Source organism: Toxorhynchites rutilus, chromosome 2, assembly GCF_029784135.1.
Source record: "Toxorhynchites rutilus septentrionalis strain SRP chromosome 2, ASM2978413v1, whole genome shotgun sequence".
In the NCBI taxonomy this organism is placed as follows: Eukaryota; Metazoa; Arthropoda; class Insecta; order Diptera; family Culicidae; genus Toxorhynchites; species Toxorhynchites rutilus.
Window position 1 is genome coordinate 223554978 of NC_073745.1, and position 268991 is coordinate 223823968.

At 38.6% G+C, this 268991-nt stretch overlaps 4 protein-coding genes, 3 long non-coding RNA genes and 3 pseudogenes across 13 annotated transcripts; 6 read left to right on the plus strand and 4 right to left on the minus strand.

The window, feature by feature from the left end:
* Nucleotides 1-24674: 24674 nt before the first annotated feature.
* Nucleotides 24675-26802, minus strand: LOC129768297 (zinc finger protein ZFP2-like). Its single transcript, XM_055769848.1, has 4 exons — nt 26580-26802; nt 25598-26523; nt 25330-25537; nt 24675-25272 (listed from the first exon to the last, which is right to left on the minus strand). The coding sequence occupies exons 1-4, from the start codon at nt 26736-26738 to the stop codon at nt 24730-24732; spliced, it is 1836 nt and encodes a 611-aa protein (XP_055625823.1). The 5' UTR covers nt 26739-26802; the 3' UTR covers nt 24675-24729.
* A 16127-nt stretch (nt 26803-42929) lies between these two features.
* LOC129770117 (muskelin) lies at nt 42930-62968 on the plus strand. 3 transcript variants are annotated; one of them, XM_055772753.1, is made up of 6 exons: nt 42930-43081; nt 43547-43759; nt 52995-53389; nt 53454-53970; nt 61276-61462; nt 61519-62968. In XM_055772753.1, the coding sequence occupies exons 1-6, from the start codon at nt 42999-43001 to the stop codon at nt 62557-62559; spliced, it is 2436 nt and encodes an 811-aa protein (XP_055628728.1). In that variant the 5' UTR covers nt 42930-42998; the 3' UTR covers nt 62560-62968. The 3 variants fall into 3 exon arrangements, with proteins under 3 accessions (XP_055628728.1, XP_055628729.1, XP_055628730.1); XM_055772754.1 differs by having other exon boundaries at nt 61294-61462; XM_055772755.1 differs by lacking the exon at nt 42930-43081 and adding an exon at nt 43188-43457.
* On the plus strand, nt 45955-46034 carry LOC129772206 (U4 spliceosomal RNA; annotated as a pseudogene).
* A 12128-nt stretch (nt 62969-75096) lies between the features above and the next one.
* LOC129769582 (transmembrane 9 superfamily member 3) lies at nt 75097-97226 on the plus strand. The gene is made up of 9 exons (XM_055771943.1): nt 75097-75233; nt 75301-75450; nt 75510-75705; nt 75779-76266; nt 76327-76493; nt 76552-76777; nt 76840-77048; nt 77111-77341; nt 96471-97226. Exons 2-9 carry the CDS (start codon nt 75379-75381, stop codon nt 96613-96615), a joined length of 1734 nt encoding a protein of 577 aa, XP_055627918.1. The 5' UTR covers nt 75097-75233; nt 75301-75378; the 3' UTR covers nt 96616-97226.
* An 18628-nt stretch (nt 97227-115854) lies between these two features.
* Nucleotides 115855-228023, minus strand: LOC129765255 (bestrophin-2). 5 transcript variants are annotated; one of them, XM_055765365.1, is made up of 9 exons: nt 227854-228023; nt 178805-179582; nt 137723-137833; nt 137283-137454; nt 121265-122107; nt 120931-121192; nt 120683-120867; nt 120429-120627; nt 115855-116649 (listed from the first exon to the last, which is right to left on the minus strand). In XM_055765365.1, the coding sequence occupies exons 2-9, from the start codon at nt 178873-178875 to the stop codon at nt 116204-116206; spliced, it is 2289 nt and encodes a 762-aa protein (XP_055621340.1). In that variant the 5' UTR covers nt 178876-179582; nt 227854-228023; the 3' UTR covers nt 115855-116203. The 5 variants fall into 5 exon arrangements, with proteins under 5 accessions (XP_055621340.1, XP_055621339.1, XP_055621338.1 ...); XM_055765364.1 differs by having other exon boundaries at nt 227520-228023; XM_055765363.1 differs by having other exon boundaries at nt 227391-228023.
* On the plus strand, nt 161173-161301 carry LOC129772145 (U4 spliceosomal RNA; annotated as a pseudogene).
* Nucleotides 167074-167202, plus strand: LOC129772146 (U4 spliceosomal RNA; annotated as a pseudogene).
* Nucleotides 228024-245454: 17431 nt separating the features above from the next.
* LOC129771621 (uncharacterized) lies at nt 245455-245822 on the minus strand. Its single transcript, XR_008742427.1, has 2 exons — nt 245724-245822; nt 245455-245666 (listed from the first exon to the last, which is right to left on the minus strand). It is a non-coding gene; the product is annotated as an uncharacterized LOC129771621 (long non-coding RNA).
* Nucleotides 245823-246513: 691 nt separating this feature from the next.
* On the plus strand, nt 246514-246992 carry LOC129764584 (uncharacterized). Its single transcript, XR_008741175.1, has 2 exons — nt 246514-246628; nt 246687-246992. It is a non-coding gene; the product is annotated as an uncharacterized LOC129764584 (long non-coding RNA).
* Nucleotides 246993-258694: 11702 nt separating this feature from the next.
* Nucleotides 258695-259062, minus strand: LOC129765252 (uncharacterized). The gene is made up of 2 exons (XR_008741409.1): nt 258964-259062; nt 258695-258906 (listed from the first exon to the last, which is right to left on the minus strand). It is a non-coding gene; the product is annotated as an uncharacterized LOC129765252 (long non-coding RNA).
* Between the last annotated feature and the right edge of the window lie 9929 nt (nt 259063-268991).

Below are 268991 nucleotides of genomic sequence, written 5' to 3' on the forward strand. Positions count from 1 at the left end.
TGTGTGTAGCGGCTGCTTCGATGGTCACCTTCTCTTCTCCTGAAGGATCGGCTTCTCTGTGCTCCCTCACAGTTTCAAACAAACTGCTTGCGTTTCAGGGCAGATCTCGATCCTTCGCCGTCCAGCATCCTCAGCAACGATGTTGTCTTGTCGATGTCCTCACGAAAAATGAATGTGTCTCACCACCAGAATATCGCTTAAGTATGCTTTTTGTGCGTGATTGAATCGAGAGAAGGCGTGGTTTACGATGGCAATTTGGAAGCAAACTAGAGGGGAATGAACTCCCTGAGCTCGGAACTTTCGGCGACTGAGCAATAATCGATTGCGGGCGCATACAATATTGGATACGGAAATATCCTACTGATGGGGAAGAATAATCTTCAGAAGCTATTCTGTTAATTGCGATTGATTGAAAAATCACAAAACCAAATGTATTTGGTCACAGTGTTACATGGATAGAAAACATTAAAATAAACTCTTTCACATGAATGTAATTTTAAATTCCCAGAGGAACTGGCAGATTATTTTCAGTAACGATTGGATATTTCCACATTTTCCTCGATACTGGAAGCCCACCAGTGGTTTATGCTAACTCAATAACCACCAGTTAATAGCACTTGATTGAAACATATTTGGTCACAGTGTTACATGGATAGAAAACATTCAAATAAACTCTTTCACATGAATGTATTTTTAAATTCCCAGAGGAACTGGCAGATTATTTTCAGTAACGATTGGATATTTCCACATTTTCCTCGATACTGGAAGCCCACCAGTGGTTTATGCTAACTCAATAACCACCAGTTAATAGCACTTGATTGAAACATATTTGGTCACAGTGTTACATGGATAGAAAACATTCAAATAAACTCTTTCACATGAATGTATTTTTAAATTCCCAGAGGAACTGGCAGATTATTTTCAGTAACGATTGGATATTTCCACATTTTCCTCGATACTGGAAGCCCACCAGTGGTTTATGCTAACTCAATAACCACCAGTTAATAGCACTTGATTGAAACATATTTGGTCACAGTGTTACATGGATAGAAAACATTCAAATAAACTCTTTCACATGAATGTATTTTTAAATTCCCAGAGGAACTGGCAGATTATTTTCCGGATCTTTCTCGATGCTGAATAGCATCCAAACGGAAAGAATTCCGCGCGTGTATGTGTGTGTGTGTGTAGCGGCTGCTTCGAGATCTTCCCGGGGAACCGTTTGTGGCATCACTCTCCTCCTGATGGATTCATGTCTGGCCTAAGGTGCACAAACAGGCTCTTGGTGACACCGTTCATCCGCGCTTTCATGATAAACGAAGAGCTTCACCACAACAGCGACAACATGCTCCAATCGCTGTTCAATTATAACTGAGTGGATTTCCGAGCGGCGCTCGCTTGTATACTTTTTTGGTGATTTCAATAGCCTGTTTTGAAAGCAATTTTAAGACTATTGAAACAAGTTTTTGGATCAAAAAGTAACAAGTATAGAACGCGTAGACATTTTATCTTTCGAATGAAGTGTTTATCATACCATTTCGTTCAGTTGTTTAGAAGCTATTAACGCTCAAAATCTCGGTCTCCGGACTAACGCTTTCGTTTTCGAAACTTTGATTTTACACCCCGGTATAGAAATGAAAGACGTAGTCCTACGTCAAAAAACAGAGAGGGTTGAGTCAGCGGTCGCCTGATTTGGCATGAAAATGCTCCATAGTTTCCCATTCCCAGCATTTCCAATAAGGCGACCTGGAATTAAGGAGTTCCGAGAACACTACCATCTAAGCAAACAATTGCTCTGATTTGAAAAAAAAAACTTATCTGGATTGAGTTCAAACATACTACGTGTCTGAATGTGTGTGCGGGTGTTTATCGACCTGTTTCCCCGAAACCGCTATCGATGATATGCACCAGGAATCGTTAAGCATCTAAATAAGCTCCTAAAATGACACCTCGTCTGGTGGCTGCCCATTGGAACTCCAGTGCGCATAAATGAAAACTAGTGTCCATTAATGTGCATGGCGTGTGTTCCGCATCGGTGCAAATCCAACCGGGAACCTAATTTAAATGAAAAGAATTCGCGCATTTACAGCCGGAGCACGGTTCGCGTCTTCAGCATATATCCTACCATCGGGGAGCCAGCTGCCCGGGAACAGAGTGAAGGAAAAAGTTCCGTTAATGATATTATTTCCTATAAATCCGTGGTTCGGTTAGTCAGCCATACTCCCCGGCCGTGGGCAGAAGTCGTGGAGTGAATCTGTTATGAGCCAGAAGGGAGTGCACTTGCGATTGGAACCTGTCGCTTCTGAAATAGACAGAATGGTTTCACGTTGTTCTGCAGCAATTTGAATGATGCTGATCGTTCGATTGAAGGAACATGTGTTGTTGGATATGAGTTATGGATATCGCGATAATGCACTGCGAATGGCGTGACAATAGTATTCCAGTTGTAATTGCATGGTATTGCAAATATGGAATGAAATGCAATTGTCTCGAAACAGGTTCCCAGTAGATATGTTTAGTATGTTGATAGCGGGTGTGACGTCGAGCAATTATGCGATCACCTTTTTTGATGTTGACTGATATTATTGAGGGTGAAGGTAAGTAGTTTTACAAGCTCTCATCCCTCTCATGAATTATGATGAGTAATCCACTTGATTCGGCTCTAGTGGGTGCATTATTACATGAGATTTACTCTTGCCATGAGCACTTTTTGTTATATCCGGTATTCTAGTGGTCCTGATAAGGTGATGAGCATTTCAAGGCTCGAATATTTGACACACCCTTTGAGAGTGTGTGCGTTCTCAACATAGTAATGCTTGAGTCATTCTTTTTAGTAATCTCTTAGGATTTAATGCATTATTTGGCTGGATGATTATCTTTTCGAATGGCATGCACATAAATACATATGTTTCAGTGCGAATCAGAAGAACGAATAAATGTCCCGACCTAAACTTGTATCGAACCCTAATCTTTCTCCTATCACGACGAGTAAAAACGTCCCTAACTACTTTTTTATGCCCTCCACTCACCCCCATCTCGAAGAAACTCTTATTCGAGAATCCTAGAGTTGGGCACCAATTATTTTTTGCTGGAAAAAAAATTAAAACAATTTACAATTCCACAGGACAACGCAAGATATTTAGGTACGAGGTGAGCGGACAATAACATGTAGAGAATATAAGATACTAAAAATATAAGATAGTAAAAAAGATAAATAGAAACAGCAAAAATTTGAATATCAAACATTGAGGGTACAAAATTATGAGAAAACCGGCAAATGTACAAAAAGAAGAAAACTAAACACTGAGGTGGATTATTGTGGTTGATCGAACACTATACTAGAAAAACTCTTACGATCGATTTTAGGTAAAGCTTCAATTTATTTTTAAAAAGATCTGAACGTGTTATTACTCGGATTTCCGGTAGCAAAGCATTGAAACTTCAATATTTATTGGACGCAGGATACTTCTGGCATTATTCAATGCAACATATTGGTGTCTATCAGTGAGATAACTTTGCACGAGGTCGTTGGCTATTCCTCGAATACCATAGATATTAATTTTTTTTAGTAACATATTATGGTCGATAGTATCGAACGCCTTTTTTAGGTCAAGAAATAGTGCTCCACCTATTTTTTTGTGATCGATTCCATTTATCAGCTCATCCACAAGCTCAGTGATGGCAGTTACAGTGCTGCTGCCACGGGGAAATCCATACTGGAGTTAGTAGAATACGTTACTTGGCCACATTTGGCAATTCGGGAGGAATAAATAAAACATATTTTGAGAAGTATTAAAGTGATCCCGTCGTCGTAAGGGTTCTGCAGCATGCGAAGAGGCGACATCTCTGCTCTTCAATAGTGTACAAAACGTGCTACAATCTAGAATGTCTCAAATGAACGAAGAGTCCAAGGCTATTTTTAACCTGACATTGTTTTTGTTTCACATTAAACTTTTTTTTTGTAAAAACATTAAAATTTTCAATATATAGCTTGATTTATTGAGAATTTGGATTCAATTTAGAATCAAAAAACCAGTTGTCTTTCGGGATTGATTAAAGGTACAAACGATGTTTTTATATCAAAATACAGATAATTCATTTTTCTGTTAAGAAAAATTCTTCCGTAGCAGTTTTGATGAATTTTTGTACTTTTCTTCGGATGCCCTCCATCAAAGTTTGTCTACTGATGTCTACTCTTCTATCAAACGCCCAGGGAAGAAAATCACTCTATGAGACGAATTTACAACGTTTGGCATGAAATTACTCGATGAAGTCAAGGAGGCACAACCCCTGCTAGAATGTAAATTGATATGGCCGGGATGAAATGAAGCAATCTTGGCAAAGCGCACTGATAACTCGAGAACAGATATTATTCGTAGCCGCAAGGATTTGGAAAAGCTACAGAGATCCAGTATAAAGAGACAGCTGAACGCTTACTCAACCGCACATTCAATTTCCAGCCAGGAGCCCATCCCGAAGCGCCGACAGTAGTCATTTTAATTTAAATAAATAATTATGTGTAGTAATAGATCGATAAACGATTGTATTGCCAAATTAGATTGCATCAGAGAACTGTTGGAGCGGTGTAATGAGCGTGCTGATGTTAGTGTTCTATGCGAGACCTGGATAAAGGATGATCGTATTCAATTGTACAGGATAAATTGATTCAATGGAACGTTTTCGTTTCGAGACGACTCTCACTAGCCCTCCAGCAATTTTCATTCGAGATGAGCTGAATGCGAACGTGAGTGTGAACAGTATTGTGGACGGACGGCCTCATTCATTGCCAATTGAAAACATATGGGAAACCGATAGATTTGCATGCTGTCTATAGGCCCCCTGGATTTAACGTTAGAAGATTCCATATGGCGCTAGAAAATATGACCTCAGCTGGTAGGAGTGGACATAGCTGTATAATTGTAGGGGATACAAATATCCCAACCAATATTAGCTCCAACAATATTGTACGTGAATAAACCCGACTGTTGGCGTCGTATAACTTGTTAGTCACAAATACAATTACCACAAGGCCTGCGAGTAATAATGTACTCGACCATGTTGTGTGTTCCGATTGTTTAGCTGATTCAGTTGTGAATGACACTATTGGCACCGATTTGAGCGACCACTGTTGAATATTTTCTTCTTTTGACATGGTTTGCCATACCTCGAAGAAGCTCCACAGACCATAGCCGATTGAATGAACTTTTCCATCAATCGATGCTGAACTTACCGTTGACAATGACTCCTAATGAGAAGCTGGAATATATAATTGATCGTTACAATGCTCACGTCAGAGTTTGAACAAGGACGGTTACGCTGCAGGCCAGAGTTAAAGGACACCGTCCCTGGATGACGCTTGATTTGTGGAGGCTAAATCGCATTAATGACAATCACTAGAAAAAGGCTCGGGCTAAACCGAACAATGCACGTGCAGCCGAGCTGTTGACCCACGTATCGAAGATGTTGTGGAGGCGATCTGGCGTAGTGGTAACATTCATACCTCTAACGCAGAGATCACGAGTTCAATTCTAACTCCCGACATTCTTCCAAAATTGGAAGTAAAAGTGACGAACCAGCCGAAATATGTTGAAAGTCACTATAAAAAAGAAAAAAAAATCGAAGATGTTACAAGTGAGAAAAGCACGTTGCAAACGAGAGTACTACCAGCGGATGCTTGATGGGTACAAACCGGCCAGTGCTTGGACGTTGATAAAGCAAACAATTGGAAAATCGTATGCACATAGCCAAGTGACGGTGATCCGAATGAATGGGAGCATCACTACGCGGACTCGCAGCAGATTTGCATAGATTTCAACGAATATTTTTGTAAAATTGGTTCTGATCTAGCTGCTTGCATCACAAGTAACCGTAACATTTATCATTTTGGAACAATGCAATCTCCTTCATCGTCAATGTACATGAGACCAATCACCATGAATGAGATAGTACTGCTCAAAAACAATTTAGACACAAAAAAAAAGCGACAGGAGCAGATAAAATAACAGCGAACTTCATTAAAACCCATCACGATTTCTTCGCACGGATATTAATGGATATATTCAATGAAATTATCGAAACTGGACAGTATCCGGACTGTCTAAAAATAGCTCGAGTTGTCCCTGTTTTCAAGTCAGGGGACACGAAGGAACTGAACAACTAAGCCAATTTCTACGCTATAAAATTATCGAGAAGCTCATTGTATCCAGACTGGTTGAGTACCCTTCCCGCTTCAATATAATCGACAACCACCAGTATGGTTTCAGGGAAGGCTCTAACACGCTCGCAGCTTCAAATGACTTGATGGAGGATATTTATAGTTCGCTCGACATTCAACGCTTCGGTGAAATTCTGTTCATTAATCTGAAGAAAGCAATTCGACACCGTTGATCATAAGTTACTGATACTGAAGCTTGAATCCTATGGAATAAGAGGAACGGCTAAGATATTGTTGGAGAATTACCTGACGAACCGGACCCAATTAGTGTCTAGGTCCTGTATTCTTTTTATTATTCATCAATGATCTATCCAAGTTGAAGATACACGGGAAGGTGCAACTATTTGCTGACGATACTTCCGTATTCTACCAGGCGACCGACTGTGGAAGAATAGCAAGACTAATCCAGGAGGATGTCACGTTTCTTATGGACTTTTTCAACGAAAATATGTTATCTCTCAATCTTAGTAAGACCAAATACATGCGAAGGCGAATCCCAGACGCAGTTCCTGTTTCAGTCTAAGGCGAAACGCTTAAAAAGGTTAACGAATACTGTTATTTGGGTCTGACAATTGACACTACTGTAAGCTGGACTGCACACATTAGTGCATTAAAGAAAAAGTCGAGTTCATTGTGTGGAATACTTCGAAGAGTTTCACCGTTTCTGCTGTGTACGTGGCTTAAGAAGATATATTTCTCCCTGGTACACTCTCGAATCCAGTATCTCGTTACGAGCTGGGGTTCAGCGAGCAAATCAAACTTACGAGAACTACAAGTACTACAAAACAGGTGTTTAAAAACTGTGTTCGAAAAGCCATTTCTGTATCCTACCAACATGCTATACTCCAACGTCATAACCGATGCTACCGATAGGGGCCCTCTATGAACTCCAAATATTCGTACAAATGTGGAAAATTATGAAAGATCCACAACACCACCACAATACAACATTAGTTAGAAATCAACGATACCGCGCTTCAAGCTGGGGGTTTCTTACTTCCTCGCTCTAGAACAGAGATTTGCTGTAAAAAGTTTTTCTTTATTGGATGTAGACTTTTCAACCAGTTACTGTCAACGTTTAAAAGTTGTCCACACTGAACGGATTCAAAACTGCTGTAAAGAACTTGTGCAGGCTGAGGATTCAACAGTTTCTATAGTCTGCCAACATCTAAAACCACCGGCATACAACGTCATCGACCGGCCACCATCCACCATCATCAGCAACCCGCCAATAGTGCAGAAAATTATTAGAGAAAACGAATATTGTAATACAAATTTGATGCGAATAACCTCATGTAGTAGTAATTATATAAGCTTAGGCACTTCCTTAAAGAAGTATTTCGCTCGCTGGAAAGTGCGTGAACACAAAAACTTTCAGCTAATAAATTTACAATTGTTCAAAAAAAAAAGTTGGACTCTCTATTGGTCAACCTCAGTGGCCATTTTACTCCACGATCTCTTCGTGTCTGCAGCATCCCGAGTCCCTTTGACACCCTTCCTCTTAACAATTTACCAATACTTTTCGATTGGACGATATTGGGGTCAATTGGGAGAATATAGGTCTTTTTCCCGTGCTCCTGTGGCCGAGTGGTTAGCGTCAAACCTATCATGCCGAGATTCTTATTCGATTCCCATTCTGGTCGAGGGATTTTTTGCCAAAGAAATATCCTCCGACTTGCACTGTGGTCACACGTATTCTTGTATTAATTGGCTTAGAAATCTCACTAAAAATAAATAATAAAAAAGGTGAAACGCAAGTAATACTACTAAGAGCAAGTGATACTTAAAAAAAGACGCATGTAATACTACGTTGGGACGGCGAAGTTCCTCTAGAAACCGTTAGTAGCACCAAATAAAAAGAAGAAGATGGTCTTTATGAATGCAACATTTTCAGGGTACACCCAAACTAGCGTTGTCAGAAAGCATTTCATTTTCGACAGAAAACATACCATTTCTGCAGGCTCTCTTCCACATATATTTTCGAGTACATTGTTTGTTCGTGACGAGAATATTGCTTTTCTGTCCACAGCTACAAATCCCTTACCAAATCAAGAACATCCTGGCAAATTTATCAGCAAAAACGAACTTTAATTTGCTGGGGACATCCCCTCTGACAGCGACTTTATAGAATTTCAGGCCTGGGAGCTGCCCAAAATTCATTTTCATGGACGTTTCGTCATCCATCGTACTTCGCCAAAACCTTGTTGTACATCCTTCGAACTAGTTTTGCCACATTTTCATCTGTACCAGAGAGGTTAAAAATGTTTCTTATCTGTATCTTACTTAATCTGTACGGTTTTCAAGCGATTTTCAAGCATGAATCGGCCGATACTGCTGCAATTTCACGTTCGAACGAAGTTCATTAATCGTCGCTGGATTGTTGGCATAGACCATAGACTTGACGTAGCCCCACAGTAAATAGTCTAACTGCGTCAAATCGCACGACCGAGGCGGCCAATTGACTGGGCCATTTCCTGAGATAACATGCTCACTAAATTGGATTTCAATAAATCGATTGTTGAATTCGCTGTGTGGCTTGTGGCGCCGTCCTGTTGAAACCACATATTGTCCAGGTCCATATCATCCAATATTCGGTTGATAGAAGTATCATTGGTATATCATTTGTATAATATATATGCTATAGCGATATGAGAGCATTACGAGCGAGTGAAACAAGAGGCACATTGCAAATTAGCACACATTAAGGGGGTATTCTAGTGTAGAGACACGAATTTCGGACGTTTTTTCGAGCTGGAGTGCCATGGTGTTCACGATTCCAGCCCTTCTGATTATCTGAAAATCACACAGATTCTGAATCAGTAAAGATGCCGCTATCGCAAGAACCTCGCACAAGTCAGAAACATCTTTTTTGACGAAATGGCGGCCGTTTAAAAAACAAAATGCGGTTCAAAACGTTTTTTCTTACGTTTTCTGTTTTTTTAAGAATAGTAAAATTTAAAAAAAAATTTTAGAAAATTTTTACCAATTCGAAAACTTACCAATTCGAAAACTTTGCGGCTAGTTAAGTGAGTTTGGGTTAAACCGAGAGAACACTTGCTGGATCAAAACGTGCAAAAGGCACTTGTGGGGGTGTTTTTCATGAACCAGTGTTGGTAATCTCACGCAAATCGATACTGCTGATCGATATTGTAATATAATCAATGAAAATCGGAAGCTTTTGAAAAGAAGGCTCGAGGAAAATTTCATATTTCAGCAAGATAACGACCTCAAGCACTCAGCTCGGAAATCTGAGATAATCACAACGGTTGTTGGAATGGCCATCACAATCACCTGATCTGAATCCGATTGAAACATATGGTCAGTTTTAGCACGAAAGGTTATTAAAGGAGACGTGACGAACAAAACAAAGATTTTTGCTGCTCTAAATCAGAGATTCTCGATAGATTCAAGAGACCCCTTTTCCAAAATGAAGCAACACAATCGACGCCTATAGCCAAATTTATTTAAAAATATTATCTTTATCTTATTCATACGAAATACTTACCAATTCAATAATTTCAATAAATAAACAGATTATCAATTGTAATTAATAATTTTTGATACAAATTACAACAATAATACTTTTCACTAAAATATAAGTCCTTCTTATAACAAGTTGAATTCCCCAAATCTGGCAAGGAGTCGATATCGATCACTCTGAGAATTCCTGCTCTAAATGAAGCATGGCAGAGTATCGGCGAGAAATATCTTCATAATCTAAAATCTCCAAGCAATTTTCCATTCGAAGCCGATAACTAAAATATAAATGCGTTGAATGTTGATAACATTTTTTAATAATTAACTAGAAAAATGAGATTATCGATTAATGTTGTCTCGCTCACGGCTCAATCCAGAAAACCCATTTACGGCTATCTCTACGAGGTTTCACCTAGGAGAACCATTCGACAATTAACAGCTGATTTGAGGATAGGACTTTGCAGTTTGGCTCAAGGAATATAAGGATATGAAGATGAATCGAGAATTTGAAGTTAACAAATCTTTGCTAGTCTTATTATTTTTTGTATATCCTCCTATCTTCGAGCCATAAGTCGATCCTTCCCTATAATTGCTGTCACGTAGATCATCGCCCTAAAATGTCAATCAATTTGAAAAACGAAAACCAGAGTTATTCCAAAGCTGCATGTTTAATGAAACCGAAGACGGAACTAATTAGAAATTTTGTACATGAAAAATTTTCACTTGCTACAAAAAAAACCGTGATGATTAAATCGAATTCTCGTTTCGCTTAAAATCCTCAACCGAACGTTGACGAAGAAAGCTCCACATTAAAATTCAACAGCTGCAGAACGCTCCTTGACCTAGACCCCCTCGCTGCACGATTATAGATATAGTTCGATTTTGATGAGCACTTCGAAAGGGAAAAAACATCCAAATTTATTATACTCACGATCGCCGTTTGACTAACTAACGAATTGAATCTACTCTCACTTGTAGCTCCAATTCTGGGCATACACACGAAAGTTGCTCACGTACGGCTCAAAGTACTTCGCTGCCATGTCGGTCACTGCACCTGTACTCCAACCCTTGCTACTCAATGACACTAAAATGCACCTCTCATAGCGGCTAAAAATGGAAATCAGACGCCATGCCTCGTGTACATATAAAATAGTCATTATATACTAATAAAAAAGGTTGAACCCAAAACAAATCACCGATCTTGAATAATTCATGCGTAACTTTTATCGCTTAATCTTCGGAAGCAAAAGTAGGAAAACTCCACAAATGCCACAAGGTGCGACTCGAGTCCATGTGCAAAGGGTCAATTAAAAACACATAAAACCAATTGATACGCGAAATCCAATAAAGTCAATGGTTGCCAACGAATAAATTGTTCACTTAAGATGCATGAAGTCGCTCCACACACGCATTGACGTCTTCATTTTGTTCATTACCAAACCCTTCTTCCAGTCGGGTCGGAATGTGAGGAACCCTGCTATCGAGTCACACACTGTTCCGTGTGAGGGAGGAAACATTTGTACCGATATCCAGTCTGGGTAAAAGCACGATGATATCTGGTCGGTCATCAGTCATGAATTTCAATTTGAGTGAAAGAATTAGAGTCCTTCGACATTGTTCCACTGATTGAATGTTCTGAAAGAGTTTGTATGAAAATGAGAATGACGCACTAAGTAATCATTCGATGAGTTAAATATTATCATGTACGATCATTAGCCCAATTTTTGTATGTTTTTTTTCACTGTGCCTTCGGTATATCTCGACAATCTGACTGTGACCAAAAATAGCCGCTACTGTTTAAGCATTCCACGGATCGGTCAATTTGCGCATGTTAGACCTACACCTTCGCTCTATGGTCCACACCCAAGGACCGATTCAACAACAATGTTAACCAAATTTTATAGACAATTCAAACATGGGTAAAAATGGAACTGAAAATATATGTAAGTGTACCGTGAGATCTGTGCTGTCCGCTCGGTGGAAGGTATGATTTGAGGTATCGTTTTCAGTCTCCGGATGCCGTTTGCATATGCTCATTTGAATAAAGTTAATCACTGCAGTTTTATTTTAGTATTATGTGACCCATTCGACTTGGTGAGTGGGCGAATATTCTGGATTGCATGTACGATCAGCGTTTGAACGGTGTATACCATTATATCGGGGAGCATTAGAATGAATTATTTGTGTTATTTGGGAGTATAATTGAGAAGTCTTTCACTTATTCATTTATAGGGGAGAGTGGGGCACATTCGGACACTTTTTTCCTTGATTTTTAATATTTTTGTAAACTTAAAAAAAATCCAGAATTCATCCTGGTTGTCGTTTGGATATCAATGTATCATATGAGCATGTTAGAGGTGTGCGTTGATGCCATTACGAATGGTTTATTCGAATTTTTGAAAATTGCCTTTTTGTGCGAATGTGCCCTATGTGTGGGGCAGTTTCGGACAGTCCTGGGGCACTTTCGGACAACGAAAAATAAAATTAAAATTTTATGTTTATCAACAATTACTCCCGTTTCCTCTTATTTCCAGCATATTCTGCATTTTTCTGTTTATCATAAATTCGTGATTTTGCTTTCTTCCGTTTTCGAGTGGTGGTTTTCCGCGGTGAAGTTTTTGGAAAAGGTTCAACATTTTTCGGGGACAAAGTTGCCAAAGTAAAATCTATCTGTGCTGTAGACGCAATGTTTTGCAGAATTATTGTATTACCCGATGAGTCATTTGCTACCTCCGCTGCAGTAGGTGAAATTATTTGAGCATTCAAAATCCTTGTCCGAAAAAAACCTTTCTTGAGAATGAACAGCAACCTGTCATTTTGAATCCAGCTAGATACTCAGATTGAAAGAAGCATTATAAACCGATGCAACTATAGCTGAAAGGTCGTGTATAGAAATAGTTTTTCCAGGATGGTTGAGTAGGGAATCGTTCTGGGAAACTAAGAGCTTTTGCTTGAAAGGGCTCATAACTGAAACATCCAGCGGTTGTAAACGATTTGTGACATAAGGTGGAAAAGATATTGTGCATTTGTGCAATTTTTTCGGCAATATTTGATTGTTTCCAAGGTGCAATGACTTTTTGATTGATTTTTGATTTTTTGAAATTGATCCGATTACGTTGCTTTTTGCTACCATTTTCAAATGTTCCAGAACATTGAGAAACAGTTTTCCCGTTATGCAACCGTTAGTTGGGAAATTAGCAAAGACAATGGACCCAGTTGGACCACCTGTGAGCTAGAATCATGGAAACGTTCTATTAGAAACTAGTTCGATATGCACGTTTTTTCATTTCATATTAGTTACTAACTAAGGTGGTGTACTTAAATTTCTAAATCGTTCACAAAGGAATTAGGGAAATACTTACAACTTCAAGCTCAAAAATTTCGAAACGTGTATGAAAAAGGGCACTGTGTTGTTTTCGTAAGTAATAAACGATCAGAAGATGTCAAACCATATGACAGCTGTTGGTGGAAGGTCTGTTAACTTACTTACATTTTTAATTTGATTGAAAATTGTGCCACTTAATTTTTACAAGCGTTGTCCGTAACTGCCCCCGTGCGAAGCTGCCCCCCTTTCCCCTTCATATCAAACAAACATTTCCAGTTCTTGAAATCTTATGTATACACTATATGTCGATCCCATTATATCGTCATATAATTTAAAATTTAATTTGTTAAGCGTCAGTGATTTCCATTTCATCGGAAAAAGAATTAATTGAAAGATTAGTTTTCAGCAGATGATTTGGAATAATCCAAAATTCTAGCTTCCAGCTAGCCTCAGACTTGACTTTTATTAACATTTCGGCCCACATGTAAATTAACTCTTTCCGGTCGCATGGGTGCCGTACTGGTCGGAATTATTTTCCTCGAAAAAGCACTGATACATGCAACATTATGAAAAATAAACTTTTTTTTTATTTTTATTGTGAACTATATATACGTATTAATTTAAAAAAGGTATTGTAATGTGATGTTTTTATATAAAAAATATATTTTATAGTTCGTCTTCGTGTGAAATCATTCGAAACAGTCTCCAAGAGTAAATCATATGAAGTCTAATCAATACATAATTTTATTTTTATTATCCGTTGAATATGAGACACTTTTGCCATTGATGCAAAAAATGTGTAATTAATGCCAACAACGTGTATCCGATAAGATCAGCACTTTTCACTTTTAACAAACAAATATTTTTTTACATGAGATTATTCAGATGAGATATTCAGATTACACTTATGCGAACAATTATTTCGCTCTTTAACCGTTTGAATACGGGGGAGCGCGATAGCGCTCTTCTTGTTCTATGTTATTATTTTTGACTTTGCACCTTTTAACGTAGGACGTAACGTAACGTTAACGTAGTCTTTCGGGGATATTTTTTAAAGAGGACTTCACGCGCTTTGTGCAGCGAACCATAATTTTGAATGAAATTGCTTAAATATTATGTTCCATTATTTAAAAAAAAATATTTATGTATAGATAAGAGAGTTTATGTTAGTAAATTTTATGAACCTCACTTTTTATGTTGGTTTTTTTCCTATTAATACAATTTTTGTGACCTAATCAGTTATCTAAGCGCTTTAGTATTTTTTTTAAATAGACCTAAACTCATCCGCATTCTTGGCACATGCTAAAAAAGTTTGCTCCGCACTCAAACGGTTGAAAATAACTACTTCAACATAATTTAAACCAGTAGTTACTCAAAAATGATTTCTACGTATCCGAAATGATCAGAACTTTAGATGAACAAAGATTTTGTCGCTTAAGACACTTATGCGATTATACAAATGACATAAGACATTTATGCAATGTGCAGTAGTTGCAGTAGTTTATGCAGTAGTTATGATACTTATGAACAATCCATTTCCATTTCCATCACACCAAAGTGCTACAATGGCTAAATTCGGCTGTAATGATTTCTGTCTCACATTCCTCTGATTTGTGTGGGTGACTACTTTGTTAGATACTGAGTACCGTTATCTATTACTCATAGTAGCACCGTATTGATTTATGAACAGGTTCATTAGACATCAAGCTTCGTTTAGGAACATTATAAACTAATACTTGGTTAAGTAAAATGTAAGAATAGCATGCTTTCTTGCTGTGGTGGCTGAGAGCAGACAAACACCACAAAGACCACAAAGAGTTAAAATTACAGGTGTTGTCTGGTTAATTTCTCGGATATCTCAATTTATTATCAAAACGTTCAAAAAGTTGGTGATATCAACAGCTCTCTCATACTACGTCTACAGGCAGGATCGTTCGTCGCTGAACAGTAACAAACGCACGGGAAGTGGTGTATTGTTGGCTGTTCACTCAAACATCAAATCCCGTACGCTCAATCTTCCGAGTTGCTCGACTGTAGAGAATCTCTGGATCGCTATAACCACTTTGGACGCTACACTTTTCCTGGACCTTTGTTCAACCAACGTCTTGACTCTTTCGATTGACTGGTTTCACAACTAGGACCGAGAGACAACATTATGATCCTGGACGACTTCAACTTGAACTCAATCTTTTGGCAGCATAACTCGCATGGCCTTCTCAACCCGGTTTCTTCGCAATCCTCGATCTGCTTGACGCCACAAGAACTGCTCGATTCATATTACACCGCTGAACTGAAGGAATTAAAAATGAAAACGATCGCATACTTGATCTGTGCTCCCTCAGCGAAGAACTATGTGAGCACTGCATGGACCATCATGATTTGTTAAAATAGTGCGACATCATCCTCCTATACTGGTGAATCTTAAGTTGAAACCTTTCCGACAATTTCACGATGCCCCTGACAGTGTTTCGTACGATTTCAGTAAAGCTGATTTTAACGCGTTGAACAAATTCCTCGTACAAATCAAGAGGAAAGACGTTTATCAATATTGTGACGCTAACCTCGCTGCAGCGATCATGTCCAGTATTCTACTGTATGCAATCGATCACTTTGTTTCAGGGAAAACGAGACGTGCGGATACTAAGCCTGCCTGGTCAAATGGAGCCCTGAAGAATCTTTTAAAAAAATGAAGCAGTTTGCTTTAAGACAGTTTAGTAAGCACAGACTCAACAAAAGCGAAATATTTGAAGACGAATGCTGGGTATAAACAGCTTAATTATCGTCTCTACAGTGCTTATCAAGACCGTCTGCAGAGTCACCTTAACGCTTAGAGTACGGAGTATATTTTATAACATAAAGGACGGAGTGGGGTCACTAAAGTCCCCCAAACGAAAAATTTACCTTATAATTATAAATAAATTAATAATAGAATGCTACTAATAAGTTTTTATAGGGCATTTAAAATAAAACTCGACTACCTAAAGGGAAAAAGAGAGAAAGAAATTATTCACGAAGTTATTAAAGAAAAACTAATCTTGGGGGACTTAAAACCCCCACTCCGTACTCTAAGGGTTGAGCCAAATCCTAAAGGTTGTTGGCGTTATGTCAAAGAACAGCAAAAGGAATCCGGTTCACCAGCTACGGTGACTAATGGTTTATTGCAGCAACTAAGAACATGAAAACCTCCACAGAATGTGGTCCGGACGGCATTCCTTCGCTCGTCTTGAAAAGTTGTGTGGACACACTTGCGTCACCTCTAGCAACACTGTTCAATCTGTGCTTATCTTCCGGTGTATTTCCGAGATGCTGGAAACAGTCGTATGTTTTTCCAATATTTAAGAAGGGCTGCAAGCGAAGCGTTTCGAACTTTTGAGGTATAGCTGTAATAAGTGCCACCTCTAAGTTGTTTGAGCTGATCGTACTTCATGCGTTAATGCGAAGTTGTTCACAGTATATCTCATTGGAACAACACGGATTTATGCCCAAGCGTTCCGCGACCACTAACTTGACGTGCTTCACTTCTTTCGTGATACATCAAATTAAGAATGGACTACAAGTAGACGTTATCTACACCGACCTATCCGCAGCGTTTGATAAAATGAATCATCGAATAGACCAAGGCGCCTGGAAGTATATCCTAAGGTGAGGCCGTTTCGTCACTAAGTTGGTTAGGGGAGCGGTATATGAAAACAGTACGGAAGAAAACAGAAGGGGAATTATTTGCTTGAAGCGTGAAAGAGACAGACTGATCGAGAGCGAGCTTCGGCACTAGCGTATTGTGTTTTGTTTACAAACAAAACACAGTAGACTTCCAAGATGGCTGAAGAGTGCTTTTAGCAAGTTGTCCCACCTTAGGATATACTTCTAGGCGCCTTGGAATAGACGAATTAAGGTGGCCGTACACTGTTTGCCCGGAGGTCAAATATTTGATATTTTTTGACAGATAAGGTTTGATTTGATATTTGTACAAACACTATTTTGTTTGCCACTCTTCAATTTTCAACAGTAGTAAACAATATCAAACACCGAACATGGAAAAAAACAACTGAAATATTCAAGGTAACCTAACCATGTACCGACAGGTTCGAAGAACAGACTGAAAAAATATTTTAGGCATCCAATAATTGAATATTTGCTTGTCGTGTTTTGTGTAGAATATATTTGATCAGTACACGTTGACCAAATTTTATCTGTCAAAAAGAGTCAAATATTTGGCTTCGGTCAAACAGTGTATGAGCACCCTTAGACTTGGAATAGACGGTTAGACATCAATTGAATATAGGCTACCCAAAATGAAAATCAATATGGCGTCATTTATTTATCAACATATCATTTACGAGGATTGAAATCGAAAAATGAGCTGCTTTATTCTAACTGCATGAGCGATTTTCATATTTCGGTTTCACATGGAGGTGTTCACATTTAACATGGAGTTTGAAGTTCGACTATATAACCGGACCGAGTTGTAAACAACAGTAATTGATAGAACCAAAATGTCAGTGAACCGCAGCAATATTGGGTACACTGGCAATATGAGGGATTTGACGTTTTAGTCGTACCCCTGCGAATTTCATGCCAACTCGTCCTAGAAGTTGGCAGTACCATCACAGAGAGCAGTGAAACGTTATGGGTGTAAACCAGGGTTGCCGACTATAATATGAAAAAATCAAGAAGAATGAAAATAAAAACCAGTATAAATTAGGATAGCTTACATTGGGTTGTCCGAAAAGGTAATGTCGATTTTTGGGAAAACAAAAACATAATTTTCAATCAAAGCATTATAATTTAATTTTATATCCACAATTCTGTTTCACAATCTTTCGCCATCAATCACACAGCTTAAATATTCTATCCTCCAGGAAACATGTTTTCCTCCTCGTCGAAAACTACTGCGAGCCATACATGTGAGAAACAGGTTGCTTGGTAGTAGGTCATAATAATCATCATAATCCATTCAAAATTCCACCAGAAACAGAGTACATCTTCCTTCGGGCGAAGGCCGGATATGTAAAAAAATTAATAAGCATGGTATAAATCCTCGCATAAGCGGAAATGCTAGTGTTTCGCCCGACTTTTTGATCGTTATCCGGGGATTACAGGGAGCGTGCTAAAAAAATCCTGAAAAATCAGGAAGGTTGGCATCTCTAGTGTAAACACGCGGGTCTTTTAGGCAGCTTTGCATACTTGAAATATTCAAAAAAGAATACTTTTTAAAAATGGCCAAACAATTTTTCTTGATTTTTACAAAAAAAATATTACTCACAAATTCTATTGGCGATCTAACGTACAAATTTGCACCTAGGCGGCGCTGCGGTGAAAGTGATGATGCTTTCAAATTTTACAATGTGGGTTTATGGAAGGTTTGTAGTTCTTTCCATAAATCACAATGTTATAGTCATAAAATTATTTGATTGCGATGAGTTTGGAAGAAATTTAATTCTGCGCAATTTTATATATAACATGTTATTTTCTTACCTCTTTCAATAGTGAAAATTGTATAAATGTTGATAATGGTTGAATAAAAAATGTAAATTCGAGAGCACAATCAAAAACAATTGAAAAATGCATGGTTTCTACATGCGAGAACTACCTTGAAAAGTCCGGAAGTAAAATATATGTGATTGGCGATCTAACGCAAAACGTAAACGATCGGTGAGACATCTGTATTTTATTTTTGAACTAAGAAAATGATGCTAATGTAACCAAAACTCTAAAACAAATCACGTATATTTTACTTCCGGGATTTCCAAGGTAGTTCTCACATGCAGGAATCATGCATTTTTCTACTTGTTTTTGATTGTGCTCTCGAATTTCCTTCTTTAATTCAACCATTGTCAATATTTATACACTTTTCACTACTGGAAGAGGTAAACAGATAACATGTTATGTATAAAATTGCGCAGAATTAAATTTCTTCCAAACTCATCGCAATCAAACAATATTTTATGATTATAGCATTGTAATTTATGGAAAGAACTACAAACCTCCCATAAACTCACATTGCAAAATTTAAAACCATCATCACTTTCACCGCAGCGCCGCCTAGGTGTTTATTGTACGTTTGATCGCCAATTTGTTTTTCGAGTTATTATTATTGTATGAATAGCTCTTACCCAGCAAACATTAAGTCGTATGAATAGCTTTAATTGGAGGCGATATACATACAACCAAGACACATTTGTATGATATATGATGCAGATAACTAGCATATACACACAAAAGTGGAGGCGATATACGTATATGCCATATTTTGTACGCATATAAAGCCGTATATAACGATATGCGATGTTTTTTGGACTATATGCGATTTGATACGACAACGTTACCACTCAATCCATCGATGACATGGAAAATCGTGTTTTTGCATTTTATGCGATTTTAGATATATATGATCGATATTTTGATTGATATTTTATGCGATTGTGATTTGATACGAAATTATATGTGACTTATCATGTGCAAAGTTATACGATTTAATGTTTGCTGGGTATAGTTTCCAGCATGTCGTCCATACATCGGAAGATGGGCACTTTTACAGGGAAAAAGTGTTTCTAACAACTACTTTTTCATGTTTTCTTTGAAAAAATGACAACTAATCCTAATTTTGTTTAAAGTCAAGATAGCGATATAGTGTATTCGAAGAAGTCTTAGATCTTATTGAAATATGAACTTTCGCCGAAGACGTTACGTTTCTATCTTTTATAGGTACCGGAATATGAGGCATTTTGTATGAAAACTCCTGAAAAATAATGTTTTACTCGTAACATTTTTGTGTGTAAATTCTCGCGTTTGACATGTTCTTGATGTTTCTAACAAAAAGATTTAAAAGATAGCAAAGCATGTCAATCGCGATAATTTATACATGAAAATGTTAGAAATTAAACATTAATATGTAGTAAAAGACCGAAATGAAATGGAATCCCACGATTGGAATTGATAGAAAATAAAGAAAATAAGGTTATATAGTGAGCAAAGAGGATTTGAGCGAGAGGGACATAACGTTAGCGTGGGAAAAACTTAGACTTAGAGTAAAGTGACCAGATGGTCAGAGGTCTAACGCGGGACACAAAAAACAAAACGTTATGTATATATGTTATGTGAACATAAACCATAGTTTAGCGGGTCTAAACTGATCTGTGTTATTTCTTTCCAAGTATCGGCACTCGATTGTGATTTTTCGGTGGTTTAGATTTTGCTTACGCCTGAAAATCACTCATTCAATCAGAGCATTTACCTGGCAAGCACGATTCAAATTCTGCAATATTCTTCGAATTACCGAATGGAATGTACTTTACGTTCCCCAGGTAAGCGATGACGTCGAATATATCATCCGCATCAAGTTCTCGAAGAAGGTCCTTCTCTGACAGACGTGAAGGGAATGTCCAAGCCGCTCTTCTTTCGAGTCATCTTGTGAACGGGGAGATATATAGTATGAAGTGCTTACCGGAAGTTGCGAAAGTAATGTGATCTTTATGCTGAACCTGGGATCAGCCCATTATGTCAAAAGATCACTGGAGGATGGATCGGCTGGAGATAACAATTGTCGCGAAGACCGCCAACCTTGCGAACATTCCCCAGCTGCGACCTATAGAAAACTTTTGGGCGAATGGCCAAAAAGGAGAGACAGTCGACCACCAAAGCCACGAAAAGGTAAAAAAACACGCCGAGATGAGATGTTTATCGGTCATGGTTGAGGTTCAGGCCAACTTCCGTAAGAACGCCCAGCGCTTCACTTACGATACTTCATCAAACAACCCTGCCTCTTCCAGTCGAGTATACACTAGTTCTTCGGACTTATTTAAAACGTTAAGCCCTGACCGAGCTAGGGGACCAAAGATGAACTTTTCGTCTGACTCACGTTGGTCCCTGCGGATCAATAGGGGGCTTTTATAAAAATCATTTTCCAATTTTGTTGCTGTCGCTTCCAGTTGACCCTCTCTATACAAAAAGCCCACTGTCGGTGCGATGAAACCAGCTCAACGTATTAATCTTTGGATGCATTAGAAGCGCTCTTGAACAGTCTGCCAAATAAAAGTTTTTTTTTAGGTTCATCCATTTCAGAAAATCAACATAATCAAGTTGTAATGTTGAAATATATTGATATCGCGGGACATTTTCGTTTCTTTTGCCAAATGCGGGACTGTTCCGCGCAACGCGGGACGTCTGGTCAGTTTAACTTAGAGTGACGCGCATGGAGATAGACAAAGAAAAAGCGCATACAAATACACACGCAAACATAAACTCACTTGAGCAAGTACCCGTACATGCACACACAAATGCATACTCAGAGTTAATCTAGTTCCTTATAGAAAGTTTCTAATAGCAAAATCAAATGCGTTCGTCCGATAGTGAGCGCCACTCGATGAACCAGGCTTGTGCGAGCCATTGATGACAAGCGTCAGAGTGAACGTGTTAAGTAATTGTGTGGCACCATAAGCTATAATAACAACTTTGCCGATATCGCCTATTATGTCTCACAGTAATATCCCACCTTGTATGCATATAATTGATGCACATACACACGCACGGTACCCATTCGCGTTGACGTCGAAATGGTGTCGACATCTAGATACGACATTAGTTTGCATGAGGCCAACTATTCTCTATCAGATTAGTCGGTTCTAAGACAGTTTCAATTTGTTAAAATTTGTATGAATTTTTTTTCTTTGCGTTATTTGCCTACTAGAAATACGTTGTTCTGACCTCAGTTTAAATTATTTTCTATGAATTTTCAGATATTCTCACCAAAACTTACCATTATAATATAACATTATCTTTAGACAGTTTTTGTGTGATATGTTTTCACTGCTTGCAAGCAAAAGTGATTTTCATTTACATAGAGTACTAAATTGATTTGGAAAAACTAATTTTCATTCATACTTTTGATGCTAAAAGCGTGTTCATTTCTTCTGCAAACCCATATTATCATGCCTACTCCCCCATTTCGTAATGCGAAGCTCAATGCCGTCAACGCGGATATCCAGTCGTACAGCGATCAGCATCGCCCCTTTGGCATACCAACAGTTAGAGGTGTGCAAATCAGCTCATCATGATGAACAGCTCTGATCATATCAGCTCATCTAAATGAGCTGTTCTTTATGAACAGCTCTTCAGCTCAGTTGTCAGTGCCGACTTTCAATTTGGGTCCCAAACTCGATAGCCACGAAGCCAGTTTGAAAATGTTAAAATTCAAATGAAATTTTTCACACCATATTATTAATTACTTGAAACACGTATTCCAGACTATTATTTACAACAGACTCGGCGAGTACAACATTTCCGACATTTTTACTGAGGCTTTACATTACAATAGAAAGTTTTCTTCAAAAAAAAAAAAAATCTTATGAGATTTTTGCACCGCCTGCAAACAAAGTGTTTTTCATTGAAATAGAATACTCATTTGATACACAGAAGTTAATTTTCATTAATAATTTGAATTTTAAAAACGTGTTCATTCTGCCTGAGAGCCAATTATTATTTTTGGCGCCCCCTAAACTGGTAAACAAAGCTCAATGCCGTCAACGCGAATATAACAGTTGAAAAGACGAGGGACAAATGAAACTAAACTGATGTCTTAACACGAAGAGCGAGAGACGGTCAGTTCATTTGAATCTTACAGCTCACACACTCTCTTCAATTCTACAGCTCTTTTCTCTCCTTCATCATCATCAAAGTGAGCTGAAGAGCTGTTTGATTTTTTTTGCGAGCTGTTCCGCGTCAACTCACTTCAAAGAGTCGATTCTTCAGAACAGCTCATGAGCGGATGGCACATCTCTACCAACAGTAACGAAGGAGTGATTCGGATTCGCAGAACGCATTGGGTGATTCCTCGGTAATAGAGGTCACACATTTTGGCGATCCAGCCAGACTGCTGAACTTTCAGCAGAAATTTTGAATATCCTTTTCTTTACTGAGGAATCACCCGCACCGCAAGTGAGTTTTCTAATGAAAGGTGAAATACTGTGAGAAAGTCGGAATTGTAAACATGATCCGGAAAGTAAGAAGGGTGGCCCAAGGCGGTATAATAAGGTGAAACCACGGCTTACAGAGACAAGGCTAGCTACTCCGGATCAGTCATTTTTTGGTGACGTTATCTGAGTCGTTGAAGTAAACAATGTGTTCTTATTTTTTATTTTTCGTGCTTTGTAAGTTTGTGCGTTGATAATAATGATTATATTTAACACCATTAATAATTTGATAAAACATTTATCCAAAAAGAACATAATTCTCGGTTTTTCGGAAAGCGAAAGAATCTCTTTTTTGGCCCGATAATGTCATTTTTACACCCGCTCACAGCACATTGAACCATTTTCGATTTTTCATTTCAGGAACATTTACGCGTAAGTCGGAAAACAAAATACAACTGGCGACTGTTTACACTGACAATTCGGATGACGTCATCAAAAAAAATGTTTACTCGCTAAAGAACTAGCCTTGTCTCTGTAAGCCGTGGGTGAAACGAGCTGTCAGAATTTCTATTCAGCCATTACTTGAATTCGAATTGACAGCGGCCAAAAGAACGGTTCGAGCTTTCCAAGGAAGAGGATAACAAATGGCATGCAATGAATACCACTATTTGTGTGTTGCGCATAAACGTTGTTTATATTTACGCTGTTGGCATCATTATTTGTGTTTCGGTGACTGCTGCAAATTATAATATATGTAAAATCAATAAATGTAAAAAGCTCATTGTAAATGTACTACACGGAACTGATTGCGTCATTAGATATTAGATAGATTAACCCCAAGGCGCCTAGAAGTATATCCTAAGGTGGGCCAACTTGCTAAAACCACTCTTCAGCCATCTTGGAAGTCTACTTTGTTTTGTTTGTAAACAAAACACAATACGCTAGTGCCGAAGCTCGCTCTCGATCAGTCTGTCTCTTTCATGCTACAAGCAAATAATTCCCCTACTGCTTTCTTCCGTACTGTTTTCATATACCGCTCCCCTAACCAACTTAGTGACGAAACGGCCTCACCTAGTACCATAGACCCGTCTTGGATTAACCCATTAACGACCAAGCTGTAAAAATTATTTTTTTAACAAAAGCCATTGGTGTAATTTTGATTATTGGCATTAAAACCCCAATCTTCAAGAATTATTTTTTTCCGTTCTTCCGTTCTCCGGAAAATGACAAAAAATCAAAAAATCGTCATACAAAAACATTGGCCAAAATCTACATTTTTGTTCCTGTAGGAGGTTCAATCCAATCGTTTTTTTTTCCTACATCACAATGTGTGATCTTTTTGTAGTATTGTAGAAAAGTTTACATATTATTAAATTTAGTAAGGTTTTGCTTTTGTTAGGTTATGTGAGACTATGTACTTTCCACATATACATAGTTGCTTTAAACCAAATTTATTGCTCAATAAAGTTATACAAGACTGAATGAAATTGATAGTAGGTGGTAGTTAATAGACTAAGCTATCATTTGATTCCAAAATCTTACGATATGGTTGCTTTCCAAAGCCATGAAAAATCATCGAAGTTACTGTTTGATTCTTCGAACGCTTGGCATAAAACGGGTTAATATGCCTCCGAAAATTATTATTGTCTTGCATGAAACGTGCTGTGCCGGTTACATTAAGTGCCGGATCGTATAATATCACCTTTAAGTTACACACCTAAGTGAGGGATACTGCTATAGCTTCATGATGGCGAAATAAAACGTATCTTGTTCTATTCGATCAAGTTATCATATATTTAATAATTCTACACTATTTGAAGCAATTCTTGTTTCACATCTTCGTACAACTCGGAACCTATCACGTGAATGGTGCTCTCGGCTTCTAGCAAAGCATCATGCTGATTCATCTCCGTAATTGGCCCGATCGCTGGGTTCGCATCAACCTGTAGCGGTACGTAACAGACGGCCATGTGCTCTTTCTTCAGCTTCCTCGTGAGAAACGTTTGCTCGCAACGTGTGCAACGTTCAATCTGCTTCCGTGAAGCCATCGCTGCCCCTTGCAACGTATTGGAGGCTGGTTTCACTCGCACATTGGTTTTCAGTCCATGCACCAAGAACATGTGTTTGTTGTATTGCAAATGAAATTTGAAATCACGATTACAGCAGATGTAATTGTCTCGATATGTTATGCACAGATGTTCGCTGAATTCTTTGGCGTCGAAAAAAGCCACCAAACACGTGCCACATTCGAGGTGCTTTGGGTTTTTGTGGTGCATTTTGTGTTCGCGTAAATCTTCGTTCGTGGTGAAGGATTTCAGGCAGATGTCGCATGGGAAGTAGGTTTGTATCTGAGGATTGAAATATGGTTGAGATGGATATTTTTCATGTCCGATGAATACTCGTACGTTATGTGCCTTTTCGATATGCATTCTTAGCTTATCCTTCCGTCCGTAGCTGCTCGGGCAAAGCGTACAGCTAAACTTTATAGCCCGATGAACGGTGTTGTGATGTCGTCGAAGATGAGCCGATGTTTTGAAGGCCATGTTGCATTCAAAGCACAGGAAGCTGCGTTGATCCGAATGAGTTTTCTGATGAAGTATCAGAGACTTTTTGCTGTAAATATATTACTACTTTATTAATACTGACAGAAATTTTATTCCCAAAAACACTTACTTTTTGAATGCAAGCCCGCATTCACTGCACTGAAAATCAGTTGCATTCAAATGTACAACCGACATATGCAATTTAAGTTCATTGGAGGTGAAATACGACGTAGAGCAGTATTCACAAGGATACTTGCTGTCTCCATTATGTCGCCGTAAATGAATGTCTAAGGTATATTTGTGTTTCAACACTAACCCACATATATCGCAGACATATTTGGAATGTATTTCCTTTTTGTGCTTCAGAAGATCATCCTTCGTCGGATAGGCGTTATTGCAATTAGCAAATGAACATTTCCACGGGTTTTCATCATCCGGATGCTCGTGCCGATCTACATGGTTCTGGAACATTTCCTTTGATGTTGTACGATATTTGCAGTAATGACAATGCAGCATTCTTATCTTCGACTTTAGCTTCGAACTGGGATTGTCCTGCTGCAAGGCTTCTTCGGCCTCGCTGGTTGATAGCTCTGCAAAATCTCCCTCGACATCTTCTAGAAACTCGGAGAACGATTCTTCCTTCTCCAGTGACTCTGCATCCTGTGGATTGGCCAAATCCGTCTCTTCTTCAATGTATTCTACGTTATAGTATAGCGCATCGTCATGTTTTCTTTCACTCGAATCAGGCAAAGGCATGTCAATCTCATTCTTCATATCCGTTTCCGTCTCAACGCTATCGTTAATGAACTCATGAAGAAAATCACTCAGCTTTATTGTTTTCTCCTTAGTTAGGTTCAACTCATTGAAGAGTTCTATCAAGTTTGAATCGTGGTTTGCAAACAAATCTGTTATCGGCTTAACAATTCCAATTTTCAGCTTAGCCACCGCTATGAGAAACTCCAGTAACAATCTCATTTTCAGGCGATACTTAACGACAAAGTCGAGCACGGAATAGCATGAAGCACATATCGATTGCGGAAGTGCTTCCGATATTTCCTGTAAATGTAATTTCTTTCATAATTCGTTGAAAAAATATCATTTCAACAATTTACCAGTGGAGCCTCGAATGTGAGTTCGTTCAGGTGTTGCATTAGTGGCTTTTCGCTATGTTCCAAAGTACTAGTATCGATTCGGAGCATCTCTTCGGGTGGTTTAGATTGAACACACATTCGGCAAACATTTGGAAACTGCTTTATGTGCAACATGACCATTTTAATAGGATATTGAGAAATATTTGTCAAAACAGGAACGAAAGTGGGCCTATTTCATGCAAAAGTAAACATCAACAATAACAGATAAACAGACGGTGTAATGCGGATTCCACCTCCAGATTCCTGAAAACGTACACTCTAAAAATAGACTGCTCAAAGTTATTATTTGCGCAATGGTATGGTTTTGACGTAGGATTACGTCTTTGGGGAACATATTGGGGCACAAATTAAAAATTGCGACGAAACGGCCTCACCTTAGGATATAATTCTAGGCGCCTTGGTTTTTTCGTTAATATTTTTTCAATAATCTTGGTCATGAACAGGGATGGTGATCAGGGATGACAGGTTTGAAGACATGTCTTCATTTTGAATACATTTGACTTAGAGCCCCCGTAGACTGCAGACTGTTTTACGGTCGATAGTTTGATCGGCCTACTTAATCAGTATGGATAGATATGCATACGCACACATTATATCGGTTCAGTTGGATCGGCTTCTGCACTAACACGCCAACTCGATCAAACTGTCTGCCGATAAAAAGTATGCAGTCTGCGGGGGCTCTTACTTTGAAGACATTAGATTTTATGAAGACATATTGAAGACATTATGAAATATGTGAAGACATTAAAGTATAATAGCTTACGTGAATTTTTGAGACATATTTCCATGAAATTCTGACTATTGGGCGAAAATATCATCGAAAGAAGTAGAGCTTTTGTCTCAGTGTCATGCGCTCGCTTTTTCATCCGTGTCACTTGTATACTTTTGTTCTTAGTAATCAACGGAAACTTTCGCGTCGAGTAATTCACTAGCTTTGTTCAAACTTTCAATCATAAAATCCATAAGCACATAGAATGAATTCAACAACAAAGTGACTTTTACTTCAAATTCTGGAGAACTTCTAGCGATCTGATTACATATTGTCTCGAGAATTCAAATGATTGTGACATTGTATTTTTATTATTTTGAGCCAATACTATACAATAGATTAGCATAGGTCTTTCTATACTATTTGTCCACATTAATTGAAATAAACTTCGAATCCTCAAGGTATGTTTAATGTAATGCGCTATATAACAATACAAATTAAAATAAACATTGAACTAGCCATCAAACTTTGTTCTAAAGTTAGTTATGAATTTTATTTTTCTTCGATATGATTGTGAAGACATTTGAAGACATTTTTTCGTATCATGTGAAGACATTAAAAAAAATCACCAGACATTCCCAGATGGTGATCAATGACATACATATAAGGTGGAGCAGTAGGCAGAGTATATTTGTATTGAATTTGTATAGATGAAAATTACTTCCATCATTTAAGGAACCAAAATTGTCCAGAGAACAGTCGTATTCATAGTCATCGGAAATAGCAGAATTTTCAATAAAATGTTGATTAATTGTACACTATTTTTCTCAAATCACATACACCGGTACTGCGAACCTTCAAAATATCATCATATCATCGCGAAAATAACGGAATTTTGTTTGTTTCTATGAAGGTGAGAGAGTGAAACTGACACACAAAAATATAACTTTTATTCATCTTTTCCGACATCACTTCACAAATATCCACAGCACACTGTCACATTACACGCATATTCAGTGGGAATTACACGAAAAGATCTGTTTTTAATCGACAAAAAACTTGACGAAAAAAAGGGTTTTCACATAGATGTGGAACGCAACTGAATGTAAACACAATTATTGACGTCACAATGTGAAAAGTAGCTATGGCAGCGCATGCTATAACGCATACTATGTTCGCAAATTCTGCCATCTGCTCCACCTAACAATCCTGCTCATGGGATGGTGATTATGGGTTTTTTTCTTTTTCAAATGTCTTCACATGGCACAAAAAATGTCTACAAATGTCTTCACAATCATATCGAATGAAACTAAGATTCATAACCATAACGTGATTTCAAATTATAGCTTATTCAACGTTATCTAATTGGGGACTCTCCATATACCACGTGGACAGAAAAAGCGCGATTTTAGACACCCCCTCCTTCCCCTTCGAGGACAAGCGTTTCTATACACCTCCTACTGTTGTCGTGGACATTTCTCCATTTTTTTGAAATAAAAATTTGAAAAGTAATTGTTTCTATTTTGTATGCTATGTTTTACACTCAAAATAAAGTTTATAATTAGTTAGTAATAGTAGGGGTTGGTAATAATTTTTTTGTTTTGTTTCCCAACACTGCCCGTGAAGTTATTTGTATAACTACTTAGTTTCATCCAAATTCCATTTACGTTGTTATTACATTTTATTACTTTATATTTACGTCATATCAAAGCATCACTTGTGAACTTATCTTGGACATTTTGTAGCATTGACTGACATAAACTGGCTGAGCTGCTTAAGTTTTAGAGAATTCAGTTAGTCGAAATCATCGAAGAAAAACTGACGCAGAAGAAGACTTCAGTGGTATAAAAAATCGATATGGATATCATCACACTGTTCAAGATATTAAAATGGTGTGTGGTGTTATGTAGTTTTGATTTGATCAACACCAAAATTGCTCAAACTAATTGACTTTAGTCACTGCCTAATATATAATGCAATCTATCGGCGTCCTTTACGCAACTTTGAAATTCCATCATCGCAGAACTTTTTTATTTTGTTCGTCAAAAGACTGCGCTGCGTGCTTTTTGTGATATTTTTTTATGCTTTTTATGATATCCAATTCTTGTTCTTTAAATATTGTTTCCACTGAGCAAATCATAATCTGAATATATCTGGCAAATACGGTGGGTGAAGAAGCCCATCGCAGAAAAAAATCCGAGAATTCTTCCGGGCTGTCAAAGAGCCATGAGGTTTGGCATTATTCTGATGGAACAGAACACCTATTATGATGACTAATCGCTGGATCGCTGATTTTGATTCGTTTAGTTGCGAACTGTGCTTGCTGGAATCTATCGAGTGGTTGCTTGGTAGGAACCCATAATTCAGAATTTAATTCCAATCACTTTGAGAATAGCCAACGGATGTAATTTGAGTGGCCCAATGTTTTTTTTACTCCACATTGTTGTGAATGCATAGATTATGCCTCACCAGTCACGATTTGCTTCAAAACTGTGAGTTTGGAAATACGAGCTGATGGAAATACGATCCAATAAATGTTTATTGGGAAAATAGTGTAGAACCCGTAGCGTTTTACGTAACCAGACTTCACCAGGTGTCATGAGCATAGATACTCTAGAACCCCGATTATCCGCGAACGGATGATACGATTTTGTCAGTGAGAGGTAGACACTTGCTATTTTGTTTTGGTCGTGGCTTTCAGATTTTTTGACCATTGGTATGCACGGATAGATGGATAGTTTAATGATTTCTGTATTCATAAAACATAGTGTTCATGCTGAAAGATTTGAAATATTTTTCTATTTAATCGCGGTGACCTTGCCAGACTATTTCATGGATAATCGAGATTCTGCTGTATTTGTAATAAAGCGGCTAATTCATGTGTCGTGTACTGAGGATTATTCTTGATCAACGTCTCGATTTGATTATCATTACAAGACTGCATGAACTTCCTGGGCAACCCAATAGAAACGTATTCCAGAACGAGGAAGATCATCGCTGTTAAGAATACTTCTCAAGAGATGCAGTGCGTGCATTCATAAAAGAATTTGTTGTTTGTGTTCCATTTTCGCCTTGAGAGTTTTCAAAAGATGAAAGCAAAACGAAAGTTGAGCCAAAAACCCCATTTAAGAAAACAAAGTCGTGTATTTCTAATATTACAACATTCTAACATGGTTTGACGGTGTATTTATCCTATAATTTTGGCATTATCCTCTTAAACCCATGGAAATAAATCGATCGCTCTCGAATGATATGCTTTACTATCAGGATACACATTTTAGCAAAGAAGTTCAACGATATGAACAATATGGATTTTCATCCGGGTATAGATACAGATAAATTTCTCGAAAATGTAGAATAAATTTCGTTTATTGTTAAATATAGATGCTATTTTTTTGCGAATTATGTTTTTAACGTGTCTACGTGGACATTCGCCCGTGGGTTCGATTCCCGTTCTGGTCGGGGGAATTTTTCGTCAAAGAAATTTTCTTCGACTTGCACTGTGGTCACACGTATTCTAGAGCTTGTCACTCCGAGTGCATTCAAGGCGTATTATTTGGCATATAAATCTTAACTAAGTACAATCAAATTGACGCAGGTAAAATTACGATGAGACGGCGAAGTTCCTCTAGGAACGTTAGTGCCATTTAAGAAGAAGAAGACGTGGGTATTATCTATACCCTCTACCCTCCTCACCATGGACAAGCGTGGAAATTTTCGTGTCATAAACGACAATATTGTTCGAAAATAATCGTAGTTCCACTGTGTATATGGTGGGACTTAAAAGGAAAAATTTATTATTGGTTCCATTCTTATGTAACTTATATAACAGCTTTTTCTCGCATTGTGTAACTTTCTGATATTATACCAAGACTTCTATGAGAGAAGTATTATGAAGCTACCTTTAAAATGACAATAAATTATTCAACACAACGGGCATAATCCAAATCGCCAAATCGAACAATCTGAAACATCTCAAATGAAATTTTGAATTTCCCGCGAAAATAATGGATTTTTCCCCAATCTAATAAATCTCTTGATTGTTATTATCATTGCATATTTTTGCCGGTCAATGCTCCTTGTTGGGTCAAATGAAACACGAGATGGTTCAGTGGATCGCGAATCACGCATGATTGAGATATTGATTGGCAAATGGTGCTCTTCTTCTTCTACTTCAATGGCACTAACGTTCCTAGAGGAACTTCGCCGTCTCAGCGTAGTATTACTTGCGTCATTTTTTATTAGTACTTAGTTGAGATTTCTATGCCAAATAACACGCCTTGAATGCATTCTGAATGGCAAGCTCTATAATACGCGTGATCACAGTGCAAGTCGGAGGAAAATGGTGCTCTATCGCCTATGAAAAACAAAAAAGGAAACAAACACACAAACTCTTACTTACTCACTTAAAATTGACTAACACTAAAATTTATTTTTAATAACCAGCTCAAACCAAAATTTTCTATAAAAAAAGAATTAATGAGTCAGAATAAAGTTGTTCATGGAGGCGGTTTGGCATAGTGGTAACATCCATACCTCTCACACTAAAGATCACGAATTCAATTCTCACTCCCGACATTCTTCCAAAAAGGAAAGTAATGGGACGAGCCAGCCAAAATTGTTTGAAAGTCACTGTAAAGCAGAAAAAAAGTTGTTCATTTACAACTCTATCGGGTAGCTGTACAAAGCAATGCACCACGATGTGAACACAAGAGCGTGGCGGAAAAAGTTATTCTATTATACGTCTCTGCTTTGATCTCCTTTTTCTTAAGTCGCTCATAAACTTAAATTAAATTAAAAAGTCACAGGAGGGTTGTGTCCGAGACACGACCGCATAGTTGACGTAGGATTCCGTTAGACTATCTGTTGGTTTTGGATATGTTTGAAGAATTACATCGTTAAACTCTTTGATAATGATATGGTGGCCCTGAAAAGGGCCGTTTTGTTTGGTTGTTGGGTATTGTATGTTAACTCCACCAGTGTTCATCGAGTGATGATGGCAGAAGGATGGTAAACAGTCGTTGGAGGGTGCGTATCAGATAAAATATACCGAAGTGGAACGATATATGATGAAAACCGCCCTCTGTGATCCTAGACGAGATGCCTCCTGTGATATGTATGTATGAAATAAAGAAAAAAAACTCACCAATGTAACATAAGACAATTACCAATACCGAACACAATTATAATTTCTCCTCATCAGTAAAAACATGTTACTTCAATATAGAGAAAACATATTTGAAATGGAAAAGGTACTCTTTTTTTATAATTTTTACTTTCTGAGTGTTTATTCAACCCAATTCAATTTTAATTGGACTAACAACACATAATACTATATATAGAGGATATGGGAAATCATTTTTTCGAATATTTCTTCACTTTTCCAATTTTTCTCGCCGTAAAAAACATTCAGCTTAAACTAAACGACCCGTTCTCGAGCGGGAACACACCTTGGTTTTTAATTTTAGGAAATTAAAATAAATCATTTCATGTATCAAGTCATTCTTAGCACAACTGCTACCATATACAATTTTACACTTACACTTGTGCTAAATTTTTCACAATAAACGATCGGTCATTGATATGAAATTTCATGGAGCAACCCCCGACTTGCATATATTTGCAATGCCGATTCCCCCGAGCACCTTGGTTTTGATGTCTCTGTTAGGGAGCACATTTCGATAGGAACAAAAGCTCCCCCTACTTTAATGTATTTGCAATACCGATTTCCCCCAGGCAGCTTGGTTTTGATGTCTCTGTTAGGGACTCGCCGCATGTGTCGTCAATTTCGACCAATCAGAAGTGGGTATTTCCGTTAGGATAGGGGATGAGATTATTTTCTTCAATATAAAAAATTGTTATGGAGTACCGAAATCGATTGACGCAAAAATGTCATGTCATTAATGTGTTTGAATGATGTGTTTTGGTAGTAACATCAGGCAATATATATTTAAATTATATAATTGTTTTGAACAATCAAAAATCAAAATAAAAAAAATAAATACATTTAAATTTTATCAATTCAAAACCGTTTTCGGGCCTGCTAGTTCGATGGGAGATTAATCTGCCTCCCTAATTGGATATTGCTCATGGCGTCGCTTGGTGCCGCCGAAAGCAGACTCGTTTGCTGAGGAGTGCTGAGCGACAATGAAAATGTCTTTCTAAAGGTAGGTCGAGAAAGAGTATGAACTAGTTTTCTTCGCAAGGTCCCTTCTCAGGGCTAGAGACGAATGAACGTAAAGTTTAAAGTCTTTATAATTCAAAAGAAGAAAAATATTGCTACCAGATGTCACGAACTTCGACATTTTTTGCTACTATGGTGCTACTCGCCCGTGTAGTTGGCGCAAAGGCACCGCAAAAAATATTATTTTATAGAACTCCTTCATGCATTTGTCTGATACGGGCTGTGTATCGTTCGTTCTTGTTTTTGAAGGGACTTTAACCCAAAGGTCATTCGTCCCTAACGGGCTGTGTATGACTGGAGCGTTCCGTTATATACATGCATCCATATGTCCTTCGCTTCTTTTGCCAAATCCAGTAATAGGTGGTTGATGAAACGTATGTTTTTGACGTGATACGTTCCATGTTAGTTGTTAGTAGAAAATGTAAAAATAAACAGTATTTTCGATCGGTTTTATATAGTTTTTGTGGTAAGTGGAAAACAGTAAAATAAACTCTTTTGTTTCAAATTTGTTTGAATTTTTGATTTGCAAATTTGTTTCAAAATAGTACTGAGAAGAACTCGAATGGTTTAACGGGCTGTATGGAATCTGCTGCGTTTCAGTCGGATGTAGCAGTTTAGTTTTGGGAGCGGTAGCTTTTACGGATTCGCTGATGCTTTCCTTGACTCTGGCGCCATCGGCTTCTGTGCGTCGATTTGCGAGGGTTTGATTGGCACCACCACGACGAGCTAAACGACGGATAGCGGGTGTGATACGATGCGATGCAATGCACTTCGCTCCTCTGCCTCCTTTGCGCATCCAATTGTTGATGTGAAGAGGAGCGCACCAGCAATGCACACTAGATTCGATTCGATGCACCGCATCCATCGTTGGTTGCCGATGGCTTCCTCTCCTTTACCGCACCGTATGGTGTTAGTTGATTTGTAGAGCACTGCACACTAGAAGCCCAGATGTTTGCCGATCTGAGCGTTGAACGAGAATGAGAAATCCAAAAATGCTACCGTCCTTTTATATCAGTTGGTATGTGAGAAATAGGCGCCCCCCACTCGCTCGCCATGCAAATATTTGACTTATCGGGGAACGAAAGAAGCGAAGCAGGCGAAAAAGAAATGACGTCAATTTTGACCAATCAGTACCGTTTGGATAGGGGTTGAGATTTTTCAATTGTTCGATAGTTAATTACATGATATATATTATTTTATTCAAAGTGAAAAATTGTTATAGAGTGCCGCGATGTTTTGATGTAAAAATCTCATCAATCCGTCATGAAATGACTGAGCAATAAGCGTTTGAAATTGGACATTTTTCACGATGCGATCGATATTCGTTTTTCAATTTGTACCCCAATATGTTCCCGAAAGACGTAATCCTACGTCAAAAGTAGTAGATACCAAGGCGATGTATCATACCATGTAACCACGAAAACCATGTATCATAGCTTATTGAACATTTGAATTTCGACAAAAAATCTCTACCGAGAATTCCATCTGTCGGTATTGACAAATTTGCATCTACGATTTGGAACTTATGCTCAATTGTTGTTCCATTATGAAGTAGAATTTTAGTCAGTGTTGTACCGATGGTTTCCGTTTGTATGTCATTTATGCCTGTAATACGACATTTTTCTGAAAAAATTATCTGTTGCGTAGATTTGACTGAGTTTGTTTTAAAAATAGAAATTTCGGCATCTGAGTCGACAAGAAGAGTGGACTCTGATGTCGAAAATTCTAATTTCAGTTAAACAAAATTACTACATGAGGAGTTAATTTGAAAACATCGCTTAATTCCGGCTTTAGTTGACATCCTAGACGCAGTTTCATCCGGAACGTTCTCGTCAATATATGCGCGTTCCAGTTGTAGGGTTAATTTTTCAATTTGGTCTGTGAATTTTATGATTTCGCTATTTTGTTTTGTATCGTTTAATTTTGCAACCACTGATTCGGGTGCTACTTTAACTGTGCATTTATGCTTAAATTTTTCGATTATTTCATCGACATTTCGGGGATTATCCCCTACTGCAGACCTTGCTTTGCCTTCCAGGCGAGAAAGAATGACCTGAATGGCAATTGCTTGGTTTTCGTTATTGATAAGCGATTTGCACGCATTGAGGGCGGCAATCGTACTATTCAATTTTTCCCCTTCACCATTATAGTGGGGAACTAGTACTGGGATAGTTTTAATTATTTCCAATGTTTGCGCCATTTTTGTTATCTTCTCAAGCCTTTTAGCAAATAGTACTGCGACAGCAGTACTATTCCCTGTTCCCTGTTCGCTGTTCCCTGTTCAATATTCATACTATTATTGTTTTCAAGATGGTGTAGTATTAGCACTTCAGGGTCTCCTGAGTTTTCGACCTTTTTGGAGTTGAATAGACCCATAATTACGATTGGATCATTCTTCTAACTAAGTGATTACGCTCTCCTCTCGGTTGGTTGTGCTAGTATAAAAAAGACGGGTGGGTAATGTCGGGGACATAACCGGAGTGACGTAGGACTATACAAAGGGGACAGCTTTTGCAAAATATATATTTCGAATATATTTCTTTATTTTCTTCTCCTACGTGAATACCTATCTATCTACCTGAAAAACGGATTAGTTTACTGTTTACTCTTTATGAACATGTTGGGGGTTCTGAAAAGAACCTTTGGTGTTGTGTTTTTGCGTTTTTTTTACAAACTTGATTCTTTTTTTTTCTGAAGGCTTTGTACTTATTAAATGTTTAACGCCGGGTATCTTTCGGTGTATGCACATATCGTACAATCAAAATGATGGCTGTGATAGGGAATGCATCACTGGGAATGTAGTCTCCGCAAACAAAGTAAATAAAAATGAAAAAGAACTGTGGTTTTGGAGACGAACTCTACGATCTGTCGAGAAATAAACGAGCTAGGAGCGTTCTGAAAAACCAACTGTGAAAACTGAATGATCAATTTAAAAGACCCCAACCACCAATAAGTTCAAGAACAAGCATAAACAAAATAAATCAGTTTATATTATATGTCATATTATGTCACTTTAGAATGCATTGGTATTGTGAATAACTTTTAATAACTCTTCTTTGAATGGTGCTTTTAATGGCCCTGAAAAGCGCCGTGTTTTACGGTGGCTGGTTTTGCCACCAAAGCACTCTGTATAAACAAACTTTATCCTTTTTCTACCTGCTGCCGTTTTGCGATTGCGTTTGCCACTCGCTGAAACTAGTTGTTGCCTCCGAACCGAATGTGCTCTGTTCTGTAGGCGGGTTTTCTTATTGTCGTGAGCAGCTTTGCAAGTCAACTCGCGCACTCCGGCGGCCGAAATTCTATAACCGCTATTAGGTATACTGGTGCTCCGGCACCAATCCGTTGATGCGATGTGAAATGATGCCATACAACCACACTGATTTACGGTTTGAAAGAGAACGATATATTTTTCAGCGGATCCGCGCGTTTTGTACTTTAGTGGTACACGTTCACAAGATAGAGACAAATCGGCAGACTCAGCCAAAGGGGCGAGTCCAACGAGACGAACGAATGAGCGTTAAAAGGCAGCGATGGCAAAAAAATACATTCATTACGATTTGTTCGCTCGTTGGATTCACATGCATGCTAAAAAGGGTCCTTTTCAGGATCACAAAATGATCTTCAATCAAAAGAGTTTATTGTTTTGTTATCACTCGATATCCCCATCTTGTTCGGCTAAACCTTCCTGTTTAGCGATTTGTTGCCACTCGCCACAGCTTTCACAGTTGGAAAATTTCTTCCCATCCAGCTTTGTGACATGTTGTACAGTAAATTACATTCAATGTGACGTGCTGAAGCACCACTGAGTGTCGCATTGGAGGCGATTTTAACCTGTAATTGAACATTTGCGATGACAGTGGTACAGCGTCGACTTTCAATGTGGGGTCATAATTTGGATCTCTATGTTTACAAAAATGTCCAACTAAATATGTCGCATTACATCTCCGTCCAATTTGCTAAATGTCGAACTAATTGTAAATTACTGTACTTTCAATCTGGAAACAATTTAAGAATTTGTGAAAATTGAATAATCAGGAAAGTCCCCAACTATCAATAAGCTCAGAACAACTGCCAAATTCACATACTCATCAGATCCTGGCAAACAAATTATGAAAAAATCAATTTGTGTTTTATTATTATTTTGGATATTATTTTAGAAAGCATTGAACTGTATTTCGTAAACTCTTTTTTGAAAGGTTTAATGGCCCTGATAAGCGCCGTGTTTTATGGAATGGTTCCAATTCAGAAAACTTAGTACTCGTGGTTTTGAAAAAAACCATTTCGAACGCCCTCGATGCCGTCTTGTTCTGGATTTTCCACCAAAGCAGATTGTATAAAGAACACACTTTTTTCTTCTGCTACCTGATGCCGTTTTGCGATTGCGTTTGCCACTCGCCACTCGCTGCAACTGACTGTTGTCTTGATGTCCACCGAACCGAATGCGTTCTGTTCCGAATGCGGGTTTTCTTATCGTCGCGAGCAGCTTTGCCAGCTTACTCGATCACTTCGGCGGCCGAAACTATATAACGCCGGCTAGGTGGACTGGTGCATTGGTACTAACGCGCTCGGCCTAGCTACCCTTGCGTGGAGCTCCAGACCAACAGTTCGAGTTGGATTTTGCCTTTCCCTTCACTTTTCCTCCTTTGCCATGTCCAGACATGGCTGCTTGGGTTGGTTTGTTGATGTGTTGTGATGCGAACTGATGTGGTGTACGGTTTGAATGAGAATGATCGTTACGGCAGCGGAGCGGGGATTTTTAAGCTGACTGACTGGCTCGAGAATTACGCATGTGTGAGACTGCGACCAATGTTTCGTTCATTTTTTTCTTTTTCCTTTCCAATCGTGCTTCATTCTATTTCGCTGCTGCTCTGGTTGCCCGTTTTGGTCGGTACGATTTGAGGAGCACAAAATGGACCAATCAAAAATGGGCACATAGTGCATTTGGACAATGCTTGATATTTCACAATTATTCAATTATTTATTTCAAGAAAAATGAAATGGTATTCGTTATGATAGATGCGTAGATATATTTCCTATCAATTGGTGCAAAAACCTTTGCGATCTATTGAGAAATGCTCGAGTTATAAGCGTTCCAAATCTTGCATTTTTTCCTACTTGTTCAGTGCCTAGATTTCCATTTCACCCCCTATATCTTCCGGTTAGACGTAGTCCTACGTCAAAAAAAATGTACCTGGTTCGATGCCGTCATCAGTTGGTTTATTGCCGATCCGCCTTGCGCCGTTAATTCGCTGCTGTCTTCTTCTCGGGATTGGGGGGGGAGCTCTCTGCTTTCACCAGATCCTTCTGGAGGTGTCCAACTCGAAGGCCATTTTTGAAGACTATTGTTTAACTTGTATTTGCTATTTATCTATGGCGATTTTCACTTAATTGCTATGCTATGGCGATTTTCACTTAATGTTTCTTTACTTAATTGATTCGCACTCGCATTGCATCCGGTCGGTTCTAAAATTCATTTGGCGGGTTTTTCTTCACTAGAATGATTCACATTCACACCGCATCCGGTTGGTTCAAAAATTCATTTGGCGGGTTTTTCTTCACTAAAATGATTCACATTCTCACCGCACTCGGTTCGAAAATTCATTTGGCTACTTCTTCGTCGATAGTTCTTCAATAGTAGCCAGTCGGGTCTAAGATCTGCGTTGTTAGTCCGTTTCAACACGCGGTTCACTGATGGTTGAGCTCGGCTACTGGTTCCAGTAACCATGGCTATAACTACTTATGCACTTGCACTTGCATCCGAAGTGGCTCGGTGTCGCGGTCGCCATATTAAGTATTGGGTATAGTAAATGTATAGTCGTATGATTGGGACAAGAATGATTCTTTATTTCAAGTTTTCCTTACACGAAAGTTCCTTACGGCTAGATTTGTACATAATTAACATAAGGTCGAGCGAGAAAGAGACAAATGTACTCTCGCTGTGCGCTGTGCCTTTAGGTTCATTTGCTGGCACTTGGTGCGCTGATGTGTGTTACTAGTTTGCATGGAAAGCAGAAATCGAACCATAGAAAGGTCGTTAATGGTTAACACATGGAGCTTAGTGAGTCATGTCGCTTTGCGCTAGAGGCGCTCGGAACTTCTCACGTTACAAATAATGTGTATGGATTCGGGGAAGGAAAGTATGTCACATTGGGTGGTTTATGACATGGAGATGGGAGAAGGAAGGTCTTGAATTATAGAGACTTTAAACTTTTGCAGTTCATTCGTCTCTAATAGGAAATGGGAGAATGGATGAATCGGTGTTTTATAGGAAAACATATGGTCTAATGTGGGAATGAGGATATCGGCACAGCAAAGTACTATAGGTGGACCGCAATGTCAAAATTGCTGTTCGGCCATTGCTCGTGATAAAACAAATTTGTTTACAAAACAAATCGTAACTTTTGGTGACAAATGCACTCGCTGGCAAAATAAATGCTAGCGCTTCACTGTAGCTAGGAAATTTTCTGGATGTCTACTACAGAAGGATGTTTTGAGTATATCTTTCCGCTTCTAGCCGTGCAATCAATGCCTATCTTTCCAAGCAAGATGTACTTCTGTTTGATTCCCAACGGTGGGGAAAAGAGTACTATCAGCTTACGGCGATGGTGACAAAAAATAACGCTTATTGTAGCTCCACTGATTTCGCTCAGGGAGTAGGAGAATGCTCTGCATATACCGGGAAGGAGATTGCCAGATCCAGAAGATCCGGAAAGGGGTGTTACATTGGTTTTGCAAAAGAAGCAAAAGAGCAAAAGAAGGTTGACAATGATTGCAACAGGTTCGTGTTTACTTTTCAAATTAGTTGTCTTTTGTGTTGCTAAATTGCCATTTATTACAGGAAAGTAACCAGTTGCGTTGGATGTTTTAATCAAGGAAAATCCTGAGCCTTGAATTCTGTGTTTTTTTGTTTTGTAAACACCGGGGCAATGCTGCTGATATTTGAGATATAAATTAGATTAAGAGAGTACACTATTTTTCACGAGTATATATTTGTTTATTTTCTCCTTCAGTTATTTTCCTCAGCGAGTTGATATGAAACCATAAGCCGGGTTCAGACGGTGCGAGTAAGCATACGAGTCGGTCTAGTCAGTTACTGCAGTGCAGCTACTCACACCGTGTGAACACATCATGCCAGTTATTGTCATGTGTGATCCGGCGTGCGAGCTACTTCAAAGTTTTTTGAATTTACTCGCACTTGCATGCTTCACAACGTCAAAAACAGAATTTAGCGTTCGAATCAGTGATGCCAAATGTAATGAAATGTCTCTATTTTTAAGATATTTGAAAATATGTGAAGATATTTATAGACTTGAAAATTATTGGAAAAACAAATAAAACCCTCATAGTTTCTAAACGAAATAATTGTTATTTCGTTTTGCACGCTGGCGGGGCACGCTTTCTTTTTGAGATAGTTTTCTTGAGAATCTCTAATATAGAATCATTATCAGATCACAACTTACAAAAAAAAGTATTGTTCTAAGAAACAGAATACATATTCGATTTAAAAAAGTACATTTTCATTCATTATTAAAATTTTTGAAGCGTATTTATTGCACCTGCAAATCGACTATCATTTTCATTTCACAAAATAAATAAAATTAAAAAAAAAAATCTTTTAGACTACCATTTATAACATCACATCCTTTCGGAATTATCTGAGCTATGGATGTTTTCGAGATTCTAAAAAATATCGACAACAATCCCAACGATATTCCAAAACAAAGGCACATCAATGTCATTTCTAATTTAACTCTTGCAGGTACAGCATCCCTCATGACTGTATCTTGGCGTTGTATTCGTGGAGCAATTAAATCCAACAGTTTTTTCACTTGTTCAGGTGTTATTATCAACACTGCTCTGTAATCTCGGGGATCCTCATCGTAGAGTTCCTTCAATATTGTATTTGTTGCTCCTTTTCTTTGCATCTAATTCCTGGCCCGAATCCTTTTCTCTTTCTGCTTTTTCGGATAGTACCTTCAGTTCAAAGAAATTCAGCACAAAGTATGTATTTTTAAACACGATCAGCGTTTGTTTTGCTATAAAATTGTGTGATGATACATTCAACTGAAAACCTAAGATGAAAACTGCCAATAAAGAAGTCGATTTTGGACCAATCATTTGACAAATTCGGACCTGATTGCTGTTTCTGACTATTTGATGGACATTTGAAAAGTCGCCTGGCATCCCTGGTAAACCCGTGCCGTAGTATCTAGTTTCTCGCCAGCAGCTCACACTGTGTGAACGGACAAGGCGAGTCAACCAATTGTCAAGCGAGTCCACCGGGTCAGTAGCTGCTCATTGTCAAGTCAGCTACTAGCAACGTATAAATGGGCCTATAGGCACACAACCAAACAGAAAGTAAATAATTTTGAAAGCTACGTCTCGCTATTCGTCTCACGTCTTGTCATGAAAGTGTCAAGAACGAAACACCTATCGTTCCAGCATCTTGGTAGATACAATATTCGTACACTGGAGAAATAGTTTAGTAAAAGCAGCTACCAAATCTTTAGTAGCCAAAACATTTGTAAAATATACAATTTTTTTGTAAATATTACCAAAATTCAGTAAAAGCAATGTCAGATTCATTGAACCTCCCTACTAGAGATTTGTATATTTTACTCCATACCATTAGTTATTTTACTTCAGACTAAATGGACGGAGCGAATGGCAGGACAACTGTACTATCCAAAAAAAATCTCAGGTAAACATACATATTATATTGCATATTTTATATCATTAAAATATATGTATTTTTCTTCTTCATAGAGACATGGGAACACAAAATACGGACGAAACCAGAGCCATGCAGTAGGAAGAGAAACGGGAACTTGTTCAAGTACTCCAGACTATGGAAAAGCGTATGAAATTGATATGGTTGAGGCTGCGTTTATAAATCTCCCCTTGTACACTGCTTATAATAATTGCAACGAGATTTATTGACGTTATTATGTATTATGTTATTACTATTGACAATAATTATTATAGAATTGTATTGTATATAGGATAAGTTATACGTTATAATTATAATGTATTCTAAATATGTAGAGTTACATGAAATCAAATACAACTTTTAAATTGAAAATTAATCATCACAAATATTGTCATTATCCCTGATGATTATCTCTCACAAATAAGAAGCAACATTTTCACTGATATTGTACATATGTTGGACCAACAAATCGTAGTTCGTTTGACATTTGTGTCTACCATTTTTCTTTCGTAGCATGTACTAATGATTAGTAGGGTAGAAAATGACTAGAGAATTGGTAACATTTACCAAAAAATTTGTCGTATTTACTAATTATTTCTCTCAGTGTACTAACGAAATAAAATCATCTTGTTTCCCATCTCTGTTAACAAACCTCGGACCGGCCGCACATGTAAATGCTTGTTTTTATTCTTCATGCCGCACCGGTGAGAATCGATTCGGTATTTTATCTACACCCCTGCCTGTCCAAATGCTCTGCTGTCACAAACTTAATCAAAAATGGCTGGAAGAATCACCGACATCAAGAAGCTCGAATACGATATCTACAAATATTCCAGTTACTCCTCTTCCTATCTACCCGAGTGAGTATTACCGTGAAAGATGCGATGCTAACGATTAATTTGATGCTAGCAGTCCCTAACCAACTAGCGTAGTTCGAGGAAGGTTCGAATACATAAAAATGTCGCATTAGGTCCGCATGAATATGATCTAGAATTAGCACTTTCGATATCTTTAGATATACGGCAACCACCGATAGTGGTTGATATAAATGATTACCTCATGGTGTATATGTGCTTTGAACGCTGGCAATAAACAGGAAACTAAGGATCTAATATGATCAACAGACGTTATTTAATATGATAAACTGTAACAGAGTGACCGTATTGTTTGATAGAGAAGTGTCCATCTTCTTTTCCATACAAATAAACCAATGAAACTGACGAACAATAGACGGTGGTCCGTAATTATTATTAGTGCGAATGAACTTCATGTTGTTCCGTCTGCTCTATGGCATTGTATATGTGATGTTGCTTGCTTTTTTTCAGAAATATTCGCGAAGATAATCCCTCTAATCAAACCTCAAGATGGTCTTCAAACACGAACAGCCCGCCACAATTTTTGACCCTGAGGTTGGAAAGGCCAGCGATTGTTACCAAGATTAAGTTTGGCAAATATGAGAAGACGCATGTGTGCAATTTGCGTAAATTTAAGATTCTCGGTGGACTAGACGATGCTCGAATGGTGCTGCTTTACGAAGGGTGAGTATCAACTTGAATGTCAGGCTGATCTATCGCTGTGATCAAAACTAATGTTTGGCGCTTACCAAAATATCCAGCTACAAGGATACAAAATTCAGAATTTACAATATTGATTCAATTTTTTGAAAATGCATCCCTCAGAGCAAAAACAATTCCGTTGTATGCATAAAAAAAACAATTGTGTTCAATTATTACGGATGTCTTCTCGAAGGCAGACAGACTTACCCTTATCACTCTTATTATCAATTCACTAACATCGTGATTGTCGTATTCCCAAGCCAAATTAGCTGAAGAATTCTGGCTTTTTTTTTTAAATTTTGCACATAGACTGAAGTCTACCCAAAATAATATAAACATTTCCATTAGAAAAGAATCATAGAAATTAAAAAAGAACACAGTTCGTTTAAATGCGTTTATATTTCAGAATAATGATTGATATTTTTTGTGTGAATAAATCACACAAAAGAACATGGACGAACGACAAAAGAAAGAGAGATAACTCTCACGTAAATTTTGAAACCTATCTGGTTTGATTGATTCTCTTCATTGACTTCCTCTTTCGTTAATCAGATGGCCTTGCGGACTTTGCGTCAGTTTTGCCACATTGTTTGATAAACAAAGTTCTCTTCTACACTCCTGGTAGTCGAGCTCATGAGGAAATGCTTCTACCACTGGGTTATTAACCAAAGAGAATGTTGGTGAAGAGTATCGAACAATGCGGATAGCTTTTTTTTCATTTCTTCCCAAGAAGTCTGTGAATTTCTCTGATACTTCCCTAATGGAAACGCACCATAATGCTTGTTCACAAACCTTTAGCTTGTTTTGGATTAAACAAATTTTTCACGTGCGAATTTCGTCCTTGCGAAATATTTTGGCTAAAGTCATTCAGATCGAATTAGGGTTAGAGGCGAATGAACTGAAAAGTTTAAACCCTCTTAAAGCCAAAAAGAAGAAGAAGAAGAATTAGGGAATCATGCGAATTTGTCAAACTACCGTCTTCCAACGAAAACAAGTTGTACGAAATTGGTGAAACAAATACATATTACTTGTCACTATGTAATTGTAGAACACATGGGAATTTAATTTTCCCTTTTTCCTTCAGAGTTTTCAGAGTTTTGGTTGGAATATTTTTGGTAGAAATATGTGTATTATTTTTATGGGACCCCCTCTCCATTCCAGAGGAGGGAGGGGTGTCATACCATCATAGAAACATTTCTTATACCCTAAAACCCTCACATCCCAAATTGTGCTTGATTAGTTCTCAGAAGTTTGTGTTTCGTTTGTATGGCAGCCCCCCTTAGAAAGGGGAGAGCAGTGTATTCACCATAGAAACGTTTCGTTCCCCGTAAAACCTTCACATGCCAAATTTGGCTCCATTTGCTTGATTAGTTTTCGAGTTATGCAGAAATTTGTGTTCAATTTGTATAACAGACCACCCTTAGAGAGCGGGAGAAGTGTCCAACCACCATAGAAACATTTATTGCATCCTAAAACCTCCACATGCCAAATTTGGTTTCGTTTGCGTAACTACCCTCTATGACTCCCCTCCCCTCAGTATCTAACAGGGATGCCAGGTGATTTTTTCAAATGTCTTCACATGGTACGTAAAAATGTCCTCAAATGTCTTCACAGTCATATCGAAAAAAAAAACTAAAATTCATAGCTTACATTTGGACAAAGTTTGATAGCTTATTCAATGTATATATTAATTGGCATTGTTATATAGCACATTCAACTAAGCTTGCCTTGAGGTTTTGAAGTTTATTTCAATAAATGTGAACAATGAATATATTTCACAACTGCGAACTAATTTTCAAGAGTTTGAAAATTGTATTTAGCCTGATATACCGTTGATTGAGTGAATATCGCCCTGGTTTTTCCACAAAAACGGAACTGTGGTAACTCAATTTGTTTATTTCAGCTTTGAAGTTTTTGTTGTAGCTCAAACCATATCCATAAAACTGATTGTTGAAACGGTGTGTAATCGGAATACCTTCGAATTATGAAGTGGTCGTTTGGAAGATCTAAGTTAATCTATTGTATAATATTGGTCCAAATTAATAAAAATACGATGTCACAATCATTCAAATTTTCTAGTGCAAATGAACTAATGTCTTCTAGAGACATTAGAGATCCCTCGTGGTTGAATTCATTCTATATACTTGTGGATTTTCTGCTTGGAAAAGTTTGAAAAAAGCGTTGCGCAGTGGCGATATCATAACCATTGAGGTTTATCCGAGGTGTGATTATTGTTAGTTGAACTCCAAAAAAACCCGAGGAAATGCACGGGGTTTCGGATGATTGACCTACACCCAAGTTCGAACTGCAACTGACTACCCGATATGCGTCCGTTCTCCTGCCCGGTTCACAATCGACTCCGTTTATTTTCAATCTCCTAACATATATACATGTCTCTTACATCTATTGCTTCCTCGGGATAGACACAGAAAGAGAACTCGCAATCAGTTCGCTTCTACCATAAAACCTCAAGGTATAGATAAAAACTAGACCACATGCAAGTATGGTGCGTGGGAAACATTTTTATTGACGTAGGACTACGTCTAACCGGAAGATATAGGGGGTGAAATGAAAATCTAGGCACTGAACAAGTAGGAAAAAATGCAAGATTTGGAACGCTTATAACTCGAGCATTTCTCAATAGATCGCAAAGGTTTTTGCATCAATTGATAGGAAATATATCTACGCATCTATCATAACGAATAACATTTCATTTTTCTTGAGATAAATAATTGAATAATTGTGAAATATCAAGCATTGTCCAAATACACTATGTGCCCATTTTTGATTGGTCCATTTTGTGCTCCTCAAATCGTACCGACCAAAACGGGCAACCAGAGCAGCAGCGAAATAGAATGAAGCACGATTGGAAAGGAAAAAGAAAAAAAAAACGAACGAAACATTGGTCGCTGTCTCACACATGCGTAATTCTCGAGTCAGCCAGTCAGCTTAAAAATCCCCGCTCCGCTGCCGTAACGATCATTCTCATCGAAACGGTACACCACATCGTTTCGCATCACATCAGATCAACAAACCAACACAAGCAGCCATGGTTGGACATGGCCAAGGAGGAAAAGTGAAAGGAAAGGCAAAATCCCGCTCGAACCGTGTTGGTCTCCAGTTCCCCGTATGTGTATCCGCCAATTGCTCCGCAAGGGTAGCTAGGCCGAGCGCGTTAGTACCAGTGCACCAGTCCACCTAGCCGGCGTTATATAGTTTCGGCCGCCGAAGTGATCGAGTTAGCTGGCAAAGCTGCTCGCGACGATAAGAAAACCCGCATTCGGAACAGAACACATTCGGTTCGGTGGACATCAAGACAACAGGCAGTTTCAGCGAGTGGCGAGTGGCAAACGCAATCGCAAAACGGCAGCAGGTAGCAGAAGAAAAACGTTTGTTCTTTATACAAACTGCTTTGGTGGCAAATCCAGAACAAGGCGGCGTCGAGGGCTTTCGAAATGGTTTTTTTTTTCAAAACCACGAGTACTAAGTTTTCTAAATTGGAACCATTCCATAAAACACGGCGCTTATCAGGGCCATTAAACATTTCAAAAAAGAGTTTACGAAATACAGTTCAATGCTTTCTAAAACAATATCCAAAATAATAATAAAACACAACACATTGATTTTTAATAATATAATTTGTTTGCCAGGATATGATGAGTATGAGAATTTGGCAGTTGTGCTGAGCTTATTGATGGTTGGGGACTTTCCTGATCATTCAATTTTAACCAATTCTTAAATTGTTTCTAGATTGAAAGTACAGTAATTTACATTTAGCTCGACATTTTGCTAATTTGACGGACCTGTAATGCGACATATTTAGTTGAACATTTTTGTAAACATAGAGTTCGGGGTCCAAATTATGACCCCACATTGAAAGTCGACACTGTACCACTGTCATCGCAAATGTTCAATTACAGGTTAAAATCACCTCCAATGCGACACTGAGCGGTGCTTCGGCATGTCGCGTTAAATGTAATTTACTGTACAATATGTCACAAGCTGGATGGGAAGAAATTTTCCAACTGTGAAAGCTGTGGCGATGGGCAAACGCAATCGCTAAACAGAAAGGTTTAGCTGAACAAGATGGGGATTTCGAGAGATAACAAAACAATAAACTCTTTAGATTAAAGATAATTTTGTGATCCTGAAAAGGACCCTTTTTAGCTTGTATGTGAATCCAACGAGCGAACAAATCGCAATGAATGTATTTTTTTGCCATCGCTCCCTTTTAACGCTCATTCGTTCGTCTCGTTGGACTCGCCCCTTTGGCTGAGTCTGCCAATTTGTCTCTATCCTGTGAGCGTGTACCGCTAAAGTACAAAACGCGCGGATCCGCTGAAAAATATATCATTCTCTTTCAAATCTTAAATCAGTGTGGTTGTATGGCATCGTTTCACATTACATCGCATGAACGGATTGGTTCCGGAGCACTAGTATACCTAATAGCGGTTATAGAACTTCGGCCGGCGGAGTGCTCGAGTTGGCTTGCAATGCTGCTCACGACAATAAGAAAACCCGCCTACAGAATAGAGCACATTTGATTCGGTGGCAACAACTAGTTTCAGCGAGTGGCAAACGCAATCGCAAAACGGCAGCAGGTAAAAAAAGGAAAAAGTTTGTTTATACAGACTGCTTTGGTGGCAAAACCAGCCAACGTAAAACACGGCGCTTTTCAGGGCCATTAAACCTTTTAAAGAAGAGTTATTAAAAGTTATTTACAATACCAATGCATTCTAAAGTGACATAATATGATATATAATATGAACTGATTTATTTTGTTTATGCTTGTTTTTGAACTTATTGGTGGTTGGGGTCTTTTAAGTTGATCATTCAGTTTTCACAAACCCATACATGGTTCCCGAATTGAAAGTGAATTACAACACATTGTATGCAGGATGGCATTCACGATTCGGTAGCAAGAACTGCTTTCTTTTGTTTATAACTGATGTTGAAAATTGACTGAGGTTACATCTGCATTGTATAGAAACATAACTAAGGAGCAACATGATGAGTGATGTATTTCCTGCTGCTCTGTTCTTATTTTAAAGGACTTTAATCCGAAGGTCATCCGTCCCTGTATTCACTGTTGGTTTTTTAGAACGCTTATAGCTCATCTATTTCTCGACAGATCGTAAAGTTCGTCTCCATTTCATTTTTATTTACATTGTTTGCGGAGACTACAAATCTTACAATTCATTCGTTTCCGAAACCACAGTTTAAGGTACGGTAATGTGCTCAATAGTGAAATATATGATAGTGAATGACCTGAGGACCACTATGCATTCCCTATCATAGCCATCATTTTGATTGTACGATATGTGCATACGCCAAAAGATGCCCGGCGTTGAACATTGAATAAGTACAAAGCCTTCAGAAAAATATCAAGAAGCAACTATAAGATAGTGAGAAAAAATTGAGAATGTTTGTAAAAAACGCAAAAACACAACATCAAAGGTTCTTTTCAGAACCTTCAACATGTTCATAAGGAGTAAACAGTAAACTAATCCATTTTTCAGTTAGATAGGTAGGTATTCACGTAGGAGAAGAAAATAAAAACAATATATTTAAAATATATATTTAGCAAAAGCTGTCCCCTTTGTATAGTCCTACGTCACTCCGGTTATGTCCCCGACATTACCCGCTCGTCTTTTTATGCTCGAACATCCTATCGTGAACTTATCTCTATCGTAAAACTAGACTACACGCTGGCTCAAGCAAATGAAGCAAATGAGGGAATGCAAAAATTTCTGAGAATAGAAGAGCGGAATCGAGACAGTATTTTTCCATTCTGATCGAGAATGAACCTTGCGAAGAGGATAGGTGAATGTTTTCTGTCTCAAATAAAGTGAGGCATAAACGGAGAATAAAAGGGTGAGTTTTAACTGTGAATGAGTGTTGTTGAACGGATTTCGATAATGTCATAATGTCTTAAAAATGTCTCCACAAAATCAAATCTCTTCACAGTAAGTCAAATGTCTTCAAAATGAAGACATGTCTTCAAACCTGGCATCCCTGGTATCTAACTAGCCACATATTCACATAGTTTGCACTCTCTGGCAATTATGGGTCAGAATCTGTTGCAGTAATTGAATAAGAATCATTTACTTTGCGTAGTCCGTATGATTTCGCTGCTTCATGATGCATGGAGACATATAATGAGTTAAATAATATGAATATACAGAAGAATATTTCGAATCATCAGAAATTGCACAACGAGAATGATTTGCTAGTCCCAAGCGTCATTCTGAGTGTTCTTTGTGCAATTTGGTTGTTTCAGGTCAATCACGGAGAGCAACTACGAATTGTGCAGTCTACCCAAGCTCAAGCTCAATATACAGAAGAATATAAACTTTTTGCACCGAAACGGATCATAACGGTTTTGGTTAAATAATTCTTGTGTATCATGAAGTGCGAACCGAATCAGAATTGTCTCGTTCTCTTTGTGCCATGATTTGTAGCATGTAAAATGCCACTGGGGAAATGATTTCAGTAAGATTATATTAGGCTGTAAAAAAAGTCCTGCGGTATTTTTTTTTGAATTTTCATTTGTTTCTTAAAATTAGTTACAATCATCTGTTTTAAGTCAAATATGCGCCGTTTTGTTCGATGACTTGTTCCCAACGAGATGCTAACTTCATAATACCCCTGTTATAGAAGCTTGCTTCCTTATTGGCAAAAAACTCGGATAGCCAATTTTCACAGGCCTCTTTTGTGGCTAACTTCTGACTACCTAGCTCGTTCGCCATGGACAAAAACAGGTGTTAGTCACTTCGTGCAAGGTCCAGACTATACGGCGGATGCAAAAGAACCTCCCATCCGAGCTCCCGGAGCTTCTGGCGCGTCACCAAAGAAGTGTGTGGCCTGGCGTTGTCCTGATGGAAGACAATGCGGCCTCTGTTTATCAAAGATGGCCTCTTCTTCATGAGTGCTACCTTCAAGCGGTCCAGTTGTTGGCAGTACAGGTCCGAATTGAGCGTTTGGCCATAGGGAAGCAGCTCATAATAGATTATTCCTTGACAATCCCACCAAACACACAACAGAACCTTCCTGGCCGTTAATGAAGGCTTGGCCACCGTCTGAGCCGCTTCAACGGGCTTCGACCACGACCGTTTGCGCTTCACGTTGTCGTAAGTGACCCACTTTTCATCGCCAGTCACCATCCGCTTCAGAAACGGGTCGATTTTGTTGCGATTCAGCAGCGATTCACATGCGTCAATACGGTCAAAGATGTTTTTTTGCGTCAACGTGTTCGGCACCCATACATCGAGCTTCTTTGTGAATCCAAGCTTCTTCAAATGGTTAATAACGGTTTGATGACTTATCCCCAGCTCTTGGCCGATGCTACGGCTGCTACTATGCCGGTCTTTCTCGGCTAATTCAGCGATTTTGTCGCAATTTTCGACGACAGGCCTTCCGGAGTGTGGCGCATCTTCGACGACCTCTACACCAGAACGAAAACGTTGAAACCATCGTTGTGCGGTGGAAATGGAAACTGTATCGGGTCCATAAACTGCACAAATTTTATTGGCAGCTTGAGATGCATTTTTGCCTTTGTCATAGTAGTACTGTAAAATATGTCGGATTTTCTCTTTATTTTGCTCCATATTTGCGACACTATAACTCACGAACGACTTAACCAAACAAAACACTGTCAGGGACTATATTACAGCGCCTTTCCAACAAGGTAAAGTATGACTCGATACAATGAATACAACTAGAACTACGCGCTTACAACGACACCTCGCGGAAATACCGCAGGACTTTTTTGACAGCCTAATATGTATTTATTTCAGCTTACACACGTCGGTTAAAATTTAAGATGAGTTTGGATAACAGAACCTGCTTTACCGTTTCCGGTACGTTTTTCGCCTTTGTTTCGACTTCCTCATTATTTTCTGTTCTTTCTTCGCCTCTCCGTTGGTCTTCAGAAATTTACGCTTCACTATGGCTCAATAGGTTTTTATGGGACGGAGTTCAGGAGAATTTGATGGGTTTATGTTTTTCGGCACAAACTCCACATAATTGGGCGCATACCACTCGCTGGTTTCAGAGTAGTAGCTTGAAGCCATATCAGGCTAAAACCAAGACTTTTGAACGTGCTGTCTCAAAAGCGACAAAAACTGTTTTTGGAGACACTCGGTTTTGTAGATCTCTTCGTTTATGGTGCCTTTGGTCTCGAATGGTTCACTTCGTTTGCCACAAGTGAATATGGCCTGTCATATCAGGTACTTCGAAGCTTCTTTCGTTGTAAGCAGTCATTAACATTCATTCTGCTTGCGTTCGTCCTGATTTGAGAAGTCCTGCACCTTGTACGTTTTCAATCCGGATGTCGGCAAAACTATGTGAAAAATCAATTTTTTCGGCCAAGTTTTCGCGTCGAAATGTTCGGTTTCCGTGTGAGATGAGTAATCACTGCTTTATCGTTATTCCCGGTTTTCCTCCAGCTTTTGGCTTGTGGTCCACTGACATCCGTTCTTGGAATCTTGGGATGATTATTGAGACGGCCGAAAATTATATGTTCATTAGTTTACCCAAGGCGCGATGTGACACCCAGGATTTTGCATTTGAGTGAACAAAATCCATTCGCGTACGGCATATTTTATTCCATCTCCACCGGATTCACACTCACAACTGGAAAACTGAGTACACTGAGAGAAATAATTAGTAAATATAACGAATTTTTTGGTAAATACTACCAATCTATAGTCATTTTCGACCGTACTAATAAACACATATGTCAAGCAGAACCATGATTCGGAAGCCCAATATCGGCTACATTTTCTCGCCGAAAATGCACGTATCAGAATTATATCCTTATTATACCTCCGTATTGCCTTATGGGAACAATGAAAATGGTTAATACGCGCTTTTCTCACCAGTTTTCAGATATGACAATATCCAAGCTTACTAATGTTATCGAGTAAAATATACTAATCTCTGGTAGGGATGCGGGTTTGTTGACAATATGTACAAAAAATTTGTATATTCTACTAATTTTGCATTACCAAATGTATTTAGTAGTTTTCGACCGAGGATTTTTCTAAGGGTAGATGTGAACAAACACTCTAAAGAGAAACTGAGTAAAATTTGATCATTTCGGTTGAGTATGAAAAGTTTGATAGTGTGGCAATAATTATCGAAAATATCTTTATCTGTAGTGAAGAATTATTTTTCTTATTGAATCATACTTACACAACGCTTTCCTCTATTGCAGTGGACTTAAGAACGACTCGATCCCGGAAACATTCAATCTCAAACATCGCACGGATTCGGGCGAACTGCTGCCGATCAAGTACATCCAAATTTGCCCCCTGCTCTCGTGGGGACCGAGTTTTAATTTCTGCATTTGGTATGTCGAGCTGCTTGGAATCGAAGATTCCATTTTTATTCTTTCCAATCTACGCAAGTACAACATGTTGCGCGAGGTGCAAATCGTTCGGCTATTTATGAAACACTGCCGGCAGCAAGGCTACGTGAAAGCGTTTAACGCGCTGCAAGAGGAAACTGGTGTTCGTCTCGAGGACGAAAGGATGACCGAGCTACACGAGGTTCTTGTCAACCAGGGAGATTTCAACAAGACTGAGGAAATGTTGGTCGATTTTATTAATAGTAAGCAAAAGTTTGTTATCTCAAAAAGAAGAACAATACACAACTTTGTTTTGTTTTCTTTCAGAGGGTCTGATGGACGATTATCTCTCGAAACAGGAGTATAAGCCAAACTGGAGTTTACAGCTGACACCGGAAAACGAACCCAGACCAGGTCGACGAGGCGGTCATCAGCTTATAATAGATCTTATATCCAGTACTATCTGGCTGTATGGAGGATGGGATGGGAGCGAGGATTTGAGTGATTTGTGGTCGTACAACGTGAAAAATAACCAGTGGACATTAATTCACCAGAAATCGGAACTGCTGGATGGACCAACTCCCCGGGCTTGCCACAAAATGGTTTATGATTCGAAAAATTCGCAAATTTTTATGCTCGGACGATACTTAGATAGTGCTTCCCGTACCGAAGACAATACATATAGCGATTTTTATCTCTATAACACCGTTAGTAAAATGTGGTTTTTAATCTGCAATGATACGGCACAAGTTGGTGGACCACAGCTAGTGTACGACCATCAAATGTGTATCGATGCACAAAAGCAAACGATTTACGTTTTCGGCGGACGTATTTTGGAACCGAAGTAAGTGTTCGAATATTTATATAGCCATTCCATGCCAAAATGATCAGATTTTCGTGAAAAATGATAGTTCTGTTCCTTGTCGCAAAATATTAGACCCGCCTTTTTTTCATTTTTTTTTCATTAGGGTGCCTATTTCATTTTCAGTTGGTTTTCCCCCTTTTTTCACCACGCAATGACATTATTACCGTAGGACTGCGAAATTGTTGCCAATTATCGCGAAATTATGGAAATTGAAGAACGAAATTGTTTAATACAAAAATTTGGAGCCGATGATTGAATTCTTTCACTGAGAGAAAGTATTCCATTCACGTTTCGCGTCATGCTTCGCAGTGTTTGGATTTCGATCAAAATCGAATGATACACAATGTGTCATGCAAGTAAACTCTCACGAACATATAACCAAATATGAGAGGATCATTCAGATACTTGTATGAATGTCAGTAATCACTTGTGTAATATTTAGTGATTAAACTGAGAGAGGGACGAAGACTGTTGATTGCATATCCGATCTGTATCAAACATCGCATACCATTTTCGAAGCCTGCATACAAGTTTGAACCGCATATATCGTCCCATTTTACTATAGTGAAACCCACTGCACAAACAAGTGCAAAGCAATAAATGATACAAGAAAAATTACGTCATCATTACGTCACCATTTGCGGAGAGCAGCGAATGGGAAAAGAGATAAAACGCGAGAGTTTTTGCTTCTCACTGGAGCGGTGTTGCTAGTAAAACTATGCGGTCTATATGAATATACACATTTCAAGGGATAGAGGCGTTAAAAATGGAAAATATAATCTGACTACCCTTCCCTTAGCCTCTATCGAGCTAAATAATCATATAGTTTGCACTCTCTGAGACTTAAAAATCAGGATCTGCTACATTAGCTGAATATGAATCTTTCGCTTTGCGTTGTCCGTACGATCCTGCTGTTTCATGATGCATGGAGAGGTCGGTATGCATATGTTAGAGGCAAAGAAGAAAATAAGCTTTCTGCACCGAAAGCGTATATGATAGCTTTGCTTGCATGCTGGTGTGCAATGAAGTGCGAGCCGATGCAGAGTTGTCTCGTTCTCTTTTGTGTTGTGATTTGCATCACATAACAACAATAGAATACCACTGGGGGAAATGTTTCCTGAAAGATCATATTTGAACGAACGAAAGCGATTTTTTCAATGAGTGGATCATTTGGCAAACACTGATGCTTCATGATTCGCGACGCAATAAAACGCCAATTTGAGCATTTAGCACTATACTCTTATACTTTCAGCATTTACATGTGTTGATTGCTCGCTGTCTGAAGCGATATTGAAACACTGAACTTACTAAATATCCAAGTAGTTTCTTAGTATCTATAACATCTCCAATCCTCCTAAAAACAACGCCACAAATAACACGCAGAAAATTGGAACCGAATAGATTGTGCTGTGATCGTAGTACAAAAGCGATCGCTGCGGAATAAATTACCACATTCTGCTTTCCACTGAAGAACACAATTCTCACCACTGAAGAATACCTTTTTCACATCCGACTTAGAATGCGCTGCAATTTGACGTCACTTTTTATCTGGAAACAATGCTTGAATACACGAAAATTGAATTGTCGATCGGATAAAAGTCACCAATGAGTCATATCAAAATGAGTCATTTATCAGTTATGCAGTCAGCGAGGCTATCCAAATGCCTTTCTACAAATACAAGTGTTTAATTTAGTTTTCTAAAATGAACGTTTTCAAGGCTAGAGGCGAATGAACTGAGAAATTTTAAAGCCTCTACAATTCAAAACATCATGATCAACACAAGTCGTCTTCTAGCAAAAAATTATAAATCTGAATCCGCTTTTTATTGCTTGGGACATTCTTTTAGAATACATCTAAATTTTTAAAATAACTCCTCAATGGTATATAAATAATGTGCCTTGCTGATACATTAGTTGCATTAGTTATCGACAGCACGGATAGGTAAGCACACAAATGGGCAGAGCAAATGTATAGGAAATAGGAATGCTTCCAATTTTCTGTAGTTTAACCCTTTGCGGTCGTGTTAAATTTTGACATGAGTGTAGTACTGGTGGAAATTTATTTCCCTCGAAAGTGCCTTGATACTTGTTATATATCACTAAGAAATTTTTTTTTGAGCTTTAACTTATGTATTCACCGAACAATGTCTTTTAATGTGATGTTGATACAGTAAACATTCGGTAACTGAACCAGAAAGGAAGACCAGTTATCGACATTCGCTTTCTAACTGGACCGGCATGCAAAACGTCAAATAAAATTGAGGGGAACTTCAATGTTTTTTTTTAAATTCGCGTTTGTCGTGAAATTGGATAAATAAAAGGTTTCCACTGGAAGTTTTGCATTTGTTACGCCAACAGGTATAATATATAATTTGAGGAAATTATTTTTCTATAATTTATTTAATGTTTTTGTCATGCGAAAATAATGTCAATTTTGGAGACCTCTCAAATTACATTCGAATGCACCTCACAGCAAATCTTCAAATTGAGAATGACGTAAATTGTTCACGAAATTCTGCTTTTTAACTGAACCACAGTCCAGTTAACATTCGCCCAGTTAAAAAGCAGTCCAGTTGAACCAGGTTCAGTTATCGAATGATTACTGTATATATTTTTTCATTCGTGTGAATTACGTGAATTGCCTATAAGTCGTTCCACCAATTTTAGTACAAATTTTCGTACTTCTCCCATATGCGGCCAAAATTAATTTAAAAAATTTTATATTCAAAGTATTGCTCATCGCTAGTCAAAACTTTTCCCCATATTTCTGGAAATTCACGGATCCCTTTGCGGAAACAATCGGCCGGTTTGTCGGCTAACCACGAATCGATCCAATTTTTGACTTCATCACAATTGGAGAAGTGCATGTTGCATCCATCGAAAAAGTAGTAATCGGACGGAGCAATGCTTGTTGTGTTAGCAAAACGAATTCTGAAGTGTAAAAATGCATGGGGGTATAAATATACTGCCGACTTGAATGTATCTGCAATGCCGATTTTCCAACTTCTTGGTATCGGAACCTGTGTTGGGAAAACACATTCCGGTTTGCAAGAATGCAAGCGAGTACAAAAGTACTCGCAGCTTGCATCTAATTTATAATGCCAAAGTCCCCAGACTCCATAGTTTTCAAGTCTGTGTTAGGGAAACATTCCGATTTGCAGAAATGCAAGCGAGGACAAAATACCCGCTTCTTGTATCTATTTTGCAATGCCGATTTCTCAAGGCTCCATGGGTTTGAAGTCTATGAACATGTTATTTGCAAGTGATTGAAAAATCTTGAAGGAGAATTGGGTTTGAAAAAGACGGGTGGGTAATGTCGGGGACATAACCGGAGTGACGTAGGACTATACAAAGGGGACAGCTTTTGTTAAATATATATTTTAAATATATTGTTTTATTTTCTTCTCCTACGTGAATACCTACCTATCTACCTGAAAAATGGATTAGTTTACTGTTTACTCTTTATGAATATGTTGATGGTTCTGAAAAGAACCTTTGGTGTTGTGTTTTTGTTATCACTCGATATTCCCATCTTGTTCGGTTAAACCTTCCTGTTTAGCTATTGCGTTTGCCACTCGCCACAGCTTTCACAGTTGGAAAATTTCTTCCCATCCAGCTTGTAACATGTTGTTCAGTAAATTACATTTAATGTGACGTGCCGGAGAAACACTTTGCCACTCACTGAAACTATTTGTTGCCTTGATGAGCGCCGAACCGAAGCTGCTCTGTTCTTGATGCGGGTTTTCTGATTGTCGTGAGCAGCTTTGCAAGCCAACTCGAGCACTCCGACGGCCGAAACTCTATAATCGCTGTTAGGTATACTGGTGCTCCGGCACCAATCCGTTCGGCCTAGTTACCCTTGCGGAGCAATCAGTGAATGCGACCAACAGGGAACTGGAGACCTGCACGGTTCGAGTGAGACTTTGCCTTTCCCTTAACTTGTCCTCCTTTGTTACGTCCACGAAGCCGATGCCGTACAACCACACGGGTTTACGGTTTGATAGAAAATAAGATATTTTTTTGGGGTCCGCGTGTTTTATACTCTAGCGGTACACACTCACAGGATAGAGACAAATCGGCAGACTCAGCCAGAGGGGCGAGTCCAACAAGACGAACGAATGAGCGTTAAAAGGGAGCGATGGCAAAAAAATACATTCATTACGATTCGCTCGTTGGATTCACATGCAGGCTAAAAAGGGTCCTTTTCAGGATCACAAAATTATCTTCAATCTAAAGAGTTTATTGTTTTGTTATCACTCGATATCCCCATCTTGTTCGGCTAAACCTTGCTGTTTAGCGATTGCATTTGCCACTCGCCACAGCTTTCACAGTTGGAAAATTTCTTCCCATCCAGCTTGTGACATATTTTACAGTAAATTACATTCAATGCGACGTGCCGAAGCGCCACTCAGTGTCGCATTGGAGGCGATTTTAACCTGTAATTGAACATTTGCGATGACAGTGGTACAGTGTCGACTTTCAATGTGGGGTCATAATTTGGATCTCTATGTTTACAAAAATGTCCAACTAAATAAGTCGCATTACATGTCCGTCCAATTAGCTAAATGTCGAACTAATTGTAAATTACTGTACTTTCAATCTGGAAACAATTTAAGAATTGGTGAAAATTGAATAATCAGGAAAGTCCCCAACTATCAATAAGCTCAGAACAACTGCCAAATTCACATACTCATCAGATCCTGGCAAACAAATGATGAAAAAATCAATTTATGTTTTATTATTATTATGGATAATGTTTTAGAAAGCATTGAACTGTATTTCCTAAACTCTTTTTGGAAGGTTTAATGGCCCTGAAAAGCGCCTTGTTTTATGGAATGGTTCCAATTTAGAAAACTTAGTACTCGTGGTTTTGAAAAAAACCATTTCGAACGCCCTCGATGCCGCCTTGTTCTGGATTTGCCACCAAAGCAGTTTGTATAAAGAACAAACTTTTTTCTTCTGCTACCTGATGCCGTTTTGCGATTGCGTTTGCCACTCGCCACTCGCTGCAACTGCCTGTTGTCTTGATGTCCACCGAACCGAATGTGTTCTGTTCCGAATGCGGGTTTTCTTATCGTCGCGAGCAGCTTTGCCAGCTAACTCGATCACTTCGGCGGCCGAAACTATATAACGCCGGCTAGGTGGACTGGTGCACTGGTACTAACGCGCTCGGCCTAGCTACCCTTGCGGGGAACTCCAGATCAACACGGTTCGAGCGGGATTTTGCCTTTCCCTTCACTTTTCCTCCTTTACCATGTCCAGACATGGCTACTTGGGTTGGTTTGTTGATGTGTTGTGATGCGAACCGATGTGGTGTACGGTTTGAATGAGAATGATCGTTACGGCAGCGGAGCGGGGATTTTTAAGCTGACTGGCTGGCTCGAGAATTACGCATGTGTAAGACTGCGACCAATGTTTCGTTCATTTTTTTCTTTTTCCTTTCCAATCGTGCTTCATTCTATTTCGCTGCTGCTCTGGTTGCCCGTTTTGGTCGGTACGATTTGAGGAGCACAAAATGGACCAATCAAAAATTGGCACATAGTGCATTTTGACAATGCTTGATATTTCACAATTATTCAATTATTTATCTCAAGAAAAATGAAATGTTATTCGTTATGATAGATGCGTAGATATATTTCCTATCAATTGATGCAAAAACCTTTGCGATCTATTGAGAAATGCTCGAGTTATAAGCGTTCCAAATCTTGCATTTTTTCCTACTTGTTCAGTGCCTAGATTTCCATTTCACCACCTATATTTTCCGGTTAGACGTAGTCCTACGTCAAAATAATTTGATATTATAATGACGAGTTCTGGTAGAAATACCAGGAAATTTATAATAAAAGACATTTGTAATGAATCAAAATCAATCAATGAACAGTTTTGCGATTGAACCCATGGAATAGAGGCGAATGAACTGCAAAGTTTAAAGCCTCTTAAAAACAAAGAAACAACAACAACCCATGGACGTTCGCTTAAGAAGGAAACGTGAATATTTGAAAGTTTATAACAAAAAAAACATTTTACTAAACCAAACTAAACTATAAAAGACGAATGCAAGTAATTACGAGATCCAAATTTCAGCAAATGCATTTTTAAGGACTATCTAATTGGCTTTTATTAGATATGTCCTTCTCGGCCGAAGTGGTCGGCATCTTCGAGGCAACTACAACTTCATCTTCCAAGCCATTGTTGGTCGTCTCTGACCAGGTTTGACGATGTTAAAGGAATGAGAGAACAATGAATCCTGTCCAGACTGAGGACCGGTCACTGCTCGGTCTCACACGGATTCAAGAAAGGACCCTTCCATCTACTCTGCGACCTCTGCCAAATCCACAACTCCGTCGAGCACTTCTTGTGTGGTTGCCCGAAATTTGATGATCTGCAAAACCTTCATGGAATCAGCGGGAGTGTAAGAGACATATTGACGGACAATCCAGCAAGAGTAGCAGCGCTTTTTTTTTTTTTTTTTTTTTCTGTATTATAGTGACTTTCAACGCTTCTGGCTGGTTCGTCACTTTTACCTTCCATTTTGGAAGAATGTCGGGAGTGAGAATTGAACTCGTGATCTTGAGCGTGAGAAGTATGGATGTTACCTCCACGCCAGATCGGCTCCACAGTAGCAGCGCTTGTCTGCTACCTAAAAGATGCCGAACTATTTTTTAAAGATCTAGCGTCTGAAGAATGGATCAGTCAAGAAGATCCTTGTTCCTTCCCCTCCACGATGAAGGGGAATAAGAACACTTCGGCATCTTCAACGGCACGGCTTCCTCTCCACTAGCCTGGAGCCATGGGTCGAGGACATCCTTGCCATCTGGTCCAACAAGCAAACAACAAGTTCTTTGTTGAGTTATGTTTCGCAAAAGGATTTATATGTGTTTAATTTTTACGTCCAATTTTTATGTGATAATTTTATGTGCAATCTGTTCCCAACGAAACCTCGCGGTATGCCATCGATAAAGAGGCAAACCAGCCCAGGAGGCTGAAAACCTCTCAAATAAAGAATAAAAAAATAGATATGTCGATCATCTAAATCAGTCTAGTAGTTACAGATTTTTGAAAAAAGGGGAACAATTTTTCGGACCACCCCCAAAAAGAAATGGACACCCCAATGGAAAAAATAAAAATATACGGGCCTATTTTTTGTGATCAGGAATAAAACTACCACTTTTTACGAATATCTGAGAACCGCTATATCGGTTTGCCATAGAATAGCTGTATATTTTCTAGCAAGTGTGTTATGCATGTTAATCAAATTTCCTACCAATTTCCCCCGAGTTACAGATTTTCTTTCTCCTTTAGAAATGAAGAGGAATCATCGAGCGATTACAAGTATTCAGGCCTGTATTCATACCACATCTGCACCAATACGTGGAATCATATTTTGGTGGATTGCGGACATCCTTCGGCTGCCAGTCCGCATGTGCAAAGCATCAAATCAAGGGTTACTCATTCGATGCTGTTCCATCACGTAAGAAAAAATATTATTCCGAACAAAGCAAAAATAAGTCTATTCCTCCGTTACAGAAACACCGGAAACTCTACATTTTCGGCGGACAGCGTGGCAAGGATTACATGACAGATTTTCTCATATACGACATAGACAACAATGAGTTATCAAACATGACACCGGAGAATATGGGAACGGATTTGAAGAATGTCCCACAATCAGGATTCACCCAACGGGCAACAATTGACTGTGAAAAGGACGAAATTTATGTATTGACTAGCCTAAGCAAAGACAAGGAACGTCGAGATTTAAATATTAACTCATTCTGGTTGTTCTCACTGGCCAGGAAAGAATGGTGTTGTGTATATAAAAGTGACCACTCTATAGGCGAGAACTGTTATCTTAAGAATCAAAACGCCTGTCAGGAACCATGCCCCAGGTATGCGCATCAAATCGTGTACGATGCGAAAAATCAGATCCATTTCCTGTTCGGTGGTAATCCGGGCATGAATTCTCATTTTCGTTTGGATGATTTCTGGATGTTACGACTGGAGAAACCGGCACGGCAAAACATTGTGCGCTACTCACTTTACCTGCTGAGAAAACTAGAGTACGAGGAAATTGTCAAAACTAATCCCCTTTCGGCTATACCCTATTTACAAACGAAACTGTACGATATTATTGATCACGACGATCCGGCACAGCTGAAGGAATTTCACAAACTAGCATCTCTGCTGTTCAAATCGGACAATATGGATTGCGGCACGGAACCAACTAGTCTGCTAACAATTCCCCTAGGAGGAAGTTTAAAACTGAATACCGAGGATCATCCAAACGAACACGAGCCAAATGAGAAAATGATGCGCGTTGAGGCGAAATGTAGCGACGAGGCGGACGGTTCCAGTAGTAGTTCGCTCAGTAGCGAGTGTTCCAGTTCACAAACCGCAAGGGCGGTACCGTCAACTTCGTTGGCATATTCATCGCGCTCTCAGAAAACCGATGATCAGTCGTTTGAGCTGAAGATTCGTCGCTGTCTGCTGTACAACAAAATTGTGGATCTACTTCCGGAAAAACTCTGCCAGCCAAAGAAAAACATAAGCGATTACGTGCTGCCTTAGTCAAAACTGTAGCTGTGCGCCCTGTGAACGCCCCTCAAAAAAAAAAAAACAACGGACAGATAATTTTCGCTCTTCAATGCGCATAACTTCACAACCTCTTGCTGCAAACTATACTTCGAACAGACTGCTAATCGAACGGATTTAAAACGAGGAAACGGAAATGTGATATTAATTTTCGCTTTGGAAACCAACCCGTAGCTTTTTTCCCTGTATTGTTTCTGGATTGCCATTTTTAAAACGCGTAATGCCTTGGCATTAATAGAAATAGTGTTTCTGGTCAGGCAAATTTTGCTTTTTTGCTGCGAACTAGATTATTTTCATTGTTAATAAGGACAATCAATTCTTTAGGTAGGAATACGTTGATTTGTGGACGATTTGTTATTAAAGATGCAATTTATTACCATTCGAACGATTTTGCCGCAAGCTTTTTCTTCTTTATTTTGTAAATTTTTATTGTAGATAAGTTGTGAACAATGTGTTTTGTCGATTGTTCTCGTTGTACGATTTTTGTTCAGTAAAGGCAAAGTCTAATGCGAGTTTGAAATTGTTATCTTCGAATCGAAAAAGGAATCTTTGGTTAAAATATTATGAGTCCCATTATTTTCCATGATATTGCTTTGTTTTATTGCAATTATTCCGAAATTGCTGTTTGTTAATAAAAATGTGAAATCAAATTTTGTTGATATTTTTATGGTCGTCGTTTACGAAAGAAAAAACCTTCTAAACTAGAACTAAAGCGGGATATCGGTTTCTGCTGAAGTGTTTCCGCCTAATGAGTGGTTATCTAGAGAAGTTGTGAAAATATGTTCGTCGTTTGTATGATTCTGCTTGCTGAGTTGTATGTTGGGCTGGTCCTTGATATTGCATGTATGTTTGTTTGTTTTATTTAGGCTCATTAGCGTTTCACCTATGACAGAGCTGGATTTGATAGAAAACATTGGTACATATGGTAAATTACGCAATATCGCCTTTTTCGACGTAAGAGTATTCCTTTCGTTCCACTGTTCAGTTTGACCGGACAGCGGAGACAGTTGATATGTGATCTTCAATTGTTGTGTTATTCATAGCACGAATAGTTCGATGCTTCATGTTGCAAGCGTGCGTGTGTGAACATTGAGAGCATAGATTACCGTCATTTGATGATTGTTGCGTTGACGTAACTATAAAAACACAAAAGATGATCAATTGCCTCATTTTTGAACTTATAATGTGGTTTTGAAGAGCTTTCAATGTGTATACACTGAAGTCGCTTTTTACACGGTTTTTTTATACGCGGATTTATTTTACGCGGCTTTTTTCACGCGGTTTTTGGGATTTACGCAGTGTATTTTTACGCGGATTTCGGAATGATTTTTTTTACACGGATTTCGAAATTTACGTGTTTTTTCCACGTATTAACCGCGAAAAAATTCAATATGCTAATTGATGTGGCTTTTCACCAAATAAGTTTGTATTTTATCAATGATTACTAGCTGAGAAATAAAAGGAGATACAGATATCATGATTGTAGCATGCAAAAAAAACAGTAAATCAATTGTTAGAATATGGGTTGCACTTCAAACTAATAATTCACTGTTTGTTAGATTGTTACACGGATTTGGAAAACTACCTGGTTTATTTTTACCCGGATTTTGGAATTTATGGGTTTTTTTTACGCGGATTTTTAAATTTACGCGGAACATATCCTCCGCGTAAAAAGCGGTTCCAGTGTATTACCACGTGTTTACGTGAATGGATGTTGTATTACTATGCAGGGCCCGAAATCTTCGAAGGTGAAAAATGAAGACCGACTCCACTCTCAGTAGCTTCGCTTCGACTAGAACTGCTTCGGCAGTCGCCGTCAACGAAAAGTGAGTTGACAAAAAAATGAAATGACTAGCGTTGACTAGCGAGAATGCCTGATGAACTAGTCCGGTCAGTGGTTGTTCTAACTGACGCGACTAATGAATATAAATCTGCCTCTTCATTCAACTGACTTCAATCCGATTCGCTGCTTAGTCGTTTTGGCGCAGAAACTGCGTGAAGAAGCCAAAAGTCATTTCCAACTGAATACGGATATAGTCAGTCAGATAATCAGCTGACTATCCTCAGTTGATTATGACTATGCTGAGCCCTGTTACTAGATATTATTGCGTTGCACAAGTTTTTACCCATCTGTGTTTATGCATCGAACACTATCAGATTCTTTTCTCAGCCTGCTATCGGGGTTTTTTTCTCCCTCAAGGCCCATTCAAACTAGAGATGTGCCATCCGCTCATGAGCTGTTCCGAAGAATCGACTCTTTGAAGTGAGTTGACGCGGAACAGCTCGCAAAAAAAATCAAACAGCTCTTCAGCTCACTTTGATGATGATGAAGGAGAGAAAAGAGCTGTAGAATTGAAGAGAGTGTGTGAGCTGTAAGATTCAAATGAACTGACCGTCTCTCGCTCTTCGTGTTAAGACATCAGTTTAGTTTCATTTGTCCCTCGTCTTTTCAACTGTTATATTCGCGTTGACGGCATTGAGCTTTGTTTACCAGTTTAGGGGGCGCCAAAAATAATAATTGGCTCTCAGGCAGAATGAACACGTTTTTAAAATTCAAATTATTAATGAAAATTAACTTCTGTGTATCAAATGAGTATTCTATTTCAATGAAAAACACTTTGTTTGCAGGCGGTGCAAAAATCTCATAAGATTTTTTTTTTTTTTGAAGAAAACTTTCTATTGTAATGTAAAGCCTCAGTAAAAATGTCGGAAATGTTGTACTCGCCGAGTCTGTTGTAAATAATAGTCTGGAATACGTGTTTCAAGTAATTAATAATATGGTGTGAAAAATTTCATTTGAATTTTAACATTTTCAAACTGGCTTCGTGGCTATCGAGTTTGGGACCCAAATTGAAAGTCGGCACTGACAACTGAGCTGAAGAGCTGTTCATAAAGAACAGCTCATTTAGATGAGCTGATATGATCAGAGCTGTTCATCATGATGAGCTGATTTGCACACCTCTAATTCAAACGTTTACTAGTAGCAAACTTGACAGTGAGCAGCTACTGAGCCGGTGAACTCGCTTGACAATCGGTTGACTCGCCTTCCCAGCAAACATTAATAAACATTAACAGATATACAGGGTTTTCCAACTTGAAATTCCGAAAGTAAATTGAAATAAAACACACTTAGAATTCGAATTTCGATGAAACTTTTATTTCAAATTAAAGTTTGGTTTATGCCATTATGTGTGAAATACAACATCATTCAAATTTCCACCTAGGGCTTCCTCGCACACCTTGATTCGGAACAGGTAATTTTCGATGACTTCTCGGCACATATGGGGCGGTATCTCGGTCATAACTTCACGAATGTTGTCTTTCAAATGTTCAAGAGTTTGCGGAGAGTAGGCATAGACACGGTCTTTCGCATAACCCCACAAAAAAAAGTCTAGCGGGTTCAAATCGCATGATCTGGACGGCCAATTGGCATCACCAAAACGCGAAATTATGCGTCCCTCAAATTTCGTTCGCAATATGGCCATGTTCGGTCGTGTTGTGAGGCACGTGGCGCCGTCCTGCTGAAACCATATGTCATCCGTATCCATATCTTCAATTTGTGGCAAAAAAAATCTGTTAACATGCGGCCATAGCGCTCATCATTCACAGTTACCGTCTCGCCGTCCTCATTTTCAAAGAAATACGGCACGATGACTCCACCACACCATAATGCGCACCAAACAGTGACCTCTCAACAATCACGTGTGGATTTTCTGAGCCCCATATACGGAAATTTTGGGTGTTCACATAGCCACCGAGCTCGAAATGTGCCTCATCGCTGAAGAAAATTTGATGCGAAAATTCAGCATTTTGCTACTGTTGTTCGTTCACCCAATCGACTTATGCCCGACGCATTCCATGGTCACCACGCTCTAATTTTTGTACCAGTTGAACTTTATATGGATGTAAGTGCAAGTCCAAATGCAAAATTCGCCACAATGATGTGTTTGACAAGCCCAATTGCTGGGCACGCCGTGGAATCGAAACATTCGGGTCATCCTCCACACTGGCAGCAACAGCAGCAATATTTTCGGCCGAACGCACATTACGATGATGCACAGGTTTCACAATATCCGCTACGGATCCAGTTTGTTCGAATTCACGCACTACATTAGCGATTGTGTGCTCTGTAGGCCGTCCATGACGACCAAAATCCGCCCGTAATGCTCGAAAAACATTTACCGGTTTTTCATCATTTTTATAGTATAATTTAACAAAATTAACACGTTGTGCGATGCTAAAACGATCCATATTGTAAAATGGCAGACATTCAATTAACGATATGACGCTTTGGTTGACAGCTATGTCAAACGGTTGTCAGCGAAGGGCTGTATACTTTCGGAAGCCCGAAATAGAAAACCCTGTACATGATCGATATTTTGATGGATATTTTATGTGATTGTGATTTGATACGAATTTATATGTAACTTATCATGTGCAAAGTTATACGATTTAATGTTTGCTGGGTTGTCTGTTCACACAGTGTGAGTTGCTGGCATGTAATTAGATACAACAGCATGGGTTTACCAGGGATGCCAGATGATTTTTCAAATGTCCATTAAATAATCAGAAACATCAATCAGGTCCGAATTTGACAAATAATTGATCCGAAATCGACTTCTCTATTGGCAGTTTTCGTCTCAGGCTTTCAGTTGCATTCATTATTACACAGTTTATCGCGAAATACACATTTTATATAATAGTGCTAAGTTTAGTGGAAATATAAAAAAAATATATATAGAAACATAGTTAAACAAGGGTCAGGGCCACGTGTTTCAAGTAGTCAAATAACATGAATTATGAAATTTTCATTCAAATTTTAACAGTTTAAAACTGCCTTCGAACATACTTGTCTGGTAGAGAAATCAAAAATGCTTTTATATTCTTTATATTCCTCACAATCACGTATGCCACCATTTAATATGAATATTCTATCTCCGATTAGGGATGTCAGGTATCTTTCTCAAATATCCTCAAACGGCATATGGAAATATCTTTTGATGTCTACACTCATGGATGGCTTATGTTCTTGTTTTCGAGAAAACTATCTCAAAAAGAAAGCATGTTACGCCAGCGTGTAAAACAAAATACCAACGATTTCGTTTAGAAACTATTTGTTTTTTCAATAATTTTAAAGTTTGTTAATATCTTCGCATATTTTTAAATATTTTCAAAATAAAGACATTTCTTTACATTTGGCATCCCTGATTCGAACGCTAAATTCTGTTTTCGACATTTTGAGGGAGTGCGAGTGCGAGTAAAATCAAAAAACTTTGAAGTAGCTCGCACGCCGGATAAAACATTACATTGACTGCCATGCATCTAATCACATGCCAGCAACTCACACTGTGTGAATAGACAAGGCGAGTCAACCAATTGTCAAGCGAGTTCACCGGCTCAGAAGCTGCTCACTGTCATGTCAGCTACTAGCACCGTATAAATGGGCCTCTAGTGCCATGTGTGATCCGGCGTGCGAGCTGTTTCAAAGTTTTTTGGATTTACTCGCACTCGCATCCCTTAACACGTCAAAAACAGAATTTAGAGTTTGAATCAGGGATGGCAAATGTAAAGAAATGTATCTATTTTTAAGATATTTGAAAATTTCTTCTTCTTGAATGGCGTTAACGTTCCCTGTGGAACTTTTGCCGTCTCAACGTATGCATTAACTAGCGTCATTTATTAATACTTAGTTGAGATTTTCTAAGCCAAATAACACGCCTTGAATGTATTCCGAGGGACAAGCTCTAGAATACGCGTGATCACAGTGCAAGTCGAAGGAAATTTCTTTGACGAAAAAATCCCCCGGCCAGAACGGGAATCGAACCCGAACACCCGAATAATGTGAGACGCTAACCACTCGGCCACGGGTGCACCTTTGAAAATATGCGAATATATTTATAGACTTGAAAATTATTGGAAAAACAAATAACTAAATAGTTTCTAAACGAAATCGTTGTTATTTTGTTTTGCACGCTGGCGGGGTTCGCATTTTTTTTGAGATAGTTTTCTTGACAATCTCTAATATAGAATCATTATCAGGCACAATTTTCATTCAAAATTCACTCACAACTTGCGAAAAAAAAGTATTGTTCTAAGAAACAGAATACATATTCGATTTAAAAAAGTACATTTTCATTCATTATTTTAATTTTTGAGGCGTAGCCACTTAGTTACGCGTTCGCTTACTAAGCGATCGATCGTGAGTTCAAACTCAGGGCCCTCAATTGACCATCTTTGTGTTGTTATAGAATAACTACGTCCACGCAACCATCATCAGCGATGGAGAACGATCCACGGTCGAAATAAGATCGATTCATCCATACAACTGCTCTGCTCTGCAAGAAACATCGGGCTGCTGTTCTATAAATAACCCAACAATGATCAATATCAACTGTCTCCGATGTCCGGTCTGCTGAACAATGGAAGAACAGATTGAATACCCTTACGCCTAAATGGCTACTTACGCCTAAATGGCTATTACTAATGTGTAATTTACAATTTATAGGAACATAAACATATATCCATGAAACCCGGCTCTGTTACAGATAAAATGCTAATGAGCCTAAGAAATAAATAAATGGGATAAAAAAAAATCTGAACGATATCCCAGAAGAAGGCACATCAATGTCGTTTTTTAGTTTCATTCTTGCAGGTATAGCATCCCTCATGAGTGTATCTTGACGTTGTATTCTTGGACCAATGAAATCCAACAGTGTTTCCACCTATTCAGGTGTTTTTCTCAACACTGCTCTGTACTCTAGAGGATCATCATCGTAGAGTTCCTTCAATATTGTATTTGTTGCTCCTTTTCTTTGCCCGAATCCTTTTGCATTTCTACTTTTTCGGATAGAAATTCAGCACAAAGTATTTTTATACGCGGTCAGCATGTATTTCGCAATAAAATTGTGTAAGACAAACGCAACTGAAAACCTGAGACGAAAACTGCCAATAGCGAAGTCGATTTCGGATCAATTATCTAACAAATTCGGACCTGATTGCTGTTTCTGACTATTTAATGGACATTTGAAAAAAGTCACAGAAGGGTTGTGTCCGAGACACGACCGCATAGTTAACGTAGTATTCTGTAAGGCTATCTGTTGATTTTGGATATGTTTGAAGAATTACATCGTTAAACTCTTTGATAATGATATGGTGACCAGTCAAGTCGTTGGGTGGTGCGTATCAGATAGAAGATGCCAAAGTAGAATGAGATATGACGAAAACCGCCCTCTGTGACCCTAGATGTATGGATGAAATAAGGAAAAAAAACTCACCCATGTTATATAAGATAATTACCAATGCCGAACACAATTATCAATTTTTCTCATCAGTAAAAACATGTTACTTTGAAATAGAGAAAACATATTTGAAAAGGAAAAGGTAGTTTTGTTTTATAATATTCACTTTCTGAGTGTTTATTCAACCCAATGCGAATTTTAATTGGACTAACAATTTTATTGGACTAACAATACCTAAGGGGGTCTTCGTAGCCTAATTGGTTGCGTGTCCGCTACTAAGCGAACGATCATGAGCTAATAACTCAGGGCCCCTCAACTGACCATCTTTGTGTGTTATTCTAGCTACTACGTCCACGCAACAATCATCATGTGTCGGTAATCCCAGTCCCTTACCGCTCACATTACGATCTGCTGCATCGGTAATTGGTGCTAATTCTAACACAGCAATGGAAGCCTCATATCAGCAGTCCCGTTGTGAACAGTCCAACTGTGAACATTCGAACAATAGGAATATTCTAACGCCGAAAAAGGCGGCATGTGTTGTGTATCGATAGAAATGGAATACTCGGCATGTGTTGTGTATCGATAGATTTGGAATATTCTTAGGCCTAAACAGCTACTGTGTTATACATAAAAAAAACAAATGTTTATCGATGGATAGGAATCTTAAGCCTAAATAATATACAACAATAGTTATCTTAACATAAAAATGTATACGAATTAATTCGGCTCTGTGACAGCTGAATTGCTAAATGAGCCTAATAAACGGATGGGATAAAAAAACAATACCTAATACTATATGTAGAGCATATGGGAAATCACTTTTTCGAATATTTCTTCACTTTTCCAATTTTTTCTCGCCGTATGAACTTTCCTTGGGTGAAAATGAACACATCAAAACAGACAGCTTAAACCGAACGACCCGTTCTCGAGTTCCCGCCTTGGTTTTTATTTATGAAAATTTAAATAAATCGTTTCATATATCAAATCATTTTTAACACAACTGCTACCATATATAATTATACAATTACACTTGTGCTAAATTTTTCACAATACACGATCGGTCATTGACATGAAATTTCGCGAAGCAACCAATGTTAAAGTTCCAAATTTAAATTTTATTTGCTAGAATTAATCAGATCACTCACCCTACTTGCAATATAAAAATGCCCCCGACATGCATATATTTGTAATGCCGATTTCCCTCGGGCACCTTGGTTTTGATGTCTCTGTTAGGGAACACATTTCGATGGGAACAAAAGCTCCCCCTACTTTCATGTATTTGCTATGCCGATTTCCCCCAGGCAGCTTGGTGTTGATGTCTGTATTAGGGAACCGCCGCATGTGTCAATTTCGACCAATTACAAGTAAATATTTCCGTTAGGATAGGGGTTGAGATTTTTCAATTGTTCGATAGCTAGTTTCATGACATATATTATTTTATTCAATATAAAAAAATGTTACGGAGTGTCGAAATCGATTGACGCAAAAATTTCATCAATCCATCATGAAAAGGCCGAGCAATAAGCGTTTGAAATTGGACAATTTTCACGATGTGCTCGATTTTCGATTTTCAATTTGTACCCCAATATATTCCCGAAAGACGTAATCCTACGTCAAAACATCTGGCATCCCTGGTAATCCCTGTAGTATCTAGTTTCTCGTCAGCAGCTCACACTGTATGAACGAATAAGGCGAGTCAACCAATTGTCGGTTGAACAAATTTTGCACTGTATTTTTGATAAAATGGTTCCCTTATCCTTAAACGCGATTACTTTGATAATTATTCGATGTATTCATGTTTTGATTTATCATTATTCGATACAAAATTACACGATTAACCCATTAGTACCCAGCGTATGAAATTTAATACACAAAAATGCCCGTTTTTGAAAAACAGTTTTTGATGAAACTAAAGTGTTAAACGCATTTTCAACGATACCGCATGTCAATTTAAGAGTGTCAGTATCATTTTATCTGTCATTTTTGTTGTTTTGTTGTGTATTGAAGCTTGCAAAATTCGAGTTTCCCGCAAAAGTCGCCTCTCAGTTTAAAACCATCGTTTCAGATACTAGAGGTGGATGAACTTTCGCGGTTCGAGAACTACGTAAACATGAAATGTGCAATAATTTCAGAGGGAAATGTAAAATACAATGATCGTTAGACAATTTTTCCGTTCAAATATTTTGGTAATCCTAGGCATCATATCGAACGTAAAAGGACGTTCATCGAATTTATTTGTAACAGAGAATATAATCTATTACAAAAATTTCGATGCATTCTAAAATAATATTCGAAGTGGTAAACAAGTGGATTCCATAATATAATTGCGTAGTTCTACGTCGAAAATACCTAGACACAACAACAATATTTTTTTACAATATTTTTTTATTCACTCACTTTCAACCTAGTGTCGCACTAGGTTCACCCCGTAAGCAGTTAGTTTCGCACTGATATGTTCATGGGTTGGCACTCGGGTTCACCAATACAACTATACTGAACTGTCAAGTTCCGAGTATTGTTTTGGAAAACCTAAAAATAAAGACTATGAAAATGGAAAACTTGCTGCTTCTGCTTTTGTATTATTGGAATTGTAATCCAAATCGGATTCTGATTCGGAAGAGTATATTCGCGTAGACGGCATTAAGCTTCGTGTGCTTTCATTGGGAGGCGAAAATAATTATGGATATTCAGGTGGAATAAATATGCTTTCAAAATCAAAATTATGAATGAAAATTTACTTTAACGTATCGAATATTTATTTTATGTGATGAAAAAAGAGATTTTTTCCGATATAGTAGAAACATATCGAACGAAAACTGTGTCTAATGATGATTTTATATTATAATAGTAATTATTTGTGGAACGAACAGGAAATGCATCGACAAATGGTTAAGTGAGTGTCAGAACTACATGTGTTAGGTAATCAAACAATATGAAGTAAACATTTTCATTCAAACTTTTATATTTTACACTGCGTTTGGCTCATCTGATCTGATAGAGAATAATTTAACTCCCAATCATTAATATCGCCACCAGACGTCGACACTGTACATTAGTTGTCGCAAATATAAACAAATCAGACTATATAAGGCACACCAACAAACCACCGCATTCGTGGAACTGAAAACGTTTTTGACGTAGGATTACGTCTTTCGGGAACATATTGAGGTACAAATTGAAAATCGAAAATCGAGCACATCGTGAAAATTGTCCAATTTCAAACGTTCATTGCTTAGTCATTTCATGATGGATTGATGAAATTTTTGCGTCAATCGATTTGGGCACTCCATAACAATTTGTTATATTGAAGAAAATAAAAAATGTCATGAAACTAACTATCGAACAATTGAAAAATCTTAACCCCTACCCTAACGGAAATACCCACTTCTGATTGGTCAAAATTGACGATACATGCGGTGGGTCCTTAACAGAGACATCAAAACCAAGATGCTTGGGGGAATTCGGCATTGCAAAAACATAAGAGTAGGGGGAGCTTTTTCTCCAACCGAAATGTGTTCCCTAACAGAGACATCAAAACCAAGCTGCCTAGGGAAAATCTGCATTGCAAATACATGAAAGTAGGGGGAGTTTTTGTTCCTACCGAGATGTGTTCCCTAACAGAGACATGAAAACCAAGGTGCCCATTGCAAAAAAAATTAATATCAATGACCGATCGTGTATTGTGAAAGCAGTTGTAAATGACTTGATACATGAAACGATTTATTTCAATTTATTTCAATTTTTATGAATGAAAACCAAGGTGTGTTCTCGCTCGTGTTCATTTTCACCCAAGGAAAGTTTATACGGCGAGAAAAAATGGAAAAGGGAAGAGATATTAGAAAAAGTGATTTCCCATATGCTCTACATATGGTATTAGTTGTTGTTAGTCTAATTAAAATTTGCATTGGGTTGAATAAACACTCAGAAAGTAAAAAAAAATTACTTTTCCATTTCTAGTATGTTTTCTCTATATTAAAGTAACATGTGTTTACTGATGAGAAAAAATGATAATTGCGTTCGGTATTGGTAATTATCTTATATTACATTGATGAGTTTTTTTCTTTATTTCATTCATACCTAACATAGGAGGCATCTCGTCTAGGATCACAGAGGACGGTTTTCATCATATCTCGTTCCACTTCGGTATCTTTTATCTGATACTCACCATCCAAAAACTGTTTACCACCCTTCTGTCATCATCACTCGGTAAACATTGATGGAGTGAACAAACAATACCCAACAACCAAACAAAACGGCCCTTTTCAGGGCCACCAAATCATTATCAAAGAGTTTAACGATGTAATTCTTCAAACATATCCAAAATCAACAGATAGCTAACGGAATCCTATGTCAACTATGCGGTCGTGTCTCGGACACAACCCTCTTGTGACTTTTTTTATTACAGAGTCTGTTTGGCACTGACTTAGCTTTCAATTCAATTCAGTTCTTTGTTTTTAAAAGGCTTTAAACTTTGCAGTTCATTCGCCTCTAATACCAGGGACAGACATACAGCTGTACTTGCGTTGTACGTGTACAGCGTTGTACAGGTACCATCGTACCATGACAGACATACTTTGGTTGTACATTGTACCATATGTCAAACTGACAATCAGATATTTTTCCAATTTCCACCACATATTTCAATGAAAAAGGTTTTTATTTAGTGTCTAAACTATCCAACACAACAAAAAAGTTTCCAATCTGAGTTATTAACTTAAAAGAAAGTCAATGAAAAGAACGTTTATCAAGTGATTTGATTCTGCTTGTTCATGCTACCCACCACTAACCGTCTATGGCGCTGCGCACAGTACAACTGTAGCCATGTACAGCGGTAAAACAGGTCGGTACAGGTACAGCGATTGTACCGAGTTGCTTGCATGGTTCTAGCGCTGTACATGGTGACAGACATACAATTTTCGAAGTACAACGCAAGTACAGCTGTATGTCTGTCATAAGTATAAGACTCAGTTTTAAAAACGAATTCACTATATATCTCCGACCAAATACAGGGTGCCGTATAAGTCACGGAACCGATTTGCACAAAAAAATCGTATAAAAAATGTCTCACGATACAAAATCTTTATTCTCGAATAAGAAAAAGATAAGTCGACAACTGAACCGCTTAGGAACCAACACGCCCGATAGTTGCAGCGCGATCGATATGTTTTTTCCTTCAGAAAGCGTTGCGTGACTTATGCGTCACCCTGTACAGTTTTATGTTCATACCCCTCGGTGTACGTGAAGGACCCTTCAGTCTCACGACGCCTCTGATGCAAGAACAACACACGCAATAGTTGTCATAAACGTCATATCTGACTGGTTGATGAGAAAAGTGGACGAAAAATTGCATTCCGGTTTTGTCTACGTGTTTTTCTGTGTTACATTTCCAGAAGACGAAAAATAAATACGGTAAACTAGTTATTTCGGACCTGTGAATGTTATAATTACCTGTTGACAAACGTTAACTTTCTTATAGAGAGTCATGTATTAGAATTGCTTAGGTTTGTTTTGATCAGAGAATTAGTAACAGGGAAAACGGTGCACTTGTCAAAACATGAAAGCCACAATCGTTGCACTGCTGGCCCTTTGGGCACGGCTTGTATTGGGCGATGAGCACAATCACATTGTAAGCGCGTTTTGGTTTATTTCTCCTTTGATGTCTGCAATGTTTTCCGATGATTCTAGTACGAAGATCACGAAGAGGTGGTTCTATGGATGAATACGGTGGGACCGTATCACAATCGGCAGGAAACATACGCGTACTTCTCGCTACCGTTCTGCGTGGGGACTAAGCAGACTATCAATCACTACCATGAAACCATGAGCGAGGCCCTGCAGGGTGTGGAACTGGAGTTTAGTGGTTACGAGATTGATTTCAAAGGTGTGTACCGCAGTGGCAAGTGGCTGCCATTTTAATATTTTTAAAGTGTACTTATCGCTGGATTCTCACACAGATGACATCGCACCGACTGAAATTTGTATGGTGGAGTTGACTGAGAAAACGCACAAGGCCTTCGTGTATGCCGTGAAGAATCAGTACTGGTACCAGATGTACATTGATGATTTGCCCATTTGGGGTGTTGTTGGCAAGGAGGAGGATAAGAAATACTACATTTATACACACAAAAAGTTTGACGTAAGCTACAATGGGAAGCAAATTGTGGATGTGACACTGACGCCGGAGAAAAAGGAATTGCTCAAAGTTGGGGCCAAAATGAAGTTCACCTACGAAGTAAATTGGAAACCGAGCAATGTTAAATTTGAAGATCGCTTCGACAAATATTTGGATCCGAACTTTTTCCAACATCGCATCCATTGGTTCAGTATCTTTAATAGTTTTATGATGGTCATATTTCTGGTTGGATTGGTGTCTATGATTCTGATGAGAACACTACGGAAGGATTATGCCAGATACAGTAAGGATGAAGAAGCTGACGATATGGTGAATAGAAGCGAAGATAAATCAAATTGAACTCATATTTAAATCAATGCAAACTTTTAGGAACGAGATCTTGGGGATGAGTACGGATGGAAGCAGATTCACGGCGATGTGTTCAGATCTGCTTCAAACTCAATGCTCTTTTCTGCGCTGATTGGTGCTGGACATCAGCTCACGTCTGTTGTACTGTGTGTCATCACATTTGCTATCCTGGGAGAATTATACACCGAGTATGTTGACACTGATTCACGTTCAGTACCAACGGATATTAATTTGACACATTTCTAGGCGAGGAACCATGCTTTCAACTGCAATTTTTGTGTATGCCGCTACCTCTCCCATCAATGGTTATTTCGGAGGATCGCTGTACGCTCGGATGGGTGGAAAACAATGGATCAGACAAATGCTACTGTCTGCCTTCATTATTCCAGCCTTGGTTTGTGGAACGGCGTTTTTCATCAACTTCATCGCAATCTATTATCACGCGTCAAGGGCGATTCCTTTCGGAACGATGGTTAGAGAAAGCAACCTGATAAACGATATTTGACGTATAATGAATTTTGCAAAATATTACAGGTCGCTGTCACTTGCATCTGCATATTTGTGATCTTACCGCTAACGTTGATAGGCACAATCGTGGGTCGTAACCTTGACGGTCAACCAGATTATCCGTGCCGGGTGAATGCTGTCCCCAGACCCATCCCGGAGAAAAAATGGTTCATGGAGCCGGCTGTGATTATCCTGCTCGGAGGTGTGCTTCCGTTCGGGTCTATTTTTATTGAGATGTAAGAATTACAAGAACTTCTAGCTAAGAAGATGATTGAATGCATTCACGTTTGTCCCGCAGGTACTTCATTTTCACCTCGTTCTGGGCGTACAAGATATACTACGTGTATGGATTCATGCTGCTAGTGTTTCTGATTCTGATTATTGTGACAGTGTGCGTGACAATCGTATGTACGTACTTCCTGCTTAACGCCGAGGACTATCGATGGCAATGGACCAGCTTTATGTCGGCGGGTTCCACGGCGATTTATATCTACATCTATTCCTTCTATTATTTCTTCTTCAAAACGAAGTAAGTATGATTCTATTTTGTATGCCCACTTTGAATTGTGCCGGAACAGATTATTGACTAGTCGGATTTTCTATAACGGTTTGTCTATATATCAATCTGCTGCATACCCGATTTTGTTGGCACATATATTGGCAAGCGGTCGAACAATTTGCAAAACCACGTGTAACAAAACTTCCGACAAATCACATCCGGATTCAATCTGATTACACTGCATCAGTGTTCTAGATCTCGCTACTAGTACAAAATGCTACACCAAAGTTAATTTAGTATCTGTTCTAAATTTGTTATTTTCTCATAGCGTTAACTATACTAAAATGTGTTACAATCAATCTTCAGTCGATTTAAACTAATGAAAACGATTTCAGTCATCAAAATGGCTTCCGAACAACAGAAGCAGCACATAAAATTTCGCTCGCGCCTTGTTATAGCCCGAACTACTCGCTTATTTATTTATAATGATACTACATCCCATTGAGAGATTAGATATTCTTCACAATTTTTCGCCAATAATCCCGATCCATGGCTGCAGTTCTCCAACTCCCGGCTGCACCGATTCTTGCCAAGTCCTGCTCCACTTGGTTCAACCACCTCGCTCGCTGGGCTCCTCTCCTTCTTGTTCCTACCGGATTCGATGCGAACACCATCTTTGCAGGGCTGCTGTCCGGCATTCTTGTAACATGCCCTGCCCATCGCACTCGTCCAGCCTTGGCGACTTTCTGAATGCTGGGTTCGCCGTATAGTTGCGCCAGTTCGTGGTTCATTCTCCTTCTCCATACTCCGCTTTCCTGTACACCACTGTATATTGTTCTGAGCACTCGGCGTTCGAAAACTCCAAGCGCTTGTGAGTCATCTTCATGCATCGTCCATGCTTCGTGCCCATAGAGAACAACCGGTCGAATTAGGGATTTGTACATGGTACACTTCGTACGGGGTCGGAGTTTGTTGGACCTCAAGGATTTGCGGAGCCCATAGTAGGCTCGACATCCATTGACAATGCGTCTTCGAATTTCACGGCTGTTGTTGTTGTCAGTTGTTATCAACGAGCCAAGGTAGACAAATTCCTCTACCACCTCGAGCTCGTCGCCGTCGATCACAACACTACTACCAAGAAGAACTCTGTTGCGATCAGTCCCTCCTGCTAGCATGTATTTAGTCTTAGACGCATTGATCCCAAGCCCAATCAGCCCTGCTTCGTGTTTCAGTCGGGTATACAAGTCGGCTACCGTCGCATGTGTTCTTCCGATTATGTCCACGTCGTTGGTGAAGCAGATAAACCTTGTCGAAGTCCCCTGTGAGTCTCAAATGATTCCGACAACTCACCTGAGATCCGCACACTGCACCGCACACCGTTCATCGTTGCCTGAATCAGTCTTGTCAGCTTTCGGGGAAAGCCGTGTTCGTTCATGGTCCTCCATAGCTGTCGTCGGTCGATTGTATCATATGCGGCCTTGAAGTCGACGATGATGTGGTGTGTAGGGACCTGATACTCGCGGCACTTTTGGAGTATCTGCCGCAGTGTAAAAATCTGGTCCGTCGTCGAGCAACCGGGCATGAATCCGGCCTGATAACTTCCCACAAATCTACTTACTATTGGCGATAGGCGGCGGAAGAGGATCTGAGACAAAATTTTGTAGGCACCATTCAGGATTGTGATGGCACGATAGTTCCCACAATCCAACTTGTCGCCTTTTTTATAGATGGGGCAGATTACCCCGTCCTTCCACTCCTCCGGTAGCAGTTCTGTGTCCCAGATCCTGACTATCAACCGGTGCATACACTCTACAAGTTTTCTCGGCCCTCCCTTGAAGAGCTCCGCTACGAGGCCATCCTTACCAGCTGCTTTGTGGTTCTTGAGCTGATTAATGGCCTCCTTAACTTCACCCATCGTCGGGGGTGGTACGTCGTCGTTGTTCATTGCACCGGTGTAGTCCTCCTCAACGCCGTCTAGGTCTCCTGTCTGCGCGCTGTTCAGGTGTTCATCATAGTGCTGCTCCACCTTTCGATCACCTCGCGTTCGTTCGTCAAGATGCCTCCTTCCTTGTTTCTGCACATTTCGGCCCGCGGCACAAAGCCTTTGTGCGAGGCGTTTAGTTTCTTGAAGAACTTCCGCGATTCTCGAGAACGATAAAGCAGCTCCATCTCCTCACACTCTTTCTCTTCCAGGCGGCGCTTTTTTTTCCCGAAAGAGATGTGTTTGCTGCCTTCGTTTCAGTCTGTATCGTTCCACGTTTTGTCGAGTCGCTCGTTGCAGCATGGCTGCGCGTGCTGCATCCTTCTCGTTCAGGAGCGCTCGGCACTCGTCGTCAAACCATTCGTTGCGTTGGTTGGACCGTCATTGGGTATGAACAACGAGGAGTTGTTCATACCCAATGACGGTCTCTGCTGTGCTGCTAATTGCTGATTTTAAGGTGTTCCAGCATTCATCGAGGGGAACAGCATCCAGTTCGTCTACCCCCTGGTAACGCAGCTTCAAGACGCTGCGAATATGTTGCAGCAACGTTCGGCTCCTGTAGACGTCGTAAGTGGTACCGTGGTGAGCGCTGGTGTCTTATGTTATTGACGACTGACAGTTTAGAACGCAGTTTGACCATCACCAGGTAGTGGTCTGAATCGATGTTAGCGCCACGATAGGTTCTGACGTCGATGATATCCGAGAAGTGCCGACCGTCGATCAAAACGTGGTCAATTTGTGTTTCTGTTTGCTGTGGTGATCTCCAGGTGTAACGGTATTGGAGGCTGTGCTGGAAGAAGGTGCTACGTATGGCCATGTTCTTGGAGGCAGCGAAGTCGATAAGTCTTAGGCCGTTTCCGTTGGTTCGCTGATGGGCGCTGAACCTACCAATTACCGGTCTGAATTCCTCCTCCTGGCCGACCTGAGCATTCAAATCACCGATGACGATTTTGATGTCGTGTTTTGGGCAGCGATCGTATTCACGCTCTAGCTGCGCGTAGAATTCTTCTTTATCGTCATCGGTGCTAGCTAGATGGGGGCTGTGGACGTTGATAATGCTGATATTGAAGAAGTGGCCTCTCATCCTCAATCTGCACATTCTCTCATTGATCGGCCACCAACCAATCACCCGTTTTTGCATCTCCCCCATCACGATGAAAGCTGTACCCAGCTCGTGTGTGTTGCCGCAGCTCTGATAGATGGTATATCCACCATGGAACGATCGCACCATCGAACCTTTCCAGCACACCTCCTGCAGCGCTACGATGTTGAAATTGCGGGCTCTCAATATTTCCGAAAGAATTCGGGTACTCGCAAGAAAAATTGAGAGACTTGCAGTTCCATGTTCCGAGTTTCCAATCTCTAGTCCGTGTTCTTTGCGTGGGTCTAGTCCGATTGTCCTGTCTCGAATTTCTTTGTGAATTTTCCTGTACGTTTTATTTTTACGGATGGCTTGCAGGGCCTGCACCAACCCCCTGTCTCGCCGGAGGACCGTCGTGCACAGCTCTTTTTAGAGTCCCCGCTGGCACGAAGACAGTGATCAGCCGCCCCTAACATGGGGATCAGACGCTGTTTTGGGCCGCACTTCCATGGTGAACAGACGCTCGGATAGTCCCCCTTCCCTGTCAGCATACGACCAAGATCCCACCGGGGTTGGTTACCCGATCTTCACTATGGTTACTCGTACCCCAGCCGGCACCACGGGGAGGTAGGGATAGGAGTTACTGGACAGGAAGCTAAGGACCACGAATGGGGTCTATTTAATGCCTGCAGGTACGCGAAGTACCGATGGTACGCTTAGTCCAGTCATTTACCAACCGTGTTGGTGAAATTGTTAAAAATGGCCAAGTCAACTGTCACCAACGTAAGAAAAGTGTTCGGGTAATGTTTGCAGATACCCAGGAAGCCAATAGCTGCATCCCCAACCTCCGTTCGAGATGTCGCAAACAAGCTAGTAGTGCATCGAGCATAAAAACGAGTCAGACTGTCGACTTATAAGAAGGTAGTGACTCCAAATCGCGATGATAAACAGAGGCAGAAAGACGATCTGAGAAGCTTTACATCACGATGCTGGCGAAGTTCGATTGATGATGTACTACGAAAACTTCGTCAAGACTGTCTTCAAACAGCTTCCTGGGTAGATGTGTTATACGTTAGAGATATTTGATTCGACAGGCTATAAAGCTTAAAACATTTAGAATCATTGTTCATTTTATAGGAGCGGTAGTAGTAGGAGTATCTGAAATCTTCTGACAGTAAGATGTTTGGAAACTCTGTATCTTTCAACGGTGAAAATTTCACGTTGTTTTGAAAAAGTTTTACAGGGTGGAAACCGAGAGAAGAGATTTGTTTTTGAACACCAATATTAAAAATCGGGCGTGATCAAGTACTAAAATCGCGAAATCACTAAAAGTGGCTAAATCGACCTGAATGACGTGCTGAAACGTTTCCGTGTATGTAAAACAGTTGTTCGGACAATTAAGGCAAACCCGGGACTCCCGGACTAGGTCACCGTTATTAGTACAAGTCTAACTGAATTATCACTCGGAAAATCCGTATGCGAGAAGGTTATCGTAATTTTCTTGTCTGCTAACAATCAACCAGGATGTTGAAGCAAAATCTGGTGGTCAAAAGTTGCGCTCGAAAGTTGTACGACAAGGTTTTGACGAAACACGAAGGATGCATGCTGATGGATTCTAAAAAGCTCCCAGGTCTGAAATTCTATGAGCTCACTCCCAGAGGAGATGTCCCCGGAAAATTTAGGGTCGTTTTCGCTGATAAATTTGCCAGGGAGTTCTTAATTTAGCAAGCGATTTGCAGCTGTGGACAGAAAACCATGGTTCTCACAGCAAACAAGAAAATGGACTCGAAAATGTGTGGAAGAGTGCCTGTAGAAACGTCTCATTCCGTTTATAATTATCCGTTTTTAAAAAGTTTTAAAAAGTGCTGCCAAAACGAGTATACTCGTCCTACTTTAAAATAATATAACACTAGCTGACCCGGCAAACTTCGTCTTGCCCAAAATTCATTTTTCGTTATCTCATTCACGTTTTTTTACTAAGCGCAAGTTCATGAGTCCAATCGCAGAACTGTTCATTGATTGATCTTCTAATCTACCCTTTAAAATTACCTTCTACTATAAAAATCCGAGTACTTCTACCAAAGCTCGTCATTATAATATCAGATTATTTTCAGACAAAATTCTCGTTCAAGATTTTTCAACCAAATGTTTCTCCGTTGCATGGAATAAATGATTGATACAGAAAATATGATAAAATAAAGACAGCCCTAGATCAAACAATTCCTTTCTCGAGTTTTGCTCATATCAACACATTCGGCGAACCATTTTCGTTTATATACATAGAAGAAGATATAGGAGTGCGTTTTATCACAATTCCACTTTCGAACAAAGATCAATTTCGTTATCGCAAACATCAAATGGACTAACAACGCTTGTCACTATGTAATTGTAAAAAAGAATGTAGAAAATTTTCCGAATTTCGAATTTTCCCATTTTCCTTCAGAGTTTCCCGAAAATTTTCAATTGTCATGTTTGGTTGGAAAATATGTATTATTTTTATGGAACCTCCTCTCCATTCCAGAGGAACGAGGGATGTCATACCATCATAGAAACATTTCACGTACCAAAAACCCTCACATCCCAAATGTGGCTCCATTTGTTTGATTAGTTCTCGAGTTATGCAAAAGTTTGTGTTTCATTTGTATGGCAGCCCCCCTTTAGAGAGGGGGGAGGAGTGTCGAACTGCCATAGAAACGTTTAGCGGTCCCTAAAACCTGTAGATGATGAGTTTGATTCTATTTGTTTGATTAGTTCTCGAGTTACTCAGCCCTCTCCCCCCACCCCCTTTTAGAGAGGGGAAAGGAGTGTCAAACCACCATAAAAACATGTATTGCTCCCTAAACCTACATATGCCACATTTGGTTCCATTTGTATGGCAGTCCCACCCAAGAGAGGGGGGAGGAGTATCTGACCACCATAGAATCATTTATTGTACCTTAAAACCTCAACATGCCAAATTTCGTTTCATTTGCTTGATTAATCCTCGAATAATACAGAAATTGGTGTTTCATTTGTATGGCAGTCCCACCCAAGTGAGGGAGAGGAGTGTCTAACAACCGTAAAAAAATTTACTGCACCCCAAAACCTCCGCATGCCAAATTTGGTTTCATTTGCGCGATTAATTCTCGAGTAATATATAAATTTGTGTTTCATTTGTATGGCGGGGGCTGCCCTTAAGAGATGTGGGAGGAGTATCTAACCACCATAGAATCATTTATTATACAGGCAAACCTGTTTTTGCGCGGTTGCTTTTTATGCGATTTCTCATTTGTGTGACTGTTTAGGTGCGATTTTATTATTTGTGCGATTGCTTTGTGTGATTCAAGATCCGATGTCATAATAAAATCGCACAAAAAGAGTCGCGCAAACGAGAAATCACGCAAAAAAGGACCGCACAAAACCAGGTTTGCCTGTATCCTAAAACCTCCACATGTCAATTTTCATTTCACTTGCTTGATTAGTTCTCGAGTAATACAGAAATTTGTGTTTCATTTGTATGGCAGCTCCCCCTTGGAGAGGAGGGTGGAGTGTCTAACCACCGTGAAAACATTCACTCCACATGCCAAATTTGGTTCCATTTGCGTTATCAATTCTCGAGTAATGCAGAAATTTGTGTTTCATTTGTATGGCAGTCCCCCTTAGAGAGGGGGGAGGGGTCTCGAACTATTATAAGAACCTTCCCCGACCCCAAAAACCTCTACATACCAATTTTCATGTCGATCGGTTCAGTAGTTTCCAAGTCCATAAGAATCAGACAGACAGACATCACTCCATTTTTATATAAATAGATAGATGCAGCCTTTTGAATTGTGCACTCGTGGCCGAGTGGTTAGCGTCTCACACTATCATGCCGGGTGTTCGGGTTCGATTCCCGTTCTGGCCGGGGGATTTTTCGTCAGAGAAATTTCCTTCGACTTGCACTGTGGTCACGCGTATTCTAGAGCTTGCCCCTCGGATTACATTCAAGGCGTTTTATTCGGCTTAAGAAATCTCAACTAAGTATTAATGAATGACGCTAGTTAATGCATACGTTGAGACGGCAAAAGTTCCACAGGGAACGTTAACGCCATTCAAGAAGAAGGCTTTTGAATTAGCATTTTTTGTGGCCACAAATATAAATATAAATATAAATATAAATATAAATATAAATATAAATATAAATATAAATATAAATATAAATATAAATATAAATATAAATATAAATATAAATATAAATATAAATATAAATATAAATATAAATGGTTTGTGGCGAATCCTATAAATATCTTGGATTCCGACAGCTCACCAGGATTCGCCACTCCGACATCAAGACGGAGCTGCGAGACAAGTTCTTGAGTCGAGTGAACTGTGTCCTGAGGACTTTCCTCAACGCGGGGAACAAGGTACGCGCGATCAACACATTCGCGGTTCCCCTGCTGACCTTCAGTTTTGGTGTAGTCAAATGGAGCAAAACTGACCTAGAGGACCTTGAGAGGAGGATGAGGAAAGCATTTAAAGAGGCCGGAATGCACCATCCTCAATCGGCACTGGAGAGAGTTTCACTGCCACGCAAAGAAGGGGGTCTTGGAATAGTCGACATATCTGCACTGTGTGTTGCCCAGGTACGACAACTGCGCGAGTACTTCGCAGAACGCGCCAACCAAAACGCGCTATACCGGGCTGTCTGCGCCGCCGACAGAGGATACAGCGCTCTGCACTTGGCGCAAGCGGAGTACCAACTCAACTGCAATCTGCAGACAGTGGAGGAGAAGATTGCAGCTTGGAAGCAGAAGGCAGTGCATGGTGCCCACCCCCATCAACTGGACCGGCCACACGTCGACAAGGCCGCATCTAATCTGTGGCTAACGCGTGGTGAACTCTCTTCAGTAGTAGAAGCCGACATGTTAGCCATCCAGGACAGGATAATGCCGACGAGAAACTGCAGGCGGTACGTCTGGCATCAAGACGTTGATGACATTTGCCGGATGTGCCATCAACCAGGTGAAAACATAGAGCACATTATGGGAGGCTGTCCCGTTTTGGCCAACGCAGCCTACACCGAGCGCCACAACAACGTGGCCCGTATTGTTCATCGACAACTGGCGCTCCAATGTGCTCTACTGGAAGACAACGTACCAAACTACCGGTACCTGCCTGCACCTGTCCTGGAAAATGACCGTTTCAAGCTGTACTGGGATCGCACTGTTCTGACCGACCTCTCGATCCACCACAACCGCCCAGATATAATGGTTTACGACAAGAGCGACCGCAAAGTCACCATCATCGATGTCGCTATTCCACTGAACCAGAATCTGGAGGAGACCCACGGTCGCAAAATCTGCAAGTACCGACCATTGGCCGTGGAGCTCAAGGAACTGTGGGGGCTAAGGGAGGTCCCAAGAATTGTTCCAGTCGTTCTCTCTGGAACTGGAATTATCCCGAAGACACTTCTGGAAGCGCTAAAGGTGTTGAACATCGAGAAGGAATTGGCCGGCATCCAAAAGTCGGTCATCCTTAGCACCTGCGCGATTGTCCGACAATTCCTCGGTCAGGACTAAAACAGCACGAGCATGCAGATACGTGCATTCCGCAGAGCCTAGTCCCCCTTTGGCATTCAGAAGCCCGGGGGCAGGTGAAAATTCTGGCTAGGTTCGCCTAGTTAAGAAGTGAGATAAGTCTGCTATAAATATAAATATAAATATAAATATAAATATAAATATAAATATAAATATAAATATAAATATAAATATAAATATAAATATAAATATAAATATAAATATAAATATAAATATAAATATAAATATAAATATAAATATAAATATAAATATAAATATAAATATAAATATAAATATAAATATAAATATAAATATAAATATAAATATAAATATAAATAAAAAACTTGAAAAAAAACTACAAATAATTTTTTCTACAAAAATCATACTTTATTTCTTATAAAGAATGGTCTTTCACGCAAAAATCAACTTCTTCGTGTATTTATAACAACATTTTCTAGCAACTAAACCACTTATAATACCTTATCTTCATGAAAGGATTACATAATGGAGGCTTATCAGGACAACTCGGACAGTAATATCGAGTCTCCTTTCGAATGTTTTTCGTTGCACAAACTCTGCTGAGGCACTGTAATCGATAATAGCGAATTTTTAAATGTTGCCAATTTACAGAATGTTGTGTCTCGTTTTATTGCACTTTCATTATTTTATTCATCTGCGTGATTTATTATTTGTTTTTCTACTAAATCGTACGCAAATACGAAAAAGGATATCGAGTCCCTTTCCTTCCCATTGCCAACGACGAGTATACTCGTACTTGGTTTTCTGCTTGTAAATGATTATGTATGATAATATATGTGCTCTTACCAAGAAATCACAGGATTTTGGTAAATAATAACACTCAAAATATAAATGGAAATGGGAATGATTTCATACAGTTTGGGCTTGGGACATGGTTTAACAGAGTGCATCGACTGACTGCTCTCAGTATTGTGTTGGATCCAAAGTTTTTCTTTTAATTTGCTGTACGTATCAATTATCTCGCATGTGAACCTTGAACTCGATTGTATTTATAAAATATCTAAAAGTTTCACAAATCCACGATGTCATCGCACTCTTTATGAACATAACCAGATTGATTTCAACTTCTTAACGCGATACGATACACAAAGCGATATTATGTTCCTTCTAATAGGAATTAAATGCAAACTCCAAAAAGTCGGTTGAGTCGGATGTCAGAGTCGACTTTCGTTATCGTGATCGGATTTTTTTACGCGTTCGTACCGTTTATACTAAACACAGCCTAACACAAGATCAGCAGACGCAGAAGAATTCGCCGACTCATCGCCACTTAACAAATGGCAGAGGATGGGGGATCTCCGGATATGGAGAGATCTGACATTGAAACCAATGACTCTTCTTTGTTTGACAAAAGGAACAGAAAAGGCACTCAAATGCGTTCCGTCATCCCAAGATATTGGTTCTGGGGACAAGTCAACTCCAGCCTCCCTTTGAAAAAAACGCTCAAAAACCTCTCCACCCCCAAGTAACGCTCTCTTACTTCTTCGATCTCGTCTTTACCCTATGTTGTCTCCGCTTCCACTTTTGCGTTCCCTCTGTTGTCTCCGCTGTGCGTGTCAAGGTCTATCCAGAAGCTGCATCTGTAACTGACCCGTGGGTTGTTTCCACCCGGTTGAACCTGATGAAAAAGTTCTCAACGTCAAGCAGATCATAAAAGTTCTGGTAGGGTTAGGGTTAGACCAAACAAACGACGAGTTTTCGTAGCTGACGTGAAGTATAGTGTTTTCAATGTGGCAAGTTTTCAAATTAGGAGCGTGATGTTCAAGACATGACCATATTGTCAACGTAGGATCACGAATTTATTATATTCCATTGGATTATTTATCACTTTGGATTTTATTTGAGAAGGTACAAATTGTGAGAATTCACCTTTGGTAGAAATTTTTGGTTATTGAACTTTCTTGTTTTTGGCTTCAAACATTTCAACTACATTTTCGAATTATTCAATAGTCGTTTCAACAAAATTATAATTATCTTTACTGTAATGAATGCATAGAAAGATTTCCAATGCGACGTTAGAAATCTCCTTTTGACGATTGTCAAAATCTGAAACTGCTGCCAGCTCTGAACAGTTTCCTTTGAAGGAAAAAAAAGTATGGTCACGTCCTCAGGCTCATTTTACTCTTTTATTTTATTTTTTTAGTTACTTTTTCTAATTTCGTCTTGATAACGTAATGGTGAAAACGTTGAGGCTACCGGTACGAAGCCCATAGTCTAAATGCTGGCCAGTGGATCGCAAAGCCGGCTTATTGCGCTAACACGTCATATAATTATTGTGGTGTTTTTGCCGTTCTGCAAATTGGCTTTCCTCGAGAATTGACCTCTATTCCCTTTTCTTTTCTTCCTCAACGATGTCCGAAGGTAGAATTCTCTTTTTGCTCTCCTTTTATATAACATTTCAGCTCCAGGATCGAAAAAAAATAAATTTAACTTGCTGGAACACCTCCCGGATAAAGCAAAACATCACTTCTCGCGTAACTTTTGAAAAAGCCATATGTAACATTTGCGTTAACTCGAGAAAAACGAAGCTGAAGATCGATACATTGTTCCGCGAACTGTTTTAAAGACATCGATCTTTATCACTACTTGCACCCCCAGCATTCAATAATAACTCTAAAAAAACAATCGTAACTGTTGTTTCTCGATTTAAGTTTAAAGTTGATATACGGAAAATGGTTTGACCGCGTTTGTACATTGGAAAAATTACGTTGCATGATAAAAATTTGAAAATAACTACTGAACAACAATCCAAATAATTCGTTGAATTGCGCTAAAAGCGATAAGAACACCCGTATGAAACAAAAACTCCAAATGACTGAAGTGTAATTGTGTGATTAGATAAATTGATAATTGTGTTCAGTATTGGTAATTATCTTATATTACATTGGTGAGTTTTTTTCTTCTTTATTTCATCCATACATAACACAGGAGCATCTCGTATAGGATCACAGAGGGCGGTTTTCATCATATCTCGTTCCACTTCGGTATTTTTTATCTGATACGTACCATCCAACGACTGTGCACCATCCTTCTGTCATCATCACTCGGTAAACACTGGTGGAGTGAACAAACAATACCCAACAACCAAACAAAACGGCCCTTTTCGGGGCCACCAATTAATTATCATAGAGTTTAACGATGTAATTTTTCAAACATATCCAAAATCAACAGATAGCCTAACGGAATCCTACGTCAACTATGCGGTCGTGTCTCGGACACAACTCTCCTGTGTCTTTTTTAGAAATCAAGATAGCTTACGTCTAATAAGTCTAATAACCAGTGTTGGTGATTGATGAGAGAATCGACGAAAGCATCCAACTTTTTTTAAGTATGTGAAAACAGCTTCTTCAATCAATGTGTTGGTCTCGCATCACACGATACCACTCAGTGAGTGAACGAATCCGAACATGTGGTAGACCAATTTATTCTGTCTCGTGAGTTGAAGGAACAGCAGTTCTGTCGGCCAATGATTCACTCCTTATCGATCGGATTTGTGTGCGGATGAGACAGAGAAGGATCGCCAAGCGATAATTTTCCCGTGAATGCACTCATTTGAACAATTATCATACCGACAACATGCGTTTGAGGGGCAAATGCACCAAATGTCTGTATATAGTGATGCATATCGTACAAACATTTTTTTATAAGCAGGGATTTGTAATATGGCTAATTGTATATGCAATAAAAGATGTCCAGTTTTGTGAATGCTTGTGGCACAGTAGTTTGTTTTCGAAGAATAGCAACATTAAAGGAAATTAGAAAACCGCCAACAGGTAACTTTTAACGACAAAAAATGGTAAGGGGTTGTATCTAGGACACGACCGCATATTTTCGACGTGGAACTACGCAGTTATATTATGCAATCCACTTGTTTACCACTTCGAATATTATTTTAGAATGCATCGAAATTTTGCAATAGATTATGTTCTTCGTAACAAGTAAATTTGATGAACGTCCTTTTACGTTTGATATGATGCCTAGGACTACGAACATATTTGAACGGAAGAATTGTCAAACGATCATTGTATTTTACATTTCCCTCTGAAATTATTGCACATCTCGTGTTTACGTTGGTCTCGAACCGCGAAAGTTCAATCACCTCTAATATCTGAAATGACGATTTTCCCAGGCTTCTCAGTTTAAAGATACGTTTTAGGGAAACATATTCTGTTCTGCACAACGACAAGCGAGTACAAAAGTACTCAACCCCAAAAAAATACCCCCGACTTGCATCATGTATTTGCAAAGCGGATTTCCCCAGGCACATTGATTTTGAAGTCCGTGTTAGGGAAACACAGTTCGGTGGGAACAAAAAATACCTCCGACTTGCATGTATATTTGCAAAGCGGATTTCCACAGGTACATCGATTTTGAATATCTTTCCGATCTATTAAGAAATGTTCGAGTTATAAGCATTTGAAATACGGGTAGGGCTAGCTCACAAATCGGCATAACAAATATCTGGGAAAAAGGAAATTCTTCCAGTTTTCATGATTTTAAACCGTTTAGAGAATAGCGAACTGTAATGTATAGCATATCAAACAAATCTTAGAGAATTTCCGATTCGATTGGTATGCGAATCATCAGAATTCGTTCACAGTGAAAATAGTTATTAACGTTAACATTATTTCATAAAAACGTGACCTGTTTTCTCATTTGGCACCCTTGTTGAAAGACGTAGTTCTACGTCAAAAATCAGGACCACACGGCTAACGTAATGAAGAAAACATCGAATAAAAAAAGTCTGGTGCATGCGAATATGCACACAGATGTCATATGAAATTGATAGCAAGAATTTTTCTGTTTTCTAGATGGTTAATATGAACCAGTTTTCGCATAGAATGTTCCTATTTTATAATAAAATAGGAATAAATGAGGTTCTAATATAAATCCGAAAGAACATTTCACACAATCAAATAACGTTGCGTTCCAGATTGTGTCCACTAAACAATCTGAAAACGTCATTCATTTTAAGGACCATTATGTCTTGTATCCTAATTCACTCGCTCAAACGGTCTCCCAGACCGATAATCAATAATTTTGTTTTGAGCAGGGTGAATTAAATGACTTTAAAAACTGAGTGAAGAACTGAGAGAAACTGAACACATATTTTCTGGAGTTTCTTTATTCAATTATATCTTTTCTCTAAATAAATACCAATAATTTTAATACTAGTCGAGAAAGAGTAAGTACGGACTAAGAGTCGGACGCAATTATCCCTAAACTCGATTATCCGGAGCATTTTGTTTTTGATGTTTTTTGTCAAAATTTTTGTTAATTTGTTAATATACTTTAGAAATATGATTATTTGAACAAAATTGAAGGAGAGGGCTGGAAAAGGGGCTGTTCCATACAACTAGTTTCGATTATCCGCAGTAGATTTATATACGTTGGAATTTCCAAATTTAAGGGGGTAGTATACTATAAACAACATAAAAAGTATGTGATTTTCGCGATTTTTTTCAACGAGAAATAAACATTATTATGATTAATCAGATATCACAGTTTTATTAGGTACATATTACACAACAAACAAAAAAAATTGTGTCAATTATACTGTCCTCTGAATAGCCGGTTTGTTGAACCCTTGCAACCAAAACCTTGTAAACTGGTGGGAGTTCTACAAGTTTTTCTAGTGGACCGATTTCAACCAATGATTTATTTAGATAATCTGATTTCATTTTTCAAAATATCAAAAGAAAATCCTACGTACGATGACAGGAAATTTAGTGGAGAATCTGGGAAATCCAATTTCATCAAAATCGGATGGACCATTCCGGAGGTAGAACTCCCACTAGTTTGCTAAACTTAGTTTCGAGAAGAACGAGTTTTAAATTTTGGATCCACACTCTTACGCAAAAACTTAGGTCCACTAATTGGCTTGTAACTTTGGAACGAACCATCGGTCACCTGGGATAAAAACTACAGTAAAGTAGACATCCCAGAGAAAATTTTAGGCCAGATATTTTTTTTTATTTTTTCAAGTTTTCATAGCGTACTACCCCCTTAAATGAATACATCGATTTAATATTTAAACATACCTAAAGGGTGTGTCACATCAAATTGCATCACGAAAAAAACGCTGTAGAAATTTAATTTTTAGGAATTATATCTTCAGCTTTCGCTTATAATCAGATAAGAGTGTATAGATCACGTTGGCCATGCTTCACTGTCAATTTTTCGTAAATTTGGAAAAATGTCGTCGAACGAAAAAGAGTGTCGTGAATTAATCCTGCGCACTCATTTCGAGAATCCGGAGTTGTCCGGAGTAGAGAAATATTGGGCGATTATGAAGCAGGCCCTCCGGAAGAACCCAAAAGTTGTCAAATCGGAGGCGGACTTCAAGAGAAAATGGATTTCTGTTAAAAAAAAACTACAACCTGACGTTGTACAGAACCTTATGGACGGGGTAAAGAGGAAGGTGCGAGAATACGGGCTTGGGCTCGAAGTATGAATAAAAAGAAAATGCCAAAAGTTGTTTAATAGTTTTTATTTTACTGTCTAAAATTTTCAAAAGGATCGGTCTACTGGGCGAATTTTTACAGCGTTTTTTCCGTGATGCAATTTGATGTGACACACCCTTTAATATGATAATTTAATGAAACATGGATGTAGTTAGGATGACCAGGGTCTGTTTCGAATGTTTTAATTCGGTTATCCACAGTGCATCATATATAATATGATCATTCGAATAATCACGAATGTAGTAAGAAAAAGAAAAAGTTGGGGTAGAAGTATTGAGATTGTGGCAAAGAATACAAAATAAGTGATAAATCTTTGAATCCGCTTGAATAGTCCTTTGATTTATTGGATTCTCAAAAGATGTCTATTTAGCATCTTCCTTGGGTATTTTACGGTTTCCGAAAACTGAAACTTTGACGGCTGTGCGATACTATTAAATAAAGTCCGATTGAGCTGAAATTTTGCATAGAGTATTTTTTCTACGTTTTGCAGGTATTGTCCTGGTCAATAAATTTCTGCAGAATCGAAAGTATGCGTTCTTTTACAACCGACAACGGTATATCAGCATTTTCCATGACTTCACAATGGAATCAACCGGTACCTCGTCCCAAGCCTCGGTTACATAAAACGTAGCATCCCTAATGTTGATTCGCTCAACTATGTCATTGAACTCGTCTCGGCTCCTGGATGCCAAGCATTTGCTTGTAGTTGGACTTGATCATTTGAATAATATTTTGGTCCATGAGATGTAACAATGCGATGAACTTTTTTTTCGAATTTCAAAACATCACTCCTCCCCCCAGAGGGCGCTAGTCAATTTCTGGCTAAGATACTGCAGTATACAAATAAGTCAGTGCAAACCATAGTTATTTTACGTTTATCGTGAGATTTTCTTTCAAATTTTTTTATGATTCGATTATCCGGAAAATTCGATCATCCGGAGTGAAAATAATATCAACATTCCGGATAATCGAGTCCGACCTGTACTACGATAACTCACGATAACTTTTGGGAATGTTTCGAACATACAAACTATATTTCAAATACACAACCAACAAACAAAACGTTCAATTTTGAAAAAAAAAGATTTATTTTGTGTTGATGAGAAATTATTGATTTTTTTTTTCTAATATCTGGTATCCGGCCGGATAGCAAATATTGGCTGGTTAGGCCGGATACCGGATAGTTACCGGATATCCGTTTTTTTCTAGTCGAGGGTGAGCAGTCTGAGGAACTGATCATCCATTACAGACCATTGGACAAAACGATTTGTTCAAACATTTGATGTTTTTGCGAAAGCCATCAAAGTCCAGCATGGATCCAACCAGGTTACAAAACTAGAGGAACGAGATCTAGCTTCATGAGGATGCATCGTATGCCTTTTCGAAATTTACAACAAACCAGCCTAATCAGCAAGTAATCAACAATCCATCCCCTCTCAGATGATGCATACACACGCTACTAATGATAAATCATTGATTTTTTTTTACAGTTATCTCAAAAGTTTATTTCAAGAAGTGTGATCTTTTGACCAATAGACTGCGAACTTGTGCCCCCACTATTGGACAAAAGTTCGCATTTGACAATTTGTGTTATAATAAATATTAGACAAGCAAAACTCGAAGTATTTATAGATTCCGTTTCGAAGGTTATATATAGTTACTTTTTGGTAAGCAAGCTGAACCCTATTGGCTTTTCTTTTGAAAGTTATTCCACGACAACTATTAACTATTATCGATGCCCACTGCGCATCGTAAAGTATCATCTCAATTTACTTGTTCTACTACTTGTATATTTTTTTTGCCTTGCGATTGATTTCTTTTCTGAGAGCGACACAAATCTATCGCAAAGCGATTCGATCCGAAGCTTCGAGGCTTAGCACCCAATCGAATAATAACTAATAACTAATAACTTCCTCTGTGAGAAACATTTGAATTTTTCTGTACGTCTGTTCTGTTTTCTTTGGCAAGCATAGACAAGCATAAACATAGCTTCAACTTTTGGGGAAGCCCTCATGCCATATCACTCAAGTATCTTTGGGTTCGTTACAAATGTTTGGTACTCCAAACGAAGATGAAAAGGGCCAGTAGTTCTACTCAATTATCATTTAGTTTTGTCTCAAAACATAATTCAATGGTCTGGGCTTTATTCGGGACTTTATTCGCAATATTTATTGGATTTATGTCCAATTACTAGTCGTTAGACGCGCTAGTCGTTCATATCAACTTTGTCGGTACCAAGAATTTGTTTACAAGTCCCAACTCTATATTTTCTGCAAAGCTATCGATCTCTGTTTCAGATTACCAATATTGTCCCAGTCCTTGAAATCCCTTTCTCTTCCAAAAGAAAATATCTCACCCTGCAATACCCGAGTCATCGGCGAGTATTAGGTTTCTCATCCACTTAACCATGATATGGAGTGAAAATGTAAATGTTTAACCGATTAGAGCTTGGGACCTTAAATACAAAGGTCGAGCATTTAATAGAAAATTTGGAAAAAAAATCTACAAACTGAACAACTCATTTTCTATAAAGGGTGTGTCACATCAAATTGCATCACGGAAAAAACGCTGTAGAAATTTAATTTTTAGGAATTATATCTTCAGCTTTCGCTTATAATCAGATAAGAGTGTATAGATCACGTTGGCCATGCTTCACTGTCAATTTTTCGTAAATTTGGAAAAATGTCGTCGAACGAAAAAGAGCGTCGTGAATTAATCCTGTGCACTCATTTCGAGAATCCGGAGTTGTCACATCGGGACATCGGTAAGATGCTGGGAATCGTCCAATCCATGGTCAGCAGAGTACTAAAACGATACTTCGAGAACCTAACCATCGACCGGAAGGTGAAGAACGGCAAAAATGGATGCTCCGTCAGTGAAAAAGATCACAAGCGCGTAGTTAAGCAGTTTAGACGTGATCCGAGAAGTTCGGTCCGGGATGTCGCCAATAAGCTGAATTTGTCAAGTTCATTCGTCCAGCGGACCAAGCAGCGGGAGGGCCTGCGTACATACAAGGTTCAGAAGGCTCCTAACCGCGACGAAAGGCAAAACATGGTGGGGAAGACGCGAGCCCGGAAGCTGTACACCGAAATGCTGACGAAGCCGCATTGCCTGATAATGGACGACGAAACCTACGTCAAAGCGGACTTTTGTCAGCTGCCGAGCCTGTTGTTCTTCTCCGCAGAGGACAAATTCAGCGTTCCGGAGGAGATTCGCAAGCAGAAACTATCCAAGTTTGCCAAAAAGTACATGGTGTGGCAAGCGATCTGCTCTTGCGGAAAACGGAGCGCCCCCTTCGTGATGACCGGCACGGTAAACGGGCAGGTTTACCTTAAAGAGTGCCCACAGAAGCGCTTACTACCACTATTGAAGCAGCACGAGGGCCCGACCATCTTCTGGCCGGATCTCGCTTCGTGCCACTATTCAAAGGACGTGTTGGAGTGGTACGAAGCCAACGGGGTCACCTTCGTGCCAAAGGAAATGAACCCGCCCAACGCGCCGGAGCTTCGCCCAATAGAGAAATACTGGGCGATTATGAAGCAGGCCCTCCGGAAGAACCCAAAAGTTGTCAAATCGGAGGTGGACTTCAAGAGAAAATGGATTTCTGTTCAAAAAAAAACTACAACCTGACGTTGTACAGAACCTTATGGACGGGGTAAAGAGGAAGGTGCGAGCATACGGGCTTGGGCTCGAAGTATGAATAAAACGGTAACGGTATTGAATTAAAGAGACTTTAAACTCAGAGAGTTCATTCGTCTCTATATGAATAAAAAGAAAATGCCAAAAGTTGTTTAATAGTTTTTATTTTACTGTCTAAAATTTTCAAAAGGATCGGTCTACTGGGCGAATTTCTACAGCGTTCTTTCCGTGATGCAATTTGATGTGACACCTTTATTATGCAATTAATAAAATATTAACCTTTTAGCAGTAGGATGTTACATTCTTTTTTAAGGAATTTAAACAGATTTTTGTCATTGTTTTGCCGCAAAGTACTAACTTTTGTGAAGTTTTCTGCTCTTATTCAATTCTTTCTTTTTGTTTCTTTTAACCTTCCCTACAGGATGTACGGACTTTTCCAGACGTCTTTCTACTTCGGCTACATGGCGTTATTCTCGGGCGCCCTCGGGATCATCTGCGGTACTGTTGGCTACATCGGAACGAACATTTTCGTGCGGAAAATTTACTCCAATGTGAAAATTGACTAATCTGCTAGCCCGCAGCGACAACAGACGACTACACACTACCCTATACTAGATGGCGCCTTTATAACAGATCATCTCTTTATTGTTTTCATTTTTAAAACCATTAGTTATTAGCAACAAAAAACGATGATAAATAAAACAAAACAGCATAAGGCCCTTCTTAAACAGCAATCACGAGTAAAGGAAGCAAAAGGGAACATGTATTCTGACGTTAAAGTGAACAATGATTATACATTTCTGTGTTTTAAGCATAAGTTACATTAATGGTAAACGAATGGAAAGTTATATTGTTTAAGCGGAGTGCTCGTATGGAGTTATACAACTTCGAGGGAGAACTCTAATAATACTAAACCGATTGCATAAATAGCTACTGACGACGACCCCCTTATATATAGTCGTATAATCGGTTGAAAAGCACAGATACAAAAGAAATTTAGGGTTCGCAGCAGCAGTAATAACGATAGAAAAGAAAGCAGTTCGTATAAATAGAAAAAAAAACAGTTGTATTCTCATGAAGCTTCTTCTGTATGTGCTACTACAAACGACAGTTTTTATTTGAGTAACCATGAATGATTAAAACTGATGAATGAGAATGAATTGCGTATGAGTTAGTATGAGATGGTGTTTTAACGGAGATCGCTTACGAAAGAAATTCAAGTATCTATGTTCCGTTCCTACGAAACTTCGCAGCAAATTCGATGTGGTATCCCTAACAATTGCGATGCGGTGATATCAAATGAACTCTGATGATCTAATTCCTCCAATCAATATTTTCTCTATAAACCGAGCGCATATCATGCCGCTGTCAGGTTTGCTTTTCTGATTATAGCTTTATTGTCACGCCGCATTGATGTTAGAATGGTGCATTTTTGGCACACTTGGCACACCGTTCTTCGTGGACGTTCGATTCATCACCAACATCCTAATCAACATAGTTATCAAACGATCAGGGTTTTCGGTTGAAGCTATCTTTTTTCGATGGACGATATCCTACCACGTGAACTCGAATTCAATCGTACAATATTTATACATTGTTACCGGGTACTGATGTCTGTATTTGCATAATCACACTCGATACGATCAATTGGCGCCTTCACAGTAATAGAATTATTTCCTTACTGTGATGGACCTAAATCAACGTGGTTTGATGGCTTGCGTCGTGATTGTTTGCGGGCCATTTATTATCCTCACTATTCCGCATCGTTTGTGCTTAGTTCTTCTTCTTTTTCTTTGTTTACGGAGACTTTAAATATAACGATTTATTCGTCTCCGAGTTGTGCTTAGTGCTCATGCCGCTAGGAACACATTAGCCTAATCTTAATGGCGAATTTCTTTTCCGTATGATGTTGTGACACATGTGTGAATTGGTGTTTGCGTTTTCTACGAGATGCAAATAAAGTGCAAACTGCGTAACCACGAGTGCAGTTTATAATTGTATTTCAAGTTTGTTAGTTTGGTTAATTATGTTAAAAAAAGTTATAAGTTTGGGGAAAAAGAAACCCATCAATTTCTCGGTAGATGGCTGTAGTGATCGATATCTCGCGTAATATCGATTATACAATTTCAAGTTCATACTCTTTGTAAAGGTGACATTTTACACTATTTTTTTTTGTTTTTTGTTTGTCAAATTCAATTATGAGTTGCAGGGTGTTAGCAATGGAAGTCAAGAAATAAAAAAATCGCGGCGGCTTCGAGTTTCAAAGGGTGACATATTTTTTCAGGAAAAGAATGGGATGTAATGAAATTGTTACAACGTTGATAATCACACACAATACTTAAATCTATTCGTATATTTATTGTGTATTTATATATAAGGATAATCACATACGAACATCGATAGCTTTAAGGAAAGCAAAGATTTGAGACATGTAATCAAGGTCTAACCGAACCAACACATCTCTCACCAGCACTTTGACTACCTTCCTCTAGCCCGAAGGGCGTTTTCTAAATTCGATCTGAGAACAAGATACACCTCACACGACCAAATAACGTGTTCGATGTCGTGGTAGCCTCGGCCACAAACGCAGAGATTGTTGTCGGCCAGATTGTGACGAAAGAGTAGCGCGTCTGACGAACAATGATTGGAAATGACTCGGGAGAAGGTATTTTTTAGAACTTTTGTTAGGAGGCTGTCCACATACCACGTGGACAGAAAAAGCACGATTTTAGACTCCCCCCTCCACCTCCGTGGACAAGCGTGGACATTGACTATACCGCTCCCTTGTAGTCCACGTGGACATTCTTCCATATATTTTAATTGGAAAAAAAGAAATAATTGCATTGTGTCTATATTCAATTTTAAATTAGTCTTATTTTTTTGTGTTTTTGTAATGATAATAAAGCAAGAAAAAAACAATTAATGAAAAGAAAAAAGATGTCCTTTGTTTTGGTTTCTTTTCGCATTGAAAACTTATTTTAATAACAAATTCCTAGCGACCATTCTACATTGAATATCCAGATTTTTACTCGGAGTGCTCGTAAGGCACATTTACACTAGACAATTCTTAACTCAGGCAGCGCATCTTTCTTTCGATGCAATGCAAACTGCTTCACTTCCGGAGCCTGCAACATTGAAATCGTTTTTATTTAATCCTTTTTTGAAAAGAAAAAAATGCGAATGAGCTTGATTAGTAGTTGCGGTTGTTTCCGATTCTTTGATTGATTGCACCTCTTCCTACCAATATATCTTAGAGCTTGAGCTTGAGCTTGGGTAGACTGTACAATTCGTAGTTGCTCTCCGTGATTGACCTAAACCAACCAAATTGCACAAAGAACACACAGAATCTTCCTACCAATATATCTTAGAGTTTGAAAATATGTTAAATCGTTGGCTGCAGAAGGAGCTCGGTAATGGCAACCGTATGAAATGGTGGGTTAAAGTTGCTAAAAAAATAATTCGTTTTTTCCATCTCATTTTTTCTAATGCTTATGGAAATCTATTTAATCATTTATGTAATAATTCCACTATGATAACTGGTATTATGCCTAAAATATTACTCCTTCAAAATCGCTTTTCGAGAACATTCGAGAAAACCAACGACAAATGCATATCTGCTTTTCTAATGGCTAAAAAACGGTAGTAGAACTGCTAGAACTAGAACTTTTTTTGTAATCGTGAAATCACAACTGAATCAATAAACTATAATCAAATGACGCATGAAATAACAACTAAAGAAACTTATTTGGCAATAGAATCATTCGCCTGCAGAAAATCTCCGAGAAACAAATAGACACTTGTTGAACATAGTTTTTTTGAAGACTTCTGAAGTGATTTAGCACAATTGAATGTTGTTTTAAATGAAGCTAATCAAGATACTATTAAGGGGGGTCTCCGTAGCCACATCGGTTGCGCGTTCGCTTAGTAAGCGATCGATCGTGAGTTCAAAACTCAGGGCCCTCATTGACCATCTTTGTGTTGTTACAGAATAACTATGTCCACGCAACAATCATCAGCGATGGAGATCGATCCACGGTCGAAATAAGATCGATTCATCCATACAACTGCTCTGCTCTGCAAGAAACATCGGGCTGCTATTCTATTAATAACTCAACAATGATCATATCAACTGTCTCCGCTGACCGGTCTAACTGGACAATGGAAGAACAGAACGAATACTCTTACTATGCTACTATGAAATGTAATGTACCATATGCAATGGTATAGAAAGAATACTATTACGCCGAAAAATGGCAACTGTGTAATGTGCTAATTATAGATATGACAAACATGTGACATGTACACGATTAAAATTCGGCTGTGTTACAGCTAAAATGCTAATGTGCCTGAAATAAACGAATGGGATAAAAAAAAAGATACTATTAAGAAAAATGTGTCGAATGCATTCCAATGGAGAAACAACCAATGGATTTCGATATACTTCTTTACTGAACTTTGACAGAGAGATACAGGTCGGACTCGATTATATATAATCGCAATTTCACTTTCAATGTTAATTTTCGAACCCAATACATAATCAAATCACAAAAAAGCTATTTTTCTGTTAATCTTTGACATTCATAGATTAACGAAAAAATTGTTTCCTTGAGATTCGATTATGTATAGGATTTGAAAATAATTGTTGAAAAAAAATGGTCGACTATATATAATCGAGTCCGACCTGTACAAGTTCAAATAATGAAGCGAAAATTAGAACAAATAAAACAATATTTTGAATGCCTAAAATGCTCCAATTTGAAACAAAAATATTTTCGATGCGGTTAATTCCATAAAACGTGGAATTGTCAAGTCCAATTTCAAATATAGGAAGACTTATCGCTTGGGATTTCCACTATGCCATTGATCTAATTGATAGCAGTTTCCTCTTAGCTGTGGTGCAAAATATGTAATTTAATCCCAGATTCAAAGCCTCTTGAAAACACACCAATGTTGTAATAACATGTGCTAATTAACGGAAATCTCATTTGTAACATCCCAATCCTTCGTTCGGTAGGACAAAGTGATCCGCAAAAAAACCCGCTCACCGGTGCTGAGCATGCCTAACTCAGCTGTATTAAAGATAACGTCGCAAAATTCGGGAAATATTCGAGAACGAGGATACTCAGAAAAGGACTGAATCTGGTTCTTCTAATACACAAGTGCAGGTATAGAGATTTGAATAGCACTCGTTTCTTTTAGTCCTTCCCAAATTATTTAGATAATCCTCCAAATATTCCGGTCATTTCATCATGCTATCAACACCCCACATGTACTCTGCTGATAAAAATGTATCAGCAGTTCTCCGTAGACTTGGACCTAGAACAGAGAGTTCAGTTTATGATCCAATGATATAGCTTAGAAGTTGGAAACAATGATCCTCTACTTCCAATGGAAACTTGATCGCTCACCGTTTATGTGAGTTTCCACTAGAATACATATTTGAGCGGAGAAGTTCGCTGATATGGAAAAATATTTGAAATAACCATTTTATGGATGGGGTGCTCAAAATGGGCGAAAAGTTCAAACATTCTTAAAACTGCAGAACAGATTTCATTTATTTTTGAAAACAGATCTGAATGTGCTTTTAAAAGACTTTTGTTTAACGTGTCCACGTGGACATTATCTGAGCTCCCACCCCCGTCACCGTGGACAAGCGTGGACATTTTCGTACTCTCTACCCCCCCTAAAGTTGTCCACGTGGTATGTGAACAGCCCCTAGTCGCCAGAAAGGTTTGGAATAGTTGGGCAAGGGCTTAATCAGGGTTGCCAACCATAATTTTCAAAAATCAGGAAGAATGAAAATCAAACGCTCTTATTCTTGTTAACGGCCTTATCTGCTTTCGTACGAACGCTCTGACTCGAACGCGTTCGGAGAAGGTATCATTGGTTTCGTTCGAACCTGGCTGAACGAATACACATTCGAATGTAGACACTGTTGGTTTTACCTGATGTGTTTCGTAATTTCAAACCTATCTAGAGAAGTTGAATTATCAAAATACAGTAAACAATAAAGTCGTCGTCTACAAAATTAGCAGACTATTAAAATTAATGGAGCAAAATTATGGCAATGAAACGATTGCGATGTGTGGTGAAGATAGTGAAAGTGAAATAGAGCCGGAATCCGATGAATGTATGGAAATTAAGGTAGGTTCAGTTTGTATTAATCCATGCACTATGCGGTTATTGAAAAACACAATGATATATTGCGAGAATCCAACGATGGTCAACATTAGCATATTGCGTGGAAAAAAAAATCGATCCGTACGTGCTTATAAAACATTTTGGCCACTGACAAGCGAAATGCGTTCCAAAAGTCCTGTCCTACCATTGAAAACACGATCCAGCTGGGATTTCAGCCTGGTATTAAATCTGGACGAAACGTTGATCCACTGTAGCTTGCATTAATTGTCGGACGCCAGTTTCATGTTTCAGGTGCTGTTCCATGAGGTAAATATACGGTGTTCGTGCGAACACAACCATTTTTCCGTGAGTTTCTTAAGAAGGTTTCGATTCGGCGACTTGGGACTTCGCCCTAATTACAATGACTTCATAATAAAAATTGCGCCTTTTTTCTGTGTGGCATTTATACCTATGAGTTCTTTTTTAAAAACACGAATAGAAACAATTGCCACGTGTTTTTTGCATGTATTATTAAAAGAACTTCTGAATGTTTCCAACAGGATTCAAAAATTTTATTCTTAGAGGCGGAAAGTTTAAAGCCTCTTAAAGCCAAAAAGAAGAAGAAGAAGAATTTTCTTCTACGCTTCATCTAATTCGCAACTCAAAAGTAGCGTTTAACTGACCGATGTAAAAACACGTTCGTACGAAAACGAGGATAGGGTAATTCTTTCGAACGAACGATGTTCGAATATTCGAATGAATGGATTTGCTTCGTACAAAACCAAGGATACGAATGAGGGATACTTTCGAACGTTTTGTAATCGTTCGAAAACTAGAATAAGGGTGAAAATCAGGATAACTCATGTTGAGTTGTCCAAAAAGTTCATGATGATTATTTTTATAGGCAGACATATATTAATTGGCGGAGATGGTTCCCAATCATTCGTCATCTTTCGCAGCCTAGAAATTCTACCCTCCCAGAATACGTTTACTTTCTCTTTGAAAACTATTTAAGGTATTTTTTACGCCGACCATAGAGTTGAAGTTTTTGCCCTCGGGGAGAGAATTTTGCAGGGACCTGAGCCTGTGGTGATCTTATGGTGCAATATCCGGTTTGTTCAGCTAGTGGGACAGAACCTCCCAGTCAGCCTCGAAAATAATGTATAGTGTTGCCAAAGAAACATGAGGTTTGGCGTTGCCCTAATGGAGCACGAAGCCTATCGCATTAACTAATTCTTGAAGTTTGAATCTTTGAATTTGTCATCAAATAAACAAAACATATTCATTTTCTTATTCCGATGTTATTTGATTCGATTATAGATACATTTACTAAAATTTCACAATTAAAATTGACTCTATTTTGAAACTGACGAGCAAAATCTTATTACTTTGAATTCCAAAAGAGTAATTTTACACTATGAAACGTATTCCTTCATCAATATAGCTGGATTTGGACGTTGTGAGTTACTCGATTGCGAGTAAACGTTAATCGATCCTAAGAAATACAAACGCACATGCAATTCAAATGTCAAATTTCGTGGTATGGGTGTTCGTAACTCTGCGGCTACACGTACATACACATCCTAAGAGGGAATGTTCCTCGAACTTAATCTCGTTATGTCATCGGAGTAGCAATCGGTTATTCTGGTTACACTGGATAGCAACTCAGGTTGTCCAGCAAACAAACGATGAGACACGCAGTCAACACCTTCGTTCTAATAAAGCGTTAATACCTAAGACAAGATGAGACAACTGGCTTCTTACTCTTCTTCGACGTACAAAAACGAAGCCATGACAAGAAGATGCCAGAGTTGCCAAAAATTACAAAATTCCGATTTTTATAAATTTCTGTTTTTATGAATCGTAACATTCGGTTGGTGCGAATTTAATGATTTTTCATATTTTCAATAAGGCAAACTGAAAAATATGTTTTAAAGGATAAAATAAGTCTATAATATATAATATCTATAATATAATAATGATGTCCATAACAACCCGTCCAAGATTGTCGGAGAATCTTTTCTCGTTGATTCGTGAAAACATTGGATTGATAGACTTGCTATCAAAGCAGCGAGAAGAATTTTCAGCCTAGAAATTGATGGACAATGAAGCAGCCTCGACATCATATAGAATTTCAGCTTCTTCTAATTTTAGTGATAATGTGGATGACATGAATATTGAATTCGACTATGAGTACACCGTCGATAAAGCGAAAACTTTTCTCGACAGAACAGAACGAAATTCGTTGTTCCATATAGCTCTTTACATCATCAAAATAAGTCAGCGGGAAAGAATATGTCAGCAGTGTAACATTTGGTAGTCAGTAAAACACAACCTGGATGGTATCAACCATCTCTTTTTTCATATTTACGAGCTAGAGTTAACAACTCTCCCATATGCATAGTGAATGATGAGACTTTCCATTTCTTCTTAGCAATGGAAATTATAATCCGAAATATGAAATCGCATTAGGGACCTAACGAAGCTAAATTGACAAATTACATACATAAACTTGCATATAATTCCTTCTCATTTCCTTTAAACTAAATATCGTAATATTCATTAAATTCACCATTTCTAAATTCAATAAAAATACAACGCTATTTTTTTTTTATTGGCAACACTGAAAAAATCGGCTTTGTTTACGAAATTTATCAAATTCAGCCAATCAGAAATCAGAACGACTGACAGAAATTTGGTCCGTAAAAGACCCCCTATTGGCTGATCTTCTTCTTCTTCTTCAATGGCACTAACGTTCCTAGAGGAACTTCGCCGTCTCAACGTAGTATTACTTGCGTCATTTTTATTAGTACTTAGTTGAGATTTCTATGCCAAATAACACGCCTTGAATGCATTCTGAGTGGCAAGCTCTAGAATACGCGTGATCACAGTGCAAGTCGGAGGAAATTTATTTGACGAAAAATTCCCCCGACCAGAACGGGAATCGAACCCGAACACCCGGCATGTTAGTTATGACGCTAACCACTCGGCCACGGGAGCAAGTCAAACTTCATTGTTCTCATTTCAGTTTGGTAGATTTTATGATTGGAATGGGAGCCCACATTTGTCCACTCGGTGTGCGAGAAGTCAAACTTCATTGTTCTCATTTCAGTTTGGTAGATTGGCTGATCTTATCTTAGGTTAATACAAGTTTATCGGTCTTTCTTTCGCGTTCCAGAAGATTCTCAATACGTTAAAATTTAAATCATTAGAAGTTCCGGTAAGTTTCTTCGTTTTTTTTTCAAAAATTAATGCTTTATTCTGCAAAAATGGTTACATATGTATTACTCAAAGTATTGCCCATCGCTAGTCACAACTTTTTCCCATCTAGCAATTCACGGATACCTTTGCGGAACTAATCGGCCGGTTTGTCGGCTAACCACGAATCGATCCAATTTTTGACTATATCAAAATTGAAGAAGGGCTGATCAACCAGGCTATGTTGCGCATCGTTCGATAAAGGTAGTAATCGGACGGAGCAATGTCTGGAGAATACGGCGGGTAGGGTAGGAACTCCCATTCCAGCGTTTCCAAGTATGTTTTGACCGGTTTCGCGACATGCGGCCGAGCATTGTCGTGCTGCAAAATAACTTGATTGTGTTTTCGCTCGTACTGTGGCCGTGTTTCCTTCAGTGCACGGCTCAAACGCATAGAGGTCCCCCGTAATGGTTTCATTCCGTTTTAGCAGCTCATAGTACACCACACCCAGCTGATCCCACCGAATAGACAGCACAACCTTCTGGCCGTGAATATTCCGCGCTGCCGTCGATGTTGATGCATGGCCGGGGTATCCATACGTTGCTCGACGTTTAGGATTATCGTAATGGACCCACTTTTCATCGCCTGTAACGATTCGATGCAAAAAAAACCCTTTCTTTCATGTCGTTGGAGCAGAGTCGACGTCTCGTGGCTTCAATTCATACGGCACCCAATGTCCTATCTATCGGATCATTCCCATTGCTTTTAAACGATCGGATAAGGTTTTCTGAGCTACTCCAAGTGTATCTGCAAGCTCCTGTTGCGTTTGTGACGGATCTTGACTGAGTAAAGCCTCCAATTCTTCATCTTCAAACTTTTTTGGCGGTCCGGAACGTTCTTCGTCTTCCAAGTCAAAATTACCGCTTTTAAATTGTGCAAACTACGTTAGTTGTCAGTCGATCGCTCAGTTGGAGCATGATCACCATAAACTTCCACCAAAATGCGATATCTTTCCGCAACTTTCTTCTTCATATTGAAGTAATAAAGTAACACTCCCCGCAAAAACACTCGTTGGTACGAAATTCGACATATTCGAAGTGGGAAAAAAACTATGTTGTTTACGCTCCAACTTTTTGATATATACTGAAAAAGACGCGCAATGACAGTAGCTTTCCATCAAATGTCTGGAAATTTGATTCACTGGAATAATAATCATGTTACGCCATTTGTTGTAAAACCGAAGAAACTCAACGGCACACCTAATCGATATTCTGGTTTCATGAAATTATACAGCATTTGTGTGTAGAGGTATTAATAAGGGATTTTCACCCTGGAAAAGCTAATTCAGTCGATTTGCAACTATGTTAGTATGTCTGAGAAAAAGGTTAGGTACAGCTTTGTACCAAGAGAATTTAATTTAATGTAATAGAGGCGAATGAACTGCAAAGTTTAAAGCCTCCTAAAAATAAAGAATGAAATGGAATTTAATGTAAGCATATAAGTGCGGACCGGAGAGCTATCATGACAATCCTCATTTCAAACCAGGGATACTTCGGCAGGGATCCTACTGTATTTATTGCTGATAGTCTTTATTCTGATAAAGTAAAAAGTACAAAAATCAGGAAAAATCAGGCATTTGAGTGTTTGAGTTTTTGTTTGGATATGAGCGAACGTGCCAAAAAGTCTGGGTGCTATGTATCAACCGTATTCCCCAGTCCTTACCCAGCCATGATTTCAGCTCCACATTTGAGTGTTTGAGTTTTTGTTTGGATATGAGCGAACGTGCCAAAAAGTCTGGAAAGTCCTGAAAAATCAGGAAGTAAAGCATTACTGGTCTTAATGTTTTTTTTAGACGTAGAACTACGTCTTTCATTAAAGGTACCAAATCAGAAAACAGGCCACGTTTTTATGAAATAAAGTTAACGTTAATAGCTATTTTTGCCGCGAACGGATTTTGGCGATTCATATACCAAACGAATCGAAATTCCCTAAGATTTGTTTGATATGCTATACATTACAATCCCATAGTCTGTTTATGGTTTAAATTGATGAAAATTGGAAGCATTCTCATTTCCTCATACATTTGTTTTGTCCATTTGTGTGCTTTCCCGAACAGAGCTGTTAATAATGAGCAACTTATCGACGAGCAACGAAGGGGAAATCGTAAGATGTAAAGTGTGTTATATCTCGGTAAATAATTATGCACAACACCATTAAATGTACAAAGAACGACATCCATCTTTATTCCATGTAGAAATACCAACCCACCAGAACTGTCAACCCACTACACACTACACACTCAAATCAGGATACCACATCCTCCCCTCACATTGAAATTAATGATAACAGAAAACACTATTGAATCATATTCATTCGTCGGCTTTTTTGATTACGTTAAGAAATCTCTGAGCTCTTCTGATCTGCCGTGTGTTACGACGCTTTGCGAAAGGTTCTCCATCATCCGGCAATGCACTTCCAGACGAGCAGGCTTCTATGGGATCCTTCCTAGGCAATTCGTGTGTTGTGTCAAAATGGCTGCCAGATTGTTGTGTTGAGTCAGTATCTTCCTCCCTCAATGGGGCTGATTGAAAAATAATATAGATTGAGAAACAAAAAAAATGCATTAGGAAAAATCAATTATTTTTAACAAAAAAAAAATCTGGTTTTTTTTACATTACCCTTGTCCACCGAATTGCTTGATTTATGTTCCACATACTTCTTTAGAAACTTCACATTACGATCGTAAGTTTTATCGGTAGTCAAATCGGTAATCGTTGCCCTCCAGCTCCCTGAATGTTGATTACTTTCTGAAAAGCATTTTTATACGGAGTATCAGCCATGTCCCTTTTTTGGTGGGCAACCAATACGGTGTCTCCGATTTCTTTTCCTTTAGGTCGAGCTCTTCGAGTATCGTCCTCTCTTGAATTACGGTTGAATTTTGCCTTCCGATCTTGATCCCGTAACTCGTCATCCAACGATTGTTTCTGATCAGTTCGAAGATTTGGTAGCACACTCCGCACAGTCCTGCCAGACAACACAACTCCGCCGGCGGAATCTTCGTCACGTGGTGAGGCCAAGAGTTGTATGCCGCTACGTAATCTGAAAGAGCTTCCTTCCAATTAAGCTTGCCTAGTTTGACGATCGTCGTGATTTTATTACTGCCCTGCATGCTTCGCTCCACAAGCCCGTTTTCCGTAGGATTCAACGGGGTGCTATGTATCTACCGTATTCCCCAGACCTTACCCAGTTAAAAACACTCCTTAGTGTTCTTTTCACAGCTTCTGTGTCTGTCCTATCCACTGGCACAGCGACCAGAAAACGGGAATAATTATCGGTTAAGACTAACCTTCCAGTTCAGTACATCCGATGCAGAAGCGAAGTCCTTCGATACATAGTCCCATGGATTTTGTGGAAGTTCGGTCATCTCAATGGGAACTTGGCGTGCAGTTGACATTCCGGGCAACTGCGAACAAACTCCTCTGTCTCCCTGTCCATACCTGGCCACCATAAACCTTGTCTAAGAAAATTCTTCATAGTTGACCTGCCCGGATGGCTACGGTGAGCTAATCGGAGGGCTCGATCCCGTAATGTTGACGGCAAGACCATTTTCTCACGTTTCATCAACAGATCTCCTCGCAAATACAAATACAGGCCACTTCTCCTTCTTATCAAGCCACTCAATACCGGTTTGCAATTCATCATCTTTGAGTAATTCATTTTATCTATTTTATTATATTTTATCTTTATCACACTGATGAACTCGTTGATGTTACTAGTTATGAATTGCCTCAAAACTTTATCTATACGTTGGTCTTGGGCTTTACCCGACTCAACCGTTCCTTGAATTGCAATCGATGAATTTTTATTGTTTTATATTATTTATTTATTCATTCATTTATTTATTTATTTATTTATCTATTTATTTATTTATTTATTTATTTATCTATTTATTTATTTATTTATTTATATATATATTTACTATATTATATTTATTTAGTTATTTATATTTCAGTACAAGTTGGCCTTGGGCTTAACCCGACTCAACTGTTTTGACTGTAAATTATATTAGATGCGATATTTTTTTTATAAGTAAGTTGGCCTTGGGCTTAACCCGACTCAACTGTTCTGACCGTCAATTATATTAGGTGCGATACTTTTTATATATATCTATATATATAAGTTGGCCTTGGGCTTAACCCAAATCAACTATTTTGAATCTTTTTTTTTTTTTTGGGAACCCTTCTCATTACTTTCATCTGTTTCTCCGTCCAGTTCCAAAATTAATAATAAGTTTTAAAATTCTCTTTTTTTTACACTAACCGGTCCAAGAATTTGACTAAATCCAACCTGCCATACAGCGAATCGTGTATGGCAGGATCGCCAATGTGACATCTCGGTAAATAATTATGCACAACACCATTAAATGTCGGGGGTCTTCGTAGTCACTTGGTTACGCGTTCGCTTACTAAGCGATCGTTCGTGAGTTCAAACTCAGGGCCCTCAATTGACCATCTTTGTGTTGTTATAGAATAACTACGTCCACGCAACCATCATCAGCTATGGAGATCGATCCACGGTGGAACAAAGATCGATTCATCCATACAACTGCTCTGCTCTGCAAGAAACATCGGGCTGCTGTTCTATAAATAACCCAACAATGATCAATATCAACTGTCTCCGCTGTCCGGTCTGCTGAACAATGGAAGAACAGATAGAATACCCTTACGCCGGAATGGCTACTAGAGTGTAATTTACCATAATGTAATGGAACAGAAAACCTAACGCCTAAATGGCTACTACTTCTACTGTGTAATTTACAATTTATAGAAACATAAACATATGTATATGTACACGATAAAAACCCGGCTCTGTTACAGATAAAATGCTAATGAGCCTGATAAATAAATAAATGGGATAAAAAAAAACCATTAAATGTACAAAGAACGACATTCATCTTTATTCCATGTAGAAATACCAACCCACCAGAACTGTCAACCCACTACACACTACACACTTAAATCAGGATACCACAAAGTGAACATAGGAAAAGAAAACGAACGAAGGGGAATATTTGTCTAGAATGTAAACTGTGAATCTCGCTGAGGCAAACTTTCATTCTTCGTGGGGAAATCGACTGACAAACTGACGCCATTGCATTAAGGTTCTGAGCTACACAATTTTGTGGGGAATCATCAAGCTAGGCTATCGTCAGCTCACCAAGAAAATAAATGTTCTGGAATTTTGTCAGTGATTTGGTTTCGCATGACGGTAGGAAAACTCTCTCCACAAAGGATGATAGCTAAGCTAATGTAGACTGGCAATATTAACAGAAAGGGCTTCTGTTGAGCAGAGCGCAAAACGGAGATAAGTATGTGTATATTTAGTTGATTCAAGCCATCGTATATGGATATTTGTATGCGTACGTGCGTGCTTCATAAGCCGTACGTAAAAATAGTGCATCTTCGCTACGCTGAAACCCCATTTGTATCTGCTCCCGTGTGCATTGGCCCTGTAACGATGCAACAATCGCCTATTTTCTCATACTATGATTGCCGATTGTTTTGTGTTGCAAATTATGCAGTCGAAATGATAAATATAAACACGGAGGGAAGATAGCGGGAGGGAAATATTTACGCTAGAGTATTAGTAATGAATCTCCGCTGAGGCAAATATTCAGCCTTTTTCCAAGTAGTTAACATTGTTTGTTTTCTGTCATCAATGCATTGAACTGACGCTATGGTGAAGCAGGTGTCAGGGTTGTGCACCAAAAATTTTTTTGGGGAATACCAAGTTATTCAATAAGTTATATTAAGTTATTAATTTATTTGGGCTCGCGTGCCGGTCGCAAAACTGCTTTCAACTAGGAATGCATTTGCGCTAATCTTGATTATAATGAAGCAGTGCTACTCTTTTCAAGGTTGTTGAGATTAACAGAAAGAGATTATTTCGTTAATTTAGTCACCATGAAAGTAAATGTCGTTCTGGAATTTTGCATGTGATTTGGTTTCGCTTACCAGTAGCAAAACTTTCTCCACTATATTTCTACTAGCATACATTAACATGTTTCCCTAATTCTATGGTTAATAAAATAGGAAACCGATTACTTGCGTTCAACTCGAGTTTAGAAGGGTGACACATTTTCATTAGAAAAAGGATGGGATGTAAGGAGATGTGTTAACACTCACATTCACATTCACATTCTCATTCACACTGACACTTCACACTCAATTCTTAAAACTATCCTTACATCTAATATGTATTTACAATTTAACTTATTCTAATGTTAGTAGGATGGGAGGCGATAGCTCGTGAAGGACAAAAAGGAGGGGAAAAGGGTGTATGAACACTCACACTCGAAGATCGATAGCTTTAAGGAAAACATATATTTGGGACATGTAATCAAGGTCTAACCGAGCCAACACATCTCTCACCGGCACATTGAGCTGCTTTTCTCGAGCCCGAAGGGAGTTTCCTGAATTCGATCTGGCGACAAGATATAACTCGCACGACCAAACAACATGTTCGATGTCGTGGTGACCGTGGCCATAAACGCAGAGATTGCTCTGGCAAGATTAAAACGAAAAAGTAGCGCGTCTAACGAACAGTGATTAGACATGAGTCGGGAGAAGGTGCGAATAAAGTCCCGACTCAAGTCTAGACTTTTGAACCACGATTTGAGGCTAACCTTAGGGATAATTGAGTGAAACCACCGGCCCAATTCATCTTCGTTCCATCTTCGTTGCCAGTTAGCGATGGTATTTTTACGGACTAAAACATAAAATTCATTGAAGGCGATTTGACGCTGAAAAATATCGCCTTCAATCGCACCCACCTTTGCTAATGAGTCAGCCCTCTCATTACCCGGAATCGAGCAATGTTGAGTCCCTTCAAAATGTGATGACATTACAGCGTCTGGATAAAGCACTCAAAATTTCTCGTATTCTCTCAAGGAAGTACGGCGAGTGCTTTTCCGGCCTCACTGAACGGATAGCTTCGACAGAGCTAAGACTATCCGTTACAATGTAATAGTGTTCAACAGGTCGTGAGGCGACGCTGTCCAGCGCCCAGTGTATTGCTGCCAATTCAGCAATATACACTGAGCAAGGATTCTGAAGACTGTGGGAGGTGCTAAAAAATTCGTTGAACACTCCAAATCCTGTGGACTCGTTTATAGTGGACCCATCAGTAAAGTACATATTATCACAATTGATACGCCCATACTTTGCATTGAAGATCGTAGGAACGATCCCCGATTGATGATAATCTGGAATTCCATGGATTTTCTCCTTCATGAACAGATCAAAATGTACAGAGGAATTGATGTAGTCAGGAAAACAAATACGGTTGGGAGTATACGAAGAAGGATCAACATGCATGGAGACGAATTCATGATATGAGCTCATGAATCCAGAATGAAAATTCAACTCGATGAGCTGCTCAAAATTTCCGATCATAACCGGTTCATAACCTTACACCGGATGAGGAACCGAAGAGATAATAAATTGAAGCGATGTTTTAGTGGGAGTACACCTGCCAAAACCTCGAGACTCATGGTATGCGTTGAGGGCATACATCCCAACGCAATACGGAGACAAAGATACTGAATTCGCTCGAGTTTAATGAGGTGTGTTTTGGCAGCTGATTGAAAACAGAAACTGCCATACTCCATCACTGAGAGAATAGTTGTTCGATACAACATTATAAGATCTTCGGGGTGGGCTCCCCACCAGGTGCCGGTAATTGTACGGAGAAAGTTTATTCTTTGTTGACATTTTTTACTCAGATACCTAATATGGGCCCCCCAAGTACATTTGGAGTCGAACCAGACCCCAAGATACTTGAATGATATAGCATGAGTGATCGGTTTACCCAATAGTTGAAGCTTTGGTTTTGCTGGTCTATGTTTCCTAGAAAAAACCACCATCTCTGTTTTCTCCATGGAGAAGTCGATCCCTGGCCCAATGGCCCAGGTTGAAAAATTGTTCAAAGTATCTTGTAAGGGTCCTTGCAGGTCGGATTCGTTTGATCCTACGACAGACACCACTCCATCATCTGCAAGTTATCTTAGGTTGCAATTTTGTGTAAGGCAATTGGCAATTGTCGATGTCGCTTACATAGCAGTTGTACAAAAGGGGCTTGGACATGAGCCCTGGTGGAGGCCCATGTAAGAGAACCGACTTACTGCCGAATCTCCGTGAGAAAAGTTCAAATGTATAACATATTATTCAATAGAGGCGGCAGACCCCGAGAGTGTAATTTGTCTGACAAAACCTCTATTGAAACAGAATCAAAGGCCCCCTTTATGTCCAAGAATACTGTAGCCATTTGTTTTTTTTCGGCGTAAGCCATTTGAATTTCTGAAGAAAGCAACGCAAGACAATCATTTGTCCCCCGCACTGATTGATGATTGCGTTCATTTCGAAGATCAGCGGAAGAAAACAATTCCCATATTTTAATCTGTACCAGAGGGGTTCGAATTCTTTCTCATCTGTACTTTTTTTTTCTAAAAATCTGTAAACGTACCACCTCGACGGTTGCGGAGAGTTCATTCTCTGCGGACCATACTTCGGCGAACGAATTATGGCACGTACACAGCAATAGCAAGCCTTCAGCGTGCGTTCAACACAGTTTCTTCGGCGTTTTATTTGAACGTTTTACGTGTTACATGGAAACAACGGTTTTTAGAATTAATTAGAGTTAGATAATTGTATCATTTGGACCACTGTAGTCTGTTGATGCTAGGATGAAAGCTGCGCTGAAATGTTATTAAGTAAGAAATTTCACAGGCGAAAAAGCTCTGTACCAATCTGTACTTTTTGACGAAACTCTGTACCCTGTACCGTACAGAACCTGTACCAAAAATAACGGAAAAATTTGTACCTTTCCAAATAAATCTGTACGTGTGGCAACACTGCTGGAGACCTTGGCGAATGGCTATGGCGACACCACCCCTTCGAGCTTTGATGCGGTCGAACCTGACGAACGTGTGATCCTACAAGGAGAAATTAATGTTTCTGCGATGAAGGCACGTCGATTTCATGGTTTCGTAGAAATTCTATTAATTCCAGCTGTTAATTCGCCACTGGAACAGCATTGAAGTTAAGCAGTCTGAGCGAGGAGGTTACGGTAATGACAATAGCAAGACTGTGATTTGGTCGGTGTTAAGACAGAAGGGACCAATTCGCAAAATTAAAATTTCCTAGTTATTGATGGTTATAGGTTATAGCATCTCGCAAACTTTATTCAGATTTGGAAAATCACGAGTACAGCAGGAATGTGGCATCGAATTATTTTTTGAATGCACAATGGAAACCCCTTATAGCGCCAAACTTCAAATTCGTTTTTCTAGAAATCATAAAAATGTCACATGGTTCGGTCTTACTTAACACCGACCTTTTGTTCGTTACTTGTTTTACATATGCGGTTCTGTTTGTCGAGTAAATCGAGTACTATCGCCAATTGGATATAGTTTGTCCTTTGGGAGAACAGCAGCGACCTGTGCATATGTCCGGAATCCAAGCGTGGTACGGTTGCGATCGGTCCTATCGATTTCGGTTCTACGTTGTTACGGAAGCGGGAGAGGTGATAAATTCTGGATGGGTCTCGTTGATATCAAAAGCCCTGGGAAGTTGTTTTTCTCAAATGCGATGTTATTTCGCATCGGTTTCGTTTCAATACGATGAGCCGCATTATTCCAGAATTTGATGAACTGTACACGCTTTGGACAGGATCGGCTTGTGGTTGAGTGTTCTTATTCGCAGTTGAGTTATTTGATCTTTGTTTTGGTCTCAGCACAATCTGGGGTCTTTTGATTTTTACCACACTTGGCGCAGCGGCCCCTCATGTGGCAGTGTTTGGTTCCATGACTAGGCATCAATTGTCACACATTGTAACGTCGCGGTGTACAGCGTTCCCATACTACGACGGTGTGGTGCAGTGTACGGATTTTCAGTAGTTCCTCAAGTGTCGTTGATTCCTTGATCAAGTGGATGAGATAAAACTGATCACGGTGATTAACATTCGAGTTATGTCGAGTTATTACCACACTTGGCGTAGCGGCTCTTCATGTGGCAGTGTTTGGGTTTCTTCTAAGGGTTTCTCAGCAGCGATATCATGGGTAAAATACCGAACATTATATTCTTTCAGTTTATCGGTGACTGACTTGTAATCAACTGACGAGGTGGCGGTAATTTGAATGAATTGAAATGAATTTCAAGTTTTCCCCGAGATTAAGTTAAACGCAACATTGTGAATACGCTTTGAATCAGTTTGAATGATAATCTTAATATAAAGAGGACAGCAGATGACCACTTGGTCCTCCAAGACTGGTTGCGTAAAGTTAACACTCAAATTAGGCGTTTAAAAAGCGTATGGAGACTAATGAACCTACCTATAATTACGTCATCAACTGAGCAAATACTTGAGAGCAGATGTCGATGGAAGCTATGAGATTTGATAGGAACTTTCGGAAATTACAATAAGATGAATTCTCATGACTAAAACAGCCTCGTCATTTATTATTTTTGACGGTCGTCTTTCTAGTGCCAACTAATCAGCATAAAATTACATTCGACTCACTTCTTTCGGTTAAAATATCTCTATTTACACAATTTTAAAAACCTATGCAAAGCACGTGGAAAATGCTATTTAAAAAACAAGTTTCAGGATTTGTTACATATTGTTTGCACAACTGCAGGGTTGTGGGTCAGTTATACTGTTTGTAAGTATACATTCCTATCACTATGCATGCGTCACCACAGCACATAAAAAGGCACCTCTTTTGAAAATATACCTCCGCAGGTATGAATCATGGTTCGGGTTTTTTGCTAAAGACGTTCACACATAAACCTCGCTGTGTTTGGGCTTCCTTTTGCTCAGCGTGGAAGCGGCCGACGACGACGTTTCGGAATTGGGCGCCTTTCTCTCGTTGCTGTGCGTCACGGTGCTCACGATTTCGGCCCCGGCGTCACATGGCAACTCGGTAATTATGGTTTCGGTGTTGACGCCAGCCGTTGTGGTGACCGGTGACACGGTGAAGGTAAGTGGTATCGAGGTAAGCGATATTGGGATGGCGTCGGAAACCGCAGCGGCGGCGACGATGGCGTTTGGTGCACCACTGTCCGTACTATCGATGGTGGCACTTCCGGATGAACTACCACCAGTACTGCTGGTGGCTGGAAGGACGATCACGGTGTTGGCCCCGAGCGATGCCGGCTTTCCCAGCGATGCTGGGTTGGTCAATGCCAACTCGAGATTGGCACCGTCTTTGGCGAATGGAGAGACTGTTTCGATGGAAGAGAAAATGTAGAAAACGGATTATATTGGGCTGCCCGAATTGCCGATTGTTTTCATTACAAACAAAATAATATTTTTTGGACATAGAATAAACGGATAAAGATTTGATGTACATCATTTTAAAGCTTAAACTCTCAAGTTTTGAAACATTTTACGAACAAATTTTTATCTTAGTGCAGTAATTCAATAGCAAATACAATTAGTCTTATCAACTAGCTTTCATTTGGTTCCTATAATGTTCCTGTAGGACTCTTGAATATAAACATATTGTTGTTTGAATGTTTTTGATGATTAATTGTTCAATAAATAATGATCGCATCCCAAATTGAAGGGCACTTTTAAAAACTTTAATAAATTCTGTACAAGGATAATTTATTATAACCAATTTGTTTATATTTTTTGCATCGATTTAAACAGTTTCCAAAACTACCCTTCGATTTGCGGTGCGAATATTACTTATTAAACAACTAGCTGGCCTAGCAAACGTTGTTCTGCCATATAAATTATATCCAGTGAATACGTTGGTTGTTAAATAAAAAAAGCTAATTAATGAAATGACGGTGCGCATTGCCATTCAATAAACAAACCTGAAACGTTCTGGTGGTTCTTGTCTTCATATTTGTATTTGACATACCCAAGAACGAAGCGCCGGGACAATGACGACCGACAAAAATAAAAAAAAGCAAATCATTCCTTAATTCAATGTATTTCGTCACATTACTGACATATTTGATCTCTTAAAAAAAAAGGAAAGTGAACAGAATTATATTTTTGTCGTAGAATAGATAAATGAAATAGAGAAATTCGATATTAAGACTAGAACTACCGAAAGTTTTTATATACATTATTTTGTCGTTGTCATTCAATCGAGGAGTACTCACAATCGGTATTCTGAATTTGAAACATAGTCACATTGCTTCCTTCATCCACGGACTTGCAAATTTATTTACTGCTCTTCATCGAACACCAATATGAAAATTGAATGTTTTGCTCAGGAGAGGTGAAAATGGCACTACCAAAATAGGATTGGGCGATATTGGATCGATATTTAGAAGATCAATCTTTTTCTCTCCGATTTCTTCGTGCACAAACAAAATTAAGAAAATCGGTCTTTTCTTTCCGATCTTTCCAATTTTTTTGATAGTAGATTTTTTTTTGTAAATTCGTTTTTCAGGTTTTCAGAATTGATTTCAATTTTACCAAAAAATATCTGACAAATTTCATAAACATTGGGTCCTATTCAAGATTGTCAAATTTATTTCTTTTTTATTTATTTTGGCTTAACGTCTTTACAACATGGCCTGATTCACAATTTTCAAATCTTCTAGTGTATCGTTCGTTGCTTGGCGTTTTAAGTGGTGCGGCTTGCAAGGCCTGCGACCAACCCCACTATCTCGCAGGAGGACCATCGTGATACTGCTGCTGCTTTACGTCCCGAGTACCACCAGGACTGGGGCAACGCTTTTTGTGCGATTGACATAGCACGTTACGGAGAAGAACGTCTACGTTCCGTCAACGTCTCCACCAATTCACACATGCAGTCAATGCTTCCACCAGCACCGTCCCGTCAAATGCCAAACGAATGATTTATTTAATTTTAATCATGGTGTCGCCACCTACAACATTTTTAAATTGCAATGTCCTCTTTCAAATCAGCATGCCTAGAATCAGTTCTAAATTTTGAAAAATTCAATGAGAATCATTGAATTCAATTATTTAAATGCTTAAACCCCGTAGTCCGACCCTCATGCAATAATAATAATAAATAGAATAATTCTTTCAACTAGTCGCGAATGATTTTCACTCCGAAATTTGGAGCTAAGAGATATGTTGGCATGAAAAGTACAGTAAGTTGCTTATAAAGCGATATGCTGAGGCACCACTCAGTGTCGCATTGGAGTCGGTTTTGACCAGTAATTGGACATTTGCGACTGGTGGCGACTTTCAATGTGGGGCCATAATTTGGGTCTCGAACTCAATGTTTACAAAAATGTCCAACTAGAGGTAAAAATGTCTAATTAAACGTGTTGCATCACAGATCTGTTCAATTAGCCTAATGTCGATGTAGATGTAAATTACTGTACAACCAAATCAAAACAAAAGCCGAGACACAAAGCCCAGACAAAAACCAAACGAGCCGTCCGTCTCCGTCAATTATTCTTTTCTACAAACTGCCGGTCGTTTTCGTTGAACGTATGCTGACGGGTCGTTACGTTGCTGGTGTATGTGAATGTTTTCATGAGAATTGCATGGTAGAATCATTGACGTATCGTGACGTGACGGGACGTGAACGTGACGTGTATGTTGTATGTGAATCGCACTTATAGCGGCGTCAATTCGCTTAGAGGAGCTGTTTCCGGGTTTTTGTGGCTTTTCTTGGGGACTGGCAATGCCCAATTGCTCATCCCACCACACCCTAGACAGTTCCCCTTCACCAGTGCAAGCCAGGAAAACGATCTATGACGGTAGAATTTCTGACCCGAACGGGAATCGAACCCGAAGCCCCCATCTTGGCAAGCGCAATGCTTACCACTAGGCCATGGGGACCACCACAGATTGTCAAATTAGTGGTCGTAAATATAGGAGAAGTTTTGTAAGTTTGATCATTGCAAAACAAGTTGCCTCAAGATATTTATACAAATACATTCACTAGGCTAACAGTGAAAATTGAGTCGAAATTGAATTATGACATCAGGTCCAGCCGAAACGTTCTTTTCTAAACTTTTCTAAAACAGAATTCAGAATTTTCCGAGTTGTTTGGTTTGCTTGTAGCATACCTTCAGAGAATTATTTTGTTTTGGTTTACGTCCCTGATATTTTCCTTTGAGAAACATTTCGGGAACAGTTGCAACACATGAAATTTGAGCTCGGTACGAGATTATCTCAATTTACAAAATACGAGATTCTGCTCGGAATGATAGTGATAGTGATTGTATCGAATCCTCGATTCGATTTATATAATAGGGTCCATAGATTAATCATCAAAGACGGAGGGGAAAATTTTCATTTAAACAAAAATATCTCTGTATTGAAAGGTCTTACAAGAACGTTATAAGAATCAAAAGAAAGCTGGTTGATGAGGCTAATTGGATTTGCTATTAACTTGGTTGGCAAAAGATTGGGTTAGTCCACTAAATCTTTGAAAAACAGAACGAAAACGATTTTTTATTTCTTCTCGATATTTTTGTCCACTTTATCTACACAACCCAAGATACGAATTTATTCGTAAAATACTCCAAAATCACAATATCTCAACTTTATGCGTTTATTCTATGCACAAAAATTCTATTTTATTTGTTATGAAAAAAATCGTCAATTAATAAATATTCAATATTCACTGATTGAGTAAATTGGAAATGTAATATCCACATTAGTGAAATGCATAGCGTCTGGTGGAAGAATCCTGTTTATGAAATTGTTGACATGGGGGTATATTGAGACGACTCACACTGAAACATTTAGCTATTGGTTAATGTTATGAGAATTAATTTGGCTGACAATCAATTCATTCTACAACTATGGTAAATATCGATCATTCACTATGAAACCCAAATAAGATTTGATAAGGTCAAGTGTGTTAACATCCGATTACGAAAATAAGTTGAAGAATATTGAGCGAAGCAGGATGATCTCATGGCCGGAGTCAAAACCAGTTCATTTGTACTAAGTATCACGAATGCAAAATGATTCAGTATTTTCGTTAACACAAGTCAGTGCCCGAAAAAGGTTAACATGCAAAAAACGAATTTAAAAATATTCCACTAACCGGAACTCTTTATGTTGGACGGTAATATTGATTTCGCCAGAGCCGCCGTGGCTGATTGGCCAGCGTGTAGAGTATTGGTGACCGAGTGAGAGTCAAGCTCCTTGATCGGCGCCAGCAAGAGTGTTCCTACCACCGGCAAGTCGCTATTGTGGAACGTCTGTGCTGTTGACGTTGGGTAAATGGATGGATTGCTGGCCAGCTGTGGAGAAAATATTTTTAATGTATACTCAACACTAAAGGTAAGCACTTCTTACCTGTGTAGCCATCAGTGCTACCCCAGACGCAATATTAGCGGTCCTTTCAAACTGTGCAGAATTTGCAGTGATCCCTGCCAGTGGGTGGACCTTGCTGTCCTTGGTGACATCTGGGGTCGGAATGCGAGGACGAGCCTTCGGTGGCACATTGGAAATCACGGATCCGTTGAGGCTTATCTTTGAATCTGCGAATAAGGTTGATTATTATCGCAAAACCGCCTTGAGTGAGTGCTACCAGACAATCCTACTTTGTTTAACAATCTGTCGCGGATGCCGACCAGATTTCCTGTTGACGAACTTGTCATAGAAGCTGATTTTCTGCATAGGTGCACCAGCGGTGATTGGCTGCGTTAGACCTGCTTCGGGACTAGAGTAAACGGAGTTGTGTCGATTGCGAGTGAAAAGTCCTCCAGACGAATAGGCTGTCGATGAGCTACGCATTGATATTCTCGTGATTTGCCGACCGAACCAACCTTTGCGTCGTTCCGCCATCGGCGTGTCAACGCTCTCCTGTTCGAAAGAAATAACAATAACAACACAACGAATTAGTATTCATATTGCTCACGCGTTTGAAGTACTCACGTAATCGGCGTACACTTCATCATTCACGGCCCGTTTTCCGCCAACAATATTAGCATAAACTGCTTCCGATTCCTTCACAACATAGTGCTCCGCCGAACCCTTCGGCTCCTCTCGTCTGTAGTGTTCGGAAGCAACAGTATACGGTAAATCTTTTGGCACTACTTCCTCCCAGTATTGATCCTTGAGCAGCTCAGGATGTTCGGCATGCATTTCGTCGACAATCATGTACGAAGCCTTAATGTGTCTATCAATCAACCAATTCAGTTCAATGTCGTCATCATCCTCTCCGAATGGATTGATCAGAACCTCTGCAACCTTCAGCCAGCCCACGTAGAACACAAACTGCAGGGCGGTAAACAGTGGGAAATATACATCCAACTCCAGGTACGAATTGGTTTTCTCATCGAACGTCGGGATCATCTGACTTCCCATGATGGCCGCCACGAAGTAGGAATACAGCACCAGCGTAACGACTTGAGTGTACACCAGCGGAACACACACCGTATCGTACCCGATCAGACCTCCCAACCTTCGACGGATATCCGACAGTTCCATCAGCAGCGTCTGTACAATATGGTCGGAAGGAATCAGTTCCTCTTTTCTGGCACGGTTTATAATGTTGGTTGCCCACACCAGGGGCATCCAGTATTTAGACATAGGACTTTTTGCGTCCATGATTTCGAAAATCTTGCGTTCACTCTCCAACATCAAACCTGCATCGACCAGGTGCTGCCACGTTGGGAAGCGCCGCTTGACACGCAGTGAAATCTTCTGCAGGGTGATGACGTACGCGAGGACCATGTAACGCATTATGTTTCGCCGCATCAGTCGGCCGGTTTCATCCTTTTGGAAGAGAGAGTGGGAAGAATGTATGGACTTGTATGAATGACTATTATTTATGTTCAGAAAAGCACTATTCAATTATCGTAAGGGGCTGTCCACATACCACGTGGACAACTTTAGGCAGGGTAGGGGGTAAGAAAATATCCACGCTTGTCCATGGAGGGGGGGGGGGGACGGTGTTCAGACTTCATCCACGTGGACAGGAAGAACAAATATATCTTTTAAATACAATCACCGATACATTCAAAATAAAATAAAATCTGTTGTTGATTGTAAGAATTTCAAAACTCTCCATATTTATCAATATTCAATATCAGGTGACTTTTAGCTGCTTTCTCTCAGCAGCTAAAAGTCACCTTCTAAAATTGGAACGAATTCAATATCATTGTCTGCGTATAGCCCTTGGCTGTATGCACTCAACGCATAACATGAGTCTCGAGGTTCTGGCAGGAGTAATTCCTCTACAGAACCGATTCTGGGAACTTTCTCTCAGAATACTGGTGAAATGCAGAGTCACGAACACACTTGTGATTGAAAACTTTGAAAAAATTCTTCATCTAAATACACAATCTCGGTTTATGAGAATTTATTACCACTATATTTCGTCAGATATTTGTCTTCCATCGTTTACTCCAGATCGTGCTCACTTCACCATCAGCAGTTCCTCAATTGAATACGATCTGTCGATGAAACAAGCAATACTTGGGATTTCAGATCAGCTTCGACCAACTTTCATTCCCCGTATTTTTAACCGAAAGTACCAAAAAGTCAATTGCATGAAAAGATACTTCACTGATGGGTCTCGCCTCAATGGATCCACTGGCTTCGGTGTTTTCAATGAAAATTCGAGCGCCTTCCGTAAACTGCAGGAACCTTGTTCCGTTTATGTTGCTGAGCTGGCAGCAATCGACTTCGCATTGGGGATGATCTCCAACAAGCCTGCAGACCATTACTTCATTTTCTCGGATAGTCTCAGTTCGCTTGAGGCTCTCCAGTCGATGAAAACTAGTAGGCACCCATCTTATTTCCTCACAAAAGTGAGGCAGCAGATGAGTGCACTGATCGAAAGATCTTATAAGTTAACCTTTGTATGGGTCCCCTCTCATTGCTCAATTCCTGGCAATGAGAAAGCGGAAACTCTCGCAAAGGTGGGTGCCCAGGAAGGCGAATTGTTTGATAGACAGATTTCATACGATGAATTTTTCCAATTACTGCGTCAGAGTTCCCTCTTGAGTTGGCAAACTGATTGGAACACTGGAAGTCTTGGACGGTGGTTATATTCAATTATTCCAAATGTTTCTTCGAGAGCGTGGTTCAAAGGTCTGGACGTAAGTCGTGACTTCATTCGTGTAATGAGTAGACTTATGTCCAACCACTACTCGCTAGGTGTGCATCTCCACAGAATAAATCTTGTTCAAAGCAACGTCTGTCGGTGTGGAAACGGTTACGATGACATCGATCACGCAGTTTGGCAATGTACGGATAATTACGCAGCCAGAGAGTACCTTTTGAATGCCCTTAGGGCCCAAAGAAGACAACCCTATGTTCCTGTTAGAGACGTGTTGGGAACTCGCGACATCTGCTATATGCAGTTGATCTATATGTTTGTGAAACGGACTAGCATAAGAATTTAATGCTTTTGTGTGTTTTTTTTTCTTTTTCGTTATTAGTTTGTTTGTCTTGTCCCCTCATCTCACCGTCGCCCACCCTCGACAGATAGTCGAACACCAGATGCTATCCCTGGTCTTTATGCACAATGCTACAGTACGTGCGGCAACTCTCGGTTGAGACAACGATACCTCATATCCATATCCCTAACCTGATCCATCCCACAAAAATTGTTGCCCCTCTAACCTCGAGTAAACCGCGAGTAATCGGTCGAAACCTACTAAACATAGATTTAGGTTGAAATTCTGTAAAAACAAATCATGAATTAGTGGCTCCGCAAAGCTCATGCGATTGAGCCTTACAAATAAATGAATTGGAAAAAAACAAAAATATTTATCAATAAACGGATTAAGCCGTCTGAGAGTGCAGCTCAGTCGAACGTTCATATTTTTTTCTTATATCATTGAAATTTTTCAGTGGAATCTATATTCTGAAAATATCTCATGTAAACTTCCTTTGATCGAACTTTCATAGTTACGGAATATGCATAGACGCCCATAACCCAAAACTATAAAAATTAAACGATTAAGATTGAAATTTCATGGTATACGTAAATGGTTTTTCATGAGATATAACTTTCTATACATGTTGTTTTATTTTGTTGTTTTAGTGCATCCGTGGCCGAGTGGTTAGCGTCTCACATTATCATGCCGGGTGTTCGGGTTCGATTCCCGTTCTGGCCGGGGGATTTTGACGTAGGACTACGTCTAACCGGAAGATATAGGGGGTAACATGAAAATCTAGGCACTGAACAAGTAGGAAAAAAATGCAAGATTTGGAACGCTTATAACTCGAGTATTTCTCAATAGATCGCAAAGGTTTTTGCATCAATTGATAGGAAATATATCTACGCATCTATCATAACGTATAACATTTCATTTTTCTTGATATAAATAATTGAATAATTTTGAAATATGAAGTATTGTCCAAATGCACTATGTGCCCATTTTTGATTGGTTCATAAAAAAAACATGCGTAATTCTCGAGCCAGCCAGTCAGCTTAAAAATCCCCGCTCCGCTGCCGTAACAATCATTCTCATCGAAACCGTACACCACATCGTTTCGCATCACATCACATCATCAAAACAACACAAGCAGCCATGTCAGCACATGGCAAAGGAGGAAAAGTGAAGGGAAAGGCAAAGTCCCACTCGAACCTGCAGGTCTACAGTTCCCCGTAGGTGTATCCGCCAATTGCTCCGCAAGGGTAGCTAGGTCGGGTGAGTTAGTACCAGTGCACCAGTCCACCTAGCCGGCGTTATATAGTTTCGGCCGCCGAAGTGATCGAGTTAGCTGGCAAAGCTGCTCGCGACGATAAGAAAACCCGCATTCAGAACAGAACACATTCGGTTCGGTGGACATCAAGACAACAACGGGCAGTTGCAGCGAGTGGCGAGTGGCAAACGCAATCGCAATACGGCAGCAGGTAGCAGAATAAAAAAGTTTGTTCTTTATACAAACTGCTTTGGTGGCAAATCCAGAACAAGGCGGCATCGAGGGCGTTCGAAATGGTTTTTTTTTAAACCACGAGTACTAAGTTTTCTAAATTGGAACCATTCTATAAAACACGGCGCTTTTCAGGGCTTTTTTAAACCTTCCAAAAAAGAGTTTAGGAAATACAGTTCAATGCTTTCTAAAACAATATCTAAAATAATAATAAAACACAAATTGATTTTTTCTTAATTTGTTTGCCAGGATATGATGAGTATGATAATTTGGCAGTTGTTCTGAGCTTATTGATGGTTGGGAACTTTCCCGATTATTCAATTTTCACCAATTCTTAAATTGCTTCTGGATTGAAAGTATAGTAATTTACATTTAGCTAATTGGACGGACCTGTAATGCGACATATTTAGTTGGACATTTTTGTAAACATAGAGTTCGGGGTCCAAATTATGACCCCACATTGAAAGTCGACACTGTACCACTGTCATTGCAAATGTTCAATTATAAGTTGTAATCGCCTCCAATGCGACACGGAGTGGTGCTTAGGCACGTCGCATTAAATGTAATTTACTGTACAACATGTCACAAGCTGGATGGGAAGAAATTTTCCAACTGTGAAAGCTGTGGCGAGTGGCAAACGCAATCGCTAAACAGGAAGGTTTAACCGAACAAGATGGGAATATCGAGTGATAACAAAAACACAACACCAAAGGTTCTTTTCAGAACCACCAACATGTTCATAAAGAGTAAACAATAAACTAATCCATTTTTCAGGTAGATCGGTAGGTGTTCACGTAGGAGAAGAAAATAAAATAATATATTTAATATATATATATATATATATATATATATATATATATATATATATATATATATATATATATATATATATATATATATATATATTATTTTTTTTTTTTAACAAAAGCTGGCCCCTTTATATAGTCCTACGTAACTACGGTTATGTTAACGCCATTCAAGAAGACATGTTGTTTTAAATCGAGTATAGTTAGTCTTAGGATAATAAGTGTCTGTATAGTTTTTCATACAGAATTGCGTGTAAAATGAATGCAGTTGTAAAATATTCAAATTAATGGAACCAAGTATCTTTTAGGAGTAACAAAGAAACTTAAAATTTTGTGTTTTAATGGATTTTTACTAATTTTCTAAAAATGCATGAGATTGTTTTTATCAACCAAATTGAAGCTACTATTTTGTCTCAAATTCCGAAATTCTGATTTTTGACTCAAATTCCTTTGTAAAACCTGAATTTATTGAACATCAATGTTATTTTGATACTTATAAGTGTTGTTATACAGAAAAGTCTACCCTAAAGAATATCGGGGTTTTCATTATTCAATTATTTATAACATTGATGTTCAGTAAATTTAATTCCAAAATGAAAAATTTGAGTCTATCCGGAATAAAGGTCAAAACGGTACAATGTTCCGAAATCACTTAAAAATTTCGCCCCTTTACTCCTCAATCCTTTGTTAAATGTAGATCTATAGATATCCCTGAAATTATTTTTCATTAATAAAAATTTATTTATGTATGAAAAATTGTTCTGTTCGTTTTTGTGCGCTCGAAAAGTTGGAGCTCATATTATGACAAAATATACAACACACTTCAAGGATTGTTTATGCTTTATGATTTCCAGATGGAATAAGCACACTTCTGAAATAAAGCTATGAACGTAAATGTACTTTCTAGTATTGAATATGTATTCTATGTGTTATTTTTTTTTTGAAAGTGTTTAAAAAATCGTGAACCAAAATTGTATCTGATAATGATTTTAAATCCATTTATTTTTATTCGATTGGCGTTATTCAAAATCAATCTTTTGAATTGTGTGGTTTAAATTCGGATACGGATTGTTTAACTGCATTTTGCATGTTTCCGTGTTGGGAAACCAGAGAGACTTCATATCTTATCACACATAATACAAAAACAAAGTATTTCAAGTATCTAAAATTCAACTCATACGATACATATGCTTCGTTTTGCTAATCGTTTCTCTGCCATAAAACCTCAATGTACCACAGCAAAGCGTGACAGGGTACTGCTGGTAAAATTTGAAACAAATAAACTTGAATAGAATTCAAACATAATTTATGCGCAATTCAGCTATTTCATCAATTATCCTAGTAAAATAAGGAAAAATGTCCACATGGTCAACAGGGGGAGGGATATAAAAATGTCCACGCTTGTCCACGGAGGGGGAGAGGGGAATCTAAAATCGACCTTTTTTTGTCCACGTGGTCTGTGGACAGCCCCTAAGAAGTTGTACTATATTGTTGAGAAGTTACCTAGTGGGGGCATTGTGGTCACCCTAAGGAATATACCCATTTCCAGCGTCCACATATTGATTCAATTCCCGTTTCTCGAAGAATATTATAGTTCAACTCATTGTTCTTCAAGATAGCAAACGGCGTTTACTATAACAATTCTAAATAGTATAATTTTGATCATTAGAAAAAAAAGTAATAATTCGAACATTTTTTTTGCTTGGAGGTAAAGTGGTCACCTAGTGGGGGCAAAGTGGTCACTCGCACATATCAAACTAAATGGGATAGATTTATGAGTTTTTTTGGTCTAAATTTGCTCAAATTATCTTTATCTATCTATCTATCTATCTATATATATATATATATATATATATATATATATATATATATATATATATATATATATATATATATATATATATATATATATATATATATATATATTTCTGTCTGTCTGTCTGTCTGTCTGATTCTTATGGACTCGAAACTACTCCACCGATCGACATGAAAATTGGTATGTAGGGGTTTTTGGGGCCGGGGAAGGTTTTCATGATAGTTTGAGACCCCTCTCCCTCTCTAAGGGGGGCTGCCATACAAATGAAACACAAATTTCTGCATTACTCGAAAATTAATCAAGCAAATGAAACTAAACTAGGTATATGGAGGTTTTAGGGCGCAATAAATGTTTTATTTATTTATTTATATATTTCACCGTCTTGTTTATATCCAATTCCTACAGACTGTTTACTTAGGCTAGTTCCTTAATTCTATTTTTGAATACATTTTTGGATATATTAAAATCAAAACAATTATTGGCTACATTGAACTGACGGAAACATTTAAGTAGAGGACTGTTTTGACCGTAGGTGGTCCTGCGTGAAGGGATCGCTAGGAGTTGTCTGCCTCGGAGACGTCTAGATGGAGCGTAGATTCGTGCAGAATGGAGCGTAGATATCGATCAGTCTACAGCGGCTTGCATAATCGGGGAGGTTAGACGGATCGTTCCAGGGAAGACCCCGTAGCGCGTAACGTATAAAGCACGGTGGCTAGACACTCCACCCTCCTCTCTAAGGGGGAGGGGCTGCCATACAAATGAAACACAAATTTCAGCATTACTCGAGAACTAATCGAATAAATTAAACGAAATTTGGTATGTGGAGGTTTAAGGGTGCAATAAATGTGTCTATGGTGGTTAGACACTCCACCTCCCTCTCTAAAGAGGAGTTGCCATACAAATTTTTGTACCGCGGGACCCTGGTCTTGCACTGGGACAATATCACGACAGGGTTAATGAAACGCGCACGGTACAATAAATAAAAACAAACTTTATTCACGACATGACTAAACGATACATTTCACTATGGACGATAAACAATGACTCTGTCCACAACAATAATAATGTAAACAACAACAAGTGACAACCACATTAAAAACACATATATGCGCATCTCCAGCATCGCTCAGTGACAGTCATGCTGTCGCACGCGAGCCCTGCGGTCTGAGCTGCGTCGGATGAATAACGTATCCGAGCGCGGCAAAATAGGGTTGTCCACAACATCTCCCCTCTTAATAGAGGTGGTACGGATCAAACCTTACTGGCGGTCTTCGTAGTCGTGAAGAGCGCCTAGGGATGTCTACAGCTAGTTCTACTTCGACAGCGGACTCGAACTCTGTCGATGTTGGCGTTGTTGTTGTTGATGATGACGATGCTGATGACGGGACGAACGCCGAGACCTCATGACGTGGCGTAGACGTTGCAAGAGTCGGCCCGGAACCTACCATGGTTCTCTCAGCACTGGAGACAGGCTCTGGTGAAGATGGACCTGGTGATTGGCTTGGGAGATCCCAGGCATCCAGCAAAATGTCCAGCGGCAGCGAATGTTGGTTTAAGGTGGCATGTACAGTGGGTTGCTTCGGTATCGCGCCAGCAGCAAGGCGACTCCGAAGTTGGTTGATATGCGAGCGTAGCATTCGGCGATCTTCGACCCACACGTTGTACATAACGTCTCCGATCTTCTCGACGACGACACCAGGAGCCCACTTCCAACCGGTACGACCATGTAGTTTGGCGTACACGGTCTCGATTCGGTTGAAGGACCTCGGTTGCTTGCGGTCATCGTCGGTTGGTACTGGGACACGTACCGGTGGTGGACGCAGAAGCTCGAGACACGTTCGGATTTTGCGACCAAACATGATCTCAGATGGCGACTTCTGATCCGGCAGAGCACGACTGGGCGTGCTTCGGTACGTCAGCAAGAAGACATCCAGTGCTTCTTCAATGGATCCTCTCCCCTCTCGAATTTTCTTGACGGCTCGCTTGAAGGTATCCACAAATCGTTCCGCCTGGCCATTTGATTGTGAATGAAACGGTGCTGTCGTGAGGTGCTCGATGCCATTGGAAGCGCAGAAATCGGCGAATTCGGCGCTGGTAAACTGGGTACCGTTGTCACTGACCAAGGTTACGGGCATACCCAGCCGCGCGAACAACCCACGCAAGATGCTGATGGTCGCAGCAGAGGTGATGCGGGTCGTTCGGATGATCTCGGGCCACTTAGAGAACGAATCGATAGCGAGCAGGTAGTAGTCGCCTTCGATTGGACCGGCGAAGTCGACGTGGACGCGTTGCCACGGAGCGGTCGATTTGGGCCACGGCACCGGTGGAGAGTGAGGAGGTGATCGAGCTACAGACGCACACTGCTGGCATGCCTTGACGAAGCTGACGATGTCGGTATCCAACGTAGGCCAGTACACGTAGCTCCTAGCGATGGCTTTCATTCGCTGCATGCCCGGATGGCCACGGTGCAGCTGTTCGAGGCACCGTTTCCGATGCAGCGACGGAATGACGAGTCGTTCGGCAAACAAAATACACCCATCCACCACAGAGAGCGATTCCTGCCTTGATTGGAACCGGCGAAGTTCTGACCCATCGAGTGTTGACTGGGGCCAGCCGTTCTGAACGTAGCGGTGGACTTGACGGAGCAGCGGATCTGCTTGGGTGCTTTGCGCAACGACTCTGAAATTGAGAGGCAACACTTTAACCGTATTAGTTACTACTGACCTAATATCCTCTTCCAGATTGAGACTCGCGATGACGTAGTCCTCTTCAGGCTTGATGTGCTGGTCGATCAACCGGGAGAGCAGGTCTGCGTTGCCGATCTTCTCAGTGGACACGTACTCGATCTCAAAGTCGTAGAGCAGCAAGTTGAGGGCGAAGCGTTGCAGGCGGTTCGCAGTGTACACTGGAATTCCCTTCTTAGAGCCGAAGATACGAAGCAGCGGGCGATGATCGGTTTGCAAACGGAAGTGCCGTCCGAAGAGCATTTTGTGGAACTTCGTGACGGCGAAGATGATGGCCAGACCTTCGCGATCGGGCTGACTGTAGCCCTGTTCTGCCTTCGTGGGCGCCCTGGATGCATGTTGGACCACCTTGATGGTTCCATCTGGGAACCTATGGCTAATGGTAGCCCCAAGTCCAACGGATGAAGCGTCAGCAGAAACTATGATTTCCCGCTTCGGATCGTAGTGTGTGAGGAGAAGATCCGACGAGAGAATCTGCTTGAACCGGTCGAACGCTTTCTGGCACTCCGGACTCCAGCTGAACTTCGTCTCCACCTTGAGGAGATTGTCGAGCGGGTAGCGTAGCATGCGCATGTTGGGGACGAACTTGCCGTAGTAGTTGATGGCCCCCAAAAACGATCGCACACCGGATACATCGGCTGGAGGCGGCAGCTTGGTGATCGCCTCGATTTTCGTCGGATCTGGTCGCAACCCGCGACTGTCGACGATGTGCCCCAAGTATCGGATTTGCTGCTTGCGAAACGAACACTTGTCAACACGAATCGTGAATCCGAAATCTTGGATTCGCTTCAGGACACCCCGTAGATTGAGGTCGTGCTCCTCTTCAGTTCCTCCGCCGACGATGACGTCATCGAGGTAGCCAGAAGTGCCCTTCAGTCCGGCTAACATTGTGTCGATGAGCTGCTGAAATGCGCCAGGCGTGATCTTCAAACCCGGCGGCAGGCGGTTGTAGAGGTAGAGACCACGATGCGTATTGATCGTCAGCAAACTACGGTACTGCTCGTCAACTTCCACCTGTAAGAAGGCGTCGGACAAATCTATCTGGCTGAAGATCTTACACTTAGCCAGCTTGGCGAAGATGTCATCCGGAAGTGGAAGTGGATACTGCTGGGATTGGAGAGCTGCATTCAGACCCGTTGAGTAGTCTCCGCAAATCCTGATGGAGCCATTGGACTTGCGGACTACGACGATCGGAGCGGCCCACTCCGAATAATCGACCGGGGTGATGATGTCCAATTTCTCTAACCGGTCGAGCTCGCGATCAACGGTATCATACATAGCGTAAGCTACCGGACGCTTCGGACAGAAGACGGGTCGAACGTTTTCTTTCAACTCCAACTTCACTTTTGTTCTGGTGCACAAGCCGAGCTTCTCGCTGAAGACCTCTGGAAAAGACGACTTGAGTGCACCTGTCAACACTCGCGTTCCAGACACGTGGCAGCAGAAGGTGTCCATAGGGACGGCCCAAAGGTTGAAACTGTCGACCAAATCGGATCCGAGTAACTGCAGCTGCTTCTCGGTTACACGGATGAGCTCACGTCGTGTACTGCTTCCGATGGTGACGTCGCACTCGAACTCCCCATCGAGCGATAGTATGCTGCCAGATGCCGTCTTCGCCTTCACCGTTGCTGACGATAACGCAGGACTGCCAATGCTCCGCCAAATCTCCCTGCTAATGACGGTGATGTCTGAGGCGGTGTCGAGTTGCAGGCGAATTTTTGTTCCGGAAAAGCCTACGGAGACATATCTGCGTCGTTGCTGCACACTGCACACATCGACGACCACCACCTTGGCGGACACTGGTTGCTTCCTGCGCCTCCTTCCAGTTTTTCGGGGTTTGGCACTGGCACAGTACCCCTCACGATGCCCGAACTGGCCACATTCGGAACACTTGTGGCTCTTGTATCTACAGTCCCGAACGTAGTGGAATCCACCGCAAAACCAACATGGCGAATTTGGTTTCCTGTCGGTGTCACTGGAAGGATGTTTCGATGACTCACGGTCACGCTTTTCGTACCGCTTCCCACCAAACTTTCGTATCGATTGTACTTGGTCGTACGTGGACGGAGATTCGATCATGGCGCTGTCATGCTTCAGGTTGTACAGCCGCTGGCACTCCTCCGAAAGCTGCTCCAGCGTCACATCGTTCCTCTCTTCGATTTTCGTGAGGAGGCGGGTGCGAATCTCGACGTCGTTCTCCGATTTCAAACCACACACGTAGACCAAGCACTTGAATTGCTCCTCCGAGAGCTTACCCAGCTCAAACTCCACGCAAGCTTTGTTCACGCGGCAAGCGAATGCCACATGGTCCTCTGCCGGGTTTTTGGCTATCTGCAGGCATCGGTAGCGACGGCTGATCACCGATTCTTTAGCTCCGAACAGGCTCTTGAGCTAAGCCACTGTTTCTAAAAAGCTAAAATTTTTCGGGAGTTTCGGTAAAATATAGCTCACGTACCGTTCGTGCTCCGATGCACCCAGCTTTCGCAAAAGAAGTCGAACCTTTGCTTCACCATCCAATCTAGCAGCGTCTTTTTCGAAGAGATCGTCGTACCTCGAGTACCAAGCCGCAAACGTCACGTTGGAGTCGGCCTCGAATCGGAATTCCTTGATGTTGCCGGCCAAAGAGTCAAGGATCTGTTCCGGATTCGGTGGTACCTGCACGTTGATTGACGATGCGATCGTACGGAGAAAGCGTTCATGCTTCTCATCACTTTGCTGCTGCTGTTGAATCAGCTGGGTCATCATCTCTCGGTGCTGCTGCTGCATCATTTGCAAAATTTGCACGAACACATCGCTACCGACCTGTGCTTGCGGTTGGTGGGGCGGGAAAGGCGCGTACTGTTGTTGCTGGGCGGCAGAGACGGGAATAAACTGCTGCTGATAGTGGACCGCCGGCACGGGGATAATCGGCTGGTTTTGTTGCCGTTGATTGTTTATCACACCCGTGGGGTCAACACTATTCTGCCCGTCGTCGTTGCTCGCCATCGCACTTTCACTCCACTTTCTTTTCTTACGCGCGGGGGGCGAAATGTTCAGTGTGTTTTTCCGACGGTGAAAAACAACACACACTCGCGATTACTCGTCGCCACTTTTGTACCGCGGGACCCTGGTCTTGCACTGGGACAATATCACGACAGGGTTAATGAAACGCGCACGGTACAATAAATAAAAACAAACTTTATTCACGACATGACTAAACGATACATTTCACTATGGACGATAAACAATGACTCTGTCCACAACAATAACAATGTAAACAACAACAAGTGACAACCACATTAAAAACACATATATGCGCATCTCCAGCATCGCTCAGTGACAGTCATGCTGTCGCACGCGAGCCCTGCGGTCTGAGCTGCGTCGGATGAATAACGTATCCGAGCGCGGCAAAATAGGGTTGTCCACAACACAAATGAAACACAAATTTCTGTATAACTCGAGAACTAATCAAGCAAACGAAACCAAATTTGGCATGTGGAGGTTTTAGGATGCAATAAATGTTTCTATGGTGGTTCGACACTCCTCCCGCTTCTCTTGGGGTGGGCTGTCATACAAATGAAAAACAAATTTCTGCATAACTCGAAAACTAATCAAGCAAATGGAGCCAAATTTGGCATGTGAAGAATTTAGGGGGCACGAAACGTTTCTACGGTGAATAGACACTCCTCCCCCCTCTCTAAGGGGTGAAGAGGGGAGGGGTCTGTCTTCATTCTATCATATTTTCTGTATCAAACATTTATTCCATGTAACGGAGAAACATGTTATTTGCAAGTGGTTGAAAAATCTTGAACGAGAATTGTGTCTGAAAATAATCTGATATTATATTGATGAGTTTTGGTAGAAGTACTAGGATTTTTTTGGTAAAAGGTGAATTCAACGGGGTCGATTAGAAGATCAATTAATGAACAGTTCTGCGATTGGACTTATGAACTTGCGCTTAGTAAGAAGGTATTTGAAGGTATTGATAACAAAAAACAAATTTTGGACGGGACGAAGTTTGCCGGGTCAGCTAGTATTTTATATAGTAGGTACATGTATGAAATAAGCTTGGCCTATTCACCTAGAGTCTCAATTGAAATTTTCTCTTGCAAAACGTAGTAAGAAACACATAACGTTTCGCATAATGAGGCTTGGTTTAGTTGGAGTGGCATATTTATCCAGGCTCAAAGCCACAAAAGGATCTTCTTCAAGAGTAGAATATGACGCGGTATATCAGCTTTAGTAAACAAAACATTGTAAGTCGTTATTCACCTATTACCACTTTCCCCCAAACATCAATGTAATTTCTAGGCTAATCAATCGCTGAGATTAAATATACAATATTTCCATACAGCTGGTGATTTGGTCTGGGGGCACTTTTTACTCCCTTACCCGGCCAGGCCCTTTGGACTTCCTCCTTGGATCTCCACCAAGCTAGCCGAATTAGCATTAAGCCGGAAATCATATCCAAATAAAAGGACAAAAATTATTTTTCGAAAAAGTCATGACGATTAATAACATTTATTTGTGTTTTATTTCAAGCTAAAATTCTATGTCTCTGAAACGCCCTGCAAATACGGTATGCAGCAAGTTCAACATAAATACTGGGAGCAAGAGACATGCAGTGATAAACATAAAAAACCAACCTTGCATATTTAAAAACTTTTCTCAATTTCTGGACTATTACATCAAAAACTACTACCGTATTTTCATGGAATTGTGTATTGTTTATTACTTTTTCAAGTATTTAACAAGTTTTGCCATTTTTGTTAGATTTTGTGTGCTTCCTTACATGACTTCTTAAAGTGTACAAATATGCAATGATAAAAATGTAAGCCTACCCCGAAAAAATAATATTAACATCGTTTAAAACTTTTGAGTTACCCCTCGTATTCGCATGTTATGACAGCTAGTGCTGTGCGATATTATTTACAACCTTTCAGTGATTCAGTTGACGCGATATAGACGAAGCGTTGTTTACGTTGGCACATAAAAGTCGATTGTTGTTGTCTATACAAAGAGTTTTCAACAAAATCCAAATAGGTGGAAAGAAAACCAGCATGCAAGTCCGAAATTTTGTTGTTCAGGATTATTCGCAGCAGATTTCACAGAGGAAGATTGCAGAGCAGTAAGCAATAAGCCGGGAGGCAGTTCGTGAAATTGTGCACAAGCACACAGCTTACGCTTGGCTTACTGACAGATCCGGAAGAGGCCGTCGTGGGAAGACCGATAGCCGGACGGATCAACGAATCATCCGGGAAGTGAAGAAATCTCCAAAAAATGAAAAACCTCTCGTTGGCGGCATCGGCCAGAACCGTACGCCGCAGACTAGCTTAGACAGGACTCAATAGCAGTATTTTGGAAAAAGAACTTTGGACAGACGAACCGAAATTTGATCTTTTCAACAAGCAGCTGCGTGAAAGAGTGTGGCGGAAGGATGATGAAGGATTGCAGGAACGTCATTGGCAGGCTATAGTCAAGCACGGATGAGGCAATTTAATGCTGTGGGGATGCTTTTCTCGGGCTGGTATTGCAAATCTGGTGCGAAATTTTCACGGAATCATGACAGCAGAATTCTACATGGACATCCTTAAGGGCAACCTGAAGGAATAAATTCGAAAAACTGGCCTACCGAAACAGCTTTGTTTTCCAACAGGACAACGACTTGAAGCATACTTCTGAAAAGCTAAACTGCTGAATGGCCACCACAACGTCCTGATCTAAACCCGATTGAGAACCTGTGGGCTATTCGCGACAACAATGTGGTGAAATATGGTGTCACTAATAGGGACACCTATTTCACAGTTCTCCAGAAGGCGTGGGACGAAATCGACCCTCAGTACCTCCAGAACTTGGTCGATGGTATGCCCAAACGTCTTCAACGGGTCATTGAAGCTTTTGGAGGCCACTCTAAATATTTATGCTATTAACTTTTTTGCTTTTATTGTGTGATTTGTTATTTCTCGAACTAGGGCTTTTATACTTGTTTTCTATTTTTATTTTGCATGCCATTGAAATAAAATGTTTGGTTCAAGTTTTATGAATTGAATCCGGCTAAATATGATGGAAATGCAATGAAAAATGTTTTTTTTATAATAAAGACTCATAAAATTTCTATTTTTACTTGACAAAATTGTTTCTCATTCAAACAAACCACTTTGTTTATATCGCTTCAATATCGATTGTTAGCAATACCGCACAGCTCTTACTGTCATAACATCAAAAAATGAAATATTACTCAATGGTTTTGAGTGATTTTTATATTATTTTGGGGTGGACTGTTATTTTTGTCAATGCATATTAAAGAAGTCCTGTAAAGGAGTAAACGAAATCTAACAAAAATGGCAAAACTTGTTAATTACTTGAAAGAGTAATAGTTAGCAAACAATTCTATAAAATTGTGGTAGTAGTTGTTGATAAAATAGTCCAGAAATCAAGAAATGTTTCTAAACATCCGAGGTGGGCTTTTTATGCCTATAACTGTAGATAACTGTGTATTGACAAAGCACTGGCTTACAACGAAAAGATTGTTTACGTACGAAAATAGCCTTGATCCACTAAAAAAGGCGGGAAAATTGTGATCATGGAATTTATTCGGTTTCATTCATAGATTAATATTATAACATTACAGTACAAAAATAATACTTGTATCGACATTCAGCTGATGTAAAACGTATTACTACACTCAGAATAGAAATAAAACAATCAATACATACATGTCCCTGAATGGCAGCGCTGACGAAGAGGGCAAGCGTGTCTGGCCAGGGTAACAATCGGTACTGCTCCCACCATCGTTTCACCACCAAACTGACGTAGAAGCCAAGCACGAAGGAAAGTGGCACATTTTCTCGCTGCTGGCCGCAGTAGTTTCGTATCCGCTCGAACACTCTGAAAACAGAAAAAAAATAGTGAAATTGTTTGTGAAAAATACAGCTTCCTGATGCAATGCAACTGATAACAAATGCGCATTGCACGGAAACGTCTTTTTGCTCATCTAGAATTCATGGGAGGTATGATTAAAATGGTAAATTATACTGCATGACAGAACCCGTAAAATCCTTGGGGCCTCGTGTAAATGATGGTGATGAGCTGATTAGACGAGGTGTGGTGTGAATCAGACAGAGGTAATAATATTCATTGTCTCATTATCTCATACCTTCTGCCCTCTTCGCTCAGACCATATCTGTAGGTCAAATTGAGCGTGTAATATACACAAAGGTACGCTAGTAATTCACGCCAGATTGCTTTGTAGACACTGCCGCGCCATCTGCAAAAAAGAAAAAAAATGGAATGATTATAATTGCTCGGAGGCTTCGATTTAGTCGTCAAAACAGATATATGTATTTTCTGTAAATATTTATGCAGCATGCTAAATCATTCCACTCCATGCAATTATTAATGGCTAAGTGAACCACTTCACCAGTTACACTTAGAAGTGTGACATCTTTAAAGGTCAGGAAGTTCATTGAATCCACAATTAATAATATACAAACCCCAAGTCACAATATTTCAGTCGACCAGAAGTGATCTACTGACCACCAGCAATCACATCAGTCGCCAGTGTGTCTACAGCAGGAACTAGCTCTTCCGGATGCCAAACATTATAAAGTCGAGTCAGTTTCTTCCACTAATGATACGGTTCAGAATATATAAGGCAGCCGGCTTTTCCGGGAGCTGGCCGTCCTTGAAGGCGACTGCGACATACTTATGCACACTCCCCAAGCCAACTTATTTGAATGTCAAGTTCGGGCAAAAACGTTAAACTTACCACTCTGGTTAAGTCGAAAAACACGTTTCCTCCCATATGCGCAGCTTACGATGTGATGTCCATTATCTCAGAACTGACCACCAATATGGCGCGTGCTGTCATCGAATTTGCCGATGGACGAGGATCAGCATAAGCAAGTCTCTCTGTCTATCTTTTTGCGACTGTTTTTATGTCCAATCAGTGCCTTAGGTGGTGATTATAGCTCGTATATCAAAACTAGTGAACTAGTTTTTTCGAGTCAATGCATTTTTCCAATTTAGCTGGCAATTTATTATGAATTTCTATGAAAATGGTAAATGTTCTACCATTAACAGTTGACGCCAGAAGGACTATACAAAAATCAGCAAAATGGATGCGAAAATAAATGTACCTAAAACATTGATGTATTGGATTCTGATCGAAACCTTCAACTTATTAAAAGTCTGCTTCATTTTGTACAAATCGACTCATGTTCAAAAACTTTATCTAATCAATCAATCAATCGACTGATTTTTGTTACAAAAATAGTGCATTTTCTACATCAGCCATTTGCACTTCACATCTTGCATAAGATTCTCTCATCAAAAACTCGCCATTGACATATATCTTGGAAAGAAATTATAATCCGGATGTATCTTCCTACCCAGAGTTGCCAATAGTATTTTTCAACAAACGGGAAGATTGCTCTCATAAAAACTGGAAGAAAACTGGATCCCGTAAAACCGTTTTATTTGACGAAGATCGGGTTTGATTCACCTAAAATGATTCCAAAGCTTGATAAATGAAATTTCCTTCAAAGCTTCGTGCAGCATTTATATGCAGTTCATAAAATGACAAAATAAACCATTGAGTAATCATATCATATCACTCAAACATTACTGCGAAACAATATTTGAGGAGCTTTTTTATAAAACCTGTAGAAAGTATGGTTTTTTTTAGGGACTTCTAATTTCCCATATATTTATGTTGTTTCCCTAACACGGACAAGACAGTGCTAGGTCTAATCCGCGTTAGGGGAACATATTGTGATCTGTACATTTATAGTTATCTTTCGCACAGTCCAGAGTGAATATACTGATATTAAATTATATTAACTCCATTCATGAAATATTGAAGCTCGAGCCATTGAAAATATTGAATTCGTCCGCATCAAGATGGCTCTTACTGGAATTCGTCGTAAGACATAACCTGGAGATGTTGAACAACGACCAAATAGTGAAATTAACACTCCTATACTCGCGCATTGGTCTGTCAGACCGCGAAATCAAAATTCGTCAATTTCTAAGAAAATATCAACACTACGACTTTGCGATTCTCTCTAGCTTCATTATTCGTCGTTCGTCATCGTTTAGCGTATCGCATGTGTTGGTACAAAAGGGACGTGTGCCACTTTTTTAACACTTTCGGTCTGACACACCGACGCGAGTATAGGAGTAAGTTTTTTGGACAAGAGCCTTTTTTCATATTCTAGAATATTGTTGAATAAAATGTATAAAATAATGTTAGTGGCGTGGAATATTTATTGAATATAATGCATAAGATCATTAACGGATTATTCTTATTCGATTTCAGCCCCTTTTGTAACTGGATTGTACGAATCCATATATTAACTATTCGTCGTTAGATTCGTACGTTCAAAAGCAAAATATAAATGTTTGACCTTCGTATAGTTATTCGCTAAATATAATGGTCATACATATACACATTTGTGTAAGAATTTCACTTGTGGAAAAATTGTAAACAGTAAACTAAAAACTATTAGGTGGCTTATGGTAATTTTGAACAGTTACAGTTTCGGGGATATTTTTTTATAATGAACAATATCGACAAAAAAGAAAAAAAAAGAAAAGGAAGTTTCTAGAAATCCTTTTATATCATCTTTCTATGCCCCATCTAAAAAAGGCATTAATTCTTAGTTTACCAAGAATACAGAGACAAAGAGTATTAGAAATAAGTAAACCTTAAATCATCTGGTGAAGGTCGTTATAAATTCTTCTCTTCGATAAAAGACCCGAAGAACACGCAACAACTGCATGAAATGTAAAAAATATGTTTGTTTCAAGTATGCAGTTATGCTATGTTCTGATTCTTACTCCAATGAAACAACAATCGATTAATTCGTTTTTATGTTATTTTGTAGCTCTTTATACTTCCATGAATTATGTTCAGTTGCTTACTTTTAATTAATAACAGTGAAAAATTCGAATTTCGTTATTTGTGTTGGAGTATCAAAAATTACTCTGTTTTGAGGAGGCTAAATCAGATGACTATTAAAACATAATAAAGACGAAGAAAACATTTTTTCCGGGTTTTTTTTTTCATTTAATCATACCCTCTTCTTTAAATGAATTATTTTGTTCAATTTCATCATCAGTTCCAACCTAATTGCAGTCAAAACGTTTTTTTATTTACTCTACCTCTACCTCAACCTAGTTTCGCACTAGGTTCAACCCGAAAGCTGTTGGGTTCGCACTGAGATGTATCACGGGTTCGCACTCGGGTTCACCAATACAACTATAATGAACTGTCACGTTCCAAGTATTGTTTTGGAAAATATAAAAATAATAACTATGAAAATGGAAAAATTGCTGCTTTTGCTTACGTATTATTGGAATCGGAATTCAATTCGGATTGAGATTTTGAAGAGTAAATTCGCGTTGGTGGCATTTGGCTTCGTGTACTTTTATTGGGAGGCGAAAATGATTATGGATTTTCAGGTGGAATAAACATGCTTTCAAAATAAAAATTATGTATGAAAATTTTCATATACATATCGTATCGTATGCTTGTGGGAAAACAGGAAATTCATAGACAAATGGTTAAGTAAGTGCCAGGACTACGCGTGTTAAGTAATCAAACAAAATAAAATAGAAAGTTTCTTTCAAATTTTAAAAAACTTTACATTGTACTCGGACCTACTGAGCTGATAGAGAGTAATTTGCCTCCCAAACACAAATATTGCCACCAGACGTCGACACTGTACATTTACCATCGTAAATATTAACAACTCAGAGTATATAACGCACACCAACAAACCGCCTCATTCGTGAACCCGAAAAGGTTTTTTTATTACAGAGTCACATCACCGATGTGACATTGAAAAGTCACAGGTCTTAAGTTACACAATACAGAAATAAATGAAATGAAATGAATGAGTCAGTTTGGAACTAACCCATTTCAAAACCTAATTCGCTATAATTTCGAATCATTTGAACGACTCGATGACCAAGCCTGTTTTTTGACGTAGGACAACGTCTTACATTAAGGGTGCCAAATCAGAAAACAGGTCACGTTTTTATGAAATAAAGTTAACGTTAATAACGATTTTTGCTGCGAACGGATTTAAACGATTTGCATATCAATCGAATCGTAAATTTACTGAGATTTGTTTGATATGCTATACGTTACAATCCCATAGTCTGTATATGACTTAGATTGGTGAAAATTGGAAGCATTCCTATTTCCCCATACATTTGTTCTGTCCATTTGAGTGCTTTCCCGAACAGAGCTGTCAATAACGGGCAACTTATGCAGCCGCTAGAATAGAAACAACAAAGGCTAGCGTATAAGTAAAGGGCGAACACGAAATTATTGCAACACCGAAAATGTCATGCCAATTTTCTTATAATGTTTAGAATCAAACTAAAATTTCAGGGTAGTTTACTTCAAAAATCAAACGAAAAACTAATCGATGGAGCCTTGAGTATAAAATTGAACGCATTTTCGCTTGATGCCCTCCATCAAAGTCTTTACAGTGTCATCCGGTACCAGTTTCTTAGTTTTTTTTCCATTTTCTTCACATGTCCTTCTCGTCTTTGACTGTCTTTTTGCTCTTCCGAAGTTCCCGCTTCATTATTGCCCAGTACTGCTCCACCGGGCGCAGCTCCGGACAGTTTGGCGGGTTCATGTCCTTTGGAACAAAATGGACAGAATTGGCCTCATACCACTCCAGGACACTTTTAGAATAGTGGCATGATGCCAAATCTGGCCCAAATAGCGGAGCTTCGTCGTGCTGCTGCAAGAACGGCAAAAGGCGCTTCTCGAGGCACTCAGATTTGTAGATCTCGCCATTTACTGTGCCCTTTGTCACGAAAGGCTCACCCCTCAGTCCGCAAGAGCAGATGGCCTGCCAAACGAGATATTTGGAGGCGAACTTCGACCTTTTCTTCTTCTTAAATTTGTCGTCCACATCGAACTTGCTGTTGCCGGTGAAAAACTCCAACCCCGGAATTTGCTTAAAATCGGCTTCTGTACCTTGTATGTATGTAGTCGAGCGCTCTTCTTTGCATTCTGGACGTAGCTCTGCGACATGCCGATCTTTTTAGCCAAATCACGGCTTGAGACGTTGGGATTTGCTTTAATGATCCGCTTCACCTTTCCCTCCGTCTTTTTTTCTCCGGTCCCGGTTTTCTTCAAGCTCCTTTGCCGTGGTCCAACGTCAAACGCTCCTGGAACCGCTTCAACACTCTGGAGACGGTTGAATGATGAATGTTCAACATTTTTCCCAACTGCCGGTGCGACAGGTCAGGAAATTCCAGGTGTTTGGAAAGAATTTGTTCTCTCGACTCGCGTTGGTTCACCTTCATTTTCGTTGAATCGAAAAACACGACTTCGAGTTTGACAGCATGTAGACAATACACATCAATGAGAAAGTGTGAAAAATTTGGTTGATTTTTACCCATAGGTAAAAAAGTTATGCCCTGTTGAATTTGTCGCAATAACTTCGTGTTCGCCCTTTATTGCATCTCTTCTGAGGGAAATTCTTAGAATCTTTTTGTGCCCGAAACAACAAAGGTCGATTATTATGCTCGTTTTGTGTTTTATGTTTCCCCTCCAGCAGTGAAAGCTAGCGAATATTTCACCATTCGTATTTGCTCTCATGCGCATCGGCTCTGATCTGATGCAACAAGCTCCTAGCTTTGTTGACGGTTTTGACCGAGAGTCGAGAAACGATTTTTCATAAACGGTCATTCTCGCGATGTTTCATTTTTATCGCTGCAACTGTGTGCATCTGTTAGACGCGTGTTTAATGCTTGTTGGATGGCGATGCACGGATAAGTTGAACAAAACAAACTGAAACAGCCAAATTCACTCAGATTAATTCAGAAACCAGCGTATTTTTTTTCTCTCGAGCTATATATGTTCAGAAAAATAAACAAGTCTAAGGAAGAAGGATTGGATTTTGGAACATCATCTAAAGAAGCAAATCATTTCTACATCAATATTGAAGTTGTAGAAATATATGCTACTGAACTGTGCGAGAGAAGAAAAATAACCTTTTAGACCGATTGCGGAATCGTCAAACGTTTGAACGATGAGAGCTCGAATAAAACATATAAATTTGAATAAACAAACATACTCAATTTTTTTTAGAACGAGGAAATTCTATTAAAACCTATCCGTAACCTAAGCATATGATCATATGCTATGATATATACTGAAACTAAGTGATACTAAAGCTAAGATTATGTTTCAAAATTGTTCTTATCATTTTTAAAACATATATCAATACAGATTTCCGGAGAAAAAAATGTAGATGAAAAGATTTTTTTAGATCAAAAACACATATTATTGTGGCAACCCTGGGAGGGACAATATATATATTTTTTTTTTATAAATCGTTTATTTTTACAGGCTCAGTTACATTAATTTAAAGGAGCCGAATTCTTAAATGTATTTTTTAAAATTATACATATACAATTTTCCTAACACTATGGTTAGTAAGGTGGAAAACCGATTACTCGCGGTTTACTCGAGTTTAGAAGGGTGACATATTGTAAGGGGGGTCCTGTGCGAGCCTTTTAAAATCGCCGACTTTTGCGCCAGAGGACCAATGTCCTCTGTCGGGATTCGGATTGATTGTTGCCCGGACCAGCGCGTACTGTAGGCCTCGCTACAGTATCCTCCTTCAAATTGCGGCTTGCCACACTTCCCAATTTGCTGACGAGAATTTCGAAAAGTTTCTCTGTCGTTTTGAGGAACCCAATCTTTCTTTCTAACCGAAACTAAATAAGAAAATGTTACTAATTTCAAAATAAACCGATAATGTTTTAATAAAAAATTAACCAAATATTTTTCCAGAAATTTTCCGAATCTTTGTTTCTTATTTTCGTCAAAACACCTAACTCCTTTTCCCAAAAATTCCAAATTGCTTGTGACGTCACTCTTTACGTGTTTTCCTAACTCTATGATTCTCCTACTAACACAATATTTTGTCCCTACTAATTGGTGTCGTTTTACGCGTAACTGTGGTGGTGGTCCGTTATATAGCGTTCTGTTTCAGGGTACTCACTCTATTTGATGTTTTAATACCGGGATGAGCTCACCCGTGCAGCAACGGTGGGGTTTTCAAATGGTGGAGCAGCGTGATGATTTATTCCGCTCCGACACCAAAACTCTCACCGACGTGAGTTCCGGTAAATCTCGCTGGCGTTGGTGGACTTTCCCGTCCTGAGCTTACCGTGTTGGAGTAGGGTCGCGTGTAGCGTGCGACTCACACGGGGCCGAGCTTCCCTTCCGTTGACCAACGCGCTCCAGAATGGTCTATAGTGGTACGCAACCACGAGGCGATAGACCACTCCAGGGGATTTACCGTAGCACCAAGATCTCACAGCGATGGCTGATCGCCGGAACGCAAGCGCAGTCCCGACTAGGACTCGGGCACGTAAATGTAACCTGTACACGGAGCCACCAAGGCTCCGTTTTACTGGGTGCAAAGCACACTGCTGCACTAACTTTTAATTATACTAATTGATTGTACTCAATTGTACAATTGTCTTCTACTTGATTTGAATAATCGCGCAACTCACGATTTATTGATATTTTTATCCAAATCACTCCGAAAATATTTAAAAAAAAAACTACTCAAAATAATGTCACTCGTTTTCACCAAAATTGAACTTCTTCGCTCAGCGGCTCAGAATGGAAAAGCCGATTCATCTGTTCTTTCCGATTGCGAAACCTTTCGAATCTTCTAGTATTTTTTTTTATATTTCTGTCTCTACTTCCGGATCTTTAGGCATTCTCTAATCTAGAATTTTCGTCGAGGACTACTAAATTCTTGATCGATTATTCTGAGCGTCTGATTCTATTCGTGGTATGATATCTAACATTAGGCGTAACTCAATTTAAAATTTTCATGAAACGACCTACTCGTTTCAATATTCTTTAAGGAAAGGGATGGGATATAAGGGAATTGTTACAATGTTGATGATCACACTCAATTCTTAAATCTATTCGTATATCTATTGTATATTTACATTTCAACTTATTTTATTGTTCATACCAAGGGGGGCAATCGCTCGCAATGGATGAAAAGACATAGGGACAATCACACACGAAGATCGATAGTTTTAAGGAAAACATATATTTGGGTCATGTAATCAAGGTCTAACCGAGCCAACACATCTCTCACCGGCACATTGGGCTGTCTTCCTCGGGCCCGAAGGGAGTTTTCTAAATTCGATCTGGCGACAAGAAACACCTCGCACGACCAAACAACATGCTCGATGTCGTGATAACCTTGACCACAGACGCAGAGATTGTTGCTGGCAAGATTGAAACGAAAGAGTAGCGCATCTAACGAACAGTGATTGGACATGAGTCGGGAGAAGGTGCGAATAAAGTCCCGACTCAAGTCCAGACTTTTGAACCACGGTTTGAGGCTAACCTTAGGGATAATCGAGTGAAACCACCGGCCCAATTCATCTTCATTCCACTTGCGTTGCCAGTTAGCGATGGTATTTTTGCGGACTAAAGAATAAAATTCATTGAAGGCGATTTGACGCTGATAAATATCGCCTTCAATTGCACCTACCTTTGCTAATGAGTCAGCCCTCTCATTACCCGGAATCGAGCAATGTGAAGGGACCCAGACAAAGGTAATGACATAACAGCGTCTGGATAAAGCACTCAAAATTTCTCGTATTCTCTCAAGGAAGTACGGCTAGTGCTTTTCCGGCCTCACTGAACGGATAGCTTCGACAGAGCTGAGACTATCCGTTACAATGTAATAGTGTTCAACAGGTCGTGAGGCGACGCTGTCCAGCGCCCAATGAATTGCTGCCAATTCAGCAATATACACTGAGCAAGGATTCTGAAGACTGTGTGAGGTGCTAAAAAATTCGTTGAACACTCCAAATCCTGTAGACTCATTTATAGTGGACCCATCAGTAAAGTACATATTATCACAATTGATACCCCCATACTTTTCATCGAAGATCGTTGGAGCGATCCTCGATCGTTGGTAATCTGAATATCCATGGATATCTTGCTTCATGGACAGATCAAATTGCACAGAGGAATTGATGTAGTCAGGGAAACAAACACGGTTGGGAATATACGAAGAAGGATCAACCTGCATGGAGATGAATTCATTATATGAACTCATGAATCCGAAGTGAAAATTTAACTCGATCAGCTGCTCAAAATTTCCCATCACCAATGGGTTCATGACCTTACACCGGATGAAGAACCGAAGAGATAATAAATTGAAGCGATCTTTTAGTGGGAGTAGGCCTGCCAAAACCTCGAGACTCATGGTATGCGTTGAAGGCATACATCCCAACGCGATACGGAGACAAAGATACTGAATTCGCTCGAGTTTAATGAGGTGTGTTTTGGCAGCTGATTGAAAACAGAAACTGCCATACTCCATCACTGAGAGAATAGTTGTTCGATACAACATTATAAGATCTTCGGGATGGGCTCCCCACCAGGTGCCGGTAATTGTACGGAGAAAGTTTATTCTTTGTTGGCATTTTTTACTCAGATACCTAATATGGGCCCCCCAAGTGCATTTGGAGTCGAACCAGACCCCAAGATACTTGAATGACATAGCATGAGTGATCGGTTTACCCAAAAGTTGAAGCTTTGGTTTTGCTGGTCTAAGCTTCCTAGAAAAAACCACCATCTCTGTTTTCTCCGTGGAGAATTCGATCCCTAGCCCAATGGCCCAGGTTGAAAAATTGTTCAAAGTATCTTGTAAGGGTCCTTGCAGGTCGATTTCGTTTGATCCTACGACAGACACCACTCCATCATCTGCAAGTTGTGTTAGGCTGCAATTTTGTGTAAGGCAATTGTCGATGTCGCTTACATAGAAGTTGTACAAAAGGGGGCTTAAACATGAGCCCTGGGGGAGGCCCATGTAAGAGACCCGACTTACTGCCGAATCTCCGTGAGAAAAGTTCAAATGTTTCTCACAAAGCAAGTTATATAACACATTATTCAATAGAGGCGGCAGACCCCGAGAGTGTAATTTGTCCGACAAAACCTCTATTGAAACAGAATCGAAGGCCCCCTTTATGTCCAAGAATACTGAAGCCATTTGTTTTTTTTCGGCGTAAGCCATTTGAATTTCTGAAGAAAGCAACGCAAAACAATCATTCATCCCCTTGCCCCTGCGGAACCCATATTGTGTATCTGAGAGTAGCCCATTCGTTTCAACCCATCGATCAAGGCGAAACAAGATCATTTTATCCAACAATTTCCGTATACAAGACAGCATTGCTATTGGGCGGTACGAACTGAAGTCGGACGCGGGTTTTCCGGGTTTTTGAATAGCTAAGGGACAATATTTATACATTGTGAATTTATTTGACATGAAATGGGTAAAACTGAAGCAAATATGAAAAAACTGAATAAAACTGGATGATATTTTAAAAAACTGGAAGATTTTAGGATTTAACTGTTTGACTGGATCGAGAAAAAAAACTGGAAGAATCCAGTTTAAACTGGAACATTGGCAACGCTGTTCCCACCATGTGAAACAACGATCTATTGATCGTTCGAAAAAAGATTAAAATTAATAAATTTAATTAACCCTAAACTGATCGGATTTAATTTGGGTTTGACTCATTTCGTTCAATGCTGAACGAATGATTCAAGAAGTTCCCAAACCCATTAGATCAGAACAATACGATTGAAAAGCTTTGCAATTGTCAAGCACGACTGAGGGCGCGGGGTGGCGTGTCACAAATCAGTTGCGTGGGTATAGGTGAGCAATGAATGCAAATGAGCTCTCTAAGCAATAGTCGGCATCATTCGATCATGCATGCGCTGGTTTTCGCTGCAGGCGGTCGTTTACAGTCACATAATCGTATATAATTTCTGCCGGCTGCCACCATAAGCTGAGATGGTGTAGAAGACAGCGATAATTAATTTGAATTGATATATGTAAATTAACGATCTGAAGATTGCATCCCGAGCTTCTATATTCAATCCTGAGTGGTGAATAATTTTTTGACTGAGCTCAGAACGGAATGATGAAGCTCTATTGAAATTTATCAATATATTAAGATTATTTTCCCATCAATTGCACCCGCTATAATCCGTGATGGAACGTTCGTGAGACGGGAAGCCAATTACGCTAACCCGGTTTCCGGTGGATACCGCTCGATCGTCAGGTTATTAATGAATCGTAATTGTATTATTTCATCTGCAGGGGGTTTACCTTGATTGTCGAGAGAATACTTCATGTGCTGAGAAATTGAACAAATATTTTAATATGATAATGATCCTCAAGATAAATTATCTTTCATGTGTGGAATTGGGATGCAGAGATCATGAATTCGTGGCCAGCCGAGTGGTTAGCGCCATACAAGTCGTGTTGTGATGGAAGGATCGGGTTCGATTCTCGATCTGTTTGGGAGATCTTTCGTCGAAGTAGGTTTTGACGTAGAACCACGGTTTCCAGTGACGGTAATAAATCAGAAAACGTTTTTATTGAATAATGGTAACTTAAAAAACTATTTCTATCGCGAACGGATCTCTAATTTTTCTAAATTTTTTTTTGATACACTATACATTGGTTTAAATTGATGAAAATTGGAAGCATTCCCTTTTCTCATACATTTGTCTTGGTATTTGTGTGCTCACCTCCCTCCGTCTATAACAACCAACTTATGCAGCTGCATGGCACGGTTTCATATACCACTACCATTGTAAAGCCTACTAAAATCATAAATTGTTCGCTCGAAATGCAGGTAGCTTAGTTGTAAAATATTGCAACGTAAGCTCCGCCTTTTCTCCAGGTGGTGTATTATAGGAAATTTCACTTGTGATTTCATCCTATTCTCGTTTCAACGAGTAAGAGACGGATGAACTCCAAAGTTTAAAGTTTAAAGTTTGATACGAACCAGAAGGAAGGAACCAGGGAGTAGCCAATATCAACACTCAGGGTTTTTTCCCGATTCGAAATCTGAGACCAAATCTGAACCGACCGTGCACAGCTCGAAAACTTTTTCTACGGAGCTGCTCCCGTTGTTACGGTTTTACAAAATTTTGTCCCTGCCATTGTGACAGCTAGCCAAAACTTCATAGGATTGCTGGGTGCTCTTATGTTTGGTAACACGCGTTTTTTTTTCATGCTCTCGGCTTTATAATTAAATCTTCAAGTTTAAAGTGCACCGAAAACCTCGATTGTTGCTTGAATATACTACAATGAGTTTCAAGGCTTCCAGAAGTTCTCGGGGTGTCAAAGCATCTGCTGACACCGATTTCTAATGACTACAATTTCTGTGAAAGACAAATTGACAGCGTCATTCTACGGTAAGTCGCGAAGCGCAAGTTTCACGATTTGACGCTGAATGGCCTCTATGCGAACGGTTACGGTTATGTGAAAGTTATGTTATGTGAATTCGAAGAACCGAACACTCCTTCGCCATCTCTCTAATGAAACCAAGCCGTCGTTGTGCTTTTGTGAGTACCTCTACATGATTGTGAAGTCCAAAGTAATTCCAAGAACGCGGTCAGTACACGTGTTGAGGTGGTTCCGTTGATGGCGCATTCGAATTGCAGGGGATTTTTTCTTGCGATGGAGAATCTGATGACGTGGCACTTTATAATGCTAAGGGTTCTATTGTTGGCACCGTCCTTACAATACAAAGGGTGTATCGAGAAATATCATAAAAAACTAATTTTACTAAAAATAGAAGTGTTTAAATTTTTTTTTGAAATATTGAAACTTTTTCGGGGATGTAGAGATTCAGTAATACTCTAATTCGTATTTGAATGTTTTTCAACGCCTTTTCTCGATATGTGTGATTTTTTTTCAGAATTTTAACAGTGTTGCGCGGTACAAAATAAATAATTTTTCTAAATTTGTTTTTTTTTCAGAATTTTGAGACACATTACAGGTTAAATTTATATTTAAATATGTATGTTCATATGTTTGTGTATGTGTTTCTTGATATTGGTGATCTTTTTTCGCAATATTTCAAGAACAGCGCGGTACGAAAATATCTAATAATTTTTTATTTCTATGTTTTGTAATTTTATAATATATTTTTTATTTTCCTAATATCTATTATTGTATTGTATTCGTGTATTCGTAAAAAATAATCCCAAACTCTATCACCAGCGCTACGGAAAGTATCGTTGCAAATTAGAAAATCAGATAATTTTTCTGAATCACTATATATCAGGTATGCCTAAAAACGTTTTTTCTGTTTTCACAACATTCTCAATAGTTTGCAAACGAAAATGAAAAATTATACTCATAGTACATCTTACTACGATAAAATTACTATCAAAAATTCAAATTGGCATTTCAATTTTTTTTAATTAAATTGGATAATTCTATAAATAAATCAAACGCTGATCAGTTTATTCTTATGAATTTAAATCCATGATTTTATTTATCATCGCTTTTATAAAAATTAATAAACAATTCAGACAGTGTAAATTATTAAAAATAGAACGTTCAGTCCTCGATACTCTATAATACTCTATAAATATAAGAAACACGTTTCAAAGCAGTACTGTGTTTCGAAACATAGTTTAATAATTCCAAAATTTCAAATTACCAAAAAATTGTACTCTAAATGCTTCAAAATTTTGGAAAAAATCACATATCAAAAACAGGTACATTTAAATGAAAATTATGTTTGAAGGGATTTAAAAATTTGAAAAAATCCAAAATTGCGAAATATAAAAAAAAATAATTTCAAAAATTTTATTTTCTATAAACATTTTTTTTTAAATTTGCTGCGGTACACCATAGTAGACGCAATTTAAGTATTTTTTCGAATTTTCATTTCCAATGTCGTGAAAAAAGGTGAATTACGTTTTTCAGTATAGCTCTTATAGTGAACCATATAGGGATTAATAAAAATTACCTAATTTTCTAATTGGCTACTTTATACAACATTTTCCATAGCGCTGGTGATATGGTTTGTGGGTACTTTTCACGAACACATGAATACGGTACAATTATAGATTTTAGGAAAATATACAAAATATTAGAAAATAAACAGAATAGAAATAAAAAAAAAAAATAATGAATATTTTCGTGTTGCACAGTTTTGCGAAATATTTTGAAAAAAAATACTAACATCAAAAAACACATACGAACATGTCCATTAAACCAGTACTGAGTCTCAAAATTTTAAAAATATATTTTTTTTGAATCGCGTATCGCGCTGTAAAAATTCTGAAAAAAATCACACATACCTAGAAAAGGCGTAGAAGCACATTCAAATGGGAATGAGAGTAGTCCTGATTCTCTAAATCCCCCAAACAAAATTTTCGATAATTGAAGTTTTTATTTTAGTACTTGAATTTTGAATGAGAATTTTGTTTGATAATATTTAGCGATACACCATAGTAAGACGCATTTTCAGTATATTTTTTAACTTTTATCTCAGCATGCAAAAAAAATAATGTACGTTTTTTACCATAGATCCTATGGTGAACCTCATTAGGGTTAAAAAAAAATAGTCAAAATATCTTATTTGGTACCCTATACAATATTTCCCATAGAGCGGGTGATTAGGTTTGGGGGCACTTTTTACTCCCTTACCCAGCCAGACCCTTTGTGCAGTAATTCCTGAAGTTGGCGACAATCGCCTTCATGATCATGAAGATTTTTGTATGGTATACAAAATATAACCCGTTATTTACAAGCCGTTGAAGTATAACGAGAATTGAAGAGGGCTGAAGTCTGAAGTTGAGCAAGAAATGTATTGCTGAGAAGCCCATTCTGCATAATTTGGCACGAAGAATTGAGTGGTCAACCCGATTAAAAACATCGCCGAACCATGATTCGGTGAGTACTACAACACCATATGGGGAAGCGGTAACGGCAGTCATGAAGTCTTTGAATTTGTTACGCAGCCCACAAGTGTTCTGATGGTAGAACGTCAGCCCAGGATTTACTGAATAGTTGGCGAAGCAGAGCGAATTTCATGGCAGGAACTTTGATAGTAAAAGCTGACTGGAAACGCGACTTGGTCGGGTGGCTTAGGTACTTCCTACAGGTACTCCTGCTAGTAATGAGTCCTTGATAAACACGACGACAGCTAGCAGCAACGTCGTCCTCACCATTATTATCGTTAGTTCTACATCGTGAGAGTGAAAATACTATAATGTAAGCTCCGCTTGTTTCCAACTGCTCTTTTCTTTCTGTATTAAGTGACATTCAACACTTTTGACTGGTTTGTAAATTTTTTTTCTATTCCGGGAGAATGACCTATTGACTTGTTTTTAACTGAGTATAAATAATTGATTCGCGATTGCCAATCACAGTCTCAGTCCAGCCAGCAAACAGACGAAATACTTCCCTGATGCTGAGAGCTCTTACAGAGGTTTTACAAGATACATAAGAAGAATGGAAGAAAAAGCGAACAACGCTGCAATTTTGTTCGAATGGAGCACCGGGTGCAGGGTGCAGTGTACTTTTACTTTTACAACCATTTTTTTTCTTTTGTCAACTAGTTCGCGCGTGTGCTTTATTTGGAATTTGGACGAGGGAGTGCTTTCGGTGGTGCTTTTTGCTCCAGACGTATTACGTAAGCTGAAGAAGACTCCCGAGTCAGTTAGGATTTTCTTTTACTGTTCTGCGAAAGAGGCTGAATAATATAATTTTTGGATAATTTTTTTAGAAAATGATTTTTTTCGAGATGTAGTTTTGCTAAGGGATACTGAAAAACTAATTGAATAATTAATAAATTCAGTATGTCAGTTTCGCTCTAAACAATTAACAGCATATTTTAATGTTGAGAATTAAGCCAATTTGCTCGAATTGGCTTTCCATTGCTCTGCGAATTGTTCGCATTCCTTCGCATCCATTCATGGACCCTTGCCAGTACTACTAAATATTTGTTCTGAATAATTCCTTCATAAATTTCTATAATGATTTTTCTCGCTGGCAATAAATTTGTATTCCTACGTTAGCAATGCGGTCTTTTCTTTGACATCACTTTTCTTTTTTTATGTTACAGAGGCTTCAAAATTCTAAGTTCAGTCACCTAGATGCCTTGTAAAAGGACAATCAGAGATCCATTTCCACTCTCTTACACGGGGTATTAGTTTTGCAAGGGTGGAACAGTGTTGCCACATTTTAATCTGTACCAGAGGGGTTAAAAATATTTCTCATCTGTACTTTTTCGGCCAAAAATCTGTACCATCGAAAATATTCGTTGTACAAATTTAGCATGAAAAAATACTCATTTATTTACTACAAATACTACATTTACTACTCCGTGTGTTTTATAATGCTTATACATAGTTTTTTTTTTAAATCTAGATTGTGTTCTATCATGAATTAAAATTAAAAAAGAATCTCTCAAAGCCATACTGCGGCGTAACAGTCGTCATGTACCTTAATGTTGCTTTGTTCGAATGTAAGAAATTTCACACGCGGAAAAAATCTGTACCAATCGGTACCAAAAATAACGAAAAAATTTGTACCTTTCCAGATAAATCTGTACGTGTGGCAACACTGGGGTGGAACTTATTGTGGAAATGTTCTGTAGAGGCGAATGAACTGAAAAGTTTAAAACCTCTTTAAAACAAAGAACGGAACGGATGGTAATGTTTTTCTTTTCTTTCGTGCACGGATTGAACAAATTGGGAAAACATGTTGAATGGGTTTAACAGCAGCCAGTAAGCAAGCACTGATAGATGCTTTCTAACAGGGTTACCATATCTACATAATGATCTGCATTTCTACAGATTTTTTAGACTTTTTTAAACCAAGAATCTGTAGATACAGATTATTTTTTGTGTTTCATACAGAATTTACAGATTTTTTTAAATCTAGCAATATGGCTTGAGGTTAATAGTATGTTTTTCCCATCTCAACTATTTTATTCATATAGCGTTATAATAAATAAATAGCATAACATATCTTTTTTTTACTAAAGCACAGAGAATGTAAATTCCAAAAGTGCACTCATACTGTCGTGAAAATTCATTTCCTTTGAAATTCCTTTTTTCAAATGAATTGAAAATGCACAGTTCAAAGCGAAAAAAAAGGATTATATCAGCTCAGAAAATATTGAAGCTCGAACCATTGAAAATGCTGAATTCACCCACTCTCACTGGAATCCGAATCCGTAAACATAACCTAGAGAGATTCAACTACAACCGAAATCCTATCTTACTGTTTTTTGAACTATGTTTCTCTATTGATTGTTGAATTGAACAAAACAAACAGAAACACCTGAATTCACTCAGATTAATTCGGACTCCAGAACACATTATCTTACTTTCTTTGCCCTTCTCAAGCCTTGACAGTTCTCCAGTTTAGCCTTATTATGTTACCCCTTAATTCATTACTACCGTTACATTTTTGTGTGTACCTGAAATATATTATAATGAAGGTATTTACGTTGTCCAATGTGAACAAGCGTCCCCTGGTAACTGAAAAAATTTCCATTGCACCTGAATAAAGCAATGTATTTTTACTACAGTGCATATGTTTCCTGGCATGACGTGGATATCACCAACATCATCTAATCAATAATTTCTATGCCAATCAATGATACTAAAGCTAAAATTACGCTTAAAAATTCGACTTCTAAACCTTATACAGATTTCAATACCGATTTTATGAAAACAAGCTTGGATAAAAGAATTTTTTTCAGATCGAAAACACAGATCATGATTTTGTCATGGCTGCTAATCAAAAGTTTATTCTGTCTGTTATCATGTTGAAGCAGTGGTCCAATGTACGTTGCAGTTCGTTCAGGAAAACACTGCCCTTTGAACGCATTTTCTCGTGGGCTCGATTTTAAAAGGGTGAGCGAGCTGCTTGAGCTCGAGATTGTTCAGCTTAAAGGAAAAATCAAGCCAGTAATCATAAATAATGTGGATGAAGGACCAGACGAGAACCCGTTTCAAAAAGAGCATAGACATGTTTGATTCATCATTTTAATCAATTGAATTTTGATCCAATATGCGTTACTACAAATGCTCCAGGACGCAGTGCTTTCAATGGTTGAACGTCGAATTGATGAAGCGGAATTAGTATGATATTAAGCCGAGTGGTTTGCTCGTCACGTGAGGGCATCCCAGCGCCTTTTGCAAGTAGTGAAATGTAACGACCAGAACTGCTGTATTGACCCAAGAAGTAGTGTAAATCAACATAAATTTATATCAGTCCATGTTCCTCTCAGCTTAACTCCAGATGGGTTGATAGAACCAATCCCAACTGATGTCAGCATTAATTTTCCGTGTATGTTTGTTCAAAATTCTATGAACTTGACGAAAGTTCCTCCGATGTCACTTCTTGCATATAAGGAACTTCCATAACAACATTTGATTCCGACCTGGGCAGATATCTATTTTTAATGTTGAACGGACGACTTTGACTTTATGTAAAGATTAGAGTTACATAACATAAGAAGAAGGGGGTTTGTCCTTTTAAAAAACGAAAATAAAGCTTATTTTAGGACATTTTCGATGTGACCACCCCTTTTTTCGACAACACGTTTCAAACGGTGAACAAAATTCTTCATGCACAACTCTAAAATTACGACTTCGATGCTGTTGAAAATCCGAGTTATTTCTTCTTTAAGTTCCTCCAAATTTCGTGATTTATTTACATAGCAACGGCCCTCCACGTACCCCCAGAGGAATTAATCGACGACGAGAAATGTTGATATTCTTACCATAAGAGGACAAAGTTTCATTAAGGCTTCGGTTGCTCGAGTAATACGATTTCACTAAAAATACACGTTCTTGTAAATTGTACATCTTGAAACTAAAAACCATCCGATCAGACTGAACGAGTTGCCGAATATTATTGTCCCGAAGTGGGGAACACAGTGTTACCATCGACGGAGCGAAACAAAAAATTTTAAGGGCTATTCGTTTTTTTTGCGTGAGCGTTTAGTCTGAAAGACCCTGTATGTGCTCTCGGAAAGTGAATTTCGAGTCCAGTATGATGTCGAGAATTTCGATGGAACACGGTTCAATGTTTGGCAAAGATACTTGTATCAATTGAAAAGATATATTTCTACGCCTCTTTCACAATATATTTTTTCGTGATAAACAATTGAATAATTTTACAATATCATGCATTATCTAAACGCGATAAATCTCATGTTTATGATTAAAATATAAATATCAAAGAATAAGTTTTCTAAATTGGCTCGTGTTTATCGATCCAATACACACACAACGTGGCTGCTGCATTCAGTTTGTCTAGAACAGGAGTTGAATCATGTTCATGTTCAGGAACACAAATTTCGACTGGAAAACATGGCGCTTTTCAGGGCCGCCAAACCTTTCACTAAAGAATTATTGCAAAATCAATTCAATGCAACAGTTCGATGTATTCTAAAGTAACTACAAAAATAACAAAAACCAAAATAACTTGTAGTTTGTTTACTGGACGAGAGGTTGTGTGCATTTAGGAGAGTTTTAGGACTTATTGGTGATAACTTTCTCGACTGGTGCAGTTTTTGGTAAGTAATGTTATTTTTGGTGCTCCTTACTCCTTTGTGTATTTAATTTCAGTCTAAGCATTTCACTAAGCATGAAAAAAAAGGAAACTATAAACATAATACAAAATTTTGCAAAAATGTGACTCGGAAATCTTTTTTTTGTCTTCATTTAAAAGACTTTTAGCCGTAGGCTGGTTCGTCTCCGACTCGGAAATCAATTTAAGTTGGTTTAAAGCCTCTTGAAAACAAAAAGTAGTAGTAGTAGTAGTAGTAGTAGGAATTAAGTTAAATTATGTTATTTCCGTAGTGATGCTGAACATATGTGCGTGTTGAAAGGTCGCATTCCGCAGCGAACGATTCAGATACGAGTGATCCACACGTCGGCTGAACAACAACTAACGGTTTGCCGCAGTAAACGCACTATTTGTCGCGCGCTGATGTATTGGGGTATAATGGCTACGATTGGTTTGAAAACGGTAGTGGTATACAGTATGTGCGATTTTCATAGAATGCTTGTATCAGTGGACCAGTCAGAAAAAGGGATTCTGTTTATATAATGCTTGACGTTTGTCAATTATCCAACAGTTTATTTAAAAAATATATAATTTTATTTGTCTCAGAAAAATTTCTAATCGTTTGAAGCAAACATCTCAGCAAATAATTCAGAAATGGTTGAATCATAATCTAATGCTTTTCAGTTCATTCCTTTGTTGCATGTAAGATTTTAGATTTTCAGGTTTATGGTCTCCCTGTTGAAAATCTTATATTAGTTGTTTTTTTTCATCTACTTCAAACGAACAGTCTGTTAGTCTGGGAGTTTCTAGTTCTTCACATAATGTCTACTGTTTATTACTACGTTTGCAGAAATGCAAAGCAACGATTCGTGGCGCTGACTGTACTCAAATATTTTCACCATTAAATCCACAAACACACGTGAAAATGTGCGCTTTAACTATTAGCACGTAGTGTTTTTCCTCCTCGCTCAGAACGTCCTCTAGTACACATCGTCAGCAGTAATGTCAACAGCCACACTCAAAGAGTCCAGTCAGCAATCGGAGCGGGCAATAATTGATTATTTATAATTGCTGAATCGTGCAAAACACTCGTATCGACAAGTGCACATTCCCAACAAGCACTTTTATTTACAGCCTGGATACGGAGGGCACGAATATTCCAGAAAGTCCGCCGATGAGCGGGTGTCGGTGAGTCTTGAAATTTGTCCGATCGATTGTTGTTTCCGACAGAATGCCCTTTCGGATAAAAAAAAGAGAGTTAGCAGCTCGCGATCGTTTTGTTTGATTTGAAGCTGATTTTGTTTTGATAACATGCAGTCACTGATCCACATTACCATAATGCAATTACGAATTTATGACACATGAGTCACCTGTTGAATTCAAAATCACCGATCGATCGGTCGCTCATGTTTCGTCATCTTCAATGGATATGAATGTGCTCTAGAAGTGTTGGACAAATGTACGGATTGTAGTTTCACACAACAGCAGCACCGAGCAGCACCCATCCAGTCGTTCACGTTCTTCAAGGTAGCCCCCTCAAGGTCTACCTGACCTTACGTTTCGCACAAATGCACATTCTGCTGTCCATCTCAGTCCAAACGAGTGAATAAACAAGTGATTACAGCATTCACGGGTTTGCCCAGACAGCTGGGGACTTTTCTGGATCTGCACAGATTTGTGGGCGTATGAGTCAGTCAGATGAGTCACGGGATTTTGGTATTCAAATTCGAAAGATCAACATCTGAATGATTGATATCGCGCATGCAATTATCGCATGCTCGGTACCTGGCGGCTCGGAAAAGATTAATGAAGTTATCTCGAAAAGGGGGAATATTATCTCAAACATGATAATGGGTCCCATCCGAGCTTCCAGCCGCAGCTTTTGTATTGTTCTCCTCTAATCCATCGGAATTAAAAATCACAAATTCTCACATTTTCGCCTTGCTGACCCAGCGCAGGGAGGAGTTGTTTCAGCGGCTTCGCAAGAAATTTGTTAATTTATCGCTAATTATTTTTGTCGGTAACGGCTGCTGCTGCTGTTGTTAGCTGAAAGCCCGAATGGCGATTAACGGGGTTCAACAGGTCAAGGTGAAGGGCCCGTGGCTAGAAGTACTCAATAATGAAGATGTTTTTGAGTGGAAAATATGGCTCATTATCACTGCATTTGGTTTTCGAAGAGCAGTAAACTGTTTCTATTGTGAAAACAGCACTCTACTAGAATTGTGAAATGATGATGATGATGATGGATGATGCATGGAAATGGCTTAACATTGGCAGAAATGTTTTTCGGTTGTGTTTGGTCATGTATCGATTTGACCTTTTGTTGTTCGCATGTAGCACTGGTGTCAGTTTCCTCTTCCATAATAAATCTACAAGTGTATTTTTCCCATACTATTATCATTTTCTCAAATGTTGATTGCTGGAACCCCCGGATAACATTGCTGTCGAACAGGTTTGGGTGGAACTTTTCGTTCTTGGGTTTACACTCAATTATCAGCCATTTCATGCCAAACCGACATAGTGGTTTTCAGATTTTCGTGAAATTTAGTAGTTTTGTTCCTTATCGCAAAATATTAGATGGAAAGCAGTAAAGGCATTGTTTCATTCTCATTATTCCTCACAATACAACTTCTGCGCAACACTACAATATCGTAGTTTAACATGGCTGGATACGTTGCTTTGAATGCATGATTCATATTTCATATCGGCTGGGATTCAAGCGTTGGCGAAAATCTGATTTCGAACCACATGTTATGCCACCAAAATAAAAATCAGGTAAGAACTAGGGATTGCATTACCGTGTCAAAATTTCAATAACCGGTTTTTCGGTAATGAAAATTTCATTACCGGTAAGACCGATAAATTACCGGTAAAAAATACTTTAATATAAACCATTTTCTTGAATAAACGACTTTTATTGATAATGATTAGTTTACGAGAAAACATTTTGCAAGTTTTTACTACTTAGTTTGTTGAATAAAATAAGACTTAGGACACAAAAAATGTTAATTTTGTCGTCTTCGAATCTAGATCGGATCTCATTAACGAAACTTTAAGAAGAGAAAAACGCACGATCAGAGTCCAATTATGTTCGGCGTAGAGTACGAAGAGCATCGAATACCATTGTCATGTATTTGCCTCTGTACGAAAACTCTTGTCTGAGGATTTTCATCAATCCGAGCTTGGGATGGACCTTGATACCTTTGATTGCTGCAATCATCGTTCAAGTTTTTTCTTGATGCTAAACTGTTCTGCAGGTTCTGCATCGTCCAGTGTTTTTTTTTGCCTCCTGTTGTCCAGCTACTAAAATAAACTGATCAGACGTCCCGCGTTACGCGGGACAGTCCCGCATTTCAACAAAATGTCCCGCGTAAGATTCCGTCCCGCGAAACGTCCCGCATTTGGCAAAAGAAACGAAAATGTCCGCGATATCGCGATATCAATATATTCCAATATCACAATTTGATCATGTTGATTATCTAAAATGGATGAACCTCAAAAAAAACTTTTATTTGGGAGACTGATCAAGAGCGCTTCTAATGCATCCAAAGATTAATACGTTGAGCTGGTTTCATCGCACCGACATTGGGCTTTTTGTTTAGAGAGTGTCAACTGGAAGCGACAGCAACAAAATTGGAAAATGATTTTTATAAAAGTCCCCTATTGATCCGCAGGGACCAACGTGAGTCAGACGAAAAGTTCAACTTTGGTCCCCTAGCTTGGTCAGGGTTTAATGTTTTAAATAAGTTGGAAGAACTAGTGTATACTCGACAGGAAGAGGTAGTGTTGTTTGATGAAGTATCGTAAATGAAGCGCTGGGCGGTCTTACGGATGTTGGCCGGAACTTGAACCATGGCCGATGAAAAGATGTATATCGGCGTGTTATTTTACCTTTTCGTAGCTTTGGTGGCCGTCTGTCTCTCTATTTTGACCATTCGTCTGAAAGTTTTCTATTGGTCGCAGCTGGGGAATGTTGGGAAGGTTGATGGTCTTCGCGACACTGTTTATCTCTAGCCGACCCATCCTCCAGTGATCTTTGGCATAATGGACTGATCCCAGGTTCGGCATAAAGAACACATCACCTTTGTCGCCGCACGGATCATGCCTTTAGAGCGTGATTCATGGCGAGAACGATAGAGCGGATGCTTAGATCGCGCTCTATCCTAAATACACAGAATAGCTTGCGCAGTGGCTTTATCGTAACTAATGAGGTTTTTCCGAAGTGCGATTATTGCTAGCTGAAAACCTAAATATCATAAAACTCCTCCGGCCAGCGATAACCCGCCGGGAAGGAGAACAAAACAAAAATAAGCAAAACGACGTAATGTGTTTACGATCAGAGCCTATCTCCGATCGTAAATACCGAAGGACGGGAGAAATCCCAAAAAGAGAGCACTATGGGTGCTATAAACGGAGCCTATCTCCGAGCTAGGACAATAAGTAATAAAACGGAGAGGAAAAGATAACACGCCTGCGAGCGTGTTAATAATCATCCCTCGTTCGCCCGTCTGGCTTAGAATAAATAATTGTAATTTTCTCTCTCTTATGCTACGCCCTTCTGGGGTAGATAAGAAGGCAATGTCTGTATATAAGAGAAAACTTGAACAGAATAAACGCACTCTCAACTGGACACTCTCAACCATACCACGGACGTAGGAGCGTCGTGGCGAAGTACCGAACCCCTCTTTTTTGTCATAAACGTATCACAACCCTGGACATCGCCCGAGCATCCTGGACACCATCGGGAGCACCCTGGACATCATCGCCGGCAGATCCCAGCGCAACAAGCGCTGGTAAGTATTGAACACCCCTCCTCCAAAGATCCGAAATTCCAACCACCCTTCCTCTCCCTTTTCCTTCCCTTGGCTCCGCCCGGCCAAACTCCCAAGTGACGCGGTACTACCGGATCGCACCAGTAGGCGCATACTCGTTATGCGCTCTACGTGATCTGGCCTACCACATAGCGTCCAGTAAAGGGCTTTCCCTTCGTGTCATCAGCACGATCTCGAACTGCAGCCACATTTGGTGGCTCCAGAGAGGATCTTTCCTCCAGCGTAATCAGCACGATACCCTGCAGCCACACTTGGTGGCTCCAGAGAGGAGTCTTTTCCTAAAGACACTGTACGAACTCACAACACGCTCGGTTGAGTTGAGAATCCTGTTAAATTGATTTGCGCCCGTCGTTGAACGGAGAGGTTCGGTCTTGTAAAGACGAACAAGGTGAGGTTGTCTGTGGACATCACCATTTAGCCAAGAGGCAAATTGCGCATTTCAAGAAACAGAAATTAGGTCCTGAAAGACGGACAAATTAGGCCGGCATCTTGTTGAAACAAGTCCAGCTTTATAAACAGACCGATCGCCAGTCAGGCATAGTTGGACGACGGCAACCAGGCTCCTCACTCAGGAATAATGATATCAAGCTTTACGAGATCATCACGCCCGTGCTGTGATGCATGTGGCAAGAAAATTGAACTAGACAATCTGGTCCAATGCAGACAGTGCAAAAGGAATTATCATCATTCCTGTGTAGGACATACACCCACTGAAGAGGAAACCTATTTAGTATGCTCGCTTTGTTCCCCTACCAAAACAAACGAAAGTGAGGGAAAGGCACAGGCACCTGCAGCGTCTCATCCCTCAACTAATTCGAGGGAACAAAAACAGATAGAGGAGCTGACGAATCTAGTTACACAACTAGCTGAGATGCATGTTAGCGAACGCAACAACATAACCACATTAAAAAAGGAAATAGTAACAATGCAGGCATCACTCAACGCTTTAGTCGTGGGCGCAACGACAATAGCAACACAGCGACAAACAGAATTACCATGCTCTCCGGCGCAAGCGCAGTCAACTGAACCCCTAATCAATATCTCCGGGCAACAACGTGACCGAGCAACGATTCAAACACCACTACCAATGAGATCCGGTCCATCAATTGGCTGGGAGCAGAGTGCAATGATGCCAGCTCCACAGCATGGAGATTTTACGATTCTAATGAAGAGGCAAGCTTTGACTCCCTTGCCAAAATTCAGCGGGTCGCCCAAAGATTGGGCTAAATTCAAAAGGATCTACGAAGTCAGCACGAGAGAATGTGCGTTTTCCAATCATGAAAATCTCTCCAGACTTGAAGCTGCCCTTGAAGGACGCGCAGCTAGAAGCGTGCAGCAACTATTTATAAACTCGGAAAATGTTCCGAGTATAATAGAGAGACTAGAGGAAAATTTCGGAAACCCTAAATTCATATATGAGGAACTACTGCACGATCTACAGAAGCTTAAAAGAGAAAGTAGATCAATAATAATCGAAATGTCAGATGCTTTAGAAAATATGGTGGCAAACATGACGATCATAAATCAAAGAGGTTACCTACTAGATGCGAGGTTAATAGAAGACCTAGTTAAGAGACTACCTTATAACCTGCAAATAGAATGGACACGCCATAGAACGACGACTGGTGATGCCCCATCTTTAGAAGAAATGAGTAACTGGCTGAAACCTCACGCCAAAATAATGAGGAATATGGCTTCTCCTCTACCTTCTACAGTTAGAAGCCAGATACATGTCCATCAAGAGATGCCACGCATGAAATGTCCGGTTTGCTCGAATAACCATAAAATCTTCGATTGCACGGAATTTAAGAACTCCAACATCCAAAAAAGATGTCGATTGGCAGTACAATGTAAAATATGTTTCGGATGTCTAGGCACCGGACATATGGTTAAAGATTGCAGACGATCTAGGAGGTGCGGCTTGAGTGGATGTAACAAGCACCACCACAGAATGTTACACTCGAATCCAGACATGGAACCAACACCTCGTAATACGTCCGCTACAGTTCCGCTTGAAGCCAACTGCAATATTCACAAGTCCTCAGCAAACGAGATATACTACCAGGTGATTCCAGTAACACTTCAACACGGAAGGCATTCAGTCGATACATATGCCTTCCTAGACACAGGGTCTTCCCTGACATTGCTAGATGAGGAAATGGCAAACTCCTTGGACCTATACGGCAGAGAAGAACCACTACAATTAAAATGGACACAGGACGTGTCTCGAAACGAGCTGAACAGTAGAAAAGTACAAGTTCGCATTCAGGGGTCGTCCAGAAGGTCGTACCGACTTGACGGTGTAAGAACCATTAAAAACTTACAACTTCCGACTCAGACAATGAACTACAAAGCAATGGCTACAAAATATCCGCATTTGGAAAACCTTCCGATCGAAAGCTACGAGCTTGCAAGGCCAACAATTCTCATAGGGCTGAATCAAAGCCATTTGCTTACCGCCATGGAAACAAGAAGGGGAAGTGACAATGACCCAATAGCAGTCCGAAGTAAGCTTGGATGGTTTATTTTCGGTAATGTCAGATCAATTTATCAAAACGATCATGAACTATTGCAACACGATAAAGAACTACGAGATATGATGGCTGCGCACTTCTCAATCGATGAATTTAGCATCAGACAACCAATAAGAGTCAACGACAACCCCTTGCCCTTAGAACCGGTCAACAAGTATACCACCGCGAGTTCTAACAACGTAATGCTGATAACCTCGACCGAAGATAAATCAAAAAAATCAACGCGAAAAAAAAGACGTAGAAATAAGACTACAACAAAAGGCATTTCTAAATCTTGGTTCAACATCTCACGTATATTGAAAATAATGATGTTGTTCGTAATGTCGTTCACGTTGATCAACGCTATATCCATAAAACCCGTTGACAAAGACGGTCTAATGTTCGACCACGAAGGAACGTGCTTATTACATAGAGGCATATGGCAAACGAATATACAAACCAACGTAGTGCCCGATGAAGACATTGAAGTAATTAACTCGATACGGAATAATGTGACAGTAGCGATGAAAGACATGGAGTTTGTCATCGAAGACTCTCTCCTAGAGCAAATTGCAACATCTGTTGAACGTTTATGCGATGATGCGATTGATGAGATCAAGCAGACAACGAGAACTAAACGAAGCAGAGGGTTCTTCGGTTTTTTGGCGGACTTAATATTTGGTAGCGACGATATGGAAAACGAGCTACAGGCAATGAGGGTTCATGAAGACGAAAAAATTCACCAAATATCGGAGTCAATGGTAAAAATGAATACCAAGGCTTCCAAAATGGGAGAACAGCTTAACGAGAGATACTATAAATTGTACAAAGACATGACTCAATTAAAACAATTATATTCTGCGGATAAGGTTCAAAGGTTACGAACAACGATGTTAGAAACCACGATATTGGCACGAGAAGTTATCGATGGAACGTTGAATAGATATAGGAAAGTTCGAACGTTTCCTTTGTCCGTCGACGAACTAGCCCAAACCAGAAAAAACATTTCACAAGCGTTGCCAACTGGTTACATTGTCCTGGATCACCCATCAGCCGTAAAATACAACACGCGTGTAGTCAACGGCTCCCTCATAATTACCATGACGAGTGTTGTCATCAACAAAGTTGAGTTCGAGGTATTTAAGATAATACCGATCCCACGGGCTGAGAATGGCTCAATTATTGTAACAGAACATGATCGCATCGCGGTAGGCCACAACCAAGACTTCTTCTACCCATCGATCGAACTAACAAAACTGAATGATACGCATTTAATTACGGTTCAACCAGAACTGAGTAAGGAAGTGGATTGCGTAGCGGCTGTCATACTGCATATCGCAAGTACCCGCAAATGTGCAACAAAACTGTTAACCACGCCTTACGCTATGATGGAGACACTGTCCACTCCTAATACCGTTTTATACTATGCATCCGATACAAAGGCAATAGTTATACATTGCGACAACGTGGTAATGTCACCACCTTATGAGGCAGCAGTAGTAACTCTCCAGCCAGATTGCCGTATACAATCCAACAACAAAACGATACATGCAAGTTTAAATGGCATGAACAAGAAGATTGCAACATACTTCAAATCTAAATACCAGGTGGCCGATCACCTATTGGACGAATTCAATGACACCGTAAAAGATGTGGTGGAGCCGAAGCCCGATAATCCCTACGATAACAACGCTATGATAACCGTGTACAACAGTTTGGATCCCTTCCATCCGAAATCGAAGTATCTTTGGAGGAACGCCGCCCTTTTCGTAAGCATACTAATGATTATAATCGGGATCATTTATCTACGTTGCTGCAGACGAAGATGCTGCACCAGATCCAGAGCCACAGCAGGACCCGATGTCCATATCCGAATGGACAACCTATTGAACCGGCAACAATTAGAAGACACAGCGCTTTAAAACCAAGCATTGGAGGGACGTTCAATGAAGCAAGGCGGCATGCCGAAGAATTGAAGAGAAAAAGTGATTTAAAACTCTGTTAGACCATAAGTACACAAAATGTAAAATAGAAGAAAATAATTGAATATGAAATAATTGTAGTCAAAATGAGGAATCTGACAATGAATAAGAAATATAAGCAACAAAGGGTTGCATAAACTGACGAGAAGATATGTCGTCTAATGTAATAGTAAAAAAAAATATAATTTGTTCAGTGAAAGAAGCAATTAGGCGCCGTTGTATGGCTATTAAAGTACATAAAGTTGAAGACTCTTCTATGGATAGAAGAAGTATTGAATTTGAAAATTGAATACTCCTGCGAGAGTAAAATGAAGTGTAACACAAAGCTAAAATGAATAGGATTTGCATTGTAAATGAATCTGAAGGCAAAGTGGCTAATAAATTGTAACGAAGCAAAGAATGAATTTATAACACACCATGTATGAAGAATAAACGGAAGTCATCCGCTCATAGCAAACGAATTGCATTGTATAACTTCAGGTTAGGAAATTGAATGTAAGAAAAACATAATATTGAAAAGAGAATATAAGATGAAACAATTGCGAATTATACAGTAATAAAAGATACAGCATCAGAAGCATAGAAGAAAAAATTATTAGAAACAGATGCGGCGTAGCTCAATTGGTAAATCTGCCTTACGCGATTTACGAGGGCCGGTATGTCGCCGCACGGATCATGCCTTTAGAGCGTGATTCATGGCGAGAACGATAGAGCGGATGCTTAGATCGCGCTCTATCCTAAATACACAGAATAGCTTGCGCAGTGGCTTTATCGTAACTAATGAGGTTTTTCCGAAGTGCGATTATTGCTAGCTGAAAACCTAAATATCATAAAACTCCTCCGGCCAGCGATAACCCGCCGGGAAGGAGAACAAAACAAAAATAAGCAAAACGACGTAATGTGTTTACGATCAGAGCCTATCTCCGATCGTAAATACCGAAGGACGGGAGAAATCCCAAAAAGAGAGCACTATGGGTGCTATAAACGGAGCCTATCTCCGAGCTAGGACAATAAGTAATAAAACGGAGAGGAAAAGATAACACGCCTGCGAGCGTGTTAATAATCATCCCTCGTTCGCCCGTCTGGCTTAGAATAAATAATTGTAATTTTCTCTCTCTTATGCTACGCCCTTCTGGGGTAGATAAGAAGGCAATGTCTGTATATAAGAGAAAACTTGAACAGAATAAACGCACTCTCAACTGGACACTCTCAACCATACCACGGACGTAGGAGCGTCGTGGCGAAGTACCGAACCCCTCTTTTTTGTCATAAACGTATCACAACCCTGGACATCGCCCGAGCATCCTGGACACCATCGGGAGCACCCTGGACATCATCGCCGGCAGATCCCAGCGCAACAAGCGCTGGTAAGTATTGAACACCCCTCCTCCAAAGATCCGAAATTCCAACCACCCTTCCTCTCCCTTTTCCTTCCCTTGGCTCCGCCCGGCCAAACTCCCAAGTGACGCGGTACTACCGGATCGCACCAGTAGGCGCATACTCGTTATGCGCTCTACGTGATCTGGCCTACCACATAGCGTCCAGTAAAGGGCTTTCCCTTCGTGTCATCAGCACGATCTCGAACTGCAGCCACATTTGGTGGCTCCAGAGAGGATCTTTCCTCCAGCGTAATCAGCACGATACCCTGCAGCCACAACCTTCCCAACTCCGGTAAGTACTTTGTACTATATATCACCCCGTTCACCATATGACTCGAGAGAAGAGCGGCTTGGACATTCCCTTCACGTCTGTCAGAGAAGGACCTTCTTCGAGAACTTGATGTGGATGATATATTCAACGTCATCGCTTACCTGGGGAACGTAAAGTACCCGGTCCCCTGCCATTCGTTGAATTCTAGCATCAAGTACGTCAGGTCTTTCATAATGAGTACGAAAAGAAGTTTTTCACTTCTTTCGCCGGAAAGAAATTTTTCACCATCACCTCAAGCTACTCCTTCTGGGTGATTGCCTGCTGCTAAGATACGGCCGGTCTCGTCTGACGCTTCCGCATAAAAATGTCCATTTTGGCCAGATTCTTCCCCACCGTTTGGCCGGTTGCTTCGATCTCCCGGCTTAAGGAGCGGCAAAGAGATGATATTGTAAATACCAGATCGGCTATATCTGGCGGACACAAAGTGCCTCAGGATGTCCAACTTCTTCGCTGTGGGGTGGAGCTTACAGTATGGAAAAATGATCAAGTTGCTTGACAGTGCTGCTGCTGTGAATCAACAGCCTTGAATCATTTTTGTTGTAGACTTAATAAACGCAAGATTTAAGGAAAATTTGTTCCCATAAATTATCTTTCATCGCCATCCGAAATTAGTCCATTTTTTGAATGCATACATTAACATTAAAATCGATGAAAAATGAATTGGAATTTTCGAGCATTCCATTCGGTAATTTGAAGAAAATTGTAGAATTTGAATCGTGCTTGCCAAGCGTAAATGCTCTGATTGAGCGAGTGATTTTCGGGCGTAAACAAAATCTAAACCACCGAAAAATCACAACTGAGTGCCGATACTCAGAAAGAAATAATACTGATCAGTTTAGACTCGTTAAACTATGGTTTATGTTCACATAACGTATATGCATAACGTTTTGTTTTTTGTGTCCCGCGTTAGGCCTCTGACCATCTGGTCACTTTATACTAAATCAATATCATAATCGTCAAATGTCATCACATAACAAACGATTTCAAGTGCCTGCTTGATAAATGCATTCCGTGACGTTTGATAGAAGATGCCGAAGTCATCATTAACTCTTTGCGGTCGTATGTCTGCTCTCAGCCACCACAGCAAGAAATCACACTAAATACTTTATCCAATAATATGTAATGGTTAAAACTTTTTTAAAGCAAATTTTAATGTCTATGGGGGTCTCCGTAGCCACAATGGTTGCGCGTTTGCTTAGTAAGCGATCGACCGTGAGTTCCAAACTCAGGGCCCTCATTGACCATCTTTGTGTTGTTACAGAATATCTACGTCCACGCAACAATCATCAGCGATGGAGATCCACGGTCGAAATAAGATCGATTCATCGATACAACTGCTCTGCTCTGCAAGACACATTGGGCTGCTGTTCTATAAATAACTCATAACAATGATCAATCAACTGTCTCCGCTGTCCGGCCTAACTGGATAATGGAAGAACAGAAGAAAAACTCTTACGCCTAAATGGCTACTGTGTAAATGTGTACCATATGCAATGGTATAGAAGGGAATACTCTAATGTCGAAAAAATGGCAACTATGTAAAGTGCTAATTATAAGATATGATAAACATGTGACATGTACACGATTAAAATTCGGCTTTGTTACAGCTAAAATGCTAATAAGCCTAAAATAAACAATAGGGATAAAAAAATAGAAATTTTAATGTCTAGTAAACTTGTTCACAAATTTTTCACTGTTTCTATGGATAATAGATAACTGTACTGGGTGTAAACAAAAGATTATTGGCGTGGAAAGATAAGAGGATCTCTTCCGAGGAAAATTAATTCCGACCGCAAAGGGTTAATAGTGTCACGACCACGAAACGTTGTTCTGCAATCCTTTCAATCGGGGCCTCGAGCAGCTGCTTCCAAATTTCTGATGGTTGCTCCGATAGCTGTTCTAGCATAAATTGCAATCCGACGTCAGCATAATAAAGAGTGCAGTTCTTTCAGTATAGCAATTCAACAGCGAGTTCAACCAATTCTTCAATCGCTGTCAGTTCTTCATCGCTGAAACTCATCCTGTGTTTCGTTTTCAGATCAACCAGCGATTTTATAACTGAAGCTCGGAAGTCGCAGAATCGACGCAACATTGCCAGTTGTGCCATTTCGATCTTATTTTTATTCTCCAGTAATATTTTAAAGCAGTATAAAGGCAAATATTATTTATGGTGTAAAAATTAAAATTATCGAAATTTCCGATTATTGATTTCAAAATCATCAGTAATTAAATCGGTAATGAAAAAAGACCCGGTATTACCGGTAAAACCGGCTAACAATCTTTTATTTATTCACATTTACATCTATCAACAGGTTCAATTACAACCCAAATGATACAAAAATTATGTTAATCTATCTTACGCTATCGGTTACGGAGGAGGCGGCTTTTTATAGATTCTCTCGTTAAATTGAAGTCAATGAGTTCGATTTGGTCATAAAATACGCGAGCCATGCTTGCAACGGGCTCATGGTAGGCGTAGCTAATGCGCGATGTTGGAATACGAAGAAAATCGTGATTGCGCAGATTTCTCCTTCTGGTATTGAAATTTATTTGTCGTAGTAAATCCCTAGTAAGAACAAATCGATATTTCCTCCTGATCGAATAACCGACTCAGTTTTAGTAACCCAACACGGTGAATCGCTAGCTTGAATCATCTCACGCATCTCTATGAAAAACAAGATCCTCATCTTGGGCGTTTTTAACATACCCTCTGTAAGCTGGACGCTAAGTACATCGATATATTTCCATCCGAACCTCAGGGATTAACATAGTTTAAAAACAACTCGTGGATGACTACAGCACAGCGGGACTCAGATCAACTCTGTTAAGAACTCCAACAACCGTCTGATGGATCAATGTTTTGTATGTCTAGAGCTCAACCGGGGTACGATAGTCTTTGAAGCTCCAGTCCCACTCGTTAAGGGGTGTCATCACCCGCCTCTTTGGTTTTTTTCTCTATTATAGTGACTTTCAGCACATTTCGGTTGGTTCGTCACTTTTAGTTCCATTTCTGGAAGAATGTCGGGAGTGAGAATTGAACTCGTGATCTCTGCGTGAGAGGTATGGATGTTACCAGAAGCAACTCGTTATAACTCCAGGAAAACAAACTTTAGGGAATGAATCTGTTTTTATTTTCTGTAGATTGGGAAAACATGTTGCAGGATTTGAGTGTAGAATCAACGGTCGGCATTTTCACGTCTGTGGTTTCCTATACCATCAACCGGTTCACTCCCAAAATGGTATGTAAAATCAATTATGAGATCGGTGCATAAGAAACTTTCCAAAGACCGCAACTACTACACTAGTGCATACAGTAATGCTTTTGAATCACACTTTTTCTTTATATTCAATGTTATACCAAATCTGTAATATTTTTTGCATGTTGAATAAATGTGACTGGTAGTTACCATTAAATAAATTTAGTGAAGTGTCAAACATAGTTGTATTAAATTTTTCATTGAAGGAGGAGTAAATATTGCGAATATATTCGAAATATATTGAAATGTAAAAGTTAGAGCAAAAACCCGTTTTTTTCATGGTGATCCTAATGTAACTTAGAACAAAAGCACTAAATACTAAATACTATCTTCAAAGATATAAAAGTTAGATCTCTGATTTCTTCTAAAATTTCGGTCACCCTATTTTAGGCAACATAAAAATGAGTGCTACATCAAATGTAACAACATTGTTTAATATAGTTTTTGCTTAGAGAGTTATTATCGAGCTCTAGATGCAAATGTCCACCCCAATTCGTTCCTTGGACTATTGTGCATTGTATGTACTTGTGAAAATGCAATGAATACTTGAATTAATAAAAAAAAACTTTTTTACCAATCGTGTTTCCATTTAGTCCCGCTACTTATAACGCCCCCGTTGATAAGTTTTACAATTATCAATAAATAATTTCTCTCAAAGTAATGCTACAGACAACATGCGTCCGGAATTAAAAACAAGTGTCTGGAATTCAAATGATGATTACAAAAGTGACCGGATTTAAAATCACGGCACTATGAAGAAATTTTCAAATTCTGAACGAATATAACATGATTTGTGGAATTCTGTGATTCATAACAAACCTGAATGCCTTCTAATTCTCTAAGAACGGTAATTTTCCATGGTATGATATGTCAATATTTTTTAGTAGTTGAAGTTATTATCGTAAGTGCTTAAGTGTCTGGATTTCGATGCATTACGATATTACCTTACCTGCAATAACATAGACAAACGTCGGGGCAAGCAACTGTTCCACACTATTCTGAATAGAATCCACTTAAGTTTGTAAGCAAATCCAAAAAGGCTTTGTGGTTATGTAGACGAACAGTGGAAGGAAGTAGGATTGCCTTCAACCATGAAGCTAGGTGACAAAGAAACATCATCTCTTCCTACTATCAGTGATCTTTTTAAGGGACGTTTATCAGCAGTTTTCACCGAAGAAACACTTAACCCACTTCAGGTTAGTAACGCTGCAAATAACGTACCACAACGTCCAGTCTTCGTCCTCATCCACTGATCACCCATAACTGAGCGTGGAAACAGCATACACTCGTTTGAAAGGCTCATTAAATCCTGGTCCAGCCGGAATACCATCAATTATTCTGAAGAAGTGTAGTATGACAATCTCTAAGCTTCTAGCTACATTTTCAATCGTTCTTTCAGTATACTGGAAGAAATCGTTCGTCTTTCCAGTGTTCAAAAAGGCGATGAAAGGGAAGTTTCAAACCATTCGAGTTGATTGTTCTCGCCTTTCTCAAGCATAACTGTCTCAACTACGATTGCTCTACCCCACATGAATTCATGTCGAAGAGATCAACTAACACTAATCTTATCAGCTATACAGCTTTCATCATCAGAGCGATAGAAGCCCATAAGCAGATAGACGCAATCTACATGGATTTTCAGTAGCATTCGACAAAATTAATCACGAAATACTATTTAATAGCAAAACTCTTACGTCTTGGTTTCTCTGGTACGCTACTAAGTTGGATAAATTCTTATCTTGTTGGCCCATCAGTGGCAGTTATAGTATGTTATGTAATATCTGAATCTTTCTTCGTCAAATTCGGAGTTTGACAGGGTAGTCACATTGGACCCTTCTTATTTCTGCTGAATTTGAATTACGTCAACTTCACATTCAAATGTTTCAAACTTTCGTTCGCAGATGACTTCAAGCTTTATCATGTGATAACTTGTCAAGAAGACGCGCAGTCCCTTCAGAAGAATATAACTCGATAGCTTCTTCTCAGACATTCACTGTCTAAAAGTTTTGTATAATTTCTTTAGTCCGATCTATTTTGGAGTATGCTGTTGTTGTATGGGCTCCGTACTATAAAAACAACATACAACAAATGAAACTAATACAACGTAAGTTTGCCCGCTTTGCTCTGCGACGGTTGGCTGGGAACGATCCCTTCAATCTTCCCAGTTACAAGAATCGTTGTCGATTAATCGATATAGAGCTTCTCGACAATACACGGAACGTAGCGAAGGCTGCTTTCGTCTCAGATGTTGTTCAGTTTTAAATGAACTGCCCTGTTCTGCTAAATGAAATTATGAACAATAAGAACCTTATTTTCTGCATTGGGCATTTATTAGGAGGTTTTTATTGTTAACAAGTAATTTTTGGGCATTTTTCATTAAGTGAGTATTCACTAACCTTCCTTTTTATCGAGCAAGCAAGAGCAACCGGAAGTCATGGATGAACCAGCGGATGGAAGACAATGTTAAGGGAGGGTCCCCCGTGAACACAGCTGCGTTGATTTCCAACATTCCAAAAACAACACTCCTTAAAAATTCTAATTTTTCCTCACACCTATGGCCACTTCCAACAGTTCTCAGTCAGTAGCAGGAACAAGAAAATTCAAATGGAAGAGAAAAAAATGGGTGGGTTATATCTATGATATAACCGCAAGGTTTACGTGGGAATACCTTAGCTTAGCAATCATTTGTTTGTATTGATTAAATTGTTGATTGAATGAAACGATTTCCGAATTCAATTGAATTCAATATATTTGCTTTGTGAGTAAAGAGATTGAATAAATGCCGTGTTTCATGCATTGTGATAGATTATGTTTTTCGTTACAAGGAAATTTAATGACAGTCCTTTTACGTTTGTTGTATATTTAGACAAACTATGTGAACGGAAGAATTATCAAACGATCATTTTATCTTACATTTCCCTCTGAAGTTTGCATCTCTCAAGTGTACGTACTTCTCGAACCGCGAATTTGCATGATTTGATGAACTTCCGGCACTCAGTTTAGATTTTGACATGTACGTCGAACGCATATTGTTTAATCTTTGTTGTTTTTTGTTGTTTATTGTTTATATCAACAGACCTCCAAGGTCCCAATGATTTCAACTTAACCTAATTAAACTTAAGAATCGCTGCTTCAACATGCTTCTGGAGGAATTGAGATCAAATACGGGAGCAATCGTATTGAAGGTGCGCTGTAGTCCCGTTATTCCGGAATGCATGCCGTAGTTCGATCGCTGAGGTAACATTTGCATGAACGGTGTATTTCTCAGACGTCGTGGAGGAACATAGAAGTTCAGTTTTTCCAGGAGTTGCGGGCAATCAATGCGGTTGGTTATGAGATCAGCGACAAACAATGACCTCGCTAGATTTCGTCTGGTATGTAGAGAGTCCAGGTGGATCAGCAAGCTGTGACTCTCGTAGCTTGGAAGCCGAAGCGGATCACGCCGAGGCAAACAGTCGGAGAGAGTATCTAACAAACCGTCGTTGCACTGATTCGATTCGCGTCGCCCCGTTCTGAAAGCACGGATTCCAGATGACGCTTCCATACTCCAGGGTTGGAAGAACCAGAGCGCAATACAGCGATTTGAGACAGTAGACATCGGTGAAACTTTTGGAGACTCTAAAGATGAAACCCAAATTTCTTGATGCCTTACCAATGATGTGTGAAACGTGTTGCTTAAATTCCAATTTTGAATCTAGAACCAATCCAAGATCTATAATCTCCGTTCTCCGTTCAATTTTGACATCAGATATGGTATAATTGTGCATAATTAGCTCCTTCTTCCTACCGAAGGTAACCGTCGTACACTTGGAAGGGTTGATTGACATACAATTGACCGAACACCAAGAAGCGAATGTATCCAAGTGCCGTTGGAGAAAGATAGCATCGGTGGATGAACGGATCCGAAAAAATATCTTCAAATCGTCGGCGAATGAAGCTCGGGGTCCCACTAGCACCAAAAAAATGTCGTTATAGTAAACCAGGAAAACTAGACGACCCAAGTGGCTTCCTTGTGGTATCCCAGAAGTTGCTCCGAACGGCTCCGAGCTGTTGTCTCCAACTGAAGTCCTTCGAGGAAGGATTCGAACCAACTTAGTAAAGTTCCAGTGACGCCTAGCTTTGCCAACTTGGCTATAGTGATGTCGTGATGAATTTTGTCGAAGGCGGCTGTTAGATCGGTATATATAGCGTCGGTTTTGGGACCTTTCGACCATGCTGTCGACGACGCAATTACAAAAAGACAGCAAGTTTCTGGTCGTTGACCGTCCGGGCATAAATCCATGTTGATCCTAACTAATATATGGCTTGATAAACGAGAACACTGGATCCATAATAATCAATTCAAACAGTTTTGACATAGCGCAAAGGCTTGAAATCCCTCTGTAGTTATCAATATTCCGCTTATCGCCTTTTTTGTGGATCGGGAATATCGTGGCGAAGTTCCATAGGAAAACGACCAGTTGCTAGAGAAAGCTGGAAGACGTGTTGAAGCGGTGTCAACAAACTGAAGATGCATTTTTTCAGGAAGAGCGATGGTATTCCGTCTGGCCCCGGATTAGTGGACGTTTTCATTCGCGAAACAGCTGCCATGATCTGTTCAGCGCTAATGTCGAACCGGCTCAATAGGCAATAGGCAATAGGAGTTATCGCAGCAAATGGATACCAACATTTTGCCTAATCATCAAATGGTATGCGTAGAAATTCAGTGAGCAGAAGATATGAATGCATATCCTTCAATACAATCTTGAATAACCGAGCCAAAGCGTTGTGTTCGTACCCGCTTTTGTAATCTGTGTTAGGAAAACAGTTTCCAGAGTGAAAAAAAATATATACGGGTGCAGAAGTACCCCCGCCTTGCATGAACCAACAATATTCTAGTCTGCACAAAGATAAGCGAGTACAAAAGTACTCGCAGTTTGAATTTATTTGCAAAGCCCATTTCCCCAGACACCTTGGTTTAGAAGTCTGTGTTGGGGAAACACATTTCAGTCATGTATTTCATGTATTTGCAATGCCAATTTCCCCACGCTCCATGGATTTGAAGTCTGTGTTAGGGAAACACATTTCAGTCGGATCAAAAATACTCCCGACTTTCATGTATTTGTAATGCCGATTTCTCCAACACTGTTTGGTTTTGAAGTCTGTGTTAGGGAAGACATTTCGGTGAGAACAAAAGTCCCCTTACTTCCATGTATTTGCAATGCCGATTTCTCCAAGGCTGCTTGATTATGATGGCTGTGTTCGGGAAACCGTAAATCGAGCCAATCAAAACGAGGCAGTTAGGGCGTTTAGATAACGCTTTACATTTTACGGTTATTCAATTGTTTATCTAATGAAAAATGACATTTTATTAATTGCGATAAATGCGTAGAAATATTCCCTATCAATTGATGTAAACATCTTTCCGATCCAGTTAGAAATGTTCGAGTTATAAGCATTCAGAATCTTTCATTTTTCCCTGCATGTTCTGTGTTTAGGTTTTCATTTTACTCCCCATATTCTCCGGTTAGACGTAGTCCCACGTCAAAAATCGTTGTAATTATCGACATCTCCTCGACCTAGAGAGGAGATCCTATGGGAAGCCCATGACGGAAGTCAGAAATTGGCTTTCGAGCTGAAGGTAAAAGACGCACTCAAGCATTCGTTCAATAAACCTACTCAGATGGCTATAAAAGCCTAGCCTAACGGTTTTTAAAACGAATCGGTCATTCTGGATGCTGGATGCTATTTGGGACATCAAAAAATCATAAACATTACAAAACCTTCTTCTTCTTTTTGAATTTTACTTACGTTCCTGGAGGAACTTCGCCGTCTCAACGTAGTATTACCTGCGTCATTTTCATTAGTACTTAGTTGGAATTACTATGCCGAATAACACGCCTTGGATGCATTCTGAGTGGCAAGCTCTAGAATACGCGTGACCACAGTGCAAGACGCAGGAGATTTCTTTGAAGGGAAAATCTCCCGACCAGAACGGAAATCGAACCCGCATTCCCGTTATGTTAGGTTTGATGCTAACCACTCGACCACGGGAGCATTACAAGGCCCTTCTAGGTGATTTTAATCAAGCCTTTTTGTTCAATCATTTGTAAGGCTTATTTGAAGACCTCAAAAACCTGTTGAGTGCATGAACTTGAATTTCAAAATATAACTTTTCAGTTAGCGTTCATCTTTCCCTTCAAGTATCTGTCTTTCTCGACTCTTTCTTATTTTTATAAAGGTGCCGCAAACAAAAAGTCAACTGTTACTTGAGGTCGTAAGGCTGCCCTTCCCCTAATAGTATGTGTCGTGCGTTCAGTCGCTGTTTGCATGTTTTCGACTATCACTTGTCTCGTCACGTCAAAAGAGTAGGTTCCGTGGGTGGCTTGAATATACTAGTCTAGTGTTAAGTTAGAGTAAGCCGTTAGGATTAAGATTGTGTCATTTGGACTGTACTTTGTGTTGACGAAAAAGATGAGCAGGTTTCATGCCCATTTTAGAGAGAAGCTTCAAGCACACTAAAATGGGTTTCTACCTGCTCCAAATAAACAAATAAACTTGAAAATACTTCTAACAAAATACTTTTTCTAAAATTTTGAGACTTTTGAGAAAAGTGTTCTCTTGTAGCCGCAATAGTTCCCTCACGCTTCATCACACTTCACTTACGATCACCAATTCGAGTGGTGATTAGTGGTCATGCATACAATGTAAATGATATATTTCGACAGCTCTGCTGTCATACTACGACTTTATTCGACTTGTTGTGTGTGACGTGTGAACATGTCATTTGTATTCAAATCGATTCTCGTATGGTTCAAACGTACCCTGTCTCTCGAGAGGGTCAGCTGCCAAGTATCATATTACAATGTAAAACGCACCCGGTCAGTATTTAAATCACATGCTCGCATGCTACTTTGTGTAAAACCAACTGATATAAAAATAAGTTGTCCAATTAGTATTTTACTGCCGTTTAGGCTATTGCCACGAACGGAACTGACAGTCTGCTGCTGTGCAATGGTGATGATTATTCGGAGCAGGATGAGGGTAGTGTTGGCATACCGGTTTCCAAAACGGACTTTGTCTTCTTCTTCTTCTTCTTCAATGGCACTAACGTTCCTAGAGGAACTTCGCCGTCTCAACGTAGTATTACTTGCGTCATTTTTATTAGTTCTTAGTTTAGATTTCTATGCCAAATAACACGCCTTGAATGCATTCTGAGTGGCAAGCTCTAGAATACGCGTGTTCACAGTGCAAATCGGAGTAAATTTCTTTGACGAAAAATTCCCCTGACCAGAACGGGAATCGAACCCGAACACCCGGCATGTTAGTTATGACGCTAACCACTCGGCCACGGGAGCACAACGGACTTTGTCATGGTGAGCTATTATACTTGAGCTTAAATTAATCCGACCACACTGCCACAGGTGGAATGTAAAATTATCGAACAATAGGCGTTCGATCAAGCGGTAAATTATGTTGCTTACTGAAAACTGTATTCGTTACGTTACCAGGGGCAATCGATGAACGCATACTTACTTCCAAAGAATACGCCAAAAACATCCGAAATTGCTGCCGTTCGGTACTTCAGCTGAATAGGAAATGGTCATTTTTATGCAACTATGTTACAGCCCCTCGCCCCAGTGATTATTTCATCAACCCGGGTACTTTCGGACCTTTCTGGTTTGCTTCGCAGCGCCCCACAGTCGATCGGTATAACTAAACAATTGCACTACACTTTGCACAACTATTTATAGGCACGGCTACGTAAATGTGACAATTGTTGCTGTCACGCGTGCTTTTTTCTTTCACTTTTCAGACACCTTCTTCCGCCTCTCGCAAACCGAGACTTTGGCACACCTAATTCCACTGTTTCAATTTCGAATATTTCATTTAAGCCTAACTGGAGAAATTTCACTTATCCACACTTGCAAACCATTAGCAGTTGGAACCAATTTTGCATGACATGACACTGTCTGACGATGACTTGCTTCATCGTGGAGCTTTTCTTCTTGGGTTTCACCTCCAGCAGAGGCCACTCTGCCGATGGTCGACGGATTCGCGATCTCCGTCTGGTAACCTGGTACTTTTTTGTTGACCTTTCTTCTACCTACATTTGCCTTCGGTGTTTTTTTGTTGCACCACCGCCACACGTTGATGATTAATGGTTGATTATTTCTTTAAATGATATTCAACGCACTTTACACTTGTTTTTTTTATTTGTTGATGCCTGCAGCACTTTCGTAAGACTGAATGCTAGACGTTCGAAATTTTAACAGGGTCCACGAGTTGTCTCGATGAAATTGTGGAGGGGAGTCTGTAATAGGAGAAGAGAGTACTTATTAGTTAAATCTGTCAAATGATTGAGAGTTCAGAACATTTCATCAACATATAAATGATATGGCAAGACAATTATATTTTTTAACTTTCAATTCAAAAATGATTTTTTTTGGATTTGGAAAAGTGTTGAAAATTATAAGCAAAATCATCAAATTTCATGAACATGATGGTATAACACGACAAACATATTACCATCTTGAACTTATTTTTCAAATTTTCTACATGATTTCTACATTTTTTTCAAATATCTCGAGAATGACTGGATTTAGAAGGAGATTGATAAAGAGCTTTTTTTATTTTAAATCACATCAGAATTTATAATTTGTGGCTAAAAACGATTGTTAACATACAAAAATTCGAAATTTTCAAAATTTATAAAAATTCGATTTTCTAAAAAGTTTGTCAAAAATAGTTTTATCATTTTAAACTCATTTTTTAAATTTTCTACATCACTTCTATTTCATATGAAAACAATTTGGAAAAAAAATTCAAAAACACATATATTATATATTGCTAATTAAAGTTTTTTTTAAAGAAAAAAAGAATACTAATTGTTTTCTCAGTGTATATTTTTTTCACATTTTAACATTAATACTCTATAACTGTTTTTAAGACTTTTTTTTAGGTACGACTCATAAAAGGTGTGTCACATCAAATTGCATCACGGAAAAAACTTCCGGAGGGCCTGCTTCATAATCGACCAATATTTCTCTATTGGGCAAAGCTCCGGCGCGTTGGGCGGGTTCATTTCCTTTGGCACGAAGGTGACCCCGTTGGCTTCGTACCACTCCAACACGTCCTTTGAATAGTGGCACGAAGCGAGATCCGGCCAGAAGATGGTCGGGCCCTCGTGCTGCTTCAATAGTGGTAGTAAGCGCTTCTGTAGGCACTCCTTAAGGTAAACCTGCCCGTTTACCGTGCCGGTCATCACGAAGGGGGCGCTCCGCTTTCCGCAAGAGCAGATCGCTTGCCACACCATGTACTTTTTGGCAAACTTGGATAGTTTCTGCTTGCGGATCTCCTCCGGAACGCTGAATTTGTCCTCTGTGGAGAAGAACAACAGGCCCGGCAGCTGACGAAAGTCCGCTTTGACGTAGGTTTCGTCGTCCATTACCAGGCAATGCGGCTTCGTCAGAATTTCGATGTACAGCTTCCGGGCTCGCGTCTTCCCCACCATGTTTTGCCTTTCGTCGTGGTTAGGAGCCTTCTGAACCTTGTATGTACACAGGCCCTCCCGCTGCTTGGTCCGCTGGACGAATGAACTTGACAAATTCAGCTTATTGGCGACATCCCGGACCGAACTTCTCGGATCATGTCTAAACTGCTTAACTACGCGCTTGTGATCTTTTTCACTGACGGAGCATCCATTTTTGCCGTTCTTCACCTTCCGGTCGATGGTTAGGTTCTCGAAGTATCGTTTTAGTACTCTGCTGACCGTGGTTTGGACGATTCCCAGCATCTTACCGATGTCCCGATGTGACAACTCCGGATTCTCGAAATGAGTGCGCAGGATTAATTCACGACGCTCTTTTTCGTTCGACGACATTTTTCCAAATTTACGAAAAATTGACAGTGAAGCATGGCCAACGTGATCTATACACTCTTATCTGATTATAAGCGAAAGCTGAAGATATAATTCCTAAAAATTTAATTTCTACAGCGTTTTTTCCGTGATGCAATTTGATGTGACACACCCTTTAGTTTTTGAGATATAAATTATCAAAGATTTCTCTTACTAAAATCAATGCACCCTTTTCAAATATTACACTTGAGTCAAACGAATTTCAATTGCTGTGGAAAACTCATTCTTCTTCCAACCTAAGCGGAATACAAACTATCATTCGAATCAAAAATACTTGTTTCTAAAACCTGCATTTTTAGGACGATTTCATTTGGAATTGCTCAATAGCAAGGCACATTATTGATTCTTACTCTTGCACGCCATATATATACAAATCGGACGTTAATTTTGTGTTATGGGTGGGATTTTTCGACCTCCGGTTTGATGTAGGCTCACTGACATTTCAACTAATCGCACTCTGTAAATGGGGCCTTAAGCTTCGCCTTTGCAAACGAGTCGAATATGAAATAGATTACATTTGCGATTTTAATTCTCAACCAATGACATTCGGGTTACTTGCATAAAAAACGAAACGACTTTTCATTCTAGTCGCGCTATAGCCAGAGAGCAGTCAACGGAATTCCTTGAGACTGGGAGTTAACTTTAAAAGATGATGATGATGTATTGAATTGGAGAGCCATAAAATAAAATAAAATCATTCGCTTCTATAATTTTCAAATTTTCAAACTGTCGGCCAATCTAATCTTGAAAAAGACCAATTAAGAAAACTTCACTTAGACTCTCGGCTTTAGAAAAGGTCATTTTGGATATCTCATCGAAAGTTCCGATTGTTCGTTAGCAGGATGACTATTCAATCTTGAATGATGTTTTGGTGAATGCAATATGTGCTACAGAAATTATGTATGTGATAAGGTATACATCAGCTATATTCATATTTTTATTATCAATTACGAACCGGCAGTCATTCAGCTAGCAACCAGACGGCGGGTGCCGTTAAGGGGTCCAAAATAGTTTTTTTCAAGGCCGAGAGATTAAAACAAGTTTTATAGATTGGTCGTTTCAAGACTAGAGACGAATGAACTGCAAAAGTAGAAAGTTTCTAGGATTCAATTCTAGGATCATCTTTCTTATTTTATAATTATTCAATGAATTGAATGGGTATGAATTTTTCCTATTTCCGTAACTTAATTCCCGCTTGTCGGGATTTGTGTCAAATATATTCGATGAGTACACTTTGATCAAATTTTATCTGTCAAAAATGTAAAATATTCGGCTTCGGTCAAACAGTGTTTGAGCTCCCTTATTCATATTTCTATACACTGCAATACATTGCATTGCATGCTTGCTCTAGGCAGTGCAAACAATTCTCTAAGCAACGAAGCAATAAAATATTCCTAAAATTCAAAATAGGTCGCAGACATCATTTTTAAAGAAATAATTCCCAGATTATAATATGCAGCACCTTTTGCAATACGGCATGGGAAACTCCAAAATCGATTTTGCTGTGCAGGCGGAGGTAACACCAACTACAGTGGAACGAATTTCAGTTTTTAACCGAAGAATACGAAATTATGTTTATACGCTCCTAGATGATATTTTTCTTCTACTTTGATTCTGCCCGTCAGTGGAATGAATCTTTGACCAACCATTTTCAGTTCATAAAACTATTCAAACTATTGGCCCATTTCACGGCTACCGACATTTTCAATAAAGTAAAGAGTTTATTCGAAAGATATTCCATAATATAATAACAAAAAGAGAATTTATTTTTTTTGCCGAGGGAGAGAGCGTAATTTTTTTCGATCAATCATTCCAATTTCGCGAGCTCGTACCTTGGTTCCGGCTGAAAAGTGAAGTCGAATTGCAGCGTGTTTCAAGCCGGACATGAAGAAGGTTGTCAGGATTGAGATCATCAGAGCAGTAGACAATAGTAGACGGCATTCTTTCGTTGTTAGGTGCTACAAATCACGACACAACAGAGAACGAGACAACTCTGCTTCGGTTCGCACTTCATGATACACCAGCACGCAAGCAGAACTGTCATGTACGCTTTCGATGCAGAAAGTTTATTTTATTCTTTGCCTCTAACGTATACATATCGAACCTCTCCATGTATCATGAAACAGCATGGTCATACGGACTAGGCAAAGCGAATGATTCATTATCAACTAATGTAGCAGATCCTGATTCTTAAGTCACAGAGAGTGCAAACTATATGATTATTTAGCTCGATAAAAACTAAGGAAAGGGTATTCAGATTATATTTTTCATTTTTAACGCAGCTGTCCCTTGAAATATATATATATATTCATATAGATCGCATAGTTTTACTAGCAACACCGCTCCAGTGAGAAACAAAAACTCTGTCATTGTAGCTCTTTTCCCATTCGCTGCTCTCCGCAAATGGCGATCGAATGATGACGTAATTTTTCTTGTATCACTTCTCGCTCTGCACTTGTCTGTGCAGTGGTTTTCGCTATGGTAGAACGGGACGATATATGCGGTTTAAACTTGTATGCAGGCTTCGAAAATGGTGTGCGATGTTTGGTACAGTTCGGATATGCAATCAACAGTCTTCGTTCCTCTCTTGGTTTACACATTTAGTGTAACACAAGTGATTACTGTCATTCATATAATTATCTGAATGATCCACTCATATTTGGTTATATGTTCGTGAGAGGTTACTTGCATGACACATTGTGTATCATTCGATATTGATCGAAATCCAAATACTGTCTAAGAGTTACTAATAGATTTTCCGGGTAGATCACTTCATGCAAAAGACACGTTATCATTCCAATAAATGAAAATAACGGTATATCTATCGATCATAGAAGTAGTGATATAATACATCTTGTTCTGAATATTACCTGAAATGTGAAACGCACGGAACAGCAGCTGTTCTACCAACGAATGTTATATGAGCAATATTATTTTGACATAACGTTCCACCTTACTAGAACGCACAGCATCTATAAATTAGTTCCACCATAACAGCACATTTTACTCACCGGGCCATTTGATTCGACACTTTAATTTTATTCTTCGGAGCTACGTGAGATCCAAAGTGACTTCAAGTTCGATGGAGCTTCAGATTGAACCATGTTAATTATTCTCTATTAACGGTCCATTTGCGCTCATATGTTATATGTGTTTCTCGGAATCATCATGACGAGAAGAATCAGAAAACATCAATTTTTAAGTAAAGAAGTATGCGTTATGGTCATTCAGAATACTCATATGAAACATATAAATCTCGATTTTTTTAAAACTTCCAACAGATCACTTTTAATATTTATTTATCTGGTATACTATCTGGAAGCAAGCTTGTAGAATTTATATCAAAAACGTACTCCTAAATAACTTTAATTGCCGTCATAAATAAAATCGATAAGGGTCTGGAAGATTATCTTTCGACCAAAACTTCAAATGTTAGTAGTGCCTGAAATGATGTAAATTCCGATTGACACCCTGTTATGCGGATTGGGACGATTATCGTATTAACTAATTCTACGATAACCATTCTGATCGAGACTCGATTATCGATTCGGATAGGTACAAGGTGGAGTTCATTAACTGACGATTAGTTGCGAAACCTCCGTTTTATCTCCACTTCTAGCACACGACTAACTATTGTGTTTATTTATCATAAGAAACAGTGTAATCAACTAATTAACAATTAATCCAACCAGCAGAAACGTGGTATCATCTGTTGACTGATTATTCATTCATCATTAGCCTTCGAGTGACACTCCTCACAAGTGGTATTATTCATTGTTTTGATCTCTTCTTGCTAGCTGGATAATACCACAAACCCGTGATAAGTATCTACCGGGACTGAGGAAACCTCTAACAATCGCACTCGATCATTGTCTGCAACCGGCAAATAAATGGAAATGAGACGTTTGCTATGACCCCAACACTGTGTCTTGTGCATCAAGTTCCGTCATTGAAACCTGTTCGACCGGTCATGGCATCATGGTAAGGAACAACAATCGTTTCTTCTGATGAAACAGCAAATGAAGACACACAAACAAACAAAAAAAAAATGCACCGGATCTAAAAATACTTGAACTGACGATTTGCACGTATGAACCTTCAATGGGCTATCGCATCACAACTTCCAGACCCAATTCACACAAATCATCATCACCTACCACCGTTGAATGAATGTTCTTCCGTTTCTCGGCCACGAGGTCCGACTCGACGATGGGAAAAGTAACGATGATTGAAGTCTCGTGCGAGCAGCAGCCACATAAACAGCTTGGTTTGAATAGACACGTATGAACAGTGGATCAGAGGCTACTTTAAGGCACACATAAGGTGCCCTTGCATCTTAAAAATGCCGTGTAGACGCGTAGACTAAGGTTCATAGTTGTTGAAACGCAGCAACGTGTGCACAAATGTTTGTGTGTTTTGATTACACGGTGCAACCAAGTGTTGCTCCCAATTAGAAGTGAGACATGTGCTCTTGAGTGAAACTTATTCCGGCTATCGCAGATTAGCGAACAATTTGAATAGAGCCACACTAGTATATGAATGGACAAAGATCATATGGGAGGATGGAAGTGGAATGTAGTGAATGTGACATTGTGTTACAAGTATTGTATTTATGTGTAAGGTAAATGATCTTGGTTTGTCCAGTTTTTGAATTTCCTTATTCACCGCACCTGTGTTAAAACAGACATTCAAATGTTTCACAACATATAAATAAAATTGTCTTTTTCATGATTTACAGTAACTTCATGGGATTTTTGTACGGATTCACATGTTTTAAAGGCTTATAAAGTCCACCTTCTATTGGTGTCAACGCGTCCCTAATTTGAGCTAACTTTCAATTAATCACCAGATGATTATTTGGTACGTATTCAGATCTTTTCTGGATTTTAACGCATACAAATATTGTAAACATCATGCTTGCCAACCATTTGTATCAGCTTTATATATCTAAATCATGTAATTAATGCATATTGATGACCTCAATTCTGATCATGGTTTGTCCGATTCACTGATGTTGGTTTGTCCACAAGAGTACTATAGCAACCGCTTGGCGCGCTGCAGTTTGTTTTGTTTTGTTGTCCTTCGCGCGAAGCAGAAATTTTAAAGAAAGAAGAAAAAGCTTCTGTGCGTTGAGTGCTGTTCACTTTTAAAATTCTCAAACTCAATCAGTAAGAAATGTAACATCTACTTGAAAATTCGAATTTTTTCGTTCAAAAATGATTATTTCTAAAACCGGACAAACCATGATCATAATTTCTCTTTGAAGCAAATCGTTAAAAAAACATAAAAAAATAACAATTTGAACGCTATATGGTATTATTTGCAGCTAGAGACTTGGGGCTTTTCAACAAACTGAAACTCGTCTTGATTACATGTGATTTTCATGAAGAAAAATCGATTTGCATTTACTAGTCGCGTGAAAACACTCAAAATCGGAAACCAACTTAATTTACCTTGTACATTTTTTTAGGATTTTTTTTTCTCAAGAAGCTGTGCGATAACATTGAATATGTTTTAGAAATGTACAAGGTTATATGGTAAAACTGTAATAATTTCTGTTTTTCGCTCATGAATAATATGATTACCAAGAATGACTCCCGAACTTCCCATGGGTCTCGGAACCTGAATCCACTAAAATAAAATGGGCCAAAGCGTCAATGCCCTAATCTTATCTAACGGTTGGAACTTCCAAAAATATGGACTGAGGCAGAAAAAAAAAATGCGAATTGTGAGCGGTTTGAAGAGATTTGCTCGTTAGAGAATTTCTGGTAATCTCTGATAATCTGGCTTTTATCAATATGTGAGCAGTTAGTAGCAAAATGTCATTAGTAGTGAAAAAACGCGAATTCCTAATTGATTATTTCAACAAAATTCGCGGTGGTCCCTACAAACAATTGTCAATAAAACTAAAGTGAATCAGAGTACTGTGTCAAGAGAGATTAAAAGTTCAAATACGGTTCAAATGTTAATAGGATAGCTGGTTCGGGTCGCAAGGAAGAATTTAAATAGCTTTCTTACATAGAATCCAGAAAATGTTTACGATCCCTAATCGTAAAATAGTGGTGAAACAGAATTGTAGTGAGAGAACAGTTCAAAGTTCAGACAGCTCCTGATCGAAACGCAACACAAAATATGGAAGTTAAACAACGGGCAAGATAGTTAAAATACGAGTTTTTTGAGAAAAAAATCTGTACTATGGACAACGAAACTTTTGTATTGTGTGACTTCTCTCAACTTCCTGGCCAGGACGCGATGAAACTAGATGTCAACGAAAAATTCAAAATTGGCAAAAAACATTTCATCTTCAGTAAAAAATGCTTTTTCGTGTGCTGAAGGGTGAAATGAACAAAAAAAGAACCTTTTTCAAAAGATTTAAAATGTTTGTATGTATGGGAGCAGACATCTCTTTCTCTCAGACTGAACGTCAGCTTGGGATTGTACCCAAAAAAAGTCCAAACGATGTCTACGGGGATCGAATTAAGACCGGCTGGAATGTAAGGCTGTTTATACAACTACGCTATCCACATACCCACTGGTGCTGTTGCATAAATGCGTGATAATATTACACCTCATTATAACAGGAATAGAATAAAAGTGTTTTTAACCCTTTCGTTACGAGCGTCGTCCATAGACGACATCCGCGCGATGAGCTGTGTGTACGAGTGTCGTCTTTAGACGACATGAGAGTGATAAGGGAAAGGGGGAAGTTTCGGACAACGCTTGAAAAAATTAAGTGGTACAATTTTCGACCAAACTAACAATATGAGTAAGTTAACAACCCTTCCACCAACAGCTGTCATATGGTTTGTCATCTCCTGGTCGTTTATTACTTACGAAAACAACACAGTGCCCTTTTTCATACACGTTTCGAAACTTTTGAGCTTGAAGTTGTGAGTATTTGCCTAATTCCTTTGAAATTTAAGAAAAGAAATTTAAGTACATCATCTCAGTTAGTAACTAATATGAAATGAAAAAAACGTGCATACAACGGGGAAATAAAGGTCTATTTATTAGATAAAATTATGATTTGTCTTCGGATGGTGGTGGGGCACATTCGGACACTGTTTAATACCTCATAAAATGTGTGTCTTGAATGTTCAAACATCAATTTAGTCTGATAATCAGACCTAATGATGGTTCGGAATTACAAATCAGAAAACCGATAGAACCAGCATCAACGAAGATGAGATGGAAAGAGCTATCGAACATTCATGATTCTAGTTCACAAGTGGTCCAAATGGGTCCATTGTCTTTGCTAATTTCCCAACTAACGGTTGCATAATGGGAAAACTGTTTCTCAATGTTCTGGAACATTTGAAAAAGGTAGCAAAAAGCAACGTAAACGAATCAATTTCAAAAAATCAAAAAGTCATTGCACTTTGGAAACAATTAAATATTGCCGTGAAAATTGCATAATTCATGTATCTTTTCCACCTTATGTCAAAAATCGCTTACAACCGCTGGATGTTTCAGTTATGGGCCCTTTCAAGCAAAAGCTCTCAGCTTCCCAGAACGATTGGCTACTCAACCATCCTGGAAAAACTATTTCTATACACGAGCTTTCAGGTATAGTTGCATCGGCTCATAATGCTTCTTTCAATCTGAGTAATACCCTAGCTGGATTCAAAATTCTCAAGAAAGGTTTTTCTCGGACAAGGATTTTGAATGCTCAAATGATTTCACCTGCTGGAGCGGAGGTAGCAACTGACTCATCGGATAATACAACAATGCTACAAAACGTTGCGTCTACAGCACAGATAGATTTCACCTGGCAACGGGGACCGGGGACAAAGGAAAATGTTGAACATTTTCCAAAAACTTCACCGCGGAAAACCACCACTCGAAAACGGAAGATAGCAAAATCACGAATTTTTACTGAGTCTCATAGCAAGCAGTTTCCTTTCAGACAAATACTAATAAACAGAAAAATGCAGAATATGCTGGAAATAAGAGGAATTGCAAGTAATTGTTGAAAAAGGTAAAATTTTATTTTTTGTTGTTGTCCGAAAGTTCCCCAGGACTGTCCGAAACTGTCCCACACATGGGGCACATTCGGAAAAAAAGACAATTTTCAAAAATTCGAATAAACTAATTGTAATCGCATCAACACATACCTCTAACACGCTCATATGATGCATTGATGTCCAAATGACAACCAGGATGAATTCATGATTTGTTTTTAAGTTTTCAAAAAACATTGAAAATCAAGGAAATAAAAGTGTCCGAATGTGCCCCCCTCTCCCATACTGATACATCAATCACACCAGCGCGATGTGTATACTTTTCGGCGCAATGCTCCGTACAGCGGTAGCACTCCGGCGGAGCACACTGCCGTATTGAAAGGGTTAAGAGTGAAAAGGAGAACGTAAACGTGAATCTATATCTATTTCGGTCTGGGCCGTGCATGTGGCAAAGTATACGAAAAGCTTTTATGCGCAATGTGTCTGTTGTTTCACACGTTGATATTGCTCTTATGTTGCTATACTACAAAGTAGCAGATTTTCTGTTGTTTTTAGGCTCATTTAATGTAAAAAATCGGGATGCAAAAACATGTGCTAAAAATTAGTTTTGGGTGTAGTTGTGGTGCCAAAAGCAAATCATTTGTGATCACTGGAAGTATGAAGCCTTATCAATAAATGAATTGGAAAAAACAACATCGCAGTCAGGAAGGTATCCGAAAGTACAGTAAAATCCCTAATGGAAGGCATACCTTTGAAAATGGAAAAGTTCTGCAAAAAATATAATGTGATTTTTTCGTCAAAGAAATTTCCTTCGACTTGCACTGTGGTCACACGTATTATAGAGCTTGCCCCTCGGAATACATTAAAGGCGTTTTATTTGGCTTAAGAAATCTCAACTAAGTATTAAAAAATGACGTTAGTTAATGCCAACGTATGCAAACGCAAAAGGGAACGTTAACGTCATTCAATAGAAGAGGGGGGAGGAGGGGGTCCATAATTCGGATTTTTAGCGTTACGTAATTTGTGCACGACGCCTGACTACGGAATAATATTATATATATATATATATATATATATATATATATATATATATATATATATATATATATATATATATATATATATATATATATACATATATATATATATATTGTGTGCTCCCGTGGCCGAGTGGTTAGCGTCATAACTAACATGCCGGGTGTTCGGGTTCGATTCCCGTTCTGGTCGGGGGAATTTTTCGTCAAAGAAATTTCCTCCGACTTGCACTGTGATCACGCGTATTCTAGAGCTTGCCACTCAGAATGCATTCAAGGCGTGTTATTTGGCATAGAAATCTCAACTAAGTACTAATAAAAAAATGACGCAAGTAATACTACGTTGAGACGGCGAAGTTCCTCTAGGAACGTTAGTGCCATTGAAGAAGAAGATATATATATATATATATATTTTAAATAAATTATTAGACTTCCGATTTCTCAAATGCGAGCTGTCGGGCTTTACGTTTCATTCATTGATTGTTCTGCTTAAGCGTATCTGAACGTTTCCTCCGAATAAAAACTCGACCTGGAAGCGGCTAGAAATCCGTATTGATGTATATTCTGACACAATCATACTTGGTCAACAATGTCGTGTACAACTTATGCATTCATGCGTTGAACATTAGGTCGTATGAATAAAAACAAAATTCACCTTTACTTTACTTCATTCGAGCAGTCGAGCAGTGAGATTAAGTTTTTACTACGTTTGGTATGAATAAAAGAAACAACAAAGTATTTACTTTTCGAAAATGGATGTTTAGCTGATTTCGTATGAATAAAACAGCATTCATCAAGTATTTACTTCGTTATTATCAAGTATGCTCATGAGCATACTTTGGATCTGAAAACACTATCATTCGTTTTGATGTCATATTCGATTTATGTTTAATGCTGCTATCAGTGTTGGAAAAAATTATCTTAGCTAAGATCAAATGCATAGATTTTCGGGCTAGGTTGCATCGAAAACCTATAAATTCCAAACGAAAATTAAAATGACAGATCCAGGCAACCATTGAATATGAGCAAATGAACTTTTGTCCTTCAATATGTTTCGATGTTTATTTTTTCCACCCAGTGTCATTTTCATTTTGATTATCGGAAACGTTAGAACTGAATTTCATTTCAGCCAAATGAATATCAGCTGTTGTTAACTTCTAAGCTGAGGCTGCTGTGTGCGGTTGGGTTTTGCAGTTGCCGGATGCCGTAATCGGAAATACCTTATGGAATTCCCGATGTCGCAAATGACTTGACGGCAGCTAAAACCACTCGTTGTATCCATTCTGCATATGCCGTTGCTACCGTCTCGTCAAATAAAATTTATTTTGAACTTAAATTCACTGCCAGAACGAATATCGTTTCGGATGTGATGAATATCAATTTGTTGCTTTTGATATCCAAAGTATAAATAACAGCGAAGTTATGAACCCCACTCAATGTCGCATTCATTCATTATAGCAAATTTGCTCATGCAACAGCGATATGAACAAAATGAACTCGTTTGTTATTATCATCAAAATAATGAGGGCGGTGTGTTTCAGGCTGAAAAAAAGTCATTTATACTGGTACAAAATCATATTCGTTTCTCGTGAATATTTGTTGATATTCTAAGACACTGGCTGCTATCTTGCGCTTGAAGTTAAACAAGTTAACGATCCGCACTGATGGCATTGAGCTTCGTTTACTAGACCAGGGGAGCGTAAAAAAATTGATTGATTTTCAGGCGGAATGAACACGTTTTTAAAATTTAAATTATGAATGAAAAATAACCTTTCCGTACCAATTTGGCATTCTGTTCAAATGAAAAACACTTTTGTTTGCAGGGGGTGAAAAAACCTTGTACGATATTGTTTTTGAAGACAACTTTATATTATAATGAAAAGTTTCAGTAATGATGTTGGAAATGTATAGACAAAGGGTTAAATAAAAGTCGGAAAAAACAGGAAGTGGGTTATATCTATGGTATAACCGCAAGGGTGACGTAGGACTATCGTTGATTTAGGGATCATTTGTTTGAAGTTGAATCTAAATCCATCCTGAATGAATGAATAAATAAATATTTGGGTGGCTTCAAAAACGAGAGCATTACGTTGGAGGCTCAAGGTTATATGCATCCAATATTGGATACAAAAAACCTTGTTCTGAAGAATAATCTTCAGAAGCTTTCCTGTTAACTGCACTTGATTGACAAACCACAAAACCAAATGTATGTGGTCGCAGTATTATATGGATAGAAAAAATTAAAATAAACTCGCTTGAATGTAATTTTCAATTCCAAGGGGAACTGGCAGATTATTTTTCAGCAACGATCATTTCTTTCCAGGTTTCTTCTCGATAACCAGCAAACGAAAAGAGTTGCGCGCGTGTATGTGTGTGTGTGTGTGGCGGCTGCTTCAATGTCTTCCCGAGGAACCGTATTTCGATGCTCTCTTGGTCACCTTCACTTCTCCTTCTGATCGATCGGCTTTTCTGCGCTCCCTCACAGTTAAAACAAACTGATTGCATTTCAGGTCAGGTCAGGCCAGGTAATGAATCCCTCGATCCCTCGCCGTTCAGCTCGTTCAGTAACGATGTTGTCTTGTCGATGTCCTCAGGCGTCGTGTACAAATTACGTAACGCTAAAAATCCGGATCTTGAACCCCCTCCCCCCCCCTTACGTAACGCAATTTCCTATCTCTAATAAACAGAAAGTAACGCAACATCTACCCCCTCCCCCCTTATCGCGTTACGTAATTTGTGCACGACGCCTCACGAAAAATGAATGGGTTTCACCACCAGAATATCATTTAAGTATGCTTCTCGTGCGTGATTGAATCGAGAGAAGGTGTGGTTTACGATGGCAATTTGGAAGGCAAACTAGAGGAGAACAAACTCTCTGAGTATGAAAATTTCGGCGACTGAGCAATAATCGATTGAAAATTATATAATTTTCGCGATACGAAACATTTTCCGTTGCGCGCGCATACAATATTAGATACGAAAATATCCTACTGATGGGAAAGAATAATCTTCCGAAGCTTTCCAGCTAATTACACTTGATTGAAAAATTACGAAATAAAATGTATTTGGTCGCTGTGTTATATGGTTAGAAAACATTAAAATAAACTCTTTCGCATGAATGTATTTTTCAATTCCCAGGGAACTGGCAGATTGTTTTTCAGCAACGATTAGATCTTTCCGGAATTTTCTCGATGCTGTATGGCATCCAAACGAAAATTTTCGTTTCAGTTTGGCCTGCAAAAAACTTTTCTGAACTCTAATCCATCAAATTTGGAGCCCTGAAAAGGGCCGTTGATTATATGCTAAGCTAATATAGCACGCTCTCCTCGGATACGATGGGCCAGCTGGATGTCCTTGGGCATGATGTGACGCGTTTTGCATGGATAGCACACAAATTGGTATCTTCGAATAAGCCTCCTGCAGCGTCATAACTGCGGAACTTTGGAAGCGCAAGTCGGTTTTGAAGTCCTGAGCAATTCCACGATCCAAATGCTGCAAAGGTAGCTGCGGATAACCACTTCGGTCGACTTCTGATAGCGACGAATTTCACGCAAAGTTCTCGGTCGATAGCGATGTGGCTTCTTCACGCTTCCTGCTGCTGGTGCGCTTATCCGAGCTGCTTTCATGTGCCTTACCACCGAAAGACTAACGAGCTGTCTGCGAAAGACTAACGAGCTCGAGTCCTCACGGTGCAAGAGTAGAGTAAGAAATGAACGAAAGCAAGGGAAGTGTCATTTTATAAAACATAAAAGTATCGAATGTAAACCCCACCCTCTTTATTATATAAGCTTACTGTATACTTACGAATATAATAAGGGTGGGGTTTAGATTCTATACTTTTATGGTTTATAAAATGACGCTTCCTTTGCTTTCGTTCATTTCTTACTCTACTCTCGCACCGTGAGGACTCGAGCTCGTTAGTCTTTCGGTGGTAAGGCACATGAAAGCAGCTCGGATAAGCGCACCAGCAGCAGGAAGCGTGAAGAAGCCACATCGCTATCGACCGAGAACTTTGCGTGAAATTCGTCGCTATCAGAAGTCGACCGAATTGGTGATCCGCAGCTACCTTTGCAGCATTTGGATCGTGGAATTGCTCAGGACTTCAAAACCGACTTGCGCTTCCAAAGTTCCGCAGTTATGACGCTGCAGGAGGCTTATTCGAAGATACCAATTTGTGTGTTATCCATGCAAAACACGTCACATCATGCCCAAGGACATCCAGCTGGCCCATCGTATCCGAGGAGAGCGTGTTATATTAGCTTAGCATATAATCAACGGCCCTTTTCAGGGCTCCAAATTTGAGGGATTAGAGTTCAGAAAAGTTTTTTACAGGCCGAACTGAAAGGAGCATTTAGCGAAAATCGTGGTGTCGATGATAATTCGATACCGATAGGTGCCATGGATGTGAATTCCATAATGAAGAATATGAAATATATGACATGATGTAGTGAATATATCCGAAGAAATCACTTTGGTGAGACTGCATTATAAAATTATTTGTGTACGAATGCCGTAATCGATAGTCGACTCTAGTTTGCGCTGGGTAATTTCCTCGGAGGACTCAATTCCTCCTTTGAGCATAAAGAAACTCTTTCTGGTAATACGAAGTGGTATGAATCACATTATTTGAATGATAGAATGAAGAAGTTTTCTGCCAATTTCCTTCAACCTCCAAACATATCTTTCTCCCGTTTGTCGTTTTCGCGTTCGCTAATCCTTTCTCACAACACCCATTTCTCGTTTGAGAAATTGTTGAGTAAACATTGTTTGCCAGTGCGCGTAGAGCGGGAATTCCTAAAGATTCATTGCACCTCTAATAAATTGCCGAAAGACGTGGTCTTAGGTTGATCGCACTTGATTGAAAAAATCCAAAACGAAATGTATTTGGTCGCAGCATTCTATGAGTAGAAAACAAATAATCGCTCGAAAATGACTTGATTTTCGCGATGATGTTTCACGTTTTTCATGTTATGCATCCAATATTGGATACGAAAGTTTTCCACTGATGGGAAAAAAAATATTCAGAAGCTTTCGTATTAATTGCGATTGATTGAAAAATCACAAAACCAAATGTATTTGGTTGCAGTGTTATATGGATAGAAAACATTAAAATAAACTCTTTCGCATGAATGTATTTTTCAATTCCCAGGGGAACTGGCAGATTATTTTTCAGCAACGAGAATTCCGCGCGTGTATATGTGTGTGTGGCGGCCGATGTTTCAAACGGAACCGTGGCATCACTCTCCTCCTGATGGATTCCCTCTGGCCTTAGGTGCACATACAGGCTCTTGGTGACACCGTTCATTAGCGCTTTCATGATAAACGAAAATAGCTTCACAACACAGCGACAACATGCTCCAATCGCTGTCCAATCATAACTGAGGGGGTTTACGAGCGGCGCTCGCTTATATACCGATTGGTGATTTCAATAGCCTGTTTTGAAAGCAATTTTAAGACTATTGAAACAAGTTTTTGGATGAAAAAGTAACAAGTATATGACGCGTAGACCTTTTATCTTTCGAATGAAGTGTTTATCATACCATTTCGTTCAGTTGTTTAAGAGCTATTAACGCTCAAAATCTCGGTCTCCGGCGTAACGCTTTCATTTTCGAAACTTTGGTTTTACACCCCGGTATAGAAATGAAAGACGTAGTCCTACGTCAAAAGTGTTTTAAGTGATTAAATAATATGATGTGATCATTTTCATTCAAATTTTAACATTTGAAAACTGGCTTCGTGTCTTCTAATATGATAGGTATTACACTAACGAGATAGGGACCCAAACTATGGTCCCTAATTGAAAGTCGCCACCAGACGTCGACACTATTCCTTTTTCATCGCGAATTCACGCTTTGTTCAAAAAAAAAAAACGGTTTGAAACGAAACCTAAACAATCAGTTGATAGATGTTTGACAATGTAAAAATTATGTTCGAATTCGAAAATCAAATTAGTAAAGTTAACTTTTATTCATACGGATTCAAGTAAATACTAGGAAAGTTTACTTTACTTGGAAACGGGCAGAATAAGTAAATACTTTGTTTTATTCATACGACCTATTGTGTATCACTTGTCATCTCAAACATTAAGTGAAAGGCAGTCGGTATTGACGAAAATCTCTCCTCCTCGCATATGATATTCTGTTAATGATCATATTTACAGATAGTTCTGAACAGGTTGACTATTTTCGCTTCTAATCGATGTCCGTCCATGAACTTCGCAAAATTGCGAAGTCTCTCACAAATAATCTGATCCGCAAACACGCGTCAAATCGATAGGTGCTGCCGTCGTCAGGTCGTACACTTCTAGTCATTTTCATGGAAACATTTGGCAATGACAACCTTGCACAAAAGATACAAACACAACTTTCAAGAAATACGAATTTACTACCAGCTGAATGTCGGTCAATACACTTGTCTGTCGGCAGTTCCCCTCCCCCTCTATCTGCGTATCATAATGTGTGACGGTAGACATTATAGCATGTCTAACAGAGATGATGATGGTATATTTTTATGACAGCTCACCAATCACCAGGTAGTGAAGGTATACGCAAATGGAGCTGGGTACTGTGCCATGCCAACCATGGCATAAGCTACAGAGCTCGGAAAATAAAAATATGCATTACGCTTAATATTATTCTACCACCGTAGGGAACGAGACACAACTTTCGATGTGAATTTACTTTCATTCCGATTTTAGGCAGCACACCACCAATGCATCGTTTTGGCGAAAGGTTTCACCTACTGGCCACGGAAAATTATGAAATTAATCGGGGGATGAATTTCGTTCAAAGCAAAACTCCAAACAAATCGAAACTGTGTCGATCAACAACCGCAGGTTCGAGTGTTGAATGATTGGAGCGGAAATAGATCCAGGTGAACTATAATTGGGTACATTGAAACCGAACCTAAAACTGTTGTCCTTTGTATCATTAGTGATTCGTTTCATTACGTCAATTTTCATCGAAGCGAAAAACTTTTACGCCAGTAACCTTAACCCGGAATCCTCGTTGTAGAAAATGGCCAAAAAACAATAATTCACCAATGTTTGTCAAAGTTGTTGCTGTGTTGGCCTTGCTCATCGCATCGTAACTTTTGATTTTATGATGCGCGGTGACCATCAGTGGCTAATAAAGCCAAATGCCTTAAAATGACGATCAGCTTCGGAAAAAACGGTGTTGTTTTTTTCTGCTCTCTTCGTACGTAAACGGTCAATTAGACACGCGGCTGTTGCAATTCATATACTGCAAGTGCGTTTGATGTGCAATGGGACTGTGGCTCATACATGCTGTTCAAATGTTCAAACAGCTAAAACTCTTCGTAACAAATTATTTGAATGCTACTGGTATCCTGGTATCTAAAGTTTTAGCATGTTCCTGTCTTGAGTTACAATAAAATCATTACGGATTTGAAATTCAGCGTATAGTCGCGAAAACATTTCCCTTACGTATTCCCAACGTATTTTGGAAACCCAAAACTAGACATATTATGTCAGTTCAATCATTTCATGATTTTTTCGTGATTTCGCTTCAGCTGCGCATTCATCTCGATCCAAAACAAACCAATTTTTTTATATATACTATTCATCTTCTGGTTGGAAACAAAAATTCCTCTCGTGTGTGCTGCTGCAGGTTCTTTTTTTTCCCCACTAGCCGTGAATAATAACCGCGCGAGTTAAACACCGGAAAACGCCTTATCGCATAATAGTCATCGTGCAGAAATGAGAGGAATGGAAAAAACGAGCAAAACAAAAGTTTATGTAATGAAATTCAGTCAAATAATAACAAAACATCTACCGCGCAGACGAACTGCCAGAAAAAAAACAACAACTTCGAAGCTCTGGGTACCATCAGAGCATCGCATCGGTTGATTGCCTTTACCACACGATCTCCACCGATGAGTGAGTGGGAGATCGAAAGTTACACCCCCATAAAACACTTCACGCGATGAGCCAATTGGGGTGCGATCCCGCGTGTTTATTTTTCGTCTGCCAGCCAGCATCGCTGTAATTTTGAATTGTCTCTTTGTTGGTGCTTGATTGACAGATCTTGGTCGCGTGGTGATGTTGTAGGCCGTAAACTGCAACAACTATCGGCAACGGAGGAGTTTAACATTTCTTTATTTTTGTGCAATTTTTGTTGATCAGGGTAGCGAACAAAAAATCGCCAACTAAATAGTTTGTATTCCTTGCGATTTCAACCTTGAGTTTGTGTAAAAGGAGACACATGAAATAAAATGCTCGTGAATTGCGTGATCATTTTTGGAGTTAATGATTGTACTCAAACGCGATGCATGGACAGTTCGATATAATCGAAAAACTGTGCATTTTTTGTTTGTTTTTGAAACCTTCAAAAACTTGTTTGACAATTTGTGGGTTTATTTGGGGAGTTCATTTTTTCAGTTTATGACTTCTTTCTGACCCGCAGATACACGTGTTACTAGTGTGTGATATCGATCATGATTATTGCACTAGATTTATAAATATGAAATAGTAATCCACACATTGATAGTTATACATGTTAATATAAAAAATCAAAATCATATCGAGCGTTATTTTTCATGTTTTCGACACTTATTAACAACGTATTCATAGAAGGCGATTTGACGCTGCTAAATATCACCTCCAATTACACCTATCTTTGCTATCCGTTACGATGTAATAGTAATCAACAGGTCGTGAGGTGACGCTGTCCAGCGCCCAGTGAATCGCCACCAATCCAGTAATATACATTGAGCAAGGATACTGAAGACTGTGGGAGATGCTAAAAAATTCTTTGAACACTTTAATCCATAAAATCCTCTACTCGTTCGTAGAGGACCCATCGGTACATATTACCACCATTGATATGCCCATACTTTGCACCAAAGATCGTTGGAACGATCCCCGATCGCTGATAATCTGAAATTCCATGGATATCCTGCATCAAGGACATATCAAAATGCACAGAGGAATTGATGTAGTCAGGGAAACAAACACGTTTGGGAACATGCGAAGAAGGAACAACCTGCATGGAGATAAATTCATGATATGAACTCATGAATCCAGAGTGAAAATTAAGCTCGATCAGCTGGAGTTAAACCAGACCCCAAGATACTTGAATAGCTGATCGCATGAGTGATCGGTTTACCCAAAAGTTGAAGCTTTGGTTTTGCTGGTTTATGCTTCCTAGAAAAGACGACCATCTCTGTTTTCTCTGTGGAGAACTCAATACCTAGACCAATGGCCCAGGTTAAAAAATGTTCCAAAGTATCTTATAAGAGTTTTTGCAGATCGAATTCGTTTGATCCTACGACAGACACTACTCCATCATCTGCAAGTTGTCTCAGGCTGCAATTTTGTGTAAGGCAATTGTCAATGTTGCTTACCTAGAAGTTGTACAACTTCAAGGATACTGGAGAACTTACTGCCGGACCCTCGTGAGAAAAGTTCAAATTCTCATAAAGCGAGTTATATAACACATTATTCAATAGAGGCGGCAGACCCCGATTTTTTTTTCCCAAAATATATATTTTTATTAAGGCTCATATGGCGTTAGCCTCACGGGGCCGGGAGTTCAATACTTTGACAATTTTTCTTATTATCTATGTTAGTAATATGTAACCGATTACTCGCGGTTGGCTCGAGGTTAGTATTACAAGTGTTTTCGTAATTCGGATGTTGCTGTCTCCAATGCTCTGTACGTGTGCCCGACACGGGATACTTCCTATTGGGATGCAACTGACCCTTAATCAGCAACGCCCCCTAGTCTGTACCTCATATCTAGCGTGGTGCGTCTTTCTCGACTCGAGGAATCCAGGATAGAATGGTCACTAACCGGCACAATCATCAGTTCATGTAGAGTTGTCATGAGCGGTAAAACCTTTGGCTCTTGTTGAATGATCAGTGGACTGCACAACCTTTGGCCCGTGTATCTGTAAAGAGTGTGTGTATGTATTGCCGCGACTAAGTAAAAGTTTATCGATCGGATAGGAGGGATATAAAACGGGGACACAACGAAGGAAACATCATTAAACGTTGACATCGGCGTTCCTGAGGAACAGGTATAGATGAAGCAGAAGATCAGGATCACGGCTACCTAAGATATCCCGGACGGGGTGTAGCGATAGTGTTATTTATTTGACAAAACCTCTATACTGAATCCAATTGTTTTTTTCGTCGTAAGTCATTTGAATTTCTGAAGAAAGCAACAAGACAGCTCTGCTATGCCATACATGGGGGAAATGGGGAAAATTTGGACCACCTAAGCAAATCGCCTAATATTTCCAAACCTTTTCAAAATACTAAATGAAAAAAATACATTGTACACTTAGCTACACTTGTTTTCTCTCAATCAATAATGTTTAATTATTATATCAAGTTTCAAACTATCAAATATATCATAAAATAAGAGATTGGACATTAAAATTTGATGCGGGGTGATTTGGTCCAGTGCGTGTTTCATCGAAAAAACATACTTATGTTTATGTAAATTAATACAGGATAAAATTACAATCAGTAACAATGTTCTGGGATCGATACCTGGTATCTTGGCCAGATTCCTGACCAGAGAAATTGCATTGAGACCATATCGAATTCTGCATGGATCATTTCACTGTTGTTCGAGCGTTTTCAAACACCCCGTATGTCCAAATCAACCCGTGTTACCTTACCTACTTTTTAAATACAAATTTGAACAAATTTGGACAAGAAACCACGCACTTTGCCCCCAAGAGGTGACCACTTGAACTTCTCACTGAACAAAATGTTCGATTTTTCATTTTTTTTTCTAATAATGATAAATGTACAATTTTAAATTTTTATAACAAAAACCACTCGCTATCTTGAACAATAATAAGTTGAACTATTGTAGTTGAACGGGAATTGGAGTGGTATGTGGAAACAGAAAATGGGCAGATTCCTTAGAGTGACCACTTTGCTCCCAATTTCCCTATGTATAAAGCGATCACTACTACTAATGCGCCGCCTTGCGTAAAAATTACATTTAAGGATCAAAGTTTTCTGCTGAAAGAAGACGATGGAAATGATAGAAAACACACACACCATTGCACAATGGTCCAGGAGATGAATTTAAATTGAAATTAGCATTTAGAGCTCGACAGTTATTCTCTAGACAAAAACTATCTTAGACAAAGTTATTACATATGATAGAGCGATCATTTTCATGTGATCAAAAATAGGGTGACCAAAATTGTAGCTGAAATAAAAAATATAACTTTCTTATCTTTAGTAATAGAGGTAAGCATATTTCGACAATATTGTAGTACGAGTTATTTGAGACATCTTTGTAGAACAAAGTTTTTCTCTATCTCTTAAAATAATCGATATAGCGCCTTTTTTCTATGTTACGTTAGGGTCACCATGGAAACAAAACTATTTTTTCGCTCTAACTTTTATATTTCAAATTCTACATGCAAACTGTCTTCGAAAGACTTTTAGGACTTACTAATACAAACATTTTTCGATACAGAACTTGTTGATATCTCAATTTCACTCAAAGTTATTGATATTTCTTCCCAAAAAATACGCTCTCTTCAATTGTTTGTCATTCTTTCTGAGGCAAACGTAAACAAAGTTTATTGGCGGCATTTGAAAGAGCATATTTCACTCTACATGATGTGTGATTTTCAAAACTATGTTATTTTTCGCGTTTGAGTAAATTAAAATTGAAATCATGAGTTCTTGGGTAAAAAACCACCAAAAACTTTGAGTACGATTAATGTATAGACAAGTTATGCATCGTAAAATGTTGGTATCGATAAACTCTGAAAGTCGCATGAAGACAGTTTTGATGTAGAATTTGAAATATAAAAGTTAAAGCAGAAAAAACACGTTTTTTTCATGGTCCCCCTAATGCAACTTAGAAAAAAACGCTAAATCGATTATATTAAAAGTTAGAAAAAAGCTTTGTTCTACAAAGTTGTTTAAAATAACTGGGGTTACAGCATTGTTGAACTATGTTTATCTCTATCTATAAAGATAAGAAAGTTAGATTTTTCATTTCATCGACAATTTGGGTCACTCTTTTTTTGATAACATAAAAATGAGCGCTCCATCATCATGTAACATCTTTGTCTAAGACAGTTTTTGTCTAAACAATAAATATCTCCCACAAAGTTGTTTTTGGCGCTTTCTATCTGAGTTGCATTAGGGTAACTATGAAAAAACGGGTTTTTTACTCTAACTTTTATAATTCTAAAAATTCTACATTAAAATAGTCTTCGTACGACTTTTAGAGCTTATCAATACCAACATTTTGCGATGCAGAACATGTCAATATCTTAATCCTGCTCAAAGTTATTGATGGGTTTTCATCCAAAAACTCATGATTTCAATTTTAATTTACTCGAACACAAAAAATAACATAGTTTTGAAAATCACATATCATATAAAGTGAAATCTGTTCTTTATTTTTATGTTTGCCCCAGAAAAAATTACAAACAAATGAAAAGAGCGTGTGTTTTGGGAAGAAATATCAAAAACTTTGAGTAAAGATGAGATATTGACAAGTTCTGCATCGAAAAATTGTTTGTATTAGTAAGCTCTAAAAGTCTTGTAACCTGATTTTCAGGTTCCTTGGCGACAGATTGAAGAAGTCCGTCGATTGTCATATAAATACATCACACTTACACAACAGAATAACAGAACAGAACATACCTTGGCTGGGGCAAGCTGGGAAGAGAATCAGTAGTGGTCAGTGGGTATAATTTCATCTTCTCTACTCTCTCTAGAGAACTGGAACCCAAGAAGGAAGCTGGTCACTCAATTTCAAGGATATAAAAGGAGCCAGTGTAGAAAAACGAGCTCTCTTATTTGCTGGAACAAAAATTTGAAAAAAAAAATTGCGCACACCCAATGGCTGAGTAGACCAGCTAACATCAGCCTTCTTCCATCCTGGCCACGTTCCGTTCCGTTCATCGAGGAGAGGACCACATACCCACCCCAGCCCGATTGGACGTCGTCTTGTAGAGGGCACCTGGATCGAGTGACCAGGTTCTTCGCGACGCCCGAACAATTTATAATTTTTTCTTGTCTCCATCTCATTCGCTTCCGGGCAAGGAGGTGACAGTCCTTCGAAGACAATTTGCATGTTACAGGGGCTATATCGTTTATTTCAAGAGATAGAGGAAAACTTTGTTCTACAAAGATGTCTCAAATAATTGGACCTACAACATTGTCGAACTATGTTTACCTCTATCTATAAAGATAAGAAAGTTAGATTTTTTTTTTTTATTTCATCGACAATTTTGGTCATCCTATTCCACAAAACGAGCGCTCTATCATGAGTAACAACTGTGTCTAAGACATTTTTTCTAGAGAATAACTGTCGAGCTCTAAATGCAAATTTCCACTTAAATGCATCTCCTGGATCATTGTGCATTGTTGATTGAACAGGTAGCTCACTTGGTCACGCGTCGCCTCTGATGTAAACTATAAAAAAACACAGACAATCAACATCCATTTTTTTTTTGCAACTGTAATATTCTAAGGCTAATTGGCTAATTGGTTGAGTCGTTCAAAAGTCATGAATTTTTGAAAAAAAGTCATTCATGAAATGATTCGGTGTGCGAATTGAAATTGGTCGGTTGATGTTTCAGATGTTGCTAGCGGGGTTGTATGCATTTCTTCGAATTGATATATATGTCATTGTTTTCATTTGATAATAAACTATCATGTGTTAGTGTCATTCTCAAAAAAAAAAACAAGGTAACTAAGTTGTTCAGCTTATTGAAAATGTCGAGTTTTTTTTTTATTTGAAGAAAAAAGCGGTCGAAGCCCAATGTTTGCTTTTTAAAGGGTTTTTTCAAGAACCCTAATCGCCTAAGAAATCATCACTCTCACCTGGTGAAACCGCTGAAACCCACTGCATAACCAAATCGTTTCGACCGAAATACGATGCTCTGTGTGTGGTGCAATCGGGAGGGTATGGTGAAGAACCCACAATTTTCCTGAGAGATGGGCGAAATGCGTAGAATTGAACAGAATAAAACTTCGGATAAAATATGTTGAAGGTTTCCCGAAAATGATCTGACTTGCATACCTGTTATCAGTATAACAGATTGGAGTGGTATTGAAAGTGAACATTGAAATATTTGTGGATATTTTTAAAAAAATATTCGTCAAAAGCTTGACTTCTAATTACGCTTAGCGAGGAAAAAGTAGTTCCAAAGGAATTTCAAATGAGGTGAAAACTGTGGATGATTTAGGGTACAGACGCTATTTCTAGAAAAAACAATTAATACGCAATAAGTGATCAGTCATTCGGTGCATTATCGTGAAGAAGAGTCCGATTGGATTGAGCCTGGAATGTGACATTCGGATCGAACTCGGTGTATTATTGCCGTTAAATGCTTCAACATTTTTAGTTTTTCTTGCATCTTCCAGTAATTATTTGACGGATGAATAGAGCAGATGAGAAAAAAACTCTTGAGTGTACTCTTGGTTGCTAAGATATAGTTTATCCTGGAATTCAATGACACTTTGTTGGTGCTTTACATCTCTACTGAACGTTTAATCACTCTGAACTACAAATCTCTCATGGCACAATTGCGTTGTTGATTCCATTCGATCTATGGAATCAGTGTGTTGGTATAAGGGGCTGTCCACATACCACGTGAACAACTTTAGGGGGGTAGGGGTTATGAAAATGTCCACGCTTGTCCACGTAGAGGGGGGAGAGGGTATAGACTTTGTCCACGTGGACACGAATAATAAATACTTTTACAAATATAATCACCGATACATTCTAAATGAAATAAAAACTGTTCCATATTCAAAACTTTTAAAACATTCCGCCAAACCTGAGTATTCCGTATTTATCAATAACGGATTGAGATGCCTGAGAGTGCTTCATATAGTTTTACTAATATCATTCTTCTTCATTGAAATACATATTCTGAAAATAACTCACGTAAACTGTGAACGACCGAGCTATTCCCTATGATACTATGACTTTTATAGATAGGGATTATGCTTAAACGTTCATAGCCCAAAACTATAAAAATTAAACGATTCCATTATGGTTGAGTTTTCATGCTATTACGCATATGACTTTTTTCATCAAATATGATTTTATATAGATTTTGTTCTATCTCGAGAACAGTGCGTCTTAGGATAATATTGTCTGTATAGTTTTTCGTGTAAAATCAATTTCAATTTGTCAATTTGTATTTCTTTTTTCGAAAAGTTGCAATTTTTCGAGGTAATTTTCTGCCAAAAATAAATATATGATAAGCTTGTTTGTTTCTATCAACAAAATGAAGCTCTTTCCTGCAACATTTTCTCATCTTTCAAATGAATGCAATTAAATCATAGCGTACCTTTTAATTTGGGTCAATTTAAGGCAAAACAATAGGTCGCAAGAAATGTTCAGTAATTCTTTCATAATTGAGATTTGAGCTTGATTTTATAGTTGGGAATGACTTACTTACGATTCAGCTGTCTGATGTCACTTTTCCCCGGGAGCACTTTGAAAGTCATCTAGACACTCAAAGCAGAATGTTCGATAAGGACCCTTAGAAAATTCTCCCAACTATGGCGGAAAAGGTTTCGTATTGCGCTACCGACTAAAGGTGAATCGGAAATACAGAGTGAATATGAATCGGCATTTGCAGTGATCGAAAGAACTTCACTCAACAAAAAAAAAAAAAAAAAAAAAAATGGAGGAGCGGAATGCGACATCGTAAATTTTGGGTGGTTTTTGGAACGCTGTAACTCTGTCATGAAACAATGCATTTGTCAAAGCAATGACTGGATATTGTATAGAACATATTCATACTTTCACAACTGCCTATCGATGTGCTCTGCGATCGTTATATCATTATATGTTCGAACTAGCTGACCAGGCAAACGTTGTTCTGCCAAATAAATTATTTCTAGTGAATATTTTGGGTGTTGACTAAAACACACTAATGTATTGTAAGTGTGTTTGAATATTTTAACGATCTTTAAAATAAATCGAATGTGACCGATAAAAAAAACGAATTAAATGATTTGAACGAAAGGTTATATGATGTTTCTTGGTGTATTTCATTAACGTAACTGACATGTTTGATCTCTTAAAAGTTAAACGTCAACTGAAAAAAGTAATATAAGTTTGTCGTAAAGTAGAAAAAATGAAATATAGAAAATCGATATTTAATGCTGTCTCCTTGTTAGAAAATACGTGCATGTGATTTTCAACATGGCTTGGTTTATAACAGCTTGGTCTCGTTCATAAATTGGAAAACAGCGATACGCCAGCTAACTTCAATGGAGCTGATTAATCGGCCTGTTTGGAATCGCGTTATTTTATCGTTGTCATTCAATCGAGGAGTATTCACATCGGTAATCTAAGTTTGAAACACAGCCATATTGCTTCCTTTATTCATGGATGTTTTTATTACTCTTCACCGATTTGTAGAACTCAATATTCATATATGCATATGAGTGATCGGATTTTACAATTCGATTGAAATCGACTTTTACACTCTTAAATTCGTTCGCCTTGTCGCCAAACAATGGTCAAAATAAGTCATCCGTATTTGTGGTACAATTTACTCTCTATCTGATCGGCATAATTCCGGAAATAATTCAAAATTGTTGAAATTTGAATGAAAATTATTATTCGATTTCGTTTGGATGCTAAATTTGTTTTGAATGTCTTTGAATGCTAAATTTTGCGTGTTTATTCCACCCGAAAAACCATTACTATTTTTGCTTCATAGAAATGGAACATGGAGACCAATGTTCTTTACGTCGAATTGCGTGGCAAGGTTGTCACATTTGCTCAACTCGATTGGACTTGAGCTTGAACAGAATGCAAAATTGCGCTTTTTCCATTCAACAGAATACAACCAATGTGGGGACGAATACGATCGAACTTCCTTTTGTGTTTGAACACACGCGCAATGTCATGACAATGCATTGCGCTTTGGCCTGGCTATAACTAAAGCTGTGTCGGCGTTGCTCATGATAGTGTCTCGCAAGTGAATGTATTATTCCACGCACCGCTTTTGTTGATTGTGTAGTAAGAATTGCAGTCGTTCAATCTCTACCTTCGCGTATATGTCGACCATAAATTGTTGGCACAGCTTACGATATCTTGAATTGGCGTTTCTTGACCATGTCAAATCACCATATGTTAACATAAAAATTCTTCGAGCGCGCCCTCTGTTTGTTTCGTCGCATGTTCATAAATATTAAATCAAAATGAGACATGATGTTCATAATGAGTTAAATATCTGTGACGGGGTCTCGTTGGTCTAATGTTTATGCAAGAGATTTTTCGTTAAAGAAACCCTTCTGACTTGCACTGTAGTCACATTCAAGGCGTATTGTTCGTCATAGAAATGTCAAATATTTACTAATAAAAATGACGCAAGTAGTACTACGTTGAGAAGGCAAACCTTGGGAACGTTAGTGCCATTGAAGAAGAACATAGCGAGGGTCGTATGTACGGTGTGTGTCAACGATGAATTCCAGATTATTGTTTTTTCTTCGCATTCAATTTCTCGTGTCACCGTGCTATCATGATTCCAGCAGCGCTTGTGCTTTGGATCTACACACGTGCTCTCCAGCTGATGTTTCATCAGGGTTGATGGCAATAGCGTGATTGTCATTTTGTAATCCGAGCAAATGTGATTTGAAGAATTTCGATAACTCATTGTGCTCATTCAAATAGGCTTCCATCTCGTCGGAGATGCTCCCTGCTTTAGATGAATTGATGTTACTTGTGTATTTGTAGATGGATGTTCAATGAAGCGGGCGTTACGCCATCAGTTATTGAACAACTTAAATATGGTATGTATGGTATGAAGTCAAATTTTTGAAAAAAAAATATCCAGATCTTTTTTTCTGCATAGAGCCACCCGGTATTAAATTTATGGTTATCGGTATCATATATAGTTTACAACCTATTCTCATACCTACCAAGTATTTTGAGTATAATTTCATCAAAATCGGTCGAGCCGTTTCGGAGGAGTTCGGTAACAAACACCGTGACACGAGATTTTTATATATATAGATTAATCAGATTATTTGCATTATTACTGGCGAATATGTTCATGGATTTCCAGATGGAATAAGTACTCTTCTGAAATAAAGCTGTGAACGTAAATAAAATTTCTTGTATCAAATATGTAGGGTCTGATAACGAATGTTACTTCACGGTGAAAACGAAATGAATTGTATGCAATTTGTATTTTATGTGATATCAACACATTTTTTGCAAATGTTTAAAAAACGGGTACTAAATTTATGCTTTGTACTTTGTACTTGCTAGTCATTTCTCTACCATACAAAAACAATGGGCCACAGCAAAGCTGGTACAGCAGGGTACAGCTAGTAAAATTTGAAATAAAATAAACTTAAATGGAGTTAAAATTGAATTTAGGCGCAATTCAGTTATTCCCCCAATTGTTTTAATTAAAAAAGGAAAAATGTCCACGTAAACAAAAGAGGGTAGGGATATGAAAATGTCCACGCTTGTCCACGGAAGGGGAAGGGGGAATCTAAAATCAAGCTTTTTTTTGTCTACGTGGTATGTGGACAGCCCCTAACTTATTGCTATCTTGTCACCGGATAGTATAGAAACAGTTAAAGAAAAAGGTAGTGAAGGAATGTGTAAGAAAATTTGCAAGCCAGCTCTCAGTAGAAAGAGAAACCGACAATCAAGATACGAACAGGAAAATTAAATACGCTAAAAAACTACACTGCTGGGTGCCATTATGCAAATAGTACAAAATAATTGAGAACCGTTTGTATGCGATTACCGGTATGGGTTATTTGGTGATGCAGATTTAATTTCATTTCCCATTTTACTCTGCTCGATGTGTTATGTGCAACATCCATGCGTTAGCAGGAGTAAGGGCCATTTGCGTGGTGTTTGAACTGTTGCTTGCTGAAAACGAAGAGAAGCCGAAAAAAACACAGTGAACAATCAATGAATTCAAGAAAACTAGTTAAAAAACAAATACAAAAACAGGAAATGTTGCAAGTAGAGCCTCGGCTCTCAAGTAACGCGAGTGCGCGCGATCGATCGAAAGCTGCACCGGACAATTTTACTAATTTCGCAAAACTGGCAAATAGACCGACCGACAGAGAGACAGACGGCATTCATACACCGACATGGACCAAAAATGTTTTGCACGACTATGTGTGGTGAATGAAAGATTTGACGATGTTATTTATTGTGGTGCAGCTCTTGAGGCGCCAATCCGTGAGGTAGAGTGATGGCGATTTTTTTGGTTTGTTTTCTTTGTTTGGGTGTACAATTTGAACAAACAAAGCGAAGATGTTTCAACGAGTAGATGCTCTTGCGTCATTCTTTCGCACAGATTAGCAAACCAACAACGACGTGGTGGTAATGAATGCAGCTTGTGATTTAAGATTGAAGTGCACTTCTTGGACGTTTCGTGTTATGGACATCGGCTGAAATCGATATGAGCTTAATATCAATAAAGCTGTAAATTTTGCTGCATGATACGGAGATGCCGGTATGTCAAGTCAATATTGGGATCTTCGTTTATTCAATTTAATTCGCAAGAAGTTTGATTAATTTTCTTCACAAGATAGTATATTCGTTCGTGTATATTTTGATTCTAAATGTACCTGGGGTATCTGAAACAGAAATGTCAGCAAAGAATCAATTTTCTCCAAACAATAACGGGAACATAGTGGGGTGCCCATTCAGGAGATCTCATTCAGTTGTACAAAACAACGATATTATCAGTGTTAGAATATGGCAGTTTTTGCTTCCGGTCAGCTTCCAGGATTCATATCCTCAAGCTGGAGAGGATACAATATCGTTGATTGCGTATAGCAATGGGGTGTTTGCATTTGACACATACGATGAGTCTCGAAGTCTTGGCAGGAGTACCCTCGCTTACTCTTCGGTTCACAGAATTATCTTACAGATTTCTAATCCGTTGCAAGATCATGAATCCATTGGTGATTGACAACTTCGAAAATCCACTCTAAATGACTCCCCAGTCAAGTTTTATGTCTTTATACCATGAGTACCTTACCCATGAAGTGCACCCAACCAAGTTTGCTTCCCATTCTTCTGTCATTTTATCTGTCCATGCGACATTCTATTCCGCCGATATTTTCGGGAGAATATGGGAAAGTTAGATCTGATAAAATGTTCTTTACTGACGGTTCATTCATAAACGGGTCCACTGGATTCGGCATCTTCAATGGAAAATCCAGTGCCTCTTTCAAACTCAAAGATCCTTGTTCCGTGTATGTCGCTGAACTGGGTGCGATATACTACGCACTAGGGATCATTGAAACATTACTCATCGACGACTATTTTATTTTTTGCAGACAGTTTCAGCTCAATAGAGGCAATCCGCTCAATAAAAGTTGATAAACGGTCATCTTATTTCCTAACAAGAATAAGACATCTATTGAGTGTTTTGGTCGAAAAATTATTCAAGATTACCTTGGCATGGGTTTCCTCTCATTGCTCGATTCCGGGGAATGAGAAAGCGAACTCGTTAGCTAAGGTGGGCGCTTTAGAAGGCACACTTTTTGAAAGGCAAATTGCTTATAATGCAATTATAATTTCCACATTCCTCGTCAGCACACACTCGTTAGTTGGCAGCGCATGTGGAGTGAAGATGAGTTCGGTCGTTGGTTAGACACGATCATCCTTAAGGTCTCGACAAGTGCATGGTTCAAGGGATTGAATGTAGGTCGTGATTTCATTCGCGTGATATCTCGGTTTATGTCCAATCACTACAACCTAAACGCGGATCTTTATCGAATCGGGCTCGCAGCAAACAATCTTTGTGATTGTGGCGATGGCTACCACGACATCGAGCATGTTGTCTGGTCGTGTATCCGGTTCCATGCTGCCCGCTCTCAGCTCTCCAAAGCATTGAGGGCACAAGACAGATAATCGGAAATCCTCGTCCGGGATATCTTAGGTAGCCGTGATCCTGATCTACTGCTCCATCTATACCTGTTCCTGAGAAACGCCGATGTCAACGTTTAATGATGTTTCCTCCGTTGTATCCCTGTATCATATCCCTCCTATCCGATCGATAAACTTTTACTTAGTCGCGGCAATACATACACATACTCTTTATAGATACACGGGCCGGAGGTTGTGCAGCCCACTGATGATTCAACTAGAGCCAAAGGCATGACAACTCTACACGAGCTGATGTTTGTGCCGGCTAGTGACCATTCTATCCTGGATTCCTCGAGTCGAGAAGACGCACCACGCTAGATATGGGGTACAGACTAGGGCGTTGCTGATTAATGGTCAGCTGCATCCCAAAAGGAAGCATCCCGTGTCGGGCACACGTACAGAGCATTGAAGACTGCAGCATCCCAATTATGAGAACATTTGTAATACTAACCTCGAGCCAACCGCGAGTAATCGGTTACATATTACTAACATAGTTGTGAGCACACATTGTCGAAATATTGAACTCCCGGCCCCGTGAGGCTGACGCCATATGAGCCTTAACAAAAAGATATATTTTGGATAAAAAAAATCCTTCTTTTTGGTACCGTCGACTGGGGTGAAAATGGGTTATGGGGGTGAAATTAGGTCAAAAATGGAGAAAGTTACTATTAGTAATATCTTGACAAATATTGCGAATATTTTTGAAAGCTGCGAGCCGTTTAATAGAAGACATATTTCCACAACTTGATGCACCCGTGGCCGAGTGGTTAGCGTCTCACATTATCATGCCGGGTGTTCGGGTTCGATTCCCGTTCTGGCCGGAGGATTTTTCGTCAAAAAATTTTTCCTTCCACTTGCACTGTGGTCACGCGTAATCAAGAGCTTGCCTCTCGGGATACATTCAAGATGTGTTATTTGGCTTAATAAATCTCAACTAAGTATTAATAAATGACGCTAGTTAATGCATACGTTGAGACGGCAAAAGTTCCACAGGAAACGTTAACGCCATTCAAGAAGAAGATTTCCACAACTTGCAATGCATAATATTTAACTGTAGTACCAATAGTTATTATTTAATTTGATGTGTAAATAGCCATCAAATAACACCTCAGAAAACATCTTATGCCCATCATTATACAGAACTACAGAAATTGTAAATATTGGATACAATTATTCTTTAAAGTCCTCCCAGATGAGTCATTATTGATTTTGAACAACAATTTTTTTTCATTCGAATTTCAATACTTTCGAAATAATCTATTATTTACACTGAGTTGGGTGAAAATAGGTCAAGCACAAAATTGAATTCCATGCCAACCCGATATAGTGATTGTCAGATTTTCATGAAAATTGACAGTTTTATTGTTCATCGTAACATATTAGACACGTATTTTTTATTTTTTCCATGAGGGTGGCCATTTCCAATTTATGGTGGTTCGAAAAATCAACTTTTCCCCCTTTTTCCAAATTCATAACTTTTGAACTACTGGACCGATGTAAATGATCGATATATCAAATCAAGCCAATGATCTATTTTTGTTTGAAAAACACTACACTTGAGAAAAAACCAGATACTATTTTCGTAATTATTGATTGTAGTTGTTTTTCATAGCTTACATGGTTTCGGAACTAAGGTCACCATATTTTTTTATATTTTTTTTGAAAGCTGAGATTTCTTTACATAACATATCCGAATATCAGAAAGGGTTTTTTTTTCGTTTTCGAGTGATTTTTCAAAGTTAACATGTTTTCAGTTTTATGTAAAGTTATGAATTTAAAAACAAAAGTAATTTTTTGAAAAAAAAAGAGGGGAAAATGATTTTCGGTTAATTTTGAAAAATCACAAACTCAATAATACACAATAACGCTCTCTGAATTTTGGATATGTTATCTAAAAAAATCTTAGCTTTCAAGAAAAAATATAAAAAAATATAGCGCCCTTGGTATGCTTCCGAGACAATGTAAACTATAAATAAATACAATCAATAAATATCGGACCAAAATCCAAAATTTCTGGAAGCATTTTTTTTTTCGAAAAGAGAGCTAATTGGCTTTAATTTAATATGTCGATCATCTGAATCGGTGCAGTAGTTCAAAAGTTATGAGTTTTTAAAAAAAGTATTTTTTTGAAAAATGAGAGAAACATTATCGTTCGGACCACCCCTAAATTGAAATGGTCACCTATTTAATTTGATATGTAGATCAACCGAATCGGTATAGTAGTGCAGAAGTTATGAATTTAAAAAAAATCATTTTTGGAAAAATGGGAAAAAAATTACTTTTTGGGCAACCCTAAAATGAAAATGATCACCCTAATAATAGAAAATACGGATGTTTTGCGATAAAGAACAAAACTACCACTTTCCACGAAAATCTGAGAACCACTATATCGGTTTGGCATAGAATGGCTGTATACAAACATTTCCATCGCACTTCTAGGTGGATTGACACTGTTCTCGTAACTCAAATAATTATTCAAGACACTTACATGTTGTTAAATTATCCTGAAATTATTGAGAAATTGATTTCTAAACACAATTCTTAATAGAAAGTAATATTCATTACTTTGACCCATTGTCACCCCTCTAAGGGGTGAGATTGGGCCAACTTTCATTTAATCGTAGATCAGTGAAAAATTAATATTATTCAACAATTCCTTGAACATGTACGAGTGTTCATCGTTAGAGAACATTTCTACGTAATCAGAATTGTGTTTTACTCTAATTTACGTTAGTTATTCAATAAAAAGTTCGAAAACTACCTTTTTTGACCCATTTTCACCCCCATCGACGGTACTTGATTGTCAGTAAGACCATATCAGAGCTTTCTTCGGTTGTTCAATACATCTGTTGCCAGCAGTTTTCCTCTATTCTATCGAACACGATTGACGATTTCCATCCATGTATTTCGGCCTTTAATCTAAACTTTTTCTGTCTCCGAACTTCGGCTTTAAATAATGTCTGTTCTACCACAAAATTTCCTCACCGATAACAGTATGACTCTATCCAAGAAGTAGCGAAACACCCAAAAAAATAACACAAACTTTTTTGCTACATCCATAACCTGTATCATCGAGAAGAAACACGCGTCAATAGCAAATAAAACCTACCGGGATTCCCCGATTTAGCGGTTTGGCATATATTTTTTTCTTGAATCAAAAGTTGTCTTCTGTAAGTCTAGAAGCAAACAAACAATACTCACGACCCAACTCAAGCCATCTCTTCGTGTTTGTTTCGGTTCCGTGAAGCTCCGTCGGTTGGAACTTGGCAAACAAATGAACAAACCGGACAGCAAAAAATCTACCTTGTTCTTTTAAAGAATTCCATTCTTTTGTGGTGTACTAAATTTATCTGTTCCATAGTCATAATCACTCGGGTGAATAGAAAAGGAAATAAAGTCCGACACGCAAGGTCAGATTTATTTCCATCGAACTTATTTATACATATGATTCGGTTAATTGTTGGATTAACGTGCAAACGCGATGATCCACTACTAATACGCAGCAACAGTAGTCTCAGCTGTTCAAATAAGCCCGAAAGCCGGTTTTGTTGGGGGAAAGTTATTTTGCGATCGAACGACCCACCGATGGCATCAACGCCTATTTTCCAAAAGCAAACGAGTTAGCGTACATTCATTTTTTATGGACTTGTCGACTTGTCGGGAGTTCCGACGGTTTGATTTTAGTTTGCTACCTTGGATTCTTGCTTGATTACGCGAGAGTACTTTGCATCATACGCTGCGGTTTCGAAACACCCGTGAGACATTAAATATTTCGCGCTTTTGAGAATACCCTAATTACCATCGCCGTTGAATAAACTGAAAAACTAATCACCATAAAATTTTCTTTCATATAATGAAAAAGTAATATTTTTAATTGCACCAAACAAGTAATATTTTTATTACTTTGCCTCAGCACACAAATTATCGATGAACGTAAAATGAAAAATAAACTGTAGTCTTATGAACGGATTAACTGCGTCAACTGACCATTACGCTACTGGTGATAATAAAGAGGATCTAAACTTCAGTTTCATTTCTAAATTACAATGTGTTCGGTGAAAAACCATAAAATTTCATGATAGTCGCAGTGAAAAGTTGATTTACACGCTAAAATAGCCAATTCAAAATATTAGCTCATTTGTACTTCATTTACTAGTGTCGCAGACGTTAAAATTTGAGTATTTTAAACCCGAAAAATCACCGGAAATCGGGTATTTCAAAAATTGTTTTTTGATGCCAAATGTTTCATAATTGCACGAAAAGTCGAGTTTTGTTATCTTGATTTATTTTGTCAATGCCATCGAGATAACCATTTTTTTGGCACCCAAAATCATATGTTTTGCCTCGTATTTCGAAAAAAGTCTCCGAGTGTCGATTTTTGACAGAAAATTTATTTCGAGATGACAGTAGATCTCAACGTTTCATGCAATATTAATCATTTGGCATTAAAAAGTTTTTTTTTCGAAAACCCCGATTTCCTTTACATCCCCTTCGGGTGATTTTTCGATTTTCAAAAAACTCAAACTTTGACCGCTTTGCGCCACGCTTCTTTGTGTCCAATTGAGCTGATATTTTCCATAGGGTGTTTTTTCGAGGTGGTAAACATTTTTGATGGGGTAACTTTTTGAAATTTGAGTTCGATTTTTCCCATACATTTATTGGTACCCTAATATATACATGCCAAACCGATGTAGTGGTACTGAGATTTTCGTGAAAACTGGTGATTTGTTGCTTATCGCAAAATATCTGACCCGTATTTTTATTGTTTTATTAGAGTGCCTATTTCCATTTAAGGGTGGTCTGAAAAACCCTTTTTCCAAAAAATACTATTTTCAAAAATTCATAACTTTTGAACTACTGAACCGATTCAGACGATAAACATATCAACTTCAAGCCACTAGTCTTATTTGAAAAAATACTAGACTTTCTAAACAATTTTTGATTTTGTTTATGTAGTTACTGATTGTATTTCTTTTTTTCATAGTTTACATGATCTCTGGACCAAGGGCGCTATATTTTTTCTTATTTTTTGACATAGGGCTATGTCTTTGATTTCTATATAGGGTGGTCACTCTGCAAAAAAGTAACGATTCAGAAAAAAAGAGATGCGACATATGTTGTGTAATACACTCTGTCCAACTTCTATAAGACCACCCCGAATATACACTAGACAAAAAAAATAGAGGAACAGAATGCGAAGTGGTAAATTTGAGGTTATTTTTGACATGCTGTAACTTCGTCAAGAATCAACGCATATCGATGGGATGTACATCATTTTGAAGCTACAACTTTCAGGTATTTGAACATCTTACGTACATTATTTTAACTTGGTGTGTGTAGGTGTAATAGGAAATAATGTTGGGATGAAATGAATAATTGATTTTTCTCTGTTTTTTTTCCAAAGATTTTCTGGACTAACATAATTTTTTGCTAACCAACTCAAAAGCGAATCCAATTAACCTTATCAAAAAACTTCATTTGGTTCCTAGAACGTTCTTGTAGGACCTTCCCAGACAGAGATATTTCAGTTTGAATGAAAAATTACTCCTTCGTCTTTGATGATGAATTATTCAATAAACAACCATCGCACCGCAAATCGAAAGGCAGTTTTGGAAAATTCCAATAAATTCTACACAAGGATAATTTGTTACTTTGACAATAAAACAATATTTAAATTTTTGCATCGATTTGAGCATTTTTGGCGACGATATCTACGCAAAAAAAGTAAGAGAGAGGATTTCAGAACATGTATTTAATCCTTGCGGTCCATTTTGAATGATGTAAAAGCTATCTTCAGCTTCCCGGTTACACAGCATTCCGCCCAAACCATGCACGAGCCTCCACCATATACTGTTGGTTTAAAAATACTGTCCCTCCTTCCGTAAATCACGCCAGTACCCGGTGAAACCATCAGGCCCATCCAAATTGAACTTTTTTTCGTCACTGAAGATCACCAATACATTGAAGGACTTTTCGTTATGGTATATAGCAAAATGTATTCTTTTGAAAACATTCTTTGTTATAACATACCATTCCTCCACAATGGCTCACGTGAACCGACGTGAGCTTTGGCAAAACTCAGACGTCTTCCGCTGTGAGATGGTGTAAGATTAGGAGCTTTAACCTTTTAAGCCCTCTTTATGTAAGGACTTTTACCAAAACTCGACGAATTGTCTCCCGGAAAACAATTAAATTCAAAGATTGCTTTATTTGCATAAGAGATTTTGAGGTTATCGAAGCTGTTCTAACTATTTTCCGCTCATCCCGGTCAGAGAGCTTCGATTTATGTGGAGCTCTCTTCTTTTTACCGTATCATTGAGGATTCCCCAAATAATTGAGCACTACTTGATGGGATCGCAATTTTTCTGATACAAACATTTTTTTTTTGTGAAATGCATCAATTTGTCTTTCTTCTCTCCGTGAGCACTTTTCCCTTCGCAATTTTCCAGATTAATTGGTCAAAACAACTAAAACAACAGAAAATGTAACTGGTCTCATACAAACTTGACACCTTAAAAATACAAAAACATTTGTTCACTTGCAGCGCTTGCACACACACACACACACGTATGAAAATCATGCAGTGTATAGTAATCACCAATACCAATACTCTAGAATATTTGGAATATTATGGAGATTTTTTGCCTGTGCTTGTTTCGCTGGCATTCTTGAAAAAAACTAGCGATATCCAGGAAAAACTGGAAGATTGACAAGTTTGATCACATCTGTGATGCATTGAACTGTCACATCTTAACGCCTAACTTTTACTAACTTTTACCCCTAGATCGGAATAATTGGTATTGAGATACAGGACTTGCTTTTTACTGTTAAAATTGAATTCTAAATATAATCGAGTGAAAAAAATTTTTTTTTGATTGTATTATATACGTATATTTTTTTGATTTTTTAAATGTAACAGAAAAATTTTTGATTCATTTGAATCATTTGATTCGTTATAAAATATCTCTCTCACATAAAAAATCCGAATTCTTTCAGGAGATGACACAGGATCATACAAGGTCTTTCATATTAAACGCTCGGGCAACAAATTTTAATAACTTCCACAAAAGTGAACCGATTTTTATTAAAAAAACGAATATAAAGCTCATTTTAGAACATTTTCGATGTGACCACCTCTTTTTTCGATAACGCGTTTTAAACGGTGAACAAAATTCTTCATGCGCAACTCTAGCATTATGACTTCGATGCTGTTGTTCTTCTTTAAGTTGCTCCAAATTTTGTGGCTTATTAACATAGCAACGGTCCTTCACGTACCCCCAGAGGAAGTAATCGACGACGAGAAATGTTGAAAATCTTGCCATAAGAGGACAAAGTTTCATTAAGGCTTCGGTTGCTCGAGTAATACGATTTCACTAAAAATACACGTTCTTGAAAATTGTACATCTTGATACTAAAAACCATCCAATCAGACTGAACGAGCCGAATATTATAGTCCCCCGAAGTGGGAAATGCAGTGTTCTATTTTTTGCATGAGCGTTAAATCTGAAAAACCCTGTATTTGATGAAACAAAGCCAGGACGATTGTGTTGCTTTCATTTGAAAGATGAGAAAATTTTGTACAGAGCATAGTTGTTAAAATTAATATATTTGAATAACATTTTAGAAGCGATAAATTTAAAAACTAGTGGTTTTCAAGGTGTTATTATTAATTTTATCTCAAAAATGTATAATAGACTTAATTGTTTACATCAACTAAATCAAAGTTCTCTAATCGATCTTCAATTTGTTCTTTGACACTCAACTTTCATCTTTCTGATTCGCTGCGATATTATTTTAAACAATTCCTCGTGATTTTTCAGTTAAAATTTTCAAAATTCACGATTTTTACTCCACTGTACTCACAACAGCTAATAAAATTTCACCGTAACGTTGAAACATTTCATGTTCGCTTGAATTAAGCATATTTGAAATATAAAAAAATGTTTTATATACAATTTAACATTGTATATAATCGACTCCGACCAGTATACTGTGGAGGATCAAGGATGGACAGTATACATCTACATGTACAGTCAATGTTTCTCTGATTACAGACGATGCAGCTGTTTTTTTTTTTTTATTAAATCGTTTATTTTTACAGGCTCAGTTACATAAGTTTAAAGGAGCCAAACTCCTGACTGTATTGTTACAAGTATATATAAACATTTTTCCTTAATTCTAATGTTAATGGTGTAGAAAACCGATTACTCGCGGTCTACTCGAGTTTAGAAGGGTGACATATTTTCTTCAGGAAAAGGAAGGGATAAAAGGATATGTTGACAATGTTCACTCTCACATTCACACTCACATTCATTACACTCAATTCTTAAGCCTATCTTATATATAATATGTTTTTACATTTCACCTTATTCTATTGTTAATAAGAAGGGATTTGATTTCTCGCGAAGGAAAAGGAAAAGGAGAATATAAGGACAATCACACACGAAGATCGATAACTTTTAGGAAGACATATATTTGGGACATGTAATCAAGGTCTAAACCAGCCAACACATCTCTCACCGGCACATTGGGCTGCCTTCCTCTAGCCCGAAGAGAGTTTTCTAAATTCGATCTGGCAACAAGATACTCCTCGCACGACCAAACAACGTGTTCGACGTCGTGGTAACCTTGGCGGCAGGCACAGATATTGCTGTCGGCAAGATCAAAACGAAAGAGTAGCGCGTTTAACGAACAGTGATTGGACATGAGTCGGGAGAAGGTGCGAATAAAGTCCCGACTCAAGTCCAGACTTTTGAACCACGGTTTGAGGCTAACCTTAGGGATAATTGAGTGGAGCCACCGGCCCAATTCATCTTCGTTCCATTTGCATTGCCAGTTAACAATGGTATTTTTACGAACTAAAGAATAAAATTCATTGAAGGCGATTTGACGCTGATAAATTTCGCCTTCAATTGCACCTACCTTTGCTAATGAGTCAGCCCTCTCATTACCCGGAATTAAGCAACGTGAAGGGACCCAGACAAAGGTAATGGTCTGGTTAAAGCACTCAAAATTTCTCGTATTCTCTCAAGGAAGTACGGCCTCACTGAACGGATAGCTTCGACAGAGCTAAGACTATCCGTTACAATGTAATAGTGTTCAACAGGTCTTGAGGCGACGCTGTCCAGCGCCCAGTGTATTGCTGCCAATTCAGCAATATACACTGAGCAAGGATTCTGAAGACTGTGGGAGGTGCTAAAAAATTCGTTGAACACTCCAAATCCTGTGGACTCATTCATAGAGGACCCATCAGTGAAGTACATATTATCACAATTGATATGCCCATACTTTGCATTGAAGATCGTAGGAACGATCCCCGATCGATGATAATCTGGAATTCCATGGATTTTCTCCTTCATGAACAGATCAAAAAATACAGAGGAATTGATGTAGTCAGGAAAACAAACACGGTTGGGAATATACGAAGAAGGATAAACCTGCATGGAGATGAATTCATGATATGAAGTCATGAATCCAGAATGAAAATTTAGCTCGATCAGCTGCTCAAAATTTCCGATCACCAATGGGTTCATTACCTTACACCGGATGAGGAACCGAAGAGATATTAAATTGAAGCGATCTTTTAGTGGGAGTACGCCTGCCAAAACCTCGAGACTTATGGTATGCGTTGAGGGCATACATCCCAACGCAATACGGAGACAAAGATACTGAATTCGCTCGAGTTTAATGAGGTGTGTTTTGGCAGCTGATTGAAAACATAAACTGCCATACTCCATCACTGAGAGAATAGTTGTTCGATACAACATTATAAGATCTTCTGGGTGGGCTCCCCACCAGGTGCCGGTAATTGTACGGAGAAAGTTTATTCTTTGTTGGCATTTTTTACTCAGATACCTAATATGGGCCCCCCAAGTACATTTGGAGTCGAACCAGACCCCAAGATACTTGAATGACATAGCATGAGTGATCGGTTTACCCAAAAGTTGAAGCTTTGGTTTTGCTGGTCTATGCTTTCTAGAAAAAACCACCACCTCTGTTTTCTCCGTGGAGAATTCGATCCCTAGCCCAATGGCCCAGGTTGAAAAATTGTTCAAAGTATCTTGTAAGGGTCCTTGCAGGTCGGATTCGTTTGATCCTACGACAGACACCACTCCATCATCTGCAAGTTGTCTTAGGCTGCAATTTTGTGTAAGGCAATTGTCGATGTCGCTTACATAGAAGTTGTACAAAAGGGGGCTTAAACATGAGCCCTGGAGGAGGCCCATGTTAGAGAACCGACTTACTGCCGAATCTCCGTGAGAAAAGTTCAAATGTTTCTCACAAAGCAAGTTATATAACATATTATTCAATAGAGGCGGCAGACTCCGAGAGTGTAATTTGTCTAACAAAACCTCTATTGAAACAGAATCAAAGGCCCCCTTTATGTCCAAGAATACTGAAGCCATTTGTTTTTTTCCGGCGTAAGCCATTTGAATTTCTGAAGAAAGCAACGCAAGACAATCATTCGTCCCCTTGCCCCTGCGGAACCCATATTGTGTATCTGAGAGTAAGCCATTCGTTTCAACCCAACGATCAAGGCGAAACAAGATCATTTTCTCCAACAATTTCCGTATACAAGACAGCATTGCTATTGGGCGGTACGAATTGAAGTCGGACGCGGGCTTTCCGGGTTTTTGAATAGCTATAACTCGTACTTGTCTCCAATCATCTGGAACAATATTATGCTCCATAAACCGATTGAATAAATTCAACAAGCGATGTTTCGCCACATCAGGGAGGTTTTTCAGCAAGTTGAACTTAATTCTATCCGATCCCGGAGCAGAATTGTTACATGAAAGAAGAGCAAGAGAGAATTCTACCACTGAAAACTCGGAATCAAGATCGCACCTATCTTGTGAAATATCTCGAACAATTTTTTGTACAGGAACGGAATCGGGACATACCTTCCGTGCAAAATTTGAAATCCATCGATGTGAATATTCCTCGCTTTCATTCGTTGAAGAGCGATTTCTCATGTTTCGAGCCACTTTCCATAATTTTTTCATTGACGTTTCTCGTGACAGACCTCCCACGAAATTTCGCCAATAAGCACGTTTTTTCCCTTTGATCAAGTTTTTAAATTGATTTTCAAGGGATAAATACGTTTGAAAATTCTCAATGGTTCCACTTTTCCGAAAAGCTTTAAATGCATTCGATTTATCCTGATAAAGCTTGGAACATTGGCTATCCCACCATGGATTGGGAGGCCTTAGACGAATAGTGGAACCTGGAATGGGTTTCGTTTGAGCGCGAACCGCGCTGTCATAGATCAAACGAGAACGGAAGTTATACTCCTCCAATGGAGGTAAACCATCTTTGGAATTGATGGCTAGAGCAATCGCGTCCGCATATTTTTTCCAGTCAATGTGTCTTGCGAGGTCATATGCCATGTTTATAGATTCAGAAGAATTCGACCCAATGGTGATGGAAATTTCGATTGGCAAGTGATCACTACCGTTGGGATCCTGGATTACATTCCACTTGCAATCTAACGATAGTGAATTCGAGCAAAGCGAGAGGTCAAGAGCACTTGGGTTAGCAGGAGGTTTAGGTACACGTGTTGTTTCCCCAGTGTTCAAAACGGTCATATTGAAGCTGTTACAAAGGTCATATATCAACGATGAACGATTGTCGTCGTACTGTTCCCCCCAGGCAGTTCCGTGAGAGTTGAAGTCTCCCAAGATCAATCGTGGCTCAGGAAGGAGTGAGCACATGTCAACAAGTTGCTTGCGGCTAACCGCAGATCTCGGAGGCCAATACAAGCTAACTATACAAAGGTCTTTGCCTCTGATGTTTGCATGACAGGCAACAGCTTCGATCCCTCCAATAGGTGGAAGGTCAATTCTAAAAAAAGAGTGACACTTATTGATCCCCAATAGTACCTCTCCGTATCTGTCATCGCGGTCCAAGCGTATTATATTAAAATCGTGGAAAAAGAGATCATTTTGAGAAGAGAGCCAGGTTTCGGACAGTGCAAAAACATCACAATTGACTTTATGAATTAGAAATTTGAATGTATCCAATTTAGGGATAAGACTACGACAATTCCACTGTAAAACAGTGATATCTCTGACCTCTCTATTTAAATTAGACATCAAGAGAGATAATCATTGCAAGGAGGGGCCATGTTTGCATCAATTGTTGCAAAATTGTCTTCAATACTGGAAGCATTGAGATGAAAATGGTTCTGATGGAGTCGGAAACATTAAAACACTTGAAGATTTGATCCAAAAGGTCAGACAACTTTATAAATCCCGATTGGGAAGTCGAGCTGGACGGAAAAATAGGGACTGTTGGGGTTTTTGATGTCCCCTCGAGTGCTCGGTCGTTCGAAGATGAACTATTCCCACGGAAACCAGGAGGAACCTGATTTTGCTTGTCCGCTGCACTCGATTTTTTAGGCAAGCTAACAGGGGGTATCACCGGAGGGACTTGTCCTTGAACTTTGGGAGAGGTCACATTTTTGCGCCGGGGATTCCCTTTGGAAATAGCCGTTGTGCCCCCGCTAGCTGTGTCCGCTTCTATTTCGTCAACTGGCAACGTAGCGAAAACATTATGTGTGTTGATTGGTTGTTGCTCTTGAGCCAGTGGAGAAGCGCCCTTCAAAATTTCCGCAAAAGTGCGCTTCGAGCGTTCCTTCAAAGAGCGTTTCTGTTTATCCCAGCGACTCTTGTAAGTTTCACAAGCTGAGAGCTCATGTGGGGATCCCCCGCAATATGGACATTTATGCTCAGTCGCACTGCAGGATTTCCCCTCATGTTGCTCTCCGCAAGTGGCACAGCGCTCCTTGTTAGCGCAATAATTTGCATTTGTTGCAAGTCATGGGCTTTGGCATGAAGAGTCGCACTGGAAGCCTTAATTTATCCACCATAACGTAGTCAGGGAGGGCGGAACCAGCAAAAGTTACTCGAAACGAGTCGGACGGCGTGAATTTTTTTTCTTCCCCATTCTGGGAAACTTTTCCTAGTTGCTGGCAGTCCAAAATTTTAATTTGCTTCAAAGGGAGCTGTTTAAATCTGCCATCTCCCTCTTTTATTATTTCGCTCGTCAGACCCGTTTCTGTAATCACCCCCGCAATTTCTACGTTATGGCAGGGCACATATACGCGATATTCTATTACAAAACGATTGTCGACAACAATATCGTTAGCGTGTGTCCGATTAGCCACGACAACACGCAGTTTGTTCGGTCTAACCTTTCTAATTTCGACCACGGAGGAATAATATCTTGCCAGATTTTTAGAAATTTGAATGACATTTAGAGATTTTCCTTTTGGTTTGGGCCGGAAGAAAACAACCCATGGGCCAGATCCAGGTGAATCTTCTGGATAGACCTTGACACGAGGAGAAGAAACAACTGAGGGGGAGGACGAGGTCGATTGTTGAGCGGGATCAGGAACAGTAGGGCTGGGAGGCAAGTTTGGGAGTTGATCGGAAGCGGGAGCAGGAGATTGAGGGGGTGAAGAGGAAAAGTTTGCAAATTTTCTTGAGGGGGGCTTGTTTAGGTGACTTAACTCTCCCTCTAAAGAGACATCCGAGGGGGGAACGCGTTTAAGCGACTTTCCAGCTCCCGTAGATATGGAGGGGTAGACAGTGGATTCAATCTCCATGTCAACGGTTCCTTCTTCATCTGCCATTTAAAGTGGCAGATGTACACTTTTTAGTTAATTTTTCAATTTTTTGTTTGTTTTTTCTTTCTTAACCTAGTAAACTTAACCTAAAAAAATTATTTATACTTATAATGCACACCACACCAGTGCGGATAATCTCCAACGCGTATCAATCCTTCGGTGCAGCTGAACCGGTGTATCGCACCACAGCACGATAATGGTGTCGATGACGAGAGGCGATAAATTCACCAGCACACAGCACACAGCGCCAGCGCTGCAGGCCTTCTTCCTCCTGCTTGTTGTGTCCGCTTCAATGCAATTCAGTTCTAGGGAATCCCGTTATTGCGCACAATCACTTGACCAGTCACGAGAATAACGGTATCACTTCAACGATACATGATCACGAAATATATGCGTCCGGCGGCTTCGAACTTAGGAAGACGAATGATGCAGCTGTTGCTCGCTATGGTTTGCTAAGGTTTGTAGCTAACGGCTCGTTGATGTTACCAAAGCCTAGATTTGTTTTGAGTGACTTCGCATGGGAAGTGCTACACATCGTTCTAGAGTTTTTAAATTTATTATCTGTTCAACGTTTCCAATATGAAATTAACCCTCCTGTACTCGCGTGCAAAATCATAACACGTATACTCGCGCACGGTGTCACAAACCGAAAATTGAACTTCCCTGTAATATTGCCATTGTGTATTTTTCAGGCTTTATTGGCATATATTTGAAGAAGAGGGTGTGTTTGAATGAAAAAACTCCAAAAAATATGTTTTCTTCGACTTTATTATGTTTTAATTCAGCCTCCTCAGAACAGAGTAATTTTTGATATTCCAACAGAAATAACGAAATTTGATTTTCATTCGAGTAATTCATGGAAGTATAAAGAGCTATAAAATAACATAAAAACGTATTAATGGATTGTGGTTTCATTGGAGTAAGAATCAGAACATGGCATAACTGCATACTCGAAACAAACAATTTTTTTACATTTCATGCAGTTGTTGCGTGTTTTTCGGGTCTTTTATCGAATAGAAGAATGTATAACGACCTTCTAGATAATTATCAACTGATTCATGAATATAAAGTTTGCATATTTCTAATATTCTTTGTCTCTGTATTCTCGGTAAACTGAGAATTAATGCCTTTTTTTGGATGGGACATAAAAATATGATATAAAAGTATTTCTAGGAACTTCTGTTCTATTGTCGATATTGTCCATTATAAAAAAATATCCCCGAAATTGTAATTGTTAAAAATTATAATAAGCCACCGATTAGTTTACTGTTTACAATTCTTCCACAAGTGAAATTCTTTCACTAGTGTGTATATGTATGACCATTATATTTAGCGAATAACTATACGAAAGTTAAACATTTATATTTTGCTTTTGAACGTATGAATCTAACAACGAATATATCGACGAATAGTTAGTATATGGATCCCTTCAATCCAGTTACAAAAGGGACTAAAATCAAATAGGAATAGACCGGTGATGATCTTATACATTTCATTCAACAATATTCTAAAATATGGAAAAAGGCATTTGTCCAAAAAAATTACTCCTATACTCGTGTCGGTGTGTCCTTATCTTTTTCCTATTTCGAAGATTGATGATGCACAAAAATCGAACCAACTGACGATACAATTATATGGGAGTTTCCTTGCATTGCAAGCGTGTAGGATTTGTAATTAATTATGTCAATAATTAGCCTCTCCTTTTATCACGTTTGTCCTCAATTTAACGCGTAATTTGTGACAAAGTTCCATGTAAACTGTATATCTCAATTTGTCCATTTGATTTCGGAAAATAATTTGAAAACTTTCGCCGGTCAAAGTTTATAAATCATCTCGCAAGAAGTAGCTTGAAAAAAATACACCCGAAAAAGTATTTGTACTGATGCTAAATTTACTAATATAATTAACCACCATATAAGGCATTGATTAGTGGAACATGTTTGACTAATTTTGCAACAGATTGAATTACAGTGCATTGATTATATAAAAAACTCCACTCAAATGATCACAACATTTTTCTCCGTTTATTTTCGTGAGTTCAAAAGTTCACCCGGCACGACATTATATGGCATCCTGAAAGCTAATAAATCAGAAATACACATTCACACCGATTATATTATATATTCACATGAGAAATGCGAGAAGGCTCATAAATCAGTTTAATAATTTATTCATAGATGTACCTGCTTACATAAGACTGCGACGAATTTGAGCTAGCATGGGATTATAAAATATGCGAATGTGAATTTTCGTTTATCGTGCGCAGTTTAGGGTTTACCAAGTATTCTGAAAAATAAATAGCGCTTTTGCGAAACTACACTGGTTATAACTCACACAAGTTTTACAAACGATAAGAGTATCAAAGATCCAATGTCAATAACAATAGATGAGCAATGTTAGGCAATAACCGGATCGCGGTTTTGCATCTACAGTAGTAGCCTTCGAACAGGTTTCTTTAATTTGTTCAACTTTTCGCTTCGGCTGATTGACCCAGTGGATGCTTATTCCGCTTAAATTACAGCGAACCTGCTACGCGCGCCGAGTGTTACCTGTTTTCAGTTTTGTCGTCGCTGGCTGTTACTTCCACCTGAGCAAACAACACACATTCATTTGCATTGAATTTCATCTATTTCTAGCCATCGGAACTTCATTCTTAGTGTAGTGCGCTAAATGCTATCACTGACCTTAACAACAGTGGTCACAAATGTTGCGCGTAGCTCCAGCCAACACAGAGCGTTTTTTGGGCTGTGGGGCACATCCGGTAGCACCGGTTTACTATTCAAAAAATCAAACTAGCAAGGAAAATAACTCACTTAGGCCTAGCGCATCATAAGTTGCATACACGCGCATGACGGGGACGGAAAATGGATCGCGACATTTTTATCGATTTGAATTTCGCGTAAAAAACACGTCCGCTGCTGTTACTGCTCGCTAGTGCTATTATTCACTGCCAATGGAAGTTTTGAAAAGCTCACTTGTGGGTCACCAAAAACTCATTCACTTCTGGAAACACATATCATTCCGCAGCAATCGAGTTCCGAGTTTGGATTACAATTACACTTAACAAACGGACAAACAATAACGAAAATATACTACTATTGCAAATTATAATTACTATGGAATTGGATTAAAGTATCGGTACAGAACCTGATTAGTCACTGTTGGAACGAAAGAGACGGAAGTATATCGGATTTGCACCGATCGCGGGTTGCGTAGAGGCAACGTCAATCGCTAACCACTTGGTCGGCCAGCTCAATCCAATCGACCTGATCGAGTCGTCGTCGGCCCGAGTGCACTTCAAGTACTGACTTTACTGTGCCGATCGGTTGCCTTTGTTCGATCGAGGCGACGTCGTGGGCTCCATTCGACGTTCGTGTGCTCGACGCTTTTCATCTGTATTTGTGTGGCTTTTGTGATCCGTCGCCGTCGGTCGTTTGCTGTTTTGTTACCTGTTGTGGCCCCACGAAGGTGTGTGCCCATACTGTGTGTGCCGTTTCGCCGTTCGTCACACATTTGCCACCATTTGTTTGGGTTTGTACTTAGCGGTGTATTCGTCAGCTGGTTGGTTATACCTGTGTCCACTGATGCCAGGTTGGCCGATTTTTCTGATCATGGAAAACCAAATACTTTATTTGCGCTGCTTCATCAATTTTCATCGTGGTAGGTCAGGTTTCAAACGGTTCCGTCGATTCATTGATTCTATCCCCAAAATCAGCAAGGGGGTCTTCGTAGCCACATTGGTTGCGCGTTCAAACATCAGGGCCCTCAATTGGCCATATGATGGAGATCGACCCAATAAAGATCGATTAATCCATACAACTGCTTTGTTGTGCAAGGAACATTGGGCTGTTGTACTATTAATAACCCAACAATGATCATATCAACTGTATCCGCTGTCCGGTCTGCTGAACAATGAAAGAACAGAAAGAATACTATTACGCCTAAACGGCTACTACTATGTAATTTACCATAATGTAAGGGAACAGAAAAAAATCCTTACGCCTAAATGGCTACCTGGGTATCGAATTCCCTACGGAGAAAACAGAGATGGTAGTTTTTTTTTCTAAAAAGCACAAACCCGCGAAATTTCCGTTTCATTTATTCAGCAAACCAATAACTCACTCTATGAATTTCAAATATCTTGGTGTCTATTGCGATTCTAGATAGGCCGACCAAACGTGCCGTTTTTAACGGGACAGTACTGTTTGTTCGATCGATTTTGACGTCGATTGAGACGGGACTTTTTATCAATTTGTATCGTATTTTGAGTATACAGAAAACTCTCATAATCCTTAATATTCCACTCTCATTATTTTCAATAATTTTATTCGAATGTGCATCTGATGAATGATGAATTGGGATTTACATTGTTGTATTCGCAGAGTTTTCACAAAACTTTCTTCAACATGGAATCCACATTGAAAGCTCCGTTGTGAAACTTTATGAATATCTTCATATTGACACGATTCGATTGAGTAGTTTCCGTGATTTCGTCGGTGAAAATGATTGTTAAATTGCTTGAGCAGAATAACACATGATTCCTTTCTCTTGGACCTTCATTTCAAAATTCTCTCTCAAATCCAGTAAAAGTTACTTCGGGAGTCCCACAAGGCTCTCATATTGGTTCTTCTTTTAATTCTGTACGTTAATGACATCTCCTTCGTTCTCAAGCGTATAAATGTTCTTGTGTATGCAGACGGCATGAAGCTTTTCGCGGAAATAAGTAATGAAAACGACATCGAAGCATCCCAAAACAAAATACATGTATTCCACACTTGGTGTAATAAAAATCTACTAAAACTGAATGTAAAAGAATGCTCCATTACATTTAGCAGAAAAAATCATGTACCAAATATTGTAATACGTCTTGGAAATCGAAATATAGAGAAATGTGATACAGTTAGAGGTCTAGGCGTCGTCTTGGACTGTAAACTCACATTCATAGAACACTACAACTCTGTATTTAATAAGGCAAATAGTGTGTTAAGCTTTGTCAAACGGTTCTCACATAAATTCCAGGACCCATACACGATCAAACTTTTGTATATCACATATGTCACCATTCTGGAATACTATAACATAGTTTCGAAGCCGTATATGGTCGTACATGAAGAACGCATTGAGACAGTCCAGAAACAGTTTCTCTTATTTGCACTCCGTAAGTTGAACTGGACCTCATTTCCACTTCCTTCATATGAAGCACGTTGCACGCTCATAAACATCCAATCACTAAAGGAACGAAATTTGCAATGCTTCCTTTTGTAAATGATATAATTTCGTAACGAGTACAATCAGCTGAATTACTAGAAAACATAAATTTCTATGTACCTGGGCGTTAACTAAGAACACGCAATTTGTTTCTAACCGAAACATCCAGAACAAATAATGCAAACAACGCTCCTATCAATCGCATGATGCGTATATACAATCAGCACTGCGAATTTATTGACACAACAATGAATATTAAACAGCTCGAAAGAAATGTGTACCGTAGGAATAATATTTAACTTAAGAAAACATTGTAACATTAATATATAAGCATGTAGTCTACATTTGTTTGACGAAAATGAATAAATAAATAAATAAATTGAACTGAAAACCGACGCTTAAAACTATGGTTAATTTCTACCAGAGATATCAGTTGGTGGCCTTTCAAATATTTATTAGTCTTGTTGAAAGAGACGATGTATCTGTCGTTGATTTTGCGTTAATTTTGATGATTTTATTAGAACTCTTACATCATCAAATCGTCTTCAACTCGATTATCCCCAAGGTTAGCCAAAACATAGTTCTAAAGTTTGTACTTCAGCCGGGACTTCATTCGCATCTCCTCCCGACTCATATCCAATCATTGTTCGTTAGATGCACTGTTATTTCGTATCAATCCTACCAGCAACAATCTCTGCGTTTTTGGTTAAGGTTATCACGACATTGAGCATGTTGTTTGGTCGTGTGAGGTATATCTTGTAGCTAGATCGAATTCAGAATAGGGGAGCGGACCCAAATATGGAACGGGTTCCAAACATGGAACGCGTTAATGTCTCGAAAAGTAAGCCGCGTATTCTACCGGCGATGTTTGGAAGTTGTTCCTCTAGTGAAATAACCACGCCTGACGAGGTCTGGTGGTGGTCCGATAATTTTTGTGATTGTTATCAACGTTGTGATGATTTTTTTTTCTATGATTTTTCATTATAAAATTTCGGGTCGAAAAAGTCTCGAAAGTTAATGTTGTTCGTTATCATTGGAAATATCAAAGTGAGTACTTTCAGAACATATACTTGGATTTGATGTCAGCTCATTTTAAAATGATGTTAAAGTCATTGAAAAAAGCCCGAGTTGCCTAATATGGAACTGTTTTGTTTACAACAGAAAACGAGATGGTTCTAATGCAAAGAAACGGAAAACTTATGCTGAAAGTGAAATAGAAAATGCACTAAAAACGTGTGAGAAGAATAATGGTGGTTTTACAATAGCTGCTAGAACTTTCAACGTGCATAAAACCACTCTGTATGGATTTCATATGCAAGGTTTGGCCGCTTTCTATGTGAATTTTGTTGATTATATTCACTTGTTATTTCCCTCATAAACATTTTTTCTGAGTATTTCAATGTTTTTAGTGTAAAAAACACGTTCCATATTTGGCGACTTTTTTTTGAAATTTTGAAAGTGAGGTTTTTACAAAAATAAAATTTTAGGGAAAACCATGAAAGATAAGCGGTCGTAGTTTTAGGGGGTCAAACTGTGGACTTTTATCTAAAGATCAAGGGTTTGGACGGGTTGCTAACTTAATTACGAGCTGAGTAATACTCAAAATGAAAATCGAGTTCCATATTTGGGTCCGCTCCCCTACTCTTTTCGGGCCCGAGGGAAGCAACTCATTGTGCCGGTGCGAGATGTGTTTGCTCGGTTAGATTCGGTTAGAATATATCTTTTTCTCAAAACTATCGATCTCCGTGTGTAAACATCAAAATGGTCCAAATTTTCTTATGTAGTCTTTTCTCTATGCTAAAAAATATGTCACCCTACTAACTCCGAGACGTATGCGTTTAATTGTTTCCCCATCCTATCAACCGTAGAGTAAGCAAATTGTGAATATACTTTAAAATTAAAAATCGGTTTGGAATTTGGCTTCATCAAGTTTATATAAGCGGTCCTGTAAGAATAAACGATTTATAAGAAAAAAAAACTTTCCAACATAAAAGTAAAGAAGTATTTCTGACTAGTGAGGAGCAAAGTGGTTTTGAAATTTTAGTTGATTCAGATGAAACACAGTAGACGAAATTTATTGAAACTGTGGATAGTTTTACGATACTGCGTTGGAGAATATTGAAAAATGGAAACTTAATCTAGTAAACACACATCAGTATAAATGGATTATATTAAAGTCCATTCCTAACTAACCTTCAAAGTAGAATTAGTAAAAATCTTCTTTTTTTTATTCATACTTCGAGCCCAAGCCCGTATGCTCGCACCTTCCTCTTTACCCCGTCCATAAGGTTCTGTACAACGTCAGGTTGTAGTTTTTTTTGAACAGAAATCCATTTTCTCTTGAAGTCCGCCTCCGATTTGACAACTTTTGGATTCTTCCGGAGGGCCTGCTTCATAATCGCCCAATATTTCTCTATTGGGCGAAGCTCCGGCGCGTTGGGCGGGTTCATTTCCTTTGGCACGAAGGTGACCCCGTTGGCCTCGTACCATTCCAACACGTCCTTTGAATAGTGGCACGAAGCGAGATACGGCCAGAAGATGGTCGGGCCCTCGTGCTGCTTCAATAGTGGTAGTAAGCGCTTCTGTAGGCACTCCTTAAGGTAAACCTGCCCGTTTACCGTGCCGGTCATCACGAAGGCTTTCCGCAAGAGCAGATCGCTTGCCACACCATGTACTTTTTGGCAAACTTGGATAGTTTCTGCTTGCGAATCTCCTCCGGAACGCTGAATTTGTCCTCTGCGGAGAAGAACAACAGGCCCGGCAGCTGACGAAAGTCCGCTTTGACGTAGGTTTCGTCGTCCATTACCAGGCAATGCGGCTTCGTCAGCATTTCGGTGTACAGCTTCCGGGCTCGCGTCTTCCCCACCATGTTTTGCCTTTCGTCGCGGTTAGGAGCCTTCTGAACCTTGTATGTACGCAGGCCCTCCCGCTGCTTGGTCCGCTGGACGAATGAACTTGACAAATTCAGCTTATTGGCGACATCCCGGACCGAACTTCTCGGATCACGTCTAAACTGCTTAACTACGCGCTTGTGATCTTTTTCACTGACGGAGCATCCATTTTTGCCGTTCTTCACCTTCCGGTCGATGGTTAGGATGGTTAGGAAGTATCGTTTTAGTACTCTGCTGACCGTGGATTGGACGATTCCCAGCATCTTACCGATGTCCCGATGTGACAACTCCGGATTCTCGAAATGAGTGCACAGGATTAATTCACGACGCTCTTTTTCGTTCGACGACATTTTTCCAAATTTACGAAAAATTGACAGTGAAGCATAGCCAACGTGATCTATACACTCTTATCTGATTGTAAGCGAAAGCTGAAGATATAATTCCTAAAAATTATTTCTACAGCGTTTTTTCCGTGATGCAATTTGATGTGACACACCCTTTATTGTTCAATAAGAACACAACAACTAAAGTAATTAAAATTGATGAAATAAGGTAAGCGAATACAATATCGTTGCTTGCATATTGCTTTGCGTGGCATGCAATCGACCCATACGATGAGTCTTGAGCTTCTGGCTGAGTTACTTCCTCTGCCTCTTCAATTTATTGAACTATCATACAGATATCTTATTCGCTGTAAGATTATGAATCCATTGGTGTTTGATAACTTCGAAGAACTTCTTCAATTGAATCCAGACTCAAGGTTCACCACCTTATATATTGAGTTCCATTTACAAAGATTGCAACCTCGCCAAGCATCATAAACCAAGACTGTCTATCGTACTTCTGTGATTCCGCTGTAAATTTTTAATTCAACCATGCATCAAGAAATACGCAATATTTCAGAACATACACGTTGTGTTCAGTACCTATTATAGATTGAGTAATCCATGCTCAGTGTACCTTGCGGAAATGGCTGCAATTTATCACGTCGCTTTGGAGAAAACTGAATCCTTGTCGATTGATCACTATTTTATCTGTTCAGATAGTGTCAGCTCAATAGAAGCTATCCGTTCGATAAAACCTATAACAGCTCCTTGTTATTTTCTTATGAGAACAAGACAGCTCTTGAGTAGACTAGTTGAAAAATCGATTTAGGATTACATTGGCCTGGGTCCCAGCCCATTGCTCCATTCCAGGTAACGAGAAATCAAACTCGTTAACTAAGCTCGGGGTCTTGGAAGGCACAATTTTTGAGTGACAAATAATCTATCATGAATTTTTTTTGTACTCCTCGTTACGTACTCTCCAATTGGCAACACAATTGGAGTGAAGATAATATGGGTAGCTGGTTACATACAATTATTCACAAGGTATCGACAAACGCATGGTTCAAGGTAAGTCGGGACTTCATTCGCATGATGTCCCGCCTTATGTCTAATCATTACTTGTTAATAGATGCACATCTGTATCGCATTAGGATCGTTGACAGTAATATTTGCGTTCGTGGTTCGAGCATGTGGTCTGGTCCTGTATAAACATTCATTCTGTCAGGGCTCATTTTTCGGAATCACTCAGGGCACTAGGAAGGCAATCTGACTTACCGGTTAGAGACATCTCAGCTAGTTGCAACCTCAATCAAATGCTCCCTATTTACCAATTTCTCAAAAGAAATTATATCACAGTTTGATTTCTTCTCTCCTCATCAAACCTAACTACCTCACTCGCTCCATCCTAGTCCTAAATCCTAATCCTGTCCAATCAATCTAGTTTTAGATTTAGTCATTATTAAAGTGCATTATTATACTTAATTATATAGAAAATAAGTTTTATTTTAAGGTGAAATATGATTTTGTAAACGTTAGATGATATGTAAAGCCTGTCCACGTTAAATTTAGGACCCTTTTCTTTCAGTGTAGTTTATGAAATATTTCACTAATCATTGAAATATTTTACTTACATGACAGCTGAAGCCCTCCTCTTTATTTCGATGTCCAACATGTTTACATTCTTCTTCAGTTTGGTAAAATGGCGTCGAATCAAGTGGAAGTACGCAAACGCATTTTGCGCGAACGGCAGCAAAATTCAACACTGTCGGTACGCGATCTTGCCAAAAAGCTTAAACTGCCAAAGAGTACCGTGTTTAGTGTGCGCAAATCGTTTGACCAGCGCTTAACTGTGGATCGGAAGGTTGGAAGTGGAACAAATCGAAAAGTATGCTCCCGACAGATGGACCGAAAGGTGGTTGCCATTATTGAGAAACATCCCAACCTTTTAGTTAGAAATGTGGCTCGAAAGGTTAGAAAATCAAAATCATATGTACAAAAAGTGAAGCAGAGGCATGGACTGAAGGTGTACAAAGTGAAAAAGGTGCCCAATCGTGATGATGAGCAAAATTTCACTTCAAAAAGCCGTGCTAAGGTGCTCTAACCCAGTTTTTGCAAAAATGTCCATGCACTATAATGGACGATGAAACTTATGTTCTCGAAGACTTCAAACAGATTCCGGGTCTCGCTTTTTATACTGCATTGCGAAGGAATGCCGTAGCCGAGTGTTTCCGGACCAAGAAGCTGTCTAAATTCCCCAAAAAGTACTTGGTTTGGCAGGCAACATGCAGTTGTGGCTGAAATTCAAATCTTTCGTCTCTATCGACACTATCAACAAAGATGTCTACGAGAAGGAATGTCTCCAGAAGCGGTTGCTACCATTCATATGAAGCCACGACTCTCCAGCGTTGTTTTGTCCTCTTGTCACTATGCAAAATCCATTTTGGAATGGTATTATGCTCATGAGATCAAATATGTGACAAAAACAATAAATCCACCGAACTGTCCAGAACTTCGTCCATTGGAAAAGTACTGGGCTCTGATTAAGCGAAAGCTATTCGAAACTAAGAAGAATGCGAATGGCATAAATGATTCCAAGAAGAGATGGAAAAGCGCCGCCGCCAGCACATCTGAGGATACTGTACGGATACTGATACTGTACTAATGGCAGATGTTCCCAAGAAAATTCGTGAATTTTACAGACAACGGTATTAACATCGATGTATGCTTTCCTTGTTTTCGGTATAAGTCTATTTCACTGAAATAAACAATCGGTTTTGTTGTATTACGTGAATTTTTGTTTTACTGGCATCATCTTGGTGTCCGAAATTTAACGTGGACATGCTTTGATTGAGTCAGATTAATAATCGTTTTTGAAAAAACAACAAAATCCATTTTTGTGCAAGTATAATATATTTTCCGAGACTAACTAGCTTTAATTTGATATATCGACCATCTGTATCGGTTAAGTAGTTTAAAAGTTATTACTTTAAAAAAAGTCAGTTTTGTAAAAAAGGTGAAAAAAGTTGATTTTTCGAACCACCCTAAAATGGAATACTCTAATAAAAAAATTAAAAATATGGGTCTAATGTTTTGCGAAAAGGAACAAAACTACCACATTTCACGAAAATCTGAGAATCACTATATCGGTTTGACATGGAATGGCTGTATTGGCGATCTAACGTACAAATCTACACCTAGGCGGCGCTGCGGTGAAAGTGATGATGGTTTTAAATTTTGCCATGTGAGCTTATGGAAGGTTTGTAGTTCTTTCCATAAATTACAATGTTATAATCATAAAAGATTATTTGATTGCGATGAGTTTGTAAGAAATTTAATTCTGCGCAATTTTATATATAACATGTTATTTATTTACCTCTTTCAGTAGTGAAAACTATAAAAATGTTGACAATGGTTTAATTAAAGAAGGAAATTCGAGAGCACAATCAAACACAAGTAGAAAAATGCACGATTCCTGCATGTGAGAACTACCTTGGAAAGCCCGGGTGTAAAATATACGTGATTTGTTTTTGAGTTTTAGGTTACATTAGCATCATTTTCTTAGTTCAAAAACAAAATCCAGATGTCTCACCGATCGTTTACGTATTGCGTTAGTTCGCCAATAGATAGAAGATTTAGGAGTGCGTTATTTCCAGGTGTATGGCACGATTATCGCTATCTCACTCTACCCACCGTCACCGCCTATCTCACTATCCCTCTGCTGTAAAAGCTCATCATCGACATCACGATATGTCAGATGGTGGTAAATTGGTAATTCGCGATGACAGTGGCATGGTGTCGACATCTGGTGGCGAATTCAAATTAGGGCCATAATTTGTGTAATCTCTATTAGAAGACACGAAGCCGGTTTTCAAATTTTAAATTTTTTTAATGAAAATTTTCACATCATGTTATTTAATTACTTGAAAAACGTTTTTCTGACTTTCATTCAACCATATGGCTATAGAGTAATTCCAAATGAAATCGACAAATGACAAAACATGAGTATTTTTGATTCGAATTACTATTTTTGACGAACTTTGTGTAACATAGAATTTTTAGAAATTTTCGAAACTTCGAATTTTTGTATGTTAACAATCATTTTTAGCCACAAATTATGAATCCTGATGTGATTTAAAACAAAAAAAAAAGGTTATTATCAATCTCTATTTCTAAATGTAGCGATTCTCGACATATTTAAAAAAATATTTGTAATTTATTGTCTTTTTTATAGTAAATAATCCCTTTTAATATGTTTGTCGTGTTATACCATCATGTTCATGAAATTTTATGAATTTGCTTATGATTTCCAACAACTTTTCCAAATACATCATCATGGTTCATTTTTTGACTCAAGCGTAACTTTTGAAAAGGGCGTATCGATTTGAGTAAGAGAAATCTTTGATAATTCATATCTAAAAAAATAAGAGTTAAAATTAATATATCTAAAAAAATATAATTAAAATTTTATTTTGTAAATAAAAAAAGGGTACTAATTTTTCTTTTCGGTGTATATGTTTTTCAAATTAAGCCAACAATACCCTATAACTCTTTCTAACACACTATTTCGGTACGACTCATATTTTTTGAGATATAAATTATCAAAGATTTCTCTTACTCAAATCGATACGCCCTTTTCAAAAGTTACGCTTGAGTCAAAAAATGAACTATGATGATGTATTTGGAATAGTTGTTGGACATTATAAGCAAATTCATAAAATTTCATGAACATGACGGTATAACACGACAAACATATTAAAAGGGATTATTTACTATAAAAAAGACAATAAATTACAAATATTTTTTTAAATATCTCGAGAATGGCTACATTTAGAAGGAGATTGATAATAACCTTTTTTGTTTTAAATCACATCAGGATTCATAATTTGTGGCTAAAAATGATTGTTAACATACAAAAATTCGATGTTCCACAAAGTTCGTCAAAAATAGTTTTACCATCTTGGGCCCATTTTTGAAATTTTCTACATGACTTCTATTTTGTATGAAAAAAACTAAAAAATGTATGTATTTTGGATATTGCAAATTGAATTTTTATTTTTTAAATAAAAAAAAGAGTACTAATTTTCTTTCTCAGTGTACATTTTTTTCATATTCAACCATCAATACTTAATAACTCTTTCTAAGACACTTTTTCGGTGCGGCTCATTGTTTTTGAGATATAAATTATCAAAGATTTCTCTTACTAAAATCAATACGCCCTTTTCAAAAGTTACGCTTTAGTCAAAATTTTGAAAACGTTCATTCCGACTGAAAATCAGCTATTCTTTTACGCTCCCCTAAACTAGAAAACGAAGCTCAATGCCGTTAACGCGGATCGCTGTTTTGATGAAAACAAATACTTTTGACGTTTGAGATTTTGGCACCAAAAACGAGGCGGGTGACGTACAGCTGGTTATTTCGCCTGAAAATCCATTTTCACTTACGAACAAAGATCAATTTCGTTAGCGCAAACATCGAATCGACCAACAACACCTATCATGATGTAATTATAGAACATATGGGAATTCCATTTTCGTGAATTTACGTGAAGAGGTGAATACATCAATATAAGGACAGCTCAAATTGGATCATCCCTTCCTCGGCTTTCCAACACATTTGGCCTTCCATTTTTATGATATAGATCAAATAATTGAAAATACAATCATTTGGTATTTTTTACGTATATCATCATTTTAATTGTTGCACTTACTAACTAGATAAACATTGGTAATATTAATAATAAGAATTTCCAGTTGCGCCGCGCCGTGTGTCTAGTAGTTACTACCAATACCAATACGGGGAGTAACCATAGCCGTAGTAATCACCTAGGCCATAGTAGCCGGAGCTCCATGGATAGCCACCATAGCCGTATCCATACCATCCTGTAAAATTAATAACGATTATACATCTTGTGTCTCACCAACCACAAAATTTACCAACCTAAGGGATAGCTGCTAACTGCAGCAATGATCAGTGCAATCAATAGCAGAAGAGTTAAATTCATCATCTTGTTGCTTCCCGTTGATAAGCGTAGTCAGAAACTGTATAAGTTATCTATTGCAGGTGGATATTATTTATAGGAACTTCGTACGTGATTTTATGCAACGAGTGAATTTCTACCAGCCAAGCTGCTCATCCTCTCATGGTCATCTCATAAATTTTTGAATTCTTTTAGTTCTTTTCCGCTATGCCTTTTTTATATTGAAGGACGTGATTCGTTACAAAATAATGTTTTGCAGTGTTCATGTCGGAGTGTCCTTATTAGTTCATGACTGATCGGATAGTTATTCTATTGTCAATTGCTTGTCAATAATATGATAAGGTCTAGATCAACGATAGATCTTAATTAGAAATTCTTGAAAATTGTAGTTAAACTGTCGATGTATGAAAGTTAGGCGCATTTAACGAAAACAAAAAATAGTTGAGATGGGTTTTAATGAAATGAACAAACCATAGCATGGATGAAAATAACACTTTTTAGTTTGAATCAAATTCAGTTTGAAGCGTTAAGTTAACCTTGTGAATCTTTTGTTTCATCCGTCTAAAATACTCTCTGGAGTCATATTCTGGGATTGTCTCGTATAATTTAATTCAGATAAAAAAACGCACGGAGTCTAATGTGGCGATAATGTATCTTTTATCGTTGATATGATAATATTCCTGGCTTTGTTCTTATTCAGAAATTCAGTCATAATTACAAATGCTCTTGTTATTGTACCGGATTCACGGATTGTTCTTCAGAAGAAGTGATCTTTTCACTCAGGTACTATTACAAAGAACAATTTCTTGAATATGTCTGTTATGGAACGATGTTATTTTTGGTTTAGAGCAAATTTACTGTATGCTTTGGGTTTTTCATATGGTCGGTGTTAAGTCAGGAAAGACCAAGTCGCTAAATTAAAATTTCGAGTTATTGATTGCATTAGGATAAGCATTTTGTAAGCTATATATCGCATTTATCAGATTTGGAAAATCACGCTAGAATGGAATGAAAACAGCAATGACACATCTGTACCAAACCCACTTTCAGGACGACGAAGCTGTGGAACACATAAAACAACTGACAGTAATGTAACTTACAAAAAAAAAGTCCGAATACGATAAAAATAGCGAGAGAAATCGTTGTGTAGAAGCTTACAAGAACTAGGGGACGGACACCTCAACTAAAAGTTGATTTTTTTCGTAAATGAATATATAAATTTGTTTATTTCAGCCATCTGAGCCATCTGAGTTGGTTTATTCAACCAATTCAGTTATTCAGTTCGTTTTTTTAACCAGTTCGAAAGCCAATGTTGACGCTTATCAGCAAATTTGCTGATATCCAGGGTATTCCCGAGAGCAAACACAACATTTATTCTGTGTCAGCTTTAAGCTGCAAATATTTATTTTTAATTCAAAAATTCATATAAATTTAAATTTGTCAGTTTACATCTAGTATGTATATATGTTTCCGAGTTTGTCTTTATAACAAATGGTTTTAAGGAGAGGTTTTAATTCGTTTTCTGTTATTTATTTTCGCGTTCCACGTTTTCTCAAAAAGGTTTCTTCTGTCTAACTATATTTCTTTGTGTCTTCGTGTATTTCTGTCTGTTTTCCATTTGTCAATCTGTCATTCTGTTATTAATGTCTCTAATTATTATCTAATTAATTATCTGATTATTACACTTCCACAACCGTGGTGCCATTTCCGCGGCGATCGTCGCTAACATCCAATTTTCTGACTTCCGTCATGGACTTCCCATAGAACCTAGGTCGAGGAGATGTCGCACTAGCTCTTGTTTCTACTGCTGATTGAAAACTGCCGAAAGTGGTCCCGGCTGTGGGAATTTTTGAGGTGCCGTGTGAGTGTTGTTCTTGGAATGTTGGAATTCAAAACAGCTGTGTTCACGGGGACCCTTCCTTAACAGTTTTTACAGCCTCTTCCATCCGATGGTTTGTCCAGCCCTTCTGGTTGCTCTTTCAAACGTAGTTAGTGGGCATCTGTTAAGATGAAGAAGGAGGAGATAATCAATTTGTATTCAAAACGAAATGTTCGTCTTTCCCTTCGATGGAGTGTCCGTCTTACCCAAATTGATTAGTATTTTTGTTTTCATCAATATTTCTGGAGTAAAATTGGGAAAACTAACTGCTGATTCGATAAACTGGACGGAAACTGATGGTAAACCACTCACGTAGCGATAAATACCCCAAAAAATTATTTGATAACAATAAGCACCTCATAAAAGCCTATAAATAATCTGAATATAGATGTAAATATACAGTAAATTAGACTCGTATTTTTAATTTTTTTATTTGGGTGCCCATTTCCATTTTAGGGTGGTCCGAAAAATCACTTTTTCCACTTTTTCCCAAAAGTGTCTTTTTTCAACAAATCATAACTTTTGAGCAACAAGACCGATTCAGATGATTGACATAGCAAATTAAAGCCAACGAGCTATTCTTTCTTGAAAAAAACTACTATTTTTTCCTCAGTAGTTATTGATTGTATTTGATCTTATAGTTTACATGGTCTCGGGTCCAAGGATGCTATATTTTTTATGTTTTTAGTTGAAATCTTATTGCTGATAACCAAAAATTAGAAAGGTCTTTGTTTTCGTATTTATGTTATGATTTTTCAAACTTAGCCAGATGGTCAGAAAAAAAAATTTTCCCGTTTTTTTTTCTCCAAAAAATGCCTTTATTTTATATTCATAACTTTTGAATCTCACAATAGAGCACATCGAATTTCTATCGAATTTCTATCATCCACAGTTTGTGGTTTTATCTTATGGATAAGTCTCACTAACCCCCTTTATTACAGCTGAGCAAAGAGCAATTAATACATTTGCAAGTCCATGGATAAAGGAAGTGGCAGGAATTAATGAAATAAATTGCATCATGATAAACCATACCAACTTCCGATGAACTTTTTCATTCGTTCTTTCTATCGATCACATTCGAAAAATTTTGTTGTTCGTTAAAACATTCAAACGCGCTTAAAATACATTAGTTATGTTTTATTTAACACCCAAAATAAGGGGTCTTCGTAGCCACTTGGTTACGCGTTCGCTTATTAAGCGATCGATCGTGAGCTCAAACTCAGGGCCCTCAATTGACCACCTTTGTGTTGTTATAGAATAACTACGTCTACGTAACCATCATCAGCGATGGAGATCGATCCACGATGGAACAAAGATCGATTCATCCATACAACTGCTCTGCTCTGAAAGAAACATCGGGCTGCTGTTCTATTAATAACCCTATAATGATCAATATCAACTGTCTTCGCTGTCCGGTCTGCTGAACAATGGGAGAACAGAAAGAATACCCTTACACCTAAATGGCTACTTCTGTGGAATTTACCATAATGTAATGGAACATAAAACCCAACGCCTAAATGGCTACTACTACTGTGTAATTTACAATTTATAGCTAAAATGCTAATGAGCCTAATAAATAAACAAATGGGATAAAAAAACACCCAAAATATTCTCTAGAAATAATTTAAATGGCAGAAAAACGTTTGCCGGCTGAACAGATCTGCGTCGTCTATATATCGTTGAGTTTATCTTCACCCAAATAAGAATGATAGAATACGATAGAATGACGCGCGAAAATATTTGAGATGATTAGAAAAAAAAACGAAAAAAATTTACTATGCATATTTTTATATACAAAACAAGATTATTTAAAATAATAAGAGAAAATTCGTAAATAAGGTACGAATATGTATGTTTCACAGTGAAAATCATCATTTAGATCATTTTTCATAAACATACAATTTAAAAAAAAAAATATTACTTATTTTATTTTCTAGTTTTAGTACATTAGCTGTATCATTGGCATATTTCACTACAATAAAACCATTCAACAATTTTCTAATTCTCTTCGGAATATTTTCATGATGTATTGTATTCTATTCGTCAAACCATCTCATTTGATACCGATATTGAGAGGATTGCAGAAATTATATAAAGGGTGTGTCACATCAAATTGCATCACGGAAAAAACGCTGTAGAAATTTAATTTTTAGGAATTATATCTTCAGTTTTCGCTTATAATCAGATAAGTGTGTATAGATCACGTTGGCCATGCTTCACTGTCAATTTTTCGTAAATTTGGAAAAATGTCGTCGAACGAAAAAGAGCGTCGTGAATTAATCCTGTGCACTCATTTCGAGAATCCGGAGTTGTCACATCGGGACATCGGTAAGATGCTGGGAATCGTCCAATCCATGGTCAGCAGAGTACTAAAACGATACTTCGAGAACCTAACCATCGACCGGAAGGTGAAGAACGGCAAAAATGGATGCTCCGTCAGTGAAAAAGATCACAAGCGCGTAGTTAAGCAGTTTAGACGTGATCCGAGAAGTTCGGTCCGGGATGTCGCCAATAAGCTGAATTTGTCAAGTTCATTCGTCCAGCGGACCAAGCAGCGGGAGGGCCTGCGTACATACAAGGTTCAGAAGGCTCCTAACCGCGACGAAAGGCAAAACATGGTGGGGAAGACGCGAGCCCGGAAGCTGTACACCGAAATGCTGACGAAGCCGCATTGCCTGGTAATGGAAACCTACGTCAAAGCGGACTTTCGTCAGCTGCCGGGCATGTTGTTCTTCTCCGCAGAGGACAAATTCAGCGTTCCGGAGGAGATTCGCAAGCAGAAACTATCCAAGTTTGCCAAAAAGTACATGGTGTGGCAAGCGATCTGCTCTTGCGGAAAGCCTTCGTGATGACCGGCACGGTAAACGGGCAGGTTTACCTTAAGGAGTGCCTACAGAAGCGCTTACTACCACTATTGAAGCAGCACGAGGGCACGACCATCTTCTGGCCGGATCTCGCTTCGTGCCACTATTCAAAGGACGTGTTGGAGTGGTACGAAGCCAACGGGGTCACCTTCGTGCCAAAGGAAATGAACCCGTCCAACGCGCCGGGGCTTCGCCCAATAGAGAAATATTGGGCGATTATGAAGCAGGCCCTCCGGAAGAACCCAAAAGTTGACAACTCGGAGGCGGACTTCAAGAGAAAATGGATTTCTGTTCAAAAAAAAACTACAACCAGACGTTGTACAGAACCTTATGGACGGGGTAAAGAGGAAGGTGCGAGCATACGGGCTTGGGCTCGAAGTATGAATAAAAAGAAAATGTCAAAAGTTGTTTAATAGTTTTTATTTTACTGTCTAAAATTTTCAAAAGGATCGGTCTACTGGGCGAATTTCTACTTTAGTCGACCATTTTGTGGCGACGTATTGTGTTCTCAAGTCAAGCCATTCAGCCATTTTTAGTGACGACCAAATTAGATTTTTCATGATCATAGAATACGCAGTTTTATAATGATTGCAGAGATAAAGGTTTGTTCCAAATTTCAGATCAATCGGTCATCGGAAGGGGGTCAAATTTCTATTAATGTGGGACAGCCCTACATACATTCAAACATACCGTTTTGTCTCAAATTCCGAACACTTAAGTTTTTTTTTGCCTATTAAACAGTGTCTCATTACACAAAATGGTACTTTTTCGCGGAATTAATGTGGTTTCTGGATACAATAGAGTTTTTTCTTTCATTTGGCTACCAAAAAATTAATTTACAAATTCATATTCTTGGTGAAAAACTAAAAATATGTTTGATTACATTTGCCTCAAATTCCGAACAACCAAAATGTAATTATATTTTTTAAATCATAACTTTTGAGCTACCAGACCGATTCAGATGATCGATATATTAAATCAAAGCGAATTAGCTAATTCTTCTTTGGAAAAATATAACACTCCCAAAAATTTACATATTGTGCTTCGAAACTTGATTCAAATTCCGAATTGGCTAACGCAAACATTTTATCGCTGGTTTTGTCAGTCACTTTTTTTGAAAATGCTTAGTATTTTAAGTTATATACAGTATCGATACCTTTGAATGATGTTAAACTGGAGCTTACGCCACAAAGAATGTCAGGGTATTTATTATTCAATTATTGAAAATATTAATGTTCAGTAAATTTTCTATTTAAAAATGAAGTGTTCGGAATTTGAAACAAAACGGTACATACAAACAGGTGAATGGAACCATTTAAAAAAGCAATTGATTATTTGGGAACTGCGATCATCTTGGATTTGAATTTTTCATTATCTATTGTGTTCTACTAGTCTACAAAAGTCTACAAATTGCAGTGATGGCGATCAACATTCGACATATAAAATTTAGTGAAGGTAAACTGCAGAGCTTTACGAGGTGAAATGCTGATTGATGAATGGTTCATTTATTTCATTGCCAACTATTTTCTGTTCACCTACATCAACAGAATGTAGTTTAGTATCTAAGTTCGACGCTTATATGAAATAATTGAAAACACATTCATTTGGTATTGTTAACATATATTACCATTTTCTTGATGCGCTTATTAACTAGATGAAGCATTGATCATAATAATAATGTGCTTTCCCAGTGTGAGTGTTCCGTGATCCGTTAATAATACCAATACGGAGAGTAACCATAACCGCCATAGTAATCACCCAGGCCGTAGTAGCCGGAACTCCATGGATAGCCACCGTAGCCGTATTCATACCATCCTGCAATATTTATAAAGATTATAAATGTAGTGTTTCACAATTAAACATTCTACCAACCTAAAGGATAACTGCTAACTACAGCAATGATCAGCGCAATCAATAGAAGGAGAGTTAAATTCATCATCTTGTTGCTTCCCGTCGATAAACGTAGTCAGGAACAGTATAAGTTATTTGCTGCAGGTGGATCTTATTTATAGGAACTTCGCACGTGATTTTATGCATATAATGAATCTCCAACGGTCAATCCGAGGTCGTCTTAAAATTATGTATTGCAATGTGCAATGCTCGTCAATAGATTGGTGATTGTAAAAATATATATTTTTTCTGACAGCAAATTGTAAAGAGATTTATTTAACATTACTGAAAATCTACGGTTATGCAGCTTCTCTGAGAGAACATACATGTATATTGAATAATACAGAGATTATTGGCCCCATCACCTAAAAAGGAGCAATCAAAAGGAACTAATAAGTTTTTGCGCTTGGGAATCTTGAAATAAATCAACTCACATGTGTTTTCCTACTCATCTTCCGATTTTCTAAATATTTTCCATACCTCGTTGGCGATTGTAAATAGTCTAATGATTGGCAGTTGATTACTTTGAGACCGTTTTTCTTGTCTAGTTGATATTAGTCGCACGTCTGAAATCTCATTATATTATTGGATAATAATTTAAAACAGAAAAACTTTCAAATCTCAAATCCTCCAAATCCCACATTGTAAGATAACAGAGCGAAGCAAAGATCCATTGAGAATATAATGAAATGGTCGCAGATTGACTGGTAGAGATTTACTTTCTGCATAAAATCACGTGCAAAGCTCCTATAAATAAGCTCCACCTGCAGCAGATAACTTATACTGTTCCTGACTACGCTTATCGACGGGAAGCAACAAGATGATGAATTTAACTCTCCTTCTATTGATTGCACTGATCTTTGCTGTAGTGAGCAGTTATCCGTTAGGTTGGTAACATTTGTGATTGTTGAAACACTAAATATATAATCGTTATTAATTTTACAGGATGGTATGGATACGGCTATGGTGGCTACCCTTGGAGTTCCGGCTACTACGGTCTAGGTGATTACTATGGCGGTTATGGTTACTCTCCGTATTGGTATTATTAACGGTTTGACTCACGGCACACTGATTCTGGAAATATTATAAACAATTCTTGTTAATAAGCGCATCAATTAAATGGTCGTATGTACGAATAATACCAAATTAATGTATTTTCAATTATTTCATATCAACACGTAACTTAGATGCTAAACTACATTCTAACATTTTTGAGGATAAATAATAGAGAATAAATGGAAATAAACTTAAGAGCCATCCATTATTTTGTATATTTGGGCTGGGTAAATTCAAAGTCTGCTAGGCTCTAAGCTAGACTTGTAGGTTTGTAAGCTGCCAAAAGTCGATCGGTAACATTGCGATTTGTATATTTATTTATATGAGGCCTTAAAAATTTCGGTTTTTTGCTGCAACAATTTCGTCATTTGACAAAAAATACGTACAAACACGAAAACATTTTTTGGATGTTGGGAACAGATAAACATCGGAGGGAGTCAGGTCTGACAAATGCGATGGATGTTCCAAGCGATCATGCTTTGATTCGATCAATTCGCCCTCATAACATCGCTGACAGGTCTGCCCTTGATTGCATAGGAGACGTAATCGACAACACCATTAGTGTTGGGAAAACGCGATTTTGTTATTTTTTGGCCTACAAGCATAACCATGCCAATTTCCGGTGAAATGATCTGTCCAGTTGAAGGATATTATCGGCAAAAACAGCAATTCCAAATGAAATCGTCCTAAAAATGCAGATTTTAAAAACTTGTATTTTTGATTCCAATGAAAGTGTGTATTCCGTTTCGGTCGGAGGAAATATGAGTTTTTCACAGCAATTGGGATTTTTTTGGCTCAAGCGTAACTTTTGAAAAGGGCGTATCGATTTGAGAAAGAGAAATCTTTGATAATTTATATCTCAAAAACTATGAGTCGTACCGGAATAATGTCTTAGAAAGAGTTATAGAGTGATTGATGGTTGTATATGAAAAAAATGTACACTGAGAAAAAAAAATATTCTTTTTTTTTATTTACAAAATAAAAATTCAATTTGCAATATCCAAAATACATACTTTTTAATCTTTTTTTAATTTTTTCATACAGAATAGAAGTCATGCAGAAAATTTAAAAAATGAGACCAAAATGGTAAACTTATTTTTGACGAACTTTGTGGAACATCGATTTTTTAGGAATTTTCGAAACTTCGAGTTTTTGTATGTTAGCAGTCATTTTTTATCACAAATTATGAATCCTGATGTTATTTAAAACAAAAAAGGATATTATCAATCTCCTTCTAAATGTAGCCATTCTCGAGATATTTAAAAAAATATTTGTAATTTATTGTCTTTTCAATAGTAAATAGGCCCTTTAAATATGTTTGTCGTGTTATAACATCATGTTCATGAGATTTTATGAATTCGCTTATAATTTCCAACAACTTTTCCAAATACTTATGGTAAAGACATATGTTTAGGAGTTACGTTACGAAACATTCGAAGACATGTGGGTTAATACAAAACGTAGCGAAACTACAAAATCTGTTTTATCTTAATATAAACTTCAATCAATCAAAAAAATTGTTGGAAATTATAAGAAAATTCATAAAATTTCCTGAACATGACGGCATAACACGACAAACATATTAAAAGGGATTATTTACTATAAAAAAGACAATAAATTACAAATATTTTTTTAAATATTTCGAGAATGGCTACATTTAGAAGGAGATTGATAATAACCTTTTTGGTTTTAAATCACATCAGGATTCATAATTTGTGGCTAAAAATGATTGTTAATGTACAAAAATTCGAAGTTTCAAAAATTCCTACAAATTCGATGTTCCACAAAGTTCGTCAAAAATAGTTTTACCATCTTGGGCCCATTTTTTAAATTTTCTACATGACTTCTATTTTGTATGAAAAAATTTAAAAAAAAATTTAAAAATATGTATTTTGGATATTGCAAATTTAGTTTTTATTTTGTAAATAAAAAAAGAGTACTAATTTTTTTTTCTCAGTGTACTTTTTTTCATATTCAACCATCAATACTCTATAACTCTTTCTAAGACACTATTTCGGTACGACTCATAGTTTTTGAGATATAAATTATCAAAGTTTTCTCATCCTCAAATCGATACGCCGTTTTCAAAAGTTACGCTTGAGTCAAAAAATTCCCATTTACTGTGGAAAACTCATATTTCCTCTAACCCAAATGGAATACACACTTTCATTCGAATCAAACATACTCATGTTTTGTCATTTGTCGATTTCATTTGGAATTACTCAAAAGAGGGCCTAGGTGATTTTGCGGATTATAACATATTTTTTCCATTTGGAAAACGCTTGCGTCTATTTATGCGGACAATCAATCGTTTCAATGAACATTTGTCCGCATAGCTAGACGCAATCACCAGGTTGCTCTATTTGTAGCGTTATATTTACAATTTCGATAATAGTCAAAACGTCTCCGTCGGTAGTTTCAGTTGTTATCGGATCAAATCAAAAAGGTTTAGAAGAAATTTAGTGAAATGTCTGGAATAGGTGCTCTTGATTTGTTGCGAGCCTATGATAGTACTTTTTTCCTGAAGAATACTCTGGGATATGATAAGAACAACAGGTTCTTTTTTTTTCAATTAATTGAATTTGTAAGGGCAATCTGCAAAGTTGATAATTTTAGCAAAATAATTTACCGATATCACGATCAATCGCATAAAGATGGTGGAGTGACTTACTCCAACGGTATGAGTAAATGCTGAGTAAGTGGAATAATTGAATGTTGAATCCGAGGATTTATAATATTAGTATTATTTCAATTTCACTACTGATCTGATTATTTCATTATCTACTTGACGATCCAAATGCAGAAATTTAGGTAATTATAACATTAAAAAACACAATTGCTTCTCTTTGTTCATCGCAGTGTACAGAAAATAGTAATTTTATGAGCAGCGTTTCAATGGTTTCTTATATTCATCTATTAGGAAACACTAACTAATAAGACACTATCGTGACAGATATGTTTGGACTCTACAAAGAATGTGATTCAAATGTAAGTTCAGCTTATAGTACATCATACTGACAATTGTTGATTTTCGAAGGATGTATGAAAGCTCTATGGAACTACGTCTGTTATGCGGACAAACAGTGATTTTTCGAAAACGTTTTTTGAAAATTGCTCAAATGTTTTCGAACAAAAAATGTTTGTTTGCATGTTCAGCAAACGTATTACATTGTGTAGAATGCGAAATAGCGAAAAAGTCGATTTTGTTCATTTTGTCGTTTACGTCTCCCATACAAACATGGGCAGAGGTACAATCGTGGTGAAAAGTGATATTTTTTTCTTTATTATAGTGACTTTCACGTTTAGCTGGTTCGTCACTTTTACTTCCATTTTTGGAAGAATGTCGGGAGTGGGAATTGGACTCGTGAGGTATGGATGTTACCACTACGCCAGATCGCCTCCAAAATGATAGACACTAAGCAGGTTTTTGATCGCGATTTTTATTTCATTCAGCTTGTCTAAATAGTTTTTATAATAGTCTACTGTTATTGGTACTCGTCTTTTCATCAACTAGTCATTAGTACCCAATCTAACATGCTATACTACATGGACTGAAAAGTCCCGGGATTTTTGATGAAAACAATCGTTTTTTGGGCAGAGCTGTATTCATTCCTCAACATAGTTTCCTTCGAGGGCAATACACATAGTGTAGCGAGTTTCCAACATTTCGAAATATGCCTCAGTGCCACTCTGGAGACTGCCTGTTGGACTCAGGAGTGTGGTAATGGATCCACGTTTCATCCATTGTGTTACGCTTCAACAACGCCAAACCGGCTGTTGAATCATCAACGCGCTGCTGTTTTTGATCGACGGTCAGCAAACGCGGCACCCATCGCGCTGATAGCTTTTTAATGTCCAAAATGTCGTGCAAAATATATTTCACTCGTTCTTTTTTTAATGCCTACGGCCTTAACTAACTCGCGTAACTTCACTCTACGATCGTTTAAATCGACTTCTGGATTCGAAGCCTCTGTTGGCCTTCCAGAGCGAGGTGCATTTGCGGTGCTTGTACGGCCCATTTTGAATTCACTAAACCACCGATAAACTGTTGTTCTTCAAGGAGCAGAAGTGGAATAACATTTCGTCTAGCATTGCAATGAATGTTCAGCTAGTGACAGATGAACCTCTCGGAATGAATCTTGTTCATTTTTAGTGGCGCCATCTGTTGAAAAATCCCAAGATTTTTCGGCCCATGTAGTATCTAGTTGAGATTTTGTGTGAATTTGTAAGATGTGAATATGGCTGACGGTAATCTGAAATTTTCGAAACGATTCATCTTAAATATTGGAACTACAATATTACAGCTAGTGTATGGCTGCTTCAATGTTTACCTTCGTGTTCTATCAAATCAACATAATCAACACATACATCCAGTTTAAAACCAAACTTTTTCCTGTCAAGATCTGCACAGCGCAGTACTTACGTTGATATTCAATACACTATGGAAAAGGTTTTCAAAACTTTATCTTGACGGAGCACTTTTTAAAGACAATACGAAAAAAAATTTCACGTGTTATTTTTATAAAACATTGTCAGTATCAGGAAAAGGAAAAATCACTCATAAAAAATAAAATTGTTAATTTTAATTTAATTTCAACATGATTACGCGATTACGAAGCATGTGGAACATTTGCAAAGTATCACGGGGCACGATTTGAAAATATCTGCATTAAGGAGAAGGGGAAGAATTTCTACCTAAGCTCCGCTCTCGCATAAACATTACACTGGGAGAAAGTATAATGCAATCTCATTTTCGATTTCTATCAGAACATTGTTTCAGTCAGCGAATAGTCAATAGTCTTTTCAATTTATCCGTGAAAGAAATAGCTTGATAGATTTGGATCTTCAAATTGATCATTTTAGAGACTAGGGGCGGAAAAACTTTGAAATATAAAATAATATGAATAAGAAGGTTTTTATTATACCCTTATATAAAGGCTTCAAAAACCCTTATATAAAGGCAAAAATTAAAACACTAGTTTTACAAGTTTCTCTGCTCCCTTGCGGGTCGTTCGCATACAAAACGTTCGTTTCGGAATGCATGCTCAGATATACAAAAAGTATGCTCAGTGCAGTGCGTGCATTGACACTGGGAAATTTTTTAGAACATTTGTTCGGTTATCATAAAAAAAACCTGTGTCCAAAACTATTTCCATTTTAGTATTTTTTTTCAGAAAATCTGTATTAATATCTGTATACATGAACACTACAGAAAACCATGGTAGACTGAAGGATATGTACACAGCTACAGTCATAACTTGACAATCAATCAAAAATTCATACAAACCTAATCTAAGGTATTTTTTTATCCAAAATATATATTTTTATTAAGTCTCATATGGCGTCAACCTGACGGGGCTGGGAGTTCAATATTTTGACAATGTTTGCCTTATAACTATGTTAGTAATATGTAACCGATTACTCGCGGTTCGCTCGAGGTTAGTATTACAAGTGTTTTCATAATTGTGATGTTGCTGTCACCAATGTTCTGTACGTGTGCCCGACACGGGATGCTTCCTATTGGGATGCAGCTGACCATTAATCAGCAACGCCCCCTAGTCTGTACCCCATATCTAGCGTGGTGTGTTTTCTCGACCCGAGGAATCCAGGATAGGATGGTCACTAGCCGGCACAAACATCAGCTCGTGTAGAGTTGTCAAGAGCGGTACAACTTTAGTGCTCTAGAAAGCTGAGAGCGAGCAGCATGGAACCGGATACACGACCAGACAATATGCTCGATGTCGTGGTAGCCATCGCCACAATTATATAGATTGCTTGCGAGCCCAATGCGATAAAGATGCGCGTTTAGGTTGTAGTGATTGGACATAAACCGAGATATCACGCGAATGAAATCACGATCTACATTTAATCCCTTGAACCAAGCAGTCGTCGAGACCTTAGGGATAATCGTGTGTAACCAGCGACCGAACTCATCTTCACTCCACTTGCGCTGCCAACTTACGAGTGTGTGCTGACGAGGAATGTGAAAAAAATCGTTATAAGCAATTTGCCTTTCAAAAAGTGTGCCCTGTGAAGCGCCCACCTTAGCTAGCGAGTCCGCTTTCTCATTCCCCGGAATCGAGCAATGAGAGGGAACTTATGCCAAGGTAATCTTGAATAATTTTTCGACCAAAATACTCAATAGATGTCTTATTCTTGTTAGGGAATAAGATGAGCGTTTGTCAACTTTCATTGAGCGGATTGCCTCTATTGAGCTGAGACTGTCTGAAAAAATAAAATAATGATTGATGGGCAGTGTTTCAATGATCCCTAGAGCATAGTATATCGCACCCATTTCAGCGACATACACGGGACAAGGATCTTTGCGTTTGAAAGAGGCACTGGAATTTTCATTGAAGATGCCGAAGCCAGTGGACCCGTTTATGAATGAACCGTCAGTAAAGAACATTTTATCAGATCTAACTTTCCCATATTCTCCCGAAAATATCGGCGGAATATAATCGGAGCGTAGATGATCTGGGATTCCATGGATTTTTTGTCGCATTGACAGATCAAAAATGACAGAGGAATTGCAAAAGTATGGGATGCAAACTTGGTTGAAGATGCCTGGTGAAGGGTGCACTTCATGGGTAAGTAACTCATGGTATAAAGACATAAAACTTGACTGAGAAGTCAGTTGGTGTAGATTTTCGAAGTTATCAATCACGAACGGATTCATGATCTTGCAACGGATGAGAAATCTGTAGAATAATTCTTTGAACCGAAGAGTAAGCGGAGATACTCCTGCTAAGACTTCGAGACTCATCGTATGTGTCGAATGCAAACACCCCATTGCTAAACGCAAGCAACGATATTGTATTCTCTCCAGCATGAGAATATGAATCCTGGCAGCTGATCGGAAGCAAAAACTGCCATATTCTAACACTGATAATATCGTTGTTTTGTACAACTGAATGAGGTCTCCTGGATGGGCGCCCCACAATTGTTTGGAGAAAATTGTTTCTTTGCTGGCGTTTATGTTTCAGATACCCAATGTGTCTTCGCCAGGTACATTTTGAATCAAAATATACACCCAGGTATTTGAAAAACATAGAGTGTTGGATCGTTTTGCTGGATAGGTGAAGCTGGAATTGGGCGGGTTCGTGCTTCCTAGAAAAAACGACCATTTCGGTTTTCTCCGTAGAGAATTCGATACCCAGCTTGAGAGCCCACGTGAACAGGTTGTTCAGGGTATCTTGCAAGGATTTTTGCAGAACGGGGGGATTAGTACCCGTGATGGAAAGAACTCCATCGTCTGCAAGTTGTCTCAGCGTGCAGTTTCTAGTTAGACAGTCATCCATATCATTGACGTAAAAACTGTACAAGAGGGGGCTTAGGCAGGAGCCTTGTGGTAGGCCCATAAAACTGTATCGAGAAGATTTCAAGCTGCCATGATTGAAAAACATGTGCTTTTCTGACAGTAAATTGTACAGAAAATTGTTCAGAATTGACGAAAGTCTACGATTATGAAGCTTCTCTGAGAGAATTTCCATGGAAATTGAATCAAATGCCCCTTCGATATCGAGAAGAACGGAAGCCATTTGTTCTTTGCGAGCAAATGCGATTTGAATTTCAGAAGATAGCAGCGCGAGACAATCGTTCGTCCCTTTACCTCGGCGGAAGCCAAACTGCGTATTTGACAGCAAATTGTTCGTTTCAACCCACTTGTCCAAACGAAGTAGAATCATTTTCTGACAATTTACGAATACAGGATAACATTGCAATCGGCCTATACGAATTGTGATCGCAAGCCGGCTTGTTGGGTTTTCGTATGGCTATTACTCTCACTTGTCTCCAGTCATGTGGGACTATATTCAACTCCAGAAACTTGTTGAACAAGTTCAGCAAACGCTGTTTCGCCAAGTCGGGAAGATTCTTCAACAAGTTGAATTTAATCTTGTCCGACCGAGCTGAATTGTTACATGAGACAAGGGCAATTGAGAATTCCACCATCGAAAAATTCTCATATTCACCATGGAGCGGAATGTCGCGTACGACGCTTTGTGCAGGAACGGAATCGGGACAAATCTTTCTTGCAAATTTGAAAATCCAACGGTCAGAGTATTCCTCACTTTCATTTGTATGGTTCCAGCCACGCATTCTCTTAGCCGTATTCCAAAGAGCGCTCATAGCTGTCTCCCTTGACAAACCATTGACGAACTTCCGCCAATATCCACGCTTTTTTGCTGTAATCAGACCTTTTAATTCGGCTTCTAGAGCTTGGTACTTTCGAAACCATTCCACTAATCCAGTTTTCCTGATTTTTTTGAAAGCGGAAGATTTTTCAAGGTAGAACTTTGAACACTTCTAGTCCCACCAAAGTGGAGGAAGTTCATGCATTGAAACAAGTGATTCAGATATTATTTCTGCAAATTTTCTCCAATTAATTTTTCAATATTTTTCGTGAGGTCATACGCAATATCGACTGACTCACGAGAACCTGATTCATTGGCGATCGATAAAATTATTGGCAGGTAATCACTACAGTGGGGATCTTGGATTACCTTCCACGTGCGATCCAGGGATAACGAAGAAGAGCAAAGTGATATGTCTAGCATGCCTCGCCGTGCAGGAGGGTTGGTTATTCTAAATAGTTGCTTCCCCAGTATTCAAAATTGTCAATTTGAAGTTGTCGCACAGATCATAAATCAAAGTGGCACGGTTGTCATCGTAGAGTGATTCCCATGCTGTTCCATGGGAGTTGAAATCGCCTAAGATTAACCGCGGCTCCGGCAATGCCTCGATAGTATCAAAGAACTGATGGCGGCCTACCGTAGTCCTGGGAGGAATATATATCGAAGCAATGCAGAGGTCTTTGCCATTGATTTGTGTCTGGCAAGCGACAACTTCAATGCCTGTCATCGTTGGGAGAATGACTCTATAGAAGGAGTGACATTTTTAATCCCCAATAGTACGCCACCAAACGAGTCATTTCGATCGAGGCAAATAATGTTGAAACCGTGGAAATGCAGCTCGTCTGCTGAAGAAAGCCATGTTTCACAGAGGGAAAATACATCACAGTTAGAACTATGAACTCAAAATTTAAATTGATCTAGTTTAGGGATGATGCTTCTACAATTCCACTGTATTACAGTGGTCAAATCCTTGACCTCTTGCACTGAATCAGGCATCAAAGGAAATGAACGCTGCCAAAAAAACCACATTTTTGTTTCAAAATTGTTCTCACAATCGGAAGCAAACATAATACTATGCTTTTAAGAGGGTCGTTTATATTTAAATCATTTAAAATGTCCACCAGGTCAAAAAGCGCAAGCAAGCCAGATTGTGGCTGTTGCCTCGACCGCGAAAAAGGACCGGAAAAAGGAAAAAAGTGTTGAGTGCTGCTCCGGGAAGTGCTGAGGACCCCTGGTGCGTAGAAGAACCGCTTAAACCAGCAGGTACTTGCTTCGGTCTATTCTCAGCACGTTCGATTTGAGGTTTCATTCCAACTTGGGAAGTTTCGGTCTTCTTTCTGGGGAGTGATGGAAAAGAAGTAATTTTTCTTTTCCTGATAGCACCCTGCGATGTACCGGAACTTCCTGCATTGGGAGCGTCAGCAACAGGCTCGTCGTTCTGCAGAATGGAGTAGGGATTGTCCTGAGTCGTTGGAACGGAACTCTTAAGCATTTCTGCATAAGTCCGTTTGGAACGTTCCTTTAAGGAACGCTTGATTTTTTCCCCTCGTTGTTTGCACACCGGGCATTGAATAATATCATGAGGAGTCCCGCCGCAATGAAGACACTTGTGCTCTTTCGCGCAAGGATTCTCATCATGGCTCTCTCCACAATCTGCGTAACGTTTTTGATTGCAACAATAGGCGGCCGTGTGACCGAGTTGCATACATTTATTGCATTTCATTACTGGGGGTACAAACAACCGAACAGGTAAACGAAGTGCACCTATTGCAACGTAGTTTGGAAGGGCGGAACCTTCAAAAGTCACACGAAAAGAGTTTGTCCGATTGAGAACCCTTTTGTAATTTTTTGTGACACAGATTTCAGTCGATCGCATGCAAGAATCTTCACAGTTTTTAGTGAAGAGTACTTGAAGCGACCGACACCATCGATAATCTCTTTTCGAGTCAAACCCTTTTCGGTTATTACGCCGTATATTTCGACGCTGCAACAGGGCACGTATACGCGATACTCTATCGCAAAGAGGTCGCAGCGCGTGATTTCGTTCGCTTGGGTCCTGCTTGAGACGACAACTCGTAGTTTGTCTGGCCCCATCCGTGTAATCTCGGTAACTTCGGAAAACTTCTGAGTAAGTTCCTTCGAGATACGAATGACATTGAGAGATTTAGATTTTCGTCTAAAGTATACAATGAATAGGCCTTTGAAGCCTTAAGGGTATTCTTTTGGACGAAAATTTGCAAGCGCAACCGGTGAAAAAGAAGACTATTATTCGATTTGAAAAAACACCGTTTCGTGGATCTATTAAAAACTTGTCCGATCTGCTTGCGAGTTGTCGAATCAATGAAATCTAAGGTATGTCAATTTTGAAAAATGATTTTTGGTTCGAAATCGTCTGTGTTCTAAATCATTTATCGTTTCTACCTAGTTTACTAACCTGGCACTTTTCTCATTCTAAAAAAAATAATAGAACATTAAGAAGATTTTTTTTGACACTCGGACCATTTGAACGGATCTAGCCGAAGCGTTGAAAACCATTTTTAAAAATGAAAAGCACGCATTTCAATCACTATTGAATAGATATAGAACAGCTGATGTACATCATAACACGTCTAGTTTCATGGCAAAAAGAATGTTATGTAAGGTAAAATGAAACCAAAAGTAGTCCTGAACGAAACATATCCAAAGTGCATTGAAGTCTTTGGGGCTATATTTGAAAAAAATATTTTGTTCCATTATTATATCATGTTACTAGCTAACCCGGCAAACTTCGTCCCGCCTATTTACTTGATTAATTCTCGAGTAATGCAGAAATTTGTGTTTTATTTGTATGGCAGCCACCCCTAAGAGAGGGGGGAGGGGTATCTAACCACCATAGAAACATTCATTGCACCCTAAAGTTTCCATATGCCTAATTTGGTTTAATTTGCTTGATTAATTCTCGGGTAATGCAAAAATTTGTGTTTCATTTGTACGGCAGCCCCCCTTTTGAGTGGGGGAAGGACTGTCTAACCATCATAGAAACATTTATTGCACCCTAAAACTTTCACATGCCAACTTTGGTTTCGTTTGATTGACTAATTTCCGAGTAATGCAAAAAATTGTGTTTCATTTGTATGGCAGCCCCCTCTAAGAGAGGGGGAAGGAGTGTCTTATCACCATAGAAACATTTATTGCATCCTAAAACCTCCACATGCCAAATTTGGTTTCATTTGCTTGATTAATTCTCGAGTAATGCAGAAATTTGTGTTTCATTTGTATGGCAGCCCCCTCCTTTAGAGAGGGGGGGAGGGGTCTCAAAATATCACGAAAACCTTCCCCGCCCTTAAAAACCCCTACATACCAATTTTCATGTCGATCGGGTCAGTAGTTTCCGAGTCTATAAGAATCAGACAGACAGACAGACATCACTCCATTTTTATATATATATAGATAGATAGATAGATTGAATATGCTAGACTAAGAAAGTACCAGCCGCCACTCGTAGCGATATTGAAGGTAGGGATTGTCCTGAGTAGGAGTAGTATCATGCTTTAGTCATCATCATGGATCATGCTTTAGTCATGCTTAGATCTCACAAATGCTTTCTCGTGGCCGATGATTGAAAAAAGGGAAATAGATGTAAGTGTTAATTCTGAAGAACATTGGACATCTTACATTGGGAGAAAGTTGAGGATCGAAAAGTTACATAATTTCCAATGGAAACTTGAGAACGTAGCTTACATTTAATGGATTGAGGGTAATACGAAAAAGTAAAAAAAAAAATTTGTTTGGCATTGTTAGGCACAGTACCATTTTATTGATGCGCTTATTGACTAGATGAAGCATTGTTTATAATGATAATGTGAATCTCCAGTTGAAGTGTGTCGTCAGTTACCAATACCAATACGGAGAGTAGCCATAGCCGCCATAGTAATCACCCAGGCCGTAGTAGCCGGAACTCCATGGATAGCCACCGTAGCCGTATCCATACCATCCTGCAATATTTATAAAGATTATAAATGTAGTGTTTCACAATTAAACATTCTACCAACCTAAAGGATAACTGCTAACTACAGCAATGATCAGCGCAATCAATAGAAGAATGGATATTTTCATCATCTCGTTGCCTTCTGTTGATAAGCGGAGTCAAGGACAGTATAGCTATTCCACAGCAGGTTTAGCTTATTTATAGGAACTTCGCACGTGATTTTATGCAAAGAGTCAACCGGCGTTCATTCCGTAATATATCTGATTGTTCTTTGTTCCGTTTTGTAATCTGACAATGTAGAATGTAATTTGTTTTGAAATTATGTTCTTCAGTGTACTGGTCGGAGTTCCATCGTCGAAGCGAATTTTTATGAATTATTAATGGATTGTTTGTTTTTTTTATTTAATTAAAGAAATATTTTTTAAAATAATTGAACATTACATCATTGTTTTTTAAATTGTCAATGTATAAAGACCAAAAACCCGTCCTTGAAATAGAAATGGATCAAAATGATTTTTTCGTGAAATGAACACTAATGTAATGGAGAACACAATGTCTTGTAAATGGATTTTTTTTAAATCTTAAAATCGAATTCGTATTCTTGACCATTCGAAAAAAGAAAATTAATGTGTTTTATGCTTCCGTTTAATGATCAACGTCTTTCCGGTAAATCTAGCTTGTAAGTATAGAAAAGTAAATATTCAAAATGGTACACATGTAAGCAGGCTGCGAGTTATGGCCAAACAAAATACGATTGTGGAACGAAAGCTTACCGTCTTACACTACAATGAAGATAAATCATTTCGAGAAATTGCTCCGATAATTAAAAGACCCAAATCGATAGTTGAAATTAAAATAAAAAAGATACCTTGACATTGTCTTAAAGATAACAGATACATTGATAAGCCATTGATAAAGGACCCAAATTAGGCGGTTTTTAGAATGAAAGAGGGTCGATAACGCTCCCAGGAACCTGAACAGGAAAAAGTTGGCATTGCGAGTTGAACGATTTATGATCAAAAACGCGAGAAAAAATCCAAATTGAAAGCAGCAAAATGGAATGAAAATTTGAGAACAAACAGTTCGTAAAGTGTAGAGGAAGAACAACTTGAATATCCGAGTACCGAGGAAATAATTGTTTATCAGCCAGAAAAATCAGAAACTCTGATTAATTTTTGCAAAGAGCATGAGAACACTCCAACGCCTTGCTGGGAAGGTTTTAGTTTTGTCCAAATGTCACACTTTTGGCTCCAATGGTTGTCGTTTTGTATAGAAAAAAACTGAACGATGTGGTAGTGATGATAAAGCTCGAGTCATTTCATTTCATATCTGTACGCACTCTTTATTTTAATGTAGCGCTTCTAGTATTTTGAAATGTTTCCTCTTTCCGTTGCTGAAAAGCTCGTCACGATTCATTATTAGATTAGATTCGATTCTTCGTTTTCAAGAGGCTTCAAGCTTTGTAGTTCATTCGCCTCTATTTCAAAGACGTTATACGTGATGGAAGCCGCTTATCGAAACATAATTTTGGACACTAACTTAAAAAATCGTGTCCGAATTAATCTAATTTGTAAATGCAAACTGCAATGTTGGCAATTTTAGCAACATGATTTACCGATATCACGATCAATCGCATAAAGATGGTGGAGTGACTTACACCAACGGTATGAGTAAATGCTGAGTATGTAGAATAATTCAATGTTGAATCCGAGGAGTTGTAATGCTAAGAACCAATATTATTTTAATTTTACTACTGATTTGATTGTTTCATTATCTACTTGAAGATTCAAATGCAGAAATTTAGGTAATTATAACATTAATAAACACAATTGCTTCTCTTTGTTAATCGTGTACAGAAAATAGTAATTATATGAGCAGCGTTTCAATGGTTTCTTATATTCATCTATTAGGAAACACTAAGTAATAAGACACTATCGTGACAGACATGTTTGGACTCTACAAAGAATGTTATTCAAATGCAGATTTAGCTTATAGCACATAATACTGACAATTGTTGATTTTCGAACGATGTTTGAAAGCCGTATGAAACTGAAACGTCTGTTATGCGGACGAACTGTGATTTTTCGGAAAGGTTTTTTCGGAAAAATGCTCAAATGTTTTCGAACAAAAAATATTTGTTTGCATGTAGAGCAAACGTATTACATTGTGTAGAATGCGAAACAGCGAAAAAGTCGATTTTGTTCATTTTGTCGTTTACGTCTCCTATACAAACATGGGCAGCATTGTATATCCTACAGTGTCATATAAAATAGCGAACGAAACAAGGAACGATCGGATGTGTTATGAGATGAACGCCGGTTGACTTTTGGCATAAAATCACGTGCGAAGTTCCTATAAATTAGCTCCACTTGCAGTAGATAATTTATACTGTTCCTGAGTTTGCTCATCAACAGAAGCCAACAAGATGATAAAGATAACTATTCTTCTCTTGATTGCGCTGATCATTGCTGTAGTGAGCAGTTATCCATTAGGTTGGTAAATTTTGTTGTTGATGAAACGCTAGATGTATAATCCTTTTGAATTTTACAGGATGGTATGGATACGGCTACGGTGGCTATCCATGGAGTTCCGGCTACTACGGCTTGGGTGATTACTATGGCGGCTATGGTTACTCTCCGTATTGGTACTGGTAGTAACTCACGGCACACTTATACAAGAGATTTACCTTATCCTTATAACCAATGCTTTATTTAGTTAATAAGCGCATGAATAAAATGGTAATGTATGTAAATATTACCAGGAAAAAACAGGGTTTTGATTATTCCGTATACTCATAAATCCATTCAATTTGTTTTCCTTTTTTTGCTGGAAACTAGCGTATGTGCGATTACCAATGACCTCGGAAATTAATACTAATTTTTATTTTTCATCAATGGAGTGGAGTGGAACCTGATATAAAAATTGTCATCAGTTATAATAATGTTGACGCCGGCCAAAAGAAGGAATTCAAGCCTGTTATTGACGAATTTAATGCCAACTCGACTGACCGTTGGCTGCACCATCTCAGATAGTAGTGAAACGTTGTGGGTGTAAAGACATGGGTCGTTTAAGCAACTTTGTATACTTAAAATATTCGAAAAACAATTAACCAAAGCCAATTTTTTTTTCGTAATTTTTTTTATAAAAGTTATAACTTAAAAACTATGACACCTATAAAAAATCATGTCAAAAGGATGAAATGAAATGTATTTTTACAAAAAGTTTTTGGAAAAAAAAACTCGCTGAAAAAAAAGTTATTTTAAAAATTAAAATTAATTTTTCTCAAAAACGTATTTTTTTTAAATTCCCAAATATATATATATATATATATATATATATATATATATATATATATATATATATATATATATATATATATGAATGGCCCTTAAAATTTCCAACAAGTTGTTCATACATCGGAAGACGGGCACTTTTACAGGGAAAAGTTTTTCGAACAACAACTTTTTTATATTTTCTTTGAAAAATATACAACTAATCATAATTTTGTTTAAAGTTAAGATAGTGATATAGTGTATTCGACAATGTTTTAGATCTTAATAAAATGTGAACTTTTGTCCAAGACGTCAACTTTCTATCTATTATAGTTTTTGGAATATAAGTCATTTCTGTATGAAGGCTTCTGAAAAAAATTATGTTTCGCTCGTAACATTTTTGTGTGTAAATTCTCACGTTTGACATGTTCTTGACATGTTTCCAAATAGAGAAAAGTTAGCAGATTACGTGCTCTGCGATTTGCGATAATTTATACATAAAAATGTTACAAATTAAACATTAATAGTATTTTGTCAAAGAAAAAATTAAGAAGTTTTTGTTCGAAAAACTTTTTCCATGTAAATGTGCCCATCGTCCGATGTATGGAAAACTTTTTGGAAATTTTAGGGGCTATTTTTATCTTTGTTTTTTCAAAATTTTGTTGATTTTTTGAAATTTGAAAGCATATGTTTTCGAGAAAAATGAATTTTAATTTTCAAAATATTTTTTTTAATGAAATTTTTTTTGTATACAAAAATGACATATATTTCAAAAAATATAAAAGATAGAAAGTTGATGTCTTGGACAAAAGTTTATATTTTAACAAGATCTAAAACTTTGTCGAATACACTATATCGCTTTTTTTCAAAGAAAACATGAAAAAATGGTTGTTAGAAAAACTTTTTCCCTATGAAAGTGCCCATCTTCCGATGTATGAACGACTTGTTGGAAATTTTGAAGGCCCTTCATATATATATATTTGGGAATTTAAATAAAATACGTTTTTGAGAAAAATGAATTTAAATTTTTAAAATAACTTTTTTGTCAGCGAAATTTGTTTCCAAAATTTTTTTGATAATTTTAACAAATTTAATTTAAACAATTTCCTACATTTCATCCATTGACAAGAATTTTGTAGGTATCATAGATTTTAAGTTATAAATGTTTGTAAAAAGTTTATAAAAAAATTAGCTTTTTCCAAAAGTTAGTCTAATTGTTTTTCGAATATTTTAAGTATGCAAAGTTGCTCCATGTCTTTACACCCACAACGTTTCACTACTATCTGAGATGGTGCTGCCAACTCCTAAGACGAGTTGGCATGAAATTCGTCTATTATAAAATACAGAACGCATCAGTAAAGCAACGATTATAGGTTATGACTTACTGACTTTTCGAATATTATCAAATGAGTACTTTATTTGTTACAAAATGAACATTTACGGCTTCCTCTCTTCGTCATCCAATCTTCGTTCCCATAAAATTGCAAATCTATATAAAAAAAATGAAAGGCCAAATGTGTTAGTAAGCGAGGAAGGGGTGGTCCGTTTTGAGCCATCTTTATTTGGTTGTAATCGTCTCTTCCAGTAGATCAATATAGAGAAATATTTTCGGAAAACTCTGCTCTGAAGCAAGGTCGGAAAATTCGGAGAATTGAATTCCCATATGTTCTACAATTACAGCATGATAAGCGTTGTTAGTCCGTTTCATGTTTGCGCAAACGAAATTGATCTTTGGTTTAGGTTTTAGGGTAGAGGTTTTAGGGAGCAAGCAATGTTTTTATGGTGATTTGACACTCCTCTCACCTCTCTGAGAGATGGCTGCCATACAAATGAAACACAAATTTCTGCATAACTCGAGAATGAATATAGCAAATGGAGCCAAATTTGGCATTTGAGGATTTTTGGGTACAAGAAATTCAGGGAACTGTTTTATTAGATTAGACCCCCATTTTCATTTTAGGGTGGTCCGAAAAATCTTTTTTTTTCACTTTTTCCCAAAAATGACTTTTTTTCAAAAACTCATAACTTTTGAACTACTAAACCGATATAGATGGTCGATATATCTAATTCAAGCCAATAAGCTGGCCATTCATGAAAAAATATTGAACTTGCAAAAAATATATTTTATTTTCGTAATTATTGATTGTAACCGTTTTTTTATTGTTTTCATGGCTTTGGACTAGAGGGCGCTATATTTTTTTAAATATTTTTTCTTGAAAGCTGAGGATTTTTACATAACATATCTCGATATCAGAGATGATATTTTTTTTGTTTTTAAGATATAATGGTTCGAAAAAACAATTTTCCCCTTTTATTCAAAAATGAGGTTGTTCGAAAAATCATAACTTTTAAACTACTGAACCGATTCAGATGAACAACATATCAAATTGAGGCCAATGAGTTGAACTTTGGACTCCATTGTCGCTGTCGCCATTCTTGCTGTAATGACAACTGATTAGGTCATAACGTCATAGGTCATATGTCATAGGAAAAAACGTAATTCTGTTTGTACCTTATTTTATATTTCCGAATTGATGGCACAGTAGAACCCCCATTATCCGCGGAATAGCCGGGCTAGCTCACCACGAATAACCAAAATCGCGGATAACGCAATGAAGGACTAAAAATGAGTTCCAAACTAAAAAAAAATATTTCAGAATGAAAACTATGTTTTATCTGAAAGTCACTATAATAGAGAAAAAAAAGTTTTACGTACACAAATACATACGTACGGTTCAAATACATGAATACATAAATACATGAATCATTAAATCATAAAATAAATCATTAAACTATCCATCTGCAAGGTCGTGTACACCAGCGGTCAGATAATGTGAAAGCCATGACCAAAACAAAAGTGCATGAGTCTATCATTGACTGACAAATTCCGGGAAGGTCTATAGATTTACAATGGAACTCGCATCTGCTCGTGGGTAATCGGGGTTGCACTGTATTTTCCGTCACAAAACCGTTGGTTTTCTTCCACCGTTTCCAACTCATGGATTTTATCGCGAAATTATCCCCGAAAACAAACCTAAATCTGCCAGGAACCTTGCCGCGAGCAGGAGCCTTATTGAATTTGGTGGAAATTAATTTTCATATAAGTTTGATAGTCGATCATGACACATCTGTTGCGTTTCTTCAGCACCCGATCGTAAAGTTTAAGGGAAGGGTGGTAAAGACGGGTTGTTGATTTATTCTAGTGAATTTTACAAAAAATATACAGTTATCTCATCAGTCTCTTTTCAAAATAAAATTTGTTTTTGAGGCAGAAATTTTGCAAAATGTATGTTTTTGAAAAAATAAGAATGAGTCGGAAAAAAAAGGACACTTGAAAAGAAAAATGGACACCTAGGGTGGGAAAGAAGGATGCTAACTGAAAAGATATATTTTGAAATTCAAGTTAATGTGCTCAATAAGTGGAGGACTCCAAATAATCCTTAAACATGATTGAGCAAAAAGGCTTGACTGAAATAACCTAGGAGGGCTTTGTAATTTTTTTTTCATTTTTTCAGCTCTAAAACAGCTTCCGACTTCCGGAATGATTTATTCGGATTACGTTTTAAAAACCGCTAAGCCAGCCATCTGAGTTGGTTTACTTTTTACTTTTTTGTGTGTTTGTGTGCCAGGTGTACACAGTAAGTGTCAAGGGTATTGACACATAGTATTGTAAGTTTGTACATCATAAAAAATAAAAATAAAAATATAATTTATCAATCATACATGGACACCTATCTTTCCCACTCTGTCCGTCTTTTCCGACCTTCCGCTACTACTCCGGATTCTGGCCACCGTTTGTTGCTTGAGGCTTCGGATAGGATGTCTGTTTACTCGGTAAAATTCAGGGACCCTCCCAGAGATGGATTCGCTGCACAGTACAGTGGCCAGCATTCCGAACGATCTTCAACCGCTGTTGAGGTTTTCACTACGACACTTGGTTTGCATTTGGCAGGCAGTCGTGAGAGTTTCCTTGTATTTTTTAATCACACGCCCCACAGTACTTGAGAGCAGAGATGCCAACCTTCCTGATTTTGCAGGATTTCCCAGACTTTTTAGCACGCTCCCTGATATCCTGACGAATACTCGATTTATCATGATTTTTCTGAAATGATCCTGATTTTTCCTGATTTTTGTACTCTTTACATTATTCGTAATAAATATACTGGTTTCCATGCCAAAGTTTTCTGTCATGATAGTTCTCCGGCTCGCACTTGTATATATCTTACATTAAGTTAAACTTTGTACATAACTTTTTTATCTGTACCCTCAATTGTTTCGTGGCTTCCCAAAACATTGCTAGATAATTTCACGAAACCAGATTGTCTGACGAATTTTAAAATTACAACGAGATTAAGTTTGAGGATCAACATTGCTTTATTGAGGATAATGTGTATGTAGATGTATCCCCAGAGTTATCAATGTAGGAATACGTTTCAGAGTGTAAAATTACTCAAGAGAAAACTTTTAAATCCACAGAAAAAATGCTTTCCTCATTTGTTGAGTAAAGATTCATTTCAAAGCATGATGAATTTAGTGAAAATTTGAATATTGATTTTTCTGCAACTGACTATAGTGATGCTGTAGGTTTTTCGGAAGAAATATAAACGATCAAAAAGTCAGGCGAAACACTAGCATTTCCGCTTATGCGAGTATTTATACCATGTTTACTAATTCTTTTACATATCCGGTCTTCGCCCGAAGGAAGGAAGACATTCCTTCGAAGACTATGGAAATAATATTAAATATAACATTAAATTATATTGCTATGATTGGAAATGATTTATCCTGATTTTTATTTTCATTCTTCCTGATTTTTTTCAAATTATAGCTGACAACCCTGCTTGAGAGAAATTCAGCAGTTTTGTCAGTTCACGATGGTCGCCTGATGGATTTTGGAGGTGAATGTGCACAATTTATTTTTCTTCCTGCATGCTGAAAATCTTTAACGTTAGTTTTAAACTGCGAAAAAAATTGATCGAGCAGAACTGTTTACAAACAAAAAAAAAACACTGTCAAAAGCTTGCATATCCGATTATAAATAGGTTCAAAGGGTTTTATTTTGAAATAACTAGAGCTAAGCACATTGCCTTTCGAAACATTGATATAGCTTGTTGAGTCATTCCGAAGCGTTTGACAAGTTCCTCTTGAGGTTGACATGGATATTGGTTCAATATCTCTTACAATTCATTGTCTTCAACCGTTGTTCTTCACGTTCTCTGGTGCTTGTGGCTAAATCTTCTCTCTTCAACCGTCTAAGTCAGTATTCACCAGTTGAAATTGACGGGTTCGACAGCTTTTCGCTGCTCTTTTCAACAAATTAAAACGAAACAGTAGAGCTTCCTGTGACTGGATCTTTGGCGTCTTCGTCAACAGGCACCCAAAGCGCGTTAAGGTCTTTGGATATCTTTGGGGACTCCTAGAAAAATTGTGCGACATAATATGTTATGCGTACGGCCATGTTCTTGTAGGCAATGAAGTCAGTATGTCGATGAATAGAATCGTTCGATCATTGATCCGTCCCTTACCTTCGTGTTACCAATATGAATTATTGTTCTTAGTCGACGATATTATCATCGACGACAATTTTGATGTCACGTTTTGGGTTATGATCGGGAGAAATAATGAGAAATTGATGTAAACGCATTGGTAGAAAATTTGAGATCGCGTATGTACATCATTTCCATCAGAACTCTTGGAAATAGCCCATGATTAATGGATTTATAAGTATATAAAATAAACAAATAATATTTTTGGTTGGTAATGTTTACCTACATTAAAGTTTTATTTTTGTCTTTGTTAACTAGAGTAAGCATTGGTTATGATAATAATGTGAACCTCGAGTTTAAATGTGCCGTGAGTCTTGCTGTCAATACAAATACGGAGAGTAACCATAACCAAGTCCGTAGTAACCGGAACTCCATGGGTAGCCACCGTAGCCGTATCCATACCATCCTGTAAAATTTAAAAGGATTATACATCTAGTGTTTCAAGAGTCACAAATTTTACAAACCTAATGGATAACTGCTCACTACAGCAATGATCAGTGCAATCAATAGAAGAATAGTTAAATCCATCATCTTGTTGCCTTCCGTCTATAAGTCAGGTTCAGTATAATTGTTCTATTGCAAGTGGAGCAAATTTATAGGAACATCGTACGTGATTTTATGCAAATGTTCAACCGGCGTTCATCCTGTAATACATCCGAATGTTTTTTATTCCGGTGTTATTAACGATCTAGAACGTAATTCGTTTTGAAATTATGGTCCTCATCGAAACTTATTTACTTGGATGGTTAGCCGGTCTTAAGTTTTTTTTTCTATTCGATCAGAGGAAAATAATTTGAAAAAGCGTTATTGACACATCTAAACACATCTAACTAAACCTGAAATAAACATTATTAACATTATTATAATCAATGCATAATTCAGTTATTAAACGCATTAAAGGGAAGTGTACATGAACATTATCAAACAAAAGTAAAAGGTTTTTGTATACAGTTTTTTTTTACAAATCAACGCTAACTTCTATTCCTTAGTTTTCCAGCCACTATCGAGAAAAACAATTTTATGATTGTATCCCAAGTCCTACGTGTGACCAGAACGTAATTTCGATCGTAACCCAAAACGTGTCATACAAATTATCCTTCTTCTTCTTCTTTTTGGCTTTAAGAGGGTTTAAACTTTTCAGTTCATTCGCCTCTAGCTCTGAGAAGAGCCGTTGAGCACCAGTCTTGAGGAGGCTGGTGAAAAAGAAGAAAAAACCATATTCAGCGGACCTGTCTGTTCAGATGTAAAACCGGGCGAAGGTAGGAAAGAATCCT

Excerpts from the sequence above, each read along its gene's own strand:
- LOC129768297 (XM_055769848.1), bottom strand. The coding sequence starts at position 26,738 with ATGGTCATGTTGCACATAAAGCAGTTTCCAAATGTTTGCCGAATGTGT. Across the intron at positions 25,538-25,597 it reads TGCGGGCTTGCATTCAAAAA|CAAAAAGTCTCTGATACTTC; the intron begins GTAAGTGTTTTT and ends ATATATTTACAG. Across the intron at positions 25,273-25,329 it reads ATATCGAAAAGGCACATAAC|ATACAAACCTACTTCCCATG; the intron begins GTACGAGTATTC and ends TTCAATCCTCAG.
- LOC129770117 (XM_055772753.1), top strand. The coding sequence starts at position 42,999 with ATGGCTGGAAGAATCACCGACATCAAGAAGCTCGAATACGATATCTAC. Across the intron at positions 43,760-52,994 it reads ATGGTGCTGCTTTACGAAGG|TGGACTTAAGAACGACTCGA; the intron begins GTGAGTATCAAC and ends CCTCTATTGCAG. Across the intron at positions 53,390-53,453 it reads GTTGGTCGATTTTATTAATA|AGGGTCTGATGGACGATTAT; the intron begins GTAAGCAAAAGT and ends GTTTTCTTTCAG.
- LOC129769582 (XM_055771943.1), top strand. The coding sequence starts at position 75,379 with ATGAAAGCCACAATCGTTGCACTGCTGGCCCTTTGGGCACGGCTTGTA. Across the intron at positions 75,451-75,509 it reads GCGATGAGCACAATCACATT|TACGAAGATCACGAAGAGGT; the intron begins GTAAGCGCGTTT and ends CGATGATTCTAG. Across the intron at positions 76,778-76,839 it reads CGATTCCTTTCGGAACGATG|GTCGCTGTCACTTGCATCTG; the intron begins GTTAGAGAAAGC and ends AAAATATTACAG.
- LOC129765255 (XM_055765365.1), bottom strand. The coding sequence starts at position 178,875 with ATGACCATTTCCTATTCAGCTGAAGTACCGAACGGCAGCAATTTCGGA. Across the intron at positions 122,108-137,282 it reads GCGCTGCCATTCAGGGACAT|GATGAAACCGGCCGACTGAT; the intron begins GTATGTATTGAT and ends CTCTTCCAAAAG. Across the intron at positions 116,650-120,428 it reads GTCCAACATAAAGAGTTCCG|TCTCTCCATTCGCCAAAGAC; the intron begins GTTAGTGGAATA and ends CCATCGAAACAG.